The sequence below is a fragment of the Phaethon aethereus genome, assembly GCF_964289735.1.
Source record: "Phaethon aethereus genome assembly, chromosome: 12".
NCBI lineage: Eukaryota > Metazoa > Chordata > Aves > Phaethontiformes > Phaethontidae > Phaethon > Phaethon aethereus.
In genome coordinates, this window is record NC_138588.1 from 2,375,873 (window position 1) to 2,664,230 (window position 288,358).

General features: G+C 40.5%; 7 protein-coding genes across 7 annotated transcripts; 4 read left to right on the forward strand and 3 right to left on the reverse strand.

Annotated features, from left to right (window-relative positions):
* Positions 1-126,489: 126,489 nt before the first annotated feature.
* LCTL (lactase like) lies at positions 126,490-138,789 on the forward strand (the record flags this gene model as incomplete). The annotated part of the gene is made up of 14 exons (XM_082005049.1): positions 126,490-126,519; positions 129,279-129,447; positions 130,534-130,694; positions 132,283-132,370; positions 132,629-132,738; positions 133,019-133,147; positions 133,652-133,747; positions 134,388-134,442; positions 134,536-134,697; positions 135,418-135,692; positions 136,048-136,174; positions 136,618-136,817; positions 137,343-137,406; positions 138,674-138,789. 14 exons carry the CDS (start codon positions 126,490-126,492, stop codon positions 138,787-138,789), a joined length of 1,782 nt encoding a protein of 593 aa, XP_081861175.1.
* A 1,953-nt stretch (positions 138,790-140,742) lies between these two features.
* ZWILCH (zwilch kinetochore protein) lies at positions 140,743-154,231 on the reverse strand (the record flags this gene model as incomplete). The annotated part of the gene is given in 20 exon segments (XM_082005174.1): positions 140,743-140,834; positions 141,509-141,627; positions 141,717-141,812; positions 142,089-142,225; positions 142,631-142,659; positions 143,681-143,837; positions 144,050-144,129; positions 145,145-145,247; positions 146,560-146,615; positions 147,598-147,691; positions 148,028-148,099; positions 148,340-148,495; positions 148,788-148,867; positions 149,333-149,529; positions 150,977-151,095; positions 151,210-151,305; positions 152,483-152,533; positions 153,135-153,157; positions 153,160-153,178; positions 153,180-154,231. Coding segments are annotated over 20 exon segments (1,926 nt in total). The 5' UTR covers positions 153,330-154,231.
* RPL4 (ribosomal protein L4) lies at positions 153,302-159,100 on the forward strand. Its single transcript, XM_082005175.1, has 10 exons — positions 153,302-153,330; positions 154,767-154,938; positions 155,787-155,893; positions 156,333-156,471; positions 157,021-157,145; positions 157,527-157,656; positions 158,043-158,199; positions 158,389-158,472; positions 158,709-158,829; positions 158,914-159,100. The coding sequence occupies exons 1-10, from the start codon at positions 153,328-153,330 to the stop codon at positions 159,007-159,009; spliced, it is 1,134 nt and encodes a 377-aa protein (XP_081861301.1). The 5' UTR covers positions 153,302-153,327; the 3' UTR covers positions 159,010-159,100.
* A 73-nt stretch (positions 159,101-159,173) lies between these two features.
* On the forward strand, positions 159,174-160,815 carry SNAPC5 (small nuclear RNA activating complex polypeptide 5; the record flags this gene model as incomplete). The annotated part of the gene is made up of 2 exons (XM_082005424.1): positions 159,174-159,521; positions 160,705-160,815. The coding sequence occupies exons 1-2, from the start codon at positions 159,432-159,434 to the stop codon at positions 160,813-160,815; spliced, it is 201 nt and encodes a 66-aa protein (XP_081861550.1). The 5' UTR covers positions 159,174-159,431.
* A 3,614-nt stretch (positions 160,816-164,429) lies between these two features.
* Positions 164,430-201,970, reverse strand: MAP2K1 (mitogen-activated protein kinase kinase 1; the record flags this gene model as incomplete). Its single annotated transcript, XM_082005094.1, has 11 exons — positions 164,430-164,543; positions 165,528-165,573; positions 166,586-166,647; positions 168,299-168,363; positions 168,855-169,062; positions 171,700-171,824; positions 179,323-179,374; positions 179,915-179,992; positions 183,049-183,195; positions 185,783-185,993; positions 201,891-201,970. 11 exons carry the CDS (start codon positions 201,968-201,970, stop codon positions 164,430-164,432), a joined length of 1,188 nt encoding a protein of 395 aa, XP_081861220.1.
* A 275-nt stretch (positions 201,971-202,245) lies between these two features.
* TIPIN (TIMELESS interacting protein) lies at positions 202,246-218,026 on the forward strand (the record flags this gene model as incomplete). The annotated part of the gene is made up of 9 exons (XM_082005050.1): positions 202,246-202,502; positions 209,145-209,788; positions 210,271-210,453; positions 211,680-211,767; positions 212,728-212,803; positions 213,831-213,953; positions 214,522-214,585; positions 216,418-216,615; positions 216,984-218,026. 9 exons carry the CDS (start codon positions 202,246-202,248, stop codon positions 217,142-217,144), a joined length of 1,794 nt encoding a protein of 597 aa, XP_081861176.1. The 3' UTR covers positions 217,145-218,026.
* A 392-nt stretch (positions 218,027-218,418) lies between these two features.
* Positions 218,419-232,728, reverse strand: DIS3L (DIS3 like exosome 3'-5' exoribonuclease; the record flags this gene model as incomplete). Its single annotated transcript, XM_082004925.1, has 16 exons — positions 232,575-232,728; positions 231,641-231,769; positions 230,871-231,006; positions 229,686-229,862; positions 228,700-228,778; positions 227,534-227,713; positions 226,366-226,535; positions 225,410-225,571; positions 224,441-224,688; positions 223,479-223,571; positions 222,225-222,758; positions 221,293-221,447; positions 221,012-221,190; positions 220,506-220,651; positions 218,806-218,980; positions 218,419-218,730 (listed from the first exon to the last, which is right to left on the reverse strand). The coding sequence occupies exons 1-16, from the start codon at positions 232,616-232,618 to the stop codon at positions 218,419-218,421; spliced, it is 2,919 nt and encodes a 972-aa protein (XP_081861051.1). The 5' UTR covers positions 232,619-232,728.
* Between the last annotated feature and the right edge of the window lie 55,630 nt (positions 232,729-288,358).

Consider the following 288,358-nt stretch of genomic DNA (forward strand, 5'->3'; position numbering starts at 1 on the left):
CAGGCAGAAATCCCACCAGTTTTGGAGTCCCATCCCTAGTGAAGAAGGCGAGGGGCCCGAGAGAAAAGCCTGCACTAGCCTTTGCCAGCATCCCCGGCTGCTGAGGCACACGTGGTAGGACTGCCCACAGCGCTCTGCCAAGGCACCTCGCCTGGGTGGGCTTCTACGCAGGGCAGCAGCTCTTGACTTGTGTGTCCATCACACAGCAAGCCGGTGGCTTCTGAGCCCACTCCATAGCGGGCTGAAGGCTAAACCTGGAAACTGGGCCATCCCAGGTACGTCCATGGAGCACCGGGGCAGCACTTTCTGCCTTTTGTGCATTCTGGTTGGAGCGTCCCGTTGAACGCAAACCCGACCGCCTGGCTTGGCAGGCAAGGAGAGCAGCACCACAGGAGAGGAATGCAGCTGGGTGGATGGTCACATCTCTCTCTTCCTCCACGTGCTCGTGCCAGGAGGTAGCACTAAGGGCACTGCAACATCGTACGACACCTATGTAAACAGGCATGCTCCCTCGCACCTCTGGCGCAGGCCATGCCTTAACATCTCCAAATCCCATCTGACACCGATTACAGAGATCACGTACGTAAATATTTCACAGCTCTTTCCCCAAGAGGTAGAGCTCATCCCAGCCCGCAGCGAGCCCAGCTTTCCCGGGTCTGCAGGCAGACGCGAGCGTTAGCAGAGCATTTCCCTGGGTGGCAAGGTCGCTGGCAAATATCCTGCCCCCCGTTCCTGCGCTGCCGCTCACCTCCCCTTCGGCTGCACGGACACAAGGCTTAGTGGAGCAGTGCTTCGGGAGGCAGGTTTGCTTTAGGGGCATCTAAAAGCTGAAGATGATTTACCCTCAGACCATCATGCTCCCACACCTGTGAAGCAGGTCCGGCTTTAGTCCTCAGCAACGCCTCTTTAACAGTCAAGTTGTTCAGCTCCATAAAAATACCCTTTTTTATATATTGATGTGAGACAATACTGATACCCAGTGGCTGATTAAGTTAATTACAGTTGAGTAAATATCCCCCCCCGGTCATCTCCAAGACTGCACCCCAAGGTCTGGCCCCGACTAATGCTGCAGTCTGTAAGCAACGGGATCCTGAGTTCCCACTCATTTTTGGCACTCTTCTAGCCAGAATTGCTGCTAGAAACTGTTTTTGACTGAGAATCAAGTGCAAGTTATACCTACTTTGCAGAGTCAAAACATTAGCTAAGGCAAAGACTGAATACTTTAATCATTCCAGCATGTTATTTGCATTTGCTTTGGCTAACAAATGCCAAAGAGACATTACCAAAACCAAAGCTGAATCCTGCTGAGGTCATGTTACGCTTTTTTCACAGCAATGTGCTGCACCTGGGTATCAGTTTTAAAATGCAAACAGGTATGTTTTATCAATTTGTAGCAGGAAAAACTGTGATTTCACAAGACTAAAAAAACTTGGCTTAGTGTGAATCAGGATTCAAGGCAGAACGCACTGCAGCCCTCTGTGAGAAAGTTGCTATTTATTTTTCCATCAATATTTTTCCTTCCCAAGTACATTTAATTTGAAAGAATTAATGAACAGCAGAAACAAATCCCTGTATACCACAAACATTAGACAGCATACGGACTAAGCCTTCTCAGGGTAAGCCAGCGGGTGAAGGTTGGAATTTATCAAAACACGATAGAATAAACTACTTAATTATGTTAGGGTGATTGCCAGCATGCAACAATCCTAGGAGCAAAGAGCTCAAATTGGCCTGAGGGTAGTGGCAGTTTAGCATTTGCAGTTTTAACTATACATTTCGGAAGTTTCCTGAACCTCATTAAGTACACGGTATTCCAACGGGCTGCCTGTTCTGCCTGCACTGATGAGCTTCTATGACATGGGCCCAGTGCTGCCATTTCTGCTGTGATAGCTCTTGCCTCTTGACTGTCAGAGCTTAGCATCGCGTCTATCGTCGCAACCTGCCTTTCAGTGTTAGCAACAATCACCAAAGCACCACAGAATACTGGCCCAAGCTCTAGGGCCACCAAATTGTCCTACTTCAATGAGATGTGGAGCCCAAACTGAAGGTGTGGCTCTGTGAAGAGCAAGCCAACTGGAAAGGGAGCGCTCAAGGAGCCATCTGGTCCTCCAGGAACACCAGGAGATGTTCTGTCTCCACCAAACACTGCACTTCTACAGCATTCACATCCTCAAAGGATGCGGCACGCATGCAGTTGTGCCCGGCTGTAGGTCACCAGGAATTGGTCTCTGCTGTCTTACTGTGTGTTGTAACCAGGTTCCAGATTTGTGCCTTTTCTTGCTCTTTCCTCGCTCAGCTGGTTATGACCTGATCTCATGGTTTCTGCCACAAGCAGACTCAGAAATGATGTGTTCGTGTTTTCGCTGCCTGTTCAGATCGTAAGCCCCTTTCGTTAGGTGTTTAGAATGATCCCATGTTCCATCCCTGAACTTGCCCGTGAAACTTAACACCAAAGACTAAGGGTCTTACTTAATTACAGGAGATTTTTTTTCTTCCACCAGCATACACAGGAGAAAGGTAATTTCCACAGCTATATTATTTACCTCAGATTTTACTAAGGCTGCTTTTATAGCAGTGCTAGAGGTTAAATCCACTGTTATTTCCTATATGGCCTGACTTTACTGTATGTTACAGTGCATAGTATTCATTTAATCTAAGCACTAAAAAGATATACCAGTGGCAGTGTTTTTCAAAAGAGGAACTTAAATAAAAGTAATTTTAAAAAAAGAAAAGAAAGAAAAAGGGAAAAAAGAGAGGAAAGAAAAAAGTTTTCAATCCAGTAAGTTTGTCCCTGGAAGAAAAATCACATTTCCCCCATTTTTCAAAAGGCAATCAGGAGAAAAATATTATGCAAACTGATAAAAATACCATCCTCCTGATGTGGAGTATCACTTTAAAATTAATAACTATCCTGTTCAGCTGAGATAAACTCTGACCAAGTGTGTAAAAGGAAGAGCTCAGCTGACTGCCCCACTATGCCTAGAGCTGTGTGTGCCCTTAAGGACTGTGCCAGTCCCAGTTGTACAGCTCCACTGGGCACCAGCTGCAGAGACCAGCAAGTCTGTACCCGTACAGCCAGGGGATGCTACGGGAGATGAAGTCCCAGGGATGCAGTAGCTGACCTGGCAGAGTCCTCACTGCCCCATAAGCCATCCCAGTCCATCACTAAATGGCTGGGCTGTGTGGTGCTCACAGTTTTCCCAGTTCCAAATGGGTCTCAGACTTTCAAGTGCTTGGAGAGTAACCAAAATGCTATGTACTCAGTATAGCCAGGAGGCTTGAGAGACTATGAGCTTCACTTAAAGTTGGGTAAAGCTTCTCCCCCACCATGATGGGGGGCAATAAACCTCCGTCACGCACCGAGGCCAGTGGTCCCTACCACCGGTACCACTCCTGCAGCACTATGTGGTTCCTGCCAACCTCCTGCAGCCACTGCCAAAGGGAAGGCAGACCCTGCATCTGACCTCTGGGGTGTCTCTTCTTGGGCTAACAGCACCCCATCCCTGCGGTCACAGGGTGCCTGGGGGAGGAAGACACCTCCGAAGGACTGACTGCTCCTTACTTGCACTCTCCTCTCCACTGCCAGAGCGACTCATCCACAGACATTTTCCCTTCCAATGCAGGAGAGGGTGTTCCCAGACTTGGCAGCATCCCTGCTTCAAGAACTTATCTGGCATTTCGCTGGTAGAAAAGAAAGCAGATCCCCTTCGAAACTTGCATGCAGGAATGAGCTGCATGTCCCTCATGCCTCTTGGCGAACTATAGATAGTGGTTCGCAGCGGGTAGGGTCAGTATAAATAGGTACAGAATATCTGTATAAAAAAGCACACATTGCTCTGGCCTGGCAAGGTTTCTAATAAGATCTCCCACAAACTGCGTCATAATGTCAAGAGGATTTTATTCCCTGTAATTGAACTGTGTTCTTGCCTGTGTTCTCTGTCCCGCCCTTCAGTGCTCTCCTCTCTGAAAATTCCTTTGTTCAGCCTAAAGAGACATTTCATTAAATAAGAAATAATTTCTGGGAGTGGTAATTACAGTCTTTTTCAGATGGATGATACGTGGCTGTTCTGTTTTCCTTTCTGTTAGCAAAAACAAAGAGAATCCCAGTGTCTTTCATTAGGTGTCAGCTCCAGCCACCCTTGCCGCTGCAAAACTCAAACAGGTTGGTTTCGATCAGGTTGAATTTGTTCTACCAAATGACTGAAGTTAAATTGGAAGCAAAGATTTATGTGGCAACGCTTGTTGCCTGTGTGATGATCGATCCTGCCTCCCTGAGCTCGTCTACCCTTGGAAATGGCTACTTTTTTTGCACTGGTTCAAGTTGATCCTATTTCTATTTTCTTCACTGTGAGCTCAGCACATGGGAAGAAAAAAGCACACGCTCAGAGAAGCAGGAGAGAAGAGCCAGAGCCCTGATCCCCTACTGCACTGTCCCAGCCTGATGTCGGTGGAATGACACCCGTACAAAGCACCAGCAGCACAAACCTGAACCCGCTCCAAGGTGTATTCTGATCGTCTCTTTATTGTGTATTCCCCAAGACATTATAACCAGCCTTATATACGCATGGGGGGGGGGGGTGTTAATGCCAGAAACTGCTGCCTTTTTAGTTAATGAGACGCTTCACCAAGGTCTGTTTTTTCATCTCTCTTTCTTCTCCTGCTAGGTGCTTTACCAAGCTCCTCACTTCACAAATCAAAGCGATTAGCAGGCCTGCTAAGAAAGCTTGCAAAGGTACGAGGCTCATAGACACCGTCGTACCCACGGAGGCTCTCTTACACTGCAGGTGAACTCCCACACCACGGGGAGCTTTCTGGCCAGTCTTTCCCAGACATACCTGCTTCCCTGCTCTAAGGCCAAGAAACGCGCTAGACGCCTGCTTATTACAGGCTGCAGATACAACTGCAGCAGCACTACGGCTCAGATCAGCAGAGCAGCAATGTCAAAGGCAACACTGCTTGATTTTACGCCTCTAAAGATTCTGTCCTTAGACAACTGTGCGTTTCTGTACATAAGATGAGCCAGATGCCAGCGTGAAAATCCAAGGCACGTCGCAGCACCGTAACCAGAGGCTCTCTTCTGAAAGTACCATCAGAACTTTCAAGAAGGTCCCACCGGTGCCTCCCAATATCTGTGAGGGGGTGACATTCCCCCAGGAAGAGATGTGCTGCTCTCAACCTGTGTCCCCACAGACAGAGCTGTATCCGCTCTTTAGGACGGGCTTTCCGCAAACGTTGCTGGGAATCACCCTTGTCACTGGTCTGACTCTTGCTCAACTTGGTGGACACAGCTGCAGGTCACTGCTGCCACTGTGCCCACTGCGCCACGGTTTCCTATTTAACCCGGTCGCATTCCCAGGCTCACACTCTGTAATGGCCAATCTCAGGGATATTAAAGGCAGCCTCAGAGATATTTAATTCTTCAAGTTCCATAAAAACAGACTGCCAAGTAAAGATGACAGGTTTTTTTGTTTCCCCTTTGGAAGACCCAGAGGCTGAGCGTGGGCTCACCTCTTCAATCACTGCAGACTTTCACGGGTGCTCCCCTGAGGACCCCAGAGCTCAGGGGTGCTCTGGGAATTACTTGTTATGAACCTCAGCCCATCCCCACACAGTACATCCCTTAATCTGGAAGCGCTCCTGGAAGACGGAAAGCTGAGATCTAAGTCCTTTTCCCCAGCAGAATTCCTGTGTGCGACCTGGGCAAGTCACTTATAATCATGTGAGATCTAAGAAGTGCAAAGTATCTTAAACTCCCTTGAGTATAGGAGAAATCTAAAGGTTTCAGAATAAGACTCCTTCATTTGGAATTTAGCCAAGCCTTTGGGTTTAATACCCTTACATTTGCAAAAAGCTGTCAGAGATCCTCCGTGCCCTCCAGAGCCCACAAGCTCAGGTTTATGTTTCAGCTGGAAGCTGATCAACAATGAAAAAGAGTGAAATAGCCACTTTTGTGTGAATCTGAAGAATGGTATTTCCAACAAGCAACATGGAAGTGTCCTTAGGACCACCTACAATCTACTCACAACATGACATAAAATGACCCAAATGTGTTAGCAATGAAGATGGAGAGACAAACTTAGCATGGCTGCTTATAGATCAACTTCCCCAAACTTTTCCAGTTAAAACCCACTGCCACGCTAACTGCTCTGCCCTCACTACACCTAGGCAAAGAAAATAGGAGTAAGCAGATATGCCCAGCTTGTCTAAGCTCAACTAGCAAATTCCAGCTGACAGCTTCCAAACCCTGTCTCTGAATTTATTGGCATTTCAAAATGTTTTACCGAACCACGGTCCACTGGCAACAGAGCACCGTGTTATAGCAACACAGGGAGTCAGCAGAGAGTGAAGTATCACAGCAGAAACCTCTTTAGAAAGGTGTCAGTTCATCAATACCCTTTTTGGGGAGGATACTTATGTTCAGCACAACTCAAATGTTTCCAAACAACTGTGCTTTCTGCACAAACACATAGAGGCCCAAAACAGGCTGAAAAGAAGCCTGAAGCCAAGTGAGCCCAGGCAGATCCGAGTTCCTTGATGTGCGTTTCAGCTGCGAGTTAAAAGGCACACAGTGAGCTGCCCAGAATTGCACCGGCCCCAGCAAACCCTGCCTGCCGGGCTAATGGTTTCAGGCTGCCCCATGCTGCAAGATAGCCAGGTTGGTTTGTTTTCTTTTGAGTCAGGTTCTCACGTTTCAGAACACGAAGGACTGGGAGGGCCGCATCCTCACCCGGTGTAAATCACTGCGTCACCTCACAAAGGAGCTTTGCCAGCTTAGACCAAAAGAAGGGCTGGCCCACAGTAACTGAGCCCACCAGTATCTGGTCTGAACTGGTGGCGTGTTGCTGACTGATGTGCCGCTGGAGCACCAGGGTTTCTGAAGTCAGACAGAAGTATATCATATATATCATCAAAAGCCTTGGAGCCTGGATGATGTATTAACATAATAACATCTGCGCACACAGTAACTTTAATGATGGCAGACATCTGAAATGAAAAAAATACTCATGGCGCTAACTCAGGGAAAGCCCAGGAAAATCTGGAGCAACGTCTTTCGTATTTCCCAATCATGCACAAGTTGGTAAAGTGACTGGAAAAAAAGGGAAGAGAATTCACCTGCAGTCCTTGGCAGGAGGGGAAGAAGGCGGCGGCAACTTGCACTGCAGCGAGCAGCGCTCTTCCCTCACCCCCGGGCTGTGCCCTGGGGACCCGTGATATGTGCGGGTTTTACTAAAAGAAAAGGCATCTCTGAACCTCCTTACCTTCCTCCTCACACAGCCAAAGCCAGACAAACAGGTTTCCCGTCTCAGCCCAGACAGCTACAGGCTGTGGTGTCAGGCAGTTTAATTCTTTGTTTCACACTGTTTCATCCCTGTCCCCTGTTTAAATCCTACAGCTGTTGACGTGCCTCTCAAAGACATGGCATGACTACCCATGGAAAGGAGAGGGCACAGCTTTCTGGCTGTGGATTACCTCCTGTTACCTTCCATCCCTACTTTTTTAGAAACTGAAAATTCAGTGTCGCTCTGCATCCATCTCAGCGAAGCACAGATGTAACTGAGGAGAAGGAAACGTACCGCTTAGCTGTTGAAAAGACTGACACGGAGTCAAACAGGAACACCCCTGAGCGGCACCGCACCATCCATCACGCCCCCCTCCCTGCTCCGGCCCTCCCGTTTCAGTCTCCTCCAGTTGTCAGGAAACCCCACACCAGTAACAAGCAGCACTTAAACTGTCTCAGCAAGTAAAGCCTAACTACTCAAGATTTCAGTATATTTATGCAATCCAGTCTGGCTCTGGGCCCACGCTAGCTTTATTTATCTAATGTCTGTGCTGTAGGCGATGAATTCATAGAGAAGGTATTATTAGAAGACAACACGCATAAAGGGGAGGAAAAAAGCAAGTGAGAAGTCCAGTGGAGCAAGGCTTTGCTGCGCTCCCAGCTCTCCTTGGAGCCGGCGAGTGCAGCGGCAGAGCCCGGTGAGCCCTGCGCAGCCCGGAGCTGGAAGGCTCCTTGGGCAGGGTCCTCGTCACAGCGAGAAGCACAGGGCTTTGTGCCTCCCGGGCACCCTTCCCAGCATAGCAGGAGGCACGCTGGGGATTAGGAGGAATATGCGTAGAAATCGGCTTCGAGCTCGCAGAAGAGGGGGCCAAGGCAGCTGCTTTCTTGGCCCTGGTGCACCTCCCTCCCTCTCACCTGGGCTACGGAGCCTCTCCACCTACTAACAGCCTGCACAGAGCCTCCTTCCCGTCCCTGCAGCAGGCAGCCCGGCAGACAAGCCTTGGTGTGAAGACATGAGACCGGCATTTGAGAAGTCTGGCAGCCCGGCAGTACCTGCGGGGGCGAGTGGCAGGGGGCTGCCCCCTTGCTACCCCCAAGAAGCTCCAGGTCAGGAAAGGAGCTTAGGATGCGAAGGACAGACCCGGTCCCTGCGCTGGGATGCCAGGCAGCCGTTGCAGGGCTGGGTGCTGAACACTAAGCTTTAATCAGTTGACACTGGCTCACAACTCACGTTTTTCACCTTCTGTTCTGTCTATTTGCAGTCAAAGCTCTTGAGGACAGGGAACCCCCCTAACATAACACCCCGGCACAGCCATCCTGAACGTACAAACACCATTTCTTTGCGCAGCCCTGCACAAAGCACAACCATGTCCAATAAAACACTGTCCTAAGCTGAAACTTCTGTTACTATACTACTACTTATAAAAGACAGCAGTATATTCCACTAATTGCCTTGATGCAATTAATTATGCAAGAAAACATGTGAAATGAAAATTAATTCCATTAAAACAGTCCCTGGAAATTATCCTAGAACCTTAAATCAGCACTTCCGTAACAATTAGAAGTTCCTCTAGGACCCTTTTAATGTGGAAAGGAGTCTTGAGTCATTGTTTCATGTCACGTCAGAAAAAGCTGTTTCCTGGAAAGAAAACCACCTACAGAGACCTGATAGTTGAATGGAAGTATTTAAATTTCCAACCAACATGCACCTAGAAAGGAAATGCTCACAAGCTACCACTATAATGGCAGTATTAAAACTGCCTGTACATGGGGCTGTATAGACTCTTAGAAATAAAGGAGATGAGATAACAGATCAGAAAGACAGTGTGATCACAGTAATTAAGGATGGAAAAGTCAAATCATAATAAACCTTTGTATTCTGTTTTCCCTTGGTTATTCACTGAGTTCTGACACCCTTTGGACTCAGGGAGTCCCAAGGCTCAAAATTTCATTAAAGCTCATGCTTTAATCACTAGAATCTGCCGTGGATACAAATCTGACCAGAGATGGTATTTTCCTACCCCCAATTTTGGTATCTAAATGAGGGAAGGGGCTGTTTGGTTTTGTTTATGGATAAGTTTAATTCCCGAATCCTTTACCCGATTCTTCAGCAAAATAAGAGAAGCTCCAGCTAGAGCAAGGGGTAAAATTCTGCCTATACGCATTCCTGACTAGACATTATCTGATCAAAGCTATTTGCCACTGAGCACAAACTGCCAAAAAAACCTCCTTTCGTTACTTACTAATATTGTCTCCAGACTACAAACTACCTAGTTCTCACATAAACCTAGATGGTTTGTTTAAAAATAAGTTAACTCTAAACTTGTCCTGCTTTAGGAGCAAAATATTCACTCCTACATATTACTGCAGAAATAGAATTTGAGTCATGCCTTTATACCTTACCACGCTTACTTTTTTTTTTCCTCTTTTCTTTCTGTAAGCTCTAGACGGGGGAAAAGTGCAACGTAAGGAACTTGCATTGCTGGGGCCTTAGTAATATCCGTCAGTAAACCTGTAATTAGATAGGGAGTAGTATTAATCTTGTGCATTGCCTGAGGGACATTGCCAACATCCAGCAAAACCTCTATTGATGAGGAAGGATTCCAAGCATGCCTGTATGAAAAATGAAAGAGATGAAATATTTACTTACTTTACCCTTCCCTCAACCACTCATTCTCAACCAAGAAATACTCTAGACCCCAACGGACTAAATCTTGTACTAACACCAACGCCTTAACACAAAAGGCAACGCACGCTAAGCCTTTTGGTTCTTCCTCAAATGCCTGTTATAACAGGTATTTCAAAGAAACCTCAGAGCGTGATATTTTCAGATGTAAAACTTTTTAATTTAAAATGTGTGAATGGAATGAGAATAGTTAATGCAAACAAAGATATTGGTCAGCTGTGATAATGGAAGTCATAGCCTTCTCATCCTAATACATGATTCATAACTCATATCTCATTATTCTGGCATCAAAGACGTGATTTATAGATGTTCTTTTTCTGTACGCTCCACCCTTGCTTCCTGGATGAGAGGGAATAAACTATTTTATACAGAGGTATTAATTTTTTTCAAATGAGTCTGTATGGTGAGAGATTACTTTGGCCTATTACAGATAGCTGAAACACCCCCCAGAAAGAGTTTTCTTATTGAAAAGGCATTTACTAAAAATAAGTGACATTGTTTCTGTTACACCTAGCTGCCAACTTCACCACTTCCTATGACTATGTTTCTTTTTCCTTTTTTTTTGCAGTCATCTAACTTATTAGAATTATTTGATCGCTGAAAATAGAGAAAAGAGGCCAGTAGATGGAAACTGCCCACAATCCTTTCCATAATTGTTCACTACTTTCAACAGAAAACAGTAGTGAACTTTTTTTACAAATGTAGAGAGCAGAATAGAGACAACTTCATATTTTTTTCCTTTGAGGCTTGCTTTTTTATTTCTCAGCCAGCTGTGGGTATCCTTGAGAAAAGCAGCTACTGTTTCCCTGGTTATCTTTTTTTAGAGTGAAGTAAAATCCTGGATTTTGACTTGAATGGAACAAGAACTTTAGTCCATCAGTGTGAATTAACAGTACACAGGCTCAGTAATTAAAAAATGTGACAAGTCTGATAGCATGAGCTAAAGGCAACGAGGCACCAGCGCCAGGGTCTTGCACATCACTGCTTAATCCAGGGAAGAATTTAAGTATACACTTAACTTTAAGCGAGCAAGCAGTTTCATTGGTATGAATGTGACTATACAAGATAATTAGCATTAATTATGCACCTAAGTGCTTTGCATATCAAGGCCAAACTGTTTTGCAGCTTGAAGGTTTGAGACCGCAGGCTCTGAGCCACCCATGCTTTTCAAAACTCCTTCCTTGCATGTGGCCAACAACACTGACAGTGGATTGTTCAGCCACATTAACATTATTCATTACTAATTTTCAAACACTAACAAGTGTGAATGCCATATCTGTTAGGACTCAGAGGAGAAATCCAACCTCCCTACTACATTTTCCCTGAGGGAATCCCACCCACTATGTCACAACCATCATTCTCAGTATTTAACTTCTCATTTAAAAAAAAAAAAAGTGGCCGCCACAGAAATGAATGGAGCCCAATGTGTCCCTGTGTGTATCCACAGAACCACGGGGAAGTGAGCTCTACAGCTGAAGCACATCTATGATTTCAGCACAGGACTCAGTGAAAGTTGGATCAAAATGGGCCAATCTAATATTCTGTGACAAATATTTTTCCTCTAAGGAAACGGCAGGTTCTGAAATCTATCCATTGTAGCAGTAAGTCACGGAAGCTCATTAAAGCAGTTCTCAGGAGAGCGGCTGGATTAGTCAAGCCCGTAAATGCAAACTACATTTGCCAGTCACTGTGCCAACACTATTATATTTTTAACCCAGGGCTTTACACTTTGGTGTCCAAAGCCCTTTAACCGACGTGTTGCACTGCTATGCTACTGACTGAAACTGCTCTTCCCAACACGATCAAGCAGACTGGGAATGGGTTTATGTTATAATTACATGATTTTGTTTCATGCTGAGCCTGTGTGAAAGATCTCTGCACTAAGAGGATGCAGAGCCAACCAGGAAACACCTGAGTACTTCCACGAGCAGGTATGGCTGACAGCGGGATTTCCTACCTGTTTCTCACCATTGCAAATGCACCCTCCAACCCAGCTGCAGTGCTCAGACGTGTGTTACTATGGCAAAGCTGGCTTGAGTGATCCCTCCACTCTGCGTAGCTCTTCTTCTCAATCCCACTCTCCTCTTCTGCCACGGGAGGTATGGGCTGCCTCAGCTGGGTGATTCAGCTCTCCACGCAGCCTCACGCTAACCGGGTCTGTGAAGCAACCTGGGTATGTAAAACCAACCAAGCCACCCAAGCTTGCAAAAACCCAAAGTTAAAAAGATAGCCACTCAAACCAAGTCGTTCTGCAGCTCCACACTGGGTAGGTGCTTGTTTGGGTGCAGGTTCAGGTGTGGTTCTTACCCCAGCTGTCCACAAGTTTGCCACGCCACACCAGAAACGGCTGAACAGCCCCGCTACCTGGCTTGCTGAGTTGCCCACAGCAAGCACCACCTGAACAGCCCAACAGAGGGTTTTAAAGCAAAGCACTCCTAGACTCCTGAATCACACATGAAAAAAAGGAAAGAGTCGCCAGGAACAGGCCCACACAGTCCTTCTACAGGCTCAGCATGAAATAAAACGCTTGCTGAGCCACAAGTGCTGCTGTAGCCTTCCTTCTTTCCTTATATTAACAGCAAGGGACATGCTTGAACCTGGTGGTGGGATCCATCTACAAAATAAATTGCTCTCTAGACATAGCAGAGGAAGCTGGAGAGCAGGCAGTGACTCAGACAGTAATAAAGATCTTCCATGACCACCTTCTGTCAGATGGTCAACCCCAGCAGCAAGTACCCCTCAATTTTAGTCCACCAGGATTTACTGAAACTGGGAGACTAAGCGAACCTATGAAGGTCTATAAATGTTCCAGAGGATTTTCCCTGCAGGAGGAGTGTGAGCTTAGGTGTCCCTGATAAACTCTGCCTATAAAGCTTTATTAGCAATAAATAAGCCAGACAGATTATTAGAATCAAACCTTTGTGTTCAAAGAGTTCAGTCTCTATAAATATCATTCAAAAAGCTTTCAGGCCCTTTAAAATTCCATAAAATTCCATATGCTCTTCTACTGTTAAAGAGCTGCATCCCCCCAGAGGCAGCGAAGCAAGAACTAAAAATTGATCTTACTGCTTAAAGCCTTTGACAGCCAACTTTTTGCTGTTCCAGAAGGTTATTTGGGGAATCTCATATGAAATCCATTCTTGCACCACTTTGGGATGGAGCAGATTGCTTTGAACAATAACAATAATAGTACAGACTGATACAATAGTGCATTTTCAATCATTATTTAAACCTTGCCATGCTTCTGTGAAGCTCTACAGATAAGGGACTAGACACTACTGAATAGGTGCCAAATCTCTGGGCAAGCAGCAGTTCTTTAGCAGCATACAACAATAAGTACAGGTTTTCAGGTTGGGATGTGGGGAATAATACAACCACTGCTTGGAACAGCAGAAGAAAACAGTGCAACTCTGGGCATTGACACTTGGTGAGGACACTGAGTTAGTTTTGATACCTCTAATGACTGCAAGTACTTCTGACATCACGATGCTCCCCTCCACTTCTCCAGAAAGGCAGAAGAGTTTTTTTTAAGCATGTGCATCATCCTGTAAGAGCAGGAGGGCCTGGAGCAGGAGTGTGGGTGCTGGTAGACTCCCCAGAGGGAGTGCAGCCCCCTCAGAGCAGCTGACCAAAAGGGAACTCCTGTGGCCCAACTCCACAGAGCCTGTATGGTCTGGAAAGCACATGCTGCAACAAACACAAGTAACTCATCAACTCTGGCATTTCAGCAAGCGCATCCATGATAAGCAAAACTAACAAAGGCTCATTTTCCACTTGTCTGACTCCCAATCTTTCTCCACCCCCTTCTCCCCATGTGAATCTCTGATGTTTAATAAAAGGTGAGCTGCTTGGCCTCCTCCCTCAGCCTGGTGCTAACAGGGGCTCTCCCATTCATTCCCCTGCCACCTGTTTTCCCTAAACTTGTAGGAACATATCCCTCTTTGAGATCTTCACCCTTTTGCTAAATTTGGTTGAAATTGGCCAGCGAATTCAAAAGCTATTAGACACACACATACACCCCCAGAGGCAGTGTGATCATACAAGACTCATTTCCTTAGGATATTAGGCAAAAATGCCTAGTTGAAAGCTTTTTGATGTTCGGTGCACCTTTCTCCATTTCCTGGTTCTGCGTGAAATGCCAGGGAGAACCAAAGACATCACAAGTAAAAGCCCATCCCCAGAAGACTGTTATTAGCCTTGTTTCTAGAGCAACTCTTGGATGTATATCAAAACAGAACCTCCTCCCCCTCTGGGGTTTGCTCACCCTATGCAGATCTGTGGGTGGCATCTCTTGATGATCGCTCTCCGCAGGTCCTGCTAGCAATGCTGCTGCCGACGCTGGGCTGCATATTTTTAGCTCACTGTTCAAGTCAGAATATTAATGCTATCTCTCGTATCACTCTCACTGACTCTTAAGTGAGGCTGGTCATTAAGAGGAATGTTCCACTGGTTTAGCAATAATGTTTGTTACGTTAAGATTTTGCTCCAGATAGACAAATCAATTTAGAAACAGCCTCTCTCAGTCTTTGATATATCAGGGGCTGTTAACTAATTCAGACAGTCTAAGTTATTAAGAGGAAATGACGGAAACTAAAACCATCTTTCTGAAGATGTAGCATCATTTCTATAAATACTAGCAGGACTCTCTCGCTCTGGCCATTCTGTTGCTAACTGCAGGTGAAATACAGCCACAGTGACACTGGCACACCAAGCAAGGTGGAAAGAGAAACAAAACCCAAATGGGCTGAATAGCCACATGGGGCCTTATTCTGGAAATAAGCATGATCTGAACAGAAATGCTGCTGCTGGCCCAGCACGACTCGTTTTGGAGTTATCGCCCGTGCTAGAAGGGACTGTGCGAGAACCGTTACTGAGAGGTTATTTCAGACAACTTCCGCTTGTGGTCGAGCCCTTAGACAGACAGACACTTATGAAGGCTCTAAGTCCTGCTGTAAGGCATGTTTTCAGATATTTACCTCTAAGGTAGCTAAACTCTAAGCCTGTTCATAGCAGAATTACTTTAAGCCCTTAACCCCAGAGTCATGAACCAACTGCTGATCCAAAAACCATATCCTCAACTCATTTCACATTCAAATCCCTCCTTCTGGGAGATGCTGAACTATCTCAGCTCTCATTCGTTTCAATGGGAGTTGAGGCTGCCTAGCAGAATACAGGATCAGACCTGTACAGTCCGAAACTGCTACAGTACCTGAAGAACCAGCTTTAAAATGAGGAGCACAGAGCCTGGGTCTGAGCTGGGAGCTGAATCCATAGAGGGAGGCAGTAGATCCATGCTCCAGTTAATTATATTAAATAATACCTTCTTGTAGATACACAGATCATTTTCTCTACCGCTGCTGCCACCTCTGTGCCAATTATGCTAACTATCGGTTTCTTTTCAAAGGCGGAAGCAAAAAATAACATTCAGTTGAAACTGCAGGAAGAAACTTAAGTGGGCAGAGGGTAATTATCTGAGCTGGAATCCAACCAAGGGACTGCAGCGAAGAACCCCTACTCTGGCTGTGAAGGATCACGGGAGCGGTACACCCACAGCGGAGCGGGTCTCGAGCTCTGTGTGTTGTCTGAGAAGGCAGCATCTCTTTCAGCACAGTATTTTCAGAACAGTCTTTGTTGCCCCATTCTCTGTCTTCCTGAAGAGACAGGATTGTGTTCTTCAGATAACCACACCGCAAATAGAGAACTATTAAACCACAAAGATCTATTTTAAATTAATGTTAGCGATCTAGCTTAAACCCACAAAACCGAGGAAATGCTCCAAAGCTGCTCTCCCCACCGTAACTCAGTGCACATTGCATGTAAGATAAGAATGCTGCACTTTTTATTTGGTAAATTTAAAAACCACCTCTTGGGCGACCTCTCAGTATCTTGTGCAGCTGCAGCACAGACAGCCGAGGTGGGTGGATGCAACCACAAACCTGAAATTTCCCAGCTTTCATTTTTAATTCAGTTCCTTAAAGTTCTTGGAGGGAAGGGAAGGGATGGGCTTTGGGGCTGGTTTGGGTTTTTTTTGGGTTTGTTTTTTTTTTGTTTCTCTGCCAATTTAAACTTTTTTTTATTATGCTCAGTGCTATGTTTAGGCCTCTCTCCAAAGACTGTCTCCCAAAAATTAAGAGACAATTTTATTACTACACAGAGGAACTTCAAAAAGGGATCTGATAGTGGGGGGCTTTTCAACCTTGTTTAATGAGATCTAATGACTGGAACTTGCAACTAGACATATTCGACCTTAATTTAAGATGTAATCTTCTAGCTGTGAGGGTAATGACACACTGGAACAATTTCTCATGAAAGGTAGCCTCACTATGGCTCAGAAATGTTATACTGAAATCAGATATCATTCTAGAAAACAGTATCTAATTTGGGCCTGGGTGAAGGTCTAGGGGCTGGAAGCAGACAGAAGGGAAAGGGGATGAGATCAAGCTGGATGTTTATCTGGGGCTTAGGGCTGGGAAAGTCTGTATCAGCCCATGTATCTCTGTCCTTCCCTGGCCCCGAGGAGAAGACGACTGCCCACGTTGCTCAGTGCTCTGCAACCTCATCTCGTGCTCCCGCAGCTTCGGCAAGAGGCAGAAAACAGCACTTCCACTGATGGGAGGTTCAGGGAGAGGGGAGTTGTTCTGGGATTGTCTAACCTGAGTGCCCCTTATTGCCTAGTTGTAGCCGAAATCTCTTTAGACTCCCAAAGGCAGAAGTCCTTTTGTGTCCCTCCTTTAGCTGCCCCAGCAATGCACCCCCTCTGCGTTCACAGGGGAGGTCTCCATGGGTACTCCCGGGGAAACTGGTTTCCCTTGGAAGCATCAGGGACTGCAACAGGGCTCAGAACTGAGGTGGAAAACCAGGCCGGACCTGCGCCCTCCTGCTCTTTCATTTCCCTGGGAGGTTTTCTGTGCAAAGCTCCAGTGTGCAGCCCGAGCAGCTCAGCTGAGTGAGCACGCAGCCAGACACACAGCCATTGCACAGAAGTCTTTATTCTTCAGGATGGATCAAACCCTTTGTTCCCCTCAGGAAACATCCTGCAGACCTGTCATTGGCCTAATGCACGGTGCAGGACTTGTCCAATTTCATGCAGTGCTTACAGGGATGGACACACAGTACAGCAGTCTGTCATGGAAAGTGTCATGTCAGAGAGAGCCACGAGAAAGGCAGCAGGCTGGAGCAAGTAGGGAGCCACCACCCTCTCCATCACTTTTGTTTCCCACCTCAGTCTTTCAATGTATCCAAAACGAGACATTGTTTTTGCCAGATGCCTTTCTAGAACTCACCGTTCTCCATCCCTGGGCCTGAAGGCTAAGTTTGCTTTGGACAAAACATTTAAAAGCAGAGTAAACTCCTTGGAAGCACGGGTACCGCAAGCAGAGCTTTAAGCCATCTCTTGCTATGTAAATTAAGTATTTATGGTTTATTTTTTAAATATTTTCCACTGGAAGGTCACAAATCATAGAGTTTTCTCAAGGTATTTCCATCTTTCGTCCCTTCACTCTGCTCCTTGGCTCATTTGATTAGAAGTAGCAGCTTGGTTAAGGGCAAAATCACTGTCTAGGCTCTGAAAGGGAATATTGGTGAGAGCTGGAGGCCCCTGCCAGACTATTTCTTCATTTATCTGACCATGATTTCCTGTGCAAGGAAAAGACTGAAAAAAGGTCACAAAGATCATAGGAAGCCTGGACTCTGCCACGCAGGCACGCCTGGTCCTCAAGGGAAGGAATTATCATCTCACCTGTTCCCCATGCCCAGACGCGCAGTCCCTTTCACTCTGACCCATACATTCCCAGCAAGCCTGACACCTTCCTGCAGCCCCGCTTCACACGGGTAGAAGAAACGTGCATTTCCTGCACATAGTGTTAGGAGTATTCAACGAACATGGCAGCCATCAGCAACACCACTCATCTAGCCTGAGCCTGCTCCTAGGGGCCACAGCGAGATCCAGGAACCTGCTGCTCAGGAAAGATACGGGGGTGAATTTCCAGCATAGAATCACAGAAGCATAGAATCGTTTAGGTTGGAAAAGACCTTTGAGATCACTGAGTCCAACTGTAAACCTAACACTGCCAAGTCCACCACTAAACCATGTTCCTGAGCACCACATCTACTAAGCGCCTGGTACTAAGCACCTGGCACCTACACATCCCTAAGCGCTTGGTCTTTTAAATACCTCCAGTGACTCAACTGCTTCCCTGGGCAGCCCGTTCCAATGTTTGATAACCCTTTCAGTGAAGAAATTTTTCCCTATATCTGATCTAAACCTCCCCATGCGTAACTTGAGGCCTCTCGTCCTATTACTTGTCCTCACTACAACCGCCTTTCAGGTAGTTGTAGAGAACGATAAGGTCTCCCCTCAGCCTCCGCTTCTCCAGACCAAACACCACCAATTCCCTCAGCCACTCCTCAAAGGACTTGTTCTCCAGCTTTATTGCTCCTCTTTGAACACGCTCCTGCACCTCCATGTCTTTCTTGTAGTGAGGGGCCCAGTTCTTGAAACACAGAGTGGCAACTTGTCATCACCTTTGACGAGATCTTGAGCTGACCTCCATTTACTTCTCTGCATGAGCCCAGAGGACAGGTCCTGGTCACTGAAATGGGAATCCTGCTCTTGGGATACCCAGGCTTGGACTCTGGGATATTCAGAGGACTGTGCAGAGGGTGCCAACATAACAACATTAATTTCAAAACAGGACCCAGCATGCTGGCTAAGGGCCAGCAGGAATGCTCGGAGAAGACAAAACCCGCCTTGCTGACTTCTCAGGGTACAGGAGCAGTGGTTGGTAAATAGTCAGCAGTTACCAGGGCAAGGTGCCTGGGAGAGAAGAGCTGTGTGCCGCTCAAGCAGGGATGCAGCGTCAGAAAACGTCAGCTCCTGCCCTGAGTGCCTGCTGGAAGCACTAATGATGACAGATTCTGTCAGTGCAAAAGCATTCATCTTATTCTATCTCCTCCGTATGCAAATATCAACCTGACATGGAGAAAGGTGCTGCACAGGCTGTCAGTAACCACCTCATCGCACTCCCTGAGGAGGGAGGAAGAATGGCAAAAGTCCTGCTAGAGGCAGAGAACATATCGTGCACACCCAGGGGGGCTCCATGTAGCCCCTGTGCAGCAGTGCTGGCCCACGTCACTGGCACCCAGCGGGCACCCTGCGCAGGCACGCAGGACCGGCAATGGCCCCGATTCACTAATCCACACACTGATGTGTGTGTGTATCTATATGTATATGTTAGTGCCAGGAAGGACTCAAAACGGGAGGGGAGAAAAATGTCCCTGCAGACCAGAAACACGTTGCTGTCTTAAAAGGCCCTCAGGAATCACAGCTTTTGTGTTATCTAGTGGGGGACACACTTTCTTATGGGGGTAGTCAGTACCCCAGGGTACACACATGCCATGTGTGGGACTCGTTTTAACAGTTACAGAAAAGAACTGCTGCATTAAACTACCTAAATGGCCCAGGCTCAGATTACATGCTCTCTCCAGGCTGCTTTCACATACACCCACCCTGCCCCAGACCCTGGTCTCTTGCTTTTCCCTCCTGAGTGGAGACACCGCTTCTCCCTCCCCACACCTCTGGCTGGCTTTAGGATTCTGCACACCTTTCAAATATTTAAAATTCTAAATTCCTTCCCCTTCCCTTCCCTCCCTCTCCCTCTCCCTCTCCTCTCCCTCTCCCTCTCCCTCTCCCAGCTACAGCCATGCAAACTGAATGATTTGGGGTGGGATTCCTATCGGCAGGACTTCTGTAGCGGCAGAATTAAACCAAAGTGAGCACAAAGGCAGGAAGGGATAAAAACCAAACGGGACAGTTTTCATCCACAGACTTAATATCTGAAAACATAATGGGATAGGGAGTGAAACAGTACTTGCTTTTGTGCTTCAGAGGGTATCTGTAAAGGAAAGAGGCCCTGATGGTTCAGTTTGGTTTGTCCTATGGATGCTGCAGCTTTTGCGCTTGTTTTTTCATGCAGTATTTGTCTCGCACACCCTGCCCCGCTATAAGAGATCAGGGATGTCTGGACAACTGTCAGGAGAGCCGTGCAGCTGGAAACAGGGTAAGGGAGAGCTGGTGACTCCACCTGGGAAGACCTGGACCTCACCACTCTGCCCCTTCCAGAAGACCTTCCCTGCGGAGGAGCCGCAGGACACCAACACAGACACCAGCCGCCCTCCCGCAAATCCCCACAAATCAGCCCAAACCGCCCGTGTCTGGGGCTTGGGCCAGTTCTTTCAGCCAATATGTAAAGTGAGGGGAAAAAAGCATAAGGTGGTCTTTTTGTTTTTCCAATTTGTAACAATTAAACATATACAAAATTTATGCTCGGAATTCTCTGCGAAGGAAATTACCCTTACACGGATTTGCAGAGTGTTTTGAATGCAAACCAGTGGCATAAAACCAACCACACGCAAAAACAAGGAAAAAGAAGAAAAAAGCCTAGGGTGAATAATGAGGAAAGGAAACAGATTCAGGCCTATCCAGCCAACAGCCCAGCAACAACGTCTCTGCCTTGAGATCTAGCAGTTAGTCAGAGCTCCTTCCACCACCCCTTGTTATCCTCCATACCTGGATTTCTTTTACAAACAAATACGAAGACAATCTCCCAAACATTTACATGTAAGCACCACTTCTACCAAAATAACAGAATCTGCTCCTATTTGGAAAGGCCTGAATATGATTTTGTAGAAATTTGTGGAGAAGAGTCAAAATAACTAGAAAGTGTAGAGAGTACATGTCACCAAAAAATGAAAATAAATTGTCTGAAACTTTTAACACAATCAGATCATTCCTGCAAAATTTTTCAATCCCGGTGCTGCTCAAACCAGTTCAGTTAGAGATGGCTTGAGGTGCTCGGAGGTGACACCTTTGTATCTGCAGGTGGAGGAGAAGCATTGCTAGTGGCATTTTGCTGAGCCAGCTCCACCGATTTCCATTATGCTGGTAGGTGAGAAACCCTTAATTACCACCACTTCTCACTTTCCTGGCTATTTTCACTGCTTTACTGGATGTAAGAAAGACTCTCATAAATTTTAATGAAGAAAAAAAGACGTAGGAAAGTGAGGAATGGTCACGGAGGCTCCACAAATCACACAAAGCCCCCAGCATATGAGGGCATGTCATCATTTTACAAACTGCCTGCAATCCCGTTTAGAGCTTCTGATATTGTGAGAAAGGAAAGGTCCAGTTCAGGATCCTTCCTTAAAGGAAGAAAAAAGAAGATATGGAAGCAGGCAGGAATGTCTTCCAGTAACACATGCCTTTAGAAGGATCCGATAAATCTTGGCCTGGATTTATTTGAAAAGGAAAATTCACATAAAGACACTCCCTTGATCAACATAGCTTGAGTGGCTTATCTTTAAATCAAACCCAAAAGCTCCAAGGCACACATCTTTGAAATCTGAGCTTTAATGGCATTAAGAGACTCAGAGACCACCAGTTTCAGACTCAGATCCTGAAAAGCAGGACTTGAACCAAACTGGTTGATTGTATCCAGAACAGCATTTTTGTTTTCAGCTTGTGGGAGGCTGGGGAGCGAAGGGTCAAGCAGGACTGAGATTTATTTACTGGCACTGAAAAGTAAACATCAGGCATTATACTGATAACAACCTGGCCCTGACAAAGGCCATTGGCAAGGCACATTCTTGAGGAGGAAGAGTTTTGGTTGCTATATTTTTGCTAAGGGGATAGACAGTAAAGCACTTACATGCTTGAGAAGGACAGACAAGGCTGGGAGAGAGCTGCCCTGCGTTTAAAGTGGCAGCAGATGCTAACAGAGCAGGGAAGGTGGGAGGGTGGACAATGGCTGCAGCCCAGCAGAGGCGGGATCTGGGCTCAGGTCTTTGCCAGCCCTTCTTTATTTATCTGCTTATATACAGGACAACCACCCCACTCTCCAAACCCACTAGAGAAAACGAATGACTCATTGGAGAGCTCAGTTAGCCTCGCCGCAGAGCTTCAGTGTAAGAGCTTTGTTCTCACCTGCAGTTACATACAGCTATGCTCTTCTGTAGTATCCATCCATCCACCCATCCACCCATCCACCCATCCACCCATCCACCCATCCACCCATCCATCCATCCATCCATCCATCCATCCATCCATCCATCCATCCATCCATCCATCCATCCCACTGGCATGAGTGGGAAAGAAGCTTATTCCAGAAAGGTATTTCAAAGAAAATCCTTTCTGGGTAGGCTTTGATCAAAGAACTAGGAAGGACTCCGCCACGGAAAGAAAATATGATTGAAAATCCTTATGCTCGAGGCTTGGGAAGACCTCAGCAGTGGGTGCATGTTCCTGGGGGCAGCAGCAAGTGCTGGAAGCATACAGAAAACCTCCCTCCATTGCATAATGCAGGGCAATCCCCAAAGCTTCGTAGTTCTATTAGCCAGCTCCTGCTCCCCGCTCACCCACTGTGTTTCCAGGCCTGAGCACAGAACTATCCCAACGCAGCTTTACGGCTGGGGAGCCACTGCAGCGGGCAGGGGTGTGCCCAGCCCCTGGCACCGGAGCGAGCTGCAGGAGGACGAGGAAGGTGTCTGAGAGGTGCAGAATGGGGCTGCTTCTGACACTGCACCTCCCAGCCTCTCCGGGAGCACCTGGCGTTGGTGACGTGAGGCCAGGCTCACACCGATGAGCCCTTCCTACCTTCCAGACCAGAGGGCAAGTGCTCCTGATGCAGGAGAACGGTGGGGTGTCGCAACTTCTGTGGGCCTCTGCTGACTCACTCTTCCCCCTGCAGCTCCCCTCTGGGATCCGGGAACACCACGCCATGCGGTCCAGCTTGAGAAACATGCTGGTGGGACGTTCTCTGTCTTGGAAGAGGCTGTGTTTGGGGCTTAACATTTGTGGCCACGCCTTCAAGTCACACATGTTGGTAGATCTGTGTGCACCAGGGTATTGAGGCATGTCAGCATCCCAGGATGGGTGCAACGCACCATCACCTTCCTCATCCGAACATGGATAACCCAGAGTTGCCCCATTTGCATTTGATAGTTGGCTTTTTGCATCCTGTGAATCCATCCTCTCTGCAAAGATCTCCTGCCCTAGACTAAAATGGAAGATGAGTCCTGTGTTTGACACATTTCTAAATCAGCTGTGTGCACAGCTGAGACCAGGCGGTACTCTGGAGACAGGGAGCAGCTTCACCTCTTTTAGATCACCATAAAGCAGGACGGGAAGGAAAGCCCTAGTGCTAAAGAGGCTAAATGGGGCACTGAGCAGCTCGGAGGTGCTCTCTTTATGCTGACATTGCTATTCAGGATTCAGAATGCTTTCCTAGCACAGTAACTGTTTATGAGAATCGGGTATGAAGGACAGCTGTGGCAGGCAGGCTGCTTCTATAGCATCTTTACACTCTGGATTTCATTTTTCTACTATATTTAATTTTCAATATTTCTTAAGTGCATTTAACACTTCTTAAAGGACATTTGACTTCAAGAATATATAATAGTTACTAAAGAAGAGTCTCCTGTTATTAAGTGTACCACAAGTCAAAAGATTCAGTAGCTTTCTGAATGCCCTTGCTCAGACACAAACATTCAGGACACCGTGGGTCTCATTTTCAAACAGGAGCATCACGAGGTTACCAAAGTCCTGGCAATAGGCAGGGGCAGTGGCCAAATGCACAAAATGGACAGCTGCAGAAAGCCCTCCTGCCTGAAAACTGAGTTTCTTGTTATAATACACGTGCTTTTCTCACGTGCGGATGTAAATGGTGGGGGGGTAGGTGCCTGCAGCCTTAGTCCCTGTGAGTAAGGGCACAGCCACATGCAGAAGACCGAAAAATTACTATTTTCCTAAGCGTTCAGCTGTAGGGAAATTTCTTATGTTCTTATCCCAGCCTGCTTCCCTTTACTTGTGGATTTAATTGTTTACATTAGAACAATTTCTGAACAAGAATACGAAGAGACTTTAAATGCTTAATTCTCCTAAAACAGGGTGATGGCTCACTGAATGCCCTTTGTTGTCACAATCTTTTTATCTATCTATCTGCTTCATATTTCTGATTTTCTTCATTTTAAGGAACCTTAATGTATAGCATGATTTGATAAATTTACATCTCAAATTACGCTAAGAATAAGCACAATTTAATACTTTGTATATTATTTGCAGATTTTATTAACATTTGATGACAATGTGTCTTGGCTGGGAGCCCAGAATGCACAATGCACCTGTCAAAAATGAAGAGGCCTTTATACCCATTGCTTTCCATGCGACGTCTACATTAATCATCACAATTTGCCACCCCCCGCCCCGCCAAAGAAACCCAAATACTGGGTTTGGACTCAGTGCTGTTGAAGTTATTTAGGGGTGCCCTGATAGACCGAACTACTGGCTATCTGAGTGGACTTTACTGTAATCTGCAAAACCAGTACATTAATGCAGTTTGCCACCCTTTTTGCATGAAAACGGAGAAGAAGTTAGCTTGACAGGGCAAAACACCCGAGAAAAGTAATAGAGTATCTGTGACAGTCACTTCTGCATGGAGGAGGAGCTCTCTTGGCTGCTGACCTCAATGGCTGCATTTCATCGCAATTCCACTTTTCTGTGTTCGGGGTGGGGGAGTCTGAAGGTTCACAAAAACCAGTTATTTGCTAAAGGGTAAAGTTCCTGCCTACAAACAAAAAGTACATCCCAGTTTTCCCAGTGGTAGCGATCTGAGTTACCACAAGACTAGATTCAGCTAACGCTGATAGACTAGATATGGCAAAAAACATCTCAAAGAACTTTCTGCCAAAGCAGGTCTGTTCCCAAGAGCCCACCTGCTAGTACTTGCCTAGCACAGGTGTTGGGGTTTCTACTGTTTTGTTTGTGTGGGGCAGTTCTGCAGAGGTCCAAAGGTGAAGACAAGCCATCACCAACGCAACAGTGCTATCACAAGTCCTAGACTAAGCCTGTGAAGTCAGGCAGAGGCATGGCTGGGATCTGCAGCACAGAGAGCTCATCCCGGCCGGTGTCTGCTACGAAAGAAAAATATGTGCCGGCTCGTTGCGTACCATCTGAAAGACAGGTTGCTGTAGATGAAATATGGAAAGTAGCGGTAAGAAAACCCAGTGATATTTCAACATTTTTTTGGCAACAGAGACCACACTGCAACATCCACTGACATGGAAACACCCCAAGGCACTTTTTTTCCCCTGGGCTTCTCCAGAATAATAAAGACAGCGTTGACAGGTGACAGACCGCAGTCTTCCATACTGAAAGATGAACCAAGAAAATAATGATGTCAATCCATGCTGCATCTCCTTCAGAGCAACGAAGCTAAAGGAGCAAGAGCACTTGCACAAAAGGCCAACACAAAACAGGGAGTCTCTCTGTTTAAACACACAATTGCCCTTTATGATTGTGTGTTTTGACGTTTCTTTTTGAACATTTATGACCATTTTTTATTATTAAAAAATTCAAAGCTCAGAGCTAGTCCTGTCAACATAAAAGATGCATTTCTATTTGCTTTAGCCAGCAGCATGTAGGAATTTAATGTATTATTAGTTAATGTTTCATATTTTGATCCTAAAAAAAAAAAAAGAAGCATCTGAGGTTATGGAAGCTCAACCTCAGCTTCTCTCTTTAACTTAATATTAGCTACCTGTGCTGGTACAAATGGTTCATGCTGCTGCCAGATCAGAATGGTGGATTTTTACCATCACTTCACATGCCTGCAGATACCACCAGAAAAGGGACAGGCTCTGGTAACAGAAAATCTCTGATCTGTCCTTCATTCACTTTCCTGTTCTCCCACAGAGAGGATCTGAACTTGAATTCATTCCCTGTAATGCTGCTGGGATAACAGGGAAGAGCAGTCCCTCCCTCCCCCTCCAAAGCAGCAACTACCTCAGCTTTCCCTGCTAATCTCCCTTTCTTTTAACATTTTATTTTATTTACACAAATTCTTCAGTGATTTTTTTAATCTTTCTGGACACTGTGGAACTATGTTTTGTAAAAATGTTTAAGGAAACCTCAGTTCTGTTTACATATATACATATAACAAAATGCAGTAGGTAGCGCAAAATAAACTTTCCCATAATCCTTATAAATCTGTCTAGTTTCAGAAAATTGTTCTGCGTGGGAGAATGGTGAGGTCACTCTGAAGTCCCAATTGCCAAACTCCTTTGGCAATCTTTCCCACCTTCTCCTTGTCCTCACCCCTCTGCTCCCCTTCCCCACTCCATTCTGTCATCATTCCCGTTGTTCCTTTATTCATTTTAATACTAATTTCGGTGCACCTGGAAGGAAACATGTGTAATGGCACCTTGGAATAGCAATAATGAAGACCTTAAAGAAAAGCACGTGGCAAGTCTGAGCACTAAAGAAGCCCTGCTTGTAGCTGGATGTGCATTTTGTCCTGAACAGAAGACCTTTTCTCACCTATTAGCACAACAGAGTTCAGATCATGATTTCCAGGAGCAGTGGAACTACAAAAAATAAGAATATACAGCAACTCCTTCTTAGCAGGTTTCCATTCTTAAGCTTTTTCTAGAAGCTCGAAGAGCAGTGCTCAACGCCTGCATTCAGTAAATCCCGCTGCATAAATAATACTGCTGAAAGCATAACCAAGGCTCTGTTGTGCTATCATGCTACAGAGCCAATAAACTAAAACAACACTCATGAAATCACTTAACTAAGAGGAGCTTTCCCAGTCTTGTTTCATTAGAAGAATGGCATTCAACTCTGATCCCCAAAAGCAGCAATCATGCTACAGTATTAATAAAATGAACTTCAGCAGACGTGGTTCCACAGAAAAACATGCACTGAGGTTCTCTTAAAAAAATTCCCCAGCTAGCAATGTAAGGAAAAATATGTGTAATGCCCTGATATAACTGACAAGAAAAACAGAGAAAAAGATTTATAGAGTAAATTCATTAAGCTTTCAACTCACATTCCATCGTTCTGGAGTCCAACTCAAATTACTGTATGAAAGCTCTTTCTCATGGAACTAGATGAAATTTAAGATTACTTTTAATTACAAAGGGTGTGGGAGAATGTTTTCATGGGAGACAAATACCTCTACACCTCTTACCAGTGTGGATTTAAGAGGTTCACAACAAACAGAAACTGATTTATGAGCATTGGGGCATCACTATGTCAGGCTGCAGCATGGGCTGAGACTTAATTTCTTTACTTTTACTGCCACGTATATATCTTTTGCAAGTTCTAATTGGAAATTAAAATGGCAGAACTTTTATGGGAGGAAAGTTTATTACTACTAATGGTTTTCAAAACTAGGCTACAGAAAAATATTAAACATGGTGATGATGTGTTCTTTTAAATTTAAATTTAGTTGTACTTTCAATAACGTTTTACATAAATCATGGCACTGCCAAATTGTTTCTCTGGTTAATCAAATATATCCTGTTTATTGAATAAATAGTGGTCTAAACCTTGTTTTTATTTGGGTATGAGCAATTGTGTAGGAGCTATTAGCTCACACACAGGTTGCAACCCTTCTTTTTATCAAGATTGTCCAAGTTTGCCAAAAAGAAACTCTTTCTACTATTGCCTGTAACCCTGCCAAACTTTAACTGTTTCTATTGAAGCTTTCCATGTTATGCACTGGGGTTTTTTTCCTAACCAAATGGTTCCGCAACTTCAGAGGAAAAGGGTTAAAACAAAGGAATAAAAAACCCTAGCAACCTGTCAAGTAAAGACAGATAACACAATACATGTGCCAAGGGGTCAGCTGTGGGTTAACTGTGACATTTCTGAACATCCAAGCACTTGACTTTGCAGAAAAATAACCATCTCCTTTCAAAAGTAGCTCATGTTTGTACGTAACAAAAAATAAGCACGTGCCAATGCGCTGAGCATTCGTTTGCACATATTCACACCCAGCTGTAATTGATACAAGAATAAATGAAACCCACCAAAAGGCAAACATACAACTTTCGCACACACAAGCACAGAGCATCTTTCTTTGAGATGTGGATGTTCTGCATAAGGAAGCAAGATAAAAAGCAGCAGCCAGCTGAGGTTGATGAATTATCAATTGACAGACAATTTAAACCTTAAACTATTTTCCTTTTTTGATAGCTTCTGCATAAGGTGTAAAATATGACGGCACTCTGGGAGTCCTCGAATGGCGGAGGGTACGCTAGGAACAGATGCCAGCGCAGAAAGGTAACAGCAGCTCTGGTGAGACAGGTCGTTCGCCAGCTCTGAAAGGCTGGCTGCAGCTAGGGCTTGGAGCGTTACGAGAACAGGGTTGGAGGGTTATGGAAAGATCTCGAGATAAAAATTTCATGTCAGTTATTGCTTTTTCAAATTCAACAGGCAGGAACAAAAGAACATAAGAGAGCAAAATTCTTCGAGTGTGATTTGGGCTGCCCCAACCCTAACCTGGCCATCGCATGCTTGTACTTATCTCTGTGCATCAAACGCTATTTATCACTGGGTCTTGTAAATGTAGTACCCAGACTAAATTCTGCAGACAACCTTCTTGCTCTCTAACTTCTGTCTTCCATCCTATTTTCGATTTTTACAAAGGGGTGGAGAAGAGCTGTAGAAAACACCACGATGCAATTATAGGGTCATTAAATCCAGCATAAGTCACTGCTGGCACTGTGTCCTCCTCCATGACTGCTTGCTCTTGCTGTCTGCCCTGTGCCAGCACTATAGTTCTGCAGCTGAGTTGTGATCCAGATCAGGGAACTGATCCAGCTAAAAAATAACTGAACCGATAAAATGGTAATGTCAGCACAAGAGAGAGGAACAGGGATGAATAGCAACAGCAGGCAGTGGCTGGGAGGATGGAACCACCCTTTTCAGCAATACAGCAGGCATACGCCAGATTAAAGGAACCATATAAATACAATTTAGGAGTTGTTAAATCACTCCAAGCTGCTGTAATGAGTTTCTTTATAAAGGTACACTCAGATTCACTTTGCAGGTCCATCACATGAGTTCCTTAGTTTCGCTGCCGTGCCTCTAAAGGCATTTAGACAGGATGAAAGACTGCTCGTTCAAAACATTTTGCAAAGCTAATTATAACTTCTGTGCTGTCTTTCAGAAAAGAACTAACAAGATCACGTGCAGAGGCACAGGTTCTTCAGGTTAAGAGTCATTTCATATCCCTACACTATCAGGGGACTGGATCTTGCTTTCAAGAAAATGCATTTCATGCTGTTGCACTTCTAAAGGGAGTATCCACTTGTTTATGGCAGGAGTTTAAGGCAGGAATCCAGGCTCTGCCATTCACAGATACGGGATTCAGAAGCCACATCCTCAAATAAAAGAAAGTAAGGTGAATGAACATGAAGAAATTATTTATGCAAACCAAATTATCAAATTGAACTGATGTCCAGGTGAACACATGCAAGCACAGGGGACTGTCTGTTACTGTGCTTCCAAGCTAAATTTTTTCCTTTAACTGAGATTATGATGCTATTTTGATTTTAATTCATTTTCCAGAGAGGAACTAGACCTACTTTAGTATTAACTGAAGCTTAGCTGGTACTTCTTGTGACACTGTGCTGTCTGTCAAGTTACAATTTTGGATGAGTTAAGAGCATCTTTCAAGTGTCAGTACCTTCATTAAAATGCCAATTACACTTGAAAGGAGATCACGCAAGCCCACAAGTTACACTTCCCTTATTCTCTGATATTTCTGGAGACTGTATGGGGGCAAAGAAGAACTGGTCATTAAAAGTTAAGCTCCTAGCTTGAAATACTTTTGCTTGAAAATTGCTTGTCTGTGTCACTCTTCACTTGGAAGAGCTGTTGCAAAGTAATCCTTCTACTTACAAGCACCTAAATAGCAGTCAGTGTTGAGCCACCCGAATAGGAGAGAAACAGCTGCTGAGCCGATGAGTGAAGGACAGCCTCGTCCACTCAGCCCTGGGAAGACCAATGCCGTTGAATGCCTGAAGGGACTCACCGTGCAGAGGGGCACGTCATTTCACCACTTGTCTGAGGGTATGACCCACACACCCCCATCAGCTTTCAGATGCGGAGAGAATGAGAAAAAGTATGGCTGCTTCGGTCCCAGAGGGACAGGAAGGGTGGCAAGTGGGTGATGCAGGGCTGACACCTAAAGGACTGCAGGCTCAAGCAGGAAGCCTTGTTTGCGCTCCACAGGCTGTCACCGGAGCCCAAGTGTCACTTCTTGCATCATGACAAGGGAATTAAAAGTCTCGCCTATTCAGCCACTGCCTAAGTTAAAAATCCAGGCATTGGGTGTGGAAGGAAGAAGCACTCCTGGCACAGTCACCATGGCAGAGATGATACTGTGGTTTAACCTTTCTAACCAGGCTGGGCAGGGAAATGTGTTATACCATATAATCAGCTCGCAGTGTTAATGCTGACACATCCAAAGCGTCCTGGTGAAATCAAGAAAATGCGTCTTCATCACGGTCCTGTCATGTTTTGACTGCGACATCCAACCTGAGCTGCAGGAGGAAGTTTGCACTTGGGGAAGGGCAGACTCCCACTAAGGTAACTCCACAGGCCAAGCCTATGGAGGTTGCTGAGGAACAGTGTTGGCAGACGAAGTTCACAGGGGATTTTTGTTTTTGTTCTTGAGCAACATTTGGTGTCTACAAATACTTACAATGTCTCTTGATACAACACGCAGGCCACCACACTGATTGATAGATTTTAAGGTAAAAAGGAATCATTGTGATAATCTACTGTGACCTCCCACACATGCAAAAATTAGAATTTCCTCAAGCAATTGGTAAATTAAGACCACCTCTAGCTCTGTAACTGTACGGGAATTTCTGTCAAACTAGAAGCTAAGCTTTAAGCAGTACATTTGAACAGCAGAGAATCAACCACCTATCTATGTAAGATGTTTCAATGGTTGCCTATCTTCAGGGATTAAGAAATACAAAATAAATTACTGCTGTAAACTACTGCTAGACTGAATATATCCAGTTTCTAGTCTCCAGATCGTTTCCTCTGCTTACTAGTAAACATTGTGCCTAACATCCACCAAGTCAGATGCCTCTTATGCAATCTATCTGAGAAATTAAATAGCCTCAACATCTTGATTCCTCACTCTGACACAGGTTTTCCAGAATAAAAAATATTCTTATAACTAATTTCTGAATTCACATTGGTTTGTCAATTCTTGTAATCACTGATCAAAAATGAACCAATATTTCAGCATGGGTCTCTACGACATTGATGGTGAAAACCTAATCCCCATATATCCACTGGTGTTTGTACGAAAGTTATATTAACTCCCCAAAATACCTGTGCAGATGGTAATTACTGACAAGGTTAGTTACTCACTTGGACCTGTTTACCTAAATAAAGGCCCACTACACCACTGACCTGTATTATTTAATTCATGTGAGGTTAAAATTTATCATCTTGTGGGACTGTTCAATTTTCATTATTATTTTATTAACCACTGACCGTTGCAGTTAACACTACCAGATGCTACCAACATTTTTTCTGTATGACAAAATCAAGATACTGAATACAAGCAGGTAGGGAACAGCAGCAGTAAAAAACCTGTTTTTTGAGACATTCTCCCAGAAACCCTTAGTACCAGGGGTACTCCATTTTCAAGGACTCGTCTGAGAAATATCAGTTAACCAGATTTTATCATATTAAGTAAATACTACCTTGATTTTATATAATTTAGATTTCATAAACAAAACATAGCTTTATATGAAATCTTACACCTTGCAGAAATCACATTTTGGAAAAATTACTTTCAACAAACTATTAAAAACCAGTATCAAATTTTTTGTACAATATCTGCTTTCTTAAAAATCCTGTTGATCAATGCTAATTCTGCTCCTGTCCTATAACATTTATTGAATATGTCACTTATAAGTTCATATGATTTTATATTGAATTAATACCCAGCTAAATAGGGTGCTGCTGCTGATCTCATCCTACTTACCCCTTGTAAACGCTGACCCAACATTTGCATTACCTCCTGAGTGCCTGGGACCCACCCGACACTTGAAGATTATTTAATTGTCAATGTTGGCTCCAGCTAACCTTGCAGAGCTTTTGGATATAAGTGCTGGAGCTGTAGCAGTTGCTGTTCAATATCTTGGGTGTAGGAATATAAACCATTTCAGTACTCCTGTAACTTCTAAAAATATCATGTAACTTTTTTTTTTATATAGAAACAGCTAATTAGGGAATTCTCCTGTCTTTTCTGTGCCACTTTTCTACTGCCCCCATCAACAACTTTTAATGATTTTCCTTATTTTCTTTCATCAGCAATCTTCATTTCATAAATACCAATAATTTCTAGCCTCATTATCAGTCCCCTATTTTCCTTTTATTTTCATTCATATATATGCAAGTGCACGCTTTCATATGTATATTCGTACGGTAGCTTTCATTTCCCTTTTATGCTGGGCTGAAGGAGGGGAAGGGGGTGTTTGGTTCACATTGACAAAGTCCTCTTCCACAACTGCAGAACTGTGACTTTTACAGCACCTACTGAAGTTTTCTTAAACCGTTCCCAATTATCATTTACACTGTTTGGTTTAGGGTGGTTTTTTTTTCTTTTCAAACCACTTTGCTCATAATTGCTTTAATCTTTGGGAAAACAGCCCTTTTAAAGAATCAAGTATATCCATTATACAATTAATGACTCCCAGTGGCCTTCCCTAGCGTGAGATGCCTTGACAGAGGGAAGTTGAGCAGATTTATTTGCAATGGCACTTTGCAAGATCTTATTTCAGTTTCTTGGCCATACTGCTTTCTGGGACAAGTAGGTCATTGCATATAAACAGACAGCACTGCCATCAAGCTTTTGTTATCTTCCTCAATTTAAAAAAGGAATATGAAAAATTAAGTGAAAGACTAAAATATTATTCATGTTTTTGTAATGTTTTAACACTCCCATTACTGGCCTGTTTTCTATGTCCTACAGATGTGATGAACAGGCAACAGTGAAAACAAATACTGTAAAAGTGAAGGGTGGAAGAAAGGAAATAGGATTATTCCCATTTTACCAAGAGAGAATTGAGGCACTGAAAGATTAAACGACTTGCTCATAGTCACACAGGGAAATTGAAGAAGAATCTGGGCCTGAACTCAGATCTCCCACAACACAGTCCAGTACTTTAACCACAAAACCATCCTTCATCCATAATGAATAGCTCCTGGCATGCACATACCACTAACTAGCCAGGGAGAGGGACACTTTTAGTCAAGACAATATTAACACTTAGTTGCAAAATGGTCACTGTACCGTCCCTTGGACCACAGAATTCAACAAAACTGTTTGATGAGATGATTAAGCAATTCAACCGTTAACTCAAGATTGATTCCTCATATAAAAATGGCAATGATGTAAACTCGGTACAGAGGCTGATACTCTTGTTTTCTGGAATAAACACATTCAATTCATATGCTCATTTATTTTAAAAAATGGAGCTCATTTAAAATGGGGTGAAGTTTTTGGCATTCTCAAGTCAATAGTTCATGTAATGTACCATACCAGAAGATCTTCGTGTTCCTGCCAAACTTGCAGCCAGCACAGTCTTTTATTGGTGATAGTTTAACATTACAGCCTTGTGAGAAAGCAGGCATTTCCCATGATATATGGGTAATAATTTTCTTATTGGCAAGGTCATTGGAAAATTGCAAAATATTTTGCCTAAAACAGAGGGAGTTTCATCCTACTTTTTGCAGGAATGTGGGGGGGGGCGGGGGGAAGATAGGAGGCAGTTCCGCAGTTTCCAGGGGATTTCTGTTAAAGGACAGGAAAAAAAGACTTTTTTGTTTGAAAGTGCTAGTGTGTTGCTACCAAGCCTGCAATGTATTACAGTTCCTGATAGGTACCACAAATGTAACCACCCTTGCTTCAGCTTCTTGAGCTCATTCCGAGGCACAGCACTGCACTCCAAAACACTCAGATCCAAGACTGAAACTCAGCAGGGGAAACAGGCACGCATTGCCTCTAAGATCACCGCCAGCTCCCACGGTGAGGCCTGATCCCGGGGGTGGCTGCACTACCGACAGCCGTCCGTTACGGGTGTACAGAGGTGGCTCAGCGACAGGCTCTGTCCTGTGCCTACTGCACCTCCGGTCCCCGCTTGCTGTGTTAAACCGTGCAACTGAGACGCCTCTAATCTAAGCCAGATGCCAAATGAGACCTGAGAAAAAGCAAAGAGCAGCAGCGAAATCTGACGCAGTGGTATTCCAGCAAAAACCTCTTCTTCCTAGACAGCTCAAGGAAACACCACTTCTCTTTTCTGCCCCAGGAAGATTATCTCAGAATGAACCTGCTGAGATTTCTCAGTAGCATTTGAGAAAAATTTGTGGCTGCTGAGGAGCAAAACTAGGGATGCCACACCTTGGCATTTGGCCTCTGGCCAAACAGAAATTTGGGCACTAGAGGGAAAATTTATTGCCAGTCTCTTGCTTTGAAGACTTGCTCTTTGCCCAGAAACAGGGGAGAGCCCCAAGCATGTGCTTGGAGGAGTCCCGCACTTTAGGGACAGAGTAAAGAAGGGAGGAGGCAGGAGCGTTTCAGCAGTACTGCGGGTTTACCGTGGAGTTCACAACACCGTATAGGTACTCAATATTTCCTCTTCTCTCAAATGAGGTTTTCTTGTGGAGAGAGAGGGCTGTAAAGGAAAGCAATAAAAGTGGCCACATGTACAGGCCTGTGCATCCTGCATGAGACATGTTCTCTTGCCCCATGCCTCACATTCCCCCACCGCGGCACCTGGAGGCTGAGTTGCTCCTGGGGCAGAGCGGGAGCTGTTACTCACGCCCGGATCCTACGCACCCAATGCAGCCGGTCAGCATGACTTGGATCCACCAACAAGCTGTGTCTTGTGCTCAGTAACTGCTCACACTAAATTAGTCTTGGATTATTAAGTCTTCAAAAGTATCACCAAAACTGAATTAAGACTATTATCCATGTTATGTCTGCCAAAGGTAACTCATCTAAGGTATGGCTATATCTTCTCTTTTGGTTTATGATGTCAGAATGTGTAAAAAGAAACCTGATTTTATTGGCAATATTGTGAATTGGAGTCCCTCAAGCTCCTAGCAGCTGAGGTGGCTTCAAACTCCTTCAAAGCAAGGACCAGATTGCCAATGGCAAAGTAGGTGTGTATGGATCTGGGCCTGGTTCTGTCCACCATGGAAACGAATCTCAGCTCTGAGCCGAGCCCCCAGATCCTCGCCTCACGGACTAGGTGTGCGGAGCCCAGGCCTCGCTCACGAGGGGAGATAGATGGTTCCCCAAAGTCTGAGCCTTTGGGCGGTGTCACTGCATTTTCATTATGAAAGCTCCTGAGTTTGCATCGTAAAAATCTGTAAAACTGGTAGATGACTGTTCTGTCCCCTCTGCGACAATGCCGTTGCCCATTAGCAGGCTGCCAGTATGACGAATTCCAGTCTCTGCAGGTACATCTGCATCCCAGCACAGCCTTTTTATGCCCTGGCTGCTCGGAGACAGGTCTGTTAGAACCAGGTGGGGAAAGACATGACACGTACTGGAGTGACGCTCTGTCATCACTATCATCTGTCATGACCCCAACCCAGTAGCAGACCTTAAAGGTGCCTGGCCATGGTTTGAAATTGCACCTGGAATGGAGGTGCCCGTGGGATCTTCCAGGAAAAACTCATTGGACAACACTTTTTTAAAAAAACACATGCAGGATTCATAGCTCAGCACAAAGTTCGCAGCTATAACCCAAAATGCTCAGACAGTAAATCTGGTTGGTACAGAACCAAATCTCTGTCCCAGCTAAGCAGAATGTATTCGATTATTAGGTGGTGGCATGTGCTGCATGTTTAGGATGAGTTTGTATAAATTTATCATTGGCTCCCAACTTGGTCAAATAGTTCCCCCCTTTCCTCCCAAAACTGCCTCTCCACAGAAACTCAGGTAATAAACGTCATCTGTAACAAATTACACAGCATGACTCCCACCCGAGTGCCTCAGAGCTGGCAGGACCGCAGTGCTCCGTCTCTATGGCTGGAGGCAGAAGTGTAGCTTATGTATCTCCAAATATTTGCCTGAAAACGCTCTCTTTGGATCAGTTTTTCTGACATTTGCTTGAACAGTTTTCAAGAAACACCCACCCAGTGTTAGTTATTGCATTATGCAGAGAAAGTCATGCAGGCTAACATTCCAGGTTATGAAGTCTCCAGCAATATATTCTCCTCTCGGAGGGTCGGACACTGATTCTCAGTGAGGCTGGTATCAATTGTCAGCAAAACTCCACATCCTTGCAGGTTCGCAACAGCATCAACGAACTCAGAATCCAGATGCTTGTGCTCGTGCAAGTCCCATTAACAGCAACGGGAACGGTAAGCATATGCATGCACACATGTATGCTTTTCCTCTTTCATCCCTCCCCATGTAGAAAGAGGAGCAAACACCTACATTTTATTTTTTTTTAATCTAAGGTGGTGGTCCAGTGACAATTCCATTTTGAGACCACTTAGCACTCCCTGCAGACACCTGCAAGGAAGGCAGTGGAAAACTATCCCGTTATCACTCAATGAAGAAAGATGTCCATCTTTCCTTTTCCTCTCTGCCTTTGCAGCAAGATCCATTTTCAGTTTGGCCTTTCTCTTCCCTCAAGTTGAGTTTCTCTATATTGTAGTTTTAATGCAAAGATGAAGAACTGAAGCAACTGCTTGAATCTGCTATGCACAAACTTGGTTTACCCAGGAACGTGTTTTGGGGGAAGCAAGAGGGGTTACCTTGTTCTTATCTTTCTCTTGACCATAATACATCATTTCCCTGTCATCTCATATGCATGCAAGTCCACTGAACACAATTCAGCTGGACAGATGCCAGTCCAATATTAATTCAGACTCCTTGTTAACTTCAGTATTTCACAAACCATGGTGTAAGAGCTAATGAGAAATCAGAATCTGGCGCCATGGCTGGAATGAAATCAAACCATGAAGCTCCTTCCCGACCTATTATAAAAATTACAGTGTGGAAAGTGAATTTAATGGTGCAGAGTGCTTAATTGTAATATCAGTACAGGCTTTGATCTGGGTGACTCTTGACATCACAGAATGAGGAAACTCCCTTAATGATTTGAAAAACCACACAAATTGTTGGGGAAGGAAATTTGTTTTATGCGTATATATTAAAAAATGTTGTTAAGTCTCAGGGAGAATTTTATTTTGGAGAGGAGGAGGATTGTTTGAAAAGGGATCTGTATCACAAAGGGAAACAGGTTAGCTTTAAAAAAACAAACAAGACATTGAAGACATTTTTAGTACAATGGAATTACAATGGCCTGGTACAACTTTGCCGAGGTTTAAAATATGTGCATGTTCTTAGCAAGGCCTGTGTTAATTGTGGGATGTCATTCGTTTAGCCCAGAAGAACCTGTGCCTTGATGCACTCCCTGCTCTCAAAGCTCCTTTGCCTCCTGGATGGAGGATGGATATATGTCTCCTTAGCCCACTGGCCGATGCAAGGTAGCTCATTTTCTAGACCAGTTGACCTGAGTTGTTGTGTATGCAAAAAAGAGACATGACTCCACTTATTCTTCCAGGTGAAAGCATGGGAGTTCCCTCTGATAGAGGCTGGCCAAAAGACTCAGGCAGAGAGGAAGACACTTTCATCCTAGGAATCAAACATCAGTCACCCTTCCATCCTCCTTCCCCAGCCAGAGGTCTGAACACTTCAACTCTGCACTTAGCAAAAGGTCATACCTTCAGCTGGCAATGAAGAATAAGCACAGTCTTACAAGTTCTGCCCCCCCTATACTGGATCTTCTGCATATCTACCTTAACGTCAGAGATGACATTTCATGGAGCCAGGTCTCCTGAAAGGAAGAATTTTCTGCACCTTAGGCTGCTGACAGCTGCCAGAGTAGATCTGTCAAGATTTTTTCCATAGGCTGATGTGAAAAACAGAACCTTCACTGACGCCAAGACACAGAAGTGTGATATGTGGCTTAGAAGGAGAAAAGGAAAAAATACATATATTGGTACAACTAGAAAAAAAAATCAGAGTGACTCGTGATTTGCCTACAATCTTTCAAGGAGCCAGTGAGGCAATGAATTCACAGCTACCTGGTCTCTGCAGCAGTGCTCAGCCTGCTAGGTCAGGCTGCCTCAAATTGCCTCCAAAGCCACCATCTGCCTGGATGGAAAAAAATGCAGCCCAGTTTTGAAGAATTAAAACTTACAGCTTCATCCCGTAGGGTATTGCCCTTGCTTAGTCTTCCCCTCCAGGGGATCTCTGGGGAAACTCAACTTGGCCTGAGGTTAGGTTTGTGTGGATGCAGCCCCCCACACGTGCTGGGAGAGCTCCTCTAGGGCAGCAGCTCACAGAGGTGTCTTGGCTGGATTTCAGAGCGGGAGAAGGTCAGCCTACAGGCCACAGCCTTCAGTGCTACCACAGACCTACAGTCTCTGAATTATAACAATGCCATGCCCATGCATACCCTTCTCTTACAGACCCAAATTCTGTCCTATGAACTAATTTCTAGAAAATTCACTGAACCTAACAATTGATACAAACCATGAAAACAGGAAAGAATGCAAAAATTTGCACTCAAAGCTAACACTAAATGTAAGCATTTAAGTCTGTTGGCTAGGAAAAGACTTTTTCTTGGGCACTGAAGCTACCCGGAATCAGGATGTGGTACAAGACAATTTCATATGAAACTGGACTAGGTGAGATGTCCTGTTAGTTCCTGGACCCAAATGCTTCGGTCCTTACAATAAAACTCTAGGAGAACAGCTAGATAAATCTAGATATTTTATCTGAGTTGAAAAATAGACACCTGTCAAGTAAAAAAAAAAAAGCAAAATTTAATTGTGTATCTGTAAAGTCACCCTCTAGGTACTGAAAAAATTCCCATTACATTCAGTCTCTTTGGCACATAAAATTGGGGCCATACAACTGTAAACCAGACTAGATATTTGACTCTTAGACTGATGGAAAAGTTAGCACAAAAGAGGTAGAAATTTCACCCCATCTGTAAGCGCTTTCCAGCAACACATTTAGCTATAATTTGCATCATGCCACTTCAGTGGCCTGGTCATCATTTTCTTCGCCTTCCTTGCAAAAGCGGTGTGGCAAGTGCTGGTCTCGCTGCACTACAGGAATGGCCATCTCAGCTCTGTCTCCCACTATCACATGGGCAGGTCTGGGCAAGTGTCTGCCTTTCTCCATGCTCCTATTTCCTTCACCAGTCTTTTTAATTCTTTGTCTGTTTTAGACTGGAATTTCTTTGGGGGCAGGCACCTACCAAGGCTGGAACCCTTTAGGTATAGCCGTATGCAAACAACGTAAGATAAATGCCTCTCTTGCAAAGTACATTAAGTGCAGTGAATTTACTTTTCCCCAGTGGCTGCCCGCTGATACAGGAAATCTAATCCTAAATCTCATTAGGTTCTACAAACAATTCGGCCTCTTTCCCCAACAAAGTCACCATCCTGGACTGCTGAATGTTTATGTTTTATTTCTCAATTCCCTTTTTTCTCTCCATTCCCCCACCCTTGCGATTTTCCTTTTGGTAAATATTTCTACATTGGAGAAGTCTAGCCAAAAGAGATTTAAAAAAAGAAAGTGAGCAGGAGAGACAGAGTATCAATCATTTACCTTCAATTCCCCAGGGAAGAGGTGGGGAGAAAGAACAGCAAGGTAAAAAGTTAAAAACGGCAGAACCACAGCAGTTCTTTGAAGACCATCCAAATCTATTTCTTCCAATGTTGAGGCCCTTGCAACTAGTGCCAGGACTTAGAAGGGAAAAAAAAACCTAATTCACTTCCAAAAGTGAATTTTTTAGCATCAAGCCAAACTACTCAATGTTAATTTGGTTATTTGGCAAAAAATAACAATAATACTAGTACCTAAACTATTGCCATCTGCATCTAAAAGATTCCGGCCAGCCCATTTCCCAGTCCAAGAATTACAGCAGATGCCCCTGACTATTAAAAAAATAGTTTGTTATTTTAAATGTCTATCATACAACGAAGCGTTGCATCGTGTTGGGAATGTACTGACATAGTATCTTATACACAAACATGAGATGAGGTAAGAAAAAACTATATATCAATTGTATAAACATTTCAGAGGTCAAATATTGGCTCTCATTTCCTGTCAGAAATGCACAGCTTTAATTAAACATTCAGAAAAGTGCTGGTGAGATGACTTATTTTCATTTGTTGCCTACAAGATGAAAATGTTAAAAAAAGAGTGTCCTCACATGCCGTGTGTGGGAATGCCTCAGATGTGCAGGAAAGGGACACAGCTGCCTCCCAGATAAAAGCCACTGGCAGGTCCTGGGGTGAGCAATGGAACAATCCCAAGGAGACCACCCCAGCCTTCCCTCTAGCGAACAGCAGCAATATAAGGAGCTTGCAGAGACCATTGCAGCCGGAGCCATGGCGGGGTCGGGGCAGAGGGACGGGCAGCAGCCAGGGAAGGAGGGAGCGCAGCGAAGAGCAGTGTTCTGTGCTAGGCTGAGCTTGCTTTTCCTGCAGCCAGAAAGGAGCCCTGGGGAGCTGCTGATCTGAAGAAAGAGTGCTGGAGGGAGAAAGGAGGGAAAAATAAGGCAGAGGCCTCTGCTCACTGCCCACAGACACCACAGGGATTTGCTCCAACCCCAATCCCAGCATCAGGCTAGGAGACAGTGTACAGCCAGCACTCATTCTGCACCTCGGTCATGTCCCTCGGTCACCTTTCCCATCTAGCAGAGAGCCAGAGGGGCCAGACACGGGACTCAGGCCCCCTGCCCAGGCTGGCCCGCCTGCCCCACCGGGATGCTCTGCTCAGCACTGCTTGGACGCCGACGAGCAAATTACACAGAGCTGCCACTTTAAGATAAAGCAGCAAGACTCTCTTCTTCCACTCCCAGAGAATGCGTTGAGTTGCCATTAATTATATTTTGGATGACTCCTGAAAATCATGCCTTCATATAATTGGACAGTGGTTTAATTCAAAGCCTGATAAAAAACACATTGAAAGCCAAAGGAAGGGTGCTGCTGGAATGTTTATTTGTGCAGGGCTCTTTCTACAGAGAGTCAATCCTCTGTTTAAAGTGTTCACTAATGGGCCACGCAGGTTGCAAATTTTCGTCCTGATTTAAATGCTCTGGGCCACATCACAGACGTCTGCTCTGGGCACGTAGCAGAACCTCATCACCCGTTTGAGACCTCAGAGAGGAGCAGTATCTTACCACGCTCTTTCCCTCTAGACCAGACCCTCACTGTAAGATCATGATGCAGTCAGCTTGTAGCATGGGCTAGGAAATAGGGATAGGGATTGTGAAATAGATCACAAATTGTCCTAAATTCTCCTCTTTTCTCTTCTGAAAGCTTTTCATACTCAGGAAATACTGGGGGATTAACCTATTCTCCAAAGAAGGGAAAAGCCTGCAATTAAGAGGAGCTCCCTATGTACTTGTCCCTTATCTCAGGCCCTCTCATAGCAAGGCCAGGCAATCTCCGTAAAGAATAACTTACAGAGCAGAAATCTGGCATATATGGGCCTTGTGGACTTGCGAACCAGCAGCACCAAACAGTGCCTGGGGCCCAGACTACAAAGCTTTGTCCAAATGACACCGAGGGTCAGGATTGATATAAACACAATGGAATTTTTACTGATTAAGGCCTTTCCTCCCCACGCTGGATATAGGATTTCCTGTACTGAAGCATGTTTAAGTATATTATTTCTATGCCAGGGAAGGGAAAACACTCTCATTCACTGAGAGGAGAAAAACATATCTCATGGGGTGAGGAAAAGATACAAAGCAAAGAATCCTATCTAATAGCAAAGGAAGCATGAACAATACAAACTTTGGTGACTTGCATTACTACTGACCACCCTCTTCCCCAAAGCTTCTTAAGAAAGAAAGGAAACCCCAAACCCATAGCCATGAGGAAGAGGAAGAGAGGGGAAGAGAGTCTTACGCATTTGCATTATTAAACCTATACTTTTGGTTCTGAAGTAGCTGGAAAACCCAAGGGGATTCTCCTACCATAAGATCGTAAGAATTTGGAGGATGGTGATCAGCAAGTTGACACAAACACACTGTGATCAGGGAAGTTCTCTGAAGTGGACCTAGTAAGCTTTTTGACAACTAAAGATTTGCCTGCATTAGTCCACACAGTTTAAACTGAAAATGCAACAGTGAAGGAGAACTTCCAGGCACATGGAGGAATAACAAAAATGGTCTTCACAAACATGGAGTCCAAGCTAATGATTAAATGCAATAAATGGGTGATGAGCTCAGTCCACCACAGAACTGGGAGCACGACAGTGTTACTCAGTCAGTAACACTGGGAGTATATTAAACCTCTGGAGTAAAGTTCTGCCTAGTAAAAGTTCCCCTATGCAGGACACGTCCTGCCACTCATGTGATATTCCGCAAGAGGACTGAAAGAATGAAAGCAGTTTATGGTGCTAGGATGATAAAACAGATCTCCAGGACATCTTTCAGCAGCACAAGCAAAATAGTACTGCGACTGTTAGTGATCCTGGAAAAAATAAACAAACGGACCCCAGCGATCCTCAGATTGTACCAAGGGGCTCCGTGGGTGGTTTGCATAGCATTAAAGGTAACAGGGTTTCTTTTTCAAAGGAAGTTTTGCCATGTAAAAAGAAGTGAAAAAAACACGCATTACAACAAGCGGTCGTTCTAGGAGATGCATGAACTCAGTACTGACTTTACGGAAAAAGGCATCAATACCTCAGATGCTCATCAGTCACAAAGATCACACCCTCTTCCTTTGTGCTATTACAGTTGAGGAAAATACAAATGTCTTCCAAAGGGGTTCCTCTACTCAAAGCTTTTCACTCCTCAGGACATTCTTCAGCAGGCAAGTACGGAGCAGCGGTACCGTGTAGAGTGACACAGACCTGCGCCAAAGCACATTTTATGAGCAATATTGCAGAAGTTGTTTGAATACAATGTTCACAGGGAAGGCTGAAATAGTCATGGAGACCTCCAAGAACAAAGCACTACCAAAAAAAAAAGCAAGAGGAAAACCAAACAAAGGGCCTGGACAGTTTTCAGAGGAAAGCAAGAGTAACCCTTAAAAAGATTGCATGACTGCTGGCAAATCCGTAGTTGTGAAGAGACCAATAAACTGATATGTCTCAAGCCTAGGGGAATAATGGAAAAAATTAGTCAATATAATACTGTTGTGCTAAGCAGTCCGTATGCAACACAAAACATTACTCCTTTACAGAAACCAGTAAGCTCTTGCTAAGGATCTCGGAGAAATGCAGCTTCACAATTACAGAAATTGAATTCAAAAGGGAAAGTCACAAGCTGCTAAGTGCCACTTATTAATGTTTTTGGCCTGGTCCAATGCAAATCAGCGTCAGTAGATAGTTCAGCTGCTATATGTGGAATAGATCAATTCTGGGCATCCATTCCTTTTCATTTTCTTCTGAGGTTGGACTCAATGCTATAGTCCTTTCTCAGTCAAAACTCCAGTGTAGAGACAGTTCTGCCTCTCACCATGCAGAATTACGGGTCCAGTTCCTCATCCTCTCCCACTGAAAGGCAGTCTGGATGCTATTGCCAGGCGGAATGATGCCTGTTGCCACTAAAGATAAATTTTAGTTTACGCTCACCAATTTGACCTTTCAAATCCTTTCTTAATAGATGTCAGGTACAGTGTCACTCCAGTAGTTTGATCAAATAGTTGGTGCCCAGGAGGAGATGTTTAAATGATCAAAACAGCAAATTTGAAAGAGTTTATACAATCCCATCTGAATACAAAAAGTTAAGCAAAACACTGTCATGAAAACATTTCTGATTCCCATCCAAAAAAGCCTACCATTTATTATGAAGCCTTTAAAATTGACAATGAGGGAATTCTTCACTGTGGTCTCGCCCTCACTTTCACCCTACAAAGTAATGCTGTATGGAGGCAGAGTAAACACTATGTGCTGTATTTTCCTAAATAAAGCAAAGGAAAAAAACAGATCAATGTCTATTCTGTTGCCAGCAGATATGGAGTCAATTAAAAAACTAAAATATACAATAACTTAACTCTTTGCACAGAGCTCCAAACATATCAATACTGTGAGCATAACATTATTTTCCATAGAAGCTTTGAAACACCCGGGGTTGAAACAGACTCTCAATTTTCAAATCTGGAAGGTGAATTTGTTGTTCCAAAACCTGAAAGATCAGCAGGCAGCCCCCAGGCAGCTCTCAGCCAGCACTGTAAGTTTTCTCCCTGGCCAGTTCTGCCAAGGATGTTCCCCAAGTTTATCTTTTCCCAGGTCATGTGCCAGCTATGGACACCCTGGAAGGCAGGAGATGCCAAAGAGGCTGCAGCCTTTCCCCGGGCTCCTCATCATGGCACTCACAACCCTCTTTGTCTCCGATTTTGGACCAGACAGTGCTCACCCTCCTGCCAGGCAGATGCAAGTGGCCTCTGAGTTTCCGGAAGGGGAAAGAGACTACAGCTGTCTACCCGCCATGGAGTGGGTACCTCTTCTTAACCACAACCCCACCTCCAGCCTATGGCCCACGCAGGTAACAGGTCTGCATCACACAGTCTGCAGTGTGCCACAGCGTAGCATCAGGCTACGCCCTAGCACGCGAGGAGGTTGCAGATTTACAGCTCCCCCATCAAGGCTGCTTGCACAGAGCCTAACCTGCAAAATCCCTCCTAATGAGTTGGTACAGCACACACAGCCAGAGGAGCTCCTACCCTGCCGCGGTCAACAGCCTTTACCACCAACAATCTTCTCTCACAGACACAAGACTGAAAATGGGTACACATGAGACGCTTTAAACAGCCATTAACCTTTATTTTTGAGTGCAAGTCTTGTCCTTGTCTTGTTTTCTAGTTCCAGAGCTGCTTCAGAAATATTTACCTCATCTTTTCAGCCGGTACCAAACCAAAATCCTGTGATCGACTCCTGAGCATGGAAACATTCTTAAGGAGAATCCACTCCAAAACTCAAAGCTGGAACTAAGCAGCAGCTCTCCCATGCTCCGTGCGCTGTGTGGTGCCTTCCACTATCAAAGTAATTCTGCAGGCCCGGCCAGGAGAGCCAATGTTATGTATTTTTCTCTTAGGACAGGATTCCAGGTGCCATATCCCCACATGATGCCATTACATGCTGCTGTAGCCAAGCAAAATTTTTGCTTGCAAATTTTGGCTCTTCCTTCCAACTTAGTCCTTACTTAGACAAACTCTCCCAACTTCAGTTTTTTAATTCCCATTAGCATCAGTGTTTTCCTGAGTAAAAATTTTTTTAAATGGGTAAAGTCCAGGAGACTTTGTTAGAACAGCTGCACAGCTAATGCCTTACAGTTCTATTTTCAAAATTTTTCAACAGTGTGGCACAATCCGAGAAGCTCACATATATAAAAAAATAACCTTGACATATTTTGCAGCATGAAGAAGGTGTAGAGTGTATAGCAAAGGTACTAGAAACTATCATTGCTGCAGGGGACAGGATGGTCACCAAAGAGGTGGACCATTCCCACAGCTGCTTTGCAGTCACTTTATCTGGGCACATGCTTCAATGGTTGGGAGGCAGACGGGATGCTATAGCCTCCTAATTCCTCTCAGTAAACTCTCCCCAGAAATGGAGAGCGATGCTGCTAACACAGGTGGTACCCTGTTTGCATCGTCGCCACTCCCCGCCTCTGTCTTCAGGTTTACTTACTGGCTAGAGGTAAAAACTCCTGCTAGTGGTGTGCTAAGGCTGCCACAGTATTTCTCCAGCCCCATAAAATAATTCCTCAAACACTGTAGAACTTGATTTTTACAGTAACTTTTTTTTTCCACCCAGCATCTGGTAAACATTGCCCTCGAATCCCTGTGCTGCACTGGAAGCAGAGAGCAACTCCGCCATACAAGGCCTGGAGCAGTCCAGCCACAACTATACGAGGTATGGACTAAAGCAGTAAATACCTCCAAATCAGATGTGCCAACCTCCCCCAAGCCACCACATTTCTGAGCGTACTGCATGAATCCAGATAAAAGCTATTTACTGCCTTCATTTGTTTCTATCCGTGGTAAGCCAGAAGCTTCTTGAACGGCTGAACGAACTCATGGCATTCAGGCTCCGAGCGAAGAGCAGCTGGAGGGATGCTCTTGTGCTCACTGAGCCACAGTGCAAGCTGTACCCCAAGCTCCTACCTGAGCTATACGCAGAGTTTCTGCGAGCCCACCAGATCCCAGACAAGCTCAGCCTCTATACAGTACTCTTTTCCTCATTTGTCTTAAGTTTGTCAGAAAATGTCATCTGCTTAAGAGGGTTTAAAATAAAACCCAAAGACTCAATACTCAGCAGCGTGGCTGGCTGCTTCTCCCAGATGTACATGTAGCGAGCACATTCCTCCCGTGGGGCCTACCTACGTGAGGAACGGCTGCCAGGCAAAACCAGGCCTGAAGAAAACCAGACTTTAATGCAATTGAACGGAGTAGCAGTTTTGCATTCTTTGAGAGTTAAATAACCAGTAGAAATAATCATAAATTGATCAAGCTGTAGCTTTTTTTTCTTTTTATGTCCATATATATACCCACGCATATCCATCTGTGTGTGTGTATATGTATGTGTATGTATGTATATAAAGCCTGCTCTCTTGCAGTGTTGCTTACAGAGCAATGAGCAGCAGAGCCGGGGGAACAGCAGGACACCCTGGAGCTGACACAGCGTCGCTGCTCGGAGCACGGGCTGCGAGGGACATGTTTGGTGACGATCCGGCCTTTGAGACAGGCTGTGATTTCTACAAGGTGGAGGATGGATGAACAGCCCACAAAATAGCATTTTCAGTTCCTTCAAGTCAGAGAAGTTTTAGCATTCACTTTCAAATGCTACCAGCCCTCGTCGCTGCTTTGTCTCCCTTACCTGTTCCTTTGGCAAATATGGTGCTGTCACAAAATTCTCAGTTAACAGAGGACAAGAGGCAATTTCAATTCCATTCAGCACTTTCATACAACTACTAGATCAAACTTTTTCAAAGTACATCCATGCACCCACTTCTGATTGTTTCAGGGAATTTTTTAATCATTAATCATTCAATGTAATTAGAATACCTATAGATAGGGCTATCCCGACAGACTACTACTAGTACTGTTTGACTTGTAAAACACTATTTCCAACTAATTATTACTTTATTACTTTGAACATTTGGGTTGTAATCTTCCAAGCAAGTGTCTGCCTCTAGTTGAATTATTTACAGTCATTTAAACCCAAATTGTCTCTGAGAAGAAGTATAAGAAAAAAAATTATTTGTCTTTGTGTCAAAATGGTCACAACATTTCTTTTGAGAAGGTTTCGCACCCCTATGTATGCTTCATTATACGAGACTGATACTTGCCTGGGGATGAGATAGGCAGGTTTCTGTGGGAGGCGCACACTTTCTCCTAGTCTTACATAAGTCTGCTCAAATTTAGTCAAGGAAGTACATGTATCTACATTGCAGAGACAGTGGCATTTTAATAGCTAAAATCTGCGACGACTCCTTTCTCCCAGACCATGCTCCATTTCCTAGCAGGTCTCACATGTCAGAGCAGCAAACGTATATGGCTTTTCCAGTCCAAGGCTGGGGACCACAGACAGAAATTACCAGCCAGCCTGGGCTGCCATCGATGCCTGTGCAGGTCACTGCTGTATCCTCACTAACGCCGGGGCCAGTGCTCAGGTAGCACGGCAAAGGAGGAACACGCCTGATGCAGATGCGTATAGATACTGCGAAAGGAGTATTTATTAAGGCTGCAAAGTAAAAAACAAGGAAATGACAGAAATAAGGTTGCCTTTGCCTGCTCAACCTCTGTTTGACCTCTCTGAGTGTGTACATTATGACACAGTCTAATTACAGGATAACATGCTATTTTTCCATAGGACCTGCTCATAGGATAGTCTGGCTCCAGGAGCCTAGTGAGGCAAACTGTTGCCCACAGAAGCTTTTTGTTAAAGAAGTGGTAAAACACCCGGTGAATAAAGCAACAGATTTCATAAAGACAGAGGCTGGTCTTAGCCTTGAACAGATGGCGGGTCTAGAGTCTACCAAGAACATGCCGTAGAGTTAAATACTGTATTAAAATGTTTAATGACACAAATTCCAAAAATTCAGATTCTAGCTGTTTCAGATGAGGTGCCCTTATTCATTTATTTTATTTTTAAAAATATATTTATTCTACAAAACAATCCTGAGCTACCAGCTTGCACCTTTAAATGCCAATAGAAAAACATCCCTTTTGACTGGAGACATTTGGAAAAACCACTCATCTCAGTGCAGCATTCAGGTGAAAAAACTGATGAAAATCACAAAAACACATGGCAAATTAATCATTCCATCGCCAGATTAAAGTTTTCACAGCATGCTGCAAGTATGACCTTGGCCATGTGGAGACTAAAGAGGAAGAAACAACATACTGAATGGCTGCTAACCAGTAACTAGTACTGCCACTAAGGGTTGGGTGCACGCTTTTGCTGTCGGCTCCCCGCAGTACCTTGCACTGCAGTGATTGTTCACACAGCACAAAACAGCCCGGTAGCTACCGCAGAACGATAGCGCTGCCGGCCTTTTGGGCTTTAGGGATGCAACAGCTGAAGAGTTTGCAAGCAAAGGTTGGGTGGGCACACCTGAAAATTTTCCTCACTAAGGCCTAAAATAACATAAAATGAAATCTGGGGGTTTTCAGCTGTGAGGGCTAAGATTTTCAAAGATTGTCTCTTGGACCTGGACACTCAAATGTCCTCTGTAATTTTGAGTATCCTAATGCTGCAGAAAATGCACACGTTGATTTAAATGAGCAGTTCTCCTCCATTTCATGTGGCTTATGTTAGCCAGGATGCACACCTGAAAAGACAGGCAGGAGGAGGCTGCAGGGCTCCTTCAGCCCACCACCACCCTGTCACACACAGACAAGCTACAGGCTGCTTGTAGCCTTGTGGAGATATAACCACTTAAATGACAGCCCAAAAAGTGGCAACCTAAAGCACTCCAGTGTGATTCAGAGACCCCACTACATCAAACCGAGCCATCTCCTGGCCCTCCCTGATACTGCACAGCTCTGCTTCCAGGGACCCCTGTGCTCTGTCACCCGGGCTTGCTGCTTTCCCCAGCTATTAAGGCTTCCTCTTACATGTATATCCTGAAGAGTTTCAGAAGGTGTAAATCTTGGTTTGGAGGTTTGTTTGTTTACTTGTTTTTACATGGGAAACTGCCAAAATTGGGGAACTGTTTCTAATTTTAACATTTTATTTTCAACAGGGGAAAAGCAAATCCCCACAATACAAGTAATTGCCATTCAATCTATACACTGGGTTAGATTTCCCAGGCGGTTTCTCATCTTCCAGGGCTGAAAGGAAAGATTTCCTTTGGGACCTGCAAACGATCCCTCCATTATGTGGATGCAGTGCATGCACATTCATAGTATTACAAGTCAGAGTTTACTTGAATGACTTTGGCATGGCTATCATGAATCTATATTAAGCTATTCCCCAATATTTATTGTCAACAGCACTGAGATTAGAAGATGCTTGCCTCCTGTTTCAAAACTTAATGGCCCATTGACCGCACTTCCTCCGAAGCACAAACTCCATGTCCCATGACAGTAAATCTGTGCCATGCTAATGAAAAGCCCTTTTTATTTCAGGCCAGTATCCAGAATGGAAATTATTTAGGTCACAGTCGCTGTGTATTTTAACTCGGTAACTCACTATTTCTTTAGTAATTAGAGATGAGGTCCACGGCAATGCCAAGTAGTATGCTGACCTAAACATGCCTATCTATTCTGGATACTCTCCTGGAGATTTTTATTTAACACATTCCAAATTAGAGCTGAGGTGGGAATGAAAAATTCTTTGGCACAAGTGAGGGACACAGATGAGTGTATTTTCCACTTTTTTTTGGTCCTTAACACAGGAGTATTTTATTTCATGTTAAAGACACCCAGATGAGACGTGACAACAGTGACAAGCATGGTTTTAAACAGAGTCCTGCTTAGCACTACAAAAGAAGAATGATTTGCCGTCACCTCCACTGAGCAGAACCCTTTGGGCTTGTTCTGCAGGGTGACTCGGGGAGCATTACACACAGAGCTTAGCAATAGCTTTCCTCATGTTTTTATGTTTGTTATTTTTCTAACCTCTTCAATCTCACTTTGCCGAAGCAGAGGAAATGAGGTAAATTGGTTCTAACACAGGCCAGGAATTGCTGTCCTGCTACTGATGGGGCATTTAAAGGTACTGTGGGAGTGGAACAGTAAACCTCTGGAGCACAAATTTCTTGTGATAACACTAAATTTACCCAATATTTATTGCTAAGATACAAAGTGTTATGGCAACATGAAGGAAAACAAGCTATAAGGTTTTCCTTTAAGGCATAAAGAACCACAAAACTACGCATACTGCTGCTTATGCTTAAGCAAAGACATGATGATATTTCAATAATACAATATGCACTGACACGCTCTTTTTTACTCCTTTGACAACGCTCATATGACATCAGACTTTGGTTTTCATTGCTCACCAAGCAGATGTATAAGCTTGCTGCATGGACTAGGATATTCTGTAGATTTTCTTCAGGTAGTTATTTGCTTTAGCATTTCATCTTTATCTTAAAAAAGCGCCACAGGAGCACCACACTGTATGGGTGGTATGACGGCAGGTGTAATACAAAAGTGTTCAGAAGCGTAACTAGAACATTTTTCCGCAAGTTAACAAGAAACAAGTACTAAACTCAATGTAACACGGTTTATGCTGTCAAGCATCTTAAATAAATGTAAGGATGAGACTGATAATGCAAAGGCTAGCATTTCCAAAAACATAACCTCTTAGAAACAGTTACTAATTACATATATAGGCATACATACACACAAATGATCTCATGCTTCTTACACAATATTTTTCAAACCAAGATCAATGTTCTTCTGCTTGATTTGAAAGTATCACCTTATTTCCACTATGGATGCATAAGCCAATCCTTCCAGTTTTTGCCTCTATCCTCTTATTTCTGATAAGGTGTTTCTACTGTGTATCTTAGGTTAAGTATTAACTTACATGAGAAACAGATGTTTCCCCTTTGCAAGGAAAAGCATCTTTTCAAAGGTCATTGGTGGGAGAGAAGGACTTCCACAATTAATAAAAGGCAGTGGCAGCTGCCACTGTCCTTTCTGCTTTTAAGGGCTTTTTTTTTCACATGGATTTAACGCTACTAACAGTTGTAGAGAAATTTTTTCATCCCACTATCTGGTAAAAGGTATTTTCCATACTTCCACTGCATTGAGAATCATTTATTGGGCCATTCTTAAAACCACAAAGACTATTTTGTTGAACAAATCCAATCCCTGTGTTCATTCCTAAACATAACTCAAAATATTTCAACAGTACCTCCCCTCCTTTAGATGTTTTTAATATTGGATAGGGAGTTTTGCAGCATGTAAGCTTTATAGCCTGTGAAGTTCTCACATCTCCAGGTGGAATTGCTTAACAGTAACAAAAACAAAAAAAAAAAAGGGAGAAGAGAAGACTTGAACCTGCTGGTCCACAAAAAAGAAGTTCGTAAAACACGAAGAATTGTGAAACAAGTACGGTTTTCCTCACTGATTAAATTTAATGGAATTAATGATCTGAGTTTCAGCGATACCTAAAGGCTGTATTGTATTACTGTGTATAAAGAATAAAGAGTCCCTGTCCCCTTGCAGTACTGCACTCTCTTCAGGAGGATAATGAAGAATATTAAAAAATAATAATATATAACTATGCATATGTGCAAAGATAAACAGCATATACAGACCGACAGGCAGAGCACAGAATAGCTCAGACCAAAATTAGACATCAGCACCCACAGAATTAAGAGAATTTAATGTGGAATCCTTGATGTCAGCACATGAATAAACCAGGTTCAAGGAACAGGTAGATCTAAACCGAGATTCTCAGCCTGGATCTGTTAACCTCAGTGTGTGACTACAGGCAGGCAATAAAATTTGAATTCTTTACACCGCCAGCTATGGGAATATTAAATCTTTGAACAAGGAGACTGAGGATCTGTGAATGGAGAACTCTCTCGTGCTTCTTTCTAACAGCCTGTTCCCCAGTGATCTTATCTGCTCTCACAGAAGGCCTCAGACCTGTTCCTGGAAGACATCATATATGCAAGGTAGCACAGTCCCAGTATCAGAAGGACTCGGATCAACCCCTGCTCTCACTTAAGATTCCCAGATTTTTTCCCAAAGCACAAGATTCACTGCTGCCTGCACACACCAGCTCTGATCGGCTGTGGCTCTAAGCTGAGGAGAGGGAAAAGCATCCCCAGCCTGGTGGATGTGCCCCATGCCTACCCTGCCAACACGCGCTTTACCTCCCAGAGTGGAGGCAGAAGCATACCAGGGAAGGGCAGAGCGATGCCAAACCACAGGGTGGGGCAAGGAGAGTGTCTGCACGAATTCTGCAGCACCATGATAGATAGCATCAGTGACTAATAATTTCAGTATCACGCACATTTGGAATTATCAGCAAGTAACCCATTGGGAGTGCACAAACAATACTGCATGGCATTGCACTGACTTGGGCTGGTCCTGAGTCTTTTTTATGCTTTAAATAAACAGAATCAAAGTCCAAGAGTTAACACTCTATTTCAGCTCATATAAACTGCCAGTTTTTGAAATTACACGAGCAAACAATACTAAAATAAATAAAACCTAAAAGCGAATACTTTCTAAGAGCCCATACCATTGTTAATGTCAGTACCAGAGAGAGTTTGTCTTTTGTAAAGTTATATGAAGTCTTGGTTTGGCTGAACTCACGTTGTCTGGTCATTTCTGGCTTCCCTAGTGAGAATATGAATGGTTTCTATTTAGAGGAGATTACAGGTAGCCATAAATTATCACCTAAGTGTGGGCTGCCTTGCGAGCCTGAGCACCTTGCCAGCTCTTCACATCACTAGATGGCTGATGCTTTGGCAGTAAAACCTGCCAAGTCTTGGTCCACATAAACTCAGTTTTTCACATGTGTTATGTTGATCATAGGCAACCATTAGAGAGACCTAGTTATGGAAGAATGAAGCATTTTTTCCCCATCTATCATAGGTACTTTTCAGATGACTGCATTCCTGCATGACTACATCATCTTTTTTTTAAACCATCCTAGCTTCCTCACTGCCCTTGCCTAAAATATCAACTATGACCAGGCAGCTCAGATTGTCCATATGATCAGCTGCTAGACACAGGATATAGAACAAGCTTAATTATCACCTGCACATTATTGTTAATTGTGGAGCTTGTGCTTTCAGGCACAAAAAGATCTTAATTACTACATTTAAGCTTCTGACTCAAAGAAGTGAGTTGCCATAAAATACTGCCATGAGTGGAGATGCACACAAAGGCCTTTTCCAAAGTATACCTTCACTTAATGTTCTTGGTATAAAGCTACTTATATGTAATGCATGTGATATACGTTAATACACTAATCTTCTGTAGTATATTAAGGAAAGTACTTTAAAGGCACAGTTTAATTAAGCTTCTTAACACTCCTTTGTGAGGATAAAATAATCATCCTTGTTTTGCAGGCAAGTGCTAAAAAGTTAATTAAATTACAAGAGCCAGACAGTGACTTAAAGGCATAGTCAGGAAAAGAGGTCGAAAGACTTGGTTCCAGTCCCAGTTGATAGGAAAATCCCCCCAATGGATGTACTAGCCCAAGTCCAATGTCATCTGATTGCAGATGATACTGCAAACCACATATTTTAACGAAGAGAAGACTCGAACTGTGAGAGATGTTGCTTTTCTATAGAAAGCATAAAATATTTTGGGTACTGCAAAGGAGTAACAAGGACGAAAGAATACTTTATATTCCAAACCTCAAAAACTCAGGGAAAAAAACCAACATTAAAATTATAAACATTTTTAAAAGCTCCAAGAACCTGATAAAAGGCAATACAATAATTGATTTATTTGGATTCTGAAGCTTCTGAAGGGTTCTTCCCTTTTCATTTCCTTTATCAAGTCCAAAGCAATCAGAAATAAATTAATGACTAGTCATTACTGAATGTGAAGATGCTGTTTGAAAGAAAAAGTGAGCTGGAGGGCAATCAGTAAAATGATCCAGGTAGAAGATCCACTGATTTACATAGAAATTATTTGTTATTATTGTATTAATGATGTCATTTCTTTATCAAGTCATGATATAAACCAAGTCAAGTGTTTGGCAGGTGACTAAAGAAAAGCTGCTAACCAGGTTAACGTATACAGTTTCATACTTCTAGAAGAAAGGTTGTACATTCAGTTTATTGTGCAATTGCTTGTTCGATTAGGCTAATTAAGTAAATTATGTAAAAAGAATCTTGCTTGCCAGGGTAGGCAAGACTTGAGGAACAGTGGTACATACACACACACCTCCGCACCTATGTGTCTCAACTCACTCAGTCTCTCTCTCTCCTCCTCAAGCAGTTTATGAGCAAGAAAGTACACGTGTTCTGAACAATCACCATTTAGCAATTCCTGGGCCAGGAATCCTGATGTTGCTGCTCATCCAAACACTGGCTTGAGTTAACCGAGTGGCAGATCCAGTCAGGAACAAACACATCGGTCACAGAGAGAGGAGCAGGTCATTTCAAATGAGATTTTCAAGCTACATTGAGTCAAAAATATTTTCAGGGTCAGGAATATTAAAAACTGAAGAAAAGTCCATCTGCTCTGTATTTTCCAAGGGCAAACCACGCTGAAGCATAGCAACGTATCTCAGCATAAAGGCCCTCCACACGAAAAGGATCCAGCAGCCAAATTCCACCCTCCACCACACTATTAATAACAGTTATTATTACTTGAGCTCCCCTAGCTATCCTGGGTGGTTCTCAGAAAACAATGGCACAGTCTTTGCCTTGAAATGGTAATCTTCCTTGGAGACATGATACAACAGGCCAGAGGAGCAAATATGAGAGAGGTGGGTGGGGACCGGGGAAGGCAGGACAACGGTCACAGTAACAGGATCACTCGTTATATCCTGTAACTATCTTGATGCTCCCATTAAGTGATTTAATTAATGACTTAGATATATTTCCAGGAAGGATTGAAAAGAGTGTAGAGAAGGAGGGTGTGGCAAAAATATTCAGGAGCAATAATCGGGAACACAGACAGGTGAAAGTAAAACCAGTAGTTCATGAACACTGGAATTAAGGAAACTTGGATGGATTTTGCTTTATGACACAGCCTGTGGTCGAGACATTACAATACCTCACTCACATGTGGATTCTCGGGTGTCTAGAAAGGTGTGAGACCACATCATAGCCAAAACATTTATGGCATCTCCCTCATCAGTGCAGCTTCTTTGTATCACAGAACTTGGAGAGAGTCAAATTCTCTCTGGTGAACAGCTACAGCATTTAAGAGGGAGGGAGACAGATATGCAAACAAACAAACAAGACCATGAAAACCAACTTTTCCTTGGGAAACGAGCTCCCAAACATGCAGTGCATTAGAGAACTGGTGTCATGAGCAAGAAGGGACCATGCATCCTCCAGTCACCATCAGAGAGTGGCTGGGCAAGCTGCAAGGCTCTGGAGAAACATGCCACCTGGACTTTGGGCCCTACGGATACACTCAGGGTATTTTGTCGCTTTCAGAGATGGCCCTGCAGCACTTCCCCTAAATACAGCCAGTCTTGTAGCCTGACCTGATTTCCCACTGTGTCTGCCATCACTTAGCTCAAAATGCCTTGCAAAAATGGAGCAGGTGAAAATGAAAACATAGTGGTACTTGTTACAGCCTTTAGGCTCTCAGGACAGCTCAGGAAGACATAAGTTTTATTTAATGGAAGGTAAATGGGTTCTTGTTTTTCTTGAAAAGTTATTTTGATTTAAAATCTATCAAGCTTTCATTTGCAAAAACAAATCTTAACACAAACAAAAAATTACTGTGAAAAACCCTGTTTGGGCTGAAAAAGCACTTCTTGTAACTAACGGGGTTTGCCTGACTTGATCATTACTCTCTACCAGCACCTGCTGCCCCTCACTGAAGAAACCTCATGTCTCGTCACCCCCTGTGAACAGGACTCCCCATGTGCAGATGGAGATGGGAGCAGGAAACAGAGCTTGTGCACCACCACAGCAGCATGTAACAGAGTCACGTAGCAAAACAGGAGGTTTCCTCTGCGTGTGTTTGTCCCGCAGAAGCTGGGACACATGCACTGGCTCAGCACTCCAGTCCCTTTCAGCAGGCAGACATCATCTTGGTCAATGCTAGAGAGGCCAACCTGCACAATAAAGAGCCACAGACGTCCAAATCACCACGCATGCCCCCACTCTGAACTTGTGCACCGCGCACACGCTATTTCACTGAATAAGCAAAGTGATTTCAGGAACCAGGAACCTTTCTTCTGGCTTGGCCTCTCTGTTTGTTGGTCTTGTATACTCCCCAGGTGCAGAGGTGAGCATGAGGTAATTGCACCTAGTGAATATGAGGTTTAGTCTATAGGAAACCAGCGGAATTTATGTAATTTTGGCATGCAGTGCCTTTCTTCTCTGTAAATTTAGCAGTGAGTGGCATGCTTGACTCCAGAACAGTGTGAGCACTATGTTACATGTGGATCCTCCTGACCTTACTGCGTTAGAGGCAGAGCCTGAGTTGGGGGAAAGGGCCTATCAACTTGGGCATTGGTCATCAAGTACTCCTCACATCCTCCTCAGCACTCTGGTACTCCCATCTGAGTTGGAATATCTGGTTCACACTCAAAAAAGGGATTTTAACTGAAATGATGTTGATTTGCTGCCAGAATCTAAACTCTGTGTTAGGTGTACAATTCCCAAACGATGCTAAAAGTACAGCATTTATTCTGGATTTGAGAAGAGTTGGAAAAGGATGTCCAAGGATAGGAAGAATCATTTAAGCGATCATCAGCCACAGTCTCATGGGAGAGAAGAGAAGAGAAGAGAAGAGAAGAGAAGAGAAGAGAAGAGAAGAGAAGAGAAGAGAAGAGAAGAGAAGAGAAGAGAAGAGAAGAGAAGAGAAGAGAAGAGAAGAGAAGAGAAGAGAAGAGAAGAGAAGAGAGGACCAATATATTTTCTTATATATTTTTTAATTCTCTGGAGAGATTCAAAGATTTTGAGGCAGCAGCTGAATTAATGCTGTATCTTCAGGCACAGCTCATATACAAGTGACTATGTCCAGCAGCTAGAAAAATCCTCAGAGATGGAGAGGACTTCCTTCTGAAAGGCATTTTTTTCAAGTCTCAATCACAGCCTGCAAAAGCGAATGCTCAAGTCAGTACAGCTCTGCTTGCAACGGGGCTGCTCTCACCCTGGTGTGTTTACTTAACTCCCCCCAAGGTTAAGGGACTCCCCTGCCTCTCAACAATCCATAATCACTCTGAGCTCCCTGCACACGCAGGAGCTCTCCGACTTACCCCATGCACGTGACATTAACAGAGCACTTCAATCTGCAGATCAAAAGCACTCTCAAGTATAGACCCCACAGCCCAGCTCAATCTGTAGCAGCCATCGAGCAGAAGCAGCATGGCTTTTATCCTGGCTGTGGCAGAAGGAAACAAAATCATGGCAAGCACACAGACACCGAGAGGATGACAATATGCATGAAGAATTGCCATTATTCCCCCTACTCAGCACTCATGAGGTCAAAACTCCAACACTGTGGCCAGATTTGGGCCCTCCAGCATATGATATGGATATATTTGCACATCAACAAACTGCAAAGAGTCTAGCAGAGGGCCACTAAGATGGTTGGGGCTTTTTCAGCCTGCAGAAGAGAAGGATGAGATGACACCATACTGCACTCTTCACCTGCCTGAGAGGTTGAGAGAGGTGATGGAACCAGACGGTTCTCAGAGGTGCTCAGTGGAAGGACAGGAGGCAACAGGCACGACACGGGAAATCCTGCCTGGACGTAAGGAAAAAGTTCCTTACGACGACAGTGGTTCAGCGCTGGAACAGGGACCAGAGAGGTTGTAAAATAATCTCCAACTTTGGCTTTTCAAAACTCAGTTAGTAATACCCTGCACGAGTTCATCTAGCTTGGACATTAGCTCTGAGCAGATGGCTTAGCTGGCTGCCTACAGAGATCTTTCCAGACTCAGTTTTTCTCTGAGTTTATGGTCACTGAGCCTTTCTGAGGTGTTATTAAGCACACGGCTGCACCTTGAGGCTGCTTTAATTTATGTTTTAATTTATTCCAGTGGAAAAAATGCCTCTGTCTCCTGATGAAATGCTTCCCTTTGCGACTTATGCTCACATGCAGAAGACAGGATTTCTTCAAAGCTGGCCCCAAATCACAGACCTGCCAGAGAAGAAAATGACCCTGGATCTGATTTCTGTGTGAAACTCACTCACATATGTTTCTCCATGGTCATTTCTTCACACAGCCATGCAGAAACAAGCAAAAGAGTCTAGTCTTTCTGAGGCCAGGAAAAAAGGGAGTAAAGCAGCTTTATCCACAACTAGCATTTTACACACTCATACCAGAGGTACATTAGCAGAGATTTCTTTTTTTCCCCCTATAGAATATATCCACATTGGTGCTTCCCAAGCAACAGTAACAGAATGCTGCAGTCCTATTTGACATTAAAATGCTATGATAACAACTATAGCAAAAGCTGTCATCTCTTCCATGCAAAGGGTTGAGGATCTGAGAGAGGGGTTTGCATGTTTGTTTGCATTTTCAGGGTTTTTCTACTGCAAAATGCTTTTGTAGATACAGATCCTTTACCAAGTTTAAAGTTTTAATTTCATTTTGACTCCTAACTCCCTGCCTTAGAAATCAGCAAGCCCTTTCAATGAATCAAAGGCTTGAACTTAAAGGAACAAAACATATTGTTCTAAAGGTAAATATATTTCACAGCTTCTTAGAGTTATTCATCTTTACACTCTCAGACAATGAGTTTTAAAAGTTTTTCAAAGTCACTGAGCCATCAGTCCTGTCATTAGATTTTAAAAATGTATTAGGTTCCTCATTGTGTGGCTACACGGTCCCCTGTGCTATAGCCCATGTACCATATAAGAAGCCGTGAACTTCTGCATGCTAGTGTTTCTGGGTTCTTTATTTTGTTTTACCAATGAGAAACACTTTATATGAATACAAGGCTTTATTGTAAAAAAATTTATACTTCCCCGGTGTCTTTTTGTGTCAACAGAGGACTTTACTGGCAAGTTATGAGTTTGCACTAAGCAGGCAAACACAAATAAATGAAACCTATGTGGATAACCAAGTGTGGAGTATGCATATATTGTATCTTGAAGGATTTAGGAAAAAAAAACCCAAACCAAAACAGCACAAGAAGTCTGGTCCTTTTGGAAAACAATAGTCATTTATGAAACATTTTTGCCACTTACATTTCCAGAGAAAAATTAACCCCCAGCACATACGCCCTAGGTTAGAAAAATTAACCCCAAGCCCATATGCCCTAGGTTTTTAGTCATTATATACCAAATCATGTATATGATTTTGACCTATCAAAAGCAGATATGCTAAATACTTATTCATAATAACATTTAATATTATTTTTTGTTAATACAGCATTTAGATTTTTGCCTCTCTTAGCACTTTCTAAATTACTCTGTAACCTGTTCAGATGGGCACAAAGTCTTGGTGAAATACCTTGTGGCAGTCAGAATAACAGCACACAAAGACTGCAAGTAACAAAAGCATTTGAATAACCAGAGCTGTGTCACATTCCTACCCTTTTCCTAACTGTATTTAGGATAAAGGATATTTGGCTTGCAGAGGCGCAGTCCAGCTGATATAATTGACCTTCTCAAGAATATCCAAACAATATCCAGAATTTCCTAAATATTCAAAATGTTTGCCATAGGATTGTTTCAAAACAGAGAATTTATGTACGTTGCAAAAGCAGTAAGTCTGCACGTGTCTTCAGTTCCTTTCAGACACAGACCACTGGACTAGACAGACCTCTGGTCAGACCCAGGACAGCCATTTGCATGTTCTTTTGCTCCCTTTATCTTCAAATACCACAGCATTACAATTTCTCTGCAGCACTCTTCACTCATTCACCAGTGTGCCAGTCATTTTGCTCCAGTCACGCTCCCTTCAAAAGGGAGCCAAAAGAAGAGCTGGAACAGCTATTCCGGTGTAAAGGTCAGCCAACAACACAGAAAACTGAAGGGCACAACCCATTTTGGAAGGCAAAGCTCCAGACTGTGAGGACAACCAGGGAACTGAGGGCAGGCTCCAGTTACCCTCTCTAGCAAAGGAAATCACCGGTATCACCAAGATTTAGTTTGTTCAGATAGAGAAACTGTGCTAGCCCCCGCAACACTGGCAGCTCCTGCATGGGTGCAGGTCGGTGTGTGTCTGCCCCCAGGCATGACTCTAACCTGGGCAGGGAGGAGGCAGCTCCCCATTCCATACCAGGCTGTGTGGAGGGGCCGGCAGAGATCCCTTCCTCATCCGCCCTGCAGGAAAAGCAGCAAGGCAGATTTTTATTTCTTGCATTTCGCTTTGAACTGCCTCACAAACATTGGAGTAAGTTTGCTTTTCGCAGGCATTCCCAAAGCGATGGTAAATACTCACCCTGCACCTTGCAGAGGGGAACAGGCTGGAAGCAGGTTTGGAGCTGATACAGGCTCCAGAGCTTGGCCTTTTGGTCGCTGCAGCACTGGAATTTTGAAAGCCATTTAAGAGATTTAGGTCCCACTGATTTCAACGGAGACAAAGGGTTAAAATTCTCCAGAAATTTAAAAATCCCAGCATAGATGTAGGACTGGCTTCACCACCACTGTGCTGGAACTTGGCAACAGTTTAAGAGGACACATCAACACTAAACAACGGTTTGGAACAGGAAGGGAAGATGAATATCTAATCCGATTGAAACTCCAGAGGAAATATCACGCAGACTGACTGGAATGGACCCAGGACTCTCACGTAACAGCTCCGGTCTTACGAAAAAGTTCTCCTCTGCTCGGGGTCTCTCACTACCAGTCATCAATACTGCCCATCAGCATCTGGAAGCAGCACTGCATTTTTAGTAGCCAGAACCTCACTCTTACAGCACAATTAAAAAGATCAGTCATGTATCTTTTAAAATCAAAAACAGTCTGTTAATATGCTCGGTCAGGGATGTTTGGGAGGAGATGGAGGTGCAAATTCATTTTTTTGTTTCTCTTATACAGAATGTCTGAAACAAAAGTCTTCCAAAACATAAATGATTTCTCCTTAGGATACTGGTAGTGGGAGCGTTGCCTTGTTGCTTCAAAAGGAAAAATAAATATCTAAAGTCTTTCTAGCCAAAAGTCCCAGAAGACTCCAAATTTCCCAGTTATCTAGGAAAAACCATTTACACGAATGCGTTTCCCAACACACAAGCTATAAATCACCTCCAACTTCTGTGCAAGGACATCCCAAGAACTGAAACACCAGAAAACTGGGAAGCCAGCCAAAACCTTAAAGAGCAGTTGATCACGGTTCCCACACCAAAGCTGTTACATATGAAGTCTGTGGTGTCTCGGTGTTCTTCCTGAAGGCTGTTCTCATGCAGATACAGTAGAATGTGAAGAAACCTGTCTCTCCTAGCCTGTGCCCATGGAAAAAAATGCTAATGCACTGAAGCAGGGAGAAGCTTCCACATAGAAGAAACTGCACTGGTGAATGGCTGCACACACAGACTTCAGACACTTGCCTCGGTAAAGTTACCGACATAGGGAGTAGATTCTTTTGGGGAAAGAAGTTGGCTTTTGAGCTTCCCATGGTTCATTTCTTAGCATGTCTCCGTCCTAGATCTTTCTGGGCAAATTTTAACATTTTACTTTTACTCCTACAAGCTGCAAACTGCAGAGGCACTTCAGCCTGGCCTAAGTCCAAGTTGGTGATTTTGTATTTATTTAGTTTTTCATAGTCTGGCTAGTTCTTAGCTGGATCAGTTTTCTGATCCAGGTCATTGACATGAAGACTAGTGCTGGAGCAAGAGAGGCAGCAGGAACAAATATTTGGGGCTAGAAAAGAGTGGGATGGGATTTCCCTTTTGCTGACAGCTGACACTTATTTCAGGATGAAGTGACCATGTAACAGCTTCCTCACTTGCTTTTGTGAACACCTTCTCAACATACCACCACAAACTGCATCTATTTCATTGCTTGTGAAACTGTCCTAGTTTCTGAGTACTGAGAAGTACGTCCTCTGCAGCTTTAAATGTTTTTTGAATGCACCTACCTGAGCAGAGAGTGTTCCCCCAGTGCCCAACACACGTGCTGGCTATCAGCCAGTCTACCGTCCGAAGACACCAGATGGACCCTGTTGAGGTATTGATGTTCTGCTCAGTGCAGTATGTGACCATTGAGTTTTGATGGAGGTACCAGAGGGAGAAAGGGAGCAGAAGTATATTTTACACTCTGAGCATTTTACTACTTTTCCAAAGCCGTATGTCTTTTTAAGAAATAGAAGACTTCAAAAGAGAAATGGCCCAACATAGTAAATTCGGGGACTCAAAAGAAAATAACTGTTAGTGTTCAGGAGTGGTTCTACAGCTTTTGTTTATTCACTTAAGAAATAGAATATGCCTATATTCCCTTCTCTCAAATTCCCATTGGTCCCCTCTGCTACATCAGCTCATGCCACACTTTTAAAAATCCCATTTAAATCTCATAAATTGTTTTTCAGAACGAGGTAGGGAATAAAGCCTTGGCAGTGCTCAGACACAGGCGCTGCCACTCGCTGACGGACGGCTCCCCCTCGTGCCTTTTCCACACAGAAAATCCCTGCCCAGGAGGTGAGTCTGCCTCACACACAGCCATACGCTCACGCTGTGCGGGCACCGATACGCTGTTCAAAGCCACTGATGTACCAGGATGACACTTAACAAAGGACACTTAAATCTCTTCTCCTTATTAAAATGTATTTCAGAACTGAAATCATATTAAGCGTGGTTTTATTAAAGTGATCTGGTCAGGGTTAAGTCTTGCATGGCAATGTTTTCATTTTACTGGACACACTAAATGCTTCCTTGCGTGAAAGAACCAAAACAAGTGCCAAAATATTAATGACCACTGCCTAGGGAAGCAGAAGTTTTTGTGCTGGCAGTTCTTGGGTAAGCATGGTTTGGTGATGTAATGAAGAAATAACTCTGTTGGTTTAGCTGGGCAGCTGCCTTCTGAAACAAATGCAAAACATCACTTTTGCTTATTTCTGCATCTTATTCTATGTCTGAGCACCTAACCAATGGGAAAGTTTGTCCTCAAGATTTCAGAGGTCCATGAATGCAGAAATAAATGAAATAAATCAAAGGGAATATGTATCTGTTTAATCTGGATATCCCCTTACTGGAGCTATTTGTGCATAACGCTGCAACAATTGCATACTGAGATTAGACATTGCACTTCTTTCCACAGAAAATCCCTAAAAACGTGGTCTGTTTTAAACCAGGGACCTATGCAGTTTTCTGAACAGAAAAAGTTGGCCCAAGTCGTGTTTGGATTATTCCAAAAATGGCCTATCCCAGCAGGACTTCACGAAGCTTAGCTGGGCACTTTCTATTTAGATTCCACTGTCAAGGTCCAAAAAAAGATCTGCACTTAATAAACCTTCTTTACACTAAGGACTCAAACCCTGGGACTTCACTTTCCTTCTGTACATGCATATATCATCTTGACCCACTGGACAATTTTTATGCAGCTTGAGTGTCTTCAACTGCAATAGAGCACATACTTTTCAATACTCTTGACAAAGCCAAAGCCATTTTTTGCATAATGCACTTTCTTCTCAAGTCACAAATCCCACTTGGAAACACTGTGAATTGGACACATAATAATTAACAGGCACACAACAATTTGCATAAAAAACGCACCTGAAGATCTGCACAGCTGAAGCATCTAAAATTAAATGCAAAAAGTCCAGTCTCAGAAAGACCCTCAATCCCTAGATCCAGTTTTATTGCCAAAATCCTCCATAGGCTTTGGAAAACAGTTGTCATAAGGAAAGAAATAAGGATATTGCAGCCTAATTCACTTTTTAAGCATTGTCATTGGTATTATTTCATCAAGTTATGTAGTGGATTTAACCTCTCCCTAGGTCTCTATCAGCATTTATTCAAGTAATGACAAATTTGATTTGTTACAGGAAAAAGGTGTGTGTATCTTAGCCCCGTAAGTATGTCTTAGGACTCAAGAACATCTACTACCAAGCTTACAGATCTCTTGATAAAAATTTAATACATTGCACCTGGCTTTTTCATTACCACTGTGTATAGCCTATCTAGCCTGAAATGGGCTCAGTGGGATTTGTGATGAAATCCTGACTGCTCCAATGTGAGAGAGACTTCTGTCAGGGACTTCACGGAAGCCATGTTTCACTTCCAGAATTTACTTTGTCTTTAGGTACACGCGCATGGCACTTACAATATGCTCACATGCAATCTACCTATATAGCTCTCAACAGCAAATGTTTTAAGAAGTTTCATTGTAATTGGTATTTCATTATACAGTTTTCACCACCTATCCAGAATTTTTCATTTTACACACTACTTTGGTAGATTTAGCAGAAGCAACCACGCCAAGTGATTTGGATCTAACATTATTGCTGCCCTTGTTCCAAGTGATTTGGGAATTTATTTGCCATTGCACACAGACGCCAAAAGGTACAGATTGCATCCTATGTATCTTAGCACAGTGCTGTACCCAAGCAAAAGTCAAAGTTTAAGGAACACAGACGCATCCTCTGCACCAGTCAGCAGCCTGTAAACACATGCAGCCCAGCAGAAGAGTCATGGCTGCTGCCTACTGCTTGTCTGAGATCAGTTGGCCAGTTTGTCTTCTAAACACGCTCAAATAATGCAGTACAGAGCCTCGGAGGAATCTCATACAGCCAAAATACTCCCTAACCGTGATCACAAAAAGTATAACTGCAGTTTAAAGAAAAGGCTTCTGCGCAGTTCAGGAGAAAATCCAGATCGTGCTAAGGAAAGATCTAAAGACACATGGGACTTCTCATGATGGTACCAACAGCAAGCGTGTTTACCCCCAGAACCTGCACAGGGACTTAAAAGCGAATCTAACAGGAAAGGCAAAACACCTTTTTCCATTGAATTTTCCAAGGGGATCTAGCTTTTCCATTTTTAACCCCAAGTTGCTCAGAACTTCCTTGCTGCAGAAGGAAACTAGCTCCTTTGCTATGCTTCGGACACCAGCATCAAAGTGAGAATTTTACCTTCTGGATCAAAACAGAACAGTGTCACCACCCGTGCTTAGACCCAGAGTGTTCATCAAGGGCCATGAGTGGAGTATATTTCCTCTTTCTACACTCTTCAGTAGTTCCTGTAGTTGATGTTTGTTCTCCCAGTGAGGCAGGGAATTTTCTCAGCAGAAAAGAGAGTTTTTCTCACAGGAAAAAAACACCAAGAGATTAAGCTCTGGTGGTTTTAAGCTGCCCAGTGACATGAGGCTGCAAACTAATATCTGAAACAGAACGCCTGCTACCAGTTTCTATCTTTCTTTCTCCAGTCTGTTGCCATTTTCTTCCACAACACATTGACACTTCTTCCTGTAAAGATGCAGTCTCAACTCATGTAGAGAGCAACCAGATGAACACCTGGAGACACAGACAACTGCGTGACCATCAACCATTCTTCAGGACAACCGACTCTCACTAATTGTATGGTACGTAAGGTAGCCTGGAACTTAACCAGGGATTTTAGGCAATAGCAGAGTATAAATGACAACACATGACAATAATGGCTATTCACATTTTTCCCATGTGCAGAGTCTACATTCCCGTCTCCTTGAACTAGATGATGTTTTATGGACATAAGCCTGCAAAGGGCCTTTTGCCATAACTATTCTACATTTCTTCACGCTCAGTCAGATGGTGGGAGAATTTTTTTTGGGGTGCCCCTCATGTAAAATTGCCAAGAATAACTGTTGCCTCTCCTAAAATGGCAGCTGTAGCCCTGTGAAAACAGCCCTGGCGGGTTCCTTTCTGAAGTGACAGCAGGTCTTACTGACATCAAAGGGGACATGAGGTTTTTAGTGAGGGCTGTTTGTTGATTTTTTCTCCAGTGAAGTGATATTACATGGCATTTCCAACCCTCAATCCTATTAAGTGACAGAACTACCTAATAGCACTCATTAAATAACATGACTTGGTGTCAGAAATTCACTGACAGGCTCATGCAATTGAAGTGGTAGATTTATGCCCTAAAACAATGTGGTTTTGGTGTTATTGTTACTGGTTTTTTAATAAATATAATTTATTTTAACAGGTGAAGGCATAAGACCCAGGACAGTTCATGAAAAGGTTATCACTGATCAGCACATAACTGAGTAGAAAAGTGGGTGCCAGAATTTTGCATTTAGAGGGAAGAAAGTGTTAAAAGCATGTTCATCACTGCACTTCTGAATCCCTGCATTTCTTGGAGATCATTTCTTTTATGACACCAAGTACTCGCAGTGTTGTCATAAGGCAGTCATATGTTGCAACAGTATTCAGGAACTTTCCATCTTTCTGTCCAAGCACATATCCAGAATGATGCTTAAATGAAAATACTCATTTCTTATTTTCCTTTTTTTTAAGTTATCTGTTACTTATGGGCCCAAAGCAAACACAGATAATAAAAACATTAAGATCTCAAATCCTGCCATCATCCTTTGCTCTCAGTCAGCTATTTTGATTGCATATTTTAAAGCTTTAACCCAATGTATTTATCTTGTGAATGACAAAGTTTGTTAGTGTTCACAGAAATAAGTTCATCAATGACTTCTTGCTTCTCTCTTTCTACAGCTCTCATCCTACTGGACCCCAAAGTGCTTTTTACCAACTGATAGACAAGTGATAACTGCAGCTTTCCTGAGGTGGGGATCTGGCAGTGGTTTATATCAGAATGCAGAGAGAGCATGAGGTGTAAGATGGGGAACAGCTAACTGTCTGCCTTAAATCCCTCTTAACTCTCAACAGGTAAAGCTAGAATTCAGAAAATATGCTATTATCAACAATTACAGCTCAAAAAAATTGTATTAGGGCTCTCTTGATTCACACTTAATGTCTGAATTGTTATATACATGCAAAAAGCATTAGAAAACAGAATTTCTGTAAAACAATTGTAATAGTAAACTCTATTTTTTCCTTACAAGAGAATTCTACTTTGCAACTTTGTTCAAAAACAAAGCAGAAAAAGTGCACTCTACATAGTGAGCAATTAAGTTTTACTGGTAAGTGGCTGCCCTCATGAGAGATCCGACTGGAATTAATTGAGTATTCATGTGAGCAACTGCTCACCAAAATTAAAAGTAATTCACAATCTGGGCTAAAGGTCTGTAACTTGTACACACAAATCCTCCCAAGGTCTGCCCCTCCACATGGAGAACTCATGTTTTTCATTATTTCCCCACTTGCCTTTTCTTACCACCCATGCAGCAAAAATGTCTCTAGGTTATTCTATCACCTTAGGTTGTAAAAGAGAGTCCATCTCTGGAAAGATAGAAGGACATTAAGGGGCTGTTTTCAGTCATGACTAGCATAGACCAAATTTTCATCTTCTTGATATTGTGAGTAATCTTTCATTTTTAGTCACTGGAGGATGGTCAAGCGTATAGGCAAGGGTATAGAAAAATCCTCTCTTGTATTCTTACAGATACAGAAAGAAGCAGTATCATCACCGGCAAATGCAGAGGCAGACTGGATCACTTCAGTGGCAGAGTCCTAAAACACATTGCTTTCAGAAATTCCCAGCCCTTGTCTGCCTTTTCACTACAATTTATCATCCATTAAAAGAATACACTGCAAATGAGATCAGTTTCTCAGTCTAAAACAAGTATAACCAAAAGAGAGCAGGGAGTTATTTGTAGCAGAAAGCATACAGTGATCTACTCTACACAACAGTCTCACACTTGACAGTGCAGTTAAACCAGACAGGCTAAACTAGCAGCCGGTTGCCACCTCAGCCATGGTCTCGTCCTTCCCTCCAGTGCTGCTGGTTCCAGTACTTGTCTGACCCTGCAGTGAACTGATTCAACTCACCAAATTGGTCAAAAACTAACCAGGAGGGAAGAAGTTAATCATCTCACAGGGTCATATGAGCACTGGTGCTGATGAGAGGGAGGGGATAAGCTTGCAGCCTGAGGAAGCAGCAAATAGCAGTGTTCCCAGAGATGGAAATGAGTAGCCACAAACTTAAACCAACTTCACCACTGAAACCGCAGAACAGCACCCTGCACAGATGCTTGCTTCCTTGTGCCAGCTCGAGCCAGTCTAGTGAAGTTCACATTTTCTGTTGTCATGATAACAAGGTCATACATGGGTACATTCACATCGGGTTAAAACTGAATAATGAAATCAAGGAGGAGACCATGACCTGGAAAAGGACTGTCTCCGTACAACCCTGCACAGGAACGGTGAGAGATGTGAACTGCCACTGCTATAACCAAACCTGTTTGGAGGTAAGTATAGTAACACAGCTGAGCTGGTCTGACAGCTCAGTGCTGCCAAAAGGTCTGTCCCACAACCTTCTCTCCCCTCTCTTTTCCAACACCACTTCCCATCACACAGTCTTGTCCCCTCCCTTTACGCTGGTTTCAACATTTACTGGACCTTTACTGCACACACTCAACCTGCTAACTGCACAGGAAATCCTCACTTTTTTCCCCCAGGTTAGTTTTCTGCAGGTGTAGGAGTGCAAGTGTCGGAACAGCACAAGGGAAGCGGTGTGGGTGTGCAGTCAGACACGAAGAAAATGAGGGGAACCTTCAAATTTCATGGGATCACAAAATAATTTAGGTGTAAAAGGACCTCTGGAGGTCATCAGGTCCATTGACAGCGAATCACTATCTTGGCTCAGCTCTATCACTGAGCTGAGCAGACAAACAAGCCAGCAGCCTTCTGGCTCTGTCATCAAAACCCCAACTTTTACAATTTGCCAATGATATTTTTAATTTTTTTATGGAACAGGAATGTTGATGCAAAATAGACTTCTTTTTGTACCCTAAGGGAATAAAATGAAATATTCTTCCTGGAAAACACAATTAGCAGTTAAATCCCTGACTGTAACACCCTAAGTAAAGGCAGAATGCTCTAAGGAATAACAAAACAATGCAGTGAATATCTGTGCAGCAGGAAGAGTTTGGAGATGTTTGTTTACCACATAGTTTGTTCTGACTTGACAGATTCCTAAAGAACCCATATAAAGAGCTCTGATTATTAATAGAGTCAGATGGCATGAAACGGTATTTCTAACCTGTTTATAAATGGTTTAAAGGAAATTACAAATACATAAAAACAAAAAACAAGTTTACAGTAAAAGAGCAGAGAGTTAAATTTGTTCTTCCAGTAAGCAATATGGTATATGAAACTGAGCTGAATACATCTGCCATCGTTTTACCTGGAAAAAATCAAAGTGGGGAGCGGAGGAAAGATTTTTTGTTTGCCAGTTTTTTGCAAAAGCAAAACAAAATGAAAAAGCCCATATATTGTATTAACCTATTGTACATATGGATAAGTAGTTTAAGTAACACATAGAATGATTTCACAATGTGCTTTGAAAAGATTCGTTAATGTCTTTGGAAATATGGGAAAGTAATTTATAACACCACATAAAAAGTAATAGAGGGCCCAATCCTGTCACCACTAACTTAAACTGGGCAGAGTTCAGCTTTCAGGACCTTCCGACAGATTTAGAACTTTTTTCAACAGCCTAGTTCAGATATTAGCAAACACCAGCCTGGCTGGCTCCCACCACATCCTCACTTGCTTAATTACTCCCCTTTCCTCTCCGCCCCCCTTGCCCCTTTATTAAAATTTAAAACAAAAAATTTTTTATATGTTGACCATTTGTATATTCGGAAACAGTGCCTGCCTTTTCTCCATTCTGACAGCTCCGAGCACTGCTAGCCATTAGCAGCCTGCAAGTCAAGAGATGCAGACCAGCCAGATATACCAAGTCAGAGCAGCCCACGGTCAGCAGCATCCCTGAAACCACCAGAGTTTTGTGAACTTCTCATTTTTGGCATAATTCTGCCTTGAAAACCAATGTCTCCTACACAGTCAGAGGGCAATTGTTGAAATGCAAAGAGAGTTAAGTTTCCATAGCCCTGTTATGATCTGAAAGAAACATTTTCCCTTTGTCTACACAGTAAGAGAACTAGCAAGGATGAAGGTATGGAGTGAGAGGTTGTGTTAGGGAACAGGCCACTCTGCCCAACAGTAATAGATGAATATGGCACTTTTTTAATGTGAGCCTGCACCAAAGAGCGAGCCCTTCTCTTTCTCACTCCCTGTCAGCACTGCAGTTCAAAGTAGCTGCTGGAAATACCAAACCTCTGCATGTGGCACATGAGATTTCAATCATTATCCTACAAACTTGTTGCACTTTCACAAGATGCTGCTGATCAGATGAAAATTCTGATGCAATTCATTTAAAAAGGGAAAAGAAAACCCACCAAACAAATGAATAATAAGTTTTTCTTTATTATGCAATCTCCCTGGCCAAGTCTGCATTACAGGGCACATCTGTTACTATCTTCTCTGGCTTCCACCTAGAGTCAACCCAGCATGCTCAGATCCAAAAGCACCATGTCATGCATTAGGTAGGTAAATACAGCAAATACAAAGGCGATGATCTAGAATTCTCATTTACCCTCTGCTTGTCTTGCAGCATTCATTTGTCCAGGAGAATTTATTCATTAAGGATCTAAAATCTTTTAGTTTCTGTCAACTGATGCCACTTGTGACCTGAAGCTGAAAACTTGAAGCCATACAAACATAGTTGGACCCTGCCCACAATATGCACTGAAACTCAGGAGTCCTCTAGGCTGCCTCCTTTGAAGCCAACTTTCCCTTTTCCACCAATGTGTTAAACTCTACAAGCCCAAATGAACCACAGCCTCTAAAAGATCCAGTGGTTCCTTCTGACAACCTGAACCAGGAGGAATAGCCAGCCAACAGCTGGTACACATAGGTGTACCACAGCATCTCACAGCGTCCACTCTAGCCCTGACATGCTCTTCTGTCTCTAGATACCAACACAGGATCAGGCTTCAGCCCTTCTTGGTGAAGAATCCCAGGACCTTTAGTTAAGCTTCAGTTGAGACAATCAGAACACATGCCCCATCCAGTTGTAGGACACAGATCAGAGCCTCTCCCACATGGTTTTGAACCAGCTTTCTGGTTCATTAACTTCTGTTCCTCTATGGTACAGTTTGGTTCAGATTTACATGCAGTGGTAGCTTCCAAGTTCAGCTCTATTGTGAATACCTCTAAGAGTGCCTGGCAGTTCTTCACATTTCCAAGACAGCTCATCGAGTTAATACAGGTTGCTATGTCTCCTTACAGTTTGACATCACCCACAAACAGTAAAACTTTTCCTATTCCATTCTCCTGCTACTCTTGAAAGGCTGAAACAACAGGGCAAAAAAGCTCCACCATAGTACAGTTGGACTTCAGTAAGAAAGTTTATTTCTTGTGCTTTTTATTACCTTGCTGCCATTTCCTAGCCATAAGCTGGAAATGTTGAATTATAAAAAAAACACAATATTAATCAACCAATTGAGTTGCCAGTTCTAATTTTGGATAGAAAAATGGACAAAGAAATAATCAAAGACTTACCAAAAAAAGCAGATGGCTGGAGAGCGCTTCTGGCAGTCATGCTACTCGCACATGGGACCATTTGAGTTTAACAAATTGGACAACCGAGGGAGTACTGAAATGGAAATTGGGGCTCTACTCCATTCAAATTCTTCAAAATGTTTGTTTTGGATTCGTACCTCTGCTGCAATTTACAACTCCAGATTAGATATAGCAAGGGTAATATTCTTGACTAGAAGAAAAACAGAGTGACTAAACCACTTGCCAAATCACACAGAGTGTCTCCCTGTATACAAATAATACCAACGTATAAATGGTTTCCTAAATAAGACCTAGGACTAAACGTGTCTTTTACTAACGCAGCAATAAAGTTCTACCAGTAGTTAGGACACTTTCCTGACTCAAACTGCAAAACTTCTTCAAGCAAGGCCCGTATCTGCATGTAAACATGTGTAGGTTACATCAGCATGAAAAAGGAATGCACAGCAATTTGAGATTTCACAGTCATCTCCGTGCAGCACAGAGACCTCCCATTGCAAGTGAGACTACATCCCAAAGCTGCTTGTTCTAAAAGCATGCCCCTAGCTGCTGGGGAACGAAAGGGCAGTTGTTTCTAACGTTAGCCAGTTTTGAGACCATTAAGGCATAGTGCAATACTTCCTATTCAATCAGGGAGAGAAAATCACTAAAACAATGTTAGTAGTTTGAATACAAAGGCACGCAGGTAGGAGATGACATCAAAAAAGGAAGAAAAAAGACTAATTCCATCAGTCTTGCTGTAAGAAATCAGTTGCCTAAGTGTTTAACAGAAAAAATGTGAAGGCCTTTGTCAGTGAGATGCCAATTGCAGCTTAAAGTAAATGTGTGGCCAAATATGACGTCACCTACCACAACCAAAAATTAAGACGAAAGTTCTGCTGGACTCAGGGGCCAGTCACTCACCAGGGAACCGGTGGTTTTATATGCACGCCTTCCTGAAGAATCCAAAAATAACATTTTTCCATAGAGCAGAAATTCCTGCAGTGTTCACACTTTTCGTTTCAGTAGTGTTGCAATCCAAAGTGCCAGCCCTCTGTAATGAGGTAATTCGACAATGTAATTTGTAGTATTTTATTCTGTCAAAATTGATCTTAGTATTTCTATAGCAACTAGATCAAAACAAAAGATGGAGCAGACAGAATAAGTCTTTCCCTGCCACCACCCAGATTTTTATATAAATATATATGTGTATATATAAAGCATTACACATATATAAAGTTAATGTTCATGATTCATCATTAAACAACGCTAGAAAAACAGCAATGGAGAAATAGCAGCACAGTAGGATAATATTTAAAAAAAGAAATGCTATCAAATGTGTAAACTGACATCAATAAAATATTAAAAAAGGTAATTGTTCAATTATCGAACACCTGGGAACAGAGTATGTCTTTCCCATTAAATCCAGTCAGGAAAAGGTATTATCCATTTCAGGTTGGGACAGATTGAAGTGAACACTGGCTTTGCTGACATGAGGTGAAGAATACTGTATCTTCCCCCCCTTGAGAAAATCACACTTTAACCATTACTGCTAACATATTAATGTTTAAGAAAGCCTGACTGCCATTTAGCTACCTAAGCTTGGTTTTGGAAGTGCAGTAGGAAATAGTCTTGCAAATGTCTGTCAGTTTATTTTAGAGCCCTTGTAGGAGCCGAGCTAGTGTCCAGATGCTGTGATTACAAAACACCTAGGAAACTCCGGATATGGAACCCAATGCCATTTCCAGTCAACTAATACGACTAATAGCAACACCACCCAGCCCCTTCTTTTGAAACAGAGATTGATTCATTACAATGCTGGGAAAAAAAGTTTGATCTTCCTACAGACCACTTCTCCTTAACATCAGAGTAGCTTCTGAACATTTCTTAGGAGATTTCAGTCAGCAGATCCTGTACACAGATTGCCAAACACACACTGTGTGCAGGGGCAAGCTTCACAGGTAAGCATGCAAATCCCAGAACAGCCATATGGTTCCTAACTTGGGCTTTAAGGAGAGGAAGAGCCTCTTCTAACATGTGATATGTGCAGTGTCCAAGGACAATTTTCTGACTACTGCGTAGTGCCACTTAACAGCCTGTAGTATAAAAACATGTGACAGTTTTAGATCCCTAAAACGGTTGGGAGGGGATTTCTGAGAACAGCATGTCAGCTGGGAAGAGGGTGACATACTCACTCTTGTTGTGCTGTTATCACTGCAGGTCCAGCGGTGCTTTTGCTGCGGGCTGCCATCCGTGGAGGTCACCATGTACCTGCTTCCCAAGCACGCTGTATCAGACGTGGTAAGGGACTGCGGCTGGAAGGCAGTTTGTCTTCTAGGCCAACTGCTACTGCTCATTAAGAAAAAGAGAGAATGTCAAGTTAGAGAAATACCGGTCATTTAAAAGAAACAGTCTGAAAAGCAGGATATTTCTTTGATCCCAAGCTCTCCTGCTAGGTAACAGAATTTCCCCATCAGTTTAAGAAGGGGTTATGATGGACAAAAAACTCTTGGTTAATACAGCAATAAAATCATGTGCATGCATAATTTGAAGCATAGGAATGTTTCCACAGATTACTCACACTCCTAAAATTAAACACACTCAAGTCTTTCACCTGAGTAAAGACCCTGACCCTGCGAAGCGCTCTTCCACTTGATGGCAATTCCCTTGAGTAATGACAGTGAAGAATTCAATACCGGTAGAGGCTGAACTATATATTCAAACTGAATTCACAGGTGCTTCTGTAATAAATTCTGTCCATACATGGTCTTGTAAAACAGCATTTCAATATTTACCTTACAACTGACACAGACCTTGGCATGTCTTCAGATGAATAAACTTGTAAAAATGTACACAACAAGCTGTTACCTTTTTTTAACTTCAAAAATCATTGATCTGCTGCTATAGCAGGAGATGCAAAATGCTTATTTAGGCAAGAATGTTTGGGAAGTATAAAAATAAATGAAACTGCGGACTTCTTCCTAATTATCACCAGTTTCTGACTGCCAGAGAAGATGTACCTTTTCCATGTAAAGCCCCTCATTACCCCTTCCTTCCAATAAAGGCAATCAACATTGAACTTAGAAGTTCCCGTCTGCATCCAGTTTACAGGCTTTACCATCCTGCCCTTTGAAATGGAGTCTTGTACAAGTCACATCAGAAAAACTGGAGGAAATTGGAGATAAAAAAGATTTAAAAATAAAAACAGTATTTATGTCTCCCAAATGGGAAGTTTGGAGCAGCAAGGGCAGGAAACGGACCGGTATTTAAGCTGATTACCCAAGCAAAGTCGTCTGCCTTTTCAGCAGTGCCACGGTCCCTCAGTAAAACCATTTAAATTAATTGGAGTTTGGGCTGGGGGGCGGGGGGGAAGATGTCAAATTTTATCTGGAGTGTTAGTGATGGCTGGCTGGAGAGGGGCTTTCAGGCCTGTTAATTGGGCCTGTTTGCTCCAACGCCACAAACACTTTGACATGAAATGTTCTAATAACCCCGCAGCGCAGGTGGCCGCCAGTGTCAGCCGGCTCCTGACAGCCCGGCCAGGCCTGTCTCTTCCACTCAGGGCCCGCTCGGCTGAGCAGGCGGCTTTGGGCCTGGCGGTCATTAACCCAAATGTTCTCGGTGCGTAGCTTAGCAACCAATTAAGTAGCCGAGATCTTTAACATTTGTACCAGAAATTCACACAAATAAAAGTCTTTTGGGCCATGCTGGCCTCATAGACATGGATCTTATTATGCTTTTTACCTAATTATCAACTTAGCTTTTTCTCTTTATGCATCTGAACAAGGACGGAGGGCGGTTAAAGGCAAGCTCTGCTGCACAACCGGAGCACCATTTCCTTGGCAATGCTTCCATGGGTGTTTGCATACATATAAAAATTACATCTTCTCATTCACACTTGCACATAACTGACTAGACAAATAATATTATCATAGTGGGAAGAGCCAGAATTAGAAAGGAAATACTGCAACATTTAGATTTAATCTGGTGAGCATTAGATCATGATTCATTTTGACATAAAAGCTCAAGAGCACATTTAGCTAGGGCAAAACGCATTACAATGTTTTAAACAAGAAGGAAATAAGCCTAATGTTTCACGGGCTGCATTATTTGCTGTTGAAATCCTAGTAACTGCCCACACTCTACACTTACATTGTACCTAATGAAGTGATTTTAATTTTTTTAAAATTTAAGTTTAATTTTTTTTTTTTGTTAATTTCAGAAAGCTTCAGTGACAAATTGGAGGACCTTATTTGCTTCTGATTCTCCAACAAAGAGGAAGTTTTTAGCAGAATAGAACAGAAAATTGGCAGCAAAAGAACAGGTCTCAAACATCACGCTCCATTTACCTTCACTGTATTTCACAGCAATATTTTTAAAATAATCATCTTTTTTGACAAAATATTTTTTAAAACGGGTAAATATTCAAACACTGTAAGCAGGACTGGTATCACTGTTTTTCAATATCCACAGTTAAATATCCACAGGCAATGCTTCTAAAGGCTAGCACCCGCTCAAGTCTCAGGAAGTTTTGCTTTATCAAATAAAACACTGAATTAATGCTCCACATGAAACAGTGGCTGACTCAACACAAGTTTTACATGTGGCTTAACCCAGACTTCTGCTTTCTTCTCGCCCACATCCTCAAGATCCCCCTGCTTTCCTCCCATCACCTCCTGCTTTTTGGTGGCCGCAGGAGAACATGAACTCCTGCAGCCTCCTCCCTGCTCATTCTCCGTCACATCAGCGGACAAAGCAGTGCATCATTTCAGATGGTAGTACAGTCCTGCCCTGGCTTAATACAAACCTGAAACGGCAGGCTCCAGATATGCACTTTTCATGGTACATAACCAGGCCCAGCTGTGTTTTCCAGCCATGCCTCTCCATCAACAGTCCCCAGTGCTCTCTCAACAAGACAGAATATACTCCATTTCACCTCTCTGCAATTCGTAGGAGGAAGTTACAAATGTCTTTATAATTGAGATGTGAGCCACAATGTGTGAAACTGGGTCCGTCAAGCTGGGCTGACTTTCTACTAATATGTCTGTGTCTTCCTCAGTCCGAGGCATACCAATAAATCTTCCATGTCTGGGTTTCCAGCATAACTTGGGATTTTACTTCCGACTTGTGTTCATCTAAACACATTTCCTTCATGCAGCAACTGGAACGAAGATATCTAGAAAGAAACCAGATCACATAAAACAAGCTGCTAACTCTTTCTCACATGTGTAAATACGATGCCAATTCCCAGAAGCTGCTGCGATTGTATGAGTACGGTTCTCTTACAAACCCTACCGAGTGTTGCGGGGATCTGTAAGTATCTGCAATTGCAAGCAGATAAATGTTATGTAAACTCAAATTTTTCAACTTTATGATTGTGTATTATTTCATGCCAAGTTGCTTTTTACATAGAAAGCAAACAACATTGAATTTCTCTAAAAAAAGCAAAATAAAGTTTACAGTTCTGCTTGGGCTAAAGTTAGTTTATAAACAGAGGAGCAGACTGGTTTTATTACAATGGGAATGGCAGGAAAAACCCCAATCTTCAAGCCAAATGTGAGCCAACAGTGTGCTCTCAGCAAGTAAGGCAAAGTACGTGCTGGGCTTCATCTGAAGCGTGGCCCTGGCCTGTTCGATCTGATGAAGAGATGGTGATCTAGCAACAGACTTCCAAACAGCGGCCTGCAAGGAAGTAGCCTACACTGAATTCCCCTACTTGAAGGGAAATTATAGTGACAAAAGAGTCAAAATTCTTGTTTGAGACAGATGATAGAACGAGGGAGAGTATCAAAAACTGCATCCTGGCAGGTTCAGACTGGACATTAGGGAAAATTTTTCAGAAGAAGGGTGGTGCAGCCCTAGAACAGGTCACCAGAGAGGCAGGGCATCTCAGTTCTGGAAGGGATTTCATGCGAAACACGTACCTTTTGACATATCAGCATTTTTGGTTAGAAGGTTCCCTGTTAAGGAATTTTTGATCACATATTGAAAGAACCGCAGATGTTTGGCACTTAACCACCCAGTAAAATTCTCAAAAGCACCGGTTTGTCTTTTTTAAATGCCCAACTGCCTTAAAAGCCTTATCATAAACTGCTTAATAACTACAGCGCCATGTTCTGTATCCCCAGAACACCGGACCATTTTGGGCTTTCATTCACATGCAAACCCTTGCACTTTATTCCAGTTGACTATTCCCTATGAGTACAGACTTATGAGTAAGAGTGCAGGATCTGGCCATATAACTTGCACCACAAGAGCAAACTCCACATATTTTAAAAGATTATCAGTCAACTACAGTTCTTTCCACTGTAGAAACAGTTACTCAGTTAAGATAAACAAAGAAATTCCCATGCACTGAAAAGGAAAACCTATTAACTGATTAAACATGTGAATCAGTTGATAAACTGGTTATCAAAGTTCTGAAAACATTTTTAACAATGACCCTTCCTGCCATTTTTAACAATGACCCATAAAAGTTAGAATAATTCAGCACTTTACAGGAAACAAGCTGGATAGAAAACAGAATGTATTTCTGATCTAAGAAGCTGCAGCTACGCCATATGAGCTGACAAATTTAGACACTAATTATAAAGTAGTGATAAACATTTTAAATACCAATTAAAAGCTTTGGACAAAATTTTTCAAAGGTTTCTAACTCTTTTCAGCACACAGAAAAGACTACCAGTCTTATCCCATCCGATGTATATTTGTAATTCATTCCTTGTTTCACGTTTTTCAAATAACTATAAAAATACTTATTAAAAAACCACAACACCAACCTTCTTAATTTTCAGGACAAGTTGAAGATCTGGAGGCAAAATAGGAATGAAAATACCCGTGTTTTTCTTACACCTGACCATGCAAATCCCATCTCAGAAAAAACTCCACCTCAAAAATATTTGCAGGCATGCAAAAGCAGAATGTAGCATATACTAAAAACTAGACTTCACTTTATAGAAAATCTCTTTCCACTCCTTAGTACAGTTCAAAAAAGGCTAAGCTGAAAAAACTGTTAGACCCAGCTCTCGTCATAGATGAAAGTTCCTTTTAGACAACTCCAGATCCATAGAAGAGCTCAGAGGCATTTTTTGGTCAGGAGAAAGTTTAGGTGCCAGATTAGGATGCTGGTTAACCAACAACATTACAACTGCTCACATGCAAAGCATGGACAGATCCTGCTGTATTTAAAGAAAATGCCAGCCATCAACTTCAGGTGGAGATTTACATTTCTGCAAAATTCAGAGAAATATTCAGATCTAAGGCACTTATGCTGGACATCTATCCCCCTTCCTAATGTCCTTTCTATTGGCCATGTAAAACAGCTGCTAAGCAAAAAGTATATCCAAATCCTGAAACCCACATCTGCATGGCTTCATGGCAAGTAAATTGTCTATAGCTTTCTTTTTATTTCATTATCAGAAAAGTCAGTCTAGCTAAAAAGCAACATCACAAGTCAGAGAAATCCCAGACTGCAAGGTATTACCACCAGGGTCTTGTACACTGTTCTAATAGTTAGCCAAGATTTTGACATAAAACTTTTCCATCAACTAAAAACTTTTTAAGAAGTCATAGAAAAAGATTCAAGCTTTCTACCAATTACTGCAGAGCATTGAAAGTAAGTTAAAATGGTCGGTATTTAAACATTTGGCTTTACAATGATCTTAAAACAATCCAGTCTTTGTAAAAAAAAAAAAACCACACCTCAGCCTTCTCATAAGCTGAAATAATAAGGCATACAGAATTAAAAGCCCAAGTTAAAAGCCAGTATTCTATTTTTGTTCCAGAAACACAACATTTAAAAGTAATCAAACACGGCATTTGTTAACAGAGGAGCACAAATAAAAAGAAAATGACCAGAGGTTTTTAATTTTGAAAAGTCTGCTACCATTTCTGGGAACATCATATCTCAAAAGCACAGCTTGCTCATGGTATGGAAAGACTGTATTTATTTGGCTACAACACTGATCTCAGTAAGTACTGATGCCTGTGCCTTTGGAAGAGGAAGAAAACGAGAAGTTCAGAGAGTTATTTTTAAAAGCTATAAATGTACTCCAAGGCTATGATGGATTTGGAATATAGCTGAGACCCATGCAGACCCCGGATTTGGAAGGAGATAATGTACTCAGCACCTCTCTGTAAAGAGCTCTTCAGTTCACCAAATTTAAAAAGAGAAGAATACACAAAGGATTTGATACTTTCAGTTCTGTAATTTGTAAAAGATGTAGAAACTGCCCAGTTCATATATTCAAGGTCATGTTGCACTTTTTTGGTCTACAGAAACAAAGCACCAGTAGAACAGTATGTTCTCCCCACCATCTTCCTCCCGCTGCCCCCCTCTCCACAGCATGAAGCTCCCAGCGGGAGCCACTGCCTTACAGAGGGTTTTAACTGTGTGTGAACAGAAATTCAGAAGAAGTTTCTATATAATTCCTGGCTCAAACAGTTCCTCCTTCTCTGCCTATGAGCTGGACTCCATATGTACTTTGTGTAAAGCAGAAATACATTTTTCCCCATTGACGATAATCTAAGATATTCCTTGAAACTAGATTAGGCATGAAAATTTACATTCAGTTTTGCAACATTTCATTTCTCCCGTTTATCCCATGCCTTTGAGCAGCCACTCTGAGATCAGTGCAGCCATTTTGTAAAACCAAACCCTACATTTTTATGGAAACCACTTGATTTCAAATGTTTCAGTTACCAGGTGCTCAGCTTGGATACCTTGAAGGATTTTAAAATTTTCAGATGGTGAGAACACGGAACTTTTAAGTCAACTTTTTCCAGAAAGCACAGAAGCAAGTTGTCCACAGTGATCTCCAAACATTTCCAGTGTCTGTTAGCAGAAACTTGGTTACTTAGAAATACATTTACAGCTGAAGCTGTAAACATCCCAGTTGTATCAATATTCAGTTAAATGATTTTCCTGTTCTACTTAGATCTTTTTGCAGTTATACATAACATACACACTTTGGTCTTCTTCTAGGGATGAAATACGAGTAGAGCTGTAAAAGCATAAAAAAAGATGCCAAGATTCATGATACGCAGTTCAAGAGCGGAATAGTGCTGCACATAACTGATAACATATACATAATATTTATGCTTCGATATGGGTATAGCTGTGGTCATAAACCAGGGACAAGTAGTCCTAACATTGCAACAAGGGTGAATATACCTTACATTTTTAAAAGTTTGTGTGTGTACAATGGTTTGTTACATCTAACGTGGATGGATCCCTCCAGCAGTTGCCCTGTCTTGCAAGTGAAAAAGTTGCTGGGATGAAGAAACGGCTCTGCACAACAAGACTCATTCAGTGAGCCCCACTGAGGATCTTCTGAGCAGCAGTGGCGGGACCTTGCGGTGGGGACACGTGGCATGGGGTGCAGATCTGCCTGTTGGGCATCACTGTGCATTAATCATATATGCTAGAGATTGAGAGGTAAAACTGAAGAACTGGGAAAAAGCTAAACACTTTATTTTTTTTTTAAAAAAAAAAAGGGGCAAAGCTTTCCAAAATAATTCTGAGATCAAAAATCCCCTTTGCAACACGTGATCACTTTCTGTAATGACAGCATCATTTTCAAAAACAGGTTTCAACCTTTGCAGATGAAGGCAGAAGTATTAGACAAATAACACACAGGCCTAGTCCTTGCCATCGCGCAGGCCAGATTGAAGACACTGGGTCTGGCATGCCAGACTTCCCTGCAGCTCTTCTTTGCTACTGGGAATTCTTGACAATTCCTGTGTATCAGGGAAGGGTGTTTTATGGCTCACACACACGGCCTGACTCATCATTTGCAGCTTGATGCTGCATCAGGCATCCCTTTGATTGTTGACAAGGCCACAGACAGTTTGTTCTCGAAATGGCAATTGAAATGTGCATTCCCGTGGCGCACTTAGATGCCTGGTCACATTACCATGTCCTAACAAGTGAGCTGCGCAGATGCTTAACTTGGTGGCTATTCAGTAAAATACGGGCATATGGTTAAGTCCCACTGGGTTCAGCCCACTTCATGCCTTTCCTAAGCGGGTGGTTTAAGGAAAAGAAAGGCCTTTGTGCAAGGGATCACTCCTCTGCTGCCAGACAGACAGCAATTTCCACAGCAGAGTCCCATCCCTGACACGGCTTCTCCCTCCTGTCACAGCAGTACAAGTGTGTCCCATTTGTTTCCAGCTCCACAGGGGAGCGTGATGGAAGCAGGTTGGACAGTCAGACTGGAGGAGGATGAGAAATTAAAATTAAGTGTTTCACTATGCAAACCGTTACTCCAAATCCTTGGTCAGAACTAGCAAATACAAAAGTAACGGTACAAAGTGACTGAGCCATCTTCAGATTATTGCAGTACTGCCCAGCTAGGAACTGTGCTTGGCAGAGGGAATCACAGTAAAACTTCTTCAGTTCTCCCTCAACCCTCCCAAATGGAGCACTGAACTCACAGTGATGCCGTTACCATTTACCTAGCCGATAGCTAATGTTGATCTCGTGCCGCTGGCTTGAACAGGCTCATGACAATTCACGTCAGCTGAGGATCTGTATCTGTCAACTGTATTTAGAGCTCAGCACATGGCTGCTGCCCTCAGTGAATGTGCAGCTCAAAGGGAAATGCGCATCCCAGCAAGTTCACGCCAGCGGGGACAAAGGCTTGTAGGTGACCACAAGTCGGTGGGCCAGGCCATGCGGCTTACAGATCCACCCCAGCTGGCTCAGACCCACAGCCCGGGCCTGGCGTAGTGCTGGGTGACCAACAGATTTTTCTTACTAATTGGTCATTTTTGATTAAAAAAGCATATTAAGTTTGGATAGAAGTAGTATTTTTTTTCACTGTAAAGTAAAACTTGAAGGAAAAAAGCAGTCTTCATTATACTGTTTTTGATTTGTGTCCTTCCTTCTGAAGCATTTAATTTTGTTTTTGAAATTATATAAAAATAAAAAAAAATGCTACCACAAATTGCAGTTTCATTTTAGAAATTTCACAATAAAATATTTCAACTCTTTGAACTCTTGAGGCAATTTTTCAAATTGAGTAATTCAGTAATTCAGTGACAAAACAAAGCAACTGTGTCAAAACTGCAGTTTCCCTAAAAGAGTTTAGGGGGGAAAAAAGAGTTAACAATGACCCCATTCTGTCTCAGAATGCCATTATTTAAAAATAAACCATGTGTTAAAAAAAAAGAAAGAAAAAAAATCACTGTCTGTAACATTATAGTTTTCAAAGATTGTGCAGCCAGGAATTACAGATAAACTGTCTTAAGACCATAAAGAAAAATCTTTTGATAGTGTTCAGCATATTGAACTGGCTTCTCCTAGTATTTGCAGTAATAAAGCTGTCAAGCAACACAGAAAATGAGAGCTAAGCATTTCAAGACTCAGACACATGAACTTCTATTAACCTGCATTAACATGTAATTGTTGCTGCGAGCACACTGTTCTCAGTGTCAAGCGCTTGTAAAGGACACGAGGAAAATCTTTCCATGTGAGACAGGACAGGGTAACTGCTGTACTGTCCTATGAATTTCTGAAACAGTCTTCCTGGCAAGCACCAAATTGATATGTATGAGTTATTCCTGGAAACTTCCCATATGGTTAGTAAATTTCAGAATGGAAAGATATGTTATTTCACTTTAATAACTTCCATGCTTTACATCACACCAAGTAGTTGCTGGTTTGCTGAAGTCTGAGAGCTGAATGAACAATTTCAATATGACCGTATATGACGGCTTCAAGTTGCTAAACAGCCTGCAGTCTCAGAAAGGCAGCAGGGGCTTGCTGATCATTCGCTTCAAAGCTTTGAGACACCCTGGCCAAATCAAAGAGGTAATATGGCAGGAGATGATTCAGGGTACAACTTCAACATTTTCATCTTCCATTCACTCAAGCTGGCTGTGTCTTGAGACGGATGGGAACACCCCTGTAATCCTTCCGGACACGAACCCAAGCTACGAAGCACCACAACATGGACAGCTTTTTGGACCTGGCTGCAAAGCCCACACAAATCCCATTCCACATCACCTGGAATCAATAGCTCCGAAGTCTCTGCACCACTCCCTGGGGCACTGCAAAGATGCACCTTTTAAGATGCAAAAGAAGTGAGGTGCAGAGGAGGTACACAAGGCACTCTGTAAATAAATCAGAAGGGCAAACAGCAGGAAGAAGAGCCATCTAATCCGAAGGAAAACATTTGCACAACAAGCAGTGGATATAAGCCAGCCATTAAGAAATTTCTGTTAGAAATTAGAAAAAGGTGCAGAAAGATTCTGGCACAGCCTTCCAACAGGATGGGAGAAACACAAACCACACAAAAATGTTACTGTGTTTTAAAATGGTTGTTTATAAATTCACAGAGAAGATGAGAGGACATAGTGACCTGTGACTGCAGGGACTGGATTTTCTCAGTTCTTACCCTGGACTTGTGCTTTGTGTTCCCCCAAATACCTTTCATTTCCAGCCAGGGTGATGTTCTGGCATTTGTTTAACGCTCATGAACTAGAAGGGTGTCACTAAAAAGATGATGTAGAAGTATTCTCAGAGAGGAAGGTATGATTGCACAGAGCTGGATGTGTTTATGTGGGGCTGATTGTTCTGTTGTGGATGTTGTTGATGCAGGTGAACAAGTTACCGTGTTTGTTAGCCTGCTCATCAAGTCCTCTGCCCACCTCCCAGACCTTACCAGACAGATTTACAGGCAAAGCTCTACATGTAATGATGCCCTAACTGCAAGTCACCGTGCCAGACATTAAGAAGTGCTCCAAGCTTAGCAGTTTTCCCTGAACTGAGCTGGGGTGAGATTACAGATATCCTGATACCCGTGGATCAAAGGGATGGTGCTATCCCGCAAAGCATGGCAGCTGTGAGAAGGAAGGTGTGACAACCCTCACCCAGTGCAGGGGCTGCCAGAATAGGGGCAGTTTACTGGGATGAGACTAGTACTGCCCTACCAAAATAGGCTGTATTTTCTGGAATTGCTTCTGTGAGTCCTGCCGTGCTTCCTTGAAGAGATTGCTCCTGGACAGGTAGCTCTGGTTAGACTTCCACTGACTGGAAGTAAAGGCCAGCACATCAACGTATATTGCTGAGCAGGTAATTATGAAGTCAAGTCTCTAGGTTTTGTAAAAGCACAGTAGAAGTTTAAGGTGAATTTATTCCTTTGGGTTTCATTCCATGCATTGTAATCTGCCTCCCTCACCTTTCACCATCTTGCTTTAACAAATATAGCCTGAGGGGGATTTCAGAGCCTGTATCCTCACCTCAGGTTAAAGTGGTTGCTGATGACAGACAGAGCTAAGCACGCGCGCTCAGAACCTGAGCTCTCGGGCAAGAAGCACGTAGCTAAACTTTGCCAAATTACTTTCAGAAAAGCCTTGATTGAAAGGGATCTTCATTGTAAAATGCTGAAAGACACACACACGGAAAACCCCGAAACAGCTGAAATGCACAGGCAAAAGGCAGGAAACAGCCCGAGTTTTCTACTCTCACAGAATTGCTCATTTTCAGCTGATGACCACATTGGTTTAATGTGTTCCAGAGCAAATGCCCGTCACATAGGATCCACACACAATCCAACCCAAAGGCCAGGCTAATTTCCACTGTAGCTAGATGGGCTGTAGAGTCCTTTAGAGATAGAGGAAGCTTAGGTCTGCTGAAATTTATGCAAGAGCTGAAAATGTCTCTTTCCATGAAATTGCATCACATCACTTTTACTCCCTTGTTTTTTCTCCTGTTTAAACACAACTGCTGCTCAAAGATTCAGTCATCAGACTTGTTGTAACTGTGGCTGTCTAATGATCTTTCACTTCCTGCACCACTTCAGTACCATCCTCGTCATGGGAGACTTCTGCTAGAGATGCTCTGGGGATGAGGCTAACAAAAAAAGAAATATTCCCAATTCAGCTATTTCATGAGACATCTGGAGATTGTCTAGAAGCTGTATTAGCAGTGCTTGTGCACAACCTACTTAAATTCATCTGATGAAAATTCACCAGAAGATGACATGTAAAGCTACAGGTTTGGTACAGAGGAGCTTTTGTGATCAGCACAAGCTTCTACTTCTCAGAATACAAGAACAGAAAAAAGGAAGGATTAAATACTGTTAGTGCATGCCATTCTGCTTCACTTTCCTGGCACTGGCATCCTTTCATGTGGTAGTTTGTTTTCCTACAACACAATTTCAGAAATACAACTCTCCAAACATCTGGAAAACATCCACTTGATCTGCCCACTGTAGAGGAACCAGAGAAAATTAGATTGTCTGTGTACTCCACCAGGGCCACGTTTGTGGATTACCTCTGCCCTCGTCTAGAGGCTGGCTTCAGAGCTCATTTTGTGGTTACCTGAAAGCCTGCCATTGCCTCAAGAGAGCTTTTCACAACACAACTCCTGACGTGTTGAAGGCTTTGGTGCCTCTGTCCCTGACAGCCATGCCTCCTTTTGACCCTCCCCAGTTGCCATAGATCATCCTGGGATGAAAGAACTCATGATATACACTACCATATGTTTAAATCTGGAAACAAAGAACAAGCAGCAACTCACCTCTGAAGACTGAACACTAATTCTCATGCAGAACAAGCTCTTTTCTTAGTCCTGGGTCAAAGCCCATTTACATATTGGGCAGAATGGGGAGCAGGGAAGACCTAGGGTTCTCCTGAAGGCACTGGCGGGCAAGAGGCTGTAGCATCTTCCTGCTGTTCCAGTATCCACAGCACCACCAACCACTCTGTAAGAGATCCACACTCCCACCTCTACCAAGTGCAGATCTAAGTGCCTTTTCCATTCTGATTCCAGCATCCCTGTTGACTGAGCACTGCAAGAAGCTCACTGCCTAGGCACACAGGACACGGACCGTCTTGAGCAATGTATACCCAAATGGTTTCATCTTTGTTCCCAAGGCATATTTCAGCCTGAATGACCTACTTCAAATCTTCTTGAAAGAAAGGACAGTGTTCCACACCATGGCCGCTGGAATTCACCACCCAACAGTTCTCTTTTGTAATGCAAGAGCTATAACAACCGACAGTAACCAAGATTTAGGATACGATGGCATTCGCTAACCATTTCATTGAATAGAATGTATATGAGCAGCAAAAGGAAACATCAACAAATTCCAGATGCAGAATGTAATTATGTTTGGATGGCAGAATGTTTCATATTGTTTTCTATAGGAAAAAAAAAAAGTCATCATTAAAGCAGTGGAATTTCAGTAAACTATGTTTTGGGTTACAGCCCAGAATAGTTACACTTGGCAGTTCAGAGGCCTGGGTAAAATATTCCAAAGTTCATAAATCCTTGACTTTAATTTGTAGATATAGGTTACAGCTTTAGTATCACTGCAAGGGGGTAAATCATGCTCCCACCTAAACAGTTGCCAAAGGGCTCTGTACCAAGCTTTTCAGCTCTATTGGGCAGCCTTTAGGAAAACCATACATCAATGTCTTTCAGGTTCCCATGCTGCTCAGATATTATATACTGATAGCAGAAGTTTTCCTTGGCTGGAACAGGCTCTGCAGCACCCACTTTTAACTCACACACTTAGATGGTGGTGACCCATGAAGGAAAAGATATCTGGAGGTGGACTGGACACAAACAAGGCGATACCTCTCTCACATCAGCGTACATCAACTACCTCAGCTCTCCATGCTCAGTGTGAGAAGGTAGTTTGGAACTGTCAGGAATTAATTTGTAAAACAAAAAATCCGGCAGCATTCAGTGGCCTAAAAAGAATTTCATTTCATTTGCATTCTCTGGAACAAGTTAAAGGATTCCAGCAACACGTGCCTACAAGAAAACAGCTAATAACATCTAGGAAGAGTTACTTGACTAAGATCTCATTAGATATTAGACAGCTCATCTGCAGGCTTCTTTCAGAGCTTGGGTTCTTTGCTGTGTTAAAATTAAGGGTTTAAGAAACTGGTACACAAGACTTACTGGTAAGATGCTGGTTTGTACAACAAAGACCTTACAATTAAGATCTATCACATGGGCAATGTATCATGCCACGACAGGGTAATAAAGCTGTAGGATGAAGCACGAGCCTGTCTCAAGAGACTGTACTCTACAGATAGCACCCAGTTTGTCCCATTCTGTTAAAAACCTTTGCTATAACAGAGCTTTGACACAGCTAAAAGAAAATTAATTTAGAGGTTATAACTTAAACTTGTGAACAATCAAAGACTGAGTACCATTGGCCACAGTCTGACAATTTAAGCATATGCTTAAGAAGCACCTGAAGAAACTCCAGTGAAATCAGTGGGACATCCAAAGTATTTAAATGTAGATCCAAATTACAGAGTCAGTATTGGGAAAGCCAGGAAGTTACTTGTAACAGTGTGAAGTGTGAGTTTAGAAAAAAATCATTCCTCTTTCTACCAAGCGTCAGTCACTGCTTGGTTGATTTCAGTTCACTTTTGTACTAGCTGCATAATTATTCCATTCATATTCCCTCTTGGAAGTTTTTCCCGGAATCTATTATTTGGAAATTATGTGATTTTCCTAGAATCAGACCCTATTCTGAAGTCCTGTGCTCTGTGTATAACCCGTTTCCCCCAAAGCTACACCAGAATTTGGTACCTACAATTCTTCCCATTTTCACGTGGTGACAAGAAGAGCAATCCTTCATTCTAAGACATAGCCTTTGGTTTTCAATCAGTTATAACAAGGTTATGAGAAAAGCTTTCTTTGAAGAGCAAAAAACCCAAACAAACTAAACAGCAGTCTACTTAACTCTTGGGTCCTACCACACCTTTATAGTAGACTAGGCAGTATTGGTTTCTTCAAAACATTCAAATTGGCACCTGTGTTAACCTAGCTTTCTCAAACAGTTCCAAATTTCTGGAGAAAGGGAGTCCCTTAAAATCTAGCCAGACCTCCTTTGTTCTTTGAATTCCTGCTCACCCACACCAGCTCTACAAATGCAGTCTGAGGTTGAGCCAGACTCCTCCAAGCCACCAGTACTACCATTGTCCCATAACAGCACCAGGCATTTGGGTGGTTCACCCTGAGACATTGTTTTCTTGCTGACAGCCTCCTATTAAACTGAAGCAACATGCCCACACAGTAAACATCCAATAACCGGGTCACCGTCTAACATTCAGAAATTAGAGAGCAGCTCTACTTCCACTACTGAGCCAAACCCCAAAATGAAGTGCTGGAGAAGATGAAAAATTCTCCCAGAGAGGGAGAAAATTGTGGCCTTGTGTCTTATGGTCTCACAGTGCCTCCATCTCGGAGGGTTTGCAGGCTTGTACCGAGCTGTGCCAAACAGACAGTACATTTTTACTGGAGACAACTGTGCTTCTCTGGAGAAATCTACTCTCTTGAAAACAGTGCTAGATAAAACACAGTTGCACTGCACCACAGCCTATCATGCCAAATGAATCTTCTCCAATAAATGTTCTGAAAGAAGTTGAAAAATAAGTAAAGACATTTCCAATAAATCCAGATTTATATAATATATATATTAGACTGCAGATGTTAGAGGAATGTAAAATGCTTTTCTAATGGAAGAAGTCAAGGAAAAAGCCAGAGCTTTAACATGTAAAGAATGCAAATATCTTGCAAAGTCTGCAGATGCATGGCCTGTGAGTAAATGTACAAATCAAATGATTGGGTGTGCAGAAACCCAAGTGCCATTTGTACTTTTGTGTTACTAACTGACACCCGCAGTGACTACAGTGTCTCGCTATTTGGGTTCTCATAGACTGAGATCCTCAAACATATTCAAATCTGTGAGGCTTGGGACTCACTGTGATGATACATAGCACCTCTGGTCATAAACCAGGCATTGAAAATGTGCTTTATAAAATGACAGTTCTGGCTACAAAGCCTGCGTTTGGAACAGGAAAAGAGATGGATATAAACAGGCAGGAGAACGCAAGGGAATGCTTCCAAGTCAGGAGGACAGGCAGTATTGCCAACCCAACTTTATTAACTCAAGCCAACCAAATCCACAATTCAGCAGAAGGCTGAGCCAGGTACCTCAAAGCCATTGGTTCCAACATTACCCTATAGCAACCACAGTTGTGTAGGTGGCTCACCTTCAGACGTTGTGAAGGTATTCAACCACCATGAAGAGACAAGCATAAATTGTACGCAACACGACGAGAGAGTTGTAAGTGATTATGCCTGCAAACACAGGCATTCCTTTGCATAAGCAAGGGTCAAAACCAGGACACAAAGTATTGAATTGGAAGAGGTCTATGCATCTCAGTTCACATCCGGCCTATAACAATTTCTTTTTTGTATCTTATTTATGTCTTTATCTGAAGAGAATCACAGTAAATGTGGTTAAGTTAAAATCGTAAACAAGAATTTCAGCTTTAAGCTTTGATTTAGATGATCTGTTTTCTGATAGTGCTTATGTGAATTGTGCCATTCAGTTATTTCTGGAATAACAGTAAGCAGAGTTTATAAACAGGTAGCCTACAACAATGTTTCTCATTCCTCCCACCCGCTTAATAAAGTGAAGGATCACCTAAATTTAAAACAATATATTTAAAACATTAAGAATCATTTCCTGGAGTGTTGCCTAGTTTGTTTTAAACTTTTTTTAACAAAACAAAAAAAGCCCAAACTGTGAATGTTTGTTTATTGCTTTTATGTTTCAATTGTACTTATTTCTATGCTTGCACAAGTGGAAGCACATAACTTTTCTTTATTTTTACAACAGCCGTTTCAAAAAGAAGTCAATTGTGCTCCTACTTGTGTATGTTTTTCAACTAAGGACCATAAGATATGAGAAAATAGACCACAAAATGATAACAAAGATTAATTTTAAAGGTTTTTTTATATACACTAATGAGTAACTTGCAACCATGTTTAGAGACGCCTACTTAGGAGAAGCACATGATGCCCATTCCAACATTTTTTTTTTAAATTTCAGACTTCCCTAAATTCTTAAATTCCCTAATCTACATGTCTGGAGACGTTGAAGTTTCCCTCCCACAGCTTCCCCAGGGATATTTCCTAATGCACTGAGAAGTAAAAGATAAGCGTTCCTTGATGGTGTTCACACTGTTTGCTGCATTGTTTTGTTTTCCCCCAATTTCCGAAGAAATATATACGATAATGAAAATGCCACTCTCTCAGTGAGAACACTTGTTCCCATCAACATAGATGGCAAAACAAGCAAGGAAAAAACCCAAACCACAGTGCTCTAAAATTTCGTTCACATTGCAGTCCTAAGCATTATGACTTTCAAAGTATTTACAGTTTACTACCTAAAATGGAACTCCCCAAAATTAAAGTAAGTTTCTGCCATACCTTCACCTAATACTGAAATTATTTTTAATAAGGTTTTTCTTTAGGATTCAAACATAACAGTTGCAAAGCCACAACTACGGAATAAGGATAAAGGTACATCATACAGTGATGACAGGACGAGAGCAACAGGGATTGTGTCTCCCTTATGATTCCTTCAGCATGTGTTTCTTCACTGGCATGGAGGACTTTGCGCTAAGCCCCATGAAGATACTTCTTCCTTTTAAAAGCGTGCCTTCTATACGCAGCTGTGGTTGGGCCACCTATATCATGAGATTGACCCCTGACCCTGCACTGCCTGCGATACTACAGGCTTCCTTTCTCTAGGGACCAGCAGGGGAGGGTAGTATTTCGCGGCTGCCATTCCAAAGCAAAAGCTAGAAATCCAAGAGTCTTTACTTAATAAATAAAATTCCAGCACTATTCACAGCAGTCATGTCTCAGTTTACATGAAGAGTTGACAGTTTTCTTCTAGCTAAAGGGCTCAAGTAAGTTACGGTGATGAAGGAAGACCCAAGAATGTTGATTAATAGATACTGTAATCTACAAAAAGGAGGACCAAAATTCACATCCATTCGAGCTGTCAGGAAAAGCAAGACAGGAGGGCTAAAGCGGCAACCAGAGATGCAGCAATGTGCAGTATCAGTGACACTCTGCCTAGATCAAGTAACGCTTTGTTCTTTGCAAACCCAGGAACAGCTCACGGTAGAAGAATTCTAAATATCAGCACTTCCAACTGCACGGAGACAAGGCTGCGAGGGCACTGCACCCACTGCGGGGCATGTGACTGATTTGAGGTACCGACCAGAAGCATAGACAGAAATACCTCCGTATTTTTTTTCTTGAACCTGTTTGCAGAAGCACTAGGCTTCTCCTTTTTTTGGTTCTACAGTTTCAGGGATAAAGTATATATATATATATTAAAAAAATCTACATTTTAATGATATGGCACACTGGAAGTCCATACAGCACATTTTACTTCCAAACCTGGATAGTTCAGTTCCTACAGAAAAAAGGAACCTCTTGTCTGCAGTCAGTGGATTACAGCTCTGCCAGCTGCCAAGGAGCTGCTGGAGCCCTTCAGACCACTGGTAAAAGCCTTACGTGGTTCAGCTAGGGAGGCTGGGAGCTGCAATCATGGGAGGCTTGAGAATGGCTTGGATGAACAACTGTCAAGAGTGATGTTGGTGTAGGTGATCAAGGGAATGGACTGGGAGATCTTCTGCGACACTTCCCAACCCTCTCTTCCAATTCAAGGAGCATTTTCACATTAACAGCTCTATTAATTTGATTCTTACCCCTAATTTTACAATAACAAGTATGTATCAAACATGCTCAACTTCACTGATTACCAACACTCTTACTACTACAACATCTATAAACCAGATACAGTTTACATTCCAGTAAAGAAAGAAAGCGAACATGCATCTAACCCTAACAGAAATTTCCTGTCAGCCTCAGACATCCCAGCAGAGCTCATGGTTATTACAGATCATTCTCCAGAAACTCAGACGATTATGAGGAGCCGTTTCTACAAATTTCAGCCGAATGGCTAGTTCTGGCATGACGACAATGCAATAAACACACATTTCAAAGCCACTTTCGTCAGGTTCCTCTGTTGTTCACTGGACAGTTGCCAGAAAGAATAATGTTCCCAGGGGCGAGCTCTCTGGAGGCATTAGGTGCTGGAGCCGAACTTCTGTGCTGATGGATCTTACAGAATCTCAATTATGAGGATACTAGTAATTCTGAATTTGATGTTAGATTTATGCAAAACAAGGTGGTAGTTGAGATTTTTGGAATTAGACAAAGCAAAACAGAATCGGTGCTCCAATACTGTGACTGGAGATTTCTCAAAAGAAAAAAAAAAAAGAAACCAGAACAAAAACCAAACCCCACACCCATGGGGAAGCTCGTAACCATCACTCAGCTGTTAAATGAAACTTGTTCTTTCTTTCAGATTAGCTACTGTCTAGTGGTACATAATTAATATTGATTTGAAAGGCAGTCTGCCCAAGGGATCCAGAACAAGTGATTGTAGTACATGCTGACAAATGAAATATCATAATGGCCAGTTTACAGCACAACTTGAATTAATATCTATCAGTAGGAAAGGTTTTTCCCCCTCAGATTTCCAAAAGGCTAAATTCTAATTTGACCAGATTTCAAACACTGGAAAATAGAAATTGTATTTCAGGAAACTGGGAAGTACTGTTCCCTTCTTTCAAATACGTTAATCATTTTTTCATGTCAAGCCTAGACTGCTTGTCTCAGTGAAAGAATTCCTCAGTGAAAGTCAATGGACTAAACAACAGCATTAAAACCTGCATTCCTGTGTGGGTTTTGTGTGCATATTCCGTTAGCCAGAGACCTCCCAGCGCAATTAGGGGAAGGAGGGCTAGAGATCAGTGCTGTAACCTAGGCTTTTAGCACCCTGAATTTCATCTCTTGCCCTGCCACAGACTTTCTATGAGACACAGGGCAAGTCTCCATCTTTTTGTGGCTTACTTTCATACCTGTGAAATGGGGGTAACAGGATCGCCTCACAGAGACGAAGAAAGGACAAAAACTGAAAAGCTTAGGAAAATTAGGCCTCTAATAAAAGAGCAGTTGACAAAGGATCAGAAGACCCTAACCTTCTGCAGACAGCATTGTCTGACACACTTGCTTTCAGAAAAGCAGTGGAGGGACCAAACTTCAAAATACTAGTGCTTTTAAACTAGTATTTTGCTTCATAAAATACAAACAGTAATTTCCTTGGAGGAAAAATCAGAGGCAAGGAGAACCCCAGGGTTATCATTTCCCCTTGTCAAGCCTCCTCCCTCAGAGGCACACATACAGTCCGTTCCGCATTTTGCTCCTCAGAGAGAGGGAGATTCTGGTGAGAGGAAGCAGGGAGCCCTTCTTGCTCCCTTCTGTCCCTCCTTCCCTCTCCTGACTGGAGGGTTCGGGGAAAGGGTAGGAACGTGCTTAGGATGACAACATCCTAAACTGATAATTAAAAAGATAAACCAAAAATTGTTTGCACAAGTAAACAAGCTGCTGTATGAGAGACCTATTTACACCTTGCATTGAGCTTTCTTTCATCCCAGAGCTAGGCAGACTTCTTACCCTGGCAGCTTTGCCATACTAGAATATAAACTCCTGAAATGCAATTAGTCTGAGAATGCAAGAGAGACTACTAAAGCAGACAGTAACATTACAGCATTTAGTAGAAGCTGTGTTCATGACCAGGACAGGAGGTGGAAAGATTTCCTATGTTTCCATAAAATATCCCATTTCCCTCTACACAATCTGATCTCAGGAAACAAACAAACCAAACCAAAACAAAATCTATTAATTCTAGGTTCTAAGACTAAAGAAGGAAATGACAAGTTATATTAAAAAAAACAAGGGTGGCACTTTAAAAAAGAAAAAAACAAGATGTCCCCAATTACTAGAAGCGGATACATATGTCCCCATTGGCGCTGAAACAAAACCGAAACAATTCTAGAACTACCCCTTTTTCTTCAGCTTACTTTTAAACAAGAATACTGAGTGGTAGATTTGTCTGAATAAAAAAAAAAAAAAATCAGGATTAGTCACAGAAATTATTAACATATTTCAATAAGATTATTTAATCTCCTTAAACTGTTTGTTTTCAAGTCCAAAACAGTTTAAAGCTTACTGTGTAAATACTGGGCTTCTGACCATCCTGCTGAATTCAGCAGAACAGAAAGTCTAAGGCATCATTAAAAATAACACATTGTTTGCATTTTTCATAAAGCCATCAAGAGTATTTCATCTCTCTGAAACACGATCTCCCCCAGGGAATTATGGATGAGCAAAAACAGAACAAGTGGAAGTTAAATAATTTTTTTTTAAATGCCAAGAAGCCAATGGGTTAAGCTCTCAATTTATCTTTGTTTCTCCAAAGATACAACATTATTTCAGAGACATTAAGAGCGAGACCACACCTGTGTTTCTTTAATGGTGGCCTGCTGAAAATATTTGTCAGGCATTGTGTCAGAATCCAGAGCACATTCTTTCACTTTATGATTAACCTTTAAAGAGATTATGTTGGGAAAACGCTCAAAGTGACATTCATTCTAAATTAACTGCATTCACACTGGAAAGGGTTTACCCTTGAAGTTGGCAGTGTTTTTCAAATAAAGCCTAAGTCAGCCATAGAGTACGTGTCCCTAGGAAACAGAATACGCAACCAAATGCTGAAAAGAAGCCAGGAACATTTTGCTATTTAGACAGTAGTAAATTCAATACTCCATAGGAAAAAAAAAAAAGACAGATGAGAGAAACTGACTCTTCTTTTAACAAGATCTGGTTGTAGAGATGAGCAAATCAGCTTCAGTTAAGTAAAACCTGACCAGAATTGCATTGCAAATGGATCCCTTCTCCCCCTCATCCCACAAACACCCCAAACATTGATAAAAAGTTCTGCCACCTCTGCTGGGCCTGGCATTGCTCCGAACTGTTCCTCCTGACAGGGTTTGCTCCCTGGATCCATGTCAGCTGGTGCAACTCCAGCGTTGTTTCATTGAGAGTTTATCTCGGGGACTAAAGCAAAAGTCAGAGGCTGCCTGAATCTGGGCATTTGGCCAAATCTCCAAAGACAAAGAACTTTGTCCAGCACAATGCTAATAAATGATTACACCCTCCCTTTACAAAACATTAGTTCACTTGACCATGGGCATAGGATTCCTTTTTCAAGTATATGGTAGGGGTTTAAACAAAAAACATGCCTATTTGCAAAGACCTGATCAAACATTTTCCCACTATTTCCTTGAACAGTCTCCCTCAGCCCACCCCACAGTGTTTTGTACCATAAAAGACGTGGTAGGAACAATACAAAAGTAAATGTAATTTGCATGTTTTGGAAAAATGTGTCAGGAGCCCTGCTGCAATCCCTGCTGCTCTGCGCATGTATGGCCACTTATGGTGGTAACCCGCAGAAGAATGATCCCTGAACACCCAGTTCTTCATATTCTGTTTAAGCACCAGTTGTGGACTGCTGTCCTGTCTCAGCACTCTGACTTGGGCATTTCCCTGATCCGCATGGGTTTTTTCTCAAATCCTTGATGCAAAATAGTACAGAATGCTTCCAGAATGGCCGAGTCTGCATTTCCACTCCTCTGGAGGGGAGGATGACAAAGCTGCTGAGTGACAGTGCTGTACACTAGCAGCCATTTGGAGGGCAAAACCTCAAAAGCGCAACAGCCCTCAAAACCTTGGGAGAACATTTCAAGTTCTTGAGCACCACCTGCTGGTACCTCGGCCACCGACACACGCACGGCCACCTCCACCTGCACTTCAGGGCCCAGCCCCTGAGGCCCCTCTTTCAGAGAGGACAAGGGCTACCTTCTCCCCAGTAGCTGCTGAACTGCTCCCCTGCATCTCTCTTAGCAGCTTCAGGTAGCGTTTTATAAATGAGAACAGCAAACTGATAAAGCCAGATCCTTTCCTCAGGGGTAGCATCTGTAATGAGGTAACTCCAGGTGTATCTGCAAGAGCATTTTAATTCGATTAGAAGTGTGATTTTGTGAAGTGAACCTACCGGTCACCCCCACTCGCTGTGCTTTAGTTCTCAGAGGGGCAGCCATGAGCAGCAGTCCCACCTCACCCATTCCTCTGCCCCTTTCACTGTGGAACTCCCCTCTGCTCACTGGTTTTCCCAGAGCACTGGGGGAAGCTGCCCTGGACACCCGCTCCAGGAGCTGCTCTCCCGCGCTGCCAGAGGAGCCGGAGAGAGGCAGAGCCCCGCTGGCTTAACCACATTACCTTTCCCAAACCGTACAAGCCCGTCCCTGCAGCCTGCAGGAGGGCTTGCAAAGCCTCAGTGCTGAGCAGCCCCTGCAGTTTGTGCTCACACGTGCCCCCAGATCAGCCCAATAACCCAAGTGCCTGTAACATTACACAGTTTTGCTTCTGCCATCACAACCTATTTCCTTTCTTCTTCTCAAGTCTCCTCTAAGCACCCAGACAAAGGGAGGGAGAGAAAGCAGGAGTTAACCCTTTGTTCATCTCTGGCTGGAGAGTGCTTTTATTCCTTGCTTGGAAGATGCCTATTTCAGAGTCTGAGGCTGCAGAGGAATGACCGCACTGTAGGCAGTTAGGAGTTTTAACAGGCAGCGCGCTGCCGTACAGCTCTCGGCACTCGCAGTTACGCCAACAGTATTGTTGTATTTGATACTTGTCTTCAGTTTGATGAGAACCTCAGCATTTACCTTGTTAAAAGGCAGAAAAAAAATCTGGTTCTCAAAGTTATGAAGAAAAACTTAAAAACATGGCTAGGATGCACATTTCAATGCCAGAAGTGAAAACTTCTAAAAACCCAAGATTATTTTCCCTATTAAGTTTTTGTTATTCTTAAAACAGTACTGCAGTGTCAGAGAGTCTGACTTGGTTTTTCAGGGCTGGTGTAGTTGATAACAGTGCTTCTGCATTGAACAACACCAGTCTGAATCCAGCTTCATTTTTATTTGAAATTTATTTCATCAGCTAAAAGTCCATAATTCGATTATGAACATTTAGCAGTCCAAACTCACACAGAAAATGGATAATGCCCCTCCCAAGAACAAGGACTTTCCCCAAAAGTCCTGGGAAAGGACTTCAGGTCTTTCAGGACAACCTGCTTACAGATTGTATGATTTCACCTCCCTCCCAGTGTGTAATTTCTCTTGCTTCTTGATGAAAGGCATGAAGAGGACAAGGAAAATTATAAAGTTTACTACAATAAATTTTAAATAAAATTTTGAAACAAGTTATTTTGTTAAAGACCATGGGTATATCTTGTGCGATTCAGAATGATTCCCAGTCTTACGTCATTAAGATAAAAGACCTGTGATCACTAATTAACAGTTGTTGTTGAGCCGTTAACATATAGAAGGTGTCACATTTCTGTAATAAAGGCAATGTTCATTTTAAAGGTGAAAACACTGTGAACTCATATAACAGGGATTTTCTTGAACGCTCTAGCCTCTGCAGAGTCCCAGTTCCTCTTGACGTGCTTCCATTTTCTATACTGCTCTACAGCAGTTTACTTCTGCCCTTGGAACACAGCGAGCTGGCAGCTACCGTTAGTGCATTCGTCAGGAGTCTGTAAACTCCAGATGGGAGCACAGGATTAATCCGTGTATGTGGTTCCTAAAGCATCTGATCTTTACAAACATCTGGGATTTTTGCAGTGTCCCACAATGCAGACCTTTTCCACCACCAAATAATAAAACTCAGCTTTCTCAGGTAGAAGAAAAATAGCGGCACCACTCAGTCTCACTCTTGGGTTTTAGGGAGTTGTGTTTTTTTGTTAATTAGAAAGACTTTACATCCTGTAAATATTTGGAGCTTACAGATGTTCTTTCTTTGTTGAGTGACTTCTCAATACATGGACTTTCTGTGATTGTTTCTGTCAATGTCAAGGATTTCTGCTTTTTCTTTTTTTAATAAATTCAAAAAATCCTTGAAAAACACTAAGACAAAAGCATGACTCACATTCAGAATTTCCTGTTGAATTTTATTTTAAATGACTAAGATGTCATTGGACAGCTTGTCCTAAAATAGACTGATTACAATAATTTTAAAAAGACCAGGGATGTGGAAGGTTTAAAGCAGCAATTCTGCTTTACGAGCCCCTTTTGCAGCAGTGCTGTGAGTGGAGGCCCCAGGGCAATCACTGGGACTTTTGCAGATACAAGATTCTCAGAAATTGGCTTTAAAGAGCCAGTTCTTACTGAAGACTGACAAAGCTGTTTGTGTAAACCAAGAATCAACAGAAACACAAAACAAAAGCCATCTCCAAAATCAGAAATACGCTTCAAGGTTTGTCCTGCTGTGAGACTGTGAGACAGACATCTAGGCAGCCTTACAGGGTGGGAGATTGATATGAACCCCAAGGGCTGATAACCTCTTCTCTTTCCCTGGAACAGGCATGCTGGTGACGTGAGAAATGACCAGTCTTGATCACATCCCGCCCTGCGCCAGGTCAGAGATACACTCAGAGATAGAGCTCTGCCACCCAACGTCACTTCCCAGTCACTGTTAGCAATATAAACTATTTTCTCTTCTGGGCTGCCAGTGGCAGAGAAGATGAAGATAAATGGGAAAGAAGCACACTAGCAAAATATTAAACAGAAAGGAAGTGGTTTTGGATGGCACTTGGAAGTGCCCCAAGAGCATATGCCTGACGGCCGGTTTCTCTAGAGCCCTACAGGGATAGGAAGTTAAGGCAATTATGCTCCTTACAGGCACATTAACTGGAGAAGTGAATTTTTGTTTTTTCTCTCAAGCTTTCATATTCATCCAGAGCATCTCTCTCTTTGAAAAACATTCTATTTTTTCATTAGACATGGGGGATTTCTGCTGACCAGAAAGACTGAATTTGAATGCCATATGCTCCACAAATCCACTTGGATAATTGTGATGATCTGTTAGTTATTTCATTAACATTATGCAACTACAAAGGGTGAGAGGCCATGTTAAACTCCATAAAACTTTTAGAATCCTGTGGAGAAGGGGTGGTGGGGACAGAAGGAATCAGCCTCAGGAAAGTATTGGGGAAAATAATACAAATTACATATTATGAAACTCAGTTTTGGTCAGGCTGACAGGGTTACCAGGTGGGGAATGCTTTCATATGCCTTTCAGATACACGCAGATATTTGTCAACTACAGAGGAAAGCATTGGTACAAAATTACAAAAGGTAGAAAGGCAAGAGAGCCTGCTCCTTGATCCATTTTGAACTGCTGTTGGTCCCAGAGCATGAATCACGGAACCAGCTGAACACAGGATGCTTGCTAGTATAAAGACAGGAGCAGACGCTCACTTTGCACCACTATTGATCTGAAAGCAACACAAAACAGAGTGGGAGGTGGTAAAGCTGTGACTTGGGAGCACAGTCTGTATGACTCACTCCCCAAAAAGTTTTTAAGTCTCACAGCTGAGAAGCAGTCTGCCAAGAGACTCTTACTGTTCAGAAATTTAGTATACAAGGAATAAAAATCTGCTATGTAGTTACATATGGCACTACATCTGCAAATATTTTACATTTTCAAATGTTTAGGGAATTATAGAAATACTAACTCCTACAGCCTCCCTGTAAATGTTCTGAACACATTTTATAGAAGAAGCAGAGGCAGAAAAGTAGCTTGCTCCAAAGCCAGAGAGTCAGTAGCAGTTTTGAAGAGATCCAGAGCTAAAAAATATTGCAGAAGATTAAGAATGCTCATTTCATGGCACATGCAGATTTACTTCAACAGCATCCACTGTGCTGTTTGACCTGGGTCAGCAGGTTTCCAGTCAAGTCATTACTTTGTTCAATAGAGAGAAGCGGAAGTCTCAAATACTCACATTTTTTTGCATCTCTGCTGACAAATTTTACCATATAACTCACATTTCACAAAATGCAGATGCTTTTAAAACCTCAGCTTGTGGAATCAAACCTCCACTTTCATTCTTAGGGTTTGGGGATTACTTTTTTTTTTTAATTAAAATTCTATCACATATTTGTGGAAAAGAGATTAGTGGCACTGCCACCATCACCTTTACGCCAGCTCTGATAAAGCAAAGAAAAGAGAAAACTTTAGCTATTTTCAGATACTCATTATTTCTGTGTACACCTCACGATATTAATAAATGTTGACAATTAATGTCATGTTGACAAAACCAAGGCCTATGTGGAAGATTGATAAGGAAACATCCAAAGCAAAGAGTCTTTTTGAAATCCTGATTTAACTCTTCCTACGTAGAAATTCCCAGTCAACCATTCAGGAAACAGGATCGTCATTGTGCCGTTCAGTTCCCCAATCAAGTACTGCACATACCAAATGATGAAAAAAGTAGGAAGCAAAAAGTTTAAGAACAGCTTATGGGCTCTAATCTGTTCCCAGGAAATGTTTCTTGCATAGTACATATGAGTGAACCAACAAAAATGAAATTCTGTTACATCTAAGAGAAGAAAAATTCAGTAAACTACTAACTGCAGGCTCTGGTCAGGAGTTCCTGGCTCCCATTCCCCAGCTCTGTCTTCTAAACCACATCGGTTTCTGCCACACAAACTCCAGATGGAAAAGGCTCAGCTTTGGGTCTCCTGGTTAAACAAAAGAGCAGGCAGGGCTGCAGCCTAGGGACCGTAAACATTCTGGTTTGGGGTTTTGGCATCTGTAGTATATAGCTCTCTCATACATGTGCTTGTGCATGTGCACACACACCCATTAATAAATATGGACTGTTACCTTGAGGGAATAGCCAAAAAACTCTAACATGGTGACCTACTATTATTGCAACCATATCGTCTTGAAGTTGTAATGAACCTTTCCTCCCTCCTCCCTTTCACTTTCCTCATGCACTTTGAGCACAGATGTCCAAACCCAGGCTTGGTTTTACAAACTTCCACTCTTCTGAGCTGTGTATCGATGTAAACAAATGCTCAGTTTGGTCTGAAGTATTATGTATGTTTGTAAAGAACACAGGAACTGATACAAGACATCTGCTCCCACTGCTTCCACAACACTATTTCTTTCATCTGTTTGAGTTTTGGCTTCTCTGAGAGGAAGCAATTGGCTGTTAATTATGGGGGCTGAGAACTGGTCACATCACAGAACTGTGTTTGCAAGCGTGATTCATGACAGCATCATTTCTCAGCAGCTGTCAGCAGTAAAGGCTCAGCACTTAACAAGGAACTATTATAATATTATACCAGCAAAGGATGAAGACAAATGCTGTGCACAGCTGAGAAAGCAGCAAACAAAATATTGTTTTAAAACCCTTATTCGATAGAGAATCAACTTGAAACATGCTGTTTCTCAGGAGAGATAAACAACAATCCTGCCAGCATGGCTTCCCAGACCATGAAACTGAAATCCAAACTCTTCAGATGTCCTCCCCAGAGCTGGATGAAAAATGAAAGACCTTTTCTCATTAATATCTGGAAATTTTAAACTTGTTCTTAATACTCCCAAGACTGTGTCTGTTCCCGTGTCTTTCTTGTCTTATGCTGAAATTGTTTGCTCCTTGGGGAAGACATTTTGATTTGCTATCTTCATATAGGCCCTAGGAGATCTGGCTGAAGTCCAGTACTACAGTATTTAAAACCAGGAAAACAGTCAACCTGCATCAGATCAGAAGTCCATATAGGACAGCATCCCATCTCCAGTGACTCCCAGTAGCAAATGCTTTGGGGAACAAAATGCAAACATCAGAGCATGTGTGGACTGAACTTCTTCCTGATTATACTTCCCCTGCTCCTGCAGGCAGCAGCTTAGTAAGAAACAAAGAATAAGAAATAAAAATTGACATTATGGCATGGGTGCATAACAGAGAGATCTAAATACCATTTTAGTGTCTCGGTCCCCAATGTTTGTGCAGCCACACTGTCGTGGTTGCTTCTTTCAGAGGGAGCTTTGGCAAGCAAGGCAAAGTTTGTCCTGTAAAGTGCTAACTCATTGTTGAAGATATCATCAACTGAGGTAGCACAAGCTCTGCTGTCAGATACTGGCAGAGATAGCTGATGGCTTGTACAACTTTTTACAACCTTGTGTAGTAACAAACTGAAATCAGTAGCAGTTCAGGTTAAAATGTTAGGCTGTAAACAGAGTGCCTTCCACAGCTGTCTCTGCTATTGGGACAGAAGCTAGTGTCCCCATCAGCCATCCCAGCTAAATCTGCCCAGACACATCAGACAAACACTTTTATCACTCCAAACAAAGTCTGTTCTTGGAAGAATTTTCTCCCTAGAAACCAAGCATTAGTGCACCAGTCATTGGAAGAGAGGGCTGCATGCAAATAGTTTGTCATAACCTCAGTTCTAAATTGGGTTTCCATGGCATAAATACAAATGAGAAGCTCTACACAACCTCTTAGACAGCTCTTTTCTCCTCAGTGGCAACCGCTAGATCTCCCACTGTTTGCAAGAGTGACCGCTATAAGGAAGAATATGGTATAATGGACAGTACCTCTGCCCCAACTTAGTCATCAGCGATTCTGAAAAACAAGGTGACCCAAAGACAACACACACAGAAGAACAGAGTCTTTTATATGAAATGAAAATATATTTACATGGGCTTCAAACTTTTTGGTGTGGTTTTACATACGCAGTTCCCTTCAGGATAATTGATGCTGGGGAAAAGTCTGGTTTGCAGTAGGCAGGAAAAACTAAGGCAGTCAAAGCAGCTTCTTGTTGTTTCTGGGCTAACCCAAAATACCAGGACTTGTATGTAAAACACAAGTGAGAAGAAAGGAAAAACATTGTTTTAAAAATCCCAGCAATGGAGTTTAAAGAGAGTTGATAGATAACAACATCTCTAACCTACCCCCTCAAAACAGGGCCCGAGTGTTTTTTCCACTGACTTCCTTAGATTTTGGAAGACAAACTGAGCAAAATGTTTGTCAATACTCAGGAAACTTTCAGTACAGCATTATTTATTACAGAAAAATGCCAGCTTTAGAAACTTGAAGATTATGATATACTGCCCTCAATAATCTGTTTTTCACATCATGGAGAAGACCAAGAGATTTCCTTATTTTCATGAAAACTGTCTCTCCCTGGTATTAGAAACAAAATACTATCGTTTTGTTGATGGGGAAGTGACTGCCAGAGAGAGTAAATCCTTTGCCCAAGAACCAGAAAGCGAATCTTGATCTCTCGAGCTATAGTTCAATGCCTTAATTCCAAGAATATTCTTCCACTTGGAGTCACGTATAAAAGTCCATTCTCTACTGACTCCACCAAAAAGTCTCGCAGTCCCTCTGCACTTCGAACATCCGAATTCAAGCTTTACTAGAGCCTTCGTTGTACTGGTCGAATGATAAGAAGTTACTAATACAACTACCATTGCAGTCCTTGACCAGTACATAGGAACAGCATGCCGTTCTCACAAATGGTAACAGTCTGCCCTGACTGGCAGTAAATTGACCCTTTTAAGTGGCCACTGCTATTTTTCTGAATACAAATGATAATATCTTTTACAGCTACACAGGGGCAGACCTGTGGTGTCACGATACCATGTAATGGATGTATGGACAACACATATGGACATGTTTAGGTCTACAGTTTAGATTTTGTCTCTTTCCTTCGTTTGTGAGCATAAGCTGGAAAAACTGGAGTGCAGTGCTTTCAGCCCCAAAGAATCGTGGCTTATGATCTAACACCATCTGACTAAGCTTAATTGTATGGTGACCAGTTCCTGATTCGTAAGTCTTTATGCAGCTTTTCAGGTTAAGTAACTATCATCTCCAAAACCAGTCCCAGCTCCTCGGCTCTGAGATTCACGTCCTTGCATCTGGCCAAGACACTCTCAGCACAGACACAGAGAGCAAAAGAAAAGCCACCTCAGAAACCCCATGTCTTCACACCTGTTTAACAATCCCAACATAAATTAATGCTGGCCCTGTTGCTAATGTTACCAGAAGCTGTTCAAAGAAAAACAGTAGATAAGTCCTGAATCTGGAAGTCTGGTGGGCACCAGCCTCCATTTCTGCAAATCTTGCATAGAGGACATACATATGATGATAGGTGCAACCCAGATCAAGTTGAGAATTTAGTCTATAATAAATGCACCACAGACCATATTGCAGAAACACCGCAAGAGTTAAAGATGGTGTTATCTTACTCATCATAAGCTGATCTTGTGAAGTGTTTCAAAATCCACATACTTATTCAGGTTGTCTTCATAATTGCTGGATCTTACAGGAATACAGAATGGCATGAGCCACCCAAAATTTAAGTCATCCACATAAGAGTTTCCAAGATACATCTGTCCTACAGAAGTCTGCTGATAAAAGCTCATCAAGTCTTTTAACATTTTCAGGTACAACCTATACATTTCATTGTTTAGGTTGTACCTATACAATACCAACTGACAATTCTGTCCAGATCAGCATCACCAACTAGGATTTGTCAGCCAGCCTAATAGCTTATTGGTGAAACTGTGCTTAAAACCACGCTCAGCGTTAAGAGTCGAGTGAAGTTTCCCAGCCAAGAAAATACAGCTGCAAATAGCTGCCGTCTCTCGTTCATCTACTGCTGAAGATCTGCTCACAAGGTCCCTCCAAAAGACTGAGATAGTCAGTGGGGCTTTGGTTCCAAGACCACAGACACATTCAAGTTCATCCTGGAGAAGAGAAGGCTCCGGGGAGACCTTATTGCAGCCTGCCAGCACTTAAAGGGGGCTTAAAAGAAAGATGGGGACAGACTTTTTAGCAGGGCCTGTAGCGATAGGACAAGGGGTAATGGTTTTAAACTAGAAGAGGGTAGATTTAGACTGGATATAAGGAAGAAATTTTTCACAATGAGGGTGGTGAAACACTGGCCCAGGTTGCCCAGAGAGGTGGTCGGTGCCCCATCCCTGGAAACATCCCAGGTCAGGCTGGACGGGGCTCTGAGCAACCTGCTCTAGTTGAAGATGTCCCTGCTTCTTGCAGGGAATTGGACTAGATGACCTTTAAAGGTTCTATGATTCTATGTGACTAGAGTCACACAGCCAAAAATCTGCTTGAGAATGGCTCTGTCCTATGTAGTATGCAATGCTGCACAAAATCCGATGCCGATCATCAGTGCCAGTACATTTCTTCTTAGCCGGTGTGAAGCGTGGAAACATGCACCAGCCTCTACCACTCACGTTACACGGCAAGAGCGTGCTGCACCAAGGGATGTGATGCAACAGGCAAAAGAGCTTATTCTCTAAGTTGCTCCTTAGATTTTCTCACTGGAAAGCAGACCTGGCTGGAACACGCCTAGCACAGTCTTTGCTGGATTTTGCCACCTCCAGGCAGCAGAGTTAAGGTGTGAAGCACAAGTGTTGGCTGTATTAACTCTTCCTTGTTTTAATGGGACTTCAGTCAGAAGGGTACACTTGGTGTCCTGGAAAGGCTTGGAGGCACTGCCTGTCCACCCAACCCCCATTTTTAATGAACTTTTGGGGCAATGAGTAGTAATGTTGAAGATATAGCTAAAAACCAAATACCTCAGCTGGATAATCTTTAACCAATTCATCACAAAGAAAAACAGTATCTTTTGCAGAACTCTGAGGAAATGTGGACAGTTCCTTTCTGCCCATATTTATTGGAAAGGTTTTAATAAACACAGATGTTGGGAACGGATGGCTACTGTGTAATCATGTGTAGAAAAAGCCAAAGGACAAAATATCCCTTAATGAAGACCTGCATACCATGCAATATTCCAAAACAAGGGAGGAAGAAATATGGTTAGTGTTACAAATAGACAAATTACAAGAATCTAGATGCCAAGATTTTTTTTTTTTTAAACACTGTTTCTTCTCCCACCCCTCATTTGTAAGCTAAAGAAGAGCCCTGAACAGGCCTTACTCTGAGCAACATACAAGACACCTCAAGAGTTCAAGAGACCTACGTGGTATTGGAGTCAGTTTTGTAGACAATTCTCTAAATGTCACTGTTTAAAACTGGATATATGAGAAGACTCTCACTATTTCTGACATCCTTATTTTATACTTACTGGTCTTGCAAGGAGTGCACACACATTTTAATGTCAACAGGGACACAGATGCTTATATGAAGATCCGTTGCTAGATTTTAGTCTCTGTACTGTTTTGGTTTTTAGAGGTGTAAAAAAATACAAAAAACCTCCATGAAAATATTTCTGAGGCAATGAACCCATTATTGGCCTGTGCAATTCCCAGTAATGACACTGTGATTCTGCTGTGACCAGAAATAATTGTAGATTAGCACAAACGTGCTCACTTTTTCCAAAGAAGAGAAGAGAAAAAAAATGGACACTGAAGCAAATCAAATGTCTGAATTCCTGGCTTTTAACAGCTTTCAGTGCAAAAAAATAAATTTCAATTTTTCCTGAACTGACTATATAATATGCTGGCAGAATATCAGGCTAACTTTTTTACTGAATTTCCCTCTCCCCCCCCCGCCCCTTTTCTTTTGCTTCATTTGGGACTTTCATTCACTAATCACAACTAAATAATCCCCAAGGAGAAAAAGTTATTTTTGCAAGTCCAGTATCCTTGTTATGCCAGTGAACTTTGCCGAAGAATCCAAAACTGAGGCAACTTAAGAATATATTTGTAATATTCAACAAAATAATAAATTCAGCACATGACACAGGAAATAATAATCAGATGATCTCAGCCCCAGAAGTATTTCACTGCTGTGGAAATGCCAGGTTGGAGAGTTCATGTGGAAAAGGAAAAGCCTTGTAACTTCTCCAAACATCAGTCATCACTTCCAGATACCTCTAAATACAGCCATTCATTTCACACTGCAGGATATTGTATTGAAAAGCAAGGCAGGGCCAACACAGCACCTTCTACCACTAAATATGCACTGCACAAACCTTAGCTAAGTGTGTTTTTCCTATTTGGAATAGGGCTCTTTCATTTCCAAAAAAGAGGTTCATGCTTCTCGCAGAGCAAAATATTTATAGCCACATGTGAAAAAATATAAAAGAGCTTGAAAAGGCAAACCCAGAGGTATTCCAAGATAGCTCCATGTCAAATATAGAATGACTCATCTACCTCTTTCAGTGAAAATGTTCATCCTAGATAGATCAAAGGCACTAAGTACACCAAGCCTTTTTTGCTAAACCTGGCAAGAAAGTAAAAAGGTTTTCAATCAGCAGTCACTTAGTGGGAGGTCTGTGAACAAATGAAAGCCATAAGACGCTGGCATATGAAAGAGACCATCCCCTACAATGCACAATAGGGACAATGTATACAATTTAAGCATAGTTTGCAAGGAATAGGAAGTCTAGATGAATATTTTTGTGCAGCTATACCAGATGCCACATGGATCTGATATTAGGAGCTATGCATTATTTTTGCTATAGACTTTCAAAGATCTTCCATGCTGCCTATCATTCACATGCTTTCACAGACACAGCTTTGAAGGCTGGGACCAACGCTGCCCATCATCTCACTGCATATTTACTTTCGAGCCTCCCGCAGTCTCTGCATGGATGCCTACCAGCTTGCAATCACTCTGAATATGTCTTGCAGTAAATGAGTCTCTGCAAACTGTTATATTCTTGTTAGGTCATATTTTACCGCTTGGGCTTCCACTTCTTCCACCTCTTCCACCACCCCCACAAAGGTTGGGCTGCGGGGGCAGGGAAATAAGAAACCACAAAACACAGGAAAGTAAAACGTCAAAGTCTCATTTAAAATAACACCGACCTGCTACAGTGACTGCTCGCCGTGGAAGAACACAAGGCTAAAGACGATCTTGCACAGCAGAGTTCTACGCTCTGCTGTGGCTGCAGCCTCTTCCCCCCGCAGCCCTGGGAAGGCTGTGGGTCCCCAGCACACAGCGTGGGGCAGGGTGGCAGATCACCTGCAATGTGGTCCACAACTTGTGCCGTGCCACAGCCTCCTCCAACGCGAGGACTTTTCTCCCGAGGAAGATGGGAGAGATCCCGCCGCTTGCCTCGCTCCTCTGAGCCGCCTGTGATCCTATTAAAACTTTGGCATTTCTGGACATAAACTTTTGGACCTCACAGAAATCATCTTCACTCTAGCAGTAACTGGGTTACAACTGCCACCCATTTCTACACCTCGGGGGGTCCTTTACAGTGGCTCTATTACCTTAAAGCGACTGCTTCATGGGAGCAGGAAGGGTCAGGTCAGAGGAACTGGCTGGCAAAGCTCATCAGTCTCTAATTGAATCAGCCTGTGCTGCTGCAGCAATGTTTTGCTGTTTCACTGCTATCCTTCAGGCTAGGCTACTTCACCAGGGGTGTAGACAGCTTGTTACCTCTGCAAAGAAGATGTAGCTATCAGTCCTTCAGAAAGCAATATGCAGAAGCTCTCCACAGTTTCCAGAGAAGCTGGAATTGTGTCTGGCACTTCAGAGCAACTGATAAATTACTTAACCCTACACTAGTAGTTCAGTTCAAAGGCAATAAAGCCACTGTGAAAGAGGAACACGACTGCCCAGGTTACATGCCTGGGTATAGATGTTGAACGCCTCCAACAAGCACTGCGTGGGTTTGGGCAAACCCTACATCCTCAGGACTAATTTCACAGACTGTGAGCTCTTTGAGGCAGGCAGGACGTGAGTGGGCCCTCCTGCGGTGATTAAATAGGAATGAACATCTCTGGGCAGAGCATATTCCATCCCCAAAGGTTTCGCACTTCTGTGTACTAAAGCCAACATCTCATATTCCTCTCACTGAATGCTTTACCTCACTGTTTGTGGAAATGGAGACAACAGTAGCCTGTAAAGGTTCCTTAACTCCTTCTCAATTTTCTTTGTCCTCCTGCTTTACTAGCTGTTGTTTACCACTTTCAGCAGCAGACACAGTAGGCCAGGAGACCTATTTACATCCTACAGTGGGGCTAACCCATGGCCAACAAATAGCCAGAGGGACCAGTAATACATAGGCTGGCCAAATCATTCCCAGTGAAGAAAGCGCTGCCAGACCACAATGCACAGCCTCCAACTCGCTCCACACTGTGATACTATGAATACAAGTAACAGGGATGACGCAGACTTGTATTAACACCAGCCTGACCAAAGCATGGTTTCACTCCAACTGCCCAAACAGTTACTTTCTGTACACACGCATCTGGGCCAGGATGCTCAAACCCCACTACTGCAGCACTGCTAGCTTCTGCAGTGGAACAGAAAGTTTTTAGGAACTTTACACTTCATCATGAGACCATCACAATGAGCAAAGCTGAGCTGCAAGTTTCTTGGGTTCAGGGTTTTTTTGCTAAATTCTTATAACCCTTTTTAAATATTAACTCTGCAGAACTGCCTACTACAGAACAGAAAATCCTGACACTGATATCCTTCTTAGTCATAAGGAATTCATGCATTTTACCGTATTTTGAAACTCATTAACCAAGCTTCTGGAAGCAATTTTTCCACAACCCTTACACTTCACCAGTAACAAACAGTTTGAAAATTTCTCTGGGTAACAGTTGCCTGCAAAGCACTTAAAATTTATAAACTTCTCATACAGTTTCTGACATTTATCATTGCTAAAGTAAATGGAAGCAATGGAATCAACTATGCATCATGAGTAATATAATGCAATATTAAAGGACACCCAGTGGAGTACTTTAGAGGCTAAGGAATCTAAATCATACGCTCAGTGCTGGGAAACCATATAGGAAAATGTGTGGCACCATTTGTTGTTTGACTGTAGCTGTCGCTGCTCAGTGTTATGTGAGAGCTAAGCTGCGCTGCTGATGCGCAGTGTTACCTAATTGACAGCAGTGATTTACTATTTACGTGAATTAGAAGAGAAAGGAACTGTGGAAAGAATTCCTAATGAGTGATCACAAGTGTTTCCACACTGCCCGCCACAGCCTAAACTAAACAAAAGCTTGCAGCAAGACAGGGAGATGGGCTCAGGCAATGAGACTAACTCATGCTACTGCTACGGGGGGGTCCCAGGCAGGCAGCCTGGAGCATCCCAGGTCTTTTAAGGGTCTCCATCTAAGCTACTTAATAGAGAAGGACAGATAAGAGGTATGATGTTAAGTAGCACTGATAAGATCTGAAGGACATTCCCATCTTCACCTCTTCTAACTTCTTTTTTGTTATCCTCTGCTGTCCTGGTACAGGTAGAAGATGCATAGGCATTGAGTAGATGCCCTGAGTAGAAAAAAGAACTACTTTGAACATACATTTATGAACACTACAACAGCCACTGTGATCTCTGCATGTCACTAGGCAGCAATCCTGACATGACTTTGGGAGGTGTGTGGCTTCCACAGGTCTTGAAAAATATGGAGGCCTCTTCCTTTGTGGCTGCAAGTTTTGTCTGGACAGAATTTGAAAGCTCTAGCCAATTGCCAGGGACTTCTAAATACCCAACAGCCTGGTTACAGCAACCACTCTGCACAAATGACCACTGACATTCACAGATCAACTCTGCAGCGTGTGTGTAGATGTCTGAAGCAGATCAGTTGTGTAGCGCATGCGCAGGGGATGATGGGCTAGATACTCTGTGCCAATGGTACGCGCAGGGCGGATTTCCATCTGGGAAGGCCCAGGCAAAGGAAAAACAAATATGGAAGATATGGCAGTTTTGTACATATTTTCCTCCCCACTCATTCACGGCTTCTTACATATATCCCAGGAAAACATACAGATTTTTTAAGTGATAATCAGTACTGGGATTACACTTTGGAAAGCTTTTGTTTTGTCCTCTTTCTGGGTTTTTATTTGTTTGGGTTTTTTTAACCTTCCCTGCATTCCTTTCCTTTCCATCTTTTTGCTTCTTCCTTCGGTCCCACTGAAGATACACAGGATCATGATGTAAGAAATGTCACCCTTCCCATTGCTCTATTCCTCCTGCAATAACCTGCAAATTCTATTAGCTGAAACGATGTGGGACACTGGGATGGATTGGGGCAGACAGAGAGGCGCAGACAGAAATACTGCCTGGTAGCGTCTGGTAGCCTGGCACTCACTGGCTGCTTGGTGCAGAGCTGTGCTGTTACTGTGGAAGAGTTTTATCAGAAGGATCAGTACAAACCCTAATCGTATTACAGAAATTGTAAGATGAAAATGAAAGTTTAAATTACTTAAGTGTTTATCTTCATTTGTATATATTTGGCTGTTAACAAGATGGACGCATACACGACACCACCCCCAGCCACATGATGAGTGAATTTATGAAAGGTGAAGCAATATGAAATGAAACTGAAGAACAGCCAGCTGAGACCTCCAAGTCCTGTCAGCAGAGTTACAGGAGGCATTCTGGGGGATGGTGGAAGCACCATTAGCTCCACTGCTGAAGCTCAGCACCCCTTTGTTTGTGCTGATGCAACAATCTGTGGGACCACACTGTAAACCAGGCCTCTGGAACAGGGTGGGAGGGTGCTCAATAAAAAATATTTTTTGAGGACTCTCTACACTGCGTCATGAGATCTTGGGATCTACACCTGCTCTAGTAAAGCTATATAAACTATACATGAAGGATCAGTCAAATAAAAGTCTAAAAATACTGTTCAATTCCTGTTTTTGTCTTTAATATAAAAATATATACTATTTTTCTGGTATAATGGTCAAACAGTTATATTGCTCTTCTGGGATAATGATATGTTATTACTAGCAAATGAGCAGCTTCTGAAGCAATGAAACTGATTTTCAGGGTGGTCCGTTTTCAGGTTTTTTAATAAGGATCTTCTCACCATCACAATTACAGAATGAAAGTTTGGAAGATAGGTAAAAACAGTCTAATGGCTCAAAAGCACAAGGCAAACAACGAATTTTGAAAGTTTACTTATCTGCATTAAGCTTATGGTCATTAAGAGAATCTCATCACTTTGGAGAGCATTTTTAACTTTTGAAAGTTAGCATGTGGCTATGTAATGTTGCTCTTCACAGCCATTTCCTTAAAATCTTTGCAGAAAACATCTGCGACTGACAGAGAGAGCAAACAACAAAGCAAGATTCACATACAGCATGACTGCTTCGTGTTTCCCTGTTTTGATGTTTTTATGGCATAAACACATTTATACATAAAACCAGCAATGCTTTATTAGTTAACCAATAACACAGATCACGCAGTGCAGCCAGTAAGTATATCTGCCCCAAGAAAACACAGAGATTCAACTTGGCTGGCATTATTATTTACACACAAGACTGCATGGAATCTTTGCTTCTAATTATAGCTGTGCCTAGCTGGGGTGGGTGGATCAAATGTGAAGTTCCCAGGCAGGATGAACGCGTCAACAGGACATCATCCCTTTCAGACAATTTTCAGGTCAGTCTCCACCTACCCAGTTTGATGCTACCAAGAGTAAATTTGAGATGCGTGCATGTTGCACCCTCACCAATATCCCAAATTCAGTCTGGCAGGAAGGAAAGACCAGTTTCCCATTCCCAGCTCTACCTGACAAGCTATCTGGTCACTTCCTCTCCACCTCCAGATTCAACCAAGCGCCATTGCATGGTCCTCCCACTAGCCAGCGGGAGGCAAAAGGAAAATCCTTATGGAGTCCTTGGCCACTAAGGACTAAAATGCAGAAGAGGACTTCAGATCTCTTGCTTCCTTCTAAAAGCCAAAGATCTGCAGCTGACATCTTCGTAGGGAGTGTGACAACTCTTTCACCAAGCCACTCCTACTGCCACTTCCCCTCTGGTGATGATCATGTCCCATGCAACACATTTGGCACACACAATCACAGGAGAGAGCAAGGGACCATATTGGGACATCCGTCGTGAAAGGGATGACTGACCTTTACAACTGCTGAGGAACATGTTTTTTGATTGTGTTTGTCTGAACACAGGTCTCATGTCAACCAGAACTAGAGGTCATGGAGAGGGGGAGGCACTGATGTACGGTCCTAGATGCAGCACAGTGAGAGGCAGGAATTAGATGCGCCTCACATCAGTGTAAGGTTTGTTTTCATATACACACGTATTTGTACTTGCACACACAAAAACACATCCACCCCATCCTATATGGCAAGCTCATGGAAAGGTAAATCAGACTCTGAGCTTCTTGAAGGTGTTTTGGGAAAGCACTGAAAGGAGGCTATAGTCTAAAAGTGTACTGTAAAAGTCTAGTCTCTATTGCTCTAATTTCCAAAACACCAAGTCCCTGCAAGACACACACACTCTAAAAAATAAAACACCATATCAAAGATCCCTCTGGGAATACATTCTCTTCACTCTTCAACGCCAAATGTACCCTCACTTGCCCCCTTGTAAACTGATTAATTTCAGTGGGAAGAATCTGCTCAGAAAATCAGCAAATTCACGCAGTGAAAATAAGTATTTGTACATGTTAACTCAGAGACTGCAAGCAAAACCAAGAGAAATCTCTGTATTTTTCTCTGCTCAACAGAAACAACAGGATTTATATCAACTCTTATTTTCAAGCTGCAATTGCTATTTAATCTGTTACCAGGCAGTTTTTCTCGAGTCATTTTGCACATGGATCAGATGCAACCCCCTTTCCCTGAATTAAAGAGTAAATGAGTGCACCATCTGGCCAGCCCCTTGTCTGATTCAGCCTCAGCGCCTGCGGTGGTATTCCAAAATGTGAGGAATGCTCACCCAGTAGACTCAGTTCACATCCTCCCTCCTATTGACTAAAGCTGCTCTGTCCCCTTCTGGGCCGCTTTATATAAGAATTTGGTGGGAAGACTAGGTCTCTGAAATCTTAACCATCTTCAAATGTGCATGTGTGTGGTCTGAGCAGGCAGCTTAGGCAATGAGAAATGGGAAGCCACTAAAATGATTCTGCTTCTAAATATTTTGACCTTTATTGACATTTATAAGTAGCAGGCAGCTTAATTACCAATTAGAGGAAGTTATTAGCTACAAAAGGAGCCTGTTCTTTTTTTCCTTTATGGCTCCTTTCCCAAACCAAGTGCTGTTAGATGAGATTTCTGTGGCAGGACAAGGCAAAGGAGCCCAGGAGACTTAGGCTACTTCACAGCTAAGCCCTGCAGAAATCCTCACAGAAATCAAAGAGCTTTCATAAAGTGGATACTCCAGAGACAGCCCATTCAGAGCAACAGACTCTCCATTTCTGTTGGTGTTAAAGCCTTGTGTTACAGCACTGTCACGTTTTTCTACATGGAATTGCTTGGTGGGCAGTATGGCTGGCTGGTTTCCTTTCAAGCACACCCATAAACAAGGCCTATCCAAATTGGGTTTGGTTTGGGTCTTTTTTCCCCATGATATGCATTTAGAGGCTGGCACGAGGAGCTGAGGGCATACAAAACTTGGCTACTAATCTTGACACATACTGTTAAAACAACTGGAAGTTCTACCCCAGAGATGGATGAATTCCTTCAGCAAACAAAGCAGCTCCTTTAAAATCACCTAGACCCCAACTCTGCCTACAGGATTACATGGGCTGGTGGCTCCACACACATTTATGGTCCCACTAGAGCATTAGGATTGTTTGCTGGGTGATGGCACTCCCGAGAACATCTTAATTAGAAAATATTTTTTAGAATGAACATGGTCTCCCATAATTTTAGAGTATCTTTCTTTCACTAGAAACAAACTAGGAGAACGGTACACCAAAACTGCAATGTTTGCAAATGCTCTGATACCTGATACATATATATATGTGTATATATCTATGATTTTTTAAAAACTAAACTAGTGCTAATATGAATTAAAAATTAGCTCATGAAGGAGCTACCAAACTCTGTACAACCATATCATTCTCAGTTCTGTAACACATACTAATGTTGTTTAAGAAGTCTTTATATATGAAGGGAGAAGCAATGTAGATAAGACATGGAAACTCAAAGAAAGATACTTAAAACATTATTTCCTCACTGGGTGAATAATCTCAAGGTATAACTTCCCTAGTAGCTAGGAAGGTAGCTGCATGATCCAGACCACATTTCAGAGTATATCAAACCTAAGACATCATGGAAGTTCCAGCGTTCTCCCAGGCATAGTAATGAGGCTTTTCATCAACTTTCCTCCTGCTTATATCAAAAGAAGTCCCACGACACCTTCCACCAACCTCACCTTCCGATTTTCTGACAAACTTCTGGACTCTCAAGCAAGACATTTAATGTTAATGTCATTTTTTTTTCCTTCTCTGAATTTTTCCCCAGATCCTCCTGGCTTTTTTTTGCTATGTATTCTTTACACCTTCTTTACTGAGTAATTCACCCTCAGTTTCAGAGGAAAAAAAAATTTACTTATAACCTATTTTAAACTACGAGTTTGATCCTGCAATCACTAAAGTCAAAGGCAACAAGGGCGTTCTGTTCAATGGGAATAGAACAGACCCAGAGTTCCTGGACAGTGTGTTTTTAATCAGGGAACCTTCACATCAAAAAGGAAGTCATTTGCATCATATTAGTATTCATTGTCCACCTACACAGGATGGGAAATTTGCTGAACAAAAAGGTTAAGTGTGCTGATGCCAAGAGGGCTTGCCCATTGCAGAGCCGGTCTCAGCAATGAAAGCATCTCAGCTGTACCTGTTCCAGGAAATTACATCAAAAAAACTCTGCATTCATGGCTCGAGGGAGTCAGACCTGTTTCTTACAGTACATAAAAGGTCAGCTGAGATCACCGTGTGTATTATTTCATCCCAGGAACAGTCCAAGTATACCAAAACCAAAAATAAAGCTCAAGTGAAAGGAGGTAACAGAAGGGAAGCTGCTGCAGCCCATCTGACAGGGTTTACTCAAATATGTCACTTTAGATCAACAGAGAAATGTCCTCCTGCAAAGTGTTTATCGAGGGACTCTTGACTGAAAAAATGATACAAGAGTTCTTTGTGCTGGCTGCAAAAAAGCATATGTGGTCTTTACCATGCAAGACAGTTCTTCCCAGACTGTGGCTCACAGAGTCAGCTGGATCTGGGGCTACTTCTGTAGAATCCGTGAAACACAACTGAGTCAGAAAAGCCTATTGTCAGAAGGCTACAATTTGCTACAGAGACGTAGCCATCTCCGCTGCAAAGCTTTAGGCACCTGCAGTTCAAAAAAAGACTGCAAGTCAGTTAAGTGTCACGTATGTGCTACAAAAAATTAATCTGAGTCATAAAAGAAGGGATAGAAGGGGTAGATGCATTTTAAGTGACTTCAGTCTAAAAGTCCTCATAATTAATTGCTAGACTGCTCAGGAAAGCTGGTGGGACACAACAGGTATAGACATACCTTTTCCTGCTTCTTTGCAGAAGCAGCTTCTGTCAGCTTGATTACATATAGCTCAGGGAGTGACAGCTAGGTAACAAAATGTTGTAAGCACTAGAAAGTAGCTTGCCATTGGGACAGAAATTAATACAGATTGAACTGAACAGGGCAGGAAAAAAAAAACCACGGTGCTTGAGACCAAAAAGCAATGAGGCATGTTGGTGTAGGTGGACTCACTGTCTGCTCAGATTTAAAGTAGCTCTTTCCTGTGCTCAGCATTGTGTAAGAGCAGTGAACTCCTCCCAGCCCCTTCAGTCCTCACTACAGAAATAATACAGACACATTCACCTTTTTGGCAACTGTCGTGGTTTAGCCCCAGCCAGCAACTAAGCACCACGCAGCCGCTCCCTCAGTCCCCCTCCCCCAGTGGGACAGGGGAGAGAATTAGAAAAAAAACTCGTGGGTTGAGATAAAAACAGTTTAATAGGAAAGAAAGAGAGAAAGAAACAACAATGATAACAACAATAATAATACTGACAAAGGAATGTACAAGAACAAGTGATGCCCAGAGCAGCAATGGCTCATCCCCCAGCGATCGATAGCCCGTCCCCAAGCAGTGATTTCCGTCTCCTGGCTAACTCCAGTTTATGTACTGGGCATGACGTCGTATGGTAGGGAATATCTCTTTGGGCAGTCTGGGTCAGCTGTGCCCTCCCAGCTCCCCGGGCACCCCCAGCCTCCTTGCTAGCAGGCCAGCACAAGAAGCTGGACTGTCCTTGACTACTTAGCAACAACCCACAACATCAGCACATTGTCAACAGTTTCTCATCCCAAATCCAAAACATAGTCTCACACTAGCTTCTGTGAAGAAAACCAGCTCTATCCTGGCTGAAACCAGGACAGCAACAGACTCAAGAAATTAGTTTTCAAGGTGGAAAGACCCTTATACTGGATCATTGCACTGACATGTTGTGGCTGTTCAGGACTACTGAATGTCACACCTTAAAAAGCTTGTGCATCTTTTAGGAAAATGTCCCAAGCCTGATACTTCTTCTCCTTTGGCAGCCATTCAGGCAGCTTCGCCTTTACCAGCTATTACCGGAGGGACAGATGGGATCTCACATCTTGTGTGAACTTCCGGTTATCAAATAACTGAGTAGAAATTATAGATAAAGATACCTTCTGAAAGATTAATAACAAGCACAGCTTGTGCAAATATCAGCCAAAGTAGCTGCTGAGGTGCAGGCTCCAAAGACTTGGAAAAGCAAATCAAATCCAAGCTTGCAACAGTGAGCAGGTATCAGTAGAAATGAAATATATGCCACAATTCAATGATGACCTTGAACAATTCAATAAATCACATCACTCCACGTACACAGCTTGACAGGAGTCAGACAGCTGCACTGCCCTTGAGAACTGGGCAGTGGGTTCTGGGAGGAAGGAAATAGCTGCCACATGCAGTAAATAAAAAGTTGTTAAAAAAAAAAAACACACACAGTTTGCTACAGAATCATTGCATTCAGCCTGGCTAGAAACACAGGCAGCTACAAACCGATCATTCATCTCCAACATAAACACAGATTTGGTTAGACTAGCAGTAACATAGGTTGAGATTTTTAGTAGATGACATAAATAAATGTATTTTTATATTTCCTGACCACATTAAGCTTGAAATCAGAGTTCTAAAATGTGAGCCACACACTATAAGACTTCTAATAGCCAATAAATTCAGATAGTCACAGTGAAGCAATGTTTTCTCCTTAAAGGTACATTTTGCTGCAGTGTACATAAATACAAGGGGACTTGTTTTTTTATGGATTTGAAATTATATGTAGCTGAACATGACCATTTAAAAAAGGTTAAAGTTCTCTTAGGAGGACAGCAAGATGGAAACCACTTCAGAAGGCACAATCTCAGATTCCAAATAGTATTTCTCCATGGAAAGACGTTGGTAAGGAGATGGGGGAAGGCTGGGGAAAATTACTTTCCCCCCAAAAAGGCACAATCCAGGAGAGGAAAGCTAAAACATCCCAGCTCAGGAACATCAGTATATTCCTCTGTTCCTATCTATCCCGCCTCTGCCACACTAAGAAAGCACAAAACAAGTTCTTATCGTGCCCAGTGCACCCATCTCCCATTTGTAAAGTAGGAATTATAGTGCTGGAATTCCCTTAGGTGGCGTCAAAGGAATGAATGACCTTCGAGAATTACCAGTAATACTTAAGAGATACTTAGATGCTAAAGGTCATTTTAAATCTCTATCTCTTACAGCACTCTAAAGGGGAGATCAGCATTATCATCATGATATCCCACACCAGGAAACTGAATACAACAGATGCAATGACTTTCACAGCTTCTCAGAATGAGTCAGTACCAACATCTGGAGTGATTTGCAGGTGGTAGTTGGCCGTACAATACTTGAGAAGTATCTAAGATCCGTAAAGGCTGATGTCCAGGCTGATGCCCAGCAGTCATCAGAGAACTTAATGATGAGAGAGAACTTACAGGATCACAAGGTTGAATTTCAGCATGGCATTACTCACTAAGCAAGCTCTGGCTGAAGGACAGCAGTGCACTGCGTGGACTTTGAAGGCAAGTCCTTCCATATGAAAGTAAGTTGTTTAATTTTTGGACCTACCACTTTCTGCGGGTCTCTTATAAAGAGACATGTGCCCAGTGGGGGAGCAATAAAGAGAGTCAGTGTGTACTGGCTCTACTGCCTGTTATTGACTGAATGTTGTTGGAGTAGCCAAGATGAAAATATCTGAGCACTGACGTCACTTCGATACAATTGCTTTGGAGGCTATTCAGTTTTCCTTGGGGCGCCTATTCATTTTAGGAGACTTGCTGATCTTTGTCTGATGGCTAGAGTTTTATGACCAGAAAGAAATGAAGATGGCAGCTAAGAGCCTCACTTCACGATGAGTAAAATAATCCTTTTAAGGGAGAATTTGCCATTCCTAGCTCAGTTTAAAAAGCAGCAATTGAGACTGAGCAGATGGAATGTACTAGCAGAATAAATTTTAAAACACCAAGTACTTTCAAGTGGAATTTAGCTGCATGATGACAAACAAAACAAAAATAATAACCACCTCTCCACCCACCTATGTTAAAGTTGAAAAGTCAAGCATTCAAGAGCTGGACACTCCAGAATTAAGGTTGCCTTGTGCAGTCCTAATTCACTTCTCCTGTGTGACACAATTAAAAGATATTTTTCCCCATGGCCTCACCCCATTTAGTGGGCAGGATGAACAGAGCTATTCAGTATTTCTTTTTTTTTACCTTTTTGAGTCAATGTGTGGCCTTGGTTTTATTTATAGTATGCAGTTTAAACTCTTCACTGAAAACAGGATTATTCATATCCTTGTGGGTTTTAATATAACAGTTATCACAGAAATATTTGCTTCAAAAACATAACAAATGTCTCATGACAAAACCCCTGACAATGAGGTAGGATGGTAGCATGGTCCCTTCAGCCCAAGTGCTTAATCAGAATCAGAGGTCCCACAAGATTCGTTCGACTAGTATGAGATCATCTGAATGCAATATAGTGTATAACATATTCTTGGGTTTAGCAAACCAGTGGTAACAAAACTTCATTTCTCTAAGACAGAGCTCCAAAACTTCCACTGCTTTGAGTTCTGTGTTTGAGAAACCATCTGCTTCCTTTCATCCCTAGCATTTGCAAACCTTGTCTTCTGTCGTTTAAAGCACCTCCTTCTAAGACCCCTGGGCAAACAACAAACAAGGAGCCAAGCAATGTAGTGGCGTAAGGCCAGAATGAAATTATTCCTAGCTCACTTGATTTTGGAAGTTTCCCATTGAAATTTGCAATTTAAAAGAAAAACATTACTCCCTACCTCTATTTCCATACCATTATTTAGAAGTATACAGGCATGTGCTTACACATACACCTGTAACTAAAAAAGTAGTCATAACTGATTGCAAAGAAAAATGAAACAACTTTATGTTTGTAGGATTTTTGTTTGAACGCAACAATGCTAAAGTTCTTTTTCAGCAGTTAATCAACCATCAGCAAAGTTTTAAATCAACTTTAATTCAGACTACATAATCATTCTTCTCACAAACAAGGAAATTTACATCCATCCTTCTGCTTTGGATCTAAGCTAGAAATCAAGTAACTTTTCTTTTGAGACATTGTCTCTATAGAAAAAAAAACTACCTCAAATGAAACCCAGCTGAGAAATACAATTTTCAAGTTTATGCAAGCCTGCAATCCCACCTGCACAATCTCTCAGAGAAATCAACTTGATTCTCTATGTCATACTTCTTGTTTGATATTATTGTCTTAAAGAAAAATGCTTACGCTGAAAAAATTTACCAGAAAAAAAGAAAAAAGACTTACTGTTCTGACAGCCGTCAGGATCTCTTTATATTCTTCTGGTCCATACTGCTTATCTCAAACTGTTCCCCAATGATACTCTCTTCAGAGAAGAGGATCTGAAGGCTGAAAGAAATATGCACAATGCTTACAGTTTATATCCACAAGACTGCAAATTTGGCATGTCTGGAGGCTTTAGCTTTATTATTACAAATATATTTTGGAATTTGTATTTTTGGCATAAGTGGAAGATTCATTGTAAATAATGTAGCTCTTTTTTAAAATGTGTTAAATAAGCTTGGATTATTTCAAATTCAAGTACTTCAGCAATGACTGTAACTAACATTCTTTTTTGAGTTGATGTAGTAAAAAGAAAGTTAACAAACATGATCTCAGGTATCACTTAGCATCTTTAAAAATACCACCATTATTATCCTAGGATGCAGCTACCTGAAACAATGGCATTGCTACAAGCTGCATTGGATCAAGACCTTTTTGTTCTTAGAATGGCTTTTTTCTTTAATTCAAAGCTATTTTAAAGTTTAAAAAGTTTAAGAAAACCAAACAAATCACCCCTAACTGGAACTACTACTGTCCAGCCTATCTTCTGCTCTGGATTTACAAGGACACGCTTAAATCACAAAGTAAGTTACCCCACTGTCACACCTCCTAGTTTAAGGCAAGTCATCTAATTTATGCAGACAGAAGTTGATGCTACTGTCTAGACAGTCCATCCTCCTACCCACCATTATTCTTTAGTGGTCCTAGTACTACAGCTCAATATAGATCAGTTGTAGTAGCACCAGGGATCTTCTATTGCAGACGTGGACTTTACTTAATTAGCTAAGTGTTGTATAAACACAGCAAGGAAAAAAAATTATCCCTTCCTCAAAGACATTGATGCAATTATTTTGTTTTTCTAGCATGAGGATCACAAGACATTTTGCAGTTAAGTCTCTCAGGAAGGAAGACGGTATTTTCAGTCCTGTTTTACAGATGGGAAACAAGGAGGAATGAGTTCAGTAGCAAGACACAATGAACTATGCTTTCTCTCTGAAACTGGACATACTCTGAGTGCCGGACTTTAAGATGGGAATCTCATAAAGCTTCTAGTTACATCTTGTGCTTTTCTGAGCTTGGATCCAATCTCATCTGAGGGTTGGGTTGTTGGCTTTTTTTTTATTTTAATAAATGCATTCTCTGATTCGTAGCAATGTTTCACTGAATTATTTGCATTATGCCATTTTTCACAGCCTAAAATTGAAAAAAGGTACTGAAATTTTAACCCTGCACATCACAAACTGACAAAGGCTCTCAGAACTTCATCCAAGCCAGGCTGTATTAGCTAGACTTTGTACTGACTTAGTCAGCTTTGGATCAGTCCCCAAAACAGCAAGGGGGCTGTGATACAGCAAAGCACTGGGGCAGATATTTCACTTTAAGAATACATTAAACCTTCATTGGCATCACTTGGTATTCTACTTGAGTAGAAGCTGCTAATGAGTACTAGTAAAATTTACCCCTGAAAAGGCAAAAGTAAAAGCCATTTTTGCAAGGTTTTTTGTTTGTTTTAGTAAGTAAGCTACAAGAAGTACCAGGCCATGCCACCAAATAACTGTCACTGTAGGAGCTCAACCTAGCTGTACAAGAACTGAGATTATTGTAGTTCATCTTCACAATTTCCCCATGAAGTTTTAAAGTTTACCTAGGAAACGACAAGCCTGGCAGTTTAGAAAGCAGTTCTCTCATGCTGTGCTCACATGAGTAAAATCTTCCTTTCCCTCGCAGACCTGACACTCGAGTCCCACTCACAGCTCTCCTGAGGCTGCAGAGTACCTTTTATAATCCTTTACTACTCTTCTCCACTTGTATCAGCCAGGCAGAAAGAAACAGAACCCTACCGCTGAACTAGTATTAGTAGTTCATGAATAAATAACACATTTCCAACTCACTGGTACTCTGCGCAGCACTTTCCACTCACATTTTTCAAAGTGGTCTGTAGTGCAATGATCAGCATTGCAACCATTTCACAGGTGAAGGGCCTGAGGAAGCAAGCCCGGGGTCAGCCTGGCACTCCCCTGACTCTCCCCAGGCTCCTCCAGTGCTGTGCAATGCTGCCTCTCGGTGGAGCACAGCTAAACGCTCTGCAAGCCTCTCAGCTTTCCTCTCCAGCCTAAACCTCCAGACCTGAACAGAAGCAACACTGGTCTCAGTGTTAGTAACTTAGTTACTGAGGTGCTTTATCTGTCCACTTCCTCACAATTTCTGTCTGCCTGCTGCATGAGAAAAGCACTAATGTCGTACCTTCTAGGGTAGCATTAAAGATAAAATGCCCAAGGGGTGTTTTAAAACTGGTAGTTAAATTGGGCAGCCAGAAGCACTGAATTTGAATGTTTCATAAGCTAAGTTGAACATCCATAGAAAGAACAATTGTATGATTTCAGTAATGAGCTAATTCAACTAATTCAATAATGAACTAATTCAAACCCTTCCAAAATAATTCATGAACTCTTCCTCATTATCAGTTTACAGTGCTTGGGGACTTTCATTAATTATCACTATTCCTAGTTGTTAGATGTATTTATGTTATGGGTGCAGTGTAAAGATGGACATGGAAAAGAAAATATAGCTGTGCCTTTTTGTTCATACTCACAAGCAGTGATGGGAAAACCTCCAAAAGCATTCTTGATGTTTTGTAGTTGTCAAGACGCTTCATTTTCTCTCATTCCCAAGCTTCAGAAGCTTCCTCTTTGTGATTGCAAACAGATGATGGTAGAGCGTGCAATTATAGTAATACAAGTAAATTCCAATCAGTGGTAGCCTGCAGCAGCTTCTCAGTGTTCACATCAAATGGAGGCCAACTCTTAGCATGAAGCTGTCAGCAGGAAAAGATAAATTAAAATTGATTTTTAGAAGCAAACTTCTGTGACCTTCTTCATTGCACCCAGGAGTATCTGTAACATCTGTCATTTATTATATATCATGGTTGGGATTTTCAACCGTCCACTGAGCTTGGGCATTTAAAATCCAATACGCACCTTTGACTATATCTGTGCGAAGTCTCATGAGTTTTGACCATTTGGTAGAACAGCATTCCACAAAAGAGCGAAGTGTCTGCACCTTTTCACCTTATTCTTATTATTAAGAATATACAATTTAGGATCTTCTTTGAAAATTACACCTTTAAAATTTGAGCTTTTGGTACAACTAGAATAGATTCTGTAGATTTACCCTATCCTTGCCAATCTTTACAAACTTTCTTTGCAAAACAGAGATGGCAGTTTCTCAAATATTTTCATTTTTCCAAAAAATACCCCAGTAAAACCAGTGGTTAGTGATAATAGCTATTCAGTGCGCTCAATGGACATAAAATATGATAGCACTAGCTGCGTAGGAACTGCTAAGTAAATATGGTGTAAGTTTCAGAGTTACCTATCCTGATCTCATCTCAGGGATCACAGTTCAAACACAAGGTCTTTCAGACTTCTGGAGATTTTCTTAAGATGGAGACTGTCTTCAGAAGCTGCCCACCGATTTCCCAGGATACAAGAAGATTGGTATTCCCCACAGTGAGAGGCCAGCAGTGGTACCTCTGTCAAACTGGGTACCAAACAGTTGCAGAGGTACCAAACAGTTGCATGGCAAAATTCTGCTAATGGTGCCAGCCAGCATTATCAGTGCATTGCATCCCCATGTTCCGCCAGGGCTGTCAAGCCTCCTGGTAATCCTGGTAGTCCAAAGGAAGGCAGCCTTGTCAGCAGGTTGGGTCAGCCGATGACATAAAGAGCTGGGGAAAAGGTATATAACAAGGTCAGGTCCACCAGAGTTTATTGGGTAAAGGGCAGAGCTGTGCAAACATGACTGCATCAGTCTGGCTAAAAACATTTACGTAAAAAATAAAAATGGCTCTAAGCATGGAAAAGTTGGTGATCTTTATTCTGAAGTTACTGGGAAACCTATATATGCCAGTTCAAAAACAGTCTTTTTAGAGCAGAATGAGTCTTCAGTGTCCTTGATCTCTTTTTATAGGCAATAAAATGATCTCCCACATTTCCAAACACTCCTTTCTGCCTTTAGAATTCACTCAGTCATAAGAAACAGTTCTGAACATCTTCTCTATTAACAACTACATTCCCCCAACTGCTTCAAGTCAAAGCAACATGATTGATTGTAAAGCAAGGCATCCTCATTTCAATTACTTCCAATTTTCTATTTTTCTCTGAAAAGCAAGTCCAGGCCATTAGTACAGTTGAGGGTTAGACAAAAAGTTTCCAAAAACAGCTAACATAATGCAACGAAAGTCATTTTGTAACACAGAAAAATACAAGTACAGTTATACAAGTGTTTTTGTTCCAAGAACAATTGTAAGTGGATTTTGTTTTGATTTTGAAAAATCTCCAATATCTCAGGGTAGTTGCAGTAGACCACACACTGGAAAAATTATGTGTTTTTCGGGTCACTGTGTAATAAGAAAGGATTTTTCTCTCTGAGACAGAAAAGGCCTATTCAAGCTTGGAAAGGGAGTGCAAGTCGGAAGAATGAAGCATCAGGAAGCTGGGGAGATAGGTTATAATTGTATGAGGATGATTTGGTCTAGTTGTCTGAGCAGCTGCCAGGGAATTAGGAGAAGACAGCTTCTACTTTTTTCATCAAATAAATACCAGTTTTATGGTATCTGCTATTAGGGGTTACGCCATCTCTGGTTGTCTATCTGGAGCGAAGAGGTTTTACAACACAAAGTATAGCATATATATACAACACAAAGTATAGCATATATAATATAGAACTTAAACTGGGAGGATAAGTATCAATTCGTTTCAGATAGCGGGTTTTGTGCCAAAGTTTTTGTGGTATGGTCACATAGTACTCTGCAGGAAGACAATACATAAACATCTGCATCATTTATGGATGAAGATCCACTCCAGGCTGTAGACAAGTAAACAGCAGATAAACTGTAAACTGAGAGTCAGTTGTGACTTTCCCCCGACTTCACAACCCACCGTAGTAAGCCAGTTCCATAACTTACTTTCCAGGTGATTTTGCTGCAGTCATTGGGCAATTTTGGATGGACTCCACTGAGTACATTTTTTTAAACATTTTTTTACTAATAAAAGAAAATAAAAGCTTTTATAGCCTTGATGTGTTTCTGGCACATTTTAAAAACTGCTGCTAATAAAACTTTTCCAAGATGAAACAGGAGGAAAAAATGACCAAGCTGCAGCAATGTAAATATCTCACAACTTTTCTTTTTTTTTTTGGGGGGGGGGGGTAAAGTTGGGCTTTTATGCAGAAAACTGGGAAACATCAGCACATAAAAAGATTGTGTTAGGAAAGAAAACCCATGTAAGCACAACTTACAGCGTGGAACAGTATCATGTTTCTAGCAGCCCATCTTAAAGGTAGTTTGAAAGAATCATGTTTTCGTGCACACTAAGGGCTTGCTCCTGCTGACCACTGAAGTCAGTGACAATTCACCAAATGTCCCTAAAGCAGCAAACTGGCTCATACGTATGGCACTGGGCAGAGAGCCAAGAGATCTGAGTTCAGTTCTCAGCCTGATACAAAATCCCTGTGTGATTTCTGTCCAGTCTCCCTGGGCCTCAGCCTCTCATCCATAAAGAACAGTGATCTGTCTTTGTCTGCTTCCACTGTCAGTTCTCTGAATAGTCATAGTCTCCCTCTTGGCATGCCAAAGCCTTTGTTTTTGGTGTGTTTTTTAGGTGCAATTGTGATTTAACAAGAAATGACTAATACACACCCTTAATCATCACAACAACTCTAGCATCATACAGCTCTGCAGTGACTCTTGTACACTGCTCTACCCACTCCTGCAGGAGATAAAGCATGCCAAATGTATAGCCACTTAAAAACATGCCTTAAGCACTACTCATCTGCAGTAGCCTGACCTATGTATACAATACCGACCTTTATGTGCATCATAAATCACAAAGTGCATGAGCTGGTTGATTTTCAAGGATCACCTCCTCCATGCTCGAAAATGGTCCATCCTGATGAGCAGGAAGTCAAAGTGAGCGTACCAAGAGACCTGCATGGATGAACAAGGAGCTCCTGATGATATTCCCTGTATAGTTTCAATGCACTTTTTCCCTTCTGAGATCAGAGGCAGAATATGAACTACAACGTTGTTATTTGTCTTAGACTACTAGGCAACATTTTTAGCTAATGCTTTTGCATGAAATCGACCGCGAGAGGGCACCAGTACTGCTCTAAAAAACAACAACAAAAAAAAGACAAAACCAAGTAGCTAAACAAATAAATGGGAATTTGCTTACAAACTGCTTACAAAGTTGAAAGGCACAGGATAGCATGTTGCATGGTCATGAGTCATCCACCCACAGAAAGCCCAAGTGTCAGTAGCTATGTGGGTCCACTGCACTGAGGAGAAAATCACCCAACTACCTAGAGCCAACAGAGCTGGTGCTTTTTCTGCTTCCCCTACAAGACTCCCTTCACTTACAGACCCCCTTTCCTTAGGGTGGATGGGTGAAAGGTTCACACATCTTTTTGCACCAGTGCTGTCCAGAGCCTCCCTCTGCAGCATCTCTGTCCTACCTCAGGCCTCCCACACAAGAGCAGTAGTCATCTTCTCTGCTAGTCTCAGGAGGCTCATCCCCTTCTCTCTCAGCAGAGAAAGGCTTTCCATTCCTGAAAGCCAGGTGAAGAGCAATGTCTGAAACCACATGTTTTCAGCCCAGCAAACCCTAGCAATGGGTTTGCTCGTTACACAGTCTTTTCAATGCATACTATCTATGAGGGGGGACTGAATGGTAACACACAGAACTAAAAGAATGAACAGCTATAGCTCAAGCTGAACAGCTGACCTCCAAGACTGGGAAGAGTTGTTTTTTCCACAGAGACATCACCATAAGGAATTCCTCTAGAAACAAGAGAAAAGAAAAAGCATATTATTTTTGAAGACTGCATCCTGAATATCTGATTGAAAATTATGCCACGAAAAACAAAACCCTTGGCTTCACAAAATCTCCCAGTGAGATCTCTCTGCCAAATACCATCTAGGATACAGACATTTGCACCAAGAGAAAAATGTCTACAAATACCCTATTCAAGAGCAAGTGCAATTATGTATGAACATATAGATCACTCGCAAAGCTGATTTTGCTTACAAAGGAAAATATCTCATTGCTAAAAGATTCGTACGGTTAAGCTAAACCTTTTCCTGCAGCATTGACTGAATACAAAAGGATTGTTCTTTTTTGTTTTGGCTGTAAGTGAACAAAATGCTGTTTTCAACTAGATGCTTCTCCCGAGTTTTTGTGACAGTTGGATTAATTCCGTGCAATTCTTCTGTGAAAGTAAATTTATTCTGAATGTCCTGGTAAATTTCTGGCAGTTCACAGGAATCTCCCAGTTGGGGCACATCCATTGCAAAGAACACCAGGTAAGCCAGAAATGGGGGAAAATTAAAATAACTCAATCTAAAATCAGGGTAGAAGGTAATATAGCTACAATGAGAGTCAGAAGGGTGTTTTGTAATACCAGCCTTACAGTCTAAACTTGATGAACCTTTTTGCAGTATTCGAATAGCTGTTTCTTCTGCTGTATTTGTAACGGTATGTGCCAGAAAAACAGCAATGAAGTTCCAAAAAGCAGGTATTCATTTGAAAAGAAAATTAATTTATAATTAACTTAATAATTGATAATTAATTGGGGGGTTTGACTAGATGACCTTTAAAGGTCCCTTCCAACCCAAACTATTCTATGATTCTATGATTGAATATTCCACAATGAACTGTGCATAAAATAAGACTATTTTCTTCAATCCAGGTTGTTGTAAAATCATGTTTGTTTAAAAATGTGTTTCTTGTGGTTGAGCAATTCTTAAAGTACTGAAATTATTTCTAATACAGTTACCAGGCCAAAAGGCAAAAAAATATACTGATTTTGATTCAACTGTTGTTCCTAGCTCCAAATGAGTTACCCAAAATACAAAGTTGTAGTCTGCACTTTCTTTTTCCCCCTTGCAAACTAAACGTTCATATTAGAAATGCAGAGGTGAAGATTCTTTTAATCCAAGCCTAAAGGCTTGGATTTTCCTCACTTTCTAACCCCATCTTCAAATTCACCAACAGCAAATCAGCAATGTAAAACAGGTCCTTTGGGAGCTGTATAAATTTGGGGAAAATAGTGCTGTTTTACAAAGCCCTTCTGAAATCTTATTTAAAACGGTTAAAATTGGTCATCTCACCAATAGCGTAACCCTATTTAACAGTCAAAAATACCGTGCATACATAGTAGCATTTTAAATCGATGCTGGAACTGGGTAAAAGGGCCATCACCAAGATAAAAGCTGCAATTATTAAAACTGCAACAATTGCAGTATTAATTTTCCCTTTTAATTTCCAGAAGGCTTGTTCCCATTACATATTTAAGTGACAAGATGCTAGTAGCATAATGACTTTTATTTCTCACTCCCACTCACAATTACTGTTTGCAGGGTTTTAGTTACCAACACTGGTGGGACAGTCTGAAATCCAGTACAGAATTTTAGAATATAGTAAAGATAAATAGCGTTATGGAAAATATGCAGACAACACTTCTAATAGTGATAATTTTGCACTTCATTCTTCTCTCATTTTCATCACATTTGCCAGAGCTTAACTGCATCTTCTACTTACTCCAGGCACTGATTTTAGCCTTCAATGCAAATCGTACCCATTCAACAGAAAAAAAAACTTTTGCCTTTTGATCACCCTAAGCCCGCTTTGTAGAGCGGCAATACCTGACAATGCTTTTCTATTTTATCAGGTGGGAGCTTGCAGAGAACAGTCTGCAGTGATGAAATTAACAGCAATGAAGATTTACATGTTGAGAATATGGTATATGCTTGTGCCGGTAATACAGCTGAATACAGCTGAGGATTTCCAGTGGACAAAGAATAATCCAGGCTCTTTCTATTATGGCACTTTTCCAGCTGGTACTTTTGAGCTACAGTTGATTGTGGGTTTTATAACGCTCTAGGATCTACTTGTGTGTTTGCACGAGAAAGCTACTGGGGAAATGGCAAAAAGAAAAATTCAGGCTCTTGCAGAATGCATACTTAATATTATCTTCTGCACCTAGCCCTGGAAATATAAGGATTCACATAACTCTGCGCTGCATACAGTCACTTAAAACAGTAAACTCAGAGTAAATGCTAATAGATTGATATTTCATATCCAGATCTCCCTTTCCTGTCTGTGATTGAATAAGATGCACAGTATAACAAATCACACCTAAGAACACTTCTCGTTTTTCATAAATTATCTACAACTAATGAAGAATTATAAACTAAAAATATCCTTTGTCATGCAGCTAACTTAAGAAATGAATGTGAGTGAAATAATTGTGTTGGGTTTGCTTCAAAGTTGTTTAGTATTATCCAATTCACTCTTCAGTAGTGCTTTAGGAAATTTTGTCCTTTCTCCAGCATATATTTATACACACTCACACATTTCATTCAACTGAAAACACAACTAAAAAGATATAGGCACTGATTTGTTTCCATGCTTAAATTTTTAAGTGGCCTATGAAATGGATTAATCACGTCCTTTTGTATAATGCTAGGAATAGAATCCAGAATTTTTCTATATATTTTATGTAACAACAGCTAAACTTGTAATCGCTAAAAACCACATAAAAACTAGCAGGTAAAAATTATGTGGGAACCTAATTTTTTCTTGCAGTAAGGTATTTCTGCCACACTACCAATGCACTACCTCATCACTGTCAAATAATAGCAACAAGGTTTAATATATGAAAGAATGAGATTCCTTTTTCAGTGCATCAGAAAAGGATCCCTTTAGTCTATGCCACTTTTTCAGACAGTCCCTTTTTATGCACCAATAAAGTTTCACGTAGAAAACATCAGTCCCATGTTCAGCAGGCATGCAATCATGCACATTTCACATCAAGCTATGCAGCTGTGAAGGTGTATCAATTGCTTTCTTATACAAAAATTTAGTATGAAGACCAGTTTTGCAGGAAAATGTTTAAATTATAACTCTCTTCCTTTTACCTTTAGGTTTTTTATGGGGTGTTGGAAGTTCTGCATACCAGACTGAAGGGGCCTGGGACAAGGATGGGAAAGGACCAAGTATCTGGGATGCTTTTACTCACAAGAAAGGGGAAGTGTTTAGAAACGAAACAGGAGATTCAGCATGTGATGGCTACTACAAAGTTAAGGTATTGTTAAAGAGGAACTACCCCTCTAGAAACATTCTGGAGCCATTTCATGATACTGATTTCCCATTTTGAAATAACAGCAAAGATTAAATTCTTTAGTTGCTCTCTAGGGTCGTTTAACTTCAGAAGCCTAGGGATGATATTTTCAATTAGTTCAGTAAGATATTCTTTCCTAATAACCTCATAAAACCAGTAATACCACAGTATTTCCCAAATAGGTCTCAGTTTTTCAGGATTTTTCTGTCCAAAGAAATATTCCAAATTTTGTGGGAAGTCCAAAGGTTTAGCTAGAACAACAATGAATGCATTTGATCTTTGAATAAAATTAACACCTTTTGTTGTGTGTTTGAGCAGCTTTAAGGGTTTTCTACATATATTTAAGAATAATAAAACCATCAGATGCTTTACAATTCAGTCTGAATGTTTTCCAGTTTTTTGAATGGATAATAAATAAATAATAAATGCAGCTCTATTAGCAATATGGTTCCAAGCTTAAAACTATCAAAAGCAATTTTAGAATTACTGTCCTAGAGGAAAGACAGATACACAGCAAGAGGAATCCAAATGACTGTGATAAGCCAATATTACCTAATTTGAATTCCAACTAATTTGGTAAAAGTTACATTCCACTGAGGTTTTTCCACATATATGAAATCCAAAGGACAACCAGAGGTTTCAGCAAGAACTAAGAGGAAAGAAACTAATTATGCCTTACTATTCTAAAATGTGAAAATGCATGAGAGATTTCATTAGATCTCTCTGAAACAAGCAAAAACATGAAAGAACAGCTTAATAAAAACCGACAGAGAAGTTGGAACTCTGAGGCTTATGAGGCTGTTGCATCAGAAGAGACTGATACAATGACGACAGGACCTATTTTTCAGAGAAGATTCAGGCGCAACTAATAGTACTTCAATGTTTACTCACTACTGTAGGCTCGCATTTTGCGACACTTTCTGAAACTTGCTTGCATGTGTTCAGTTACATGGTCCTCTATGTAAAAGCACTCTTCCTCTATTTGCTTTCATCATCAGAATTCTCTTTGCATTGGCTCATATATCATCAATTTCTAATTTCACTTAATATTGAAGAGGTATGATTTCTTAGAAAAAGAACATGTTTATAATGAATTTATTTTTTTGTGCTAACTCCACTATGAGACAGTCAATGAAAGCCTGTGTAGCCATGTTTTTGTGCCTAAGCTGAAATGTTTGAGGTCAAGGTTTACAGGCTTACATTCATTTTTAAAACATGCACATTACAAATTCTGACATAAATATAATTGTGTTGCAGTTTTTCAACTAAATTTCCATCCTCTATTTGATGGTGAATGCATTCAGTTTCCATGGTTGTTAACTCAACACATTACAAGTATTCTTTACAGAGTCAAGAAAAAAAAAGGTAAAAAAGGAAGTATACAAGTAGAAAGAGCCATCATCTTAAAACAAACGCAGAAAATAACTGATAGAATCCTCTTTTGTGCAGCTCTTCCATAGATTTTCTGCATTCAGTATTATTTAAGACAGATGAATAACTGAAGTTATTCTGCTTGGACTTGAGCTATTTTAATTGGTTTCTCTTTTCACAGGATGATATTCAGTTACTGAAGGAGCTGAAAGTTAATCACTATCTATTCTCTATCTCATGGCCTCGGATTATGCCCACTGGCATCAAATGTAAGCATAACAATTTCACCATATTCTTACCAGTATTAGTAGGCAAATAATTTTACTCCCAAGTATACCATAGTTGCTTGACATTACTGTTAAAAGGATTTCTGTTTCTTTGCCTGCAGAACAGTTTAACCATTACACATCCATTACAGTACACCCATCACTGTAATGTGAAATTCCTTGGTTAAAATTTTTAGATTTCTATTCTTCCAGTTATTTGAAAAACAGTCCAGGTAATTTCTTGTCTGTGTGTGCAACCAGCAGAGCAACTGAATGAGAAGGGAATACAGTTCTACAACGATACAATTAATAGTCTTCTGGAAAACAATATTATCCCTATTGTGAGCCTCTACCATTGGGATCTTCCACAGGTTAGACAATATTTAAATTACTGAAATGTCTAATATACATGTTTTGATAGAAAGTTTATTTCTAAGTTTAAGGACTATGTGTACTTTAGCAAAATGCTTAAAGATGTTTTTAAGTGTGTTTATAATTATTTTCTATTCATTTGCATTTTATATACATAGTAGTTTATACACATTAAAGTTTTGAAAAATCTCCTTCTGAGCTACTGAAATATAAATAAAAGTCTCTAGGCAGCTGAACTTTAAATAACATTATTGATTCTTGAAATTCTTATTTGTGAAGGTTCTCCAAGAAAAGTATGGTGGCTGGCAAAATATAAGCATGGTAAATTATTTTAATGATTATGCAAACCTATGTTTTGAGAAGTTTGGCGATCGTGTGAAACACTGGATTACTTTTAGTAATCCTTGGGTAAGTTATCAACACTTTCCTTCCAATCACTCCCATTACACCGTTCTGTTCCCAAAATTCTGTGAAAGTGGCACTAGAGGAAGAGACTTACGCCATTAATCTTTGTGCCCCAAAATCTCAGTGGCCGGATTCTGCACAAGGGCAGAGTTTCAAGACATGAAATTCCAGTCAAGTTTTGAAAAATCATCAGCTGAAGAGAGAGGCACAGAAATCAGAAAGGCAGTTGTAACTTGCCCTTCATGCATGTCATTGGGGAACAGCAAGCTGGCAAGCCAGTCCGCTAACACGAGTCACCAACACATTGCTTCCAACAAGCCACAGCGTATTACCAACCACGCGGCAGGGTGGTAGCTGGGAGCCAAGGGGAGGGGAAGGAAAAAGAGGGCTGGAGAGAAACAATTGAGACACAGACCATGCAAAAGAGCAGAGGATCCAAGTCCAAAGGAGGGTAGCAAATTCATTAGCTCTGCTGTTCAGAGAATAACTAACTCTACGTATTTGCAGGCAGTTGCTGAAAAGGGGTATGAAACAGGAGAACATGCACCAGGACTGAAGCTCGGTGGATGCGGAGCGTACAAAGCAGCGCACCATATAATTAAAGTAAAACTAAAATCATGCTGTAAATTAGGTGTGAATTAAGAATTTTTAGCAGCGTGATCAAGTTTATTAATTCTGCTCTTTAAAAAGGAATATAATTTTGTAATGATGCCATTTCCAACTAGCACATAAAATTATCACACTATTTTAAATGTCCAATGCATATTCATGTGCAGCAGGAGAAGCTAGGTGCTTGTTGTGACACTTTGCTGCAACAACATAAATTCTTCCTTGTAATTTAAATGTTTCTTTGAAACATAATGTGAAACTGGTTGAGTAAGAAAATAACCAGTTTACTCTAGAAAAAGAAGTCCTAACTTGTTGAAATGAATTTTGCAGGTGACTTCAGTAAGTCTAGCTCTTGTAAAAATAAACTTTCACTTGCCTGAACAAATTAGGCAAAGACACACAAAGACTGGAATCACTGGAGAGGACGCTATACTGAATGCTGCATATCACCTGCATGAGGACCTCCTGGAATTTAGGGAAAGAATGTTGCATAAATGCTTTTTTGGCATCTCACATGAAATTATATTTTCAGACACACCTTAGTGCAAAAACTGCTCTTGACCTTCGCTGGCTTTCTATATTATGACATAACTGATTAAAATGTGCATATCATCATTATTTTTTTAACTTACAGACTCACGCAAAAGTATGGCACTCTTACAACAACACATGGCGTAGTGAGCAGCAAGGTAACAAGGATTCGTTCTGTAATTATGCTTCTATTTGTATTAAGGGCTTAAAGATTATGTATAAACTGCAGAATTGTCACTTTATGTTTTAAGGTATGGTTGGAATTTCCCTAACTAGTGACTGGGGTGAACCTGTTGATCCACATAGCCACACAGATAGAGACGCTGCTGAAAGATACATACAGTTTCATTTGGGATGGTTTGCAAATCCAATTTACAGAGGAGACTATCCAGAAATTATGAAGAATTATGTAGGTAAGCCCCAGTAACACACTATAACGTGAATAAATTACACACATCATATTGCAGTGGAATAGCCCCTGACCAACGTGTAGTGTACTCAAGTACGAGGACATAGGTGACACAAGGCTAAGGAACAAATGGCCCATGGGCTGGGGACAGCCCCTGAGCAGTTTGGGGAACATACTGGAACTAAAAAGTTGAGCTGCTGTTGACCCCAACAGTTGCACACCTGAGTGCTCCAAACTGGAAAGGAAGAAACTACCTCGCTTTTCAGTTATAGTCCATTTTTACTGGCCTAACCAAGACAGGGAGTTGTTAAATATTTTTCTAGATTTTCCACCTAAGAACAAAGAACCAGCAGTTTTTCATCACTAAAGCTTGCATTTCTACTGGGTTTCGCTATCTTTTTTTCACAGAATGAAGAAGATAGGCAATGTACACAGCAGCAAAGCACTTCTGTCCTTGTCACGTTAGGTTTCCAAGCATTCTGTTGACATTGTCATGCTCTTTAGAAAAAACCCTCAGCATTTTCATTCACTGTCTTCTCCATGTATTGTACCCAACTTACCCCTCCAAACCAAAAGGAGGCAAGATTATTTTATCTTAAAAAAAGCAATCAAGCTAAAGTGTCCTCTACACTAAGTTCAAGAAAACTGTATTTATTGTTGGTGAGATAAAGAAAACAAATTTCTGTGCTCCTCAGAAGTATGTTTCCTATAATTATTTTGATAGGTAGGAAGAGTGCCCAGCAGGGCCTGGGGACATCAAGATTACCAACTTTCTCAGTGCAAGAGAAAAACTATATTAAAGGCACATCGGATTTCCTGGGAATAGGTCATTTTACTACTCGTTATGTTATACAGAAGAGCTTTCCCTTTCTGCAAGTGTCCAGTTACTACACTGACCGTGATTTGGTTGAACTGGTGGACCCAAAATGGCCAGCTCCAGGACCTAAATGGTTATATTCTGTGCCCTGGGGATTCAGAAGATTACTCAACTTTATTAAGGTGATTACAGAGTAAATCTTTAAAAGGAAGTGAACAAAATGTCTGGTTACATGCAGAAGCTGCAGGAGCTGCACTTATACTATTTCAGATTTTCAACAGTTTCACCTATATATCTGGGAAGTCTCTTTGCCAAAAAAACCCTTAAGTTCAGTTCAGAAAACTACAGAATTCAATAATTTTAAAATAAAAACCATAGTTAACTTAAATTCCTAGTTACACATTTTTCTTACTAAAGGTAACTGAAAATAAATCTAAAAAATTGCTTTTAATGCATTTTCCTAAGAGTCCCATATGTTCTGTCAAAATAAAATGATTTTGTTTATATGAACCGGTCTAAATATATCCTTATTTGCAGACACAGTATGGGAACCCTCTCATTTATGTGACAGAGAATGGAGTTTCTGAAAAGGTACAGTGTACTCAACTGTGTGATGAATGGCGGATAGAGTATCTGAAAGGATATATTAATGAAATACTGAAAGGTAACTTTAAAAACATCTTTTTAGTGCATGAGCTTTTTGAGCATTTTCACCTTCTGATTACTTTTTACTCCTGTAATTTACGTCATAGAGAAAGAAATATTCACAGATCAAAAGGGACAGCAAACTAGACTAATAAATTTTCACAAATGACAATCTAGCCAAACATACTGATGCTAATAAATACAGTAACCTACATGAGATTTAATACTGTAATAGATCATCAGTTTCCACTTTTGGAAAGGAGAAATTGTACCTAATTACCATTCTTTCAGAGCTTTAGGACCTCTAAGCTAAAGATAACACTTTCGAAGAACCTAAATTTTTCTGTCCTCCTCTCCCCTCCCTATCTCTTTCTGGTATAAACCAAAACACCTACGGAACCATACTTTAAGGATGACAAAACACAGGCAAGTTTAACAGAATAATTTGCATTCTGTTTGCAGCTCTAAACGATGGTGTTAATGTCAAAGGTTATACTGCCTGGTCACTGCTGGATAAATTTGAATGGAACAAAGGCTTCTCTGAAAGATTCGGATTTTATCACATTGATTTTAAAAACAAGAACAAACCACGATACCCAAAGGCATCCGTTGACTATTATAAAAATATTATCAGTGCAAACGGATTCCCAAATCCAAGAGAGGTGACGTCAATTTCTAATTTTATTCTTTTTTCTTCAATATATGGGCAAATATCACATTGAATTTCATGAAACTTGCATGAAATTTGACATGTTGGTTCTGTAAATTAGGGATGTGTTAAATACACAGGCCTCCAGAGACAGAGAAAAGTGGAAGCAACCTCAATTACTGTTTCTAAAGCATTTCACAAATTCTAATTGGACTTACTGATGTGAACAAAAACTCTAAATCATAAGTTACCAGTGCTCTGTCAGATTTCTAGGCAGAAAATTACACATACGTGGTACCTTATTGGAAAACAATATGGAATATACTCTGTGCTTTTAAAAATTTTATTAAACGCTTAACTATAAGAAATATACTGCAATAAAAATGACAGAGATACAAAGAAACTTTCAGAAAATCATGTGTTGACAGAATAAAGTAGTTTCAAGTCAATTGTAAAGGAAAAATGTTCAGGGACAGAGAAGAAGCTGCTGTGAATGAATATTACAGTCTAACAGACTGCTGCATGTCAACCTTCTCAGGTGGGGAATTGGTATTGGAAGGCCATGGACACTTGCTCTACCACACACCATCTCCTTGCTACAGGTAAGTATGTGTCTTCTGTTTTGTTTTATAAAAGGGTATTATGTAAGTTTCAGATTTTAAATTTCTCTGTGAATACTACTATTAGCAGGTCCTAAAATGAATCTTCTACTTGAAAGAACAACTGCTTTCAACTACAACAGCCTCTACAGAAAAATGTCTTTATTGATTCTCTCCAACTAAAATCACTGTAGCTAAACGGATAAACTTTGGATGTTAATGGAATACACAGCCTGTAAGAGTTACTATTTAAAATTAAAGCTAGAAATGACAGTATTATTCTTAAAATAATAAAAGTGCTAAATGCTCTTTCAAACATAAAACGAAGCCAGACGAATCAAGACAAACATGCAGACAGAAAATATCTAAAATATTTGACTTCTACATACAATGAAACTACTTTAAAAATGGGCTAAGCACTAGCCTAAGGTAGTGTTAAGCCACATTTCTGTTTTTTCATATTCCTGGTAACAAAGCTAAGAACAGCACAACTTGCAGCAGCTGCTCAAGAATATGTAAATACAGCAGACTTTGCCTGCAATTTCCGCAGTGCCAGGCTAATCCATCTCACTTAAGCCCTTCCCAATGTAATTCAGGACCTTTCGTAATTCCTGAACTAGGAGAATAGTCTACTGCAGTTGAAACTTCTAAGAGAGATTAAGTAAGTATTATAAAGTCTCATAAAAAGGATAAGATAAATTCCACGCAGTAGAAAACATCAAAGCAGCTATCCTAAGTTTATCCTACTTAGCCTCAACTACTGAGTGATATGTTCTATGTGAATTAACTGTGTTTACTGAACTCTTTGAGCCTTATCTGTGGAGCAAAATTCTACAAAATAAAACCCATTCAGTTTTTCAAAGAGCTGCAAAACAATCATAAAAAGGCTAAAGTGCTTCCCAAGGATTTAACTTTGACAATTTTCTTTTTGACCCTTCCCTTGGGGGCAGGTAATGTACTGAAGTGCTAATGCACTGAAGCTAATTCATAGTAAGCACAATTTTTGCAGCACTTTGCGCACTGACATATCTTCAAAAATTTACCTTAGAAAGAAAAAGAGAGGGAAAACCATCATGGATTTGCTCCAGCTTTTGCAGACTTACGAAATTTTTTTGGTTTGTTTGCTGTTTATGCCAATGTCAACATTTAACAAAATAATTTTAGCCATAAATGTTCAAAAAAATCCTTAATCTAAGTTAACTCTAAATTAACAATTAGTGTACTCCAGAAGATTAAATTTCTTACATATTATTCATTTCTCAAATTTTAGATTCCCTGATTACTCACATGGAAACAGTGACAGAGATTGTTCTTCCTACAGTTTTCACACTCTGCATATTCATCAGCATTGTCCTACTAATATTCTACCTTCGAAATCATAGTTAAAATTGCATGCTTACACACATCTTCATTTTGCATAATAAATAAAATGCAAGTTTTATTATATTGTTTAAAGTTTGCCACAAATGCCTCTTTTTATACCACTGTGAAGATAAAGAAATATTACTTTACCTGTCCACCTAGCACTTTTATAGTTTTTTTCTATTCAGCTCCCCAAACACAATTTTTTGTTATCAGCACCCAAAGTACATTTTGTTTCTGCATTACTTTCTGCTAATTTTAAGTAACAAATTTTATGTTTCTTATTATTTTGGAGACTACTATACATTTTGTTCACCAGAAAAATAGTTACCTAAGATCAAAGTGATTCAAATCTTCCCAGTACAACTTTCAAGTGATTAAAAGCTGTTTGCAAATTCTAATTTCAGTCTGTTCACCAGTACTTTTTTTAATTAGCATGTAACTGCTATTTGAAGAGTCAGGCACATAATTTTAAAATGAAAAGCATTTAAATATTCCAAAGCACTGCTTAAACATTAAGTTATTATTCATATCCAAAAGTTAGGATAATATAAGCCTTACTATTTAGGCATGGAAGTGATTTGAAGTGATTAATCAAAGATGACAACTGCTGAGTCAGATTTAAACCAAGGGCTCTTATCTCTCTAGTTTTGTTTTACCTCAAACTAGGAACTAGGACCTAAGTTTACCTCATGCGACTTCATAATATATTACACACAGAAATGTGTATTAGAATTAATACAAGCACTTTCAGAATGTAATATTTCGCCTCAAATTCACTTCTACTTCATGTAGGAACAAGTTATGTACACAATTATAAAAAAATTTGTTCCAGAATATGACCACCTGGCTATATCATCCTTCTGTTGTGCTTGAAATTATTCCTTTAAAGTAAAGCAACAAACAAGTTTTCTATTTAACTTGCACTATATTTTCAACACTGCATGTGCATATACTGAATGCAGAGTAGCAGTACATAAATCCAAAAAAAGACCTTGTTCTTAGCTTCTTTTCAAAGGCTAGCTATTAACCTAATAGTTATTAAGATGTAACATTGGGAAAGGGATAAGAAATAAGATACACTGAGGAAAAACCAGAAATGATAGAAATGTAGTTTGTAAAAAGCATGAATATTGGGGTTTTCCTTATTCTTACTTATCAATAGTTAGTAGTTTCTTTTATGCAAAATATTTGTCTCAAATAATTTAAGCAGCACATACTACAGTATGCAATTGTTTAAAATTACACCACCAAAACATTACATACACTATCTAATCAACATAAGAACATATGCAACTGTTATCCCAACATATTTAAATGATTATGCCCAGATAATTAAGCTGAATTTTTTTTTTCAGAAAATTACGCAAAAGTATACAAGACAACACTGTTAAAATAATTCACTTTGCATAGAGGGGAAAAAAAATATGAATTTGAAGAGAGGAGAGAAGTATATCAAAGAATACTCCAAAATATAAACACAGGGACAAAGAAAATCAAACTGTCAGAAGTTCACAATGCCCTAGATGAACACCTTTTGAAATATATCTGGATGATGAGATGTCACTTGACACCAGGAAAACATGACAATATTGGTGGTTTTGTTGGGTTAAGATAATTCACACTTTGAACAGTGTCTGATTGCATTCTTAATGAACAAAAATAAAAAATTTAAAACCCGAAAGTGCAGAACTTTATTGAACATTTGTAAATATATAAACGAAAATATCTACTATATTTTCAAAGTAATCATACTGTACATTCATAATTGCACAACATTTATAAACAAAGTAGATGCATACAGAATAATTATGGCTGTATATATCACACTTGAAGCATACTAAAGCAAATAACTCAGTAAGACGTACTGTTCTTCAAATCACAGAATGTTTCTAAATATACTGTTGGGACACAGATAATACTGAACTTTCCCCTTTACTATACCTTTCAAGTGCCTGCCTGGAGAGTAACATGCTTTTATGTGAAATGCACCTGACTGCACTTAGCCATTGTAATAAAATACATTCGTTCTTCACTGCTTCCATTAACTGTGGAATCGGAAAAGAAACCTGCAGACACAAAAGATGAGATTAGCCACTATTCTTAGAAAGAGAAATTGTAGAGATTAGTTCATGTAGCAGCTTCAAGAACTGGTTTCAAAACTTCAGTTTTACTGAAAGGAGCACTTCATGACAAAAATTGAGAATGACAGGAAAGCTTTACCAAAGCATTACCCTGGATCAAACCTCACCCCAAAAAGGCAAATTCTTTCTATACTAGTCCATATGCCTAATTCTTCCCCATTCTCATGCTTTTTGCCTTGTTTTACATCTGATTGCAGCAAGGCATGTCTTCCTTAGCACCTGCTTGCTTCTCCGACTAGAGGCCAGCATTCAGTAACAGGTAAATCCCTCTTCAAACTCATTCTCAGATACACTGGCAAAGATTTTAGAAGTAAGTTATAAGATATTGTGAAGAATACTTATGTCACATTTGGAACTATTCTGGTAATTTTAACTCTAAAAACGTAACTCAAAGGTGAGAATTAAGAAAGTCACCACTTTCTGAAAGTTGTTTACATTCCATAAATATGTTCTCACCCTTTTATTAAAAGATAAAACATCGTTTTGCTGTTGCTGAAAAGGAAGAAAGAAGAAGTTCGGACCCACTGAACCCAGTATAAAACTGAATTTGTTTGAAGTGTGTACTTTCATTATTTCATTTCAACACAAATATTCTTTACCTGTATTGTTTGATGTCATATGTTCAACTGGAGGATTAGTACTAATTTGCCATGTTGTTTTAACCTCCTTCGGTCCATGCCCACTACTTATGTCCACCTTCCATATTTCTGGGTGATCACTGAGAGAATAACAAAAAGTCGTCAAAATTCAGTCAGGTATTCAGTCACACCTGAACTTTAATGCTGCAAACATTGAAGTTTCTCTTACTTTTGATAGAACTTCTTGACAAGAGCTGGTCTGATCGGCAGTTGAAACACATGCTTCTCATTTAGAGGGTTTTCCTTATAATACTTCATGCAAATTCTACAACAGATATGAAATAGTTACTAACTCTCTTTGGAGAAATGCTTGTGCAACACTGCATAAACTGTCAGATTTTATGATTTCCTTTGGTTTTCAATTTTAGCCACACAGCAAAATTCAGCAGGAAGATCCAACTACTACTTCCGCAGTCTCATTATCATTAGAACATTAAGAAGGGATTCTTTTTTTTTTTAACGAGAGTTTCTTTACAACTGTTGAAGAGAATCTATTTGTTATTGCCATTTAAAGAGCAAGAAGCAAAAATGAAGTAATTACTGTGTCAAAGGGAAGAGGTTCTCATGTTTAAACTGAAGTAAGACTGTACAGCTGACCATTATTTCCAGCATATGGTGAAGCTTTTGAACACGATGAACTTGTTCTTGTAGATCTATTGATGTGGAAATGAAGTAATCCTGGAACAGCAAACAGCTTCTGCTCTTAACTAGACACTCAATTTCTACAGACACACAACACATCCCCAGTATACTAAAATAATTTTCCTGCTTCCTTTGAGAAGCCAAAATTTTAAGAATGGCCCAGCAGAGGCAGAACAGAAGTTCCATGCTATCATAGTATGAACAAAGGTTCCCTGTCCTTCTTGACTATGACCTATATCAGATACCTAGGAAATAATATATGAATAAGGAAACAACATCATGACATTTCTGCAGTATATTGTTCCATCCTCATGATCTGCAATTCAGTTTCTCAGCTTATAGAAATTATATGACTTGCATCCCACCATCAGCCCAGTGTGTTCTACTTTACACCGCTTCGAGTTAAAAAAAAAAAAAAAACAAAAACCAAAAACATCTCACCAAGTAAGTTAATGTTGCCAGTTCCTGGCCTGTACAATGAAAAAAAGAAAAATAAATTAAAATTTACTACATAGCATCAGAGGAAATATAAGCAACGTTCAGATAAACAAACAGGGAATTCTAACAAAGAAAAGTGCAAAGTTACTAGGACTGCAGTGTTATTTATTGACAGGATTACTCATTCAAAACAAGAGGAAAACCTGTAAAGTGGCATGGTAGAGGCGTTGTCTTATTTACCACCAAGGCTGCACAATGAAGAAACCTACACATTGAGACAATGACCCTCCTTGAAACATACAGGTTTACAAATAGTGAAAATAAAAAAAAAAAATGAAACAAAGAATGAAAACAGAATGACATAGCAAAAAAGAAATGAAGAAATGAAGAGATGAAGGAAAATGAAGTGGGTAACAACAATGTTAAAACACAAACCCCTCCCACAGATTCAGAAAAAAATATAAAACTATAATACTGAAAAAAGGCACAGTGTTTTCAAGAAAAAAAGTACTTTACAAAAGCCTTTCCACCCTAGCTTTTCGTTCCAGTATATTATATAAGAATAACCAAAAATATCTTTCTAAATACCACAGACTGCACAAACACAGCTATTACATATAAATACCCTTGCCTGATTTCCTTTTAGCCCATGTAGACCATAAAGGAAAAGACAGAAAGAGCATGAGGGTCTTATTTTTTCACCTATGGCAAGCAAATAAGAAACCACCACAGTCCACAGTTATATAAATCTGGTATTTATGTTACTTGAAGTTCAACCTAAAGTTTTCTTTCAAATTGAAAAAGAAATACACTAACAGTGTATTTTGAGCTATATATAAGCTATGTATAAGCTATAGTTATTTTGAAACAAATTAATTTTTTAAATTTTGAAACCATATACAACTGAAAAGTACAGTTACTAAGGAGGCTGGAAACAGCACTTCAGGAGATGGGAGCACAAGTGGGATCAAGGTTACCAAAAACTTCAATATTTCCTGCATGGAATACCTTTAGTCTTGAATTTCTAATCATGTTAACAGGTATCAGGTTTACCTATGAAAAAACTGACATAATCCTTCTTCATCTTATCCAAACCGATCTCCAAGAGCATCTGAATTGGAGTGATGCCACTGAGGGAAATGACCTCTATCTTTCCATGATAAGACTGTTGGATCAACTTATTTAGCAAACTGCTACTCCCTTGATGAATCTAAAAATTAGAAAAGTTTTCTTGTCATCTGTGTACAAAACATCATAAACATTGTTTAGAAGTACAACACCATGGAAACAGAGGCAAACTGTGACATGGGAAAGTAATTTAAAAACAATACAACACAGAAATAAGGGGCAGTTAAGTGAAAACAACTATGTTGTACTTCAAACTCAAAATTTTAACATTTATCGTGAAATACAAATACATACCCATGGCTGTATCTCACCATGTTCTAGAGATTTTATGATCAGTGTGAAACACTCTATCAACTCCTGATAGGAACTGACACCTTCAGAAAAAAGATGCAATATTTTATTTATCAATCCAGGCTCTCTCTCTAGCTGCCAAGTCAATAACAATAGGCCAACACATACTTGCAAGAACGACATCCCTCATTTAAAAAGCGATAGCTGAAATGACAGATTGCACTGCTTTTTGTTAAGTTTGTCACATCACAACTTTAAAAAGGGTTACTCTGAAGAAACGATGATCAAAAGAGACCACTGAACTGCATATGGCTGTTAGAGAACAGCACATGGCAGAAGCAGATTGTCACATAACATGTTTTGGCTGCATTCCCTCGATATAGATTGTAGCTCAACACATTTTATAAATTTAACTGAACAGCATCTACCTAGAATACGAACTGTTAGTATCTATTTATCCAACTAACTGCTTCCTATGCAAGAAACAAGCCCTTACGCAGGACACTGCATACATTTTAGCTGTGATTCAAACAACAGAGGTTGTGCACTATTAGGAATGAAAGGGATTTAGAAGTTACATACTCCATCCCTCAAAGAGAAAGGAGTTGTTATAATCCCTGGAACAGTTTAACAAATTAGTAATCTGAAAAATATGGTAATAAATAAAAATGCATTTGACTGAAGGACCGTGAGTGGTATTACAAGAATGATAAAGTTTGTGTGTAGCTTTATCAACTTAAAAATTGTCCTTCAGATCTAGAAAGACAAAAATTTTACAGATAAAGTTTTCAGTTTTAGAGCAGATGAGTACTACTGATGGTGCAGTACCTTTTACAATCAAATAAAACAAAATATTGTATCTCCTGCTAGATGTTAGTCTACCTTTCTATGTTGTAAGAAAGTATATCATCTTGCATACTTAAAAATAGCTCTTTTAGAAAAAGCCTGTTGATAACAATTTTCTGAAGAGCTCATCAGTCCTTAAAACTCAGAGAAATTTATATTCATTTCACTGAGAAAGCAAGACAGTATAGTACGTACAGAGAACAGAAGAATTAAAGGAAAACAGGTGGGATAAGAAAAACACAATACACTTACTTCTCATTTTGCACCATAATTTTTCAGCAAAATCCAGGTCTCCTCGCTCACTGAAGATTGATTTTATTGAACTGTCCACTGCAGCCGTGTCACATTTGATTTTCTGAAAGAGTTTGTCTTAAGTAAAAAAAAAAGCTTGCCTAAGATTCAAAGACCTTATGAATTCAAATTTTCTCCAGAGATCAAAATTGGGTGCATCACTAATTTTTTCCCTTTTCCAGGGAAACTACTGCACAGAAGCTACTACTGCATCATAATTTGGAAGCATATTTTTATTTAAAAGTAAGACTAATTCTTTTCGGACTTATCACACTGGATAATTGCTAGCTTTGGATCAGAAAGTGAAGCCTTCTGTCAGAAAGACTTGGTCATAACCAAGTAAAGTTCATCCAGACCGCCGAGGAAGAACCAGCTGCTTAGCTCAAGATGGTCCTTTTCACCTTACAATGGCATGATGCACAGAGCACTGGTAAATAGCAAGCACACAGTCCAGCAAGCACTAACTCAGAAGATGATCTGTGCTACACTGAACTCATAGATCATTATGTAACTGTATGTATACCTAGCAGTGCCCTGGGAGGCCAAAATGAATACCTATGTGTATTCCCAGAACAATTTTCCTGTTCTCCTGATCCTGAATATTTCTGGTTTAGCTGATACAGAAATTATTATAATTTTAGCTTATGAACAAAATGCAACTTCCCTCCCAACAGGAAGAAGACCCAAACCTTTCCTTGTAGGCTGAAAGGGAAAAAAAATCTTACTATAACTGAAAACATTTTTATAATTTGAATTTCTCTATTGCTTTAGGATATTGTAAACTTCTGGATAAATAAGACAGATATACAACTGATACCATTAAATTGCCCCAAAATCATTAAATTGGGCAAGAAAAGCAAATTAATGATAGAATGCAATGGCACAAAGGTCGGAGTTCCTGGAAGAAACCAGGACATCATGAGATTGACAGCTTTAGGAGATGCAGACAATGGTTAAGACAAGGGACTGCAATTGCAGTTGATATAATACAGTTCAGTTTGCAAGCTTTTGGTAGTGAAAAAGGAAGGGAAAGAAGCAAACCAAAATAGCTCCACACCACTAAGTTATATTAAAAAAAGTATAATGGACACTGGTAGACCATTTAGAATAAAAAAACAAACAGGGAGGTTTTCTGAAGGTAAAAATTACAGTGGACATTCTATTAGAGGATAGCTATGGAATTCCTAATTTTGCCTCCAAGGCCTTCTTTCATTACTTCCACAGAGCAGAAACAGAACGCAAGAGATCTATCTATCTCTACATCTATATATTTACATATATACATAAATAATATACAAGACGTAGTCAAGATCTGAAATAATTACATTTATAAGGAAAACTAGATGACAAGGCGATTGGTAGAAAATTCCATATACCTCCGTTTCATTCTTGTTTCCAGATACACAATATCCATCCAGCTTCTTCTTTAAATCTAGTAGAGGAGGAAAAATAAATTTCACCACTATGAAAAAAGATAACATCAAACCAATGGTATAAATACCCCAGGCACATCATAATTAATAAATGCACTGACTGGATGGCTAATAGACAAAATTTATCCATTTTGAATTTGTTTTTACTGGGTAAGGATATAGTCTGAAAAGATAGTTTCTTAATATTTTTATTATAAGCATAATATATTTTCCCCATATACCTTTATTACATTCTGCCATCTACAGTAATTATATTAATATTTTTATTTAATTTCAAATAATCTTATTAATTTAAACTTATTTTAATTAAAAGATAAAATTAATAATTAATCATGTTATTGTTAATAATAACAAGCATTAACTTGTTAAGTTCCAGTGTGGAAGCACTAAGGGGTAGCAGGTGGTCTAATGTCTCTGGTTTTCTTCCATGTGTATTTGTCAGAGGGAGTTTTTGTCCAAGTTTTATCTACTTACTAAAAAAAAATTTACAGTTGCATTTGAAAATCTCTTGGTGCATTCCAACACCTGATTCTCTTTTTAGATTTGTTTTCTAATATCTTAAACCTCTGACAAGACACGTATTGCCACAAGCTTCCAGAAGGAATCAGTAATTTGGATGCTTCATTTTAAGATTTTATCAAAGTATTGTTTTCCGCCACCAAAGGGACACTTAGCATGTTTAAAAGTTCATGTGCATGTCAGACAACTTGAGACATCCAGAACTCTCCCAATTGCTTTTAAAAAACTACACAATTACAGTTAAAGAAACTATTATTATTTTTATACAATATATTAAGACAAAGAAAAAGAGATGTATTGACTAACCTATGTAGCTACTTTGTGCAAGTTATAGCATAGAGCAAGTTACAGCATAGAAATTAACATCTCTAATTCTAATACTTTAAAAATTGTATGTGGACTTTCCTTTCATTTCTGCGAACTGTGACACCCCTCTCTCCCCACGTAACTAGCAGCAATTACCAGTCAGAAATTCCTGGACCAGTTCAACAGCTGATTCAGACTCTAATGGCTCAGGCCACTCAGTCACACCTGTCTTCAAACCTTCAGCCAAAGCCTAAAGGCAGCATGAAAATCAAAACAACACAAATCAGTTCTTCTTTGAGCTTCTGCATGTGTCATACTTCAAAACATAGTTCACTTCTCCAAGAACCATATCCCTCTCTGTACAGCTAACCATAAATTTAGAAACTTCTTGAATTTCCCGGCTTTGGTGTTCATGATTTGTGCTCTTTGTATTCAAGGTTCATTAAACTGAACTCAAAATTTATTCTAAACTAAAAACTTAAAGTTATCTTTGAAACATCTGATGAAATTTGAAATAAAGTAAATTATGAACACATAAAATCACCATTCCATGTAAATCTGAAATTGGAATTTCTGACATACTTACAAGGAGAAACTGCAGTTCTCTATATAGCTGATATGCAGGACTTCTGGGGTCCCCAGACTCCAGTGTAATATTCTGAAAGTTCCAGAAGTTTGTGTCAGTTTCAAACTTTAAAAATCAAGTGTACTAAAATTTTCATTAGTGAAATGTATATTAGCATAATTTATAATTTAGATTATGAACACATTGTGTTGCTTATATAAAGAATAATAAACACAAATGTCAAGAGTCAAACTTATTTTCTACCCTTTACACTATTCATGATGTAAGCCATGAAAGAGTTCAGGTTTGTTTGCTTTTTCCTTCTTGACTTACCAGTATGGCAGCTGAAATTAATGGGGGTGTCTCCAGAATCTTATTTACAGTATTCCACATAATATCAACATATATATTGCTTTCAGATTCTACAATTGTGTCCTCTATTGCAGCAGCTCTAATAAGTTCATATTGAGCAAATCCTTTTGTCATCACCTGGAATGAACAGATTAAAAAAAACCCCAAACCACAACTTTAATCATTTCGTACACATGCAAAATCATTTTAAAAGCATTTCAAACACAGACACTAAAAGAGCTAATATTAGACAAATGCATTACAACATAGGGAGCTCAAATGTTACTTCAAAAGAGACTATTACACTACAGAATCATACTAAGGTGAGTTTCTAAATAGAATCTATAAAGCTTCCCAAAACCAGTATCATAAAACCAAACCCAGAGTTTTTAAACTTAGATTGGAGGCATGACAGACCATAAAAACCTACAATAGATGAATGATGTTTTATTTTATGTGCCGTTTTGAGCTCTTCCAGGCTTGCAAAACAGGTTGTATCAGCTGTAGGACCTAGGAAAGGAAAAAAGTAAGAATAAAAAAAACCCAAACATCTCACAATTTAAATTTGGCACTTAAAATTAATTCTCAAATATTCCCAGAATGACTCCTGTTGTACTTTAGAAAGCAGGCATTCTTCTTGCATCCACCCTATTGATAGTAAGAGCTGGTGTTAACATATAAATGTTTAGTAAGAGTCAGTGCTTGTGTAAGTTGAATGGTAGCAATTTCCATTTGCTAAGTTATTGGACCTGAGTGAAGGTAGGTCTGCACAGACACTGTTACATTAAGCATATTAACAAGGTATTTCCCCGCATGGCATGGCTTAAAGACATCATCTTTTTTTTACCTCATGTTTTTTTAAAACAAGGAATATAGAGCAGTACCAAGTCAACATCACAGAAAGGACAACAATAGCATCGCTACACATTTTCAAGCCTTCCTCATTTAATTTTTTGTGTAACATTATAGCCTTACCATCACACGTAACCATATAAAAATTGATCCCTGTGATTTTGTCTCCATCTTTGAGAGGCTCAGCTCCCAGCCAACAAGTATGTTCAGGATCGGAACCATCACACCTTATCCAAAGGGGAGGAAGCACAACCAGTTCACTTATCTTCAAGTGGGTCATGTTTGGATTTTGTACCATTGTATATAAGGAAATCAACTGCCTAGAAATATAAACAGAAAAAAGATGCCAGCACATATTGGTACACCTATCCTTTACATAAAACTTAACACCTATCTACCATGCTTCTTTAGCAGAAACCAAACCATTTTACAAAAAGAATGCATTATTACAACCCTCTTTTTACATATAGAACAACCAAGTCACAAAGGAGGAAGATATCATAAGTGGTAATATATTTAATATAATATTTTAATTTACAGTAAAGATCCTGAAATCATAATTGGATTTTACATTTCAAGCGTGTTAAAATTATAAGTTAGTTACGCAAACTAGTATCATCTTTGAATACCATGCCTTGGTATTTTAGTAACAGCTAAAGACACCAATTGGATTTTTTTTTTTTAACAGAAGCCTTAGAAAAACAAACGTTGAACTCTTAGTTGGCTTTCTTTGCTCACCTACATGCAGACAGTCCGATTAACAAAACGGGACAGCTCACAAGTACTTTTCCAGTACCTTGACTTTAGCTACACTGTTAGGAATGTAGTTAGTGTAGAGCTCTGCACCTGGGGAGGAACAACCCCATGCACCAGCACAGGTTAGGGGTTGACCTGCTGAAAAGCAATCCATGGAGAAGGACCCCGGAGTCCTGGTTGACAGTAAGTTATCCATGGGACAGCAATGTGCCCTGGTGGCCAAGAGGGCCGATGGTATCCTGGGGTGCGTTAAGAAGAGTCTGACCAGCAGGTCGAGGGAGGTTATCCTCCCCCTCTACTCTGCGCTGATGAGGCCTCATGTGGAGTATTGTGCCCAGTTCTGGGCTCCCCAGTTCAAGAGAGACAGGGAACTTTTGTAAGGGGTCCAACGGAGGCCTACGAGGATCATTAAGGGACTGGAACATCTCTCGTATGAAGAAAGGCTGAGAGACCTGGGGCTGTTCAGTCTGGAGAAGAGAAGGCTGAGAGGGGACCTTACCAATGTCTATCAATATCTGAAGGGTGGCTGTCAGGAGGATGGAGCCAGTCTCTTTTCAGTAGTGCCCAGTGATAGGACGAGGGGCAATGGGCATAAACTGCAGCACAGGAAGTTCCACCTCAACATGAGGAAAAACTTCTTCACTGTGAGGGTGACGGAGCACTGGAACAGGCTGCCCAGAGAGGTTGTGGAGTCTCCTTCTCTGGAGACCTTCAAAACCCGACTGGGAACGTTCCTGTGCAATGTGCCCTGGGTGGTCCTGCCTTGGCAGGGGGGTTGGACCAGATGACCTTCAGAGGTTCCATCCAACTCCTACCATTCTGTGATTCTGTGGTACCTTTAGCTGGGGGAGGCCATTTTGCAGGACAAAAGATGGCCATATCTCCTCACTAAACTAATGAGTAATTTAATTTTGGGGATTGAAATTAATATAGGTTCTGAATATTAGGAAGAGAGACGAAAGTTGCAAAAGAAAGTTACATCAAAAGGGAAGGCAGACCTCTGACACTTACTTTGCTCTTCTGACAGAAAGAGCCACTGGTCCAAACCTCTCCTTCGGTAAAAGCTCAGAGGCATAAATAGCATCATCTGTTTTTGATTCTTCCATTGGGTCACTTTCTTCATTATGTCTCTTTAAGAGAAACGTATAAGTAAATACAAAAATGCAAGGTACATGAAAATATTTGATGGTAATTCAAAAGTTTAGATTACATTAAAAAAAATAACAACTAACATACACACCTACCGCTTTCTGCAAAATATATAGCATATTGTTTCCATTCCAAAATCTTTCAATGGGATTTTTGTAACTACCACCAAGCAAACAGATCTCTACATCATTCTGGAAAAAAAAAAAAAATTAATATACTATTGATAAATGCTGCATTTCAGCAATTTTTTACACCAGAAATTGCAAAATTAACTAATTCCACAAACCATTTTCCAACCATTCATGAATCTAAGGCTTTCTTACTTCAGGAGAACAGTTACCATAGGTAGAACCAAATCAGCTATGAAAATGTAACAACTTTCAACTAACCAACATAGAAATTTTAATCTCTAACAGGTTGATTCTATGAGAAACTGAAGTTTGGTTTGATGAACAAAACTTCAGATAGTCTGAGATGCGAGGGATCATTGCGTGACATTACTTGGCAAAGTAGCAACTGCAGTTACTAGATATCCTTAAGATGGAGAATACTTAGTTAGAGCAACATTAAACATCAATTGATCACTTCTCTGAATAGTGTCATGAGAGCTCAAAACAGTTTGGAGACATTAAATAACCCAAGCCTGTTCTTGGGAATGAAGAAATATCAATCTCTGTTTAGGCTATTGCATAGACACAGAGAAGCATTGCTTGATTCTTCACATCTAGTCAGGCTTTCACATTAGTCCATCTTTAAATAATGACCTAATTTTATTTTGAATTATCAAACATGTATAAATCCCAAGATTAATAGAAGTAAAGAGCATTAGAGATTTAGCAGCCATCCCTACATTTCAAAAGCCGTTAGAAGCAATTGCCCTTTTCCTACATATATCCCATTCCCTATAAAAGCACTTAGATAAAAAGCGTGCCATTAGAAGTTGCAAGTCTGAAGATCTGGATCACCTGCATGAAAATACTACCCCAGGGCAGCTGCTGTAACAGCTCCCTCCCCTCCTCCCGGCAGCCACACGCTGTAACCCCTACCTTTGGCACTTCGCAAGACCTCCACCCCGTAATAGTCTCACCTGCACTTGATCCTTACAATCATTTTAAACAAGTTAACAGGTGCAAAAAATCAGGGCGAACGCAGGAATGAGCAGGGAGCTGAAGGCTGGTGATGGCCCCGGGAGGGCAGCCCTCTGGTACCCGGGTCTTCTCCTCCATCCTGAGGTAGAGGCGCTATTGCTGAGGCAAACTTTCCTTTTTACACGATATCCCCGCACGTACCTCGGCTGTTGATCAATGGCTGCATGTTTTAAACATACGGACTCAGGTTACATGGCTGTATTTTCACATATATATTTACCTCAAAGAGATACGGATTTTCAGGGATACTTTCCCTTCCTTCGTCATATATTCTGAAACAAAAGAAAATGCTAAGGTACATAAAGTTTTTTCGTCTGCATTCCTCATTAAGCAGCAAATTCAAACGCATAAACTAAACCCACACGGGTCTACAACCGGAGCCTCAGCAGCGTCCCCGCAAACCGCGGCCCCACTCGGCACCCCAGCCCCAGCCAGCCTCCCGGCCGAGCCGCCTCCCTCAGCAGAGCGGTTCCTCAAGGCAGACGCCGTTCCACGCCCGCGGAGGACCGAGACGTACCGGAGGAGGTGACCGTAGAGCTCAGCAGCCGCCCGCTGCCGCTCCACCGCCATCGCCGCCCGCCTCAACCGAACCGCGCGCCTCTCCCGCCCCCCCGGCACTACATCCAGGGTGGTGTGCCCAGTAAAGGCAAAAAAAATTGTTCTTTCCACCCCAAGAGTAGATTTTATTCAGATTTATTCTCGCCGCACGCCTCCCCATGAAAAAAAAAGACCAAAAAATGCCTGAAAAGTTTTATAATTTCTGTGAAACTACATTACTCGTCACGCCGAATACCTCCGCCAGAAAAGAGTCCCCCGGTTTGGGAGGCGACTGAGAGCGGTAGAGGCGCCCGAAAGGAGAGGGCTCGGCACCACGCGCCGTGGCGTGGGCGAAGTGGCTCGGGCCGAGGCTGGGGTCAGGAGCCGACCGGCCGGCGCGGCAGAAGGAGGCCGGCAGGGTGCGGAAGGACATCGCTCATAGCGAAGGGAGAGTAACGAGTCTTTCCTTTTCCGGTCGGAGCTGCGGCGGAGGCGGGCGGGAGCACGAAACGCTCCGCCGTCGCCACCATGGTGAGGCGCGGGTCGCGGGGGCGCGGCGGGCGGAGAGGGGCCGGGGTCGCCGGTGATGCGGGGCGGGTGGAGGGTCGGGGCTGATGGGAGCCAGGCCCGGTGGGCAGAGCGGTGCCGCGGGCAGCCCGAGAGCCGGAGGCGTGGGGCGGCCGGCCGCCATTTTGGAGCCGTCAGGCTCCGGCCTGCCGCGTGGAGCCCGTGTGGGGAGGCCGTGCCGGCGTGCGGGCTGGAGAGGGGCCGGAGTGGGCCGCGGAGAGGGTCGCTGTCGATTGCTTAGCATGGTCCGCTGGAAGTCACCGTTTCCTCGAGCAGTGTGGGAGATGGGGCCCGCATCACCTTCTGACAGGGCTTATTTTATTTTTCTCACGAATTTTTCAAAGCAAAATAAATCCACACGGAAGTTTTTGAGCCCATGTAGAGTTAAAAGAACGGTTTTCTGTAACACCCTTTTTTTTTTTTTTTTTTTTTTTTTTGTTATTCTGAAACCAGATTGCAAATGAACAACTCTTCTTGCTAATATAATTCAGATTGTGATCTGGTTCCTTCACCCTGATGAAGCTTGATCCGTGCTTGCGTTGGGGTCTCTGCTAACTCCAGGGGTCAGCGCCTCACTACTAACCAGCATTCAATACACAGATAGTACTTTCATTGCTAATAGCCCTTTGGTTTTGACTTTTGTAGTAATTTAATACCTCAAAAATGATTTGTGGATAGGAAAGGGAAGGAAAGTGCTTTGCCTATATTGTTGCCATGAGCTATTCATTAGTAACAAATACATTATTACAATGCTAGAAGAGTCTTTTTTAAAGGGTGCTGTTCAGACTGGCACGCTGTTATTGGACATCTTTTCAGCGTTTTGAAAGGAAGCTGGTGCTGTTAGCAGTTGAATTTTTCACCTCGCAAGTTTTGAGGCACTAGGAATTGTTCAAAGGGCCCAGACATTACCAAAAATTCACTCTGCCACTAAGCTTGCTTGCTTGTAGTCGTTGGGAGTCTCTAGATTGTGTTAGAGAAGTTGATTACGGCATTTCAACTGTTAGACGTAATCTAAATAACAAGCTTTAGGTTAACTGAATGAACGCATGTGGGTTTTGTATAGGCTTTTTTAGTAGTAGATGGTAAGTAGTTTAGGTGTTACTAAAGAGACCAGGGATTCAATTCTAGATTGATTTTACCCAAATGACTTGGAAATCTATTGAATTTCAAACTTCAGGTATGGTTTTCTAAGCATGGATTGTGCTGTGGAGCACTACTGTAAGTGAAAATTATTGCTATGATGATGTAATTTGCGTCTTATCCAGTGTTCAGTGACAGTTGCCTGCTGTCAGCGTGCTGGCACTGTTGAACTGAAGACCCCTTAATTCTGAGCAATACTTGATGAATTTGAATGCTGGCAATTTATATTACTTGTGCTTAAAAGTCTTTCTCTTTTTCAGGCTTGCGCTCGACCGTTAATATCTGTCTACTCTGAGAAGGGGGAAGCATCAGGCAAAAATGTCACCTTGCCTGCTGTGTTCAAGGCTCCTATTCGCCCCGACGTTGTGAACTTCGTTCACACCAATTTGCGCAAGAACAACAGGCAGCCCTACGCTGTCAGTGAACTTGCAGGTATGGGTAGACCACAAAATGGAGAAAAATTATTGTATTAGCTTTTGACTTTCATACAGGTGGACTAAAATTGAAACAAATTCAGAATTGAAATAACAGAAGTGCTGTTTAGTGGGATTCTGTATAGAAGGCAACTGTTCTGATTATTAACAATCTCATGAAATGTAACTTTAATAAAAAGAATAATAAATTCTGAGAACAGCAAGGTATTGTAAAAGCTTTGGAGTACTCTGGGGTCTTATCTGAAACTTACACTACTAAAAGTATTGCGGCACCTAGGTCCTCGAGCAGAATCTACATTCTTTACAAGAACAGAAAATGACAGTGTAGCAGGCAGAAAACTGATGAAAAACTGCATTCTTTGATCCCTGCTCCATGTTGACCACAGGAGACTTATCTGAGGCATTTGCCAAGAAGAAACGTCTGAAAATGGGCATTTGTTAAGAGTTGCTTCAGAAGCTTGTAGGTGCAAACAGCTTCCGCTTCCCAAGAAATTTGTGCCAGGAATGTGCACTTCCAAGTTTATTTCTGGTGGTGTTTCACATAAACACTTTAACTCAGTAGGAACAGCAGTGCCAATTCAGACCTCCAAATTGAAGATCAAGCTTAGAAATTAGTATGTTAATGTACTTGATTCTGACCTAAGCAGCTCCTTAATATGGTAAGAGTTAATTTACCTGATCAGGATTGGTTTTGCTGAAATGATGAGATTCCACTTCATTGGTCCGTGTTTCTGAAACACATGATAACAGTGGAAGTTCTGATTGGTAGTCCTGAATTCTGCCTGTCAGTGACTTTATGAAAATTGCAGTGTTGTCAGTATCTGAATTCAAATCTTTCTCTTCCAGGTCATCAGACCAGTGCCGAATCTTGGGGTACCGGGAGAGCCGTTGCTCGTATTCCTCGAGTACGAGGTGGTGGAACTCACCGCTCCGGCCAGGGTGCCTTTGGAAATGTATCCTTTCTTAGGTGCCGCTTGCATCAGGTGCACTGAACTCATCAAGCAGAAAAATTATTTTTAAGTATCTAAACGTGAAATGGAATCTTCAACTTCTTGAGGTAATGGCTACCTACAGTGATCTGGACTACCGAGTTTGAGAGATTTATGATGTGATTAGAACCTTCTGTATGCAAATTCAGACTTGCTTTAACAAACAGAAGCTTTCATTGATTATTTTTTTCCCCACTGCAAAAGTGGTGGGTACCTTGAATCTCGTTATGCATACCGTCTTGCCATGATGTCGTAATTTGCGTCTTACTCTGTGCTCAGTGACAGTTGCCTGCTGTCAGTGTACTGGTACAGATGGTTGACGAACAGTTAACACTGAGCAAGGATGAAAGTCGCACTAGAAAAAGAAGCTTCAAAAATGTTGTTCTTAACAGTTGATGCATAGATGTGTCGTGGAGGCCGCATGTTTGCCCCAACCAAGACTTGGCGGCGCTGGCACCGTAGAGTGAATACGACTCAAAAGCGTTACGCCATCTGTTCTGCTCTGGCAGCGTCCGCTCTCCCGGCCCTGGTCATGTCTAAAGGTGGGAATTCTGTCTCTGGAAATGTCTGCCTACAGTTTTGCATTGCCTGAGCAGTATCAGTTACCATGTGATTATTCAAAGCGTTTCTCGTGGATAACAAAAGCCTCTTAAAGACTTTAAAGAGGCAGTCCCCTTCTTCAGTAGGAGGAGTGTTTTTGTTACGTACAGCTCTGGAAGGTACTTTGTGGTTAGGTGGTGTCGGAAGTGAGGTGGTGCCGAGGTGCCTTTCTGTGCGTTGCTGACACGAATCTTGTCCATGCATGTTACGGAAACTGAAACTGCATTTTGAATCGCATGGCAGTTCCGTTTCAGTTTTGTTCATGGAAGCTAAAGATTTGCTTAATACTTAGGTACAGTAAGTCTGAGGCAGGCCCACAAGACTCTGTTGAAACCTCACTACTGTAGTTACTATGTCTGTGTATTAGATCATGAATTTAATTTCCACTGGTTTTGATGTTGGATCGTTTCTGAATACACAAGGCAGTACCTTGAGAAATGTGTACAGCCAAGATCAGTGGGTAACTTCGTGTCTTGTAAAATCCTCGACAGGCCACCGCATAGAAGAGATTCCAGAACTTCCTCTGGTTGTTGAGGACAAAGTTGAGAGTTACAAGAAAACAAAGGAAGCTGTTCTCCTTCTTAAGAAGCTTAAAGCTTGGAATGACATCAAAAAGGTGAGTCACTAAGGTTTGTAAGAGCGAAACCCAGGTGATTCCACTCTGCTGTTGTTACAGTAGGAATTGTGAATAGTTCTGTTTTGATTTGATGTCACTAGAAATCCTTTGGTAACAAAACTACAAGAAACTGTAAAAAAGAGTTTAAGCAAAGTAAATGTCTTAGTGTGCTGCTTTACTCTGTATTTAGCTGTCTTCATTTCAGTCTTTCATAATGTTAATAGCTTTTATTTTTTGACTCGTGAGGATGATGAACTTCTCACTGGTCCGTGTTTCAGATAAGCAGTGATGATTGTGAAGTTCTGACTAAAGCAGTTTTGTTGTGTCTTGCTAATGGGATTTGGGCTATTTTGAATATTGACATGTTTCATTTTTATATAGGTTTATGCCTCCCAGCGTATGAGGGCTGGGAAGGGTAAAATGAGGAACCGCCGTCGCATCCAGCGCAGGGGACCATGCATCATCTACAACGAGGACAATGGTATTATTAGAGCTTTCCGGAATATCCCAGGTAACTTCAACTTGAGGCAGGCTTATTTGTTTTGAGAGACTGCCTGGAATGATGAGATTCCACTTCATTGGTCCGTGTTTCTGAAACACATGATTTTGTGGAAGTTCTGACTTGCTGAAGTAGCTGATGCGTTCCGAGAATCTGTTTTGGTGATGTTGAGGATGTTTATGACAAATGTTTTGGCTGTCAACTTTGTTGTTGGAAAAGGCTGATGATTATTTTTAAAGATGTAATAGATTTTCATATGTAGGTGTATGTAACTCTGTGGTGTAGAAGCTACTAAGCCCACATCAGTTTCTGCGATACGTCTTGTCCTTTTATTGCTTGGTCTTGCATTCCTTGATTTTAATTACCAATTAAAAGGATTGGTTTGTCTTTTTCTACAGGAATTACTCTTCTCGATGTGAACAAGCTGAACCTGCTGAGACTTGCTCCTGGTGGCCACGTTGGGCGTTTCTGCATTTGGACGGAAAGCGCCTTCCGCAAGCTGGATGATTTGTATGGCACCTGGCGCAAAGCTGCCACACTGAAGAGCGACTATAAGTAAGCACAGCCAACGTCGGGCACAACGGAGGGGGGTAAAAACAGGCTTGGGAGAACAACCGTGAGTGTCACAGGTTCTTCTGCTGGGATGTGGAAAATAAACCCTAGTACCTCTCCCTAAATGCCTGTTTTTGTTGAATGAGCCATCTTTTTATCATCCAGCTTACACTACCAACGTTTGTTTCACAGCTTGCCAATGCATAAGATGACCAATACAGACATTGGAAGAATCATGAGAAGCCAGGAAATCCAGAAGGCGCTGCGTGCTCCGAAGTAATCATTTTTATCTAACAAACACGAAGTGCGGTGTCTTTAGTAATTGCCAAGCACGAGGCTTTGCAGTGAGATCAGAAATCTGTATGCATTGGGGTGTCGGATACAGCTGGGATTACTTTAGCTGCTGCGTAGAAATGCTAGGAATTAGGGGCTCCCCAAATAAAATTTCAGGGAAAATTTATGAGAACTTGAATTGTGAAATGAGATCATGATCCATGTCCTGTTCTTTTCAGGAAGAAGATTCGCCGTAGAGTCCTGAAGAAGAATCCACTGAAGAATCTGAGGATCATGATCAAGTTGAACCCGTACGCCAAAACGATGCGACGCAACACCATTCTGCGCCATGCGCAAAACGTGAGTCAGCAGGGGAGCCGGTAATGGCCAGCATTGGTTTCAGTACTTGAGGTTAACTGCTTGTACTCTTTTTGTCTTTTCTAGCATAAACTTAAGGAAGAGAAGAAAGCCAAGGCCAAGGCCAAGCTCGCGGCAGAGGCCGCAGCCAAGACCACTGCAAAGGCCAAGGCTGAAGCATGAACACTGTGCCGTCCTTCCTCCGCCAAGCTTCAGAAAACTGTACCATGAGTTCACAGCTAATAAATTCTGTTGGATCAGAGAGTTGCTGTCATATTTTTCTGATGACTTTTTTTTTTGTTAAGCATTGTCGGGCGGGTTTTAAAATGGAAACTCTTTGAAGAAGAGTACAAAGTAGGGGTGGTCTTTGCCGTCTTCCTTGGACGCCCGCTGGAGCCGGGACTTACCTTGCTCTCGTTTCACACGGCCCCGGCTGGCGCCATGACGATGGGCGGCCACGCGGGGGCAGCTGCTGCCCGGAAACGTGCAAATGGCGGCGGCGTGACGTCAGGCGGGGGCTGTGCGTCGCCTCCGCCCGCGCTCCAGGGGGCGCTGTGGCTCTCCGCTTCCCGCCGGGCGCGGGGCGGGCGGCGCCGCGGCGGAGGATGCTGAGCCGCCTGCAGGAGCTGCGCAAGGAGGAGGAGACGCTGCTGCGGGTCAGGGCGGCGCTGCACGACCAGCTCACCCGCCTCAAGGTAACGGCCGGCGCGGCGAGCGCCGCGCTGCCTGGCGGGGCCCTCGGCGGGGAGGCGGCCGCTGCCTGGCGGGGCCCTCGGCGGGGAGGCGGCCGCGGGCAGCGGCAGGGCCGGGCCTGCCCCGCCGGCCTTTCCCGTTGTTGTCTTTTTTTTTTTTTTTTTTCCTTTTTTTTTCCTTTTCTTTTAATGGCGGTGTGAACGAGCAGCAAGCTGCCGCCCGGCCGTGGTGCGGGGGGGCTGGGTTGTTTCCCGTGCCCCCCGTGCCTCTTAATTCCTACACTGCAACTATTTCCCCAGAGAAGTGCTAAGCCCTTCACTCATGCCCCGGGAAACGCGGCTGGTACGGAGGTCGTGGGTGTCCTGCCGTGTACTGAAGCTGACCAGTGGTGAAACGGGCCTTAAAAGCTTTGCTGTTACTGCTGTTGATTATTCAAAAATTATTTCATTTCTGTGTGCTAGAGTCCAAGAAATCTACTGCCTCTGTGCCCCCTTGTTTGCAGGTGGAAGAGCTGGCGCTGCAGTCTCTGATCAGGTCCAGGGAGGAGAACGCACCAGCCTCTTCCTCTGCTGCGGCGGAGGAGCCTCACAAAGTAAGGGCCGCCCTGGCCGGGTGAGGGGCTGGGGACCGGCCGACCCCTGGGATGGGGCCTGTCAGTGTAGAGGAGGGCTCTGCCAACGGGAGTGGCTGGCGGTGGTTTTCATGTAGAGTTCTTCATGTGGACCTTGCTGATGTTGCTCGTTAACGGAACGGCTCAGCTGTAAAATGTCTGGTTCGTTGCTGGTTTATGTTTCAAGGGTTTTGCCTTTTCCCATCCCTGAAGGCAGCACGCTGTTTGCAGGGAGGTTGGGAAATACCCTGCTTCTGTATTGGCGTAGCTTCCACTCGCCGTTTGTTAAGCGTCGTGTCCAATACTCTTAACGGCGACGTGCTGGTTTAGCACTGTAGGGGATGGAGGTGCAGATATCCTCTGAACGTTTTACCACGCCGTCAGCCTCAGCTAGTTGAAGCCCTTCTGTGGAGAACTGGTTGCTCATCATGGTGGTGGGCTCACGCAGCCAGCGGTTCTGGTACTGAGATTTGTGAAAGACACTGTGACTGCACGGTTCTCATAGTGATTTGAGAAGCATTCTGTATCACTGCTGGTCTTGATAATTAGCAAGATAAACTCTTTTATTGTGACAGGCTCTTGGGCAGATGGACAACGAGGCTGCTATCAATCAAACTGAATTACACTTAAGTCTTCAAGATCATGAAGAGGTGGAGGAGGAAGAGGAGGAGGAATCCGATTCTTGAGAGGAGAAAATCAGAAATGGTTTTTAAGACAGACTCAGGAATTTCTTCTTCATTCATATAAAATTCACCAACTGATTTTCATTTTGTCCTGTATATGAACTATATATCAGACTCTTGGAGTCTGGGGAGGTTATACTTGAACACATGAACGTCACAAGCTTGGCACATCTTGACTTAAGATATTAAATCAAAATTTGCTGCACAAACATGTAGCATAATTTGTTCCACATTTAAAACCTAATGTAGCTTACTACATCTTTATATGTGGAAGGGGGAAGTCATTAATCAAGTCAGACTATTTAACGTGTACACTAAAAGCAATAATTTGTTATTTCCTGATGCTGAAAAATAAAACCAGGCCATGGAGGCTGGTTGCTGAACCAATGGTTATATTATAACCTCATTTGTTTAAACTGGGAATGTTAAGATAGGCAGCGAGAAGAGGTGTGCCCAGGACTGTCTCCAGGCTGTCGGCTGCGGTGGTCTGTTATGTGTAAAACTGGACTTGGTTACCTCCCTGTAACTGTGGCAGAGATGTTGGTGTCCTTGCACTGGGGGAAGCAGTTACTGCACCGTCAGCCCAATTCTGAGTACGGTAACGAGGTGGCCTCTCTGTGCCTACGGGTGCTGCTCTTAAGTACTGTCAGTCTGACTGTAACAGCAAAGTATTTTCTACTTCTTGCTCTTTCAGTGTAGCAGCCAATTAGCCTTTTATTTGTCCACAAATGGTATTGTAAGAATTGGTCCCTGTTACTTGTAATAAGGAACTAGTATTTTTAAATTAGTGTTATTTTCTTTTTCCCTCACAGTAACTTCATAAATCAATGCAAGTCCACCTTCTGCTTTGAAGTGAGCTTCAAGGAGGAGAATGAGGAGTTTAACAAATTAGTTGTAAAATGGAAAGCGATATGAAGTCCCCTCCACAATTGCTTTAACGGTACAGTAACAAGCTAGTGCTGCTCTTACTGATAGCCAGTATCTTCTTTCTCCTCGTGTGGTGGAAGCTGCTTATTTTATCAGTTCTTGAAGACTTGTTTTAAAGCACAGAAACCCAAACTCTGTTAAGCTGATTAAAAGCAGACAATAAAAGTAATATTCTAACTCACTCAGCTACTTTGTCAACTGTCTTACTGGGAAAACTGTTAGACCCAGGGTTGTTCACTGCACAACTAGTAGCTAAAGCTGCTGTTGCTGTCTGGCAGTACTCAGAGAAAACAGACTAACTAGTCTTCTGAAATTTGCTTTTAAAAGCCAGAAAGGAACCTAGAAAAGTCGCCTGCACCCAGGCATGGTCAGAATGCATGACTCAATCTCCGAGTTCCTGCCACTGTTTGAGGAGAGATTGCTTATTTGGCTCTTACTTGGTTTGTGCAGAGCGCATAAGATTATGCAAAGCTTTCCCTGAGACTTACTGGTTAAAAGAAAAAGTTTGAGCAGAAAATATTATGGTGTGGAGCATCCAGTAATAATGTGAAAGTAGGCGTGTGACAAGCTGGTTTGCGAAGAGCGCAGCAGCCAGTGCATTGCAGTGCTCAGCATGTCGGGGGCACTTCACTGGGCTCCTTGTTTCTGCCTTGCAGCAGGAGCACTTGCTGCCTTTACTTCACTCACATGCTGGAGGAGTTGCTCCTGGGTTTGATCTCCAAATGGTCATTTTGACTGTTGAAAAATGTTACTTGTCTCCAGCATGGTCCAGAGTTGTTTTCATACATAAACTTGCTGCTGCTTTGCTTGCTCTTGGATTAAAACAGACCAGTTCTATTGCATGTTGCAATAAATTGCTTTTTCTGGTGTCCTACTACATATAACAGTGCTTGCAGCTTTCAAATGATCACTGTCTGTAGAGCAAGAAGTAAAACAGGATTTAAAAAATCTCTAAAAACTTACTGCTCACATACTGTGTATTTTTTTTTACCAGGTAGTAGGAAGTACTATTGTAGTTTTTTGGTGCGTTAGTGTAATTGACATAAAAAGCTCAGGACAGATTTCAACGAAAGCTCTACACAGCCTTGGCACTACTACCAAGAGTCACATTCAAGTGAGAACAAGCTGAAGGCAGCCTTGGACATGTCAATGAGTCACTTCCTACTGCTGCTGGGTTGAGGGCTATTCTAGCCCTCTCTGACACTCAATACTGTCAAGTGGAAGTTCATGTCTAGAATGATGTGGATTCCTTTTGGGAAGGAACTTCAGCCATTTCCTTGTCTGAAACATCCTTTGAAGGAGCTAAACTTCTCATGGCACTGCTCGGCACAGCTGTCAGAGCGAGCCTTTGTGCTGAGGACACAGTACCACAGCAGCAATCCACTTGCCAAGCAGCTGCCAGAAGCAAAACTTCTGAAGAAATCAGTGTGGTACAATTGCTCTTGGTTAACGAGTGACGCAGACAAATACATCTTCCCTCTGCTGAGGGGTCAGGGCGTTCCTCTGTTCTGTGCTCCAATGCCAATTTGCCCCAGGGAAATACCTGTCACGCCCCACCCAGGGGGTTACAGCACCCAACAGAGCATCAAGTGCTGTACAACTTGTGTGAGCACTACAGATGCAAAAACCTCTGCAGTCAGGCTTCCCTCAGACATTCCACAGAAACCCGATAAACAGGATATTAACACCCTGCAATGGCAGCCGACTCTGACCACGTTTCACACACTGTCATTTTACATTAGCCAACTTGTACCTCTGGGAACAAAGGCTGTTGCATGGTTGTGGAAAAGTAAGTAGAGAGAGGGTGGGGAATGCAGCAGTGACATTGGATTAAGGCTTTGGTTAAGTTTTTGAGTTCTAAAGAAAGCTTCAAGATGTTACTTGATAATATATTTATTAAGAGAATCCATTGCTAAACATCTGAGAGAATAAAACAATAGAGGATCTTCATACACTTCAGACACTAAACACAGTTGTCATGAATTTTTAGGTTAAAAGAAAGCAAATTGCCTGGATCTTTTTCTTGATTCTGTAGGACATTTCCAAGAACTAACTTAAAAAAAATCAATTAGAAAGACATACATCACTAAATCCAAGTATGATGGTATGTTTTAAAAATAAATACAGAAATATGAACAAGTCTACAAGTAGAATATTGCCCTGCACATTCTGAGAAATGCAGAGCTCTTGCCTTCTTTACCTGGAAAGAGAGACCTCTAAACAACAGCAAAATTGGAACCATTATGCCTAACTTTCAGATACAGTTTGGCAGCAGCAAAAGCATGCTCAACAGATACAGTTTCGGAGCATCCCTAACCCTTTTCACATGGGAGATTAGGTAAGCATGATTGAAGTACCAACAATTTACAAAGAACCTTTGATAGAGTTCAAACAAGCTGGGGGTAAACACCCCCAGTGATATTTTCATTAAGAAAGAATATCCATAATCACTTAAAATCAGCAAGCACGGTAACTTAAACATCCTAACATTTTGGTCAGTAAACAAATGAATGTAATCCAATACAATACCAATTAGTTTATGACAAAATTTAAAACCATTTGGCACATGCTATAAAGACATTCTTCCTTAAGAGGTGAAATACATGTTTGAACAGGTACAAGCTGAGGAAATAGGACCAAAATAGCATTGTTGTTAACAGGTGTACAGTACAAGATTCACTCTTCTGTATTCAGACTCCAGCAGCATGCGTGGGTGTACTTGGTTGGTTAAGGCCTATGGTTGAACAAAGCCACCCCGCAAAATCCACCTCCTCCGCGTCAGATCTCTTAATGAAAGCATGAATCTGAGCAAAAAGTATTAGTAGTATTATTATTCAAGCACTCAATCCGTTAAATAATTTTGAATAACATGAACCACAATAAATCCAGTTCACTTTCAGTGTTCAAGCTAACTATAAAATTTGGCAAGCCATGGGAAGTGACCAGGAGAGCTTTTCTGCAGGATTACTGGAATAACCGGGATATTAAATGTACACATTGCAAAGTATTCCAGAGGAATACTGCCTACACAGTGCCTACTGCAGAATACTTACACTACAGTATGCTATAAGGATGCGACTCAGCCACTTGAGATAATACCCTGGGAAATGTCTGCCTGTGCACAGAAAGGCTTTTTATAAAAGAAAGTGTGATGGCGTTTTGCACCCTTAATGATACAGCAGGATCAGGGCAGGGAAAATATTTTCTGCAGTAGAACTTTACACTTAAGGCCATGAAAAGATCCACTGAAACTGATAAGGTCATTTCATGTAGAAAAAAAATGCAAGATTTGCTTGTATCTAGTAGTTCTACAGACTTTGCAAGACAAAGCTGATGGGGGGGGGGGGGAAGACACATTTTGTGTTTCACAGAATACAACAGAAGTGTATTTAAAGTAGACCATAAAGGTACGTGGAATTTTGTTCTTTTGTCCTCTTAAACACAGTTATCTATATATGTTATTATTGACTAATAAACACCAGAAAGAATTATTTTGCTAATTATTTTAGTAACATTACGTCTTACTGTATCAAACGGCAGACTCCAAAATCCACCAGTTTTGGTCTCCTTGATAGTCCCTGTTCTAGGAGTGTGTGAAAGCCTGCAGTCCCTTGATTCCTGGCCCAGAAAAGCAGCTCCCCCCGCCTCCGCCCCCAAACTGTTTGTGCTGCTTGTGTCAAGGGCCAGAAACCACAGTCCAGGCCATACACTCAGGTCCAGACCTCAGGTCAGCTGAGGAACCCAGCATGCAAGAGTGCTCTCAGTTCAAGTTAAGAACTTTCACTTACCATCAGCTGCTTCAAATCAGCTCTCTCAGCAGGATTTTTAATTAAGCTAGGAAAACAAAGTGTTACACAGGTTACACACTATTATCTTTTAAAATAAAAATCAAGTTACATCAAGTTGGTAGATGGATTTGGTCCCAGGAAGATAGCAGCCTAGGTAAAAGCATTAGGTACTGTAGTGCCTCTCAAACATAGATCTGGGTCTGTAAGCAGTCCGCTCCTGTAGGTTTCACAGGTGTATTTTCAGTATGAAATCCTGAGCTGTCTGGTCCTGTTCAGTGGGGGCAGAAATGAGCATGTATGACCAAGCTAGAGAGATCAAATTCCCATTTCAACAAAAACTCAACAATATGAACCACTTTATCCCTCAAGTTTCTTTTTCCCAAGACTTTTCAAGCTCTGTATCAAGTACATCTATTCTGTTGCTGTTCTTCCTTTTAGAAACAGTAAATACATATACATAGCTTTTACTAAACAAACTAAAACTTCCAAACTTCAATGAACTGCCTCCCTTAGCACTGAATACACTGGTTCAGTGCAGGTATCGCTGAAGTGCGGTTAGAAAAGCAAATAGATGGGAGAATGACTGGTATGGTAGAGATGTTAGTTCAGTGAAGCACTGGGAAAGAAAAAAGCACCTGGAGCCTGCAAGACTTCTGCATCGTATGGACTGGTCACTGCAGAATGCTACGAAGATTACCCATAAAAGCAAGGATCCTCCTTTAGAAGCATGCCATATGATCAGAGTCTGTAAGTACCATGGTGTCTGCAGTGCTGAGCATGTACTAATCTAAGTTGCACACCAAAGCAGAGATCCTATCTTAGAGGAGAACATCTTTCAACTTTGGAGTTCTCTTTGGAAGCACATGCTTTCAAGCTGGTGCCTGTAAAACGAGCGTCAGGCACATTAACAATTGGACAAAGAAGATTATGCTAATTGAAATTACATTTGCCATGACCTACAAATAGCGACTCTGATTGCCAAGTTATTCATACAGTAAGACAGCAAGGCTGATCCCAAATGCGTCTCTTCACAACTTAGCCATAGAGAAAATACTCACCATTTATTAACAAAATCTTGAAATTCAGAACCAAAAACACCATTGGGCAGTTTTGGAGGTGGCTAAAAAAATAAAATAAAAATTCATCAGTCATTCAGCATAACTAATACATGATGATACACAACCTACCCAGAGATCTGTCCTGTATCTGGGTACAGCTGCAAAGCCAAGTAACAGCCCTAGCACTACCCAGGCCTTCTTTCAAAGCTGAGCTCTGAAACAAGAGTCAGGCAGACTTCAGCTTCCACACATGTGAAAAAAGGATGTGCTGTCATATGATTTATAAAAATAAAGATGCTGAGTTTATTACTAACAAATTTTCGTTATTACTCTTACAGCTGCTGGATTTTAGGCATTTCAGTATGGTGTGGGGTGTTTGTTGGTTTTAGGGTTTTTTTCCCCTCTATACACACACCTGAATGGTGTTAACACAGCCTTGAGCTGTCATTAAAGAAGGCTCAGAGCAGCTGGCAGTAATTAGCATTTCACTATTCTCCTTACTACTAATCTCCATTTGAGGAAGGGAAGATGCCCTGATCATCATTAGTGCCATAATCCTTTTGATCCAAATATTCTGTCCCAGGGAATGAGTCTGTTCAGATTCTGAATTCAAAAAGAATTCTGATAAAGAAGAGTTATTGTATAAACCTGCATATTATTGTCTTGTCCTCCATGACATTTGCTACAGGATCAGAGTTAAGTTTTCATTCTTACACCATGGGTCTTCCAAGCACCTACATTCAGCTTACTTATATGTACGAGTTGAGACGTGGCCTGCATTCAGTTACTCACTGGTGTAAAAACTTTGTTGGACATAGCAGCTCATGCTGAGTCTTGCTTGCGCTACAGCAGAGGTGGCAGAGACGATCTTGCCAAATTCCCAGCTACTGCAGCTTTTCAGCTTAAACTGACCTCCTCAGGGTGCTACATGAGCAGGACCATAGTATCTCAAGTATCCAATGCTAACTCCAATACAACAGCGCTAACTCTTGGAATAGTGTTACAGAATATGCAAAATGGGTTTGTGATGTGAGAGGAGAATTGTGCAGACGAGGAACAGAAGCAGTTTATCAGTACATGTACAGTAGCATAAGCAATGCTAGTCTTTGCAGGGACCTAGACACCAACTGTGCTTTTAAAATAGCTGTGTCAGACACTATTTTTATACTTCATTCACCTGGAACAGTTACGTTAGCCAGCTGTTACAACTGATAGCTAACATGAGCATGCTTTTTTTTGTGTGGAAGGACACAAGCAGTTAGAGTCATATGAGTTTCAATAGCACTTGTGACAATATTGGAAACAAGACTGTCAATTCTAAAATACCGATCTCCATTAACAAGCCCTGTAGCTTAGCTATTTGACAAAGTGTTATAAATGAGGTTGTTCATAAGACTAAATTAAAAAATTTAAAAAAAATTAAATTTTGTATATGCTAGGTCATACTGTTTGCTATTAACTGTCCTAACAGGTTGCATTATCCAGGCTAGAAAACCCATAAACCTACTTAAATGATACAGAGATATGAACTAAAATTTTCCTGGGAAAAATTTAAAAATCAAACTAACACACATAACAAGGATGTGTCTCATACTGCAGCAATAAAAGATCAGAAGACCTGGCTCGTCCTAACACTAGCCCCACACCCCCTCAAATTCTGGAACGCTTTAAAAATGTACAACTGTATTAGTACAAGTGCAAATAGCCGATTACCTCATTGACTATGTAATCAAGAAGTTCAAAGATTGCCATTGGGGGTCTGCTGTCTGGTCCATAGGCTAAGAAGAAATTGCAGAAGGGGAAAAAAACAGTGTTACTCTCCTCCCGTGGCAAGGGTGTTTTAAGAAGCTAACAGTCACACACTTTATTCTTACATGGCACCCAGTAGATTTATAGGAAATAAAAGTGGAACAGCAACAGGGTAATACTTTCATGCAAGGAGACATTGTTTTTAGGCTTGGCCTAAACCATTAACTTCACTGGGAATCATCCTAGTGTACTTTGATCAGCATTGCCTCTTAACGAGATGAACCGTATCAACAGAACAGGATCTTAATGGTGCTCATGAACAGCTCAGTTATAAACAAAGGGCTCCTTGATTCTCAAACTCCGATACCTCCTCATAGCGAGACTGAGACAGGTGCCCAATACAACCCTGATTTTTTTAAAGCTTAAAGACACACTATGCAGATCAATATTGGGTAAGGAAGACCTTTAAGGTGACAGAAAAGGGTGTTAGAAAAGAATTTAACAGACTGTGGTAACTTACAGCTCATGGGTCGACCAGGTGTTCTTTGCCTGGGTGAGGTCTCGGTGACAGGAGAATCTCCCTCTACTGGGCAGCCGAACATTAACTCAAGCTCCTTTGCATCAGGAGGAGGAATTGGGTATCTGCCAATGGCCATTTCCACCAGTGACAACCCCATACTCCATATATCTGATTGCACTGAATAGTGGGTTCCCTGTAGTCTTTCCGGCTACAAAAAAAAGGAAGGGGAGACTGTATTGTAACAAGAAAGAAAAAAAAAACCTGCATTCCACAATAGCCTGGATAAAATGAGGGATGAAACCCCAACTTATTAGTATGACACGTTCCAATGAGTGACTTGTTGATCTTTTTCTTTAAATATCTCACTTGGAGTTCTAGAAGTTCCACAACCATTGCATGCCACCACTGCAAATAGCTTTGAGACTTCTTAAAAACAATGCTATTATGTTGCTGTTTTACTACTTTAGCATAATATCGAAATGTTGCAACTATGAATAATGATGGGATAATTAAAGAACAAGGAAGAACAACTAATATGGGCAACTAAAGGTTCACCTCTACCATTCTATATATAGATACCACCCTATAGCAGAAGTGCGCTTATACAAGGATTATTATATACATGCATACTGCAGCTTTAGATCCATATTCAAATAATTTCTAAGTAAACTGTTGAGCTCTATAATCCACTGGAATTATAATAAAATGCAACGTACAAATTGAATGATAAAGTATTACACAGGGAACAGACCTCTCCTGGAGGTATAATGATTGAAAAAATATATATAGACATGTGTTCTGCCAGCTTAACCACTCGTGCATTAGGGCCTGACAAACAAAAATGCAATGGGCTTAAATTTTTATCAAGAAAAAACTTACATAGAGACAAACACTAACAAAAATTCTGGATAGATTTTATGTACATGCTAATGTAAGTATTACAAAAATGCATGCAGGTAAGACACTCAGCTAAAAATATATTTTGTATTGTTTTTTTAGGAGACTCGAACACTGGAGAGAGATTTAGATACGGGATTTTTTGGTCAGTTGAATCATGATTAAAACAGTTATCAGGATATTCCAGTCACATTGCTCCAAAGATCGTCACTTTTGATCAGTATACACATCTTCTGGTTCTGCCTAAAAAACTAAAACATAAGATTAGTCCTTAACTAACTCCTTTTGCCTCGTTTTTGCACTTGCTTTATCAGTACTATGCTGCGTGCTGGATATGGTTACTGCAATTTTTAATACATCGATCTACATCATCCTTGGATCCATTTTTACTAAGACTCCTCAAAGAAAAAGTTCACTTTGCTTTTCTGTTCTCTTTTTAAAATCAAGCTCCTTTTTTACCAAAATGGTGCAGATTCTTCCTTGACTATATGCATGTTTTGGAAAAATATAGATGTAGTTTGAAGCTTATTCTCATAGAACAGAAGAACGCAGTATTATTGTAAAGTCTCTTCCCTCTGCCATAACGGGCAATAGTTTTGTTAAATTAGTCTTGCAGCATTTATTGAGATTATGTTTCAGCTTTCTCCAGTGTCCCACCTCAGTGCCTTCCAAAGCCATTTGTATAAACTACACGATTGCTGGACAATGGATAAAGATACCCAAAAATGAAGCTACACAGTAGATCTTAATAAAATGTAAGTGTAAAGGAAGAAGTGAGAGAAAAAGAAGGAAACACACAGAGTACTAGTTATACAAAAATAATAAAAATCTAGAAAATATGTTCAAGTTAAGCATTGTTGATTGTACACACCTTCATATGGTAGAACAGGATGATGTCTGGCATGTTAACAATTCTCTAGCTGTTATTTGAAAAAGTACGCTAAGGGAGATACTGCAAGAAAAGGTACTTCAAATACTATCAACAAAAATAAACAGAATCACCGTCATGGCTTGGTCTGTGACATACAGCAACAGAGAGCAAAGCTAAATCTTTGTCTGTAGAAACAATAAATTGAAGAAAACTGAAGGCAGACAGCACTTGCTCTCATTCCTTCTACTAGAAATAAAAGGGAAAGCCAGCAGTAACTATGTCAAGGGCCCAGGAGAGATGGAGGTGTGAATTTTTTTTTGCTAATTAGCAAGAGCCCCTAGATGTATCTGGGAACATAAGCCACAGTTATTTTTCAAGTATGTTACCAATATTAAATGACAAAAAAGAATAGTGTCTTTGATGTTGAAATGCAGGTCCCATGCTGAGCAGAAGCTTTTTTTCCTTTAAGTCTAAGCCCACACAGTTTCAGTCCTACAGCAGAATCTCCCAACACCCTGACTGTATGAGTTAAGTGGTTGTATGCTGAACAACGCGAGTACCTTAAAATAAGAGATCCGTTATTTCCATTAACTATGGCCTTGCCCACACCAGCCACTCCCAAGGTTTCTCTTGTTGCTGCAGCCCTGCTGGGATCCCAGCAGTCACAACAGAATCCCTAGCAAGGCAGCAGCTCGCCTACGTAAGTCACGGCAGCAAAATGCCAGAGTGGAAAGAGAACCACACTTCATAAAGAAAGCAAACTATAAATACTGGGCTTTTTTTGAGGTACATGTATACAAAACCCAAATGCATTAACCAATTGGATTCTGCAAAGTAGACGCAGCTGCATCTCTTCTGTAGCATTATAAAATATTCCAAGTTGTGTGGCTTTTCTTGCAACAGTCTTTCTCCACACACACAATCTGCTATGATACTGGAATATTCCTGGAATGCAAGAAGCACTGAACTATGAGCAGCAGTAGTAATGGCAATAGTTGGTTTCTTGTTTCATTTCTGGAACTGTGATAACTCCACCATTCTGTATAGTAAACCCAAAGCTATAAAATCTGTACTTACAGACATGTAGGAGCGTGTGCCAACAAACGAGTTTGCCATAGAATCTATCAGTTGTCCACTGACACCAAAATCACAAAGCTTGATTTCACCTCTAGAGTTTACCAAAATGTTAGATGGTTTAACATCTGGAAAAAAATGAATGGATGATTTATATTTATAATAGATAAAATGGGAAATTTGACAATGAAAGTAACATGAAAGGTGAAAATTACCATGTGCCCCCCTTTGTTTCCCTTCTAACTATGACACAGCTCAATCGCTTCTCTGGCAACACTCAGAGAAGATACTTGGTTCCCTACCCAGGCCCATTTCACAGGCTCTCCATTTAAATACCGATAAGCAAAAATATTTTTTTTTAATTACAACTGTAAAAAGGCTGTTAAGTTGTAAGTTTCAATTTCACCCTGTTTCTTGGCTTTCAAGTATTAAGTTTGGGTATCTACATCCTTGCAATGACTAACATTTGAGAGAAATTTGAAAGCGTTATGTCAGCATAACTCCTCTTTAATGATGCTCTTTTGCCTATAAATAATCAATACAGAGAACCTACATATTTATTTCACAAAGGTCAATGAACCACAGCAGCCACACCATCATCCCTAACTTAGCCTTCATATGTACTGAAACATAAATCACCCTATAGCAAAACAGGTCTTGAGCGTGTTCTTGCTGTTCTGGCTTTTGTTTGTTGGGGTTTTTTGGGTGTTTTTTTTCTGGGGGGAGGGGTGGTTTCGTTTGTTTTTTTCTTCAAAAAAGCTCTAGAAAAATAATTATCTTATTGTTGAAATGCTGCATTTAAAATACTTGGAGATTTTTTACCTGTGATAAAACCCCCTCATGATTTTGAATTCATCATTTTTTTTTTCTAAATGGAAATTTAATAAGGGTCACTGGTAGCTAAGCAACTAATAACAGCTATTTGTGAATGCAAAGGTACAAAGAACAGTAGTATAGTATTTCTCTTATAGCTGTAAAGTTTTTCTTGCTGCTCAGCTTGTCATTACCAATGCATTATTGAGATAAGTTAACAGCACACATTTGCAAAGAAATGCTGCAGAAAAAAGGTGCTATAAATTGACTTTGAAGAAAGAGATCAGCTCAGCCTATCAAAATTTCACTTAGACTCTGCTATTCAAGAGCAGATCCAGAAGTCTATAAAAGTCTGTAACATTTTCATTTGCTTTTCACTTTTAAACACAAATATCTTGCAAGTAGCTTTTGTTTCAGTGACTGAGGAACTGACCTCGGCTTGCAATTTCAACAGAATGTCACTGGAAAGAGATCTCCATACAGAAGGTTATGCCCCACTGAGCAAGATCCATGGGGATTGGAAATGAAGACAAAACTCTTTTTTTAGCCGTTTTTCCCCCCAGAACCCTTTTAAAGAACAAAACAAAGCTTGAATAAAGTTATCTACTTTTGGAAATGGTGGCTACAGTTTCTGGTTCCTGACATCACCTTTCTAGGTAACTGGAACTGGCCAGGCACACCGGGAACAGTGTTTTGTGACGATTTGTGTATACACAAGTTCTTCTAGGCTCAGCTACAGGACAGCAAGCCTATAGCTTGTCCACTTCGCTTGGAGCCTGTAGAAAATCCGGAGAGCGATCCAACACATACTACTCCCTGCTCTTAACAGAGCAAGTCGTGCCTGCGTACATCTTCCTTCTACTGCAAAAAAGAAAATCCCAGCCGCTTTTGCCAGGTACAGTCTTCCTCCTTATTGGGGGGGAAGAATATGGGCAAGTATTTTCTGTGTACTACTTTCAATTCCCTACCCCTACGAAAGTAAGTGGTTTATAAATATTGCCTTCCTCAATAGATCTGTAAGAGCAGCAGAGGCACCGGGCAGTTCGTGGAGCTGTTAACAGGCAGGAAACAGAACGCTGCACGCTGGTGAACTCGCAGCAGGACTTCAGTAAAGAGAGATTTCAGAGGCCTTCTGGGCAGACAGCTGAGCCTTCTGCAAGTTTACCTCCTCTGTGCAAGTTTTGACTACTTGTAGGAATTCACCACAAGTACACTTCACAAGGAAAAGGAAGAATCCAGTCTAGGAGCTTGACCTACCAGTTCAAAATTCCGGCAGGATACAAGCCCAACCCAAACAAACCCCAAAACCAGGCAGATGTTAGTGCAGTGAAGCAGGCAGCAGAGATTCGATTCCCAGCTACACAGGAATCTGCACCTGAAGTTCTGTGTGAAAGTGAGGTGGAAAAAAAGTGTTTGCAAAAATATACTGGAAGCAAACTATGCTGGAAGCACTGCAGAGCCTGAACAAATTATAGATACGGCCTTTAGATTTGTACTGCTTATCCATGCACATCTACTAGTTCAATTCAGAACAAAGGCATAAATCCTCGCTTATCTCCGCAGCTCATGAATACTTCATGTTCATAATTAAATGGCAAAAAAATAACATTAGCATTCCACTGTCAGTGAACAAAATGACATTCTCTTTGTATCTTACATGCTCCCGAATCCACCTGGTCTTTTGAAGACTTCACTTTTACCTTCAGCATTTCTCCAGCTGATAATGCCACACTGTGCCTCTCACAATAGCACATGACTCCTCACCGGAGTTTTATATAAAGCTTGCTTCCCCCTGCACATTTTCATTTTCCTCGCAAGGCGCCCAGTGTGAGCAGAGTGTGATGTTTGGAACACTGCTGTCTTTCCACCCCTCTAAATGTAGCACACTATGCTATTTTAACTCCAGAGTGTCTGAGCACTTAAGCAGTTTCTCTGGAAACCAGAGATTCATTTTGCCAAATGGAACAGGAATGCCAAGGCATCCTTCAGAATGTATGCTGTAACTTGCAAGAAACGGACAAATCTAGAAAAGATGACCAAGTATGTTAACGCAAGTGAAGTATTTCAGTTTTAAAGAAAATGAAAGGACATTTTGTACATCAACCCAGACAACCCAGAAACAGAGCTGTTCAATTCTAGAGAAGTCCTTAGCCAGTCCAGAGGGATGCATACAGACACTGATGAAAAGGGAGCTAGTTAATATAAAGAATTTACAAGACATCCTGGAAATCTCTGCAAGAGATATGCCGCCTCTGCTTGAGCCCCGACCTCCCACCCGGCACAAACCCAGTTCATTCTGAAAGGTGGCCCTGGACGTTCTCTAACACCATCAGGCAAGAATTTCTGATGTACAGGAGTTGAGTAGCCAGACACTCGAGAACATATTTGTCTTGCGGCACATTACTGGTACCTTCCAATCACTTTCAGTTTCCCAAGGCAGGCTCTCCTGAGGATACTCCAGGAACTAATGCACAAGGACAGACCGTTGGCAGCATCCCTGCTGTGTGGTACCTCATACCCTGGAGCTGCTGGGGGCCACTGGAGTTCAGAAATCTCACAAAGCTCCTTCCATGCAAAAGGAGACTTTCCAGAGAATTACCCGCTCAGGTTGTGCTCGAGAACTAAAATTATGGTCCGATTAACTTACAGGATTTTTATTCATCCAGAGACAAAAACACAGCAAAACATGTTTGTGTGTGTCTTAATAATCTGCAACAATATAATTTGTAATTAGTTACAGGACATTTCTTTCCTTGTCATTTAGTGCCTTCTGGTATTAACCACAAAGGTAAATAGGACCATAGAAGTAGCATTTTCTAAAGCTATTTGTAACAGGGAAAGTTATATTTAACAGAACAGGCGATATTATGAAAATATCTACCACAGTCAGGCTCCCTGCCCCCTTCCTCTCCTGTGCCCGCTTCGTATCCCACTAGTTTGTCTTTCAGAAGTTTTACAATTTCCATCATGTCTTTTCAGAGAGGACCAAAACAAAGCACAGCACACCAGATGAGCTAACGCTCTATAAAAGAGACCATTTTCCATTCCTTCCCTTAATAAGCCCTAATGATTTCTTCCTTGAGCTGTCTGTAATGACAAGCAAATACTTTTCCTCAGAGGTCACAGTTAGTCCAGGATACATCTGTGCATGGGACCACTTTAAGCTAAACGTCATGTTGAGCAGCTACCATATTCCATTTTGTAGTTCTTTATATCCATCACTGCGTCACTAACAAGTTTTACCGATTTATTTTTTATTCTTTTCTTTCAGATCAGCATCATTATTTGTCTAACAGCAGTCTCCTGCTTCAGAATGCTGCGTACTAGCTTCTGCTGACCATTATGGAAAAATTAACATCTTGTAGAATCCTTACCCTGGAAGACACTCCCATGGACTTCTGCCCTATGGTGATGTTGCAAGTCGTTTGTTTTACTGCCCCACAATCACACCAAAAATCACAGTTGCACTAACCATCCTCAACTGCCATCAATTGCAACAGATACACCTTCACCACCCTCTACCCAAAGAGAATGCTCAATCTCTTATTTCAAAAATAGTACTTTGATGAGGTTGCACAGCCCAAGAAAATTAGGTCTTCTTTAACTGCTCTGTAAGCACTTAGTCTATTGAACAGTTCATTAGAACACTAAAAACTAAACAAAGAAAGCATTCATCTACATGAAGTTCCTGAACACTTGATTTAAACTGATTTTTTTCCCCAGATTTATATACAGTGCAAAAAAACCCGGTGACATGAACAGTTGAGGTATAAAATCTACATTAATGGGTGAGACTAGTCAATAATGCAAAAAACAAGCTGGATGCCTGTGAGTTTCAAAGGCAAGATTCTACACACAGATTCTGCCTACCCCCCGGCCTCCATCCCCCACCCCCATCTTTGTTTTCAGCATTATATTGCATCAAAAAATCCCCAATCAAAAATAGTGAGAATGGTGTGTTTATTTGCTGGTTAGGCAATAAGCTTTTTTGACATGAAACAGAAAAGAAAGTGAAGTTGTAATGTAAGATGCTTTTTTTGTTGTTAATTACAAAAAGGCCAAGCATCTAATATGTCAAATACCAGAGAAGTCAATACACTTACACTGGTATTCTTGTATTTTAAAGCCGTGTTTAACATTCAGGCATGCATTACCTAAGCATGTTCTGACAACATTAAACCCTACTGACACCATTTTAGTCTACATACTTTTTGTGTATTACATTTCTTTCACTTTCCAGTCCCTCCTTAATCACACAATGGTACAGCCAGTATGCAGTTGAGCATCAGTCAACCTCCAGAAGAGGAGAACTTCACACTGAGGACAGCACCTTGCTCATAGATCTGACATGGAGGAAGCTGAATCAGGGCCCTCCTCAACTAAGAGGCTAAGCTGTAACAGCTCAGTCTAGCGTGCCAGCTCACACGAGGTCCAGCTTACACACAGGGGGTCTACAAATAATGCGTAAAGGGCAACCTACAGGTAGACTGGTAAAGAATATCAAAGACAGAAGCCAGAAAATTTGGCTCCCTATGTCAAGAGTTGGAAACACTGTTCTGACTGGTTTTCTTTTTAGCTGCTAGCACTAGCCATGATCAACTTCCAAAAGATCATTTTAGCTCCCACTTCAGACATCACGCGTTTCAATGAGAGTTTCTGCAAAAAGCGTACAAGGTCAAGCATCCCCAATGTAATCAGAGCACACCGCATGAAAACTGAGCTAAAAAATAAAAATCACAATTTGTACATGGAATTTTACTGGACTGAATGTGCCCTGCAGTGTAACAGTGGAAGCAATGTAGAAGAGAAAGAGGAACTTTTGCTGGTCCATGCACTTAAAGTGCAATCTCTCATGTAGCCAATACTGTGAGGTTAGGCTTCACTTAAACAGGATCCGAAGGGCTTCATTTTGGGTTTATCAGATTTACAGATTGTAAAACTGAAAAATTAAAAATTGCTGTCTCAGCAGCCAGTTAAGCAAGAACAACCTAAAAAAAACACCCCAAGCAACCAACATGGTAACAAAAACCACTACTGTGGCTGAACTGAGAACCACAAGATACAACTGTCACTCTTCCAGTATGCCCTAAAACAAGATGATCTCTTTCCCAGGAGTCTCCCTTATGCTCTGAACAGAGACAAATGACTTTGCAACTACCATCAAAAAATCTTTACAGAGGCTACCTCCTTTCACCAGGAGAGCTATATCTGATTGTTTAAAAAACCCAAAACATAAACGTGTCATGAACACTGTGTTCATGTGTAAAGTGATCCTACAACAGATTGTATGAGCTAGGATTGCTAATTACTCTTTTTGGTCTGGCCAACAAATATAAGCTCAGACACATATTAGTTCCTGATGAAAATATTTTTATAATTGGAAGATTGATCTCACATGGTACAAAACTCACTGAACAGCTGGCATGGTTTGCAGTGATCAGGCAGTATATATAATGATTAGTGCCATTCAAACAAAAACATGAAATGCTCCATCTCCAGTCTTCAATGTACACTCACATCAGGAATAAAAGAATTTATTACTTTACCATATCAAGTGTCACTTTTGTTTAACGGAACAACGCAACAGATTAATGAAAGAGCTGGATTTTAAAAAGAGGCAAATAAGCTGAAAATAAGGAAGTGCATTTATTTTACAGTAAAGTAACTGAAGACCCCAGGAGTGCAGAAGCAACACTGATTTTACGCAGCTTCACCATGTTTTTAAAATCATTTGAGTATAAAAAAGATGCAATTCTGCATGATAGATGTCTACAAATAGCACGTGAATGTAAGACAGCTGGTAGAAATAGTGACTTTCTTTGACAAGTTTTAATGGCAATAGTGTTGAACTGTCAAATTAATTTTAGGTCGGAAGTTTTAATTGTGAATCTCTCCAAAGATCTTGTGGTGACACTCAGATCTGTTAGTAACAAAGACTAGCGGTTGCAATGAAGAAAGAGATACAGCGGGACAATGCTTTTTAATACAGTTTTCTTCATAGTTAGTTATGCCATTACTAAACCCCATTTATAGGTATCTTAACTGCCTTTTGCTTCTCTTTCTCTCTTAACTGAGTACAGGAATGGAAACTACATAAAGAACTTACCTCCATACACGTTGCCTCATTTGAAGTGCTGACATTTCTAAGAAAGATACTGCCCAGAACTGTACTAAACAGGTTCTATCTTCACTGCAGCTACACTAGACGATAGTTAACCTGGCCCAAGTGCCACTGCTGCACGTAGGAATGCGTGAGAGCTTCTTCAGTGCATTCCACTGTCCAAGACTCAGCCTCTGCTTCTGTACCTGTCTGTTTACCTAGAAGTTTATCACATGCTTTTTGTGTTGAAAAAGTGTTCTCTTCCCAGAAAATGCAGGAGGACTTATTCAGCATTTAAGGGAAGTAGACACAGAATCACTCAGGTCCTTCAACGTAGTGCTATCTTCAGCGCAAAGGGAGTACTTCTGGTCTCAAGGTAAGGTTCCCAGCTCAGGCACATACTCCCAACCGGCCAAGTCACTCTGGCAGCAAGCAGTTCCAAACACAGACAGAAATTCTGTGTGCACATATAGGTATACCAGGTTTAAGCATCAATTAGAAGCCCGGATAAACAGCAGTAAGATAGCAGAAGTTGAAGATGGATGACAACCATAGTAAGAGATTTGAATTTTGAAAGTTTGCCTTCCACTACCAAAGAAAAACCCTCTGAAGCAAAGTCATTGAACTATAAAGAACTAATCATAGAAAAAGCACGTATTTCAGTCTGAATAAAAATGGTATTCAAGAAAAGTTACAATGTAAAATTTTCTCACCTCTGTGCATTATTTTATGCTTTTCTCGCAGATATGTGAGTCCTTTTATTACCTACAGGCAAGTAAAAGAAAAAAAAAATTAATTTATGAAACAGAAGAGATAATTGCATCCTTTGTCTATACAAGAATTCCAACTGAATTCTTTCCATAACAGAAATCCCAAAATGTAATCACTTCAAATCAGGAGTTTTTTTAAATTTGTACCTCCAGCTCAGACTAGAAGAACAGAGTCAACCAACCCCTTACCGGAAGTTTTGCATAGAGAGCTTGTTGTACAATAGGTATGAAAAGGGAACATTCAAAATTTTTTAATGAAATGTTAATTATGTTCTTATCCAGAAGCATCAGCTGATACAAAAGCAGAAAATCAAAGCAAACAATCGAACATGTTACTCATTCCAATGCCTTGAGCTACCAAACAATGACATGTATAAAGACTGCTTTTTTAAAAGAAAGCAGCATACTTAATCTGCTAAAATTCCTCTCCCCCACATCCTTCAGTCCTCAAGTGGCAGCTTCCTGGATCTGGCATTACCACACCGAGACACTAATGTACCCACTTCCATCCTTGGAGAGCTATGAACACACTTACCGCAATGCTGACTTTGCCCAGTATCTGCTCTGGAATTCTTCCAGCCTTTTTCAGTACTTGATCCAAGGAGCCACCATCCTAGTAACAAATATGTCAATAGTCAAGTTTTAATCAAATTATTCTAAAACATTTTAAACAGGACTGTAGTCTGAAGCCTGAATTTGGTGAGAAAAAAACACTGCTTTGCATGTTTGATTTAACATTGTTATGGTGCATATCTGGAAAAAAAATCATTCCCAATAGGAATCAGTCAATTTTATGTTTATTTTTAAACAAACATTTAGTCAGTAACAACATCCACTCAAATAAACACTTCACACAGTGGTCTTCCATGCTAGCATTTCCATGGTTTGGCTCTTGTTAAGGAAGTACTGTCCGTAAACAGCTGTTGACCAAGCATTAGGAATTTTACAGATTTCTGTAAGTTTCTGTCCAATGCAATAACATGTATTTTTTTCTTGTCACAGCCATCCCATGGTACTCTCTCCCACTCCAATGACAGATTGAGGAGGATTGAAGCAGCACAGAAGATTTTATGTTCCCGATTATGGGGATGAAAAGCTGTCACACTGGAAAAGACAGAATTCTCTTCCTGAATATAATGTGTGCTGGGGGCACCCCATGATGATAATTAAACCCAGATCCCTGCTCCCCTCATCTCCCAGAGGAGATCCTAAACAGAGAAAGTTGGCCTCAGTTCTGCGTATCTGAGGTGACTGTCAACTTCCAAGGATGGAGGGTTGATTTGGCATGGCTCTCAAAGAACCAAAATAGGAAGAAATGTTTTTGAAGTTTCATGGTAACAGTCTTGCTAATCTTATTAGGTTAAATAAATTGAATGCATGCACACACACACCCCCAAAGTCAAATATATTCCACTGTTGCTAAGAGCTTTTGAGATGGAAAACTGCGAAGAAATCCCATTTATTTTTAGCAACTGATTCAACAATAGGCTTGCACATAAGTTCTAGATTCTCTAGAATAGAGAATATATAATCAAAGTAGAAATTAGGAAGTTATTTCTCAAATTAAAAAACAATATCCTCTTGTTCAGATCAGGATTTGATATCTCCCAGTACTCAAGACAAAAATCCAACTTGAGAAAAGTAATTGCCTTCTGCCTTAACCTATCCTTTGGAAGTTTTCATCACCATTTATACATGTAAAGAGAACAGATAGAACGCAAAGGTTTATTATTTTAAGACTAAAATCTAAAACTCCTATGAGAAGTATATAAATACTTATGTGATCATGTATTTTTGTAAAACACACCCACATACACCACACTTGATTAAAAATACACCAACAAAAAAATATGTCTATATAATTATCTTGTATAACCAGTTTGCATTTCTGGACAGCTGTCTCTGCTCAGACACTGGTCTATTAACAAAGATATACAGGAAAAAAAAATTTGTTTTTCCCCTCCCCGAGAACTACCTCCACTCCTGGAAGAGGCTGAATACCATTCAATTGCCTAGTGTTGGCTGCAACCTTCAGCATCTTTCAGGAGCAGACTCCAATCCTTCTACCTGTTAAATACCTGCTGCTAAGCAAAAGTTATGCATTGATTTTGAATTTATGTACCTAAAAATATAAAACACTCAAATCTTGAAGTTCCATGCCTTTTCCACCTCCAACTTTTTGTTCATATTCATACTTAATTTCGTAACTCACTGCCAAAGATAAGAATTTCGACTGGCATAACTGAAAGACATGCACAAAAAAAGACAAACGAGATTCTCATCTCATCTTTTATCAAAAAGGAGACCAAAAACTTCCACCTAATGATCCACATTAAGCCAACAGCTTAATGGCTTAAGACTACAATTTAAGGAATCCACCTTCTCTTTCTATTTCGTATCTTATTGATGAATTGTCCTACATGTAATATCTGGTATCTATTCTGACTTAGATCAGATTCAGCACAGAAACACCAGATTTCATACTGCCATTTTTTAAATTGAAGAGATGTCTACTGTCAGAGATGTCATTGCCTGTTTAGGAATTTACAGACCCTGATCCCTCCTGTTAATTTTCTCATTGATAAATGAATAGAGATTCTTCAGGCCTTTTATTTCTACACATAATTATATACCACTGCCATCTCTCCTTTAGCATGTGTCAACATGCACACTTTTTGCAATTGCAGATGTTGTTTTCAATTTTGAGAAACTACCTTCTTTACAATTCCCAATAGCCATTTGTATTTTGGGGTATGCACACCTATCCAGCTAGTATATGCTTAACAACTGGATCATGATCACTCGTTCCTAGGCAACCATCGACTTCTAAAAATTTCCGTAAGAGAAGACCAGAGAAGCATTAAAACAGTCACACGTACTTTCCAGAAAAAATAAGATTTCTCTCCAAAGAAACAGTTTTGTCAGGGAAACAGTAAAAAGGTCTTTAGATTTGCTGTATTTCATATTGTTAAAAGTGTCCTCTACTAAGCAAGCAAAGTAAAAAATGTGATGGACCTGTTACAGAAAATTTACTTTTAGCGTTTGATTCCATATGGTTAGAGAAAGGCAAACAGATGTCAAGAAGAATGTGTACTTTTCTATTAAAATGAAACACAGTTAAAAATATTTTTGGCATTAAAAATGTTGCAAAAGATCTTTCTTGGCTTGTTCACTTCCTGTGTACTATTCTTTATGATTGTGTTTTCTGTAAAACTGGGGGGGGAAAAAAGGAGACAAAATATGTGTTCATGTAAACAATAAACTAGATTCTCATTATCATAGCTGCTAAGGACTACACAGCTGTACTATCAGGGTGATCTGGTCCATTCTGCATAAAAACAAAACTAAACCCAAATCAGAACAAGTGTTTAAGTAGTAGAATTGGGTTAATATGTTTAAACAAAATAAAAAGGACCATGGATAAAAGAAGCAGCAATTGGGAGGCTACATTTGTACAGCTTAGACTTCTACAGAAGAACAGATACTGGAGAAGGGGGTAAAACAGATCACATCAATGCGAACTCCAGATTTGCAGAGTAAATCTGAAACACACTATTTGATTCTTCATTCATACAGGAAGGTCTGTTTTGTTAAGTCCTGTTGACACTCAGGTTTTGCATTAATGGTCTGTAAATAATCTCAAGCCAAGACAGATTGATATGTACTTACCATATGTTCCATGCAAATGCTGATTTCTCCATCACTGTAAAAAGCTCCATAAAACCCCACTATGTATGGAGAGTTGCACTCGTGTAGAACTTGCAGCTCACGAATGATCTGGTTTCGAATAGCCGGCTTGATCTCTAGATGAATTAACTGTAAAATAATCCACTCTCAGTACTTCCTTAGTGGCAGAGTGCCATTCCGAAGGAGCAGGTTGTTTAGAAAGGTTTTCAATACCTGGCTGGATAAGGCCTGAGCAGCCTGCTCTGATCTTGCACCCAACTGCTTTGAGGAGGTTGGACTACCTGAGGCTGCTTCCAACCAAAATCATTCTATGACTTAACTGTAAAATAATCCATCCTTATTTTCTTAGCGAGAAAAGGGGAAACACTACCACACAGCACGAGAGAACATCAGCACCCATGAAAGATACTAGGTTTAGAGAAAAAAAAGTGAAGTAGTTATCCCTAAAATAAACTGTATTACATAAACCAACAGATGTTCTCCATGTCACCCAAGCATTCTGCCTCCAAACCCCTTTAACAATTTCCTGTTAAAAATAGCCAAAAATTCCTATTCTAGGTGTTAGTGACTGACAGCTATTAAAGCATAATCTATTAAAACCACTGACATTGTAAGTAACATGTAGGACACTGATTTTTAAAATTTAATAATAAATCAGTAGCATCATTTCATGGGATTACAAAAAATTACAAGGAAGTCCAGACAGTTATGCAGAAAGCTCACCAATGTGACTTTTTTTTTTTAAGAGGATACTATTTTCATATTTGAAAGCTACAGGAGTAACAGCAACATTCCAAATGAGCTTTATGTATTTTTTCCTTCAATTCAAAATTCAGCCCAAAGAAACTTTCAACTAACATTTATTACAAGACAGAAAAGACTGTATAGTTCCCCAACTGAAAAGGACAACAAAAAAGACCCCTAACGCATTCAATTTCAGTAACACTATTTTGAGATACTCATTACAGCATAAGAGATTATTCAAAAGGTGGCATTTCCATCTCTTCTTTTCACAAAATACTTATCCATCAGAAACTTCTTGTTCCAGCACTTTTTCTTCACTTTTTTTTTTATGCATAGTTCAGAAACAGAAGCTCTTTATGTTGAAGACAAGCCATGAAAAAATGTCTAAGGGAAATATCTCAAAGACATACTGACTCAGAAGCAGCAGCTGAAAAATATCTGCACAGGTATTTGTAAAGCATTAGTGGAAGAAATGAACTGAACCTCAAATTAATAACTCCAAACTGAATCTAAATATAAGGGGGAGACTACAGAAAATACTTTGTTCCACTAGACTGTTTATCTCATACAAAATAAGAAGTGTATTTCTTTTGTGAAAGTGAAGGTTAAGAGACATTATGGAAATCAAATTTTAGTCAATGTATGAAAGAGAAACTGCAGTTCAGAAAACATCTCAGTTGCATCAAATATTAATGAATTGGAACAAAACTTCCTATTAAACCCACAGTAGGTAAAAAAAAAAATCAATTAAATTGATTTAGTTCAAGGAAACCTCAGTGATTTGTGTATTTCATAATTCTCACACCTCATAAGTGGGCATTTTTCTTTGCTCCTCTCCAAACTGTCAGTGTACTGAGCATGGTTACTCTTAAGTCAGTACCTGAAGTCTTTCAACTTCTCAATTTAAAAAAAAATTGAAGTTTTCAGGGTAGTGTAATAATGGGATATGAGATTTGAGTGTCACCTGTGTTTCACCCTTCTCAAAGTCTATGTTTCCCCATGAACTACTGCAGCCTGCCTGCCATCCCACCCACTGCAGTAGTGGCATATGTCCTGACCACTGCCTCAGAACAAGTGCCACCTGCACAAGGAACTTCGCACTGGAAAGAGGAACGAGGTACCCAAACAGAAATAATCAGGTATTATCACAGGTGCATTTCCCTTACTGTATTTGCTTGCCAGCGATACTGAGAGAAAGTGAAAGCTCCTCACAAAAACAAAATGAGAATTAAAACATCAAGCTAGTTCCATTTAAAAAAAAAAAAAATCTCAGTTCTCTTACAAACTTGGTCACAACTGCTATTGGTTGCAAAGCATAAAGCTGAATCACTGAAAAATACTCTTGCCAGAAGGACAAGTACCTTTTTTGCACAGAAGCCACCTGCACCCCATGATGAAGCTATAAAACAGGAGATGTCACTGTATTCCAATGTATTCCCTCACTCTCAGTTTTTTGAGTCATCGTTTTTTCCAGTATCATCCAGAAGCCCTTTTCTGGTCTGCAACTGTGAAGGAAGATCTTAGGACAGGTGATATCTTTTCCACTCCTCTAAACTTATGGCCCAGAATACGGCATATTGTCACTGTTGCCCAATTTATACCTTTCAGTAACTTCTTTTAGGCCTTCTATTGATTACTGAGGCTACCACGTTTTCTTTGAAAGGTATATACCCACCTGAAAAGATCGTACTTGTCAAGATAGAAAAAAATATGCAAGAAGGGGGAATTAATGCCTATCCTTTCATTACTAACACATGGAACACTATTTCTAAAAAACTGGAAAGTTTAGGATAAGCATGTGCAACCTTTCCCATTTGTTGAAACACATCAACTTCACTGAAAGTTGGCGTTAGACAAGACTTTTTTTGGTGTGTCAACACCACTTATTTCTCTAAATAAAGTCACTGTATTTCATCAGAGGCAACCTCCTTAATAAAAATCATCCCTAAGTTCCTCTTTTTGAGGCACTCACCTTTCTTGCCATTATGAGACCAGAAGGCTTGTGAGATACTTTGAAGACCACACCTCCATTTCCTGCTCCCAGCTCACTGATCTTCTCAAAGTCATCATCCTTCAGCTCTCCAACTTTTTGTTTCTGGGTAAGGAAAGCTTCAAGGCGTTTTCGTTGCTGTTCATCCAACTCTAGTTCTTCCAGCTTCTTCTGAAGTGCTTCCAAATTTGTCCTGTACAACAGAGAAAGAACAGATGATTAAGCAGCTGTGTGAGCTTACCCAGCAATGTTGCAAGAAGAAGAGCAATAGATCATTGAGGCCAGAGATTAAATCCACCGCATTTTTGCGCCTACATACATTATCTAGAAGGACCCAACTTGTACAGTCATCCCCATGAGACACATGTTATTATTGGAACTGCGATTTAAGTAAACAGTGTTTTATTCCAGATAAAACAATGACAAACACAAACAGATGATACCCAGTTCGCCCATCCTTGCAGTTCTGTCCAAATTCATGCATGTTAAGTTTCACTACCTACAGGAGTGGCTTAATGACTCAGCAGTTCTGATCAGAGATCTCATGAATCACAGCACATCACACTATTTTCAGTTTTGCATTTTCAAGGATCACTTTGTAATCTCCTACAGAGTTTGTCTAAATGTTTTACCTACTGATTTTCACGTAACTACATACCTAATAATCCACTCAGAAGCTTCTTATTGAGATATCAGTAAAAAGTTATCAAGCACAGCCAAACAAATATGCATTTAAAAACTTTAAACAGTAGTTACATTTGGGACTACAGACAGAAATTCAGTTGCCCTGGAAGATTCTTTTTTAATAACTTAACTTCAGATCATATGAAAACACTTCATTGCAATAATATGACAACTTAAAAGCTTATTTAAAAATCTCCTGCTTCCAACTGCAACAGTAAGCTGCAGCAAGAGTAAATATTTAACGGCAAATATCTGTTTTGCTTAGCCAAATTTAATGCAACATTCCCAGGGAACACAGTGTTGCTAGGATGAAAAACTTGACGAACAGAAACTACTTCTTCAGAGCCTAAACCACTTCACATTAAAAAAAAAAGTCACCAACAATGAAGAAAACTATTTCTATTCATCACTTCATAAAATGTCCGCTTTCAAAACGTGCTGTACAAGGACATTCTCTGAATGCGCAGTAAGGTGCTGGTCAGTTGAAAAGATATAAGGTTGATTCTCCAAGAAGCAACAACAAATAACCCCCAGGCTCAACTGAAAGACAGACTTACAGGATGAAACCCTCACCTCATTCATTAGAGAGCCTGCACTTACAGTCAAACCAAGATTGTTATCCTGCCTGGATCTGAGGTTTAATCAAGGCAAATAAAAATAATATAAATATTCACAGCTCTTCCTTACTACACAATCACTCTGAAAGTTTAAGCAATGACGCACTCCTACTTCATTTATCAGTTTAAGTATGTTAGACAGGATGCAATTGCTAAGCTAACTTAGGAAGTGATAGTGCTTAGAAGAGTTAAACAGAGGAAATAGAACGGAGACCTTTGATGGAAAGGTGAGTTCTGTGCAGTTTGTTATTTTGACATTTTAACAGTTCAAGCATAAAATCACCACACAACACTTGTGAGCAAGTTTCACAAAACACCCTGAGCAAATGTGATTTGGCAATGCTGCTCAAAACCAGAACAGCCTTTCATAGTATTTCAGTGTACTTATTCTACTGTAGTTACAGTACCATAAGTGTGTCTATCTTAGTATAAAAATAATTTCATTCTGGTGCAGATACTTCACTTTCAGGCTGTCCTACAAAGACAAACATACTCCTATTTCTGTCCTCGTACCACACTTTATAGCCAGTATAATCATACTGAAATATAATCATACAAATATCCTAGAGGATCCACGATGAGACATTTCCCTGTTTAGATAAGCATGACTTTTAGGAACATTCAATTTAATCTGACTACAGACTGTGTTTTAAAAATGAACCATTAAGAGAAATTTTTGAAGTGTAATTTCTAAAATGCAAAACAGAAAGCAAATTTATCACTGGGGTTCCCCCCCCTCAAGTGTGCCCAGTAAAGCAAACAAATGCCAGCCTGAAGTCAAAGTAATATGAGTCTTTTCTAGAACACCGCTGAACTAGCTATTCATACACTATGAATGCAAGATAAAAATGGGACCAAAGTTAAACACCCCTTCCTTTCCTACAGTAAGATCCAGAATAACGAATGCTGGATGCAAGCTCTGGATTTTACCCTAGCAGGTTACTGTTGGGAGAAGATGTAACACACACATTTTTCAGAGAACACCTACTGAGAAACCCTGCCAGCACGGCGCTCCGATACACCCCACGTCAGGCTGCCCGCGGCCAGCAAGGAGGCAAGTGCCCTGGTCGGGGACGTGCGCGGCAGGGAACACGTCGCTCGCTTGCTCAGGAGGTTCACTCTTCTAGCAGCCTTGAGCAGCAAGCTTTCTACACACACTTGACAGACACAAGGAATCAGCCTTTTTTTGAGCAATACATTAATCTGTACTTCCTAAAAAATCCCAATGTTATTTTTTATTCTATAAAACCTTACACAGCCAGTAGAAATAGAGAACATACACCCCTGGTATTTTGGGGGCCACTTATCAAGCTAGTACCCTTCAAGTATTTCTTTATATTAGAAGTAGAGCAACTTTATAGTTCACGTTCAGTCATTAAAAATAAACTTTTTCATAGCACCTCTTACATGATTTTACCCTGTGCTTATATCAACATCATGACTGCCCAGAAAACATGGCCTACAAAACATATTAAATCAATGAGGCAGTTTTGCTAGATGCAGCTTTTGCAGAGGCAGACCTATTATTCTGTAGCACTGCTTTAAAGAAGTCAGGACCACCTAGACAAGACCTCAGCATCCACTGCCTGGATCTCTCTCTGAAAAGAAGCCAAGACAATTTAGAGTATACAACAGAATTTGAAGGAATAGCCAAATAACAGCAACAATTCTAGTGACTCAAATTAAACATCTCTGAAATACAAATACATCAATCTCCTATACCTAATATTTCAATATTAAATGCCCTTTTGATATATGGGGACAGATTTTCAGAGGAGCTCAGCGAGCAACACCTTGAGCTCTCTCCAAAGTCTGCATATGGATTAATGCCAAAACGGAACCAAACTCTTCCCCCCTCCAAAAAAACCTGATGTTAACAGGAAATTTCGGTTTCCTTTGAAAAATCTGGTCCAGTAAGCCACAGCAACAAATTATCTTTATTTAAAAGTTTTGAGAAGGAACTTGCTGCCATTTTAGGGATTACTGAAGGCAGTAGGGCTGCTCATTTGGAAAAATAAAGAAACTAGAGACACAGAAACAGGATGCAACAAGGCTTTTCTTGCTCTGTTTTGAAGAAAACTATTCCGTTTTTCTCTCAAGCAGAAGGGGTTTTCTGGGTTTGGAGAGAACAGAGATGCTTGAGCACATGACTTGGAGCAGACAAAATGCTACTGTGATGAAACAGAACACTCGGTCATGCTGATGCTTTAGTAACAAAAAAAATGCTAGGATAGTATTTATCACATCTATGTTAGTCTAATGTACATCTGTATAAATCTTTATTATTTTAAGCACTGCTCCTTTCAATCTCAATAAACTTAGCATTCACTTAAAATACAGACACTTTCTTGCTTGAAAGTATAAATTATTGGTGGGGTCCTTGCTCAATTACTACTCAGTAGATTCCAAAGGCTCTCATAAATGGAAAAAATCTTGGTTCCATGAATCTCAGCACATCAGGTTTCTCCAAATAAAACGTGGCCACCAGCAAAATCACAGGATGTTCCAAGCTCTAATGGTAAAACCTTTGTTACTTGCAGTGACATGCAAGACAGCCAACAGCAATGAAGTTCTCGGATCTCACTTGAATTTTTCAGGATCAATTCTCTAACTGTAAAGTAAGTTAAACTGAAGACTTTTTGTGAAAGGTATTAACCCAATAAATGCACTTTCAGAACTACCGTTCAGAATGTAACTATAAGTAACATCTCCAGTTAGTTTTACGATAACTGAATGACAGACATCAGGACAGAACTGATTTTTTTCCATTCTGGTCCTTTGCTTGAAGCACTAACTATTAATCAATTTCAAATGTAAATAGATAAATAAATAAAAAGAGTATTTGTGTCATCAAAATCGGTGGTGGTAATCTACTCTCAGCATTTCTAGGAGGCAGAACTTCGGTAGTTTCAATTTTGAGCTCAAACTACTGTAAGAATACAATCCCCCAACCAGTCACTATGGTGGTTACCTGGATCCTCACCATAAAAAAGCATCACAGCCATGCAAAGCACATACAAAAACAGGTGGGTAAGGAAATCACTGCATATGAATTTTTACAAATGAAACTAAGCCGACACATACGAAATACAGAAGAGGGAATACTTAAGTCAGTTAATCACCGGGACACCATGAAAACATTAAGGAAGCTTTGGCAGCTAAAAGTAGCAGCACGTTAGTGTGCTAATGTCTGCCTCCAGAAGGAGCACTAGTAGATACTTAACCTTATATAAAAATTTTTATTAAGAGACAAAGATTCCTATTAAAATTCATCACCATTACCTGCTGCAGTCTTGGAGTTGTTTTTTCACTGTCAAAGTGCTATGCCTTTGCCAGAGTTCCATCAAAGCAGGAAACCATCACATCACCTCAGTGCTTCACTGTTCCAAGCACTACTCTAAAGCAATAGGTTATCATTTAATTTATTGCTATCAGTTTTAAAGTCTAGCACACACTAAACATACCACACCAAGGAAAGAATCCAGGTTTTGTAATGTGATCATCTGAATGAAGCTGCAGGGAGGTCAATGCTGTTTTCTCCAATTATTAAAGAAAACAGTGTAATTTCAGAGAAGACAATCAATAAATATATTCTTACTCAGCTAGCAGAAATGGGTAAATATGCTGCATTGCTAGCAGACAGCACCACTGTAGGAAGTGTAGTGTCTCAACGGCTGGACTTCAGATACAATCATTAAAAGACCTCTCTCTTCCAGACTAAATGAAAAGTTAAAAAATATACACTCAGGGCAAGGTTTTGGGGGAGCAGTTTGTTTCCTTCCTGCAAGTGTCACACCAGGTACCAGGTGCTCTAGAGGGAACTACCTCTACCCACATCCTATCACATCAACATTACTTCTACCTTTCTGTACTCAAGGAATTATGCCGACAGTGCAGTGTCCTCCTCCTAGTCACGTGGCGCTTCTATAACCTCAAAATTTAAAAAGAATGCAGAACAGAAGTTAGTAAGAACGCAGTCTCCGACCAAATACACACAACCACACCCCACCTCCCCACAAAATGATGACTCTGATGTGTGCGAAGAGACTTCGCCTCCATTACTGTCAATTTAGACTTTGCAAAATCCCCATTTTAGAGGCCAGAAGACAACTGCAATCTGACATCCTGGGGGAACCCACATCCACCCCTTCTGCAGTGAGCCTGCGGAGTATCACAGAGGTGAGAAAGGTTTTTCCAAGGAGAATCACAGCATGGGATATTGCGAGCTTTTCAGACGCAGTGCCACCTCACCTGCATGGAAGTTCATCTCAGACCTTCAGAATCGTCTCATCTATCCCAGCATCTCACCTCCTGACAACGGCCAAAAGTGGATGCGTCAAGAAAAGAATACTGGGTGGCAAAAACAACAAAAGAAAATAAGTACACAGCAACACCTCTAGTTACTGATGGACTAAATGTTCTGTTCTCTGCTTCCCAGAGATGCACATGGTCTTATCCACAAACTACTGAATGGACAAGATATGTCACAAATACCATCACTTCACCAGGTTACCAGGTCACTTTTGGAGCCTATTATAGTGCATTCCCTTAAGGTTTGGTGGTAGATTTTTTTTTTTCCTACTAACTTTCTTGTTAGAGATCAAAACCCCCATGATCTATAACCACTGTAACACACAGCCGGGCACTGTAGGTACGTATTAGTGAGTTAGGGGATACTGAGCAAACCCACATTTCCTATGCACAGGTTGGGCAGGGAGGAGTAACAGGTCCTGCAGTGCTCTCACCCAGCGCACAGAGACGGGCAGAAAGCAAGAAGAGACTTCTCGGTTCGTGCTTTCAGGGGCAGCCACCCCAGCACTGAAGAAAGCACTCCTAGAAGAGATGTACTAACCTTTTAGAGCGTACTTGCTCTTTGAACCAGTAACTAGAAAAGAAATGCTGCCTTTAGTCTGCTAGTATATAACATCATAACAAAACCAGAAAATAAATCCTTATTCTTAATTCATACTAATAATACTCCAAATACTTTAGAATTTTAAATCACATTAGTGATAAGTTAATCATATACTCAACCCTAAAGGCTACATTAAAGCTGTGTTCAACCCTGAAGTCTACTTTAGAGAGAGAAGGAAAAAAAAAATGTGGTAGAAGAAAAAAGTCTGACAGAGTCTTTTACAGCAATTTGTCAAATAGTTGTTCAAAGTTATTACAATCAGTTTTGCAAGCTGAACAATTAGTATGAGTGAAAGCATAAAGAATTACATTCACTTTCAGATCTACTGTCACATGAGGATAGAGGCCGGGGGGTTGTTTTCCAGAACAGTGACAGTAATGCTTTCCCCAAGCCTACACAACTGTCAATTTAGAGAAGAAAGTAGGCAGTTCACTACATAATTTCCATGAACAACCTCAATCAGGGAGCTGAAATAAAGTATTGGGAACATGAAGACACTCTGCAGTTTTGAAAAGGCAGACTACTACTTTGTATGACTGTGCCAAACCGGGGCAGTAAGACAAATTTTTACTTAACCTTTAACAAAGAACAGTTCACAGAATAACATGGAAGATAAAAGTAATTACAGTAGTCTCATAGCTTACTGCACAGGTGTCTATGTCTGGTCTAACTCCAGTGAAGCCTCACAAAACTTGCAGTTAACACTCAAAAAGATCCAAACTCACTGTAAGTGCAAAGCAGTCTTGCTTTGGAAAAATACACTATTTTTCAATTCCTGATGATTTTCAATTCTTGCAACATGTTAAAGTTCCTTCATAAATTACCCTTACCTGTAGGTGGGACATATGATTGCCCAGTACATCTGCTCATTTCTAGCATGCACTTTAACATCTGAAAATACCATTCCATTTTCATGACACAACAGAGATGGCAGCGCATATTTTGAGGTTTAGTACTGCCAGGAAAAAATTACCCAGTAAGAATAAGAGGCAGACAATTTGAGTAAAATCTATTTCTTAGTAAAAGGTATGTAAAACAAAACTATTAGAAAAGTATTGGTCTGTCTAGAAAAAGTATCCTGCTAGATTAATTCAATGTAAGAATTCTCATTTTTCTAAATCTGAGAGTCATGTATTTTAAAGAGGAAAATACGCAGTTAAGTCTCCAACCAATGGGACAACTTAGAGCTTCAAAAACTCTTCATAAGCTGAGCTGTTGGGCAGGAATATTTGCTTTAAGCTTCCTGCCTCTTTGGATTTAGCCTAAGCACTATCCCATTAAACATTTCAGACTAATTTTTCTTAAATAAGCCAAAGCATGCTGAATAATATGTTTGAATTGAAGATAAGAGACCACCAAAGAGGAAAGCCAGAGATGCGTGCAGCGGCACAAACTCACAGGTATCAGATTTATGCCCTGGGTGCCACTTCCTACAACATTTTTTTGCAGCAGTTCCCAGCCACCACTCGGCGTTGCAGCCCCTCACCCGGGCACTGGCCGCCAGCAAGGGTCAGGCACCCTTTTCGCTTCTCTAGTTCTGTGGCTAAACAATGCAACTTTTTTTTTGTCTGTGGGTTTTTTTGATGTGTGTGTGTGTGTCTCAGTTAAAAGGCTTCCTCAGGACTTACCGTAGCCTTGAATTTAAAAGTTTGCCACAAATAAGCTTTGCCCCCTCAAATTAAGGCATTCAAGAACCGAATCCCCAGAACCAGAAATCCAAGTTCTCAATCTCCCTTTCATAAATACCTGTGCACATACTACTCGTTTTTTCTTGGCCAGCACTATGCTCAACCAGAACGAAAGGACCACAGGGCAAATAACACATTCTTAAGGACAGAAAAAGGAACTTATATATTGGGTGTTTAAAACACAACACAGAGGATAAACCGAAGTTATAAAATTCTGATCATCAGCCGACACATTTACACAAGTCCTGCTTTTGCATTGTTTTAGCCTCTGAACTATGAGTTAAATTTAATAAAAACAAGGGATAAATATGTGCTCTAGTAATGGTAACAGTATCTTCACGACTCCATTACGTGGTAGATACGCAGCCTTTGAGAGACACCACAATAATAAAAAAGATAAAGTTACAGCCTCAGTTTACAAGGCCCATGAAAAATCCAGGATTAGAATTGAGCGAGCAAGGAGCACAGAAGCACAAACTCCAAAAGCTGCAGTTCACACGTCAGGGACTGGGGAAGAAAATTGCTGGAACACGCAGCTGAAAACATACAAAAAACCCACAACGGGGATTCAGAGAAAGCCATGGACGGAAGGTTTATATCCTTGCCTGTATTTCAAAAGGATGGATTGCTGCCAGTATAGCCATTTAGTGGAAGACATTAATAATTTTCACTTAATATATGTATAGACTGTACCAATAATATAGAAATATTCACATATAAATACACACACATCTATGTCCAGACAGAATATTGCTCCCAGAAAAATACATTCTGCAATTGTTATATTTGCTACATTAAATCTGCTCACTCATCTTCACACCATATTGAAAAAAGTTCTAGAAAAGCACAGAATGCTGAGTTGTAAGAAACACACCGAAAGAAAGAAGAGTTGCCAAGAAGTTTCAACAGTTTGTTTTAAAAACCCGTAAGTGAATTTTTAAGGAGATCCTTGTTCATCCATAGAATCACACACTGCTGGAATCTCTCTGTCCTAGTTCTCGGCCTGTAAAGTAAAATAACCTGCTTCCATTCTTACTCCTGCCGGCCATGCCACCCGTCACGGACGCCACTGTATACTTCCTTCTGCTGGACGCCTGCGAGGCAACCGGACCCCAGTGAAAGACCACATCCTCAGCTGTCAGGAGGTAGAAGATCTGCTGGGATCCACTCTCCTCTGGTTCAGACAAGACTCGGGATGACAACAGTTTCTCAGATGTTTGCAAAGAGATATTGAGCACCAAATAAGTCTTTCCCACTTGTTCAATTCCTGTGAGCGCTGACTGGCAGAAAGCCTTGCACATTCGTTCCAAAGTATAATTAAGATTGTCTAAATAATATTGAACATCTATCAAATCAGAAATCATCTGATTGATAATTTCTAGCAACACATTTAAGTCTTCAGGAAAAAAAAATAATTCCATTCCTTCCTTTAAAAAAATTTTTTTTTTAATCTTTGGAAGAAAGAACCCACTCCCTGAAAATTCAGCAAGCTAGAAACAGACATTGCCAACTAACACTGCTTTCTCAAAGAGACATTTTTGTGTTTTGGCAGTAGAATCTGTACACTTTATAAAGCCCAGTCAATCCCCAGGGCAATCTTGGGAGAACAAATGCAGCTGTAAAAAGGGTAACGCAGGCAAGAAATTGTTGGGGGGAGTTTTTTAACTGGAAAATTTAGAACTTAATAATTGAGAGGTAAACCTGTATGTTCCCATATAGAAAAGAAAAATCCTTCCCCAGTTCATTTCAGAATCTTTCTCCTGTAGCCACTGAAATATTTAGTCAATATTCACTCAAATAACTCTGATATATTTCCTGTCTCATGTAAATTCCCCACAATTTTCATGTTTGTGTTTTTTTTTTTTTTAAGCCAGTGCTAAAGCAAAGCCCAGATTAACCACAGTAGTACTATTGTTATGTCAAATAAATAATACAACCACATACTAGGTTTACCTAGTCCCCTTCAATTTTTTTATAGCCTATTTCAGCTACTAGAGGACACTGGAAGGTCTCAGAGGTAATCTGTTCCTCTTGAGACAGAGCTGAGACTATTCAATTAAAATATGTGCTACTCAGAAATTGTTGTAATTACTGAACTTCACCATCTCTCAGTAGTATCTCAGGCTTCAAGTATACTGTCACTTAATCCTGCAAAAGCCTGGGCTCTTGCCAAAGGAGGTGGCTCTGCCTCACATTGCCCCCAGCCATTCATTCCTAAGCAACCAACTCAGGTAACAGATCCATTTAAAAATTAAATAAAAAAGACCGCAAATTTTCAGATGGATTATTTCCCTCATTAAGTTCACCATGTGGCTACACCGATGCTGCTGGGAGCACAAGAGGATAGCTCTTCGAAAACTGATCTGGGCTTCTTTGGTGTGTACATTCTCAGTCAGATCAGCATGCACGTCTGACTCGCCGTATGAGTTCATACAAGAAAAGAAGCATCGGGAAGACATGGGCACAGCAAGGAGGGGACAGGACTCTGAAGAAGGAGCAGGATCTTGCACACGCTTAATTGTGAAACGACGCCTTCTTAACTATCCGCAGAATCGGTGCTGTAAGGTACAGAAGAGGAAAAGGCTGGATCCGTATTTACAGCCTGCACTTCCATTACCTTTCGTCTCATTGGGATTATTTTTACACCCAGGTTTTATTTAACTCTCCTAAACTGATTTACACTTTTTGAACAAAGACAACATCGTCATGACTAAAGGGTGCCTCCATTACTGTCATTACACTTATATGTATGTGTAAGTACATAACAAGACTTGGTATTTACTGTTACCTCAGTATTAAGTGTCTTAAAATCATTGCTACATCCATAATTTTAAACTACGAGCTGTCTTTCAAGTAAGAACAGCACAGGTCAATTTGCCACTTGCTTTGATTTCTGTATTAGTTGTGTACACTTAGTTGTAAATATTTTCAGCACACATTCAAAAATACAAACATTAAAGTGATGCAGGCTCTTACTTTCTGCTTTTTTATTATAATAGATCACGTTTTCTATTAGCTTCTTAAGTATTATTAAAATACTAATTCAATAAAGGACTATGCACAGGCTCATGCACATTTAAAGAGAATGCTATGACTGAATGTTTTAATCTAAATTTGGAAGATTTAGTGAATAACAAAAGGCTCAGTTTTCTTGAAATTATCTAGCATTTATTATTGCCTGCCTAAAATGTATTCTCTCATACTACATTTATTTGTAAGCTTGCTTAACCCTTCATTAGTAGTGGGTTAAAAAAGAAAAGTTTCTGAATTTTTCTTCTTAAAAATATCTACAACTTTGCAGTAATTCCACAGAAACATTTGATGCAACTGCAATCCAGCCAGATCAGTCATAAAGTTCCAGGACCTAATCTTCCAGAACACAACAGATGCGCAAAGCTCCTCCGAAGTCAACCGAATTCTGTAGAGAGGCTGCCCATCCTCAGAGACTGTTTGTTTTTAAAAACAAAGAAAAAAATCTCCCCAAATCAAAGGCAGAAGTGACCCACCAAGCATTAAAATTAACTCTGAAAATCCTCCTTCCATTTCATCTAAACTCGTATCCAAGAAAACCAACAAAAAAAAAGTGACTCCATGGAGGACAAATCCTCTCGGAACAAGGTCTACTGGGGAACAGACCAGTGGTTCTGCAGGTGCCCTCATGCCACCCCATTTTACAAGGCAAATTTAAGACCAAAAAACCCCAAAAGAAACACCACACACCCACACTACAGATGATGGAAGACAATCTGCCTTTCTACCCCTACAAAGCCTAAAAAATGAAGTTCCCTTGAGAACGGTATTGAAAAACAGGAAAATTTCAAGATGCCTGGTACGTAAGCAACTATTTATTTTGCAAATTGCAATACAAACTGAAGTTCAAATCAGTTTTGCATAACTCCCAAATTCTTCTTTGACTATCAAATACAGGCAGTTGTACTCAGAGGTCATGCCGGCTTTTCGGGGGCTTCCTTAAATGCATGACCTTAAATGCAATTTAAACAGAATAAACAGCAAGAAACAACAAGAAAAAGCTGACTAATTAATACTGAAGCTCAACCTATGACTGGAATTTGCCAGTCATCCATTTCTATTAAATTACTCTTTGGTTTGAACAGTTCTAAGGCACAGACATTAATACTTAAATGAGAAAACCCAGAACTGCTCATCAAGGGCATAAGGACCACCAGTAACAGCAGCATCACGCCTGATGACCCGTTTTCACTCACAGTTTTCTTTGCACCTTCTTTCAGGCCATTTTCTTTTCCTTTAAAGAAATACAGTTACTAAGGTAGTAAAGACCTATAGACAGTATCTTCTTAAATTCCTCTCAGACCTACTTTTTTACAGCATATTAAAGGCAGATGTAAGTTCTGTGTTCTACTTTTTCATTTACATTTTTAATCTAATTAAACACAAAGCAGAAGTGTTCTATCATACTGTCCTTAGTCCTCCTCGCCAAGAATATAATCTTACTTTGCTCATTCTACCTCATATCGCACCTCGCTATGTCACATCTGAGACTTGCTGGCCCCGTCTGCCCAGAGCAGAGATCATAGCTTAGGCTCAATTTGGGAGCTACCAGTTGTTGCTAAAACACGTACACAGCTTGCATATTTAGCATTCTTTAAACAGATAAAAAAAGAAAGAGACATTTCAATCCCAACCACCTTTTCAATGTGAATGCTTACACAACACAAAAAAAAAGTCAGTGGCACTCAAAAAAATTTGCCTTCATTTTTATATTCACTCAAAGTCCCAAGCAATTCTGGAAGGTTCTAGTTCTAATACCAAAGACAGGGAGTTGTCTTTATTTACTCAGCCAAGGTAAAAAGCAAGGCTTTAGAGCAGTTAGTTTGTAGACATCCAAATGTAACTGATGTACAGGAAAAGTAATCATGAAGCAATTCTTCTGCAATTTTAAGTTCTAAGCAGCGACAAACATCAATACACATTCTTAACTGCAGCAGTAATCTCTTCCATGACAGAGAAGTGGACTAAAAAAATAATTATAATGCTTATTTGGTGGCTCACTGGATTGTTGTCCTCTATGACAAAATATGTTCTATTGACTATTTACTTCACTGTTTTAAGTAAGCATTTTTAAAATAGGCTGTGGATATAGTCTACATTATAAGTAGTAACTTTCTTTTCATGTTAACAAAAAACATTGTAATAAATGTTTTTTAAGTGGCATTATCCTGAAACCTACCCTCCAGCTTCTTTGCAGAGCTTCTACTTCATGTTCTGAGTCTAGTTTGGATTTAGAGAACCACAGCAATTGGGTAGCAACTGTCAGATATTCAAAGGGAGTCAGGAGTTTGAAAGGAACAGTAAGCAGAGATTTTGTTCTTGTTTCTTTTTTGCTATTAAAACACTAAACTGTTCCAGCACATTCAGTCAAAAGAGAAGTATTCCTTTTTCTTACTCTAGTCAATGAGTTCCCATCACCAAATAAGGATCAAGACACAAATGGAAGGCAGGACATCCGGAACCATCCAGCCACTTCTTCTTTCGTTTCCTCCCTTTCCCCTTCCTTTCTGCCAGGAAGTCAAAGTATCATATGTACTCATTCCTGAAAGTGTTAAGCTTCAGCATTTTAAAACCAGCAAGAGATTCTGGGGGTCAAATATCTGTCAGAACATGTTACAGAATCTTCTACCTCTGACAGCCAGAAAGTTTCTGAATTCCAACATACATTCCAACTGATGGCCAACATACATCCGTTTGATTTCGTGCCAAAATTGCCTTCGGGCCTAAATAACTTCCTTCCTTCTGGGTGTTTAGTCCTTCATCCATTTACAGACAGCAATCCTATCACCTCGCTCTGAATCTTCATTTTACTTAGCTAAGTAATTTGAGCTCTCTTCATTCTTTCTCTTGAGCAGTTCTCTTCTCTGAAGAGGAAGAGAGAAGCATCCAAGATCATTTGCAAAGTGATAGGTTTGTATAGGGTGGAAGCAAATGAGTAACTGGAGACTCACATAGCCAAAATTCCATTATATCAGGAATGGAGCTTTAGGAAGCATTAATACGTTAGTCCACAGATGCATAGCATACTTGAAACACTTGACAATGTATACAGGATGACAAACACCTCTACTGTTTATTTCAAGCAGTAACCAAAGGGGGGAAAAAAATGCACAGAGCAGGAAAGGGGGAAAAAAAAAAAGAAGAAACAATCTTACAGATGAAGGAAAACACACAACAGTTTGCAATTTATTCCAAAAACATTTCCAAATTCTGATGCAACTATTCTTTGCTATTTGAAATCTTTCACAATGAGGATTTAATATTAGCAGCATGAGGGGATATTTCCAAAATTAATTAATTCTGGCTTTATAGGACAACAGGTTGCTGAATTTACTTTCACTAAGCTACTCTTAAAAATACTTGACATCTCTTTAAGCCTGGCAAAAGCTACATATAAGGCCTTATATATGGCAAAGGGCAGAAGTCTAGCAGACACACATACCAAACAAATCAACATACAGACCAGAAAACAAAGCAAGACAGCTCATTAGTGTAAACAAGACTCAACACTCCGAGTCTCCAAAGGTTTCCAAGAAGTAAATAGTATCAAACTTGTAAAAGCAATTTAAAATTAATGTCATTTCTTGAGTGAAGAAATACAATATTTAATGTATTGCATGTTTGGTGATTAACTTCAGGTACTAAAATCAGCAAGTGATAGGTATATCAGATTTATTCTCTAAAACAAGACTAATATGCAGGAGGGACCCCTGAAGACTAAATCAACAGATCCCCAACTACTTTGAAGACAATCACTGGAAAGTGCTATACAGGCAAATATAAAAATAATACTTTCCCCCATCAATCCAGAACAAAAACTGCATAATATTCAGATTATAATGCTTAGATACAATCAGTAACTCCTGCCAAAGAATAGTTTTTAAACAGATCATGTCTCAGTTAATCATTGAGAGAGTTTGCTAGAAATGCCACAGCTGGAGCTGCTAGATGCTTTTTTTTTTTTTTGATACGTTTGGGTGGTTAAATGAGATCTGAGCCTGTCTAAAAATGTGGCAACAATGATACACATGGAGCACTTCATAAAGCCCAAGACTTGCACACCTCACTGTAATTCTGTCTCAGATATCCTCCGTCAGAGTGGTACATAAGCATATCAGAGGTCAGTTTATATGTGCAAGGGCAGACTGAACTGACCATACAGGGACAGGAATCTGTTCTTCCAAGATGCATCTTTGTTTCAAGGCTCAGTTAAGAGTCCATCACCTCAATCTGAAAATTAAGTGGTGAACACAGACCTGTTGACCTCAAAGCAAAACCTTTTATAACACTTCATTACTTCAGAGTGCTGGCACTGTATCTGCATAACTGGAGCCACCATGCTCACTCGGACCGTTAAGCTCAACAAGGGTTCATAAGCAACATGCAGCAACCGAATGTTTGGTCTTTTTCCCCCCAAAGCGTACCCATGATTAGCTTAGACCTACCTTCCACACATTTAAGCAGTGTAATGTTTGTATTACACACAGGAAAGCTCAGGAGCATTTTCTCCAAACACACTGACATACCTAGCATTACATGCTCGTTACTGAAAAAGAGATTTACTGAAACTAGCCTTAGTTCGGTTTAAAGCCAAGGTGAAGGAAAAACACAGCACCTTTTCTACAAATTTGTGACTTGCCATAGAATTTCTTCCACACACACATTTATTAAATACGCTATTGGAAATGTGTAATTTGGCACTTCCTGAGTAATTATATAATCTAAGAATTCAGCAGATACCATTACGGACTACAAGAAGAGAGTTACACAAGTTCTCCTCTATTTTTTTCCCCAGCTTATTTACCTTGCGCATCTGACAGAAGTCTGCTTATTGCCGAAGACACCATCCACTTACTCCGTTGAGGAGACCCTTAGTAGCTACCACGAAGAGGGCATCCCCCCCAGAATCAGTAATTTTGATTTTTCTGGAAAGCAGGCCGTGCCGGTTTAAAGCAAGACGGCTTACGGAGAAGCTAACCGGCCAGGCTTCACCGCCTCGGAGGCGCGCTCCTCCCGGCCGGCAGACGGCCGCCCCGCCGCTCCGGGCTGCAGCGGGGGCGGCCTCGCCCAGCACCTCAGGGACGCGGGACGGCGGCCACCGCGGAGCGCGGGCAGCCCCGCCGGAGCCCCGGCCACCCCCACCCGGCTTCACTCACTCTGCAGAGCTGGTCCCGTTGACGGCAGAGCCATCGGGAGCGGGGTTCAGCTGAATCGGCCCGGGCTTCTTCTTCGGCATCTTCGCCCCCAGACGGCGCGAAGGGTAACGGACGGAGAAGCCCCGGCCCCACTTCGGCCAGGTTCGAGGGACTTCCTGGGGCGGAGCAAAGTTGGGGGCTCCCCTCGCCCCAGGTACCCCGCAGGCTGCGGGAGGCCTCCTCAGCAAGCAGGTGCCTGTGCCGCCGCCAGACCCCAGCCGCACCGCTCCTCCCGCCCGGCGCCGGCCTCCCCCAACGAAGCAGCACCGAGCTCCCTCCCAACACCTCCCGACGGCGAAAACTGCCCGGGCTCAAAATGTGCCCTTCTTTGGGACTGCGCCTGCGCGCAGCTCCCCGGCCCGCCCAGTGCGCAGGCGCGGTGGGCAAGCGCACGCGCAGTGGGGGAAGAGAAGCCCACCTGAAGCCCTGCCCTCACTGCTCGCTGCCCGCAGCTGCGGGGCTCGCACGTCCCGGGGCGGAGGCGGCGCGGGCGAGTCGCTCCCCTCCCGATACCAGTACCGGCCGACTCCGCCGCGTCCGTCCCGTTCATACCGCTTATGGCTCTAGCTTAAAGTTTTTGGGTTGGTTTTTTTTTTTGAGAATTATCATAGCGATTACTTAAAATAGCCGCTTCCAACAAGCGATGTCGTTTTCTCCGCAGAGAAACCCCCATTGTTACAAGGATGTTTTATGGAGCGTTTTTTTAATCGTTTCTCTCCGCCGTACACAGTCATCAACGTACCCCGATGTGGAAACTACTGTAATCATAATTAAAACATAAGCCTCGGTTTGGGCTACTAACAGCTGCTAAATTTTTCCCAAAGCAAATGTCTGAATTAAAAACTGAAACTGAGGATTACAGTTACAAAACTGTTAAGTATAAACAGTAAAATGAGTATGAAAATGAAATGCCCAGGCTGCTGATGTTAAAGCACTGCTGCAGCTACTAGGAACAGCCAGATTTGATCACATATATTTCATGCGTTAATGTGATGATGGGTTTACGTGTGTGTGCTTCTGTGAAGTTCTGCCTGACATCACTATGACTTTGGGGTGCTCTAGGTTTTTGTAATTACATTATTTTAGTGAAAAACTAAAAATATAACCAACAAAATTTTATTTTCCAGGAGCTCTCTATCACGTTTTGGCATACAAAAGCAAGAACGTATGGCTGAGAAAGTATGATTTATAAAATAAAATTTAAAAAAAAACATGTTGTATATGAATCGTATGTATATGGATTGTACTTTATGGACCCACTGCTTCTTTAACAGTTTTAAGGTTAGCCATAGAAGCCCTGAGCATGCAAGTCCTGAACCATTAGGCAGCATGGCTGCAACCCCATGCCATGGAAAGAACACTGCCTCTTTTATAAGGGTAATTGTGGGGAGAAAAACATAAATATGAGGTTAAAATTTCAGAGAACAAAAGCCAACTTACTGTTGGAAAAAAGCTTCCATGCTGGGACTGACACTGAACACTGCTCGGCTTTAACATCAACTTGCTTTCACAGATCTAAAGTACTGATTTTTTAGAAAATAAGTCTGCCAGGCCACACTAGAGGACCATACCATTAAGAGCAGTGGGAGCCAAGGGACCCCACTGGAGAAGTGGTGGCAAAAGGTGGGATGACGATGTCTATTGACAGCTCAGCTGGGCCCGGCCAGCTGTGCTCTGTCCAGCTGAACAGTGCCCGTCAGTCAGCCTGGAACACTGTCAGCCTGTTACAAAGTGGCTGACGGGCCTTCGGTAAATCCAGCTGATGTCCTTGCCCCAGTCCAGTGGTGGCCTCTTCTGGGGTAGGCAACATGGCCTATGTAGTAACAGATAGCCTTTTTTGTCAGTCAGTAGCAGCTGCTCCTCTGTACCAGTTCTCTTTCCAAGAGGGAGAATTTAAATGTAAAGATTCCTGTTATTTAGTTGCAGATCTTGGCGGGGGGGCGGGGGCGGAATATTAAAGTACTGCCAATGGCCCAAAGCCAATCTGGATATTACACATGTGCAGTGCTTAAAACTATGACATTCATATGCTAATCATATGATAAGATTCAGGAGATAAAAGGAATTATGTGTATTTGACTCTTGTGAACAGAGCGACATTAAAATCCTGCCTCTACTGCTGAGATGCTGTAGAGTTTGGTGAAGTTTGTGCTTTTTTTGACAACTGCAGAAGTAAGATGAAAACTCTTCTAAGCCCTGTACCCCAAGAAGTTGCCCATTCACAAAGGCTTGCAGATTTCTTCTGCTTTCTGACATAGCTGAGAAATTCTCCCCACTGCTACTGCAAGTTTTTGTACTGTACAGTGCTCTATCTGTCAACAATGTGACACATCTAGGAGAAAAGACTCTGAATTTACTCATAAATTTACTTCAGTGGTAAATGAAATCTCTCACAGACACACATGAGCCAAGAACTGAAGTTGTACGGAATGACTTCGTGCTGAGGTGGTGGTTAATGGCTTGGTACTGGGTAGAAGAGTGAAAAATCAGTTTCCTTCGCAGTTCCAGCACTGACCACTGTAACTGGCATTATATTTCTGTGCTTTCTTTCTCTTGCCAAGGAGCAGAAAAAGATCAATGCCTAGAAATGCCTTTCCTCCTTGCTAGGCAGCTGCTCCAGCGGCAGCCTCGGAACTGTGTTCGCGTCTCTGGGCGAGGAGTGGAAACTGTTCACAAGCTCCTGCTGCATTCACTGCCTGCAACGAACGCTGTGCCTGTGGTTTCAGGGCAGTGACCTCCATCTTCTGAGTCAGTTCTCAGTCACATGCTCTTTACCACGTATTCCATGAAACGCAGTTTTTGCTGAAATGTCCTAACTTTTGAAGCAATATACTCTTTTTCTTATACAATGCTGACATATGAATACATCCCTTGAGTTAATAACTTCTTTACAACTGTGGGCGGGTTTTATACTCCAACGAGTTGATTCAGACAGAAATTAAAACTTAAGAAATCAGGATTTATATAGTGGAGAATTTTTAATTATATGTCATTTTCCTTTCTTTTTTGCCACAGGATTAAGATGCTACAGTAAAATTGAATGACTAGCATTTACAGTAAGTCATGACTGTAAGTCATATCAAGTCTTTCTATGCTAAAATCAGATTTTTTTTTTCCTGAAGAAGGCTGGGAGTTAGAGTTGAGGTTGTTTCTCTCTTTCCACAGCTATGTGTGGAGAAACGCAAGGACTCCTTTGTCTGAAACACTGAAGTCCCTTGCAGAGAACATGTGAATATTAGACAGGTATTGAACACACAATTACTGTACAAGCCCATATAACTGCAGTTGCACTATGCCGTAATTGCCCACAAGTTGCGCAATTATAGTTATTCTACTGTGTTGCAAAGTATGGCCTCTTTTTCTCTGAAAAGATTATTGCAAGGAAGTTTTTATTTTCTTTTAAATATTTGGACTGAACAAATAAGAATTTTAGTTGTGAATTTTCATACAGAGTTTGAATTATTTTTCTCCTTGTAACATTGTTTGGTTTTCTCCATCAGAAAAAAAGCCTACACAAACTGGCTGATTGCAGATGAATGACTGGACATACCTACTGAAAACAGAGGTTTTGGTATGCAGAATTTTTGAAACACAGGAATAAAGAAGTGTGGATCACATTGATTGTCTCAGCTGACAGTAAAAGGGCAGAGTAAATTCCATAACAAAACTTATATTGTAAATAGTTTGTATAAAGAATCACTCTGAATTCCATATGTTTTAATTTTCTGTGGTTTGTAAAAGTAAAATAATATTTTTAATCAAAGTGCAAAATATGTTATGCAAAAATGCTATACCATTCCTAACATCTTACGCATTTCTAAAGTAGAACAGATTAAATTATTATTTTCACAGTTTTGCCGTTCAAAGACACGCTCCCTCCATCCAATTCCAGCTATTAAGAGAAAGCTCCCTCCTCTGGGAGGAGGGAGCACTTTATACTTGCACTGCAAACACAGTACTGTGGAATCTTTGAAAAATTACTGAATTCACTCATCTCTTTGACCAATAGCATGAAAACAAAGACATTTTGAATTGACTGAATATAGAAATAAAGTCACAGGTGTATGGATTGATGCCACTGCAGGAATCATTCCTGTGTAACTGCTGCTGCTGAGTTCCTCAGGTGCTATCGTACCCCGGGACCTTAGAGGGACCCAAGAGCTGGGTGGCCTCTGAGCTTTGCTCTAAGCCTCATAAGACACCTGATGTGTTTTGTTGTTGATTTTTTATCATGGTTCTCATACTGATCTACATAAGCATACTGAATGACCAGCTTTCTTTTATATGATTATACAGCACATTTAAAATGTTTCAAGATTGTTGTAGGTTGGTTGGAACTTCTGTAAAACAAATAGGTTTAACTTCTGTGCGTTTGCAACTAAAAATTAAGCTTACTTCCCCAGCCAAAACAAAACACGTGTTTTGGGAATTTGAATATTCTCCGCGGAAGGAACTGCGTTTTGCTTTACAAACAGGTGTTTCTGAAGGCGCATCACAGAGGAAAAGATGAAGAAAAAATACAAGGTAGTGTAATTTCTATGAAAGGCTTCTGAGCAGGGAGACTTTCTGATTTATTATTGATTCCACCACTGCTTGGAAAAATAGAACTAAAATATGTCTCTGTAAATAGAAAAGGAACAAAGCAGCTTGTCTTCATTACCACTTTTTCCCCCCTCATGGAAATCTGAATTTTGCCTAGTTCCTTGCATGAAAAGGAAAACATGATTACTATATAGATTAGTACATCACTAAATGAACCCAACTTTTAAAACTCAATTGCCATGTAAAGCTGCATATTTTACTGCCAAAACATAGGCACGCTAATTTTTATTTGTAAGATTTAATACTTCTTAATCTATTTAGTGGTTAACAAAGCAATTTAAGGAAATAATTAGTCCTGTAAGCAATGGAATTGGAATTTAAGAAGCCTGATTCAAATTTGAGTGCAATTACCCAACAGGATCAAGAATTATTAGAAGACGGACAGACTGACCTTCAAACAGCCAGAGAGCACAACCTGTCTTGCACATCTTGTTTTCCTCAAGAAGCAGGGATTGAAAAGAACACTGTGGATCAGAACACAATCTTAAATGTTTAGTAATATAGTAAAAGCTTAGAAATTAATGTTTAAGATGACTATATAACATTCAGGTTAGATTAGATTAGCAAGGTGTAAATTACAAATAGCTGAAGTTTGCTCAATCTGTAAGATGTGATCTCCCACTAACACAGCTACAGTGGTACCAGTTTTGCCTAGGGTTTATTGCATGAACAGCTCTGCCAGCATAATAATTAAAGGTTTTTTGGAGAACAAATACTACTCCCATAGGAGTAAGACCTTTCAAAGGTAGAAGCAGCCAATTATCCATTTTACAGATTCTCTTTGCCATATATTATGTGTAATATAAAACAGAAAATGAGACCGAAATATAAAATAAGGTGCTAATTTTCTGCAGTTTTTCTAATGAAATTACACTACTCAATACAGAAAAAAGTAGTATTTCCATTTCACCTAAACGAGAAAACAGAAGTGTTTTCTAGAAGAGAGGCAAGTTATGTGGGGTTTTTTTTTCTTCCTTGACTTATTATTTTGTCAGCATGTGGCTGGTTATTCATTTCCTGAGGAAAAAACAATAATCAATGCCTGCCAGCATATGCTTTTCATTTAATTAGGAACACAGGACTGGAAAGAACAACCTAGGTCATCAGGTCCAGCCTCTAATTAAACAATCTTCAAAAATATTGATTAATCAAAGTTGCATAAATATGGTAGGTTTTATAACACTGTACTCCTCTGCAGAGATTGTAAATGATCTTCTGCTTTAACCTTTGTATAGTATTTTTTATACCTTACCAGCACTTTTTTCATATCTGTTATCTACCTGTTCTGGCAGAGACAAAACCTCATCACAGGATAGAGCTCTGCTTATGCAGACCTGGGAATATGGAGACTGCCAGCCACGTAAATTAATACTACCTTCTGCCTGCCTTTGCTCCCAGAGAACCCTGCTATGCTATTTCTTTTCTCTTACCAGCTGATTTTGCAGGAAATATGCAGGGCCTTAATGGAATTTTGAACTCTAATAAGTTCAGCTGACATCACCTAAGTATTTAAAATCCAATTACTTCACACATACACACACCCCGCTCCCCGCATTAAATACTAAGGAAAACATTTAGATGAAAAGATGTATCACACTAATAGTTATGAATCAGATATTTAGGCTACACCCAAAACCCAATTAATTTGTTTGTAAAGATTTTTGAATATAAACAGTGACTGTTATTTTCAATGCAAAGAGCTCATCACATGGACATTTGATTTTCAGTCATTTTACATCACACAAATTTTTGCAGTGTTTTGAGCTGTAAATTAGCGGCACTTGATCAAGATCTTTGTGTTTATTTTCCTACTTCATATGTGTCAGTCAATTGAAGAAATTGGCCATATCTAGTTAGATAATGTAGATAAGATAAATGGATTCAATGCTAACAAATCCATTAATGTGTTCTCCCTATATTTAACATATTCTTGACTACAAAAGTTGCTGCTGCATTCGGGAATATAGATTTTAAACATTAACTGGTAAAATAATTTTGAGTAAAGGATAATACTTTTTTTAACCGGAAAGCAACTGCAATTGATTTTGTCATATTAGAAGAAATACATTCAATTACCAGAAACATTGTATGTGCAATTTGAACTTATAGAAGAATAACGAAAACCAATTCCTATTAATATTTGACATTAATTTCTTTCATTCTGCTTAAATGAAGAGCCTACAATTTAAGTCAGATACACTTCCATGGACTGAGCCATAAAAATACAAAACCAGAATTTTCCAGATGCAACAGCACCGGAGACTGTAGCCAGGAGCCTCTCTCCTATTGTTTCTGCAGCCTGCAGTCCAAGCCTTTAAATGGCATTTTATGCACACAGCTGCCAAATCTCAGAGAGCTGGGTGTATTTATTACAGCCTGGACAATTGCAAACAACTTAGTTTTAAATTACCAGAAGGTTCTCGCCAGTACCTGTATGGAGAAAAGCTCAGGATCACTTCCTGTCCTGGAAGTCCTTGTCTCAGAGGTCGGGAAGTGAGAAAGGGCTCAACATATCCTATTTTAAATCCCCTTTCTGGGGCTGATTCATCGTGGGGCCTAGCACCCTTAGGTGCTTCGAATAAAACTCTCATTCCCAGCAACTTTCACCTGAAGAGGCGACACCAGAGCTCACCCGGACAGCAGGCGCGGGAAACACCTCAGCCGCAGAGCCCCGCCCATTGGGTTTTGGCGCCAAAAAGCACAGCCGCGGAGGTGTCACGCATGCGCTCTGGCACGTAGCCGCTTGCTGGCTGGCCCCTCTCCTCAGCCGACCCGCCCGGGAGCTCGCGAGACTTGGGGCTCTCGCGGCACTTCTCCGGCGCGCTGCCCGCCCGCCGGGGCAGGAAGCGGCGGCGCTGCTCGCTGTGGTGTGCGCGGGGCACGGCGCGGACCCGTCTTCCCTGAGAAGGCAGGCGGGACGCCCCGCTTCCCGCCGGCGGGAGAGGGAGAGCCCCCCCTCAGTGCCTGTACTGCACTTCGGGGCTGCTCTGGCGGTGTGAGGGGAGCCGGGCCTCCGTGGCGCCCGACATGGTTGTGGCCCTGGAGGTTTGGCCCTGCAGACCCTAGTGAGCCCCTTCACTGCCCTGTCGACTCCCTCTGCTTGCGGCTCCGTGGGTTTCGCAGCCCGGAGGTAGGGAGCTCGCCTCCGAAGGTCGATGTAGACGGAGCTGCCTTGGGTGTCCTCTCGCTACTGGAACTGAGAGACAACTTTTCCCTTGAACAAGAGCGGTGCCTGAAGCCTCGGCGACGCAGCCGTGGTGCGACCGGGTCATCCTGAACCCGGTTCTGCTGATGTGCTAAAGTCTCTGGAATTGGCTTTGCTTTAGGAGCTGGAAAAGGGGAATCCTCCTTCAGGCTGCGTGTCTAACTGGGTAAGCTGAAAATCAGAGGAATGATCACCACCCCCCCCCCCCCCCCGTCGCCTTTGATTCTCAAGGGTGTGAGGGGAAAACAGCAGTCTGGAGAAGCGCTTTGCTTAGAAATCCATTTTTGTTCTGTTCTGTGACCCGTACCTGCCACTCCCAGGTAACTTTGATAAGTTGAAACATGACAAACCCTTATTTTATTCGGCCTGGTGAGGCTGGATTGTGTCATCTGCCTGTACGGTATCTGCTACTTAATTTGTATGACGCTATTTTTTCTGGTTGGCAAATCTTCTTCTGGAAAAGATGTAGACATACCGTGTATAACGTGTTTATCTGCTTCTGTGTCAGCCTTTTCTTCTCTCTGCGTCTCTTCTAAACGCTTTTGGTGTTTCCTGCAGGAGGGGAAAAAAGCTTATCTGTGGCAATGATAGATCCTTTAGAGAACAACTTGTTTGATCTTCCCGATTATGAGAATACAGAAGACGAAACGTTCCCACCTCTTCCACCTCCTGCCTCTCCAGGAAGAGATGATGTTGAATGGGCTCAGGCTAATGGAGGTGAACACCTGTGACACTTAAAGATCCCATTTTGCAGTATAGACAGTGAAATGCTGTGAAATCAGTGGTGGTGGTGGTGTGCTTCGCTACCTTGAGTTTATTGCATAAAAATAGGCTCGTGTAGATAGAAAGGAATTTGTGAATTTAAATTGTTACTAATTCTATGCTTCCGAGCTTGTGGGGAAAGTATTTTTGTAGATTCCATGAGAATATGTACACAAATGAATCCTTATAAAATTCAAGCTCTTCTGACAAAATGTTGGTAGAGATGATGATACAGCAATGATCTATAGCTAGACTTTGTGACTTGGATTTCAGAAGAGGTAAGAGTGTTGCATGTAGTATTCCAGGGAGATGTTGGTAGACTTTGTAGGGCATATGGCCTAGGAAAAATCCAAGACACTTCAGGACAGTAAAACTTAATTATTTGTATTTGAAAAGATCTTACGGTGTACTAAACAAGCTAATAAAAAGCATAAAGATTTTACTTTAACTATTGTTTACTTCTCATATTTGCCTGTAGCGTTAGACATATGTTTTCCTTGATCCCTGCTTTGTCTGTTCACTAGAAAATAGGATTTTGGATAGATTTAATTCCTTGATACATGAAAAGGACAACTTCTGAATTCCTGATGTTCAAAGTAACAAAAAGGTAAACGAAGAAATGAGTATGATAACTAGCTCTGAGATGAGATAGTCAGTGGTGCCTTGTCTGTTGCAGTCAAATAATATATACTGGCCCTAATCAAAAAGTATATGGATTTTGGTTCTTAAAAGACACATTGATTGTGGTCACACACTGCCTCTTTCTCTACTTTTGAAGGCAGTGCTAGTGGTTTAGGTCTGTCTTTCAGATCTACCAGTGGAAATTTTGGGACACACCTATCAAATTATGTTTATCGATAATTTGAGTTTCTTAACTTAGAAGTGGCATCTATTCTCCATACATTTCTCATCAGAAATATAATATACAAGTTCTAAAAGTAGGAAATTTCCCTTGCAAGGAACCTACTTTGCTACAAAAGGTGATTCCTTGGTATATTTTGAAGAGATTGATTTATTTCCAGTCTGTCTTGTGGGAGAAACAAGGTGAAACATGCAGATCTTTGTTTGGAGTACTGTACCTGCAATGAAATACTTGTGGTGCTGCCTTTATATGATGCAATTCTGGTTGATGTCAGTTGCATGATATACTTAAAATACGTTATTTTCTTTATCGGAACCAGATGGAAACCAGCAGTCACAAACAAAGGATTCTGCTGCAGCCACATGGAAAGCAGTTAAAAGACCAATGCCTAAACTAGATGCCCAGAGGTAATTTTTTACAGAATATATCTGTGATGAATTTGGTATATGGCTGTGGGAGAATGAAGGTTACTGTGCTCCTTGCTTGGTCATAGCCAAGTCAAAGACCAAGAGTTTTGGAGATGAAAGTGCTTCCTGCATGCTGTATCTCAGCTTTTTTATTCCTTGCCTACTTGTATGATGCTGTTACTAGTCTAACTTTCTTGAAGTCTCCTGGGACTTAGTACATGGCTAATACTTCGTTAAGAGAGATTTTCTTCCAGCTGGATCTTCTTTATTTTGGCTTCAGACATAGTACTGTAGATTTCTCTCTCAAATTAGTCTGTTTCAAAATAAAACCTCAATATAATGTTCACTCTAAGGCACTACCTAAAGTACACTTACACCTGACTTGCGTAAAAACTGGATAACCTGTATAAAGATAAAGCATTTTAATATTTTCTTTGTTGTTATCACTAAAACTGGTGTAAGTTCTTTATAAGAAGTGGAAAGAATCTGAGCTTTCCGTTTCTTCCATTTTAAATACACTGATGAAGCTAGTCAGTGATACCACAGGTTAGATGCGTAATCAGAGCATCCACTAGTTTTACTTGGCTGATACTAGAATTGACCCATTCAGTTTTCTTTCCATGTAATCAAAAGCAGAAAGCTCCTTGGACTAGGAATACATGTATGGTGAATTTAAAAACAAACAGAAAAAAGTCTGTTTTGCAGACTTTCAGGGTCTTGCAGCAGTCTTCATCCTATTTTGTACATTTTCGTAATGCCTTCTAATTCTGTTGCAGTCAAATAATGACTATTTACTATTCTACAAATAAGTAGCTTTATGCTGTTTAAAGGACTATGAAGGGGTTTTGTTTGTGTGCTTGAGGGGTGTTTGTTTTTTGGGGGGGGGGGGATGGGGTGTTATTGTTAATTACAAGAAGCAAGTATGGGTTTCAAATAACTTCACCCATTTCCCATTACCAGGCTAGTTTCAGAAAGAGGCCTTCCAGCCCTAAGGCACGTGTTTGACAACGTAAAGTTCAAGGGTAAAGGGCATGAGGTAAGACATAGTGAGCTTTTGTTTTGTTTCCTGGGAGGTTAATTTAGATTTGATTGATTGCTGCCCATCTGATATGGGGAGAATTAATATTATACTCTGGTTAGTCAGCTTTCTAGTGGTATTTGAATGTGACCTGATAGGGTTTGTAGTTGCAAATTTAAAAACACAAACACAAATGTTTTAACAAAATCCATGTTTTGATCTTAAAACTATTTTCCTCTACTTCAAAACTAGCATATCATGTCTGTGCTGCTTTAGTATTGTCCATAGAAAGCATTTTTTTAACCTGAAGCAGGCTAATAAGGCTGCCTACTATGTCTGGAATGCCTGTACCATCTCATTTCATGATCAGTTTCCTCTGTTAGTGAAAATATTCTGGCTGTTGTGACACCTCTATTCCAAAGTTTTTAATATTGAAAAAAGTGACATGCCACTTAAGCAAAGAGAAAGCACTATTTTCTCCACAGTCTCATTGTTTTGGATACACTTAAATATACAAAGCTTATTTTTCTTTAAATATCATTAGATTATTGGCACACTTGCAAGGGTGCCTGTGTGTCTCTGGTTTACAGAGAACATTCATGGTATAAGTTTTCTCTTAACAACTGGAGGCACAAAGAAACTAGGCAATACTGCTGATCTGAGCAGAAATCTTTATTAGATAAGGTTATTTAGATATACGTTTTTCTGTGTGTTGTAGACATCAAAATATATGCCAGCTGTGCCCCTATGCATTTTTTTCAGTCTAGGTTCAGACCTAGGTTGCTTAAGGGCAACTTCTCAGAAGCCTGACAAATGCTCTTGAGCTCAGATAGCTATTCTTCTCATAGTTTGAAATTGCATTTACAGGCCTGATTATGGGCTGAAAGATTACCCACATGTTCATATTGCTTAAGTTTTCAATAGACTTTCAAGCTGCAGATGCTTAATGTTCTAATGTTTTCAGAGATGTTACTGTCCCGTTTCCTTCTGCAGTCTACTGGCTTAGTCAGCTTTTACTAGCTGGATGTCTTGTGTTATGCTCTAGGCAGAGGACCTGAAGATGCTCATACAACATATGGAACACTGGGCTCATAGACTATTTCCAAAATTGCAGTTTGAGGATTTTATTGACAGAGTAGAGTCTTTGGGAAGCAAAAAGGAAGTTCAGGTATGTATTGCTGCTGGCAGTTTCTCTTCATGCAGTACTGAATAGCCTAAGAGGTAGGTTTAGGAGAGCAATTATGCAACAAAAAGATGACTTAAGTTATGCATACTGCTAAGGAGTGTAATGTTACTTAAATCAACTTTTCTCTTCTTAAAAACAGCTCTTTCCAGTATTTAAGTTTACATTTAGACATAGCCTTTCTTTATTTGAATTAGGACTTCAGGGAATTGGCTTTGACTTTATCAGGACATCTGTAACCAAAGTAACTTGCCTAAAGGTGCTAGAACTGGTTGTTTTGGGGGGTTTTGATTGTTTGGGTTTTAGCATTTGAACCTGCAAAAAAAGACTTAGGAAGAATGCTGCTTCATCTGGCTAGGTGATAGATGAAGGACTAGGAGAATGATCCACAGCATTAGAAGTTTTGGGTCAAAAGGACATGTGGTGAAAGGAGTATTTTTTCCAGAGTAATAAAGTGTAAAGAGAAATTGGGAGTAGTACTAAAAACACAGCAATGTTGCACAAAATACTTCGTTCCAGATGAAATATCAGTATTTTAATCTCTCATTTGCAGACCTGTCTAAAGCGGATTAGACTTGATCTTCCTATTTTACATGAAGACTTCGTAAGTAACGAAGGTATGCTCATTGTGCTGTTTGTTCAGTAGTTCAGTGCTTAAAATTACTTTAGTTCCTCTCCTACTGACCAGACACACTTTTCTAATGTAGAAGAAATTGTTTAGTGGTCCTCTACTTGAAAACCAACCCTCTGTGAGACTTAAGATTACAAACCTGAACTGTACTTGGACTGGAATGCTACAGATACATATAAAAAAATAAGTAAAAGTCTGTGGTATACTGAAAGGAAATGGAAAATGGGTATTGTTAGCAGCATTTAGAAATATTATTCAAAAAAACCCCCCCAAACTGCAGTTAAGTGAGTGTGCAGTCTGAAGAGCTCTTGGATCTTCTTAATGCAGAAATCAAAGACTCATTATACTGTTTATAATACAGGCTGTGACCGTGTAGTCAGGGTGTAGTGTCCTTTTATAGGAAAAGTACTTATTAATGCTTTGGGTGCTGTTATGTGTGTCAGTCTCGGTGTATAGCTACTATTGAGTATTTCTTCTTCCAATATCAAAATCCAGCCACTAACAAGTAGAAAATTCAGGAGTCTCTTCCAATCAGATGATGTTTTTAGACTAGAAATATACAATTTTTAATTTTTTTATATAAAAAGAGGGAGCAGAGTTCATATAGTAGTTTGAAAGAAACTTCTTTAGCAGAAATGAGCAAATTTCATAGTTGTTCCTGAGGTCCTTTGCAGGTGTTCACACTTCCACTGTTGGGTCTCTCTTGAAACAATTCTTTACCCATTGTCTTGTTTATCTTCATGTGAACCTCAGCCTCCAGACAAGCCAGTGCTGGGGAAAGGTGTTCTGGTGGATGAGTTAACCAGTGGTAAAACCTTGTCTCACCTGTGGGGAGGGCCTTCGGGCAGTTACTGACGTGTGGCTGTCTTTACTGTTGGCTGCATTTGCTAGAACTGAAATGCAACCGTAAGCAGCCACAAACAGTAAAGCAATTGGATCCTGCCGACAGTGTCTGTAGAGTTATCAGATTTTTCTGTGCGATGGTTCCATACATTTGTGTTCAAGTACGGTCTTGAACTCTTGCACGTTCAAGTGTGGTGCTGAGCTGTTCTTGAACTGTGTTAGCGAGTGTACTGCTACAACTGGTCAGTCTTCAGTTGAAAATCTTGAGTAGGTATCTTGCAGTCTTGAAATAAAAACTCAAGCTAGAATATTGTATTAAAAACGAAAACCTTGTTGTCAGCTAACTTCTCTATTCACAGGCTTAAGGTGGTGCAGAGGCACAAGCATACTTGGCCTTAGGTACTCTTGTAACAGTGTTCTGCTTCTCTGTTGGTGGGTGAAGTTTGTCTAATGGAGTTGGACTGCCTCTATTTTGCATGTTTTAATGTTGGCAAATGAGTAAATATTCCATAATAGTAGCACACTGAACTCAAAACTGACTATTCGATGTCAATGCTTGAACCTCTGTCTAATTCCCATAACTAGTCCTGCCACTTCCCAAACAACAGTGTTGTATTGGTAGGGGTGGGAAGAAAATTACCTGGCCTTTCAGTAAGGATTGCCTCAATTTACTATCTCTTCTTAACCTTCAAGCACAGCTCATGATTGCTAACTTAGTACATAGAGCTATGCCCCTGTAGATTCAGGCATTTATTATTTGGGATCTCTGATAAGTACTTGTTGTATACTTTGAATATTTAGGCAGAAAATTGCCCATTAAAACTAAATTACAGAATGATCTTTAGCTGTCAGTACAACTTTAAAATGTAGAACATAAATGTTTTTAAAATGTTCTTTTGACAGATATTTAGCAGTAGATCTCTCTGGGTTGAAAGTGTTAGTTTCTGCCCCTCTCACCCCCTCATTTTTCACCAGATGGTGGAGGGGAAAGCAACGGACTGGATACAGCCACTGAAGATGTACGTTCCTGCTCTGGAAATGCAGAGGAACTCAATTCTGTCTCTGGTACAACTCTCACAGAAGAGCAACAGCAGCGAATCAAGAAGAACAGGCAGCTGGCCTTGGAACGTAGGCAAGCAAAGATGTGGTGTAACAGCCAGTCGCAACAAAATGGTAATCAACTCTGTAACTTCAGTGTTAATGTTAAGGTCAGGGGTCTGAGCAGCTGATACAGCAGAGCTGCTGAGTCAGTTTAAAGGAAAGGGTAGTGATTGCTTTGCTAGTAATTAGCAAAATGTGTAACACTCAGATTTAGAAAGTGTTCCTGTAATTAAGACTCCTCCAAGGCTAAGTCAGAACTGCTTTCCCTGGTTGCTATGCCGAGCTGTGGTAGCTTTGTCTTTGAAATGAAACTCAACTTGCTGGTCATGTCTGGAGTTGGCTTTTCTGCAGACTGTGATTCTGGTGATAGAAACTGCAGTTAAATGCACAGCAACACTGTTTTCTCCTAGTAGGAAATTGGTTTTGGTTTTGTTTTTCAGCAGAGCTTGCCACTAGTTACTCAGAAGAGGAGTTCAATACCCCTGTTGCTCAGGATCCCACTGACCTTATCGACGACACCCAGGTTACACCAACGAAGGTTGCCGTTACAGAAGCTGAAGCTGGAGATACAGGACTGGAATGTGCCAGTGAAGAGCAGTAACTGTTCCCCATACTTTGAATGACTTTTTTGACCAAAAGACCCCCATGTTTCAAGTACCATCATTATATTGAAATGTTGATGGCTCTTTGCATTCTGACTGCAGAAGCTTCATGGGACATCAGTGTAGTTGGACAGAACTCTCTTCTCAAAACTGCAGATGAGCAACTCTGCACACCGGAAAACAGAACAAAGATCTTCATCTGCATTTGGGACATCTTTTCTACTTCCTGCAACATTTTTTAGGAAATGTTAGTGAGTTTTTTGACCTACTTTGAATTTCGTTTACAACTGATGTCAAACTGAATTAACTGGGATATTGACAGGTGAAGTTTCTATTACAGTTGTGTTGGTTTTATGTTTTTTTTAATAGAGGGCATACATAATGGCAGGTACTGTGATGTCTGAACAAGTCTCCTAGATTTTTTTTTTTGTTTATCAAGTATCTGTGTCTTTTTCTTATAAAATGGAAGCTATTAAATTTCAGAAGTCAAACCTGAAATTCTTGTATGAGGCTGTTACAACTGCAGGCCCTCTGAATTTCCCCATCCCTTGTGTCAGACATCTCTTCACAGACAAGTACATCCCCTCAGGGGCACATGCTTTGGCTTTGACCAAATTAGTTACCCTCCTTCACTGATTCTGTTCTCTGGCCTGAAGCAGTTCTGTTTCTCCTTGCACAATAGCTTTTCCCTGTTGAGGAATGGACAAGAATCACCATAAGGGCAAAGCCCTGAGCTGGCCCTCTCCAACAGCATAGGGTGGACTGTTGTTCATAACAGAACCTGAATTTCTAGACACTAAATTAAGACAAGAGTAGCTCTTGCAGCAGATGAAGTAAGTTAATGTCAGCAGGTGTTATTTTATGCCAGCTGTGCAGCTGAGGGTTTTCAATAGACAAAATTCTGTATTGTGATGTGAAGGAGTTTGCTTTTTATGTCCTTGTAAGTAGGAGTTAAACTTGCTAAACTACAGTGGAAGATACTTAGATTTTTTAAGAACTTCATTTATGGACAACATGGGAAACTAACTTTTTGAATGATAGTTAAAAGAAGTCACCACACTGTCTTTAGTCTGGAAGATGAGATTTATCACGTATAGAATCTTTTAAAAGTTCATAACCAGATAAAAATTATTCTTATTTAAAATAGACATTTAGTTTCTTATTAAAAGAACTTTTGAATATTTAAATAGACTGCTTTAAAAAAGCCAACAATTTAATCATACAAGGTGGATCAGAGCAGAATATCCACAAGCAGATGTTGTGAGGTTATAGTTCAAGTTCTAATGTCAGCTGAAACATCTAATAGGGCCAAATCCCTAATCTCCTCCAGCAGCTGGTACAAGCTTGCTCCCTTGGTTTGGCAGTACTCCTGATAGTCTTCATCAATTACTTCAACTCTTGCTCTTTCTTGGGCATGCTGGGCTGCTTCTGCAGACTGACTGACTTCTTTTATTAGGTCAGATTTCACCACATGAAAACTCTTCTGGGAAACCTCTGTGTCTGCTGTCTGGTATGGTGCATTCCTGATTATTTCAAGCTTGATCGTGTCCGCATGGCAGCGGGAAGTCTGCACAAGTATTTTCACCTTAAAAGCAATAGACAAGTTACTTTATTTCTGATGGTGCTATTTCCTTTTACTTCCTTCAGTTTAAATACTCACTGTAATATGGTCAAAAAGGCTTAAGGTAACTGACTCTCCTGTAGTTGTAGTGGAAGTAATTTTATTCTGAAAGCGATGAAGTGATCCAGGCTTCCACTCACAGTTCCTATCACCTTGGCAAGAGATGACTAAGCCTTCTTTGTTTTTCATATATGCAGCACCTTTGATTCCGTATCTACAAAAAAGCACATGAGCAGACAGAAGGTGTTCTAACAATTTCCACCCTTAATCAGTTCTGTTAATTTTGAAACCACCAGAAGGCTAGCTAGGATTATATGAGAGCAACATAAAGGGGCAAACACTGTAGCCTGATAATCCTGCCTCAGGGACACTGATGTGTATTGTCAGAGAAAGCCCTAGAGTATATGAAATGAATGACTGAAGTGTTTTTGAAAGCAGCAAAGCAAAAGTAAAATACAGTGATCTGTTACCTTAGCTGTTGGGTGGAGCCTGGAAGGGCCAGGTGATGGGAGAGGAGCAGCATGACAGGTTATTCCAGGCAGCACAGAGAGGGAAGAGTTCTCCATGGAAAAAAAAAAAATGAAAGGCCAGCAGTGCACTTGCACTGGGCTCTCTGGAAGGAAGCCTTTCTTGCTTGGGTTGCTTCTGGCTCGTCAGCCACACATCCACACCAAGCCATGGGGAATGCTGGAGACGACAGGCCCACATTGACCTAATTTACATCCCACCTCAGCCTGTGGCCAGGATCAAGCAGCCCCTGGCTGTGTTCATGGAAGGTGAGGGTATTCATGCAATGGTTTGCTGTACCTAACATCCCTGTAGAATGTTTTCTGGGGTTTGTTTGGTTTTGTTGGGTATTTTTTTTTTTAAAGGAGAGTTCTTATGCCTCTATTTCTCATATACCTCTTAGCTAGCTGGCTAGACACTGTTGCCACCAGTAATGCACAAACACAAAGATCATTAACTAATCCAAAATGTCCAGAGCCAGTAAGGGAAAGAAAAGTAGTTCTCTTTCCCCCAGCTTGAAGAGCTGGCCAAGTCTTACAAAAGGCAGTGCGCTCCCGTTTGATGTTAACTAGTACCATCTTAGAGCATTCTCTAGTCAATTTGTAACATAAGCAGAACACATTTAATATACTTAAAAATACGGATTTAAAAGCTCAGAAATTAACATGTAATGTTAGCTTCATACAAAGAGTTGCTTCCTACTAGCATAAATCAGAGATATGCTGAGATACCGGCACTTCCAATAGCCAAACAGCACCATCTAAACATTTCTTCTGTGCTCCCCTGCTGCCTGAGAGGAGCAGCTGTGCAAAAGATGCTCCTAGCCTGCATAAACTATAGTCTGTAGTGAAGGAAAAGAGCACTGAGAGCTTTGTGATTGGGAAAATAGCCTTCTGTTGTTAAAAAAAAGGGGGGGGGGCAGGGAAGGAGGGTGAAGGGAAGTACTCCAGTCATTGTTCTGCCCTAGCAGCTGCTTAGGCAGAAAATGTCCTTTTAATGTTTTGAAATAAATACATGTGTGCAGCGTAGTCTTACCATTTCCTTATGGGAACTCCTCTTCAGAGTGAGTCAACACATAGAAAAGCACTACTTGTGGTTTACAAGAATCTAAACCACCACCATTGGTCAAAACCATAAACACTTCCTTTCTCAAGGACCAGGGGTGTCCTCACAGCATTCTAGTAACACTTGTGTCTTATTTTGAAGGTCAGTCCAAGCTCTAATCAACTCACCTTGGTACAAAAACAAGGACACCATTTGTTCGAATTGAGTAAATAACGCCATCTGCTATGCAGCGCTCATCTGTTTCTGGGGTTTTGTCTTTGAAGTACATGCACTGGAAGAGTTCAGTAGACTGTTTCTGAGCACGCTGGGCTGCCTGCAAGCACCCCCCACAAAAAGAGACAACAAAACCGCCTGAATAAATACTTCAACAACGTTGTTTGGCTTTGATTTCCATAGTTTCTTTTTCCCCACTACTTACTCCCTTACCCGTCCCCTGGAAAAACTACACCTAAAAGGAAATCCTGCATGCAGTACAGCTTAAGTATGAAGTTACTTTTAATACCACTCTCAGAAGAAAACTAATATTTAAGTAAAAAAACAAAAACCCAAAGCATTATAAATAAAAATGAGTGATACTATGTTGTTTTAGTACCAAAAGCCGCAGTCAGGACTGGTATTGCATTCCTCTGGGCAGCACAGAACCATGCAGAGACATGAACAATGACCGTCTTACCCTGTTTCTGTTATTAATGTGTCTGCACAGCTCCTGAAGATCCTTATTACTGAATACACAATCCTTAACATCTCCTTTAGTTTCATTCAGAGTTGCTGCCGTCAAGAGTCTGTGGACAACAATATCAGCGTATCTTCTAATTGGAGAAGTGAAATGAGTGTACTTCTCTAAGGCAAGTCCTACAAATAAAAAAGGAGGCAGTGTTAGGCAATCAAAGCAATCCCACCCAACAGTTCAGAAATAATAACAGGAATAGCATAAAAAATAAAGTGACAAGATACCATAATGCTGAAACTCTTCCTCAGGACAAGAGCCAGTGGAGAAGTACAATGCATTAGACATGGCGTGAGTGGCCATCGATCGCAACAGTTTATTTACAATTGGATCCAATGGGTCATTTGCTTTATCCAGAGACTCAGCCAATGCTTTATTAGACCTGTCAAAAAAGCATTAATTCTGAAGAAAATGATGCTATCCCTGATCATAGTAGCTTATACTTAAAAATAGCATACAAAAGCACATAAGCATTGATTAATAGTTATAAAAACATGAATAACATGCAGAATGATGTTAAAGCTTTCACCACAGTTTAGTAACAGCTCTGCTCTAGAAAAAGATTTAGAAAAAAACAAGTTTGCACCAACAGGCCTGTCATCTAGCAATCTGGAGAACCAAGCAGGACTGGAGCAAAACCCCATTCTATGCAAAACAGACAGTGAGCTGGTCCAAAACCTGTTCTGTACAGGAGAGCAGAAATGGGCAAGGTGACATCCAAGGAAAAGGAGGCACTACTGATGCTCTCGTGCTCTGTGATGTCCAGAAATGATGCCTCCCAATGTGATGAAGCTCACAGCCATAGTATCTCACTTTGTCATAGTATCGTGACAAATTAATTCTGACTTACTTTGAGTTATTTAAAATGCCTATATTGCACTGAATTTATTTGGTTTAAACAAGCACTTTCTTACACTACTACTACAGGAAATATGGTGCAAACAAGCCTATTGCAGAGCTTACCTATTACACAATGACCGAACAAATCTCCTGCTTACAGAAAGATTACGGTAAACTTTTTTTTAAGAATTGCTATGAAGTGTCTGTTAAGATTGATAACGAGAACTGTAATGCTTTGTGACGATAACATAGCCAAATAGTTAAAGTAGTTAATTGCTTAACTTTAATTAAAGTGCTTAAGATAAGTAAGAAAAGATACCATGTGTCTATTGAGAAACCTTTGGCACTGGCACATTCTCGAAGTTCAGTGAAAAATTCCTGTCGTGGTGGAGGGTGTTGGCGCAACAAAGCTTGATGAGGAAAATTTTCTGAAATCTTTTTTGCCACCCAGTGGTTGGCAAGAATCATACATTCTGCGACAGTCTCATGCACCTCCAGCGGCTGCTTGGGGATGAGATCATGGATATTGTTTTTATCATCCAGTTGCACTCGGATTTCTACCCCTTCTAGTTCCAGAGCACCACAGCTGTCCCGCTTAGCTCTAACATGTCGTGCTATATCGGTGAGTTTTGATATTGCCCAGACCAGTTCAGCCAACTTCTTCTGTTTAGTTATTTCATCCAAGTTCTTCAGTTCCAGGATATCACAAACAGCACTTATGTCTCCATCTAATAATCCCTGTGCTGCTTCGTAAACTAGCTTGTATGCAGATCGAATGATGGTTTTGTTGTAGCAGACTCTCAGCATTTCATAGGACTCTTTTTCTAGTTCCCACAAGACGCTTACAGCATACCTTAAGGATAAGATCACAATTCTATAAATAGTTCTGGTTGACTTAAACTATCATTTCAAGCACATCCAACTATTACAAATTTACAGGTTTCATTCTGTTGTTTTTTTTTTACTGGAAAGATCTTTTTCTTCATAAAACAAGCCAGTGCTCAGCAATGCCACTAATTCATGCACGTGCTTTTCTCTCGCATATCACAACTTAATTAATGAGGACCAACTATGTCAGCAGCATTTTCAATCCACCTGTTGAGGCAGAGTACCCCTAAGACAGAGGGCCACATCTATTTTAAGCACAGCTACACTGCAATAGTTATTTTTATTCATTTTTATTTTATTAGTCAGATGTGTCCACAATGAACATATCTACACCTTGCATATCCTCATGCCAGCCAGCCAACCAACCCTGTAAATTGTAATGAAATAGGGTAATGGCATGTTTGAAGAATAGGACAATAGTAAAAAACAGGACCATCCACATGGATGCATGCACTCCAGACTGAAACCCGTGTGAAAAAACAAGAATAAAGATGCCTTCACCTTTAGGTTGCTGTTTAAATACAAAGCAAATTCCTAAGGGTATAGGTAAACATTACTGAAGGACAAGATAGTAATTGTATAATACTGTATTTCAGCTTTTTGTGACTCCCTACTACTTCGCTTACAAATACTTGCAAATAATTCCAAGAACAAGTGCATAAGCAGTTACTACACACAATCTTACCTATCAACTCCACTAAGCAGAGAGCATACATCAGCACTCAAGACAGAGGGCAGCATGTCATAACGACGATCCGCTAAATAGTAAGTTGTCGCCCTGAGGAATAAAATACATTTACTCTCCCAGGCAGTTTGTGGTATAAGCGCAACTTCAGCAAAACATGATACATATCATTATTTTAAAAGGTTATTCTTACAGAACCCACACATGTGCAATACCGAAGTCAAATTATTTAAATAACTATTTGTAAAGTACAAGCGTAATTTTGCCTTCCTCGATATCTTCAGCTGCCGTTAAGGCCAGAACTAACAAAACATGCTTAGCTAAGAAGATGTCAATTAACAGCTATACCAAACATCTCTGCTGGCTATACAGTTTATGGTTTTTTGCATCTACAAAGAATACATTTCATACAGTGATTCAGCAGTTTAAGTTCAAAACACTGGCAACAACAGGAAAAAAAGAACAGAATATTTGGCGTATTAAAACACAAGACTGAATATTAAAACATAAGCCTGGCAAATACTTCTGGAATTAAATTCACGTAAGACTTAATTCCATTTTGTGGGTGTTCTATGCTCTGTGTGAAGATTCATCTCTCTTGGAATGCAAACAAGTGGTTTGTAAGTAATTCAAATCACAAATGTTAAAGAAGGCTACAAAGCAAACTAGTGATTAGGGAAAGATAAACTTAAATCATAACTTTGTGGAAAAGAGCAATTTTATAGTAAAGGGTGAAGCAGTAGGTAAGAAAGCAGTTTCTTCCCCAGCAGGGCTATTTTAGCCAAATAAAAGCAGAATACCATTAGTTCTATATTAGTTTTAATAAGCTGTTTCCATGACACAAAAGAAGAAAGAAGAAGAAAGAATGTTTCCTTCCTTCCAATATTTCTCAATGTTTCCTTAGGGTAGCATCACAAACTTCCAAGCTCCATAAATTTTCTCATTTTTAGAAAATATTTTACCTTGCTCTGGCCTCAACATCAGTGTAAGAATTTGCTGCCACAAAGTGGGTTACATCTGCAATGTGGACACCTAACTCTAGATTCCCATTAGGCAGAGTTCTAACGGAGAGCGCGTCATCCACATCCTCGCAGCCTTTTGGGTCAATACTGAATATCAAGTGTGTATCTCTCAAGTCAAGACGTTTTTTTTCCTCCTCTGGATTCACTTTCCATGGATTCTTTGAAGAACTCACAGGCATTTCACTCATCTGTACAAAAACATTATGGATAAACATACAATGATCTCTTTTCTACAAAAAGAAGCCAACAAATTAGATTTAATTAGCTTTTCCTTTTCTACTCTGCTAACATGTACTTTTCCCCCTAGACAAATTGTTCTTTCCTTGCATTTTCCACGTCAGTGTATTACATTTACTTCACAGAAAGCATGAAACAGAACTGAGGCAGAATTGAAAAGAATGCTACGTATATTATTAACAACAAATATTATTGTGGTGATATTGCAGCTCTGGCAAACATCACTACTGTACATTGGGTTTTTACATTCTTTTTCTTACAATTAATTGTAGGTATAATCCAAATACTTATCTATGAGAGCTGGTTCCTTTCCTGGTTGAAGATAAAGTATTTAAGACAATGATTTCAGTAGGTGCGGGCCTTTAGGATCAGTACCATAAACAAATATTTAAGACAGCAATACCTTAAAACTCTACCTCAAATTAGAATTAAGAGTTTGTAATCTTCTCCTCATAGCAAACATATTGTCTTAAAATCACTCGTCTTGAAAATTTGTAGTATCTATATAACCACTGATTCAAAAGTAATTCCAGAAAAATAACCTATAAATAGTTTTCAGCTTTCGAAAACCTGTTGGTAACTAAGACATTCAGCTGTAAGAGGGTCCCCCTCTTTGAGAAAAAAGACCCTGGAAATCATCAGAAAAGAATGTATCTAATCACAAAGACTAACCTGGATTTCTGAGAAAGGGGCAACACAAATGCTGTTCTCCACCAGAATAGCTGCAATTTCCCCCTCAAGTTCTCCAGTTCTTCCTAGCACTCTCACAAAGTGTCCATTTGGATATACAGAAGTTGATTCCCAAGAATCAATACGCACGACAACTCTATACTCCTGCAGCAAGACAATTCTGTTAGAACAGTAATCTGTTCCTGAGAAGCAATCAATATAAATACTGCTTCAGGGGCAAACAATGCTATCCAAAGAGACTGGCAACTCTAAAAACTTTATGGAAAGGAAAAAGAAACTCACAATGAGAAACAAAAAAAAAATACTGAGAATTACATTTATTTCCTGAGCAAGGACCCATTTGGGGACATTATATAGAGAATCTCCATCTTAAAGTATAAAAAATAAAAGCAAACCTAGGATGTACACAAATATTCTTATACCAGAAAAGACACAATTGGAATTTACTTCTTGGCTGCAAAGAAGTACTTAACATTACAAGGTAAAATGGCTAGGAATGAACAAAACCATGTTTCTTCTTTCTACAACAACTGCAGGCTAATCGTCACAGTTCATTATTTGTTGAAAAGCTGTCCTTGCTACTTTCATTAGTTATATATAGTCATAGATCAAATAAAGCCACAAGGGCTATTACAATCTATACCCCTAATATGACCATTCGTTTATCAGAAAAAAACTAATCAAGTAGTATATAAATGCTCAGGGTACCTGGACTGTGGCCCAAATTCAGGGCTCAAATAAGCTTTATTACCTGCAGGATACCTGTTTGGACAGGAATGGAACACATTCCTTCACGGCAGAAATTCAACTACTCTCACAGACTTAACTTTATTAAGAGTTTTACCCATGTTTTTGCCAAGAAAAAACATCATGAAAGTATGTAACACCTGCACAATTTTGTAGGAACACAGAATAGAGAAACACTTCCGTCAAATTACCTGTAATGCTTCAGCTTGCTGGGTACTGATCCGGATTTTGGGAATTCGGTAGTCCCAAGGTGTAACAAGGATTTTCTGAGCATTTCTGCCCTGGGACTGGCTCTCTTCTTTAGAGGGGAAAGTGACCACATAATCCCTCCAGTTCTTCTGAATGATTCCAACAACTTTACCTTTTAATAAGGAACATTGTTGGCTGTACATTAGAGAGTGAAACAGGAATATGAAAGCAAATATGTGGAAAGTATAGAAGATTCATTGCTTTGTAATACGAACTAATGTGTCCAGAAGTCTGTATCACAATTGCTAAGAACATACTATGCAGTCCACAATACAAGTTTGTTGTTATAAATTATCGTTGGCACAGACAGATTTTAATGAGCTTTTATTTATATGGAGACTAACGTGGAGACTAACTTCACTGTATGGATTTCAATTGATACAGTACATAAATTACTCAGAGAAATTCCCAATACTGAAATGTGGCCAAATATAGTAAAAAAACCATAAAATTTTTAATAGCAAAGATCAAAATCAAAGAGCATTTTCCTGCAGGAAAAGAATTAACATCCTAAAACTTTTAACTCAACAAATTTTTAAGATGTAGCCATACCCGCAGAGTAGTATTTTCAAATAAGACTCTAAGTTCCCATGGTACACAGGCATGTCACATTGTAATGAGAGATGGATAAAAAGCCATCTAACAACAAAATGTTTCATCTTCAACATTATTGGTCATCAAGGAATTAAAAGGATGCTGTTATCTTTGTGTGTCATCAACGGTGATAGCGGAGTGCACACTCTAGTAAACTGCTCTGTATTAGAATGGCAGCGTAGAGCTGTGAAGAGCAACAGCATGCGTTTGGGTAGCAAAGTATTCCAAACTCAGTATTTTACGAAGATAACTACAATAATTCAGCTATTTCTAAGAATGACATTAAAGAGAAAAATAAAGGGAGGGCTTGCATATAGAAAGAATCTAGCAGCCTTCTTGTTGGGATGTATTAGAATCCTTTAATTTGGGATAAGCACTTCAAATTTACTATGGTGCAAAAAATGTGACAATCACAGAGATCAAGGGAAGGGACTATTTAATGAAGAGTACAACACAGCTTCGACCAAGGAAATGAGGTGATCTTAACAAAACATTCTATCACGCTATCTACTTTACCTGTGGGCATAGGGTCACCAGTGGTGTCTGCAGGTGCTTTCTCCTCAATCTCATTTTCACAAAGGGCAACAGTCCTTCCTTTCCATTCATGCAAAGGTAGTAACTCAACAGCTACCACATCACCATGGATTGCACGATTTCGAGCTCTGGCCCCATAAATAAGGATGTCGCTTTGAAGTTCTACATTGAAAATAAAAAGAAATAGGAACTATAAACTGCAAAAAAATTCAAATCCCTCTAGTCTCGGCGGCATTCTGATGAAATAACAGAAAATTACATTTACAATATGATTGCCTCCAAAAAGGACTATTGGCAAGTAATTAATATGGCAAGAAAATTGAAACCTTTTCCTCATTTCTTATTATTTTAAATGAGATATTAAGCAATTCTGTAAGTGAACTCTTGGATAAAAAGCAGCATAGGCTAGGATGAGTTCTTAGGCAGCAGCTTTAAAAGCACACAACAGTTAAACTGTGGAAACCACTCCCACAGGATTCTGGGCAGGGTCCAGAATAAAACTAGTTTTATTCTGGGCAGGGTCCAGAATAAAACTAGTTTTAAAAAAAGGATTAGTATATTGAACACTTGTTTGACTGCAGTGTCTACCACAGGAACATTTGAAAGTACTTATTAGTGAAAGCTGGGACAATATATCTGTGCAAGGCTCTTCCTTCAAACGTGTTTATTACTAACTCATACCAGAAAGACAATACTGGTGTCACAATCTGATCCAAAAGGCATTTTTCCGATTATGTTCACAATGACCAGCTTCCTAATCCTGCCAACATCTACGCAAATACTTATTTCAGTCAAATGAGTGGTGACCTGAAGTTAGAGCAAAGCACAGGGATAACAATTTGCATCAGTATTCAACTTCAGAAAAGATGAGGGAGACCCGTTAGTAGGACAGGAGTCCAAAACATGTCCAAAGGTACTAAGAAAGAGGAGGGAGGACATAAAGGGTATTGTTTCCTCATGAGGCCCACCCTCTGGGTTCATCTTCAGCCTCCTTTCTGGCCCATGAAAACAACCCAAGCATTGCAGTATCTTTGCTTTCATCTTATTTAATAACTGAACAGCTACATACATATGGCTACATGGCTTCACGTAAAAAGCACAGACAGTGTCCAAAAGGCATTGAGTAAATCCTCTCACTGTCTTTTCACCTGTTTCTTTGCTGCCAAATCCCTGAAGTCGAACAAAAGCTTCCAGTTGTGCTCTGTGCTTATTGACATTCAGTGTACCCTAAAAGGAAATAACAAACCGATAAACAGAATGAAATAGTCACACCTCTAAATAGACAACTTTAAAGTATACCATTTTTGGTTTTACAATTATTTTTAGATAAATTAGTAGTTTTTATGCTAGGTAGGTTATTTTGAACATAGCTGTTCTCTCTATAGGGGGAGAATGTACAATGCAGAACTTTAAGTACTCACTGCTAGAAAAGAATGGTAAGTTCTTTTAAATGCTCAATTTAATTGTAAGATGGTAAAGGTCCTTTTATTCAAAGCACAGGCAGTGTAAGATTTCTTTAGCTGCCTGCCTTAACAGGGAATCTGGAGTTATTCCTACAAGAAAGAAAAACCTCAGTCTTTCTGTTCATATTCTATTCTTGCCTCGCTGCTGAAATTGTCAAGAAAGGAACAAATAACTAATTCTTTAAATTATTTTAAAGAGAAGGACACTTGTCCAGCAACAATCCATATTAAGAGCCTGAACAGCCATAAAACTAAATTAATTTCACTAACTGAGAGATCTCTGTGCAAATGAAGTAAGAAATGCTGCCCTTGTGCAGCATTGTTTATATTTAAGAATGAGCTCTAGCTGCTTCATATCACACCTAGTTTCTCAATTTACAGGTATATCACATATCAACCTGAAGAAAAAACCACAGAAAATTTTAGATCCTCAGTAATAGATTCTCATTTTTCCTTCTCCAGGAGAAAATAAACCCCACATGTTCACAAACTGAAGTAGGGGAAATATTTTGAGACTCCTAATCCCTTCCATCCTCTTACTCCTGCTTTGTTTTCTTTTCTTCTTCCCACTGTAGGGGTGCTTCTTTATCTAATCAATCTAATTCAGGCAACTAAAGTGACCAAGTACAAGACTGCATTGTTCTGTGTATGCTCTCTGTATAGCAAATTACCTGTATGTATCTTCCAGATTTGATCCCAGCCTCCAATATTTCCACAGGTAAGTGCTCAGGATATTCTTTTCCATTGTTTTCTCGGCTTTCACTCTCCCGTTCCCGCCGAGCTTGAAGTATAGAGTCAAAGAGTTCATGGGCAGCCTTCAAGTCAGGCCAAAAGTTATCCAAGTAATTCTGTATGCACATATATAAGCAAACATGACAGTATTTAGAGGTCTCTGTCCTTTTAATAATGCTTCATTTTAGAAAGCCTGTAACAGACAAGAACTGTCTCATATGCTATACTCTAATAGCATTTCCAAGTGGTAATGATGCATCTGCTCTGAACACCACAGATTTGTTCCAGATTCAACCTAACTCATTTGCTAAATACAACAGAGACATGACTGTTAAGACAGCATCCTAGACTAGAGATTCACAAACTTTTACCAATATACCCCATCCAGGCTACATACTTCTTGTAAAGTGCCATAGCTGAATCATCAAGCTGGCAACCCACTATTATTTTTACACTTTTTATATGATTTTGTACACCACATTTGAACCGCTTTCCATTGCCTCATAGCAATTTAAAAAAACCAAAGCATAATAATTTTTATATAGCTTTAAGGTAAATCTGCTTGGTACTGTTTTTACTCAACATTCCTTCACAGCTAAACATAAACCTCTCATCCACATATCCTTCTGAAGACAAGCAGTATCAGAGATCAACAACTAAATGAAGAATGAATTATCTTCCCATGCATCACTGTATCCTAGGCAGTCAAGGCTAAAGTAAACCAGCAGAATAATGCTGATGGATATTTAGGCTACAGCTGTTTATGGACTGCTTGCACTACAGATTTAGACAGCTGGCTAAGGTAACTGATTATTGTTCATCAATGTCAAATTCTTTAAAATCAGGAAAACAATGAAAAGGGCTCATAAGAAAGATGACCTCTATCTTTAGAGGTGCTGTTTTTCTTTCTAGTTCTCTGGTTTGCTCACTGCCACCATTTTTTATGACATTCCCATGACTGACATCTTTGCTTGCTTTGATAAATGAAGACGTGAGTTACCATCATAGTTTTCTTAAACGTAAACTCTGAAATTATTTGCACTATACATTGGACTTTAATGTACTTGCTTCATCATTTTGATGCAGTATAAAGGAAACCTACTTCTATTTTTCTGGCATGTTACCTTGAAGGAAATCACAAACACTCCTTCTGTTTCATTTCCATACTGCCTGATAGCATCTTCATCTTCTGTTACCATAACAACTGGCATCTGACCCAAGCAGTGATTATAATACCAGACTGCTGCATTGTAAATACTCCTAGAAAAGCAAAGTTTGAAATAAGATTTCTAGCATATCTCATTTGCTACTCACAAGACATTTGCACGCTTTGTAGGACAGTGATTTTGGTTTAACACACATACTTTTGTGCTATATACACCAAGCTACATAAAAATTGTTGCAGATACAAGGTTTATGTGCCACGCATAAGCACCAGGAGAACAGAAGAAAATAAAATATTTCCTCTCCAATACACCCGCCTGTGCCCCAGCTGCAACGTAACATATTGTTCCTCTGAGTGAAAGTTTTTAAAAAGCAAGTTGGAACTGTCGGGACTCCAATGCTATGGTGTTTGTAGGCTATCAAACACCACATCTAACAGTCCAATAAGGTATGCTTGTTCTACTGATTATGCTAATGCATTCTTTAAATGATCCAGCTTTTTTTTAGCATTATTGCATTTAATTAAGTACATTTTTGTCTATTTCCCTAAGAAAACAATATTGACACTTTCTGAATCACAAAAGCACAATCTAGACTTTCAGTTATTGTGAACTGTTCCAGAGCTAAGCACAGCAAGAGTATGAACTCTTATGTATCCAGTGCATGCTAATATTCCTAAATACAATGTCACGATGTTGCCCAGCGTAGCACTACATAAGTTAAAACAAACCTGGTCTGCCATTTCTCCATGGATTCTCCCTTCTCTCTTGGCAAATAAGAATGCTGGTGGAATTCATTAGCAAACACAGTACAGTCATGACGGGCATCCTTTACCAGGTTTCGTAATTTGTTGTACTGTCTGGAATACGAAGAAGATAAATACAGTCTCGTGCCTTCTTTTGATAATGCTATTTTAACACCAGATGAAAATACAGCTGAAAAACTCAGGGAAAAGTACTGTCATGCACGAATAAATGCATTCATTAAATTACGCCATTGATGATAAAACCTAAAACATCATCTGTAAGCAAGTTTTTCTAATTTCCATTATGAATGCTTTGGATTTTTAAACATATTTGTTTTCCAATGAGGTCCATAAAACATTGTTACGTGTTCAGGAACTTATTTTGTCACTTCTGGGACAAGAGCTATTTCTTCAAAGTGTTTGTGCTTTAGAAATACAGAAAGACCTTCATAGCAAATTGCACTCTCATATGCTATGGCAATACATAGGTTAATGTCTGGTAAAGTAAGTACCATATAACAGTACTAATTGTTCCCCAAAGTGCTCAGTCTTTAATAGAGCAAACTAAAAACATGTCCATGATCTAGTTGTGGCAGTTATATGCCACATATAACTTGATATATCATTACTGCAAAGCCTCCTTAATTCCCATCACAAGCCATCTGATTAGTTAATAATGCTACATATCTAATATCGCTCCTATCAAGTGAAAACTATGACAGCATTGTTGTCCATGGATCACAAAGGATCACAGTTCTTTCCCTCTTGTAAAATTGCATTAAGACACTTGAAAGACCTAAAAACAAACTAAGCACAGTGTATTTGCTGACTTTGGGTCACTGTGCTTAAATACACATTTTACAAAGTTAGTATCTTTACTTCAATCTAAATTAAAAATAAGGTAGTATAGGATAAGTACCTGCGTCCTTTTTGATGTTGCACAGCTTGACATGCTGTTTGCATGAAAATAATACCTTTCAGCTCTGGAAACTCAAGAATCTCAAGGTAATCTTGAACAACTTTGCAGTCAGGGACAACATAATGTGTAACATCATCTGATAACAATTTGCCATCTAAAATACAATTCAGAGTTTAAAGCTTTAAACTTCCGGTTGCAATACTGGTTTCTTAAAAATACTTTCAGATGTCAGGAAATTACAGTTGTGTATCCTCAAAGATATACATATCTCTTTTTCTGATGAACAAAATTATGACTACTAGGGTACAATCCTGTGGTACAATCTCTAAAATTTGTGACAGAACCGTTTCACGTATATGGATTCCAAAATTTAGTGCAAATTCTATCCAAATGAGTGAAAAAGATGTAACTTAAAGAATGCAGGTAACAGTCCTTTTTTATCCCCTTCCATATGAAAAAAGAGACTATACATCTGACACAGAAAGTCTTTTAATGGAATTTTCAAAGAGTTTAACTTCTGTTACATTGCTTCCACAGATTTCTCTACTCAACACTACCCATTTACAGCAGGGTCTCTTTCAATATCTTAATGTAAAAGAATACAGATAAGGGTACACCTGGAGAAAAGCAATGCTACTGCAAAGAGAAGATGTTCTTGAATCTAAACTATTAACCATCATTGCTAAGTTTCTCTGAAGAGACTCCATCTCTTAGGAATATGCTGTCAAAATCACAGAATCATTAAGGTTGGAAAAGACCTTTAAGGTCATCAAGTCCAACCATCAATCCAACACCATCATGCCCACTAAACCATATCCTGAAGTGCCACGTCTACACTTTTTTTGAACACTTCCAGTGATGGTGACTCCACCACCTCCCTGGGCATCCTATTGCAATGCATGACCACTCTCTCCATAAAGAAATTTTTCCTAATAACTAGTCTAAGATACCACAACCAACCCATTACAGATGACATCTTAAAATGTACCTCAAAATTAATGAGTTTAATTGCTTTAGATATTTCAAAGATTACCCAATAAACTTTCCGGAAGGGGCATTCTCCACTGTGTTTTCTCTCAGTGCCTAGTTATTCCTTATGGTATTATAAACACTGAACTGCTGAACTTACTGTAACGCAAGCAAATTATATATAATAAAAGTATATAGATTTTGAGAAGTCAAGTTCTTTCCATGTATTTCTTAGAAGCTGACAGAGGACAATCTATTGACTGCGATCACTAGAAGTGTGAATGCAGTAGGCACAATTCTGCACACAGTATCATGGCAACATCTCACACTGAAGGCATATAATGGATGATGGCAGAACGCATGCAAGAAAGCTAATATTTATTAATAAATCAGAAGAGCATTAAAAGTGAAATGTCACTTGAAGATTTATGTAATCTGTCCATATTGAGCTATTCTTGCCTAAACCATACATCTAGATCAGAATAACTTCTAAGTAGGCACAGCACACGATTACAAGTATCTGCAGATGTGATTTACGCAGGCAGTCTCTCACAGCGCATGAAATCAGTTTGCTCAGCACACTGTAGAGTCAGGAATGAAAACAAATGTTCACCTCACCTCTGAGTTACCTAGAATAATTACAAAGGGACATATTCTGATACTCACCTACAGCACAATTTACATTTAAGTCCCGAAGAGGGGAACTTAGGCATAGCAAGAGAGGCAAGACCTTTTTTTCTGGTACGTGCCTGCAACTTATCCTTAAGGAATTCATAACCAAATGCAATACATTAGGGAGCAGTAACTATCACTAGTCCTGACAGCCTAGGTAGCAGTAATACACTACCCCACCTTCTGCCCTCAGTTGCCACAGCCACCTAAACAAAAAGTGGCAACATCTGTGTCAACTACAGTTCAGAAGAAAAAAAAAAAAGTTAAAATTCTCAACCTTTTCTTTTAGGTACGCAAATAATTTGGTCGATTTAAATAGGTTGGATATTATGCTAGTTATTTGCTAGTTTCCTGCATGAAATAAATCGTGCTATTTAACAAAAAAAAAACCCCCTGAAATATCAACCAAAGGTCACATGATGATCTATGATGCACGGAACAGCACCACAGTATGTAAAAACAACAACAAATCTAGACATCATAGAGGCTGGCAGTCTTCCCATGTCTGAAATGATCAGATATGACACAGGAAGACATTTAATTACAATGCAGAATTACAATTGCTTCAAGACAACGGCTTGGCCCCACTGTAAGAACACTCAACAGGTACGTATAGAATTTACTTCATGCTATAAACTACCACCCTGCAGAAACTTATGCATCTGAGAAGATCTTTTGAAAAAAGGTAAGTGTGAAACTTGCATTATCCTTTAGTCTCTTATCACTGTCTGTAAACTGCTCACAGCCAAATCCTGTTAACAATCAGCTTCTCAACCTTTGTCTCTTTTCTTAACACCTCACTTCCTTCTGAAAGATTTTACTTTGAAGGAGTACTTTTGCTATATCCTTGATTTGGTACCGTTTTGATTTTTCCACGACTTTCTGTGCTGTTGCTCAGCTCGCTCCTTACCCGGCTCGGGAGGGCCGAGCCCTCTGCACCTCGCCGGCCCGCCCCCACCTCCTCCCCAGCTCCCTCCCGTCCTTAGTCCTCTGTCATTCGCCGCTCCCCGCACCAGGTCCCGCCGGTCCCTGTCAGGCCTCCCCGTCCCGGCACACCCCCGCCTGCCCAGGCTGTACGGATCACCTCTGCCCCCAGCTTTGGCCTACGTAACCTGAGGCACAGCGGCCCCAGGGCCAAGCTGCCCACCACTCCCGATCCCGGATCTGGCAGTCCGGATCCCCCCTGCCCCTTCTCCCAGCAGCCCCGGACCACAGGCCTCCCGCCGTCAGCCCCCTCACCGCGAGCACAGGCGGCGCGGCACAGGGCGCTGCGGCACGGCACGTCGGGGCGGAGGTAGTGCTCCCGCACGACGCGCACCGAGCGGCCCTGCTGGCCCCGCAGCTGCAGCACTTTCTCCGTGCGCAGCATTGCGATGGCGGGAACCTGCCGCCCCGCAGCCAGGCCCGCTGCTCCCAGGGCGCTTGCGCGTGGCGCGGGGGGGAGGTGCAACCGCACGAGGCAGGGCCTCAGTGGAGGGGCGGGAAAAGGTCGGGCTGGTGGTAGCGGTGTTGCTGGGGCGAGCTAAGGGATGGCTCTGAGGGACAGGCGGGAGCGAACTGAGGGACCAGGGGCGGGAGCGGAGGGGCAGGTGGGAGCGAGCTGAGGGACCCGGGGCGGCAGCTGAGGGACGGGCGGGAGCGAGCTGAAGGAAGCAGGGCTGCAGCTGAGGGACAGGCGGGAGCGAGCTGAGGGAAGCAGGGCCACAGGTGAGGAGCGGCTCTGAGGGACAGGCGGGAGCGAGCTGAGGGAAGCAGGGCCACAGGTGAGGAGCGGCTCTGAGGGACAGGCGGGAGCGAGCTGAGGGACCCGGGCCCTCAGCTAAGGGACAGGCGGGAGCTTGCTGAGTGAACGGGGGCGGCTGCTGAGGGACAGGCGGGAGCGAGCTGAGGGAACAGGGGCGGCAGCCGAGGGACAGGCGGGAGCGAGCTGAGGGAACCGGGGCCGCTTCTGAGGGGCGGCTCTGGGGGACAGGCGGGAGCGAGCTGAAGGAAGCGGGGCCGCAGCTGAGAGGATGCTCTCAGGAGCTGGGGGCTGAGCCCTGGGAGAGCCGTAGCTTGTGCGTCTGGCTGAGCAGAGAGGACAGATTCCCTTTCAGCGAGAGGAAAAAAGTGTCTGGGGTGTCCGCGGAAGTCAATGGAGAAGAACCTGTTAGACTCTGTTAGGTTGCAGTGGCATTATGTTGAGGTGGTCGTGGTGAAGATACATGTGGGGGTTTATTTGTTTTTAGGCTTCCTATTACAAGGGCAGCGATGTGCTTTTTGGTGTTGGAGGCACTGGATGATTGAAAAGGGAAGAACAAGAACAGAACACGGCTGTCTTGCTGTGCCTAATATGTAGTCCTGCATAAATGCATGTGTGTGAACCTCCATGGTCTTTCATGGCAGCTTCCAGGAGAAATCCCAGGTCCGTTCCTCAGATCATCTGGTTTTGTGTTGTCACTTGCCAGCACTCAGGGCGTTGAGGTGGGGAAGGGGGCTAGGGTGTGTGAGGAGTGCAGGCAAGCCCTAACGTCAGCTAATCTACGGTAGGCACCAATATTGTTCTTCACATTCATGGAGGGGAAGAGAAAGACACTGAAAGATTAAGTCTTGCTCAAGATCAAACAGAAAAGCAGTGGAAGGTCATGAGTCCAGCGCATTGTTTCTGGATCTGAGTCAATGCTCTGTAAATCAGACTGTAATGGTATTTAGGGGATGATTATTTTGACTATTAAAAAAGCATTAATACTTTCTCAATATTAATTGCCTACATCATAACCTCACTTGCACATAAATACATGGTGCAAACTAGTATTTTTTCCTTATGAGGAAAAAGGACTGGGAGAAAGCCAAGGCACTATGTCACTGCATGTTCCTGTTTATTCTACTTCTTATTTTTCACATGTTTTATAAAATGTGTATCTCCAGTGACTAACACTTCTAAGTAACCAATTGGTGCCAGTAAATGGAAGTACCATCTGTAAGAAACTGATTTGCAGAAGCCAAGTTCTCAAACATATGAGGAGGAGGAGGTGTTATAACTTAGTGAGAGACGACCAAAGTGTAGACTTGGTTTTGGTAGTCAAGATGATTTTAGACTTATTATGTAAGCAGGCTGTGAGAGGAAAGGGGAAATGGAGACCAAAATGATGGAGCTCTTGTTCAGTAGGAACAACGATGAAATAACCAGTGGTGATGGAAAGGGGAAGAACACAACACTTGGGAGAAAAGACATTTAATTCAAGTTGAAATGTGTAAGATGCTGATTGCTGATACAATGAAGAACACAGACCAGTGTGCTTACTCAGTGTCATTCAATGACTGCAGTAAAATGAAGGTTAGTTAAAGTGACTGATATCATTGCTCTTATCCATTCACTGTTTCACAGAGAAAAATGTAAGTTTAACTTTGTTTCACAGAGAAAAATGTAAGACCTTTGGGCAAAGTCCATGCATTGCTGATACTGTTGAGTAGCTGCATGCTTACTTCTAATATCCTAGTCAGAAAATGTTTAAGGTTTTCACAGTTTCCTCCTTCCCTCTCTTCCTCTCTTGGAGAGCAACCTCATATGAGTAAAAGTCAAAGGTGGAGTCACTAAAGCCAGAGAGAACTGTTTACACTTTATCTAATAACTGTCCCAATGAGATCAGAGACAAATTTTTGTGCTCATCTGGTTATTGCTTTATACATGGCAAGACGGTTATGCAGGGAGAACCCAAACCAACAGGATAAAAAGAAGCACCTTTGATTGTTTTAAAATAAAAGCTGCAAAAATGTTCTAAGTATCAGAAGATCTCATTAACTGCTGAAGAATGAAGGTGCGATGCAGCACAGCTGCAGAATGATGAAACATGCATTTCTCCATGCAGTTTTCCTTCATTAAGTGCTTGAGAAACAAAACATGGTAGAACAAAAGGAAGCAGTATAAATAGTCTTTTCATAGAGCATTCCTTGTTTCATACACTGCTCCCTTGGATAACACCAGTGAGTGCTAGAGAAGCTTTCACTTTAAATGAGTGAGAGAAGTCTCTCTAAAGTTCAATTACATGTTTGTTCTTGTCTATGTTGGGAAGAGTGAGCCTCTCAGGAGGTCTCCCTGCTTGGAAAAACATGTCAGGAGATGCAGTACAGAATTTCAATATAGTACCTTTTGATAGAACTTGCTCAATATTTTGGCAAAGACATGTTTCAGGTCATTGGAGAATACCAGCTTTTGGCTCAAGTTTCCCAAGCTTGAAGCCTGACTCATCTGACCAATGCCTGAAAACAGTGTGACCTAAGAGACTCATTTTGAATGCAGAAGTGAAAGTTTGTTATGCAGGTTTTTAGGCATCTATATATGGAAATGGAAGGTGCACAAGGCAAAAGCAGGTATTCATATATAGGTGTGATACATTGTGACCATTTAATGTTGACCTGCTTACCAGTATTTGTCAGTTGGCACCATAGTTACATCTTTTCATACACCTCACTTCTGCCCTGGCAAAGCAGCTACTGGGTTTTCTTCTTGGAAAGGGGTTTCTTCCTTGCGTTTGTAAAACCTGTTATTATACTCTCCTCACTCCCTCCTGATGTGAGGTGGGCTGCATAGCTAAACTGGGCTTCATCAACCAAGTTTGTGTTTAAGATGGTGACAGAAAAATAGATAGAAATGTATACAGCAAATTATATTTTGGTCGGCTACTGTGCTTATAAGGAACTCTGCAGTAGACAGCCTAAAGGTGGGCTTATGTAAACTATGAGATCTAATACAGGCTGAAGAAAAAAAGACACAAACAAGAGACAGAATATTAAAGTCTGAGCTTCACACAGTTGTGGAATCAATGGAAATAATACGTTTCCATTTGAACAAGGCACTTTTTTTTCTCCAAGAACTCCATCACTGAGGTAAAGGATGGAAGATTTGATTATCTTATAGCATATCTTTGAAGTTGGTTCTTCCATTCTTAAAGGAATTTTGAAGCAACTGGCAGTTCAGAATCTGCTTCTAACTCATGCAAAACTGAATAAATGCTGTCTTTTCTCTTGGAGATTCCTTCTCCTGTATTGCTGGCTCAGTAAAAGCCAAATATTGTAAAAATAGTACCCGCATCTAAAATGGTCTCAGGATTAGTATGCCTTTCCTTGCACTCATAAAAAAGTATAATGCAGAATTCTCACCCAGTTGTGCTCTGGATGCCAATACTTAGTGTCTTTTAGAGATTTAGTCTCCTTCCTACTACACAGCGCAGGAGAGCTGATAAGAGAAGCTGCCTGTATTTTCTGAACAGAAAACCACATAAAATCAAGAGCAGTATCTGTGGCTCCGTTACATGTAGCTGCATTTCTGAGGTAGAATTCTTCGCCTTCATTTGTGAGAAAGCATATAAAAACTCCCTGCATTTGTAGGCAGGAGTGACAAAACATGATGATGTCATAGCTGAAGGTTTGGGAATTTTATTCCATTAGGTCAGCATGGTCAGCTTGTCAATGAAGCTTGGCTTAACTGATGTAGCACATGGTTTATGTTATTCTGTTTATCAGCAATATTCCCAGCTGGAAATCTCTTTCTACTTAAAGGAGCTGTACCGAGGTTAATTATGTTTGTTGTTGGAAAAAATTGATTTTATTTCTAGTCTGAATTTGCAAACTTGGTTTTTGCCTTGTGATGTATTTGTAAAACTGGAAAGTGCTCTCCCATCAAATTGCTTTTCTTTGTCTGCTTTTACTCTGTCATCTAATGACCCTTTTTGCTTTTTCTTTGATAACTTAAACAGGTCAAACTCTTCATTTTTCATGTTTCACAACTCTTTAATCTTCTGGTGTTTTATTTCTGAAGAGAATGCCATTGCTTAAAATCCTCATTGCATTGTGTATACTAGAATTAAAAGCTGCACTATGGCCTGAAACAGGTATGTAAAAGTCTTCCCACTTCTTATTCTTCTGTGTATGCATCTTAGAATTAGACTGTTTTTTTCTTTTTCGTATTAGCATTGTGCTGAGGGCTCAGGTTTAGTTATTAATCTATTACTATTTTCAAATATTCTTGAAAGTCAGTATTCCTAGACAGGATCCCTGCTCTATAAGCATGGCTTACATCCTTTTTTGCTTGAAATTTAAACTTCAACTTCATTTATATCTATCCCAGTTATTTGCTGGGACCCAGTTTATGAAGTGATCTAGGTCCGTGGTGAGTGCCAGTCACAAAAATATGCAAAAGGTATTTCCACAATGACTCTAGTAGGAAATCTGAAAATAATATTTAATTGTAAGACCTATTATTTAAACTTTCCTTAGTCAATTTAATATGTGCCATGCTGATTTGCAGCTTTCAAAAAAGCTGTGTATATGCTGATGAACAGCTAGTTTTCCAAAATCTTTAAATTCCTAACAGGAGTCTTGTTATAGTGGCAAGATTGCTTTTACTCAACTAACTATAGTTTTATAAAAGACAGATACCAAGTTATTTTAACAAGGTCTATTTTATGTAATCCTGTGTCAACTGGAATTAATTATATAACCCCCCTTTAATTATTTTTATCGAATCACATATTAATTAGACTTCTGTTATTTTGCTTGGGATTGCCCTTTGACTGACAGGCCTATAATTATCTGGATTATCCCATTTATCTTTTAAAATTATTTTATATAGCATTACAAAAAACATGCTAATGCTCTTTTTATTTTAGTGAAAATAAAATTATTTTGTATTCATGTATTCCCATTTTCTCCTTGGATTTCAGTTAGTCATAAACCATTTTCCTACTTTTAAATTTGCAATACCGGTTATCACCACTGGGAGACACTATTTAATTGATTTTGGGTTGAAATGGTAACTTGCTTCCATTACCGTGTCTATAGGCTGAAATTCAACCTCTCAGCTTCTGTGAACAAACTGCTTGGAGTTGCTTATAACTAGACAAATTTCTTCTCCAAAATAAACTAGGAACTGATGCGGTTCTGTAATAAAAAAAAAAATAGAAAATAAAAAAGAAAAGGCTTGCATATCTCTCCAAGCATGTCAGGAATATGAAACTACATGATGTTTATAATTATTGGAAGCATAAAGGCAATTTATTTATCACAATGCCTGATTTTTACTATGGTATGCAATTGATTTTCTTCCCACCACCCTTTTTCTCCTTGGATGCAGTTCAAAAGTTTACTACATCACTGAATTGCAAAGTTATATGTTATTTTGTTTCACTTATTCTCCGTACCTGTACTTTGTTTATTCCAGGTTTTTACTACATTTACTGATGAGAGATCTCAGATCTTATTTAAAGGAAAAGAGCCTTTATACTGACATCATTAGAATGTGAAGCTTTAGCTGATTAAGGAGATTTAGGTTATTTGTAGATGGTAATAATTTGGTAGATTCCAGTATTTCTGCTTTCATAAAATGTGTTTGTATTCATTACACTAGAAATCATGAAAACAATTTAGATAGACCAAAGGAGGAGTCCACCATACCAGTCTTTTTGTCATCAAAATGTGTTTGGTTTGATTGGAGCCTTTACGTTCAAATGATGCTCTGTGGCGCCTCGGCTCTTGTGTGGGTTCAAAGGAAAATCACGATTAGAGATGGAAAGCCCTAATAGGTCACCTCTTCCACCACTACCAAATTGAGATTGCTCCCTATAGTATATCTAGCTCAAGTTTGGGGTCAATGCTGCACAATATAATGCTCTAAGGTTTTTTTATTTATGTGCCACAGTAGAGAGAAAACAGAATTGCAAGGGTGACATTTTTTACCCATGCTTTCAAAATCATGAGGAGACGTTTCTGGGTGAAATGGATTCATTTCCTCTTGGACTCCTATCATAAGAAATTAAATGGGATTGACCTGTGGGGAACTCTGCTGTTGTGATTTGCTCTACAAATGAGATACAAAAGGATTTCTTTGAGAGCTCAGAGATGTATATAGAAACTGAAGGAAACTATATCATACTGTATTTCTGGTCTGCAGCTGTGCATCTTAGGTGCTTTCTATTTTTCTCACTAAAAGGCTATGAGTAAAGATTTTGTACTCCTAACTGCTCTATCCTCTGGCAAATCATATTGCCTGGCAAGTCTGGGTAAATAAGTTTACTCTTTGTTTGTTTTTTTAATTGTTTGCAAGAAAAAATGCAAAATTTCAGAATACATTCTTTTGTCATAATTATTGTCAAGAACTAAGTCTTATCCAAAAAATAATTCAAGTGTACCTAATTGTATATAATAATACTTTAACATATGCTGCTGAGTTCTGTATGTAATGTATTATTAGTGTTTTCTTACTGCAAGTGTGTGAAAACTGACCAACAGTGAATATTTTGAATTTAGCGTAAAAGTCATAAAATGACATATATACCGCTAACCACTGATTGTGCAATTTGAGGTTTTAATTTGGCAAATGTTCAAGCTTAAAATGTGTTTTTCATGATTATTCCCCTTATTAAAGCTCATTTGCTATTCATGGAAAGTGAGCACAAAAGGGATGTGAACAGTCAAAAGAAATCCATTTAAAAATTCAAATGAATATCCAAGGGAAATGGATTGCACTGTTTGCCTGACTCTGCTGGGTATACTCTGCTGCTGAATGTCTTATTAATAGGTGCCTTTGTCATTGTCCTTAAGGCTTTCATCACAAATTTTAGGTAGTTTTGTTACGATTTCATATTGCAGTCATTATGCAAAATTTGTTCTTGATATTGCTAAAATGGTTCTGTTAGCGTGATGCTAGGTGAGAGCGTGTTCACCATGTGGCTGCTCCTTTTTCAAGTTAGTGAAAAACTTATTTGTTGTGATACTAACTCCCGAGTTTAAATGTGATGGAGTTAAAGAAACTCAGATCATCATCCCTTGCTAAAAGCTGAGACATTACTTCCAATGGCCTTGCTGATACTAGTCTCAGGGACTCCAGTTACCCTTCTGTAACCGCCTATGTAGAAAAAATACTTACCTAGTGATGAGAAGAATCTGGACCATCAACTGTGAGAGCAAAAAGCAATAACTGCTCTTTATTTTCTACTTATGCTGACCTCCTGCATGCTAAGTTGCGCTTTTTTCTTTATTTTCATGGGAGCAGGGTATGTATTTAAGGTTCTTTTCTCTCCCCCGCTTTCATCCACAAGGTCTAATTGAAGTAAAAGTAAGGTGCTCAGTGACTGTCCTCTAAGTCCCAGGCATTTGGGACAACTGCCAAAGTGCTACTTGTTAATACTTCACAAAATGGTATGACATCTCCTCTGGTTACATTTGAACCACAGCAATGTGATGGTGTAATAACTGTGGCTAAGGTGTCAGATTCTGCAGCTTAATGTATACCAGCGTTGTCTTCGCTATGTTGCCTGGCCCTCCATGTGTTGACTCATGGGATAGCTGAGGGTAAGAGGGACCCCAGGAGGTCCCTAGGGCCTCCTCATTGAGCAGGTTGACTAGGACCATGTCCAGTTGGGTTTTGAATGTTTCCAAGGATGGAGACTCTACAACCTCTCTTGGAAAACTCTTCATGCCTGACCACCCTCACAATAAAACAGTTTTTTCTTAGTTTTAAGTGGAATTTCCTCTTTTTCAGTTTTTCGCCACTGCTTTTCATCCTGTACTGGGCACCATGGAGAAGAGTCTGAGTCTGTCATCTTTACTTCCTCTGATGGGACTGTATACACACTGATAAAATCTGCCTTGAGCTTTCTCTTCTCAAGACTAAACAGTCCTATCTACTCTATTATTATACATTAAGCTACCTCCTAGAAGTTTCTGGAGGGATGGGCTTAAAATGAAGTTGAGAAAACACATTTTTTGGGTTTTGTTCCCCTGGATAGCAGTTAGGAATCATTTTCATTACAGCTCTATATAAATATAGAAAGAAAATTGATCTGAAGCCGAATAGTAAAGAATAATATAAGTAGTTGCTCTTTTTTTTTTTTTTTAAATAAAGCAAGTTGCAATAGCCTTCGCATGTGAGCCTACAGTAGTACTCTGCTTACTGTAATTTCTGAATGAAGAAAAAGTGTTAAAATATGGGCTATAAGCTTTGTACTGTAGTTAAATAGTGCAACGTTTATGTGTCATAATTCCCTATTATGTTGGAGAGTTAAAGTTACATGAGCAACTACATGGTTTCTAGGGGTAGATAACTGAAAAGGAATTTGCTGCATCATTCAGCCTGAGGTTTTGAAGATGCATTTACTCATGCAAGCCGAGGTCGAAGGCTAGTGGTTTTCAGAAAGGTCTTGCTTCTTAGTCAAATTTATAACTGCTTGAACTAAACCAAAAAAGATCAAATTATTTGCCTGGGGTCACATGCCAACTGAGTGGCTCAGCCAGCACTTGAGCCAAAGATCCATTCTCTAGGTTTATCACCCTTGACTGTAAATAGTAGATTTCATTTTGGGTTATGACGATATTAGGCAGGTAGCATAACATTTTTTATAAGTTTCTGAAAGAGGCTGAGCTGCCATTATAATAAGGAAATAGTCTAATGGGCTAATAAAAAGTTAAGAAAAAACAAGGTACAAAAAATATTGTCAGAGGAAGAAATTAAACCTTGGACTGGTAGTTTACTCTTCTGTTAAATAGTCTGGACCAGGATACAGAGTTTCTCTGGGGAGACCAGTATGGGTTGCACAATCAGGCAGTCTGTCACCTCTGTCTGCCACCATGACTTCCAAAGGGAAGATCCACCATAGATATTGTAAGACACTTCACTTAACTTCAACACTTCTGGTAGATATCTAAACTGAAGGAGGTAGGATGGCCTAGCTTCTTTCTAGTGAACTAGGAGAAAGACTGTTGTGCTTAGAAATGGCTGACATGAATAGTCTTTTAGGTACAGCACTGTCCACTCTATAGTGATCTTCTTCCCACCCAGAGTTCAATCCAGATCTGTAGAACTGACAAGGTAAAGAAATTGTCAAATACATTGCATGTCCTCCCTTTACAGGTCTCAGGGAAGAAAGTGGCTGCTGCTATGCATGGTCCAAACAGAATCATTTGAGCTTGTGCTCTCCTGGTTTAAAGAGGCTGCTATAGGTTGCCTAAGATAGTATAAACATCGGTCAGTAATATGACAGCATTTCAACACATTCTGTTCAGAAAACTTTGTGTTTAGCTCTGAAAATGCAGCCACTTTTTGTAGCAACTGATACGATGTGGAACTTTCTGGGGACATGAAGGACATGAGAATGCCTACCAAACACTAAGATGCTCATTCAATCTAGTGAGAGATTCCCTGATTTTTTCTATTTTTCATACTGATGCTTATTTTAGCTATTTTTTATACTCTTTCTCTAGTCCTGATTCCCCATTCCACTGTGTAGTGTGTGCTACTGAGGAAGTACAAAGCATCAGTGAGGAGTTGTCCCGCAAGTTGGACTAGCAAGTGGAGCTGCAGGTAGGAGAAAGTTTTTCTGCTGGTGCAAACTGAAGGCAAAAGAGCAGACCCCATTCTGTGGCAGAACAGTTCTGTATTTAGACTCAGGTGACATGAATGCTCCTGCAGGTATGACAGCCTATACCTTTGGAAGCATATAAGAAGATGGAGGGACAATCTTGGCTTATTTCAATCTAATATTTTTGCTTAAAATTAAGTGCAGCATGTTATTCCAGCTTATCTCACCACTCCTCCTTTTTTGTGTTTCTTCTGGTATGTCCCATCCCTTCAGTTTCATTTTTGGAATTTAATATCTCCCATTGATGATTTCTGTTCCTTATCTTCCCTTGATCCATTTCTGCTTCTCTGTTAGATTCTCTCCCCTTGAGTCTCCAACTAATGTCTCCCCATATGTCAGATTAAAAAAAAAATAAAATTACAAGATGCTAGGCTGTGAAAGGAACTAGAGAATGTTTATGTGGTTGCAGCATTAAAATGACTTTATTTCTACAGCATTTCAGATGCCGGGCTTGACAGTTTCATTTCCGAAACTATTTATACTCACAAAAGTCCATAATAGCATTTCCATTATTTTCTTATATGATTTTTTTGCCTATATTTTATCAAGTTAGCTTCTTCTCTTCAGGCCTGATTTCAGACAATAGGAATACAAAGTGGAAAAATCCTTTCTAAAAGAGACTGTTGCTTTTTATCTATTAAAGCATCTTTCTCCATCCCAACACATTGTTATCTCAGTCTACTTTTCAGCTTCTCCTGTGTATTTGAGCCAATGGTATGACTTACAGGGGAGACTTTGATGGACGTTTCACCTGAAGAGTATGCATGCTTATAGTTGAGGAACCTTACTAAAGCTGCCTTCCTGATTATTCACCAAAGTCCTCTTGCTGTTCCAGATACTGCTTCCAGAGCATGCTATATTAAAGCAAAGGCTAACTGTAACTGTTGCTTCACATTGAAAACATAGAGGGAGTAGTTAATTTACTAAACTGTGTGTACATCCACGGATGTACCAGTGGACATCACAATAGGCTCGGATGAAGAGGAATGATCAATTTTATTTTCTTGCTTTTCTAAATATGATGTTGTCCAAGCATTTATATATGTGATGTTCCATTTTTCTTCTCTTTCATTAAAGAGAAAAAAACAAACAAACCACAGTTTGCAGTTTTGAAAAGGAAACTACAACTAGCATTAAATATTCTTGAACAATATCATTGTATTAAATTCTGGTATGGTTTGCGTAAAGAGATTGTGGAAATTTTTAAGAACAAGTTAAATAAATGTCTGTTAGGAGTAGTCTAGGTGTAACTTGCTCCTTGCTCCAGTAATCAAATCAGTGATTTCCAGGCTTCTAGTTTAGCAAATCGTTGTCAGCTCTCAGGACTTCTCTACAGACCACCAGACCCCCTTAGTGTCTGGTTGTTGAAAACATAATAAAGACAACGCTCGCTATGATTTCATAAATTACAGTTTGGAAACCACTACACGTAATGATGGCTTTGGTTCCCTCCAGCTTTCTACTTCTGTGGTTCTGTACTGTTGCCGTAATTCCAGGGCAATGGTAAAACAAGTTTGCGATGATATATGATAATAACAACCATCTGAGCTACATCCCTTACTACAATCTCATTTGCTTGCCTCAGAGAGACTTGCTTGCCCAGGAAGGTCAGCAGGTTGTTTGCTTCCTGTTGAGCTAATTGGCAGGGTGACAACCACCGCCTGCCAAGCAAATGCATTTGTTTCATCTCTGCTGGTTGTGGATAAAACCCGCCAATAGACAAAGGAGGCCTTTTTTTAATGGGCTAATTTAGAGCTGAGTGAAGATGGGCTCTCCCCGTAAATCCCAAAGTAGCAGTATTAGCTGCTTGTAGATGTGTACAAATAATATACATCCAATTCAGTTTGGATCCCTTTCTTTACCTGACAGTGCAGTAGCAGGAGAGGAGAACTATTGATCTCGGTATGACATGGTTTACCAGAACCAGGTAGCTCTGACGTCCATTGTTATGTACTTAAAAGCTGATGCGAACTGTAAGATTGAATGGAATATAGGAGAGATGAGGAGCTTCCTGAATTGATTTAAGATGCGTGAAGCCGGTGGACAGTACCTTTCCACTTCTGTATAAAGGGCGTATGCAAGGCCCAAGGGAGTCAGTGCAAAGATTTTTGTTAATGTTTATGGGCATTATCAAGTCCTAAAGACAGAGTCAAGACTTAAGATGTTTTGACTTTGAAACAAAGGCTCTGGTGCAATTACATAATTTCTATTATTCTCATTTAAACGGATGTGTGTTATTCATCATGCTGATCAGAACATGCTTTGCATCACTGTGCTATTTCTGGTTTGATGATTGTGATAAACTTAGTAACCTTTTTTAGACTGTGAAGTTGTACACTTCCTTCAGATCCTTCATTTAGCCTGTAAAAGTGCTTTTTAAGTTTTAAAGGATAAAATTTATGTTTGTTTGCACCAATTAGAGATTGCTGGGGACTAATTGTATTCTAAAAATATAGGAATACTTTTAGTACTGCTTCATTTTTACCTTTTCCAGAGATTTCCATACTCTCCATTTGTATGTAAGGTGCCTGTTGTTACCACCTCCCTATAAGTGAGGGCTATCTGTTTGGTATCTTTAGGATTTGTAGGTTTTAATTAGAATGGATTTATGTTGATTAGAGTTGATGGGATTGAAATGCCATGTAGTTATTAATTTCCTAGTTTTAATTTTGCTACTTAGTCACACGTTACCAAAAATATCTTAGAAATATCTTAGAAATACATTTTTTCCCTTGTAAAGTGGCAAAACAGAGAAATAAATGCATTGCAGCATGCTGTCATTTTGCGAATAAACTTCTGCCAGATCCTGATTTTTTAAATTCTATGAATGCCTATTGAGCTGGATGAAAATGAAAGAAATATTTGCAGCCAAGTTTTACTAGATTTTCTCTGAAATCTGAAATAAAACTTGTGTGAGTTTCTCTTAGGATTTGCTTGTTTTCTTTTTACATTTAAAATGTCAATGTACATAATTCCTTGAAATTCTGAAATTTGAAAAAGTCCTTACAATTTTAATATGTGTAACATTTGCAGTACAGACCTAGATTCCGTAGAGAAGTTAATATTAATCAGCACATGGAATACTGTTTCCATTTTTGCAGGTAGGAAAGTGAGGCATAAAATAATCTGTGGTCCAGTCCAATAGTCATTACAAACAATCTAAAGTTGTACCTTTAGATCTCACTGTAGCAAGATAAGGTCTTATGCAGAATGGACTAGCTTTGCAGGCTGCTCATCTCTTCAAAGATGAATAAAATCAGAAACAAAAAATCCCAGAGCAGATAGAAATTCAGATTATTCTCTTTCCGAAAGTCCCATGCTGAGCCCATTGAAGATGAAGGTGGTAGACCACAGCATTGAGATACAGAAGCCCAGTAGGCAGAGTTTAGGACTAGGAATCAGGACTCCCTGGTTTTATTCCCTAGTTTGTCATTGCAACTGTAGGCAGTTGTTTTTCTTCTATTTTGCCTTCGCTCTTGCTTGCATTTTTTGGTGGGACTGTGTATTACTGTGAATATATGGGAATCAAATGAAAGTCTGATCTTGATTAAGAACTCTGGGTGCTATCTTAATGCAAATAAATTATAACGGCTAAAGATAGATATGGTCATAGAAAAGGGGTACAGTTAATAGAACATTTATATTCAGTGCTCACATTCAACTAGTACCTAAAACTTGAGGGTAAAAATTAATGCAGAAATCTATCATAAAGATAAATTCACAGCTTCTTTCAGCTTGTCTATTCTTTCTGTAATAAAACCCATTCCTCGCTGAATACAAGACCAATGAACTAAAAATTTCTTTTGATAGAAATATAGCAGAGCAATGTGCATTCCACACTGTGTCCTAATAATGCCAATTGCTGTAACAGTATATTTCATACAGATTTAAGTTCTGTCCTTAGTATTATGTCCATCTGGAGACAGCTGTTTGAAGAAAACCAGCTAAGTTTGATGATAAATTTGCCCCAGCATATTTAGAAGTACTTGTAAGGTATAAATGAAGATATCATACGGACTTGTTTCGGAATGCCAACCACATGAATTTCTATCTGCTTCAGTCCTTATTTTAACTTTATTATCCGGTCTGCTATCACTTGGAATTCTTACCAGCTTTCTCCAGAGGGGAATTTCCAAAGGGAGAGCAGTCTCTTGGGTTTCTGTGTGAAGGAGCAGAACTTTGGGTGACCTCACTGTATTGGTGTAGGCAGATGAAGTGAATCAGCATTCTTTAGCTGCTGATTCTATGCCCCTTTTTTGGTCTGTACTTGCTCATGGCTGTTCCAGCCTTTAGGTTTCGGTGAAGGAGAAATTCTGGTGCTTAATGTCACTACATTTCTTCAGAGAAGACCTCTTGCAGTATTACTGCTTCACACCAGTGCCAGCAGGTTTCCAATTTGGTCCAACCTCAGCTTAAGGAAATATAGATGTATATATAGTCTTTAAATAATGGCTCTCTGAATGACTGGACGAACTCAAGGGACTGATAATAGTCTATGCAGCTTTTAACTCAATTACCAATACAGCTGATAATGTTCAACCTCTGATGCCTGTTTGGTGGTGTAAATTTGGGAATCGGTTAAATTACAGCATCACAGAATCACTAGGTTGGAAAGGACCTTCAAGATCATCAAGTCCAACCATTAATCAGCGAAATTCCTCCCTTACCCTTGATTCTGCCTCAGCCAGTACTGAGGAGTGTCCTGTAGACATGCAGGAGCCTGACAGATAAATTGTCCTTTAACTATCAAAAACAGAAGGTGAAGATGTGGTTGGAAGAAATCAGTTTCTTGCTTCAGTTGCAGTATGTGTTTTCTTGATAGAAAAAAATCTAGTCTTTGAGGCTGTCCACATAGGAATTTTCACAAGAAAGACGATAGTTGCTGTTGACTTATATGACATTGCTATTAATTATGCATTGTATGTGCTGCTTTTCATATTTATTTTCATTGTGAGGGGCCTCTGCTTCTCAGTTCATATGCATAACTCTCATTAACATTAATAAGAATGTAGGTGTTGTAGAGTGATTGTCAATCTATTTTGATATCTTTCTCCAATACTTACCAGTATCATGTGTTTCAAATAATGGCAGAATGTCATTCTCGTTGCCAGCGTGTACTTGGACATGCGGGTATGGTTCATGTAAAATTACACACTGAAACTGCTTTTCTGTGCTCCTAATGGCAAACTATTTATGCTATGAAGCTTGGAGACTGTAGTATACTCAAGCTTTTTTAACTGCTCAGGCTATTCTGATTCATCAAAATAGTTGATCTTTTTATATAACAAAGCTGTCACACCTGTCCTGCAGCAGGGAATTCCACTCGTAAATTTTGTGAAAGACTGGTCTTTTATGCAGTTTCCTTTACAATAAAAGGAGTAATAGCTGTGCACAGCTGACTTCCTTTTGCTATTTTTGTTAGTAGATCAAATTTCTCCCTGAAGTAATCGGCTACACTTCAGTTGAGTTAAAGTTATTTCTTCCATTTGCATCATTGCATAATTATTTTCTTCAGCCTTACCAAATCCTTTTTTTTTTATTTTTAAATGTACTCATTTATTCATACTAAACAAAAGATAATTTCATGCCCCGGTCTAGTGCAGATGCCTTGATTAAGAAAAACAGTAGTTACTAAGAATATTGGTCATATGCACATGATTAAGAGCAGAATTTGACCTCACATAGGATAAGATTTACACAAAACCCCTAGTCACTTCCCAGTTCTTAACTCATTTTGAGTGCCCTTTATCTTGTATATGGGGAACAGACTTAAAAGCTGTGTTAATGGAAAAAACAGTTGACACAATTGAATCAGGCCCTGTATGCTTAGTGTCTGTTTGAATAAGATGAATATCTTCTGTATATATTTGCTAGTGTTATGCAGGAGTAATGTTTTTGGGCTTTTTTTTTTTCATCACCTGTTCATTAAGAGTATTGGGACAATTTGAGTGAACATTCATATTTGGGAGAATGGGTCCATGATATGGAAAAAGGGAAATTAATGTTGTCTCTGAAAGATATCTAAGCTTTTTTACCCTTTGGATTGAGGTATTGTACTTCTGCAAACTTGGTAGCTTGCCTTTCTAAATGAGAGTAAATTCTTGCAGTCATTATTTGGATAGATCAGGGAAGTCAAAGAAAACATATGCAGAACTGAATCTAGTTAAGACTGTATTTTCTACACTGCCTACAACTGATATGTTTGTATTTGATTTGGACACTTTGTATTGGTAGAAGGGAGTCATGCATAAATGAGGCCAACACTATTATTCAGTATTATTAATGATGTTGTCTACTCCTAGTTTCTCAAAAACTAGAAAACTAATAAATTTTACATATTGGAAAAAAATCACAGATAAATCAAACAAATATATAAATTCTTTAAAGTATTTAATATGTGTTAAGAGGACAGAATGATGAATTCAATATTGAAAACCAATATCAAGTTTACAATTATGTACCATTCATCATTACTGATTGCACAGACAGCATATTATTGCAGGGAACAGAATGATGCATAAACTAAAACCCTGATTGGTTTTATAAAAAACAAGTTAAAATTCATGTTATATCTGCAAACCTTTGTTTTTCTTTTTCAAGCATTACCTTCAATAAAAATTTCTTCGTCCAGACACAAATTATGCATATTTAATTTCTTGAGCTTTAATATTAAATGTGTAATAATTTTAGAGTGTTCAAAACTGATGCTTTTACAAACAATAACATGATTCAGTACACTGTTATTTTCTGAGGCTAAATTCCCCCTTTAAGAAAAAAGAACATACAACAAATGAAAAAGGGGATAGGAACTAGTTTTGAATTAGACATGTAGAAGCAAGCAAATAAAAGCAGTAAAACTGCTCTTGAAAGGTGATTTGACTTTGAAGAGAAGGCGTGTACAAGTGGCCATTTCTTACTCAGCAGATCTTCTCCCAGGGTAAAAATCTGCCTCCCCCAAAACTAAGTGGCAAAGCTGCCAGTGACTTCAGTGTTTTCAAACTTCTATCGTCTGCCTGCATTGAAGGACATACCTGCTTCCCTTGATGAAAGAGCTTCACATCTTTAAACTCCTGCCACCCCAGCTGAGCTCAGGGAGAGGGAAATGAATTCTTCGCTGGCTCACACTTTATCAGCAGAATTATTAAGCAGTTTTCTGTTGCAGAGTCACTCTTGTGATACATTCTTACCCCCCCACACCCTTAATTTCTCACTTTCATGTTGGTGCTCAGGTTGCATGGGGATAACCAAAGATATCATTTCATCAAACTGAGGCTGTGCACCCATAACTGAGAGTTATTTTGTCCTTCAGAATTTCAACAACTCATTCTGATTTATGAAAGTATCTAGCTAAGCTTGAAGACTCAGCTTGAGTTTACAGAGTTATAATTCTAGGCTAGACTCATTGAGTCAACAATAATAAGAAAAAAGCCAAAGCATCTTTTTATATCTTTATTTGTAAACTTCACATTTTAAAAACAGAACCGCTGAACTAGAATCACTGTGCTGCAATCTAATGTTGCTTAAACCGAATGTCTTTTTAGAGGGGGGTTGCATTTAAACAGAGACCAATAATAAATGAGTATTATAGTAGTCACCCTCAAATGTAAAACACATCCATAAACAGATTCATTGACATTTACTGACATCTACTACCCTTCAAGTAGACAACCATATTGCAGGGAGTATCACAACTATACTTTCCAAATGAAATTACTGAGCTGGATGGGATTTTACATGAGAAAGAAGTGCACAGCTGAATGCTTTGTCTCAAGTATCTGTAAACAGTCGTACAACAGTGTCATATCTTGGGTTTTTTTGATTTCCAGGTGAACCATAGTTTGATAGGACATTTCTCTGGAAAGTTTTAAAGAGAACTCTGAAAGACAAAAAAAAATCTAAAAAAATTTGTAGCAGCAAGCTGGCCTAATTTATTTTAAGCACGCTGGTTTTGCCTCTATGCATTTCAGATACCATCTTACCTTTTAAAAAGAAAAATTAGGGAGGCTAAATAGTTCCCCAACTGGAAACTGATGACAAAACTGAGTCACTAACAATGCCATCAGTATAGAGCGAGTGGTGTTTTTAATATTCTTATACAAACAACAAAACCTAATTATCTTTATTCAATAAATCTAGTTCAAATTTGATCTATTAAATTTTATTAAATATTGAAAATAATGTAATAAATAGACATGATTTCTAATTTATTATTGATATTCATTATTGGGATGTTTGTAAAAATAATTTAAAAAATATTGGGAAAGATGGGGATGAATTCTCCTCAGGCATGAATAGCGCTGCAGATCCTGGTTAGGTTGCCTTAACCATATCTAATGAAGAAAAATAGTCTTCTGGAGCTAGTGAGAGAGCAGAGAGCTGGGTTTGCAAAAAAGAGGTGGGGAAGCCAGCAGTCACTGCAGCACATGTGTATTCTGCACTGCTCATTCTCCTGGTTTAGGTGGCTGGTGCAAGACCTTGGGAAGGCTGCAAACCAGGACAGGGCAGCAAGGGAAAGTCTGGGAACCTGGAGGCATGAAAGCAAGGGCAGGAGTGGAGAAGTTTTTAGAGAGGCTGTGAGATTGCAGGGAGCCCCTTATGGAAACAGTGTGACAATTCTGGCCCAAACTATCTTTATCCATTTTTGAAACTCTGCCATCACCCACCATGATGTACTGGCATGTTACCAAGAAACACACAGTGCAGGACAAAGGATATTGGCAGCCTCATATGTACATAAAATATTGTATCATGTGGGGATTTGTCGTGTGGCTACAATGACAAAGAAGTTCTATTAGCCATTTTGGTACATTATCAGAAAGGGACTTGGTCTATGTTTCTTACATACTGATGATAAAAAAGCAGGAACTCAGCCAACATTATTATTCTAATTAGAAACGAATCACTAATAGTACATAACACAAAAAGCATTTCATTTTGAAAAGATTGCAAGCATAAGATTGCTGGCTAAAAGCTAAGTTAGTGCAGCTGTTTAAGTCACCTGTCATAAGCATTTTGGTCTAATGATTTTTATCATCATACATTTGTAACTTCTTGGTACATCTTTCAGGAAGAAAATTACAACCATGGGCTGCAATTCCTTCCCTGTCTGACACCTCTCTGAGCATCTAGTGGCACTGAGCCACCCTAAAAAGCAGCAGTGGTGCGGCCGATTTGACAATACAAGGGCAGATCATCTGGACGGTAGAGGATGCTAGAGAAGAGGTAAATTTTTCATCGCGCGTTTCTCTATTAGTATCCCCTCAGTCTTGCCTGATATCAGCTCTAGCCAGCTTTTCTCCAACCAGGGGCAGCTTTAGGCAGTCTGAGAGCCGCCTGTGTCTGCATGCGTGTGTGCATGCAGTTGCAAACGGAGGCACCTTGAAATGGGTCCAGAAGTTTGCATGATCTCCCGGTAGGCACATCCGTGGAGTTTGATGGACCTCTGCTCTGGAGATCCCGTTCTTTCAGCGGCTGGAGGCTGGGAGCCTTGGTTTGTCCCCCATCTCCTACCCTTTGCTGAGCCGCCAAGTGTTTCTGCCTCAGCTATAGAGTTTGCTTCCTCATTCCCACATGCACCGTTTGGGCGGCAACCTTGGGGTGGCGGTCTGATTCATTGTCCTTTTAGTCTATTTAGTGTTTTAATTGAATCGGGCAGAGAAAAAAACCCAAAACACATACGCAGACTCCAAGGCTTCAGCACTGGATTCCCCTCCCCTCAAACAACACATGGTTAAACAAATAACGAGATGCCAAACCAACCATCACCAAACGAATGAGCCAAAAATCAGCGTCAGCGCCGCAGGAAACGGGAAAGTTTCTGCGCTCTGAAGCTGGCCCCGTGGTACCGCGCGTAAATGCAGGAATCCAGGGGGAGCGGAGCAGAGTGCGGCCCCAGCCCCGCGGCTACGGGAGCCGGGGCTGCACGGGTGCGCCCAGCCCTGCATCCCGGAGCGACAGCCCGAGAGATGCTGCTGTGACTTGGTTCTGCGCTGGGAAATGATCGGCTGCAAGCCCCCACCCCCGTCTCCTCCTTCCTTCCCTCCCTCCTCCTCGTCCTCCTTTTTCCCCCCTCCCCCGGGTCCTGCGGGGAGGCGGGTTTAAGGTGGGTTGTGTGGCCGCGGTAACTTTCCTAACAGAACCAAAGAGGCGCACGGAGTCCCCCGCAGCAGCAACGCCTCGCCGTCCTGGGCAGCGGCACCAGCACGCCGCACCCGTGCGAGAGGCTCCGGCCCGGCCGTTGCAACCCGGGCTGCCGCTCGCCGCCTCCCGCCGCCTCTGGCAGCGTCGCGCTGCCGCCGTCGCCGCAGCCTCGCGGAGCCGGCCCCGGGTCCCGCCGAGGTAGGTGCGAGTCGGGACAGCAGCTGGGCGCTGCGGGGGAGGCGGCGCCGGAGCCTCTGTGTCTGCAGCTGCGGCCCCCCCCCGCCCCGTTTTGTCCCGGCGCTGCTGCTGCGGGGCAAGGAGCTTCCTCTGCACCCTCTGTCTGCAAGGGAGGAAGCCCTCTTCCTTGCTCCTCCTGGAACTGCCCAGGCATCCAGGACGAGCTGGGGGGCCGCAGTCTCTGTCCAGCCTCCCGTTTCTGTCCCCTCCCTCGATCTGTCTTTGGGTTCCCGTTGGTGATTTTGGAAGTGCTCATCTCGGAGATGTGTGCGTGGGTGAGATCTTACGGCTTTATTAAGACTCTCCCCTACCAGCGCTTCTCTCAGACCCGGCCCCCCCCGTCCCTCCCCCGCATGGTTTACTGGCGTGTTGTGTCGGCACGAACTTTCTTCTGGTTGCAGGAGGCAGGTTTGGTCCCCGCGTGTCCCCGTCCTCGGGCTGCTGCTCTGCGCGGGCGAGTAGACTCGGGCTGGCGGCTCGGTGCTCGGGTTGTAGCGGTTTCCCTCGTCTGTATTTAACAGGGCTCCTGCTGAATAGGGTCTTTGGGGCAGGGAGAGGCACGAGGGAGAAGTTGTAGGATGCAGTGTGTAAGTGATGCCTCAGTTCCTTGAGGCTGGCGAGCTGAGGGAATCTCACTCTCTCTGGTGCTACTCGCTGCTGCCAAACATTCCCTTCTTTTGCCTGGGAAGGACTCTGACTGCCCTGGCAGATGGTTCTTAAACAAAGAGGGAGAAGTTTGGGAGTGTCGGGCATCAGCTCTCAAATTCAAAGCTCAGCTGAGATCCTCACATGACAGCACACAGTTCTGATGCCTGTGTTTATTAATACTCATCTCCAAGCACTGGGCATCTGGTTGGCCCAGAGAGGAGGGCAGAGGATCAATATTATGTGAAACCAAGGCAGCCATCTCTCAAAGTATCACAGGGGTTGGAGGTTATGATAAACCCTGTGATCACAAAATACTGTGAAGGCTGGGATTAGCCCCTGCCGTCCCCCCCCAGCAGGAAGAAAGTCCAGAGTTAACTAAAAGGAAGTCTACAGTTTGTATCTTTATGACCTCGTGGTTTAGAACATAAGTGTGTAACGTATGAATTAACTGGAATGTAGCAGCCTATCTACCTTCCATATCCTGTCAAATGGAGGGACCCCCGCCCCTCTGTCATGCTCAGCCTTGTATTTTGGTAACAGAAAGCTCAAGTCAGGTGACTGGATATTATTGTCTCATAATTTCACTTTATAGGGCTAAGCAATTCTATGGAGGTTTCTTCTGGGATATCCAAGTCTCAGTCTGAATCCTTCCTGTACTTGGACTTCACTTAGAAGTGCAGCCAGAGCTTTTCTGTCCCCCTTTCTGTTTGGACCTTCCTTACATGTTGACTTTGTTACTAAATCCCATGAGTTTTCCTTCCCAGAGTAATGTCTGATGGATGGATTCTTTTAGGTGTATTGCCTTGCTTATAGTAGTGCTAAATAAAGGTGAGTAAACCCAACTAAACAGTCTCATTACAGGATTTGATTTTATGTGGCCTTTTACAGACTGAGGATCTGGTCTTGCAAAAGCTTATGAACAAGTTTACATTCACAGGACCTGGTTTAGAGTCCATTAAAGTCAGTGTGATGCACTTGGATTGGCTTTGCATTAGGACAATAAATACTAATAACCACGTGTGTTTAAGGGTAATGATACATGCTTGCAAAATTAGTTTAAATGCAAGTGCATGAGTTGTCAGTAACAACCTCTGGAGGCTTCTTCAACCTTCAAACTGTTAACTTAGTTTTCTTTGTGCTTTCTTTGTGCTTCTTGTTAATATCTGAGTAAATTTGTTACAGAATAGTAAAAGTTTTATGGTGAATGTGTTTCAGTGTTTCAACAAATGAAACATTGAAAATGGTCATGTGGTCACTATCTGTTTTGAAAAACAAAATGTCAGTCTTTTGACGTCTACTTTATAAAATTTTGTATTTTTTGTTAAAAAAATAAACAGCTGAGGTAAAATATATTATATTAGGATGCATTCTGTTGCTGCTGGTTTTTACTTATTGAAAAAGGACTAATTTGGTTTCTTGTTTTTACAATTAATAGTCACAAGTATCAAGTAGAAGGCAGTGCTCTCTTCCAAGTTGCATGTCTGTGAGCATATTTACTATGAATGGGGCATTCACACATTTTTACTTTGAATAATCCATTGTGCTTTAAACGCTAGGCAGCAGAATTAATATTTAAGCAAATGCATACAGCAAAACTATAAATCTCTGAAAACAGTTAATTATATTGGAACTGTGAAGGTACCTTCAAGTACAGCCTGTATAAACTATATCTCTGTAGCACGATCACAATTCTGGCAAACCTTTTACCCTTGTCTGTGAAATCATTTCTAATTCTATGCTTCTGCAAACCATGTGCTTGGTTGTTGTTTTCAAACCCACGCCGTTTCAGGTACTATTTAAATGTAGTATTTATGATACTACTTTGGTTGTTCAGAGTAAAAAGAGAAGTGCTGCATGCCATTGTATACTAAAAAGCTTCTATATAATTACTACTTTTCACGGTACTGCTGTGCAAACCTCTGGGGCAGGAATTTAAATGGAGACTTTACACAGTTCACAGTTACTTTATATAAAAGCTATAAGCTCTTTTTCTTGAAACATGGGGGCTGCAGGCATTGGGGATTGTGGAATTATGGTGCCTGCACCAGTTTTTACATTTTAATTATTGCAACATGCATGCTTGCCGTTGGCCTTTGTGTACTTCCAGGTGCATAGAGAGAGTGTGGCGGGTTCCCACAAACTATCCATCTGTATCACGTTGGGCTTGAATTACCTATTTACACACTTCGTTCATATTGTCATTTTATGCAAATATGTCACTTCTTGTTGCATTTTGCAGAGGAGTGCTGGGAGACATGAGTTACTTACCCTGTCCCTGTCTCCCTTGCATATCTGTGCAAAGGACACTGTGACGCTGCAAGACTCAGAGTCTAGTTCCAATTCAAAGCCAAAGTCACTGGGAATTTCTCCTCTGATGGTGAAGGACTTTAGACCACTCTGTACTACAGGTAGGATTCAGGTCTTGCAGTCATCTTAGGTTCTCCAGGGTGTCCTACCTGGTCTCTAGTTGCTGCTCCACCAGCATTCAGTTGTCCTGTGAGACAGATGTTGTTTCTGATGCTGTATACAGATATCGTGGTTTTCCTAGGGTGTCCCAAATAGCACTTGGCGTCCCTGGTTAAGCAACTGTGTCCTTCCCTGTCTCACATATTACTAAAAATTACTAATATGTAAAACCTGGGATCAAGGAAATAGTTACAGTTACCACTGTGAATAAATGAGTTACCCCTAGAAAGGGTTGTTCACATGTTAGTGGAAAAGATGAAAAAAATTCAACCTCATTGTTCTGTTCTGTTCTGTGCAGGCTGACTGTGCTGCAGTAGCGATTGGTAGTTTTCTGTGCACAAAACTGATTGAAACCTCAGTGAGGAAGTTCTGTATGTTAAGGAAAGAGAGATGAAAAAGCTTGTAGAAAATTCAAAGAGCTACTCTCAAAGGAGACAAATCCCAGATAGAATCAGTTTTAAAGATTGCCTGATGAGTTCTGCCATATGATACTTCTATGGGATTCCTGTGAGTGATGTACAATTGGTGCATGCATATAGAGAGGAGGGATTTTGTTTAAGAGTTTACAAAATGTGATCCTTACCTTAGGAATTAAAGATTGTGTACCAAATTTATGAGGAGACAGTATTCCACGCCCTTGTGAAGATCAGACTCAGTCGCTGTAAAACAGTGGGCTACATCCCAGAGAATCTAAGGTATTCAGTCAGGATGTTGAAAGACAAGTACAGAATTCTCCAAGATAAGATTATTTACAAACGCTTGCATATGAACAGTAGTGCTAAGCCCTTCAGGCCGTTTCTCCTGTCTGGCAGCTGCTGCTTTAAAGGGAAAGTACTGAAATTTGTATGAGTGCTTCTTTCTGAGAGAGGGAGAGAGATACAAGGTGAAGGTTACCACTTAGCCTGCTCACAGAAATGCAGCAGGAAAGAAGAGCACATCCAACTTGCACCAGATTGCAAACAAGACCAGAACTGATAGGCCTAAATTTTTCCTTTGCAATAAGAACTGTCACTGAGAATTTCTCCTACTAACAGCCTGACTATAAAGGCTAATGAATGAATAGACATGAGCCTGAAATCGGATTCACTGCTAGAGATATACTCTGCCTGGAAGAGGAGTAAGACACAGTAGCCAAGCGAAAATAGTTCTGTGCTCTAACTTCACATACTTCATTTTCTAGGTTTTTCAGCCCAGCACATTTTATGAGCACTAATAGCCACTCTGAAAAATGTTTCGAAGAGTTAAAAAGGCACCAGGGCACTGCCAGAATATGACAATTTAAAGGTTAGCCAAGTGTGAAATTTGTGAACAAACCTTTTTTTTTAAATATATTTTAATTTAACTGGTAGATATGAGTGGAAATGGGTCCAGGTTCTCTTAGGTTCAGATATTCAGTTGAAGTTTTCCTTAACCTTTTTTCTTGGATTGCTTGTTAAGATCTAGACTTCTGTTAACCTCCTGTTTTTATCACAAGTCTTATGGTACATGATTTTTTGCAAGGTTTATGGGGTGTTGTGAACACATGAAAATCTGCTTTCTCTGGAACAAAGAAGGTAGGAAAAATCTATAGAGGTGGAGTTTTGGAATTCAGAGTTATGTCCTCAAGGGGCCAAAACAGGAAGGTAAATTAAAAGCTACAAAAGCCTTTAGTTAAAGGATGTTATCTATTTCTATCGATTGTATAGCTAGATAAGGTGATTTGGAGCATATTCTACTTTTTCATAGGGTTTGAATCTTTGATACTCACATCTGTTTTTGAGGCAAATACTTGAATAGTAAAAACTGTCATGTGACACAGCTATTTTAAGAGCTTTTGAACGTTTTTAGAGGGTTTGGTACAAATTTTTCTCCCCTTTTTTACCAGCATAAAACATGGAAGTATACTGATATAAAGCCAGTGTAACCGTGAGGAGAATCAAGTTCTTTATCATGCTTTTAAAATCTACCGAGTGAGGGAAGCATGGATGATTTGTAAGTAGTCGACTGGCATATGGTACCATTATGATAACATCATGTTCACAGCACTTTCCAGATTGATATACAACCTTTCTAAAATAAGCTCAGTAGAAAAAGAAAAAAGAATGTAAAGTCATTTAGCAGCCAACATGCTTTTGGTAGCAGCATAGGACACTCGTAGGTGACTTCACTGACACTCAGTTTGTCAAATGATTTGTGCATCATAGTCTAGTACCTACTTGACAGGCAGTCACTCCAGAAAACTGCCGTTGCACTGTGTACACTGGGATCTGATTCATGCTTTCTTAATTCACATTGAAATGCTGCATTCATTTTTGTTCCGTGCAGTCTTGGCGAAGTCATGGGGGTTAGCACAAGGTATAGAATTTGTTTCTCAGGAGGAAGTCCAGTATTAAGCCCTTTGTTAGCAGTATAAGGAGAAAGGCTGGGATTATCTGGGGATGGAGACTAAATTATACTCTAGTTCTGGATGGAAATACCCAGACTGAGATTGAAACTGTCTCATTGACATGCTGTGTCATTTATGGTTCTTAAGGAATGGTAAAATCATAAATATTCTTAGAAGCAGGAGCCTTGACAAGACAAACTATGGCAGTGTTTCACTATTCAAAGGGGTTTTATCTGCTTGCCACAGCTATCTTAATTCTATTAAAGAGTTAAAACAATGATACTTTATATGTCATTATTATAGCATAAATCATACTTTTGTTTGCCTTCATTTATGTGTAAAAGCTGTAAATATCACTTTAAAGAACTGCTGGCTGATTAATTTGAAATCGTATTAACTTCTGTGTGTTAAAATGGGTAAGGCAAATCAAAACCATTAAATTTATAACACCTACCATTTCTGAAACTTAGTAAAAACGTCCAATGTAGCAATGTTCATCATCCCTTCTCCTCTTCTATTTCCCTTTTTTCTGCATATTTCAGGTAGGCATTTTATCAACCAAACAGGGCCAATCAGTTTTTTTATAGATACAACTCAAGCATCAGAGAATTTACTTCTCAGTGTTATTATGCATTGCCTTCAACAAAACACAGTGTGACTAGTCATGCACTGAAATGCTAGGGAAAGAAGAGTTTTATACCAGTGTTTCTTTGCAAAGGGATTAGACATTTGGAGGCTTGTTTTTGCAGATGATGAGTTGCCTTCTGGGTATGATGACTGCCCCCTTCCTCCAAGGCAATCTAGGTAGTCCTTGGCAGTCTGCTAGTCCTCAAGGCGGACTATCAGCAGGCATCTAACTTCTGGATTACTCAAATGTGGTGAGATTAATCCCACCTTTTCATAATAATGCCTAGTTTCCACTTCACTTGTAGAGAAAGGTAAAAAGACTAAAACCTTTATTGTAAATGAATGAATGAACAACTTTGAAAATTATCATTTGTAACTCTGAGCTTTAGTTTAGGTATGATGGGTTTTGATAGCTATAGTGTTAAAGCAGGACAGAACTGTGCATGTATTTTATATATGGAGTGATGTTTGTGCTGTTTTACGGTAAGCTTTCCCTGAACGAGGATTTTTGGATGTAACCCTATTACCAGGTAATGTTATGACAGGAAATATCATTATACTTAGTTATGTAGAATTTTGTTTTGAGGAGCAAAGTACAGTAACTGCAGTCCTGGACTAGAACTGCTAATAATCACTTTTCCAGAAGACTGCAAAATTCTTGAATAATAAGTACTCCAACAAATCAGTTTTCTTCAGTGGTGGCAAATGTAAATTACAATGAGAAGTTCTTTTGGTTTGGAGTCTTTGGTGCCATTATAGCTGTCATTAATTATGTATTACATGTTTGAAAGGAAAGACATCAGTAGCCTATAGGATGTGTTTGCATAGTAATTGAGGATTGATTAGATGCAGTCGCTGCAGTGAGGGCTACTGGGAATAACTCACAGAAATTACAACAGTGGTAAATTATATTTACAAAATATTCATTTATAGTAAATAATGATGGTCAAATATACAGACAGATTTGTATGCTGCAAATGGAAGGACACTCATTTGCATGGTACTGCCTGTTGCAGGAGAGGATCCATCCACTTGTTACCTAGCACTGGATTACAAACGCTTCAGGCAGAAGCTGTGTTTTATGTAAACTGAGGTCTGTCGAATGACAAAATACCATCTGCTGTTCGTGGTCAGAAGATAGCGAAGTATCAATGAACAAATGAATGAATGTAGTGGGCAGTCTTGACAGTTGAGGCAGCTGCTATGTCCATTCCAATCCACAGGAATTTTGAAAAGTTTAGTTTTTCTTAACCTTTCTTTTTTATTTTATATTGTACCACTTTTCTCAAAATATGTTCCATGGCATTGTTTGTGGATGATCTGAGTGCAGCCTGGAAACTAAGCTTGTTCCTCTTGCTCTGATCTACGAAATGTAAAAAATGTGGGAAGTCAGAATAAGGGGCAAACGATGTAGAACAAGAAAGGCAATGGAAAATAGCTTGGCAGTCAGAGGTGTATGAATAGGAATGATATAGAAAGTTACTTTTAAATACAGAAAAGAGCAAGAAAGAGAAACACAGTTGAGAACATAAACATGAGGAGACAGAGAGGCCACTAAATAAAATTCAACAACAGATAGAAGGCTCACCCAGAAATTTCCAAGTTAAATGAGAATGGTAAAGTGAGGAATCAGATCTGTGCATGGTATGGAAAATGATTTTGCTTGACAGAAAGAGACACAATGAGAAATAGTTAGCAGGATGCTGCTGCTCTAATTAACATTTAGCCTTTAACACTGATGGTTTCTAGATAATCCAGGCATCCTCCACTTTTTTTTTTTTAGCAGCTGGTTTTTTTCCTTGCTCTCTTATTTTCCTGAGGTCTTTTTTTTGTCTTACCCTCCTTAGCATTCTTTTAGGCTTTGTTTAAGGATTAAGTTTTCCACTTGAAGGGCAGCCTGATAGAATATTAAGAGTGCAATTTTAGGGTCTGTGTTCTCTACATAGAGAGCTAAGTTTAGGTTGTTCCTTCTGTATGCAGGCATTCAAAAAACAGAAGACCTACTTAAAATACTGTGCACTGGAAGCACAATATAGACTTGTAGTTCTGTTGACTTTTGTAAAAGAAACATGTTTGCACAGGTACTCTAGAATGAAATAGGCTCTGACTTTCATACACAACTTACCAATGTGCAGGCTGCCGAAGGTGAAGGCAAATATGTATTCTGAACTTGCAAAAGTGCTGTTGTGGTATAAATTTTAGTAATATAGCACACTGTATTTACCTGAAGGGATACGTAAATGTTGTTAGGATCTGATCTGTCCTGCTGAATTGTGCATGAAGTAGCACCCAGAAAGGGGAAGGACTGGTGTCTCAGTGCTACTTCCCCACTTAGTGATGGAATATGGCCTCAGTTTGGCCGTTGCTGTAGACTTAACAGACCCTGCTGCCTGTGTATTTCCACTCCACTGTGGACTGCTGCCACCTGCCTGGTATTCTCCAAGTCTGTGTCTGGCTTCAGCAGTGCAATCCCCAGCTGCCTTTCAGTTGCAGCTTTCCAGATGGTTGTGTTTGAGGATCTGGTAGTCAACAGACACCTCACTGGTGTGTGGAATAATGGGAGTTTGGGAGTTTACTGGTGACAGTACCAGAGAGAGTAAGTAGAGAGAGTGAAAGGAATTCAACTTAATTCTGGAAAAGGAAGTAGTACAAAAGGAGGACATAAAACTCTGAAAGGATAATATTTGGGTATGCATCTTTAGGCACTTGCACATTTCAAAAAACTAGGAATGTAATCATACAAAACAAAGATATAATCTTAAAAAACTCCAAGGATGTGGAGTCTCCATCCTTGGAGCCAGGACACTGTCCTGGGCAACTGGCTCAAGATGACCTTGCTTGAGCAGGGGTTTGGATCAGATGGCCTCTGGAGGTCCCTTCTAACCTCAGCCGTTCTGTGATTGTGTGAAACTGGGATGAATTAACAGTTGTCACTGAAAAGTGAACAAAGCTGCCCAGTATTCTTTCATGCATGCTGAATTCACCAGAATACATTACTAGCGTTAACGCTTCTGTGTTGTTTTGGCTTTTTTTTTTTTCTTTTTGCCATTCCTAACATAAAGCACTATACATTTGTTAGCACTGGATTTACTTCAGTGAACCCATTTAGGAACATTGACTTTTTTTACAAGAAGGTTGCTTTTTTATTTAAAAGTGGCTCTTTTCCATATCCTGGAGTGCTCTCATACCACTTGTTATTTATATTGTGTGTGGGGAAAAAAAAGTAATATAAAGTCTTAACTCTTGCATTAGAGTTCTGGAGAAGAAACCAGGTAAGTCAGTATGGATGAAAATATCACTCTTAGGAGGTTATGTTGTAAATTATAAGCTTGACTCCTTGTGTGTGAAGGTTAGTACATCTGCCCTCATGAATCATTCTGGTTAGCAGTGTGAAGAATGCAGTCTTAAAAAGTTATGTCACTTCAGGTAAATTCTTAATCCACAGAAAGAACTTCCCATGAGCAGATGTGATTCCCATTTAGACAGTCTGATCCACTCAAAAGAGCAAGCAGTGCCTGAGTGTTTGCATTTCATACTGAAAGCCCAGCTGCTAGTCAGACTCTTTCTTTCTTTCCAGCTAAATCTTGGACATCTGTGTATGAATTAAAAGAAGTCTTGTATTGCATGTTGCCTGTCATACAAAAAAAAAAGACATATACTTTTGATACAAATAAGTATTTTCTTGCATTAGCATAATAGCTTGTCATTCATTATGTTGGAATTCGTAATGGACAAAGAATTCTTCTCATCTAGCTAAAATTAATTATTCAAAGGCATCACATACTAGGCTGTTTGGAAATAGGATAAGGTGGTCTTCATACCCTTCTTCTTAATACCGTAATATTCTTTTTTTAATTGTACACAAGACTTAAATCTATACAGTGTATGTCAAAAATATAATGTAGCCTCTGTGTTGTTCATTAGTGTATTGTAACATGCATTCATGTATCAAATTTGATGTATCAGAGACATCACTTTTTATTGTTTTCAACCTCTCTCAGAGCTGAGTTTCAAATCTGAACTCAAACTAAGTCCACAATGACGGAAAGTGTTAGCTGTCAGGATATTCAACTGTATGGTAGTCTTGCTGTTCTTTTGAAGATGAGACTTTCGTTAGAGATATGTAGGACAGTAAGTTTTTTAGGACAAACAGTTTCTTTGGATGTCTTTACATAATATTTAGGCCTTCATTCTGCTTGGGACCTTTGAGCACTTTAGTACGTTTGGTATTAAGTAATAAAGTTATGGTTACTGTTGTTTATTGGATAAATCTACTGCCAGAAAAACAGAATCAGGAAAAGTGAGGCCTGTTCTTGGCTTTGTCAAAGATCGTCTCTAATATCAGTGCCTTCTATTTTCTGGGAATACTAATGCTCCTGATATTTTTTAAATTTTAACATATTGTAGAGTGCTCCAAGATCTTGTGTAAAGTTCTTGTGAGTACTGTTGCAACCCTAGGTGGATTAGTCTTGCATTAGCTATAGGCCAGTCTACCCTGCTCATTTCTCTTAATTTTGTGGAAGTGACTGCTGTCAGTTGCTACTAAGTCCAAAGTCAATTCGTTCCATTCCAGTTTGCTGTGCCATTGGATGACAATAGTTTTATTGAGAAGATCTGATTATATATCAGTTTTCTCATCTGTCTGAAGTCTGCTTGAAAATAGAACTGGTTAGCAAAAATAAGCAAGCTTTTATTGTCTGATAAAAATCATATTGGACTTCCCTTCTAATTTCTAATCAAGCAGAAGGCTTTCTTAAAAGGCAAAACTTGTTGGGAGCAGGAGAAACACTGTTTCAAGAAACTATTTAATGTTAGGTCATCTGTGCCAGCATTGATTCTACTCAAAAGTACTGCAAAAGATGAACACCAACACAAAAGAATTTTAATTATTTAAAACATTGCTCGCTGCGATAGCATTGTAGGATACATGCATCTCTTTTCTTCAGATGGGACAGAATTTAGTTTTGAGCTAGTGTTTGAAGTTAGCTATCCAGGTGTCTGCGTCTTCAACTTTTTTAACAGTTGTGTGAGTAACTAACAGCCTAACCCAAAGCCAACTGAAGTCACCGGGTGTGTCTGGGGCCTAAATAAGAGGCACTACATTTGTAAATGGTAATCCTAGCGTTATTCAAATATATTTAAATTAAATAGGTTTCTGTGGCCTGATTAAAAAAAATAAACCACAAAACCAAACAACTTGGTTTAAAAAGCAGTATATAGTGAAACACCTAAATGCATTTCTAAATATGTAAATTCTGTTAGAGTTACATTTAGATCTATGTTCCCTTAGTCAAGCCACTTCCTCAAGATACATATGTTCTGCTAATCAATATCCAAGTAGAAAGAAATTGAACCTGCAAATGATGAGACAGACACTCCTTGGGTTTCTCCACTTACTCCCTAAAGCTTTATGTCAAATACAGTAGACAAATGTTCACATCTAAATAATTCATCTGCAAATGGTGGGAACACGAGGAGGGGAAAAAAAAAAAAGAAAAAGTTGTTCCATGCTAAAATACAATAATGCATTAAAATGAATCAATTTCCTCCTGCTGGGGAACAATCATTTAGGAAACATTTTAATTACCAAAACTGAATAATGGGATCAGTATTTTTGAGAAGGTTGTATTCGTCCTACTGAGCACTGGAGAATCCTCTTCACAGGAGCCCATAAAAATATTGCTGTTTTCAAGTTGCTACTTTCAATCATAATACTTCTGGGGAGAAATCTGATTTTTTAACAGCAGCTTTTAAGGAAAATGTGGACAGCAGGCATGTGTTAACTATTCTGTGCCCAGAGCACAGCATTGCATGCACTCTAGCATTTCTTTTTCTTTTTTTCTTTTGGATGAGAAAGTTTTGTGCATTACTTAACACATATCTGAAGTCAAATTTTCAAGCCAAAGTGTTTGGCTGCAACAACAGACAATGTTGTAATGTAATGTTGTAAAAATAGAATTCTAGTGTCTATATTCAGACTAGCAAGGAATAAAAACTTGTAGAAATAAGACAGCCTCGTCCATTGTCTTGGCTAGAAGTGTCATTCAAGGAGAATGTTCATGGCTATTACATTAGGTATAATGACTTTGACTTTCAGAATTTGCCATGGAAGAGCCTCTTTTTCCCTCTTTGATGCATAAGGGTCTTGGTCTCCAGCTCTGGTTTCATGGGCATTTGTCAGAGATCTGAATGTTAATCAGAGACATGACTCACTAATTGTAGAGCATATGGTGACCCCCAAGGAATAGCCACTACCTGGCCATCTGGGAAAGTTGTAGGAGACTGTAATAAAAAAATGTGTTTGTAGCAGAAGCTTCTGCACGTGTATGGGATATATTTCAGTCTAAAACGGTTTATGTCACTTCTAATTGTTTCTCCTATTAAACTGTGAAAGCTTTGCTTTTTTGTAAACATGGCAGGGCAGGCACATAGTCATGCTTACTAATTTTGCTTAAGTTTCTGTGGGTGGTGGATAACACTCATGCAAATATGTGGCTGATACTGTTTAATATCTGAATCCTAACTGCAAAGCCCTCTCATAAGTCCTGCAAATGAGGTGATGTAAAGGGTCTTTTTAAGAATACATTTCACAGAAAGATGACAGCAAATTTTGTATAGCATATGTTTATGCTGAGGCCAAGTGAGAACAGGTATTAGAGTATGTATTAATCATGGGAGGGAAGCCATTGTTTTGCAAGGATGTGGTGTAACTTTTTCACAACACTGGACATTGGTCAGCAAAATAGTTACAATGGCTACCTGGGTGCCTGCTAAAGATTTAACCACATTAAACTTTAAAGATAACCATACACTTAACAGCGTTACTGAGGCTTCCCTGCATGAATTTCAGGAAAATTTACATTGACTGGGGTCTTCAGTGTGTGCTTAGAGTAAGCTTGTATCTTGTCACTTTGCTGAATCAGGATATTAAGTTTGCAAAGAAAATTAAAATAGATTCAGAGAGTGATGTAAATCTTTATGTTCACAGTAGGCCATACAAGCAAAGCTGAATATCCTAGTAATAAAAGTACCTTGTGACTTGTGGAATGAACAAAGTTCCCAAAATGGTTATTACATGCCATATTTTCTGTTTTGGATTATTGAAATAGAATTACTGAGGATTAAGTTGTATAAAAGGCATTTTCTTTTTTATTTTCATAATTATTCTGTCACCCACATAAAACTTTTTTCTGTCTTGAAATAGTCTTAGTTGATACTGAAAATTGCTGTAGGATAAGTAAAACCAGTCTAATTGAGATTCATAAATCTACTTTTTAACAAGTACAATTAGGAATAGTTATTAGAGACCAGCTGGAAAACATTAGGGATGAAAATTTACCATAGGAGGTTTTTTATGTGTTTGAAACATTGTTTGATACCAAAACCTAAATTAGATCACCAGAGAAATGAACCTACTATTTAAAATCTAATTTGTACACAGAAAGTTAATTCTGAATATTCCTATTGATAAAGATTTTATTATTAGTTCTTGTTAAACTGCCTGTTTTTAATGGAAGTCTGACTTTTACAATGCTTTTCCTATAATTAAAATACGAGAAGTAGCAGCTTGATTATACTAAATGCATTTGTGTCCAGTGGCTGTGTAATAAACTTTGGTGCTAGTCAATTCTACTGTCTATTATGATTTTTGAAAATAGAGAAGTTCATTGGGCCTAATTCCAAGCCAATTCAATTCAAAGGAATTGTTCAGTTAGTGCGTTTTGGATTAACATTTTAGGAACCTAAGCACAGATTTTCAAACTTATTAGCATACAGTTTGACACCTGGGGAGATAGGAAAGAAGTAATTCACCGAGACTATCTCCCACTAAGGAACACTGTACCAGAATGTAACAATGCAGCAATGGCTGTGTTGTGTCAGATCAGAAATTCTTCTTGCCCAGTATTCAGTCTTCAGCTGTAGCACGTAGCAGTGGCAAGCACGCAGCAATACTTCCCTGAAGAGTCTCCAGTTTAGTTTTCCTGGGCTCTTTCTACAGCTGGTGCATAGAAAGAGAGGCTGCTCTTGTGGCTGAGTCAGAAGAGACGACTAGTTTTGATATTGTGTGTAGTCCTGCAGACCAGCCTTTTTAAACTGGAGTTTGCTTTTGTGTATTCCCTTTATACTAGCATGACTTTCACAATCACTTCAATATCTAAGACTCAAGTTTTTCAATATTGTTAAAAAAAAAAAAAGCTTTTGAGAAAATGTATGTATTTATTTATTTAGTAAGAATATATTAATATTTTTCATTATTGTATCAAGGAAACCATTCTAACAAATAATTTATGTTGGCTATGTATAATACTCAATCACTGCTCAGTAGAGGAAATTATGATATGTGGAAAATAATTCCTCAAACTTTTGGTTGAGTTTTCACATTATTCCTGTTGCAATTTAGACTTCACTTTGGAAGTGCTGTTGCAACAAAGAGAGAATGCTTTTAGCATAATTGAACTGAGTGTCTTAAAACGGCGTTTCATCCATCAACTTTGAATTTTTTCTTCTTATTGGTAGTTAATTGTATTTCCCTCCTGGAAAATTGGACAAATCAATGTAAATGAAAGATGATTTTTTTTTTTTTTTTTTTTTAAGATAAACAGGTAAACTCTGTTATCCATAATAAGCCATCTGTGAACAATACAAATCAAGGATGTAAATTCATTGCAGTCAAATGTTTTACACCATTGATAAATTTGACACATTTATTACTCATCTAATTAAATTGTGCACACAGAGCAGGCAGGAACCTAACAACGTATGCAGATGTCAAATGGGTATTTAGTATACTTCTGATTAAGATCAGCTAGTTTACATCACACTGTGTTGATTTGTTCTGATAAAACAAAACATGTTCAATAGAAAAGAAAATGATTAAGCCAAATTATGTTCTACATAAATCTGAGTAAACTCAGTGGTTTTACTGGGATTGTGTAGGTGAAAATAGCAGGAAAAGGGGTCAGGAGTTGTCAGGTGCTCTCTTCTACAGCACTTGTTTGGCTAGCAGATGCTGTGTTGAAACTAATGCAGTGTCAGAGAACTGGTACACAGGAAAGTGAGGCTGTACCTGTGGGACACCCTACAGCAGTACCACAGGGAGTCATCAGATTGGGTACGGCTGTGACTTGGCAGGATTCGGTGGCATGTGGTATTCATATGGTCAGGTTAGAGTGTCACAGTACTTCAGAGATTAGAGATCAGTAAGACCCCAGGGAAGCTGGTGAGGAAGGCCAAACTGTACATGAATTATGTGACACTTTATGTTTAAATAATCTTTGTAACAACATGCCGGGGGTAGATGGTAGAACATTTTCAGTTTCCATCGTATTTGTACAAACCCCAGTCCCCACTGCCTCTTTTGTTCATCTGCTTTTCAAGTACTTGCAACAACAATCAGTTAGTTAGCAGGTAGGATAGACTTTCTCCTTTTTGTCAATTCACTCCTACAACCTTTTTCACCGTGAAGTATAAGCAAAGGGAAAGAGCATCTCTCTGTCTCCTCTTTGAAAGGCACAAGGCAATTGGTTCCAATGTTCCTCTCTGGCTTGCAGCAAGCGGAGGGAAAATTGGGTATTCTTTAGCTGGCTTTTGTCTATGTGCATGTATAAATCAGCTAAAGCCTTAGGCTGAGCAATATGCAATTCACAAGGAAGAAGAGTGCAGGACAGCAAAGAACTTGTTTACCAATTTTTTTTCTGCCCAACTTTACAAATTGGGTTACCCCCTAGGAAGGTGGTTTTATTTGTTATATAATCAAACTGGTTTGTACTCAGGCCAGAGCCATCTATTTGAGGCAATTAATTACCATTTGTTATTCCTTCCAAATTTACTTTTTGAAGAATTGCATTGCCAGGGGCATTCTATTTTTGGCAAGACTAGCATAGTGCCACGACTGGGGTACACACAGCCATATGTGTCAAATCCCTGCAGTAGCCTACTTGATTCCTTGTAGAATCCTGTGAAGGCAGTTTGCACAAGGATAAATACCAGAATAAATATTGTGCTTGCCAATAATGGAAAGCATAGATGCAAAGACTTTGCTTATCAAGCTTATAGCTGGCTGGAACTCCAGAAAGTGGAGTTCTAAATGCAGAGATTTTCTGATTCCCAGCCCTTAATTCTCTGTGGCTTATGAGTCAGAATAGAGAGTTTCAGAGACCTCCAGTTGGGGCTGTTGGGGGTTTGTGCCATGAAAACTGGCATTTGGAAGTCCATCCAAAACGAACTGGCAGTCAGTGGCATACCAAAGACATTTGCTGCTCTCAGTCCACTCCGTGTGTAAATGGGCAGATACAAGATGCTTTAGAGGGATCTTTTAGCTCAGTATCAGTCAGAGCAATAGGCCAGAAAACAGAATGTGTATGATTTAGATGACTGTGATCAGTGTTTAAGAAGAATAATCAGATTTCAGAACATTTGGAGCTAAAGGCAGTCATTTCTGGTGGCTGTGTTTTATTTACTACATCCAGGAGTATCAAGGACCCTATTGGGATTTCAGGCCTTTTCATTACTTTGAGCTGTGACTTCTTGAGACTGTGGGAGTCTGCTTCGTTTACTGGACTGTGTCAAAAAGAATAGTCTTCCTTTCTGCCCTTGCAGCCACTGAAAAGCAGATTGCTGATAAGAAGTTGATAATATTTTAGTTTATACTAGTATGTTCTTTTAGAGCTAAAAAGCTGACGTAATTCAACAGAGACACCATTAACTTCAGCAAATTTAAACCACTGCTCTAAAAGAGCATGAAACTCATCCCATGATTTGATTTTGCTGCTGTATTCTCAATCTGCCTAGGAGATAACTCGATAACATTTTCCAGTCAGTTTCAAATTAAATGCAAAATCTTTGTTCAACTGAATAACTTCTAACTTAGAAATAGCCAGAAATATCTTCCCCTGAATGTCATGTGTGTGGAGGAAATTTTGTGCCTCATACAAGGGCCATGTTTTGGGCCACTAGTAAAAGAATCTATTATGACTTTGTCTCAGAGAATAGAAAATACATTAATTTTAATCTGAAACTCTGAGAGTACCTCTCAATTCACTTCCTCACAGAAGCTTGCAAAGCATTGTAAGTGTTTCTAATTTTTTGCTTGTAGTTCAGTCTCCTTTTTATATGAATTCCCAGTCTATTACTGGAAGTTTGTCAAAAGAAGTTGTACGTATTCCTATACTGTTTGTGTCTCCAGGTACTCCTCCTTCCAGTGCTATGGCACCTTGTGTCCCACACACCCTGCACCCCTCCACATTACAATGTTCTTCACAAGTTAGATTTTGTCCTGGTCTACTTTGGTGATTTTATTGCTTCAGTGACTTCTTTAGTGACACACAGGAAGTGAGCATTTAGGACAAAAAGTAAGGAAGGCTTCATTGAAATGAAGACACGTTAAACGTGTTTTACCATTTTTGAGAAGACAGACACTTACCTCCTAGTCTTTTTCTAACACTGTGACTCCAGCTTTAAGCAAGTCCTGCTCTGTATATCTGACAGCAGGTCTTGTAGCTAGGTAGTGGTACACATAATTGTCTGTACCTTGTTTCTGCACTTTTCACCTGTCAGCCTATTCCTTCTCTCTTCCTTTCTCAACTTGGCTATGACTTTCTTCCCAAATGTCTCCTTGCTGTTTGAACATACTCTCAGCAGCATTTCAATAGTGTTGTGGGAACAGTATTTTAGTTCAGTTCGTAATAGGTGAATGTCAGGCTCCTTTTACTATGTAGCAGTTTAAATGATGAGATGAAATAGAGTCCCCCTCAAAGCTAGTACCCTTGTTCTTTTGCCTGAATGATTGAAGTGCCTGTAAGCCAGTACTAGTGTGAAGGAAACAAAGGCAGGCATTAATACTTTTGTGGTATTTATGAACTAGTTAGAACTGCAGTTTATTGACCATTCAAATTGCTTTTGGTGTAAGATTTCAGGTGGAAACATTTCATTACTGAAGATCTTGCCCTTCTTTGGAGTTACAATTTTTTTTTTTTCCTTGACACTGCTTTCATTTTATTACAAACTTTACCTGAATAATCAAATTCAGCCCAGTATAAGACAAAGGTGTCTTCTTGCTGTAGCCAAGTTTACGTGTATAATTCCTTTTAATGCATCAGTACATCAAGAAGAAAATAGGCCACTTGTTGCTCTCCAAGCCTCAGCCCGAATATTGAAAAATACATTCCTGTAGCAGGGGTACATGTATGTATCTGTTGTCGGAACATGGAAAAGCATATTTTCAAGTAATTTAAAATACATTACTCAAACCATATATGGGTGTACTTGCTGGCTGCATTGACCCTCATGTTTTTAGGAAACAACTGGTTATTTGGATATAACTGTAAAACTGACTGACAAGATGAGCACATCAGATTTATGTAAATCTTGTGTGTATATATGTGTGTATATAATATATGTATATTTTACATATATCTTCTTTTGAAAATTAGGACATATTTTGTAGGCATAAGTGTAATTGTAAGTGAATTATCTTTGAACCATTGTCTGAAACCTTGGAATTTTTTAAATGATGCTGTCCTGTTCATCATTAAGAACTATTTTGTATTGCAAACCTCCATTACATGAGAGAAATCTTTAGGAAAATTAAACTCTTGTATAGTTATTCATGTAATTAGCAGGACTGTTCCCAGGTCTGTGAATATGGGGGTTTAGGGAGAAATATTAATATCATATGAAATAGATACACACATATATAAAAAAGAAGCCGTGTGTGTGTGTGTATACATATATACACACTAAATTTTGAATACTACATGCATTTTAGTTTCTGGGGTTTTGGTTCCGTAGGCATTTCTTTCATTTTGTTAAAGAAAGCCCATTTTATTCCCCATATTGCTGACAAAAGTGTTCATAGTGGGTATGTATTTAGGTAGGCATATCAGGTGGTACAGCATACATGAGAGCAAGTGGAATATCAGCAGCTTCTTTTAGATCTTTGGGTCAGTATTCACTTTATAAAAAGGATAATGGGAGTTGTAGGATTAATGTAAATTCATGTGTCTTTTTCTAAGCACATAGCAGATTTAAAAAAATACAAAACACACCAATACCGAAAAGTACCTATCTAAATAAAGTTATAACTAACACATGAGACCTGGCAATAAAATTTTTAAGCACCAAGCCATTTGCAGAAAGTGTAGAAAAAAGACAATAAAATTGGAGATAGAAAAAGGGAATGAAAAGGATATAGAACATTAGAACATATAGAACGTATAGGATATTATTAATTAATATGGGAAGCTTTATGGAGCGAGTAATAATCTAGAAAATAAAAATTACATTGCTTTTTACATGTGGTTAAGCTGCCTGATACAGAATATTTGTATTTACTGATGGATTTTCTATTTCATATTGCATATTAATTATGGGAATAGGATGTATATTGTATGCCAAGTCCTTGTGTGTATTACAGGTGAGGATCAGACCATTTTTTTGAGGGGAACACGTCTTGAGCATAGGCAGAAAAAAATATTGAAGAGTATCACAGGAAAGCTAATCATAGTCACAGAGAAAGCTATAAATTAATTACCTGAGTTGGTTTTCTTCATACAATAAAATGAATCACTAGAGAGGATAATTGCAGCAGCTCATTCCAGTCGAAACTGTGTTTATATGTATTCCTCATACTGACCATTGTGTTTATTGGGAAAAAATAATTAAAAAATAGTCTGGCTAGTTTTCACCAGTATCTGTAGTGTATTGGTATAACCATTTTTAGACTAGGTATGTTATTTGCCTTAATGAAATGCTCAGGCAGTAGAAGTGAATTGCTTGCAAATTATACAGGGTCAGCTCATGCTAATTTTTACTGGAATTTCTCCTTTAACTATTCTACAGTGATGCTTCTTTGTTTTGTCACCTCTTTGTATATGATTGCAAATGTCATGATTTCCGTTATATTTTGTGAACTGATGGGATAACGTATCATATCAATCTGCATGTTGGCTTTTAATTTAAGTTGTATTTAATTATTTTTCATTTCAATAATGGAAGTTAAAAGAATATGTTTTGATGTTATTAATCTACAGTGCCGTTAAAACTAGAACTATTAATTATATGTAAACAATATTGCTGGTGTAAAATTTGAGAAACCTGAACAATCTCTTTTGTAATGAATCTTTACTGGCAAGATATGTAATTGAAACGGATATCCGTCTGTTAAGGTGTCTTGCAATTTATATGTTGTTATTTGATTGTGTTCAGGTTCACTCTGATACAACCGTATACACCCAGCTGTAGTTAATGTTCGGTCAGCAAACCCTATGGGACTGACAATGAATAATCATCATGTAAGACTTTTTTGTAAGTATTGAAATTAGTACGTAATATTAAACATCACTTACAATACAAACCCATCTTGTTCACCATTCCACTAAGAAGAAAATGTAAACCACAGTTAAGGTCTTTTTCATATTCATACATTTCTCATAAACAGTGGAGCTTTCTACTCTGAACCAGTGAAATCAATATTCTCTAACCATTTTGAAAGTCCCAGTGACCTCCTCCCTTGCTAGCTGTGGTGTTCTAGCATAGAAATGAAATCAGTTCGTGACTTAGACATGAGATTGTGAATGGCAATAATATTTTCCAGGTACAAGATGTTTCTGATGTTTGCTCCTTAGAGATGCTAGCTGAGTGTGATACATTTTTTGATTTTTTTTTTTTCCCTTTAACACCAAAGAAAATAATTAACATCACTTGTAGATACAAATAAGTTTATGCAAATGTGTTAGCACCTTATTTTATATTTCACTTGTAAATCACATACTCATTTGCTCTGAGCCTCCACCAATTGAATCAGCATTGGGCCAAATTCATTGGTGGTAAAACAATTTTGTCCCAGCTGGAATCAGAACAGAATGTGTCATGAATTATCTGATTTCATGTCCCTCTGTCACCATTTTTCCATGCTGTTCCTGTGTTATGTGTCACCAATATAAGCCAAATTTATTCATGAAGCATGAAACTGGTGTAATATTTATTTATAGGCATTGATTAAATTGCTGCAATATTTATGATTACCCCAAACATTCTTAATATCATTCCCCTTTTGAGGTGAACAAATGCAAATAATTAATAGAATTCCATTTCTGATAAGGACAATTATTTCTTCTTCTTATACAATATGCCTGCCAGGTAGCCTTTTTAAGTTACTCCATTTGGTTCTGTCGTGAGTGATCTGTATTTTAAAATTCTTATGGTTTTGTATTGAAACTTTTAAAAATAATTATATGAACAAATTGTTTTCTACTTCATAAAATATTTTTGTTTATTCCAATGATGTAAAAATTTTCTTTATTTTACTTTAAATGCTTCACGACCAGTTGCCTGAATAAAACTAAATTCTGCTGCAGGAAATATTGATGACAGCACCAATTTCAGATGCTATGATTGATTTCATTTGCAATGAGTTACAAACCCAATGCTTAGTAGATATGGTCTGCAATTATTGTCTGCTTGGTGGGGACAAGATAGAGTTAGATATCAAATTGTTAATTCTTGTTGCAAATTGTGGATGATAAAGATGTAAGTGGTTACTTCTAATGAGAAGCAGTTAAGAAACTCTTTGTGTAAACAGATTGAAGGAGATGAAGTATGGGCAAGTGAGTTTTTGTATTTACTTTTTAACCTTCTGTTTCTAGCATTTGGAAATCACATCAATTTTAGCTCGTGTTCTACATACGCAAAGTTATACTGGAGTATGCATATCAAATACGGACTTTGATTGTGAAACTTGTGAAATCAGATGCAAAACCAGTAATTTAGATGGTTAGTGCTGAGGTACAATAGGAATATGATAGGTTTTGGAGACATTTTTAACAACTGAATCTCTTTTGTAGTGGGGAATTGATGACCTTCGTAGCGCACTTTTCTCAAGCAGCAGAGTGTTGTTACAAAGGTAAATTTGTCCATGAGAGCCTTGTGAAATAATTGCAGATCAAAGTGAGAGTATTTCTGAAATTAATATCACAGAGCTGTGCTGTGATCTTGAAAATGTTTATTTTGTTACCAAAAGCTACTTCTTTGAAGTTGCTAATTTTATTAGGTTAATATCTAAAGCATTCTCTATCAGTGTCTCTTGAACACTACACCCACTAAGTATTTGCGGAGAGAGCCCTCAAACACTTACAGTTATATGAAGAATGTGGCATCCAGTGTTGTACAGACATAGATCAGAATAACACTGTCTGAAAGATTTTATATTCAGCTGATGGATTTACGTTATTCTGAATTAGAGAAAGATGCCTCCTCTGACATACTGTAGTGTGTTTGGTACTTACTAGGAAGGCTGAGTAGACACTGCCTGGTTAAGTCAGTTCTTTGCTTCTCTTGCTCTTGATGGAATGTCATTCAATATCAGATCTTTATTCAGTTCATTGCACAACAAAGATTGTTGTTTTGAAGCATCTTTTTTTCCTGGGGCAAATGTACCACATTCTGTAGAATTGGCAAAAGCTCTTGTTTTGTCCACCTCCAGCTAGCAGGCATTGCTCATCCTACCCTCTGCTGGTTTCCAGTCTGTCAAGGATATACCATTGTTCTATTTATTTTTACAGTAGCAGCCACCTAGAAATGCCTTTAAGAACAAAAGAATAGCCAAAGGAATGCAGATATGGTGTAGCCGGCTGGATACAATATGAATCCCTGAGATTGGGATAAGACTTCAGAGAGGATGGCCCATGAGGTTTTTTTATCTTGAAACAAGGGTAGGAGAAATGGGTTTAGTGGATCTTCATTTACATTGGGACAAAACTTGCACTGAGGCGGCAACTCAGGGGAAGAAGTGTAACAGAAAAAAACAGAGGAAAGTGAGTTGGTGATTTTTTTGTTTTGTCTTCTTCAGCAGATGTTCTCAGTCTTATTTCCCATTCCAAACCAGGGAATACCGAGTCACTCCCAGATTAGTCCATACAGGTTCTGAGGAGGGTCCAGTCTGAGTGACCAAAACAGGAGTGTGAACCCTGAACAAGGAGGCTCTCTTGGGGTGGATTTTTGGCAATTCTTTGCAAATTGTAGGTCTACAGGAAAGCACTTAAATGTGTGTTTATTTTTAATTAGACCCATAAGTCCCAGCTGAAACCAGGACAAACGGGAAGAGAGTGTTGTAAGTTAAGTGAACTCCTGAACTGAACTCTAATTTATACAGCATCTAACTTGAGAGAGATCTTTGCAAGCTGAGTTGTCTGAAATGCATATAGAAACCCCAAGGCCACAGGGAAAATCTGCAAAATATGTAGCTTTAAACTCACAGTATCTCAGTCTTAACTGAATGAAGACAACTGCATCATTACAATGCTAGCCAAAGTTTGTTCACCCTTTCACACATGGTATCCAAAAAACAGTTACTCACGATCTGTTCTACCCTTGGTTTGTTTGAGCACAATATGATAAACAGCAGCTTTCTGCAAAATCTTCCTATCTCGGCGTGTTAAAAGGACATTCATTTGTGATTTCACATTCCTTTTATTTCAACACGGTCCCTGCTTTGTGCCTGGTACACTGAAAGGAACTGAGAAGAGCTCCATTGCATCACTCCACACCCCCAGCCTGGAGGTATGAACTCCCCAGGCCTCTCTAGCAGTGAATGTTGGAGCCTCTGCTGAGAAAGTGTTAATTTCTTGAGGGTCCAAGAACTGAAATTATGCACCAAATACTGAGCTAAGTGATCTTTAGTGGATCTAAAGATCCAAAAGGTCCAAACCCTTTCTATTCCATGCTTGATAACAACTTTAATGATGAGAATATAATGGAAACTCTGTGATACGTTTATTAATATCTTTCCCATAATTCATGATCTTTAAAATATTACTTCTTCCTTTTTTTCAGGAACACTGTTTGTGGATGACTTTGTCTGTCATCTTTTCAACTTTGCCCATACATGTCACTTCTAACTTCCCACTATATAGCTGTAAATCTTCAGCACTACTTTGTACAAGAACAGATGATTCAGTCCTACCTAGTGCATTAATGTACAATCAAGAAGAACTTAAAATACAAAGGAAGCCTTGTTGATTGTGTCATCCGAAGGCATGAGGCAGGAAGTTGAGAGACAATACTGGGTATTTACTGAATTTGTTAAGTAAAATTTTTTTGATCAAAAAGTAAAACTTTTGATCTTGAAAATCTTTGCGTTTGTTTTCATATAATTCTTACTGGACTTTTCTGGCTGTCACACCATTACTGAGTTGCTCTGTATGCTGTACATCCTCTTTATATGTTCCCTGTTTAGAAAGCTAAGCAGAGCCTTCATGGAAGATTTGGAAGAACTTCAGTGATTTCTGTACACCATGAATTTGCTAGTTTTTCAGCTAGTGTTTAAAGCTGAAGTTCAGGAGAAAGTATGTTCTTCTTTTATGTGCTTTATGGTGTCACCTTCAAACCATCTATAACTAGCCTGTGGAAAAAGATCAAAAAGTTTGCCAGATACAGAACCTTTTCCTCACCCAATTTATTTTTTCATTTATTGATGATTTATTATGCTGTAAAATGTCCTTATTTGCACCCTGGAATACTATGCTCCCTTCTCAAGCTCTCCATAAAAAGAAAAATCTCTAAGAGAAGTTTTCAAGTGGAGGAAAGCCTGACACTTGTGTGGGGAATATGATTTGCTCAAGTTCATACAGTAAATCAGTGTCAAGTGGCAAGTAGGACCACTTAGATCCCCTAGAATCAGTTCAGGTCATTAGTTTATTATATTGTTTTAAGAAATAAGTGTGATATTTTTTCCATTGGTTCTTTGCACTATGATAGCTTATATTTTATTGAGAACATCCAGCTGCAATGAAAGCCCGTGCTTTTATTGTATGTTCCTGGCATAGAAATATGTTGTCTATGTTGACATATATCTAGTGCTATGTTGATCTAATTGCACAAGCTAGTTTAACAGTACAGTGTAACTTTAATTCCTTTTGATAGTTTGCTCTTTCCTGACTGACTACGTCTTTGGAGAATCAGTCTTCATGCCTGATCAGTATTGTAATTTTTATATTATCTTCTCATATGCATTTTATGATTTGAAGTTCAGATACCTGTTAGAGAAACTGTACAAAATCTTTATCTCTGCTCCTGAGATTTGACAGATGCAGAACCTTAACATCTTTTAAATTCTACTTAAAAACATTGCTTACCTTCAACGTGGTCCTTCCAACTAAGTGCCGCATGTCACTAGCCAGGAGTCAAACACCTGTCTTTATTGCTGTATAGCGAGGACTATGGCAGTCAGGGCAATGACCATGGTGGTGGTGCTGCTGCTTATCACTGTTGTATCTTGCACAGGGATGCACTGAGCCCTACCCAGTATGACTTGTAATAACAGCTTCAGGAGATGTGGGGATTTCAGACTGTGTGTTCAAAGTGATGGAGTTTACGCGGGAGTAGTGTATCCGCAAAGGAACTTCGTGGTCCATTTGTTAAACTTTGTGTGTTTTTTTTCTCATACTCATCTCCATGTAACAAATAGTTGCTGTTTCCTTTTTAAGAGAGCAGACTTAGCTTTCTCTTCTTTTTTTTTTTTTTTTTTTTTTTTTGACTAAGATCAATGCATAGTTTTAGGTGTAACTTAACATCCTGGCCTAAATGGTATTTTTGTTCCCTGACACAACGCTTCTTTTATTTCATTTCCTCTGAATATTGTATCATAACAAATGTGATGCTTCTTGCAGCATGCTTTAATGTGGAAATCCCAGAGTTAAGGATCAATGAAGTTAATTAGTAGTGATTAATGAGAGAATGTTAATTGCTAGACTAGCCATTAGAATTGCAAGCAGTCACATAGCTGTCAGAAAGCTGTAACTGTTCAGCCTGCAAAGTCAATTTAGATTGTTTGTTGCACTGTATGCAGTTTGGTTAGTTTTATCATAATGCTAATTAAATATCTTGAATAGAAACTATCAATGAAGGCTGTAAGTTATATATCACCATATCTGCAAAAATATCTTAATGTATCTTTTCAGTTTGCTAACTTAACACCATGATTGTCCCACTCTTCTTAATAGTGGGTCAGTCTGGAGCAGCACAGTTAACTTCATTAGGACTATTTGAGTTTACCGCAGTGTGAATGAAATAAAAAACCTGCCAATTGTGATTTGTCTGCTGACTTGCTATGCCTTGGATTCTTCTTACTATTCACTAAGTAACCCTATGTAGTAAACAACCAGTGTGTGAAAGTGACTTTTTTCCCCCTCAGTACTATGAAGTAATGATGCAGATCTGTGCACTCATGTGTGTATGTGGATGTAAGATACACTGGCTATATGCAATTAATGCTTATTTTTTCATTATCATTTTATGTATCTATATAGCTTGGGTGATGTACTGGGCTTCTTCCAAACAGTGTGACTTTAGCAAAGTTTGATAATGTTGCAAAGCTTTAAAATGCAACCCTTCCCTTTCATCATGTCATGAAAGAAAAAGAATGCACAATTCCAAAGAAAACCCTTTTCTTTTTGCATGACGTAACTCCTTTCGTATTTGAAAGTGTAGTGCCAGAAGTTGAATTGCTTGCCATTTAATCTTTATTAGACGCAGCACAATTTAGCCTTTGGGTCTCTTTAGGAGGGTAGGAATTGGAGAACAGAAACAAACAAAAATACATGAATGTCTTTCTAGTACAGATAGCTATTAATGGCCTCCAACTCGGGCCAAGCTTTTACTCAATAGCACAGCAGTTTTTTATATACCAACAGAGGGCTTTTGGTCTTTGTGGCATTACGCTTTCCTGCTTTTAAACAAAAAAGAAATAAAGCTTGTGTTCAGTTGATGAAATGTAAACTGACTTTCTTTAAGAAGAAAACTCTTGCCCTCACAGTGGGTTGTGCAGTTAAGCTTTCCAAACTGAGTAGAGGTTGGCAATTTTATTTTAAGAATCTGAAAAATTATCTGCAGATTCTGATTAGTACTTTTTTCTTTTATCTATAGTTAAAACACTTGCATGATATTTTCTAGACAATATATGAGTAGAAGGGCATATTTATACTCTGTAAATGAAACCTTATGATGTCACCAATTGGGATAGGTGGCCTCATGACTCAGATCCAGAATTAAGTATTTGTTTATGAAGACCCTAGCTCAATGTGATCAAGACACAGCTGGAGCATGTAAATACTAATGCAAAAATTATAACTTATTCTCATGGCCTAAATTATTTGGCAAAGTATCTGAAAATTAAGAAATCAACATGCTTCAATTATTTTCTGTTTTTTTAAAATCTTTCTCGCTCTCGCTAACGCATGTGTCTAAACTCCTACCTCATAGGAGAAGAGCTGTCCTTCCCACAATTTGGATAAGCAGTAAAATCCCTAGCCAGGTTTTCCATCAGGCAGAAAAAATGAGAAGATTATGAGCTGAGATTTGAGAGATCTCTCATTTTTTCCCTTTCCTTATTCAAAAAAAGATAACTAAAGGAGAAAGTTAAATATAAAATACATTCACATAATACTAAGAGCAAAGAAAATAAGGATGAGGAAATAAAAAAGTTAAACTAATTTGTGTTCTTGCACACTGAATTTTTATGCTACCAGATTTATTGGTTGCAATATATGTTTCCTTGAAACAGAAAGTTTGTGAATAAGAATATTTCTCTTGGAATAGGACATATTGAAATATTTTCTCCTTCATATATTGTCTTCATGGCATGTTGCAAAGGAGAACACCTCCTATTTTTTAGACTTCTAAGTTTTGAATAAAGGCTTTGAAAATGCTGGTATTAACACTTCATAAATGCCTGTGATACTTTCTAATATAGGTAGTACTTTCCTAAATCACTTGGAGACTTATAAAAGTAATACAAAATATATTTAAAAAACCCAACAATGTTTTATTTTTAAAAAGCAATGTGCTGCTTTGCTTTGTTTAAAAAGAAAAATAAAATAGAGGCTTATCTGAAGATCTTAAAAAAACCCCAAAAACTTAGCAAATAGGACATTGTTTTATTTACAGAAGTTCCATCTACCAGGAAAACTGAAACATGAGAATGATCTTTCTGCTCCAGTTTTTAGATCAGACCAGCCATTCTGAAATTTGAATCAACCAGTTTCTACTGACAGACTGTTTAAACATCTGATTTTTCTTTTAAATTTTGCGAAATCTCTAAATGTGTTGATTTTAAATTTCTGATTTTTTTTCAGTTACTAAGTGAACTATTCTTGAAACGTTTGTTAGCTCAAAGCTGCCTTTCTTTTTTTTTTTTAATTTCCTAACCCTACCTTAATCGTAAAGATTTTTCTCCGTTCTGGAAATTACATAAACTGTTAGGCTGCTTTCATATCAGTGGTTCATTCAAAGGTTGCAATGGGACTAACATGCTAATATGAGCATGAAAGTGTAAGCCAAGTGTTGCTATGTCGACATGCCAAGGTCAGCTGAACTTGGTTCAGAGGCAGAAAGAAGGTGAGTATAGGCTCATTTTTTGACTATGGAGTGTTCTCCTTGCAGCTGTGAGCTGTGACATCTCTCTGGCTAGTGAGGGATGACAGATTTGCTTTTGTGAACCTCCTGTTTCTACCCGGTCTAAGTAGCAAGAGTTTGAAGGATTTCCTCAACTGGATCTTTTGCTTGGCAACTCATTTTTGACATGGCTTGTACAGGAAAAAATGCCATAATTTCTAAGTGTTTAGCACTTTTTAAACGTTAAACATCTAAGTTATTTCTCAGTTCAAGTATCCTCGGACAGCAAAGTATCATCAAAATTGCAGTTCGGAGTGATTTGAAAAGTACAAACATCAGCAGTCTTCAGGTGAAGGCCATGATCCACTATAGTAGCCAGCTAGTTCTATTTCTGCTCAGAGAATTGGAGAGAACTTCACACGCAACTGGAAGTAAAGTTACTGACGTAAGCCTGGAAAATGCACCAGACACATTGGTCCACAAATCAGTCCTGCTAGCTAAGGGTAATGGAAAGACACTACTGAAGGACATCTCTGAAGGGATCAGAAAGTGATTTAGTTTAGGGACAAACTTAACAGTATATCTAGGGTAGCAGCCTTAATTATGAGTATTGCTTCTCTTAACTATATAATGCCTAGAACACATAATTTGTCCTTGTCTGGGCAAAAAGGAAAGAAAGAAAAAAAGATCTGTGATATTCTTTGTGGACGCTGCTTTGTACACATATATTCATATAGCCAGTCAAGATGGAAAGAACATCAAAAGGTCATATCATCCATCCCTCTGACTGGATGTAAATAAGCCATTCATGATAGTTGTTGTAGAATCATAGAATAGTTGAGGTTGGAAGGGTCCTTGTGAGATCATCTAGTTCAACCTCCTCTCAGGGTTATCTAGAGCAGGTTGCTCAGGAGCTTGTCTAATTGAGTTTTGAGTATCTACAACAATGGAGACTTCATGTTGGGATGCTGAGAGAGACAATGTCAAAAACCTTATTGAAGCTGGGATAAACAACAGACACTGTTCTTCTCTTGTCCAGTAAGCCAGTGGTCCCATCATAGAATGCTATCAGGCTGATTAAGCATGATTTCCCCTTCATAAATCCATGCTGACTACTCCCGATCACCTTCTTATCCTTCGTATGTTTGGAAGTGGTTTACAGGATTATGTGTTCCGTCACCTTCCCAGGGAAATGTTGTATACTTTGTTGATGGTTACCTGTGACTCCCCTATGTGCAGATGCACTGGATATTCATGAAGAATGGGAGAAAGTACCCCTCCCCTATGCCCCAAATATGCCAGTCAGCATGACTGAGATTACAAGAAATTGGAAGGGGATTTGCAATTTGCTAGTATGTATTGTGGCAAACTATTGCCTTGTTAATGCAAGGTGGCAAAAAAAGAAGTACTGCTGTCCGATGGGTGACCTGGTCTTTGCATCACTCCTATTGAAATGTACTTCTATTTTCATTTCAAACTTGTCTGGAGACAGAGAACTGTAACTATTTGCTGGTTTTTTTTCAAGATTTTCCAATATTATGAGTCTAAAATACTGTAAAAAAAAATTGTTCTGTAGGAATTGTTTTTAATACACATGTATTTTAATAAGAGAATTTAATGTCAAGTTGTAATGCTGAGCACACATGGCACATGAAGCAATATCAGTGCCTGAAGGGAAGAATCCTTCACAAACGTATTCTTCATTGACTAACATGGGGAATGTTCTTTGCGAATGGGTATGTCCATCCACCAGACATTGCAAGTGAATGACATTTAATCCTTGGTGCATTAGACCTTGTCTGAAACTGTTCTATAAGTATTATCATAAATTAATTAAAGTAGACATTTTTAAACCAATCAATTTTGATATAATTATCATGTTGGTGTTCATTACTCAGTAGACAGAACAATGAATCCCAAACAGCTTTTGTTTTATTTAAATTAAATGCCAGTATCTTAAAATAGATTCAACAGCAAAAAGATTATCTCTGTGGTTTACTTCTGCACGGGGAATTATCTTGGGGCAAGCTTCCTTCAGTTCTTTTCAGGTTCTAAATGTCCCGTACTCAATAGTGCCTGTGACAGCAAAGAGGGAGCCAGGAGGCCCCTGCCAGAGCACTGGCCCGGTATAAGAAGCAGCATGAATTCTCACTCTTCCTCCTGAAGACAAAATCTATCCTCTCTGGTTCTTGCTAATACTACCATAAGCTTGATTTGAGTAGGATGATCTAGTAGCCACACATGTACAATATTAAAGAACCAAGAAAAATTTTTGGAGACAAGAAAAACACCTCAACGTCTTGTGTCTAGGAATACAGCATGAAAAGCTAAATTGCCAAGTTTAGGGTTTGGAGCAAATCTTTAGTTTTAGGCTTGTAGTGGAATTAGCATATGAACTGCCACACAGATCTCATGGAACAGAGACTGCAAATTCATGACCTAACTTCAGACATGCATGAAGGATTACCTGGAGCACATCTCTGCAGTAGCTGAAATACAGATTTACTGCAGCTGCTATCTGCATCTTGTCCTGCAAAATGAATTGGTCAGTGGGGCCTTATTTCCTCTACAATTCTTTGACCTTTTGCTATACATGGAGGGAATGTGAAATTTCTGTTTTAATGTTGACCACAGGAGAGAACAGCTTCCTTATTTTTGTCAGGAATGTCTTAGGCAGAAAGACACGCATGTGTGCTCCATTGTCTTAAGAGGATCAGCCCTAATGTACAGGTAGTGTGTTGCCTTTTGCATATTGCTTTCCCCTGTGTATAAAAACTGTCTTAAAGGCTTGATTACTAGCCAGCTGGAATCACTGGACAAATTTTCATTGTTTTCAATGGGTTTTGGATAAAATCTCTAACATCTAGTCTTTTTCACCCTTAAGCGTTGGAAACATGGGATAGTGCTGTGGAGAGGGCTTTCCAGTCCAATACCACATTAAAAAAAAAAAAAGTCACTCCTTGATTGAATTTTGAAATGGCCATTCTTAGTCTAATGTCTTCTCAAGCATTAACCCTCAACTGTCTTCTCAGCAATTTACTGTTATTTCTCATGTACATGTGACTGTTTTGTCTAATGGCAGTTAGCAAAACTTGCTAAAAAAAAAGTTACAGATTGTAACTTATTCAGCAGTGAATTCTGCTGACACAAGTAGACAGTGTGAAAACATGTGAAAGACTAGGCTTTAGGTTTGTTTTTCCTAAGACTGGAGAAAAAAAACTACAATAGGATTTCCTACTGCTCTGAGCTAAACTGGGTATTGTGGGTCCTATGCTGATTGAGTTGCTGGCTAGACTTCTCCCTTCTGTCCCATTGGAATCCTTCCTAAAGGAATGAAAAGCTATGAAGGTAACAGGAAAGAAGATCAACCGAATGACAATTAAAAAAAATAGTGAAATCTGACATTGTGGTAAGAAAGTTTTTTCAAATCCCATGTGAAAATCTATTAAATGATTTTTCATTAGGCATCTAATTAATAGTTTTATTTAGAAGATTAACAAGCTGCAATACAGCTAGGTTTTGAGTAATTTAGGCTTAAAATATGATAGCTCATTTTGCTGGTCAGTAAAGGCAATGAGAAGGCAGCAGGTAACATGAATAGAATGATAAATTTCCTGAGCAAAGTACCGTGCTTTCCACACGGGACAGTTCACTAGTGTACAGTCAGAGACCAAATTCCACTAATAAACTGTCAATGGAGCTCATTGTGTGCGGGCCATTCAAGCATGCTAATGCCTTGATCAAGACCTCAGATAAGAGAACAGAATAAAGGAAGGAAGGATGCATTTCAGATGATGACATTTTAGTGGGAAATAATTTTTTTATATATAGGAAAAAGTTATCATGTTCTTTTTGTTTGGTTTGTTTTTCTTTTTTTCCCC

Bases quoted from the DNA above. Each gene is read 5' to 3' on its own strand.
- RPL4 (XM_082005175.1), top strand. The intron at 156,472-157,020 runs GTGGGAATTCTG...AATCCTCGACAG, and splicing joins GGCCCTGGTCATGTCTAAAG to GCCACCGCATAGAAGAGATT. The intron at 158,473-158,708 runs GTAATCATTTTT...TGTTCTTTTCAG, and splicing joins AAGGCGCTGCGTGCTCCGAA to GAAGAAGATTCGCCGTAGAG.